General features: G+C 41.8%; 2 protein-coding genes across 10 annotated transcripts; one reads left to right on the forward strand and one right to left on the reverse strand.

The window, feature by feature from the left end:
- The first annotated feature begins 12,897 nt into the window (after positions 1-12,897).
- PRIMA1 (proline rich membrane anchor 1) lies at positions 12,898-67,780 on the forward strand. Of its 3 annotated transcripts, none has more exons than XM_074584133.1 (4): positions 12,898-13,219; positions 19,444-19,594; positions 44,250-44,379; positions 60,264-67,780. In XM_074584133.1, exons 1-4 carry the CDS (start codon positions 13,139-13,141, stop codon positions 60,277-60,279), a joined length of 378 nt encoding a protein of 125 aa, XP_074440234.1. In that variant the 5' UTR covers positions 12,898-13,138; the 3' UTR covers positions 60,280-67,780. The 3 variants fall into 3 exon arrangements, with proteins under 3 accessions (XP_074440234.1, XP_074440233.1, XP_074440235.1); XM_074584132.1 differs by having other exon boundaries at positions 63,342-67,780; XM_074584134.1 differs by lacking the exon at positions 60,264-67,780 and adding an exon at positions 49,066-49,627.
- A 24,846-nt stretch (positions 67,781-92,626) lies between these two features.
- On the reverse strand, positions 92,627-205,422 carry UNC79 (unc-79 homolog, NALCN channel complex subunit). 7 transcript variants are annotated; one of them, XM_074584139.1, is made up of 52 exons: positions 205,307-205,422; positions 200,103-200,223; positions 194,019-194,164; positions 190,321-190,491; positions 187,259-187,351; positions 185,897-185,952; positions 184,932-185,061; positions 183,348-183,412; positions 181,350-181,438; positions 180,162-180,202; positions 178,899-178,927; positions 177,614-177,843; positions 177,107-177,278; positions 175,065-175,295; positions 172,959-173,149; positions 171,680-171,803; positions 170,337-170,477; positions 168,737-168,958; positions 167,892-168,119; positions 166,944-167,085; positions 166,441-166,520; positions 166,208-166,356; positions 165,052-165,209; positions 164,507-164,688; positions 163,846-164,047; positions 162,086-162,265; positions 160,968-161,033; positions 155,694-155,980; positions 151,797-151,979; positions 150,787-150,949; positions 147,763-147,915; positions 145,096-146,319; positions 142,656-142,763; positions 138,987-139,103; positions 136,896-136,979; positions 134,755-134,857; positions 132,827-132,967; positions 128,832-128,870; positions 127,758-127,870; positions 127,586-127,671; positions 126,413-126,586; positions 124,543-124,611; positions 123,797-123,907; positions 118,444-118,548; positions 112,423-112,500; positions 109,831-109,920; positions 105,227-105,402; positions 103,557-103,743; positions 101,951-102,148; positions 99,667-99,744; positions 94,777-94,818; positions 92,627-94,076 (listed from the first exon to the last, which is right to left on the reverse strand). In XM_074584139.1, exons 1-52 carry the CDS (start codon positions 205,326-205,328, stop codon positions 93,876-93,878), a joined length of 7,971 nt encoding a protein of 2,656 aa, XP_074440240.1. In that variant the 5' UTR covers positions 205,329-205,422; the 3' UTR covers positions 92,627-93,875. The 7 variants fall into 7 exon arrangements, with proteins under 7 accessions (XP_074440240.1, XP_074440237.1, XP_074440239.1 ...); XM_074584136.1 differs by having other exon boundaries at positions 147,763-147,912; positions 194,019-194,323; positions 205,307-205,419; XM_074584138.1 differs by having other exon boundaries at positions 145,096-146,193; positions 194,019-194,323; positions 205,307-205,419.
- Between the last annotated feature and the right edge of the window lie 27,702 nt (positions 205,423-233,124).

Here is a 233,124-nt window from a genome sequence, read left to right on the forward strand (position 1 = left end):
GTGTTAGATATACACTTATAAAGCCTCCTGAACTGCTATCTAAACAAGCATCATTTGCTCTCAGATTTGCAGCACTCTGATATTCCGTGCTCCAAATCAGTCCTAGGCAAATTCCATCCCCGCAGCTCACCCATTTTTCTATTACAGCTAATCCAATTACCTCAGACTCTTATCTTCCTATCAGTGAGCACATATGTCATCTTCCGCATGCAAGTCATCCTGTAGAAAAGTTAATGGGCATATTTATGTGAGAGAAGTTATGGAACAAAGTGTTTACGGGTGCAGGAGTTTATTATCTTCATGGTCAGCAAGGCAACATATCGATGGACAAGACGGATGAGCGCAATTTAAATAAATGAAAAGGAAACCTGAATGAGTATCTGAAAAAGGATAAACCTCACCCCCAGTTCAGACTGGAAACAGCACAAAGAGCAATGTTCTTGAAAGCAGATGGTTGACATTGGAGAAAGCTTTTGGATACAAATTTTCACCCTTTCCAAAAGGAAATTACGCAGAGTGCCCGTTGCTGATGGTGTTCAGCCTGTAGGTGCCAGCAGGCTCTGACGGTGCTCCCCGGAACTCTCTGCTTGGATCAAGCCAAGGCTAAAATTTGCCTAAAACCTGGTTCTAGCTAAAACTGGTCATGAAGAAAGGAGAATCATTTTTTTCTTGCACTTGAGCTAGTTACAGAAATGAGTTTGAACTGCGAGAGACAGGATGTTAGCAGAGCTGAAGGTGCCTGAAAGCCTCCACGCACAGGTGGCTTACCGCAGGCAGGTTACCCCACTGAAGCCAGCACATGAAAATGCACCCAGAGAGTTTGTTGGCTTATCCCAAGTAATTCCAAGCAAAATCATTCTGGTTGCAATTATTTTCTTTCTGCAGCTGTGTGGTGGCTTATTTTCCAATTTGGCAGTGGCGAGTTCAGCTTCCAGATTCAAACAGTGAAATGGGATCCAATAACTGCTCATATGAGATGCTCGGGAGGAAACATGATGACTGAGTTATGTTTGAAAAGATGAGGAGGGTGAGATCTGTGCAAGCCGAGAGCAAATCATGTTGCCAGCACCACAAAATTGGAGAGAAACGGGCTAATGTACGTTCTGAACAGTGATGCCAAAGCCCACCAGAAACAGGGCAGGGGGCAGGGATGCATGTCCTCGAACGCTGGAATTGCACCCCAGTGAGTGCCTCTGCACCACCACCACCACCACCAGCAGAAGGGCTGGGGAGAGGGGGACGTCAGCACTGGGTTAGCTGTAGGAGGAAGGAGGAAGGAAAAAGGGGGAAGAGAACCAGCCTGTTTTCTCTGGGACACGAATCAGCTCTTAGCTGCCGTAAATAGCTCTGTGTGGGGTCATTAGCGTAGCTGATGCTGGATTATTCCAGCAAAAATGAGCGTTATGAGAATATATGCAAGTGCATGAGAGGGACGGAGCAAACCAGCATCTGGTAAAACCAGCAACTGGTGAAACAACTTTGTTGCGAGGCAATTCTTTTACTCAAGAGTAAACATTTGGTCCCCCAGGCAAGAAGTCATCCAAGCTAAAATCCCCCCTAATGAAAGGAGCCGTAGGATATACCATCTTCAGGAGCCTCTCCCACTGGGAGGACGCATTGCAAAGACCTTCAAAAGGATGGTGGGGGTCTGTTATGGAAAGCAACATGGCAGGCCCAGGGCTTCTCCTGGCCAGGAAGGTCCTAACTCTGGTCACGTCTTTCTGAAGGCAACAAAGACGATGGGCTCCTGCCTGAGATATCCAGTATATAATGGCAGAATTATGTTCCTATACATCTAGGACAAGTGTGTGGAGCTGGACTCTGGATTTCCAGTCCACTGGACAGATCTCTACAACCGTGGGCACACGGAGACTGCTGCAGCCATTCCAGCTCCTCTCCCACAGCTGGGACTCTGCTGCTGTCACCTGGCCCATTTATTTAAGGGAAACGAGAAAAATGGCAGCTAAGGAGCTGATTAGATAAATAGCACAGTGTTTCCAAGAAAAACTAAGCTGTCCTTTGCAAACAAAGATACTTCAAAGACAGAGAATTGCTTATCACTTCCCATTAACGCTGGCATTTTATACCGTCTCACTGGGTGCCTGTTCCGCTCCTTAAGCCCATAAGTGCGCTGGGGCACCACTGCCCGTTTCTCAACATTTGACCAGGGTCTTATTAAGTTGAGCCCCAATATTAGCTCATCCCTTGGCACTGCAGTAACAAGCACAAGGAAATAATATTCATATTAGACAGCCACTATAGCTTTGGATACAGTGAAAGCAAAATGGATGCGCTTGTTCATAAACAGATAAATGTTTCCTCTGACTATGGGATTCCTCCCTGCTCGCTACAAACAATTGCCAACTATTCCTGCCTATAGGTATATCAAGATTACTCATCACCAAGTTAACAGCAAGGTGATCCACCATTGCTTCTGTAATTCAGGTTTCGAGTTATTACGGCGGCACCAATCAGAAGGATTAAAGGGGAAGGAGGGTATGCTGCATGCAGGAAAATATTATATGCAAATTGTGATTATTCATGACTGAGTCACAAAAAATATGCATTCAAAATCTGTCATGATTTAAAGTTTTAACAATACAATGCTTTGCATTTATGTAATGACTTTCATTGGAGAATCTCGAAATGCTTCGGAGGCACGGGGATGAATGCAAAATAATGTCAGTATCACAGGGGGGCTTCGGGTGCGTTTCTTTTCAAACCAGCAGCTTGTGGGGGTGATGCACTTGGGATTTGAAGGAGGGAGAAGCTAAAGGACAGAGGAAGTCATCAGAGGCCCAGCAGTCAGCTAGACAAGATTGGACCTTCAAGCATGGTGGCAGACGAAAGAGTGCGAGGGGCAACCAGCGATGTGAGAAGTACCGCACGTCAGTGTGTCACCTCCCGGGGAGCGAGTGTCCCCAGATAATGCTTTTGAGACTCTGCATGTCTGCGTGCTTATGAGGATGCTGTGCCAGGGTAAACTGAAACACATTGTCATTAGCAATGATGGGCTACTGTTGCCTCAACTATCTCTTCATAACACCTTGCACACCAGTTATCTCCCACCGCTGCATCAGAGAAATGGATGGGAAGGTTCTTCAGAACAGTGGCTCCCAGGGGTTTCCAAGACATCAGAATGTGAAAAACCAAATTGCAGACTTAAAAAGAAAGGCACACAGACTCTTTTCCCACCAGCTGCACAGACAAGCGGGACTACCAAGCAAAAAAAGTGAAAAAAGCGAAAACATCAACATTCAAAACTGAGCCCATTTTGAAATTAAAGCCATTGTGAAAATATGGCACAGGGTGATATTTGGTGGACTGAGGAACCAAAAGGGCTGACAAAGATGGATCTGATCCATCCTCTAGTCCCCAAACAGGTTCAGCCTCTGTTGATCCTTATAGATGCATTTCTAATATCCTTTAAAATACCCAGTGATAGAGTACTTAAAATTATATCCAGCCTCTTTCTTCTCTCTGATTATATCAGAGTGCCTGCAGGTAAGCAGCAAACAAATAGGTTGCAAACACAGTAATACCCGGAAAATGTACTCACTAGCCAAGTAGTATTAGTGCCAGTGAAAACATGATGCGGCCCACCACTCATCACAACAAGAAAATCCTTCTCCAAAGAGAGCACAGGCATTCTACAGCACGTTGCTTCATCCCTTTTCACAGACGCTGAGCAGGGATGGTGGAAAAAAAGCAAGAGAGAGCTCACTTCGATCTGTGTGGATTGAGGTGTGGGCACTGATGTTAGGAGACATGGCGGTGGAAACCTTAACCACCATCTTCCTGGGACCTCCTGAGAGCTCTCTCACTGTTTGGTGAGACAACGCAGACTGCAAGATAAAGAGTACTCCAAGGTGTAAATTCTTCAGCTGGAGGCACTATGGACTGCCAGGCCCTATTTAGAGAGCTCTCTTCTTCTATCTAGTGCATGTATTTATTGAGATGAAGAAGGAAAAGGAACAGATCAAGGATTTGGATGCTTCCAATAATAATAAAAAATAGAACATTGTAATCTTAGAAAGCTAAAGATGGGAACTGAGATTTTATTGATAGGAGATACATTTTTTAGAATGTGATAAAATCGAAATCCACTGGCTGATCCAGAGTAAAACCAATGGTGTGTTGAAACTGTAGACTGATAAATGCCTGCTGATATTGGTGGCCTTAGTAAGAGGACATGCTAGTGTCCACACGTTTTGCGTAAGATTCTGCCAGGGAAGCAATGTGGAGTTACAGTGACAACTTGTGATACAAAAGAAGTTACAGGCGGTGTAATTTGGTTTTGGTCTCATGAAAACATCTATAGCAGAGGCTAAAGGTAAAGTCTTTCAGAAATTACACTTGTTTTCTTAGAATTGTAATTTTCTAAATTTATTTTTGTCTTTTCTTTATGTCTAGATGAGAAAATCCTTTGCAATGTGTGTGCCACAAGGCCTACCCCTATGGTGAGCCTTGCTCCCAGAAAAATGCCTTCTGACCCTAGAAAATACTCAGAGAGGACAATATAAACCCACAGGACACTGCCTGGTAGGACTGCTTTAGGAACACAACCATGGTCGTTGCTGAGAGAAGTAACTGCTTCTCAGTACCTTTATGTCTAAAATATTTTATAATGTAGACTTTTGGACTTCCATACATCATGAAGGCTTACAAGAAATTAAATTAGGCAAGTAATAAACTGAAAAATAAACTTTATTCTAACCAAAACTGTTTAAGACTCCAACAACATTAATAATCTACAGGTTCAAGATGTTAAATGGAATTAATACTACACAGCTGACTTAAGAATTCTTAAACTTTAGAAACAAGGATCCAAAATGTGCGATGGCTCACCTAGCAAGGCGAGGACTCTCAACCTAGAGGAGTTACTGTGGGCAGCGTCCCAGCCCACAAGGAGAGTCCCCGATTGCAGACCTGCTGCTCCGAAGAGGAATGACTCACTGTGTCCTCTGGCAGGACTCCGGTTATACCATAGTCAAACCTGATCTGTGGTCATATATGGTCATGTTAGTCCTTATCTTTCAACCGAAGTGTGTACGTGATGGTAGTCACCATGCGGACCAGGTGGCCCAACCCTCAAACCACAAGTTCTAGGTTTTTGAGAAGTTTTGGTCTCTATCAGAGCAGGTGCACCTGCCACACCATAGCAGCTTTCAACTGATGTTCTTTAAAGGCCAAGCAAGGATTAGTGCAGTAGCCAGTAGTCCTGACAGACCCACATGTTCGACCGTCTTCTACACAAGGGAGGTGACAAGGTCTGTCAGGCAGTCTGTGTGTGTCACCTTTTGATTGTCAGTCTAAGCCACGAGGAACCATGGTCCCAGCTAGTGGCCTAATCTAACAGCTACACAGCTGTAATCCAACAAGATCCTAGCAATATTTCACCAGACATGAAGATAACCTACCACCTATGGACAGCAGGCAGATCCCAGTATATCTTCTGCATACCAGAAAGCATAGGCACCAGTTCAGCTGTCTTTCTTTTCTTTCTTCAGATAGATACAGACCACGCAGGATGTAAGAAATGACAGCAGTCGCCAACCGGATTGGTGTGCGTGCCTCATGGTGACTTCAGATACAGATGATGCAAAAGACTTACAGAGATTTAACACCCTCTAAAAGCCTAGAAACCACTGACAAACTGATGGATCTTCCTTCCCAGCTGCAGACAGAACCACAGGGTATTTTCAGGAGAGTACAGACGTAATGGACAGTTTTGAATTAATATGTAAAACAATGGCCTGTATTATATACCAGAGACTGGTTGTGAGAACTGGGAGCTGGTACCAGTCATGACCCTGGGAGCTGCCAGTGTTTGGTCCCAGTGCAGTGTTTGGTTCTTGGCATCCAGATGTTGGAGAGAAACTCTCCCCATTCACCCCACTGCTATCTGACTGCAGCGGATCTCAATGGTGAGCTCTGCTGCCTGGGGGGTCTTTGTGATAGTCCTCCACTAGCTATGACTAATAACTGATCAACAGCTCTCTTTATGACACAGATGGGCCCATTACAACCCAAACTGCTTGGCATCTGGCTCTTAAATCTTAACCTCGGATGACATAATATGCTCACCAAAATTCTGTGTTAGACATTGGCACAACCTTGTATTTCTTTCCCTGCCGTTAGCAAATGTCACACATGCATCAGTGGCACAAATTACCGCATCCACCTCACCACAATCGATGCCGCATTTGTTGAATGTACTGTAAAAGAAACAGCAGAAGGGCTCTCTACCAAAATCCACTGTGGAGCTTATGGGTAAGTGAAATAAAACAAAAATAACTTCGGGTGTATTTCTACCAGTATTTTCTTACAACAATAAATAACACCTTTGTGATTTCCTCTTGAAACCAAGGTCAGGCACAACTCATCCCGATGAAATTTGGCAGAGTTTACTTGTGTTTTGCTAAATGGCAAGGGTCCCCCGTTGCCTGCCCGATGGAGTGTTGGGTTGCCTGTTTGCTGCAAAATCCAAACGGAGGCACCGCTGCCATCACGTTTCAAATGTATCCCACTGACCAAAATAATAAGGAAAAAGAATGGTGAGAAACTATTTACAGAGCTACTTTTCTGTGGAGTGTTTCTGATGACTTTTATCAATTACTGAATAATTTCATACATTATTCAAGCTTTTCCTGCAGTTCGTGTTATCACCAAACACCCTTACAGACTGGAATCAAATTGACCAGCACCTTGAGCTCCTGCCTCCTGTGTAAACGGTGTGCTTGCACGCAGGCGGAGAGGGAACCTCTCTGTGCCAGGGCTTTGCTCTGCTGCCGGTTCTCCTGCTGCCTTGTGCCTGAGAAGCTCTTCTTGGATTATTTCCAGTCACTCTCCTGACCCCACGATGCAGCAGCACGATGGTCTGTATTCTAGTCGAAGCTTGGAGATGCAAAGACAGGTTGGACAACCCACACCTGAGATCTGCAGACCAACAGCTTTCTAAAATCCGATTCCTAATTTTTCGGACTGGGAATCGCGTCGATTAGAAACAGAGGTAAGAGGTGAGAGAGGGAGGGCAGAAAGAGAGCACAATGTTCTGTGAAATGGACCGTCTCTCAAGCATTTTTTGATGAAACATTGTCAGATACACAGACCCAGAGACAATGGTTTTAGTCACCAATTCAATCATATTTTTGCTGAGCATAGAAATTCTTGGACTTGTAGTTTTGGGGAAGATTCTGATGCTTGGGGTTCACTGAAGTGACAATCAAAATTAGACCTCAGCTTTGTCAGACCAAACAATTAGAAGGTTTCTAGTTGCAGGGGGGGTTAAAAAGAAGATAGTTCTTCTCTTAGAAATAGTGATTCTCCTTTCATCTGGAGCTACTTACTCTCTTGTACATTTACTCAGCCTCATCCTTGTCATCTATCCATTTCCAAAATGGCCTGGGCAACCATGCTTCTGGTCTTATTTCATCCTTCATCTATAACTACCTCAAGGAGAGTAGAGAAACACATCCTTAATAGTAGTATGGAATAAACAGTGAAGTATCTTTTTAGGCCTCGCTAAGGTTTGATGAATGTTTATCACCTGATCAGCCTTTTTGCGGTGGAGCATCTACAGACCATAACATATTAGGCAATTGTACCAGATTTCCATGGTAAAGTGGATGAGGAATTCCTCCTGGAAATGTGTAACCAGCCCTGCCTTTTACATCGGATCCACAAGGGAGCCAAACAGAGTCCAAGAGTAAATGTGAAGGCACCGTTTTCATATTACCCTTTAGACATTCCAATAACGAGTATTTAATCTTCTGTAAAGGCAGACGAAACCTAAGCACCCATGAATATTGAGTGTAAAAGTGATATAGCACTTAAGTGATTCCTGCAACCTGCAGTCCACTCAGGATGTAGGGACTTCTTTATAACAGCCACAAGAGACTAAGAGTGTAGTATCTGTAAGGAGAAGCAATGTGTTGTATGAGCAATTGATAAAGCTGAAAAAAACAGACATATTTGGGGGCATACAAGCCCTTCCTCACCTCTGGGACTTTTCTGGCCACTTTGATTAACTAATCCCACACATTTTACCTTTATAAACAAAGAATAGTGATGCTGCTGAGCAAACCCATTTGCTGAAGAGAATAAATTGTGAGAAACTACCAAAAGTGAGTAAGCGGGAGGCCCGTGTATCACCGAATGCAGTATTTCAGAGATAGAAAATTGAAAAGGTCAGGCTTACATGATGTATAGCCATAGCTTTTCTGGCCATGAATACAAATCTGAGGTGTCCCCCAACTCCAGGTGCTGGAGCACAAGCTAAAGATTACGTGATGCAGCTTTTCACGTTGGTCCTGTTCACTCCTCACCTAAACTGATGTGCATCCATTGATTTCGGTGAAGGCATTCCTGATTTATACCAACTGAAAGGAGACACCCTGCCTTTGTTTTCCAGATGCAGTGCAACAGCCCATACTTATCTGGGAGAAAACTTGAAGAGCACTTCCTGAAATTCTGGCACTTTTAAAACTTAAACCCCACTTTCAATATTTGATTAACTATTAATTTAATATATAAGGAAAATTAAAGGATCAGTTGTCTCCACAATTTATTCTAGATGTGCTCAAAGTTGGGAATATTTTCTCACAAGCTGGAATTATCAAGCAATTGAACAATCAAATCTGAAAATCAAATCTGTTGTTTGTATGTGTAAATACTATTGAGAGTCCTAACGTTTTTTCGTAGTCTTTAAAATAATCAGGATCTTTAGGAAGAACCCCCTCCCCGTCCTGAGAATTAATGATGGTATTTGGAGAACTGCAAATTCCTCCACTGTTTCTGCTGCTGTGACCTTTATTAATTTGTGATCTCCTAAATACTTCCCAATAAGGTGCGGATTCTTGCGTAGAGAATTTAAATCCAAAACCAATAAATTTGCTTTCCACATGTTGAAAGCACTGCATTAGATACATGGAGCAATAAAAATATCTTTAAAAGAATAACAACAAAAATATTTTCAGTGCAAGCTTTCAAAGTGAAGCAATGCTGTACATTTACCAGCCTGTTGATGGTATTTTAGAATCAAACCCAAAAATTAGCGTGAGAGAGACAGTGCTTTCTGGCTGCACGAAGCTTTGAAATCTCAGTGCTGGAATCTTTTCTGTTTATGTTTTGGTGAGCATTTCAACAGATCGGACACTCTTCTTGAGTCCATTGACTTGCATCCAGAAATGTCATTAGCAAAAAAAGCTTAAGTGGACTCTCCCTAGGCCTGACTGACCACAAAGCCTGAGAAGTGGTTGCCTTCGCTTCCTCTGCTGCAGCCTCCGGCTAAAAGCCCATTCCCATGTATCAGAAGACATAGGGACAAAAAATCTACCTAAAGTCATATTGGTGAATATCTATTGATTTTAATGACATTTTGAGAAGTCAGCCTGGAAGAGAACCTTCTCCTGTGCCCTCTGAACACCTGAACACATGTTGTAAACTCTATACTGAAAAAACAAATAGCCTCTTAGAGTCCATTATAACCATTACGGCTACTTAGATTAAAGGAGTGTGATAACATTTGTTTGTACAGCTAATCAGTGTTGCAGTCCTTACTAATGTTTCCTGAGTAGCTGCTGTATTGGAGTGTTAATCATGGTTGTTCTGATTATCAGCAATTGTTTAAAAAAAAAAAACACAGCAAACATGATAAATACTCTCAAGCCAATGATGAAAGGGAAAAAGAGTAACGGTCATCATTCTATCAAGGGTTAATATTAATAGGACACGGGATATTAATTGATAGGACACGAGGTAACGGCTTCAAACTGAAGGAGGGTAGATTTAGATTGGATATCAGGAAGAAATTCTTTACTGTGAGGGTGGTGAGACACTGGCCTAGGTTGCCCAGAGAAGCTGTGGCTGCCCCATCCCTGGAGGTGTTCAAGGCCAGGCTGGACGGGGCTTGGAGCAACCTGGTCTAGCGGGAGGTGTCCCTGCCCAGGGCAGGGGGGTGGAGCTAGATGATCTTTAAGGTCGCTTCTAACCCAAACCATTCTATGATTCTATGATAATCTTAAATTTTTGAGAGACTGCTTGGATGATACAGTTTCTGTGGGTTTTTTTTCTGAAAACAAACAAAAAAATCTTTTCAAATAGTTTAAGTTTTTATTTTGAGCTGTGACACCTACTTAAAAGGCACTTTTAATCTCCGGAGCACTGAGCCAGAGCATGGACCTGTGTTGATCCCACCAGTGAAGGATCTGGCTTTGATCCTGATTTCTGTGATGTGCTGAAACCATTATGGAGAACGGGACCCCGTTACCACCTCTGCCACCAATAGCTGGGTTTGGCCATGCCATTTTGACAGGCAGGGGACCTGGCACAGGTGATTTTAAAACTGTGCCCAAGGTAGCAGAGGAAGCCATGGCTAGCAGTTGTGCTACAAGCCAGGAAATCCTGGTTCTGGTTCAGGGATGGTAGCCCCAGACAATATCCATCTCAACGCTGCCATAGTATGACTGCGGCAGATAAATCACCGTGCTCTTCCTTGCACCAGCCCTGGTGCTACAAAACACTTAATGTGTTATTAAGCAAAGCATATTTCCAGCCTGTCACTGGTTCAGGGTCTGCAGTCTTACGAGCACCGTACCATTTATCTTCCTTGTAAGTGGGAAAAATTCCTGGACTCTGTTTTCTCTCCATAGAAACTACAGAATAGAAGCCAACGTAATTAATGAAAAGTGCTGGTATCATGTGGACAAGAATAGGGCAAATATTTCAGCCCTTTCTTCAGCCATTCAGTCTAATGGGAAATACGCCTGTGTGTGGACCGCATGACCGGGGCGAAAGACTGGATTTAATATATCCGCAGCCAAATCAATTCCCCAAGGGAGCTGTCAATTACCAGTGTGAAACAGAAAAGATGCTGATTACCTGGGCCAAACCCTGCTCTTGTTTGTGTCAGAACAATATCCCTGATTGCGCTCGCTTCCCTGCGACGGCGGGTCAAGCTTGGCCCCGTGTCCTCAGTGCCCCGGGTTGTCTTTGAACCGCAGGAACAACGCTTCGAGACAGCTACTTGGGCAATTGCTAATGGCAGGAAAATCCACAGTTCTTCTGACATTAAGGCATTGTAAATACTGAAAGAAAAGAAATCTGTGTTGTATTTTTTTGGCGTACAACGCCTAAAGCCTTATCTCTCATTCTGTCAGGAACCAAGAACTATGTATACAGATGGTGCAATTTATTATGTTCTGTACTGTGACCAAGTGCTGAAATACCTTCAGGAAATCACCAGAAAGCCTGAAAAGCTTTGCTGTCTCTTGTGACTCCAGCTCACTAAAACTATAATTGAATGAGCACAATATTTTAAGCACTGCATGTTACACAGTAGACTTAAAGAAAAGAACGCCATCTTTTTCAGCATCATTACAGAAAAAATATTTGCTGTACAGCTACTACCTGTACCCAAGGTCATAATGCCTCTGTCTCTCTGTATTCTGCCCTTACAGATCCACGAGACGGGGACAAATAAATGTCTAGGCTCAATGGGTCTACTCCAACTCAGGTGTAACTCCATTAAATTCCACTATGCTGTTCTCATTTGTAAGATGTTGCTGGGCCTGATAGTCCTGACATTTAAGCCGGTGTCTGTCAGGGCTGAAATGAGTGGAGGTTGGTTTAATGGTGGTATGAAAAGGGAATTTTAGCCCTGTAACGGCTGCGAAGTTAATGTATTTCCATCCCTGCTTCAGTGAGCAGATTTTTATGAAACTGTTTGTTAAACTTGGCTCAGTGGGTGTCAGAAATACAAAGAAAAACTAAAAGCAGTGTCCTCAAACTCATTCATCTCTGGGTATGAAATATAAACCCTAGGCCTGATATTTTGTTCAAACCCATTTGCTTACTTCATTTGAAACACTGAAAACAGGAGCCCTGTGCCATGGACCCAACAACAGCTGCTTATGGGTGTCCTGATACACACCAAGCCCAACTTTCAGCAATGACCACCATTAACAGAGCAGCTGTTTTGCTCATTAATTGCTTCACTGGAAGGGAAACCATCTTCATCTTCAGTTTTCTACTCTTCATCTTTGATTTTCTCCTGCTTCCTCTTCGTGGGGCAGCCAGGCTGTGGTGCCTTGATATTAGGGGATTCTTTATCCGCTTCCCCACAAGCACCGTTAAACATTTCCGCGTGCTTTGTCATCACATAGAAACACAAATGCCACGAAGCATCTTCCTTACGACATCCCAGAGACACCGGTCTGGGGACACAGACCCGACAACTCCCGCCCGGCACAGGACAAGCCCTCGCATCACTGTGGGAGGGGGAAAAAAAAAAAAAAACAAACAACCAAAAAACACCAACCCCAAAACCACCTGGCTGCAATTTGAGATGAGGCTGCTCCAGGACACGGGGTTGCCTGTGGACGCCTCGCCTCCCCCTCGGCTTGGCTGCGGGGAGGGGGCGGCGCGGCACCTCCCGGTCCCACCGGAGCTCCCCGACCCCCACCGGGGGCCGCCCCCCGCCCCGAACCAGCCTCGCCGGGGCCGAGCGGAGGGAAGCCGCCGCCGGGAGGAGCCCGGGTGGGGAGGGAGAGCGAAGGGGAGCCGAGGAACTGCCTCCATGGGCTTGAAAAATCACTGCAGCAGCAGCGGCGGCGGGCAGGGGGGAGATGCAATCCTGGGGCTGCGCTGCCACGCCGCTCTCCCCGCCTCCCCCCGCAGAGCCCCCCGGCAGCGACCGGACCCTTCTAACCCCCGACCCCGGCTCCCAAACTTTTTCCGCCGCCCGCTCCATCCCCCGGGGTGTGAGGGCGCCTCGGGCTGGGCGGTGAGCCCCCGGGGCGGGCAGGCTGCCGGCGGCGGAGCATCCCGGGGAGGGGCGGGGAGGGAGGCGGGCAGGGCCGGGGGTGGAGGCATGTCTCCCCGCTGAGGGAGCCGGGACTTGCAGGGCGCTGGGTTTTCCCGACCACCCTTTCCCCTCCCCACCCGCCCATCTCCCTGCCTCCCTCCACCCTCCCCCTCTCCTTCCCTCCCTCCCTCCTTCCCTCCCTCCCCTCCAGAATTAAAGTTGGGACAGTCGCGCTCCGGGGATGGGTGCGAGCCAACGCCTCTGCTGCCGGCTCGCTCTGCTCCCTCCCCAGGTCGCCCGGAGCCCACTCCCCGGCCCGCCCGCCCAGGAGGGATGCTGCTGGGGCTGCTCCGCTGCTGCTGGCCCTCCCTGCTGCTGCACTGTGCCCTCCACCCGCTCTGGGGCTCCGTCCAGGTAGGGCCGCCCGAGCCTGCCCGGGGCTGCGCCGCTCCCGCACGCCGGCATCATGCGGGGGGCGGCGGGGCCGGGGTGGGAGAGCAGGTAGTGGGGGGACACCCCCCTCGTTCGGCACCCCCGGGACCGGTGCAAGCAGAGGGTGGCGGGGCGAGGGTCGAGCAGGGAGAGCTGTTGCTCCCCTCGGCGCGGTGTGTCGTCCCCCCCCGCTCCATCCTTATCAGACGGAGCGTGTGAGGGATGGGCGGCCGGTTCCCAACCCCCCCTCCCCGGCACCGCCGAACTCGGTGTGGTCTCTCTAAGCAAGGTGTAGTTGACTTTTTTGGGCGCGCCGGCAGATGGAGGGGTTTTTAAGCTCGTTTGGCTGTAGGTGGCAAGATGCGCCGAAGGAGCAATGCGCGGAGCGAAGCTCCGGCGGTCTAATTTTGGTCATGTTTTGCCGTGGGTTTTCGCTGTTGCTCGCCAATTGAGGATTCTCTGGGTAAAAGGGCTGAATCAGCTTTTGCCAACTCCGACGCCGTGGCGTTGTGTGACCTTGATTGTGACGGGGGGTGACCATCAAGATGGACCGGGAGAAAGGAGTGTACGGTGAGGGAGAGCACCCATCCAGTTCGGAGAATCAGAACGGCAGCAAAGCTCAACTCAAATGCGTCACTTTGATATTTTAAAGTTTATTTATAATATATGTCTTCAGAGGAGTGATTGATGAGCCAGCCAAATGCTATTCAAGAACAAAACAGTTACAGTTTCTTTCTTGGAGAAAACACAGTGGGGACTCCACGTCTTTTACTCCCTGTTCCAAACTTAGTGACTCCCAAGAGATTAAAGAGAGATGTTGTTTGTTTTAGCATCTTGTCTCTGCCCAGGAATGACAGAGGATTTGTGCTCCTTGCAGATTAAAATGAACAGAAATGCAACAAAACCAACCTCCTTCAAACCATTGCCCCTGTCATAAAAATCTCTGCCAGTGCTACCTCTGTGCTGTCCTGCTCAAGTATTCGGGGAGCTAAGCTTAAGTTAAAACTGTAACTGCATTTTTAAGGGAAGCACCATTGTGTAAAAAGAGATGCCTTCCGCAACTTCTCTCCTGTAATCAGTCAGTCAATCAAGCAGACACAAAAAAACTTGCATAAACATCTTTCTGGCAAACTACTTAGATGATTTAAGCTGATCTTTCAGAAATAATTACGTTTATAAGAACTGAAATAGGCTCTGAGAAATGCAAAAGCCAAGGGACCCAGCTTTTCCTTGCAATAATTCGGAAGTTTTTTTGTCCCATTCATCAACTGTACTTGTGCTATTGCCTGCTGTTCTGTGGAAGGGCAGTCAACAAATCTTCTTATACTCAAGCTTTTTTCCAGCTCTCCCAAAACTGGGATGTATCTAAGGCTCCCATCAGCGGGTACCAATGGAAAGGGCAGGTGTGGAGCGCTTCCCGTCACACTGGCCTTCCTGTGATCAAAACTCATATTTGAATCCCTCCCATGACTCCCTTCCCCATGTTAAGCCATGATCCTTGCTCTTATCTTCAAAGTCTCACAAGCCATACTCTCCTCGACTAATTCAGTAATGTCCCATCATGTCGCTCCCCTGCCCCATCCATAGCAGCCATCGTGTTCTCTCACGTCTCTCCTCTCAGCCCCTCTCCACCCATTTGTCTGTGCCGTGACTTACGTGTGGAATGGCCTTCCCTCCCACATCTTTGCATTCCCTCCTCAGGCCCTGCCTTCAGGCACTTAAGAGAATCAGTCAGATGCTAATCAGAGGAGAAGCATGTATCTTATTAAAAAAAAAAAACAAAACCAAAACAAAACTCACAATCTTTTCTCATTAGCATCATAGCCAGCACCGTGACAAGAAGGAAGGGATGATTCTGTCTGAGGCTTTTGACATAATTAAAAAAAAGAGCAGTAAGTATCATGATAAATAGCGGGGTCACGTTTTTTCTGGTTTCATAAACATGGATCTGGATTAACTCTGATGTGAATTATGCAGAGCCGTCCTGGGATTTACGCAGCGGTGTTGAGATCTCATCTCTGTAGACTGCTTCCAAGAGACAAAGCTCTTGCCACATCAGCAGGCTTTTAGAGGTCTCAGTGCCTTTTCAGTCAACTGCACTTTTCGAGCTTTCCTCCTTTTACCTGATTCAAAAAGTCACAAGAGGGCCACCCTCCGGGGACTGTATTAATCCTCTTTTCCCATCCCACTCTGTAGAAGCATGCTCGTGGACTGCTGCAACCCCATGGGACTCTACTGAAATACCAAACAGCCCTGACCACAGGCAGATTTATTCTTCCACTCTGTGCAAATCAGGACTAGGATCACTGTTTCTGAAGGAAATCTTGGATTAAAAAGAAATACACCAACAGAGACTGCAAAAGGAAACTACGAGTTACCGCTTTCTGTTTGCTTTTCCCTGGACATTTGTGGATCAGATTTTCATTTCCATGAATATTTTAAAACATTTGCCCTTTTTGCAAAGCATGTTTGTGTCAAATACACAAATCCATAAAGTTAACTCTATGTCTTTTCAGAGCAGGGCAAAAAAATGCATCAAGCTTGAAGTCCAGGCAACGTGTATGTCCAAACTGGCCAGCTGCTGAGTGTGCTGAGAAAGCCTCATGCCAAACAAGCAACCAAGTTTCAGACAGGCTGAGGAGACACGTGTCCATGGCACCTCCAGCACCTGGAGGAATGGCTGGAAGGTACAGAAGTGACAACTAAGGATCAAGCCCTGTGTGGTCCTTCTCTGGAGATGACCCCTTGCCAAGGCAACCTCCGTGCTACAAGCTGCCTGGCAGCCCGGCGAGGGTCTGGTTAGTTGTTATCTGCCAAGTGCTTCCCAAGCCACTCTGGGGCCATGGTAGTGTCCAGCAGAACAAAGAAGCAGTGAAGCTTGAGGCCAGGCTCTAATTAGCAGACCTGGCCAGAGAAAGATTAGGCTCTTTCAACATGCCTCTTTTTTCCTGACATCTCCTGTAAAGGCATCTTACCTTGAATTGCAGACAGTAAGAAAGAAACATGGAGTAATTTATTTCATCATCCTCTGCCAGAGCAAGATTGTTCCCTAAAGCATATTTTTTAGTGATTTGTTCTGCTTACCTTTAGAAGACACAAGTAATAGCCTTCATTCCTTTCATACGAAGACTAATAGACATCAACAGTGGGATTTTTTTTTCTTGAAAAGGAGCCAAATGTCTTTTCTTTTTTTTTCTTAATTCTATCTTGCTACTGTTAGTTAATGTTCTTGCAGCAGTCCTTGACTATTTCTCTCCTCCTCAAGGCCCTCAACCTCAATTCAGGTCTTTCCTTTTCCTGCCAGATTTCAGCCAGCTTACGATATCTTTATTATTTTAAACTCCCTGGCAAGGTAATATCTGTGTTCCTACAGGTATCTTCTAACAACCAGACATTTTACTGAGTGACAAGAGAAGGGAAACAAATAGCTGATAAAGCCCATGATTTTAACTACCAGTTCCTTCCCAACCATTTAAAAATGATTGTGGTAAATTTTGGTAAAGGTTCAGACTAAGTATTGAGAGACAAAGCAACATCGTTTTTGGTTTGGGTTTTTTTTTTTTTTCAGAAAGAATATTTTAAAAGTGTACCGGAGCAGGGAGTGGATGGGCATGTATAGGGTTAATCTTGTCTGCAAAGTAATTGAGAAAAATATCTACTGGTTTCTGAGGACACTCTATTACCAGCCTAAGGTAGGAGAGCCTCCAGGGATTTAAAAGCAGTCAATAGTTCTAAAAAAAGACAGAGCAAGCCTTTGGATCTGGTTGATATTAAGTTAGAGCAATAAGTCAATGTAGCTTTTCCATACCAGCACCATCTTCAGACTTATATACACAAAGCTGCTTCTGGGCTGCAAATGAAGCTGGCTCCAAGTCTGCTCAATGTTGTTCTTCCCTGTCTCTATTCTCTCCCATTGCTCTGGCTCCTCCGAGACTGTAGCGAGCTGTGGGATTCAGCAGCTGCGGAACCAGGTAGGGGACGGTAATTGTAGATAGGAGTTAGTGGTTGCTTCCTAATCAGCTGCCAGGGCCAGTGGAGAGGTGTTACCCTATTCCCTCTGTCAGCACAGTAGGTGTTGTCACACCAGTACAACTGGGAGGTACCCCAGGTGTGCCACTGCTCTTCCCACGGGGCTTTTCTGGGGACAGTCCCTAATGCCCCGACCTGGCGCCTGGGCAGCGGTGGAAGAGCTGGAGCTGTACGGAGGATATTCTGCTGCCTGTGATCACTTGCTTTAAAAATAAATAAGCCTGCTTCGCAGACAGATTTACTACCAGACGTGAGGGATTATGAAGCCGAGTCGCTTTGATTCATTAGTGCGTTCAGGGAGTTTGTGTAAGTTCCTGGAAGCTGTCTGGGATGGTCTTTAACCATCCTCTTGCTGTTACCTGATGGTGAAGGGGAAAGTTGGAAAGCGCTTGTGCTGAATTTGCTTTTCCCTATGTTTGGTAATAGAATTTGACAAGCTGTTTAAAGAACTGAGCCTTCTGAGTTGTGCGGTGCCAAGCCATCCTTCCAACTCAGCTACGCGTAGCCTCTTCTATTCTTTCCTCCCTCTCTATGATATTTAATCAACAAAGCCCTACCTCCAATTCCCTGAGGCCACAGTAATGCATCTTTCTGCATTTAGAAACCTTCCACGCATGTGAACATGTCCTTTGTGCAGTGATATTGTTTTAATTAGCCACGTCTCTCTTTTTGGACAGAAATACATGAAAGCACAGCCTTCCTGTAGCCAAGAGGTGGCACAGCACCCTTGGTGCCCAGCTGTGGGTGGTGGGAGAGGCTCATTGGCTGTGCTGGGGGCTGGGGGCGAGGGATGAAAGGGGAGAGGAGACAGACTGTGTGCCTGGAGGGGGGGCAAAGCTTGGGCAGGAGAGAGGAGGGGGAGAAGACAACCCTGGGTTGGGAACAGTCTGGGGAGGCAGAAGAGGCTTGCCTAAAACAGGTCAGAAAGCATGACGTGGGACATCTGCTTTGTAATGACCAACATGTTGTGGAAAAGAGCTAATTCAAGATGATGATGTTAGGCCAAAACTATTAGGAAAATAACCCGCGCAAGACCAAACTGTACAAGGCAACAGCTGAATGCTAGCATAATTGTCCTTAGCTTCAGCAAGACACAAGTCTGTCCCAGGTGGTCTCCTAATCCTGCATTCGAACTGCTTGTTAGATAACATGCTTAGTTGTCTTTTAGGCTTTGTCTCCTTAAAATTGTATCCAGTATTTTCCATCTAAGTCTCAGTCCATTCAAAAAGAGCTGCCTTAGAGACCTCTGAAGTTAACACCTCTCAGAAGCTCCTGTGATGTTCAGCCAATTTCCTTTTCATCAGGGACTCACTCCTCTTCATTTCTTAGCATTAGATTAGGAATTTTACTGAATATTCCTTAAATCCCCAGCCATGTAAATATTACCAATGGTAAGAAAAATATGCTGTTGATAAATGGTCCTTGTCCTGACCCGATCATGCAATTGAATATATTATACACCAATACCGGCTAAATCATTGTCCATGGCCAAGCAATGCCTACACTTGGGTTCTGTGATGCCTCAGCTTTGTTACTACCCGACACTGCATGTTACGGAGGCTACAAGTCACAGTTTGTGGCATTTCCATTTTGACCATGTCATTGCTGTGGTCCGCAGATGAGTAAAATGTGGGCTCCCTCTCCCCTTGGTGGGAAGCGAAACACTCCATGAAATGCTATCTGAACATCAAAGCAAGGCTGGCAAAGCAGAGGAGAGATCTCCTCTGGCTTTCAGTTCTGCCATAAGGAAAAATGAACATAATCCTGACCCTAACTGTCTTGTAATTTTTATTAGCTCTCTTTGGCTTGCAGCAATGACCCTGTGAATAATGCATGCTGCTAGATGGCTTTACTAAGGAAAGAAGGCTTACGCAATCACACTGTCTGCCGCTACCCAACTTCCCATCGCCCCACAATAACTCAGAAACCAGCTGGACGATTTCCACCAAATTTGGCAGAGGGAAAGAGGACATGAAGATATTTTGTTAAGTTAAAAAATAAAAAATGGAGACCATGTAGGGAAGAGACCTCCTTGTAGCGGCTTTAGTGAGGAACATGAGCTCAGTTCTTACTACAGGTCCAAGGTGCTGCTCAAATACTCAAGTCCAAGAAACACATTCATGGAAAATCAGTTTTCACTGTTTCTGCTGCTCATGCAATGACTTGTTTCTTCACAGATCACTCGGGGTGAGCCCCAGAAGTCATGCTCCAAGCCTGTAGCGGAGAAAGTCACAGAGAGCTGCCAGGAAATCTGCCAGTGCAGGCCACCTCCACTGTTACCACCACCTCCTCCACCTCCACCGCCCCCAAGGTTGCTAGTGGTGCCAAGTAAGTAGCTGCTGGTACGGTTGTGGTAGTACGCTGAGGGAGGGCGAAGCGATGGGGATGCCTGGACAGACGGAAGGAGAAAGGATGTGAGAGAGGGCACCGCTATCTCATTTGTCATTTTCCACTTAGCAAATGGAGGAAAAAATGTTTTCAGTAGAGATGGAGATCTGTTTTCTGATCAATGAATAATGCTTGGCTTTTGGAGGAAAGCCAGAGAAATTCCCTCCTTTCATTGCATTATGTATGATTCCTTAGCTTTAAATGGTTCCCTAATGCCCCGGCCCTGGGAAATGCTTCCCTACACAGACATAGTGCTGTGCTTCCCCTGGAATTATGCAACTTGTTTCAGCAGGTATGCAGCCTGGGCACTCCAAGACAAATTAACTTATGAGCAGGCAAAAACTAAAACACTTTGCCTAGACTGTCCTGCAGGTTTGGCTGTCTTCAAGACAGCTCTACTGGTTGACGAAAGCATTGAGTCAAGTTCGCTGGTTTTAAATTGCTTACGACTGTAACAAAAGTCAGAGGCATGTCAGGAGTCAATGGCAAGCAAGCAGTTTTCCCGCTAATGCACATACAGGCTAAGGCTCTTCTATTTCTCTTCATGCAAATCAGTGCTCCTAAGTCTTACCCAGCCCATCCGAGCTCCTCTTAATTTCCAGCCGTGCATCCCCGTGTCCAGCACACTTTGTGCCTGTGGTTCCTGCTGGCTGGCTCTGCCAGCTTCCCTCCCCAGCAGTATTCCTCTCATCCCCGACGCATGGATCCTTTCCGGAGAGCGATACCTGTGCTGGTGGTCCCTGGAGAGACAGTCCCCCCACTGCAGTGGGATGGACCTCACCGGCGCTACCTGTGCTGGCCGGGTGCGGGGATGTGGGCTGGACACTTTTAGGTCCCAGGGATTTGATATCCCAGCAAATCTCCTTAATGCTTCTATACGTTCGCAAATTTTTCTCTCCCTAAAAAGCTGCCTATTAATTCTTCTCCCTGCTTAGACAAACCCCCCTGGGAACAGTGTTGCAAAGTATATCTATTATCCTTCTCAGCGCTTCCCCCGAGGGAAAAGAAATCATTAGGTAGCATCATTTGCCTGTTTGTCTTTATCAGCGCCATCCCCAGATGTGCAGAAGACACGAAGAAGGCTTCTGCACAGCTTTTAGCCAGGCAGAGGACAGGCAGAATTTTGCAGTGTGTTTTCTGCTGGGAGCGCACTTTGTATTTGGGCCACGCTGCAGAAATTTAAGGCAAAGGCAGAGAAAAACCAGAGTGGAACACTTGGGAAAGGAAGTACAAAGACAGCTTGGAAAGCAGAGATGAAGCTTTTTAATAGCAGGAAAAATCTCTTTTGATGTTCAGGAAAACATCATGGACAGTGATATTGAAAATTCCCTCGATGTTTGTCTCACACTTGGAAAATAAAGTGCTTTGCCTCTCTGTTTTCCTGTACCCGGGGTCCCGCGTTGCCCACGGGAGACGTGGCAGAGGGACCAGCCCTGCGGCTCAGCCGCCAGGAGGAGGGCACCGTTGCCGGGCTGCTTCCCGACAGGCAGCTGGTCTGAGTGCCTGGATTTGTCTCCTGTGAAGTGGGAAGGAAATCAGATCAGAAAAAAAAAAGTCAGTCAGTCATGCGTTCCAGAAAGAGGAAAGGGAAATCAAATGGGCCAGCGACTGGGATAGCCTGATGCTTGCTCAGGCTGGATTGCCAGGTGCTAACCCAGTTCTAAAAATGAGCTATATAAATCCAGATGACTAACATTTAAACAAGTTATTTCATTGCAAACACAATGAAAAAAATAGATTACACATTCCTTTCACCAGTAAGCTTTAGAGTAGCAATCAAGTGCCTCATCTTGAAAGATGCTCTCATTATTATCAGCTGTCTAGGCACTGTGATTTAGCCCACGCGTACAGCAATCCCCATCCTGGTGAGAATGAGCAAGCCTCATGGTTAAATATTGATGTTACAGACACCGCTTTTAAACAGCGTTCAGAGGAGAGGGCAGTAAAGGGACAAGACCAGCTATTATTAAGTGGTTGATGCTAGACTTGCACTTTGCACTTTTTAAGTGATTAAAGTTAAGTACTGGGGAGACCTCTGCAAAAAAACCAGCAGTCCAGGAGCTGCAAGTTTTTTACCTTTATAAGGTACAGCGTCTGTGCCATGAGGCACTTCATAAAGGTGCTGGCATTGCTCTCGGAGCTTTGTGAGCCACAAAAGGCTGCAGCCTGCTAGGCACTTGTCCTTAAAAGCTCTTTTTGCGATCAAACTGAATGTTGTTGGACGTTTAGATCGTTTCCACGTCCTTCTGAAACAGCTACTGTGGTTTGCACCTGATGATTAAAGCCAAAGACACAAAATTCCTGTCCATCCAGCTGCTACGGACACTGACAGCTCAGTTATCTGCTAAAAGAAGCCATCTAGTGCTCTTTGACATGTTCTGTCTGGTCTCCAGCTGCTGCCGTGGAAAAGCAGGGGACCCTCTTTGTGTCCTCTCTATCAGTCCCACCTGAATATTTTGCAGACCCTGCTTGGATGTAGGGCTGGATGGGGCTCTGAGCAACCTGATCTAGTGGGAGATGTCCCTGCACATGGCAGGGGGGTTGGAACTAGATGATCTTTAAGGTCCCTTCCAACCCTGACAATTCTATGAATTCTATGATTCTATGTATGGGATGGCACCGAGTAACTGTTTGTGAGCAACTGAATCACTCCCTGAAAGGCTTTTATTGTGTTTGAGGACAACTGAGGACTTTCAGGAACAATTACAGTGCATTTAGTGTCTCTTTAGACATTTCGATATTGACAGGTTGATCCAGCAACAAATCTTTAGCTCTGCTTCCTGCAGATAGGTTTATACAAAATCTGTTAAATGTTGTGAGTTCCAGAATCTGTGCATAATAACTGGTAAATGTTGTGTTTACTCTGAGGGACAATAAGCTAATTCCCTCCACAGACAATGAGTAGAACCATACACAAATTAGCAGTCAGTCTAAATACACGAGCAGTGGTAGAAACACCAACTTTCCAGGTTCTTTAGGAGACACCTCACTAGGACAGTTGTGTATGTACGACAGGAATGTGTGGGGCATGTTTCAGTGCAGCCTGAGGAGGCATATCATTTGTTCAACAATATGAATATGGGAAATTAAATTGGATCATGTGGCCTATATATTTCCAAATATGGACCACAAAATTATGGACTGGTGAATTCAGAGGACGGCTCTGCCACCAGAACTCCAAGCCCCAGGGAAGAAAACACAGACTGCTTCTGTCTTCCTTCAGCCATTACTCTGGGCCTCCTTTTCCCACATTTCTAGCTCCTTCACACAGACCACTGGCATTTCCGATGTCCTTTCCAACCCCTGTTCTTGCCTCCATTGCATCCGCTCTCATGGGACATTCCCTCCTGGCAGCATATCCATGTGCTGCCTCCTCACTAAGCGGAGGACTCGTGGTCTGCCCCAGTGAATCCGTCTACTTTACGGTACCTAAATGAAGGCTAGGATCAGCCACGCTAGTCCCTGTGGATGCTGGTTCTTTCAATATTGCTAGTTCAGCCTCGTCTCTTTCTATAAAGTGGGACACATGGAGCATTTCAGTTTCGAGTTTCCTGGGCTTCATTCCAGATGCAGTTTATTGGCGTCCCACTGAGATACTGCTGTCTTGTTCGGTATAGATGTATACCTTATGGAGTGACGGCCTTCAAGGAGAGGGGCTCCAACCCGGGTTAGAAATAACTAGGATGGTGGTGACCGTGTGGAAAAAGTGGTGGGGACTGTCAGGAGACATGGTCGCTGAGCCAGTTGGGGTTCCTCCAGACAGTCTGGCATATTGATGTTTCCGCAGTAACTCTCCTTACGCAAGCAGCAGCCTGCTCTTTAACCCGTGCCTAGAAAACTGCTCATGATGAAGTGAAGGGAAAGCTCATGAGGCTCTGCGGGGCCTAAGGCCAACAAAGTTTAGATGCTGACAGCAAAGAAAAGAGGAACTTTCAATGAAATTGAGTGTGTTCCCTAGATGTGGCCATAATGACCTGAAGGAGATACAGATGCTCAGAACCTGGCCTTTAATTAGCCGTTTCTTTTTTTCCCCCCATCTGCTTTCCTCCTTGTCTCTGGATTTCAGCCAGGACTAAGGCAAGGTGGATGGGGTTCTTGTTTAGGCAGCATTTCTAACCCAGCTTCACAGACCCGTGAGATTAAGCTAGTTCAAATGATGTTGACCCTTCAAAACCTAAAATACTGCTGTTGTCAACCCTTAAATACTTTGTGAGCAGGCAGGTTTCTCCAGGGGCATTGCAAAGAAGAAAGGACTTTGTTTGGAAATAGAAGCTAGGCTTTCCAAAGGGGAAAGGGTTAAAGCTAGGCATACACTGCAGTCAGCATCAGTTTTAACCTGTGTAAGGTTTGAGGGGAAAAACACTTCAGAAGTGACTTCTTCAAAGTGGTACAAGGAAGAGAAAGGTTGTTCAGCATGAGCTCCTCACTTGCTGGTTCGCAACATTTGCTGTCTCTGCTCTACCCATCTCTCACTTCGGGTGAGGAGTCCATGGTACTGCCGTTCCCTCTCTGGATGATGGAAGTGTCCAGTCAAACATCGCATCAGTCAAAATTTAGAGGAGGAAACTTAAATAAAAGTTTTTACCTGAGATCACTGTAAGCTGTACTAATACAGCTGAGTTTGGATATGTGAACCAGCCTCAGACTCATCGGACGCTTGCAGATAGGTACACGGTGAGGTCTTCACAGCTCCTGACCTCAGCGAAAGTTTGCCCTGAGCTATCAGTTGAGATAAAGCACAATCAAGTCAGTGCAAAGCCAAAGTGAATGACATCACTGCAGAGGACTCTAATCTCCAGGCTGTAATTGTACGATTTTTGTTTTTCAAGGTGAAATCTTTTCCTTTATCTTTGGAGGTAGCGCATCTAATTAAGTAATTATTTGGGCTGATGAAAATGCCAAAATAAAAATGACCAGCTGCAGAAAGGGTGCAACTTTTTGGCAACTATATGAGCACAAATGTATAGTTTAATTTCAGAAAGTGTCCAGGGTCCCTTCAGTGCAAGTAGGAAAGCTAAGGACATTTGGATCTTTTAGGACAGATGGTCACCATATGTGTATATAGGCAGGAATCTGACGTACAGGAACAGTCTGGAACTTCTTAAACTTTGAGTAGGTTTTAAAGCAACTACAATTTGCAGATTTGGCTTGCGGACTGCTAACAACATATCCCTTCACAGCAGGAACTTGTTATAGAAATAAAAAACTTATGTCTCTGGGGGATAAGAGAATAAGAAATGGTTCTTCCCTAGGCCTTTCTATGACATAAATCCTGGTGGTAGAATGGACAGGGTGACCCAGAGTAGATCCAGAGAATGAGTTTGAGCCTCATGCTGAGCACTGTCTCCGCATGGCCATTCAAGCAGGAGAGCTGATCCTGATGCTCACCACATCACTCCTTGTACTATGTGGGTACAGCTGTTGGTGTGCTTGCCTACACAATGCCAAAAAGACTTTTGGCCTTGGCAGAGGTCTGTGATTGGCCCCCAGGAGTTGAGGGGAGGTTGTGATTGCAAACTGAATTGAAGTCCTCCTGGAGGCCACCACATGTCAGCCTGCAGGCAGTCGTGTTGCGTTAGACTGCCTAGGGAAGTGGTGGAATCATCATCATTGGAGGTATTTAAAAGACAGCTAGATGTGGTGCTTAGGGACATGGTTTAGTGATGGTTTTGGTCAGTGTTAGGTTAATGGTTGTACTTGATGATCTGAAATGTCCCTTCCAACTTAGGCAATTCTATGATTCTGTGTTTTAAAACATGATGTGCCAAAGAATTTGCTGTGGGCAATCTGGTGTAGCTGCAGCAGTTGAGCATCTCAGAGAGCTGTGACTTTAAGTTTTCCTTTGGGTAGGCCTTTTGTCTTGTGAGTGCTTTGTGCCTTTCCAAACATCTGTGCAAATACAGTTCTGACCCTCAGGACTCAGCTGGCAGGACCAGCCTTTACCAGAAGGACCAGTTCTGAGTAGTTTTGAGATATTTGGGCACACGTGAGGAGTCTTGGATTAACTTCTCCGAAGTGCTGATGCCCAAAGGAAGATGTTTTCCTCCATACTTCATACAACATAGCGACTACCGAAACTGAGCAGTAATGGAAGAGAACTACAGTAGCACCAAAATGGCAGGGGGCACATCATCTCCTACACCAAGACATTTATGGTAATGACAGCTACTGTGAGAGAACATTGTTTTACCACAAGTCTGGTCTAGACAGTGATTTTTTTAAAATGTAAGCAGAATGCTGAAACAGGGAAGCCCTTTCAGTTTTGGTAACACAGCTGTTATACTGTGAATTACAGTCTTCTGTGACAGCATTGTTTATAATTTACAAAGCAAAACCAAAATTCAGTTCTTGTCTTCTCCCACGTACACTTCCATTTTTCTGGAGGATTGTGACTCTAAGAACTGGCAGTAGGATTTTGAGGCTTTGAAATCTAAATTGAAATCCAGCCCCGCAGCTGGGAGTCATGAATGATGGCACATGCAGAGTCTAGTGCAGGTCCCCATCGTGTTGTTTTCACATCACAGACGCTACCTTCTGTGTTAGCACAGTGAACCAAAGCATTAAGCATCCAGAATGGGATTTAGGCAGAATTCACCCACCTAAATCAGAAAAACAATGATGAGATTTCTTGCCTCAAACTGCAGGCCCCTCTGATTTTATCACTAACGACATGAAGACTTCAAAATCCTGATTTTTTTTTGCATTTAGCACAGTTATTTCTGGCGTAGGGATAAAAGTTACAACTCCTCGCCTCCCAGTCAAAATGAGAAAATTATTTAGGGTGAGGAGATTTCTTAAGCAGCAATCAAATATGAAGTTTGAAATAGCTTGGACATCTGGGATGTTATATTAAGTCTGAAGAGCTGGATTAGTGACTGGAAAGCAGGTAAAGACAGGAAAGGTTCATACTAATACTTTCATCATGGGATTCGGCTGTCACTCGTGCACCCAACATCTCCTCACACCGGGCTGTTGTAAATTCCCTGTCTATCTTTGTAAAACACTGGTTCCATCAGACTGTCAGTCACAGCTTCCATTGCTTTCCCAGTTCAGAGTTTTTCACTACAATAAATTCTGAAACGTTTTGTCAAGTCTAATTTTTATTTAGGCAAGTGATGAATCTTCCCCCTGCTCTGGGACCTTGCAGATTTGTTTTGAATTTTTCATGCAGTAATAAATCCATATTATGGAAAAATCCACTCTCTTGAAAATGCACTCGTTCATACATTTTGAAGTATTTAAAAGTAAGAGCCTCAGGCCAGATTTTGCAGTGCAGGAATCAGTGGGAGTTCTGTTATCTATAGATTAAAAGCATTGTCTAATTTTGAAAAAAAGAAGCATCCAATATTAAACTGATTCTGCAGTAGAACAGTCCTTTCTACTCTGAGATGCGCACTCCCAACAGCTTGATTATTTATTTATTTTTAAGCAAAAGGAGTTGGCTAAGCCGGAGACATTAATTCCCCGTGTGGCTGGCAATCCATTTGTACATGCCTACCGTTTCACTGATTAAGAAGATAACAAATCTTCAGCGAAGTTACTGATGAGTCAGAGGCTGCCGATTTACAAGTAATTGTAGGTTCCCCTGCCGGTGACAGAAGGAGTTGTGCCTCATCTCCACAAGTCACAGAATAGAATCATAGAATGTGTTGGGTTGGAAGGGACCTTTAAAGGCCATCTAGTCCAGCCCCCCTGCAGTAAGCAGGGACATCTTCAACTAGATCAGGTTGCTCAGAGCCTCATCAAGCCTGGCCTTGAATGTCTCGAGGGATGGGGCCTCCACCACCTCTCTGGGCAACCTGGGCCAGTGTTTCACCACCCTCATTGCAAAGAACTTCCTAATGTCTAATCTAAACCTACCCTGCTCTACTTTAAAGCCATTGCCCCTCATTCTATTGCTACATGCCCTTGCAAACAGCCCCTCCCCAGCTTTCTTGCAGCCCCCCTTCAGGTACTGGAAGGCCACTATAAGGTCTCCCAGGAGCCTTCTCTTCTCCAGGCTGAACAATCCCAACTCTCTCAGCCTGTCTTCATAGGAGAGGTGTTCCAGCCCTCGGATCATCTTTGGGGCCCTCCGCTGGACCCGCTCCAACAGGTCCGTGTCCTTCTTGTGCTGAGGGTTCCAGAGCTGGACACAGTACTCCAGTGGGGTCTCATGAGAGCAGAGTAGAGGGGGAGAATCACCTCTCTTGATCTGCTGGCCATGGTTTGTTTGATGCAGCCCAGGGTGCGATTGGCCTTCTGGTCAGAAGTAAACTCTTAATTGGCACAAGCTGTTGTAGCAGGGAGGGCTAAGCAGCTGACCTGGGGAAAGCAGACCCATATTACAGGAAATGTATGTTCTTGTAATGGTTTTGGGCATTGTTTTTGTTGTAAACATGATATGAAGGTGTTGCACTGCCTGTGTAATTGCAACTTACGGGTAATTTTTAAGTCGATGTAGCAGATCAAGGAAGCAGCAGTGAGGACATTTGGGATGTTATCCCAATGTGAGTACGTAGTGTACATTAATATAGTACAAGCATAGGTTAACAACTGATGCCACTGTCAAAAACTGTCATTTATAATTATGCAAGTTAATTTAATGCTTCCACTAGTAAATCATGTCACAGTGTAACCACATATATATAGTAGCAAATTGTGAATTCCGAATTGTTATTAGAATGAATCGTTTTATAGTTTTGAAGTGCCTTTTAAATGGAGCTGATATTTCATCAGTTCTTGGTTAGAAATATTTTACAGAAAAAATCTGTTCCTTGACAAATGCTGCTATTAAACTGGACTTTTACCAATGGAGCAGATTCTATTGAATCATCCCTAGACATTTTCCTTTCCTTTTGGAAGTGCATAATCTTATTTCATAGCTACTATCAAAGGAAGGTTTTTTTGAGCAGCCTGGTCTAGTGGGAGGTGTCCCTGCCCATGGCAGGGGGGTTGGAACTGGGTGATCTTTAAGGTCCCCTCCAACTCTAACCATTCTATGATTCTATGAAAGGACTATCAGTGGAGCAAAGGGAGGGTTTGGGTTAACCCTCAGTGTGATTTGGCAAGCTGAGATGCCCTTCAGCTTTGCAGGGCATCATTCTGCAGCGCTGGCTGCCTACTGCAGGGAGTGATGGTGAGCAGCATCTCTGCAAAAGCTCATCTACCTGTGCAGGTCCTGTGTAAAGCCTCGGGAAAGTGCAGATAGCAACCAGTAACCAATTTGCTTGCTTTTGTGCCTGTAAGGTAGCCTGTGCCTTGTCTTTTAGCTTTCCAAGAGTTACAAATGTACTCGTGAGTGGTGATTGAGGACTTCGTGTTGGGCATTTGGCATGGTGAAATGACTTGATCTGTTAATGTGATGTAATTCCCATTTTAAGTATTCCATATTTTATGGACACTGCCTGAAAACTTATCAGTTGATAAATGTCATTTTATTTTTATTAGAATTAAATTTACCCCTGGTTTGGAAGGCATTTCACACTTCGGTTCCATTTTACTCTGGGTGGGTCATCAATTTTATTTCCCTTGAGTGGAACCTGACTACAATTTGGAAAAGCAAGTTGAGTGCACTAGGTATGGGCATTATTAATTGGTCTACTCAGGGACATTTTTAAGTGATAGCTGTAGCCCTTACTTCCAGCAATAACTGAGCTATACAAGGAGTAAACGGTGTACTATCAAACAGGAGGATTATGTTTATATAGATGCTGTACGCTAATAGAAGTATCTGCTACATAATCAGCCGTCTGTTCCCTAAAACTCAGACACATGACTTGCAATATGGCTTTCTTTGTAAAGTGAACTCTTTAAAGCCATCTGTACTTACCAATCTAAAGTATGTGCCTATTATAGTCACTCTCTCCTTATAGTGTCTGAATGCCCAACAGGCAAGCCATTAATTTTTCAGAGATGGACACAAACCAGTGCCTTAGAAACTGCTGCTACTAACACATTAGGAAAATATTCCAAGTATTTCCAAGTCTTCCACAATCTGTGTCAAGAAATTCAGTCTGCAGTCGTCTGAAGCTGGTTTTGTATCTGCCTTCCCTGAAGGCACTAATTTTGACAAAGTTTGAGCTCCAAGCTGTGAGGTTTGTCCAATCTTTGCTATTATCTGGAGGTTCCCGAGCTCTTTAAAAAGCTGCTAAGGATCTAAGAGATAATATCTTAAACATTTACCAGTACCGCTGAATTTTACTCACGTTTCATAGCCTGTGACTTTGATGGCACCACTCATGTGAATAGCGTTCAGCCTGAAGTTTAGCAGATCTGGACCTTAATTCTATACCTATATATAGAACATTATACCAAGAAAATCTGTCGTCTTTCTGTGGGATTGAATCTGCCAGCACCGAGGTATCTTATTAATCATTTGCTGGTGAAAGACTGGTCATCAATGTAGGAACTTAGACTTCCGAAATCGCATTTCAGCTGTTTGAATTTCAGCCTCCTTTGAAGGCCCGTTGCCTGTGAGAGGCGGAAGATGGATAAGCTTTCAGAAGGCTTGGTGGTGACGTACTGTGACTCCTGCAGAGGAGGCATCTTGCCCACCCTGCAGGGTGCAGCGAAAAGAGAGTTCAGGGTGCTGCTTCTCCCTCTTCTGGGAGTTCCCAAGACAGTCAACTACCCTATCAGCCACTCAGAGTTATCAATCACATCTGAAACAGAGATTTTTTTTTTCTCCTCTGTAAACTGGATTTGAGACCAGTGGATGTCAAGTGCTGAAGATCATTACTATTTTTAGGCTCAAAAGTGAACGGTAATTGCTGTAGAATTGATCAGCTGTGTCCTGTCCTACCACTCATGGGAGAGGAGGCTGCAGCACCCACCACACAGCAAGGAGAATAAGGTGTTCACCGTGCTGGCAGCAAGCGGCAGAGCCTATGGTCACGCCGTCACCGCACGGTAATGCGCCATCACCGCAACGCACTTCAACACTGCCCGTGTTGAAGTTGCTCACACCTGTAATGAGCTTTGTGGTTCTCAGCAGGCAGGGGGGCCGCCACAGCAAACACCCAAACAGAAGCTTCTGATTTTTTTTCAACCTTGTTATGAGACGCAGGGGGTAAAGCAGAGCCTCGCACAGCGGGGTGGCCAACTGGCTCCTTGCAGAAGCGGCCACAGGACAGGCACACCTGGGGCACGCTGGCAGGGGATGGGCTGCAGTACTCACTTGGTCTGCAGGGCTGATTACAGCCTACTACAGGTGTTAAGTTCATCCTTAAAACATGGTGGGATTTCACTCAACTCTGTGTCTCATAGTCATTTTTAGATCCTCTCTAGGAAATCTGTGCTGGCCAATGCAGAATGGAGGAGGGACATATATAGATATCTGTATGTATGTGTCTGTGTGCTTGTAGAATACTGATGGAAATATGCTTTCAGGTATTAGACCGCCAAAATGGCAAAGGCAGACTTAGCATGAAGGTTCAGTGTTTTCAGGCCTCTTTTCTCCAGGATGCTCTTTTCACTGCTGTAACATGATGAGGTCCCACAGTTTGCTGGGGCAAGCAGCTGATCCCCAGCACTGATTTTTTTTTCCTCCACTGAAAGATAGCCATTCTGAAAAATAGCCGGTGCTTTCTGCCCATGTTGCTCGCTGCCAGAGAGCCAGACTGTGTGTTTGTGCAATGAAGTGGATGGTACTGTGCTGGCGCATCTCTGTGCCTCTCGGTGCTGCCTCTGTTCAAAAGAACTGAGAATTACTGTCCCCAGGTCAGTGCCCTCGTTGCCATTCTGCTGTTGTTCTGCCATAGACTGAGGCCTCGCTGCTGTGTTTGCTTGAACAGGTAGTTGATGGGAAGGTCAGGGAAATACAGCTAGTTCTTGTGGAAATATAGATGAAGTGCTTATAAATTTACCTATTTGCCCTATTAGAGAATTGGGAAAGGAATAACAACAGCGCTGACATGCAGCCTTGTGTTGCACTTTTTATCCCAACATCTTGCAGCAGTTTGGAAAGCTGGGGCTTTCCATAAAAAAAGTAGAAGGAGAAAGAGAGGCTGGGGGGATGAAGATCTTTCCAAAATCACCCAACAAGCAAGGGGGAGAGCTGAGGCTGGAACCCATGTCCTAAGAGGAATTTCTGCCTTCTACTCACGGTGACACTCTGCCTAAGTAAAGAGAGCTTAAAGCCTGTGTCATAAAACTCAGAAGATTAAACTTAAGGTTGTATATATCTACATACCCAAGCTAAAGCATCCTGGCTTTCTGAGTGCTCCGAACCTCTGGAAATCAGGTCACCTTCTAAAATAAATTCCAGGGTACTAATTTAACAGCAAATTTGCAGGCACTTGTGACCTGTTTCTTGGAGGCACCAGATACCCCCCTAATCTGACGGACAACTCTGGCGTTTCGGAAGGCAGGCCACCAAGGACGGCGGGGTTCACCTGGGCGATGGGCTCTCACAGGGAGGCAGCGCTTGGGACTGTCTGGGGGTGTCACTAGGACTATCTCGGTGCTGCCCAGCCTTGCGGAGAGCGGGGGAACGCAAGGGTGCCCACCAGGCTCTCCAGATCGACTGCCTTGCTGTGAGGAGGCGGCTGCCTTGCCAGGCGCAGGCTTCAGTTCTCATTTGCCGGGGACACAGAAACCCATCGGGTGTGATTTAATCAGGGGAAAGACAATTCGCTCCTTTTTGCTGGGGGAGAATCAGATGGCGAGGGAGGAACGGGGTCTCATCGGGAGGCGGCTGGTTAGAAAAACATGTGACAAAGTCGGATCAGAGGGCAGCGGCTGACGTGAGCGTCCATTGTAAAGATAAATGCCAGAGCCGAGTGTTAACACAGAAACTGGCTATGATGTAATCTCCTTAAAAGCCTTTTTTCCACAAGGCCTTTAAATGCTACCGCTCCTCCAGATCCTGCCTTAGAGAACAGACTCTCCCTCTGTGCTCGCTAACCCCCTTCTCCTCCAAAAGACCTTGGCAGCTGGAACCATGTTTTGCTCCCAGTTGCGGGGTCGTACCTCAGTTCTGGCAGGTCCCATCAGCTTCACCAACAACCTAATCGGATTAAGGCTGGCAGATCTGGCCGGTCGACTGTTTGGAGCGCAGACTTTCCCTCCCTACTTTTTTTGATAGTCCTTTGACTGCCCTGCTGTAGGCACCATCGTCATCTTCTGTAAGCATGCAGGACACTGAACTGAAATACTGGTTTTCCTCTGCAGCCGTGCAAAACCATTACAAGTTATCACACCAGCTTGGCATCAGCCCTTCCTGGGCACCTTGTGGGATCCCTCCTGCTTTCTGTCCATCGATCTCGGCCACACAGAGCTCCCGGGCGCGGTGTCAGCATGCCGGCCTGGGCCAGAGGTCTGGCGCCTGCCCAGGAAGTCAACAAGGGATTTTGCTGCTTCCACCCCTGTAATGCAGTTATGGCCAAATCCAGTGTTTGCATCTATTCCCAACGAGGAGGCAACACGATCCAGAGGGTAGAACTGGCTGGGAGTCAAAAGACATTTTGTTTCCTGGCTTTTTCACTGAGCTGCAGTGACTTTGTGCAAGCCGCTTCCTCACAACGTGCTTCGCTTGTGCCTGGGCGAAGCGATTTTTACTTGGGTCCTAATGATATGTTCATTTTCTAAAGGACTCTCAAATCTGCCAGGGAAACACAATTGCGCGGGACCTACCAAGACAGCGCAGCAACATGGGGCTTTGGTGAAATCCACTGCAAAACCCAAACCTAAATGTGTGCGGGTTCAATAACCTCTAAAGCTTAGATCTTAACACTTCAAACTCCCCCTCCCAGCTCCTCTCTCTTTCACTGGCTGTATCCAGGCTCAGTTTTTTCACTGGTGGTTCCAGTCCTGTTTCTTGCAGTGAGCTGTGGGCTCCTCTATTGCCCGTGACCTTCAGAAAGCTCCCGCAGAGCTGCCCCTTTCCTCCACCTCCTCAAACTCCAGTCTCCAAAACCAAGCACAAAACTGAGCATGTTTCTCATTTCAGAAGGGAAGTATTTTTAGAAAGGGGGAGAAAACTAAGGAGATGAGGGAACCGAGAGTGTAGAATAACAGCGTCTACAGTGTAAAAGCTGCGGGGGAGGGAATTTCTCCAGCATCATCCCACACATGTTTTTATTATAGCAGAAGTTCCTGCTGCGTAGTGATTGCAGTACCCCCCTTAAAAGTGTAGTAGGAACATATGCACAGAGCAGCTGCATGATATAAACTTGTCTGCAACATAATGTGATAAACAGAAGTATCATCTGCTACAGGAATAGCTGATTTCCACCAGTATTATTTAACCTAGCTACTCCAGGGAGGCCGTAAATCAGGACAGGCTTTCTGCTGAGCACACCACTGTTGCCTGGTAGTAGTTGTTTACCCGACTAGCTCGTGGCGCTCTGGAAATAGCCCTAAGTTTTTACAAGTTTACAAGCGACGGGCTTGGCACAGATCTATAAGGAAGTAAAAAAACGAAAGAACACCAACATAGATATTTTTTTTTCTGGACCAAAATTTGCTCTAAAATCATGTGATTGTATTTTCTTTAAGCCAGTCTATTGCACATCATGTACAGTTACAGTCACGCGCCAGAGGTGAGAGTGGTGGGACAGGATATAGCTGGTTTAAAGCAGTTCTTTGGTCTTTCCTCGCTGGGTAGCATCTTCCTCCTGTGCCTGTTCTGTGTGGCAGAATCTCAGGGAACAGATCCAGCAGAGCAGCTTTCTGGGTCACTGCTCTTTGGGGACTGTGATAATCCAAATACGTTCCATCGTGTTTGGATTTACTGGAAATGAACTTGCCCCAAGTGGACTTCATCTGTTATTGAGGCTGTCGTCCATTCCTGCTTTACATTCTTGCTGTGTTGGCCCGATCCCTTGAGTTAATGATGTCTTTTAATAGATCTGACTTCCTATGCTGCCCATCCTGTGCCCTATTTTATCCTCAACTTTCCAAACAGGCAGCAGTGTGCCCATCACTTTGAGCAGAACAGCCATGGGAAGCCACAGTGGTGGGGGAATCTCGTATTATATTGTATTTGTTTGATTTAATCCTCTCGACACTGCTGTAGTGTTTGGAGCTCTCCTTTGGAGCTTGCTTTGTTTCTGCTTCTCAGGGAGAAGCAAGGGGGAAGCAGCAGCAGGGCTGAGGCCACTTCCCAACCGTTGTTCCCAGAAGCTGCAATGCCAAAGCACCTCCATGCCAGACATTTAAACGTCATAGAATCATAGAATAGTTTGGGTTGGAAGGGACATTTAAAGCTCATATAGTCCAACCCCCCTGCCCTGGGCAGGGACATCTCCCCAGATCAGGTTGCTCAAAGCCCCATCCAGCCTGGCCTTGAACACTTCCAAGGATGGGACATCCACAGCTTCTCTGGGCAAATCTGTGCAAGCATACGGCAGTGCATGTGACACCATATTGCTCCTCTAAGGTGGTCTGCTCCCAGTATGTCCTCTATGTCATTTCATATCTTCCAGGGAGACAAGACTGTAGCTGCCATTGGGGTGCCAGGAGAGGGGCAGTCTGTGCCCAAAGCCCTCCGGCCAGCAGCTAGATGGGTTTGCTTATGGCCGTGGCTTTCCATGGGGCAAAGAAGTTGCCCCATTGCAGTTGTGGACAAACCAGTTTATCTTTCTTCAAGGTTTAATGGTGCATACATGCTGCTGGCAACAGCGCCTGGTGCCGCCACCAGCTCACGTGGTTGAGGCTGGATCTGCTGGGACTCCTCCTGTCTTGGATCCACCACAGCTGAAATCTGGGAATGCCTCTACCTCCCCCTCCCAGAGTCTGCTCACGGAGCAGAGGAGGATTATGGCCTTTTGCAGGCTGTCTCCGAGGCCATGGTGGGCCAGTCAGGGATGGGGACTGACCCAGCCCCTGAGCCCCTGTAGATACCAGCACTGCTTTTGGCATTTGATGTGATGTGCTCCCGCATCTCCACTTCAGCAGGTCAAGCGTGGCCGGGTATGTTGTCTGCAGGCAACAACTGTGAAGGGAGGTTGATGAGGTGATTTTTGGACCTGCCAGGGAGACAGCGAAGTGCATCCATTCGTATCTTATAGCTCCTGTATCTTCAAAATGAATCATTTCAGACACATACAGAGGTGCCCCAAATGTGAATGTTTGCCTGAACGTGTTCAGCTGATGTAAGGAATCTCAAGTGCAGGGAGGAGCAAGAAGAAAAAAAGGAGTTGGCAGAGTTTCTCACACATTCTGTCACCAACGCTTACTAATTAATCCTGAGGCGCCACTCAGAATGCAAACACAGTGAACAAAACGATTGGCAGCCGTTTCATTTGTATGGATGCATAGGTATACCCCTTTATATATATATACAGACACACACACACACTATATTAAATAGATATATCCTTTCTATGTATATATGTGTGTTTATACACATACATATACACGTGTGATGCATATATGTATATACATATAAGTATGCACATAGAGTGTGTGTGCGTTTGTATATATATATATATATATGTGTGTGTGTGTGTGTATGTTTATACAAACACCAGGGCATTCCTCTCACAGCACGAAGAAACCAGACATGGTTTGACAAGCCTCTTCTTCATCTGTGAGTGGAAAACGGCAATCCTTCCGTCTGTGCGCCTGTCTTCCCGCCTGATCACCAGCCCGAGCGCTGCCTTCTGCGGGCAGCTGTGGTTGCAACGTGAACGTGGGCTCAGGTTCCCCTCTGGCCATGGGGCAAGCTTTGGGGTGTGGGGACAGGACAGGACAGGCGTGAGGCTGGGGTGAGTGGGGGAGCTGCTGCATGGCACATATGCATGGCTTTCTGCCCCAGGAGGAGGCACCAAGACACTCCCCCCCATCTCCTGGTCAGCCTCCTCTCCCCCATCCTACCCGAAAATTTTACACTCGAATCCAAGAGTGGCGATGGATACGGTTGGAAGGGAGCACATACTTTGCCTATTCCTGAAATGCCTTTTGGAATGACAGCTGAAGATCTATATTTGTATCAAAGTCTGGCAGTACCGCAAACTTCGTTAGAAGGCTCTTTTGAAGGATTTGTTTTTCCCATGCTGACTGCCTGTTGCTGTTAGCAGCCCTGGGTAGACACAGCGTGTTCCCACCACGTGGATTATCCAAACACATCTGTAGTGGTTCCTACGTGACAAAGTACAGCAAACAAAGAGGGGATGCTGGAGCTGCCACTGGCTCACAGATCTCTCCACGCCCTCCATGGGTTCAGTAACAAAACCTTCACCCAGAGAGCCCACAGCCTCCGGGGCTCTGGGGACAGAGCTCCTGACCTTAAGCAAAATTCAGAGCAGCACTTTTGAATATCATCGTGCAGATGCTGGGACAAGGTCCTCAGCTGGCACAGGTCTCACAGATGGGTGGACTTCTACTAGTTTCATAGAATTATAGAATAGTTGGGGTTGGAAGACACCTTTAAAAGCTATTTAGTCCAACTCCCCCTGCAAAGAGCAGGGACAGCTTCTACTTTACATCACTTGAGCTCTTGGCCCCTTTTATTAGCTGCCCAAGGCTTCATTCTGATGAACAATTAAGTTAATCAGCATTAAGTTAATCAGCACTCACTTTGGGGTGAATTTACACTGCTGGGGGGGGTGAAGGGCCTTATGTAAAAGTAGACAAGAGACCTCAGGCTCAGCACTGAAATTGGCTTTATCAAAAAAGATGTGGGCATGGGGATGGAGGCTCTCCTTGTTCCTCATCTTTTACACAACACAATACTTATACAGTGTCCGAGCCTTGGTGTCTGTGCCTGTGTAACTCTTCCTCTGTAGTTTTTCTTCTCCCAGAACCCGAGTTATTTCACATTAATCAGGGCATTCATTGAACTCCTCTGTTCCACAGATGAGACACCTTGATTTGAAGAGGCCCAAGCTGCAACAGATTCAAAATCCCTCTCCATATTTCACTGCATATGGAGTGTCCTGGGAGTCTTTTCATATACCTTGACATCTGAAATCACATCTAAACCTCTCGATGTTTTGTGGGCTTCTTCCTACATCCCACTGTGATAATGGCTGTAGGAACTAGTGGCTTCTCTGTGTCTTGCAAATGGAGATGCCAACATGCAAATTATGTGAATATATCAAAATAATAAGGCAAATAAGAGTGAAGATGAGACTAGAACCCCAAACCCTGCCTTAGCTAGCAGATCAACAGGTCTCTAAAATATGTGACATACATAGAGGTTGCTAGAAACACATTGCCCGCGTCTCCAATTCCTTTTAAGTTCCAACCAAGGCTGATAAAACACTTGAGGCCCTTGGAATAGGAGCCTGCCTTCAAAATAAAATCCAGTCTCGCTTCCTTGCATGCTAATTAAAAGTGCATGGCTGATTCAGGCAGCCCTACAATAGCAAGAGGAGTGCTGCAGGCACAGAGATGGCAGGGTTTAGCCTGTTGTGAGTATACAATATTAAAAACGGGCAGATGTCTCATAAAGATGATTACGCCAGCACTCTTGACCTTTCTGCGAGCACAGGAATAAAAGCGGGAGGAAAAACAATAATCAGTTTTGATTTATCTGGAAAGCGCTCTTCCTTTTTTAGGCATGAAGTTACTGTTCTTGTACAGAGGTGAGGGGGGGTCACTGTCACCCTTCCACGTCACATCGGCGCACACACACGGGCTGCTTGGGACCGAGCCTGTGAGCAGGTTGTCACACTCAGGCCTTGGCCAGAGACACCTCCCCTGGGATTGCACATGGGAGCATGGGTCACTGCCTCCCTGAGCTATTTTCCAGCTCAGCCCTGTGTTTGGTTTGGTTCGGTTTCTGCTGTTTTGGTTCGTTCTGTTTTGGTTCGCTTTGCTTTGTCAGGCTGGCTGGTGGGTGAGAGCCGGTGGAAAGGGATGCCCTGATGCGGGCTCCCTGCCTCAGCATCACTGCTGAGGGCTGCGCAGAGGCGCCAGCTCAGCCCCGCTGAACCCCCGGGATGGAGCGCTGGCATCAAGCAGGTGGGGGGAGGTCATCCTCCCCCTCTACTCTGCCCTGGTGAGGCCACACCCGGAGTACTGTGTCCAGTTCTGGGCTCCCCAGCTCAAGAAGGACAGGGAACTGCTGGAGAGGATACAGCACAGGGCTACCAAGATGATGAGGGGACTGGAACACCTCTCTTCTGAAGAAAGGCTGAGGGAATGGGGTCTTTTAGCCTGGAAAAAGATGACTGAGGGGGGACCTTATCAACACTTACAAATACTTAAAGGGTGGGTGTCAGGAGGGTGGGGCCAGGCTCTTTTCAGTGGTGCCCAGCGACAGGACAAGAGGTAATGGGCACAAACTTGAGCATTGGAAGTTCCACCTAAACATGAGGAGGAACTTGTTTACTTTGAGGATGGCAGAGCACTGGCACAGGCTGCCCAGAGAGGTGGTGGAGTCTCCATCTCTGGAGACATTCAAAACCCGCCTGGACGCGTTCCTGTGCAACCTGCTCTGGGTGACCCTGCTCTGGCAGGGGGGTTGGACTGGATGATCTCCAGAGGTCCCTTCCAACCCCTACCATTCTGTAATTCTGTGGCTGTCTCCTGGCAGGCTGGGTGGTGGTCTTTTCTAACGTTCCGGCATTCCCATGTGAAAAGCAATTAGCCTACAACCCATATTGTGACGGAAAATAATAAAAAATAAAATCATCAAAATAAACAATGGGAGTACTAGATTCCCAAAATCTGAGCTTTATAAAGTACAGCCATGACCACTAAAGATAACCTGCAGGTGTATCCAAGGATTCCGAGTCCTGTTTCCGTATTCACAGGCAGTACGTGTCGCTTTTACAACATACACAAAACCATTTAATGCTTAATCCAAAAGATTAAAGCAGCTTCATCGCTGTTTTTTGGGTTTGGTAGCTCAGGGCAATTTTGAGAATGACCTACTCTGAGGTTTGCTAAAAAGAAATCAGAAACTTCTTTGTGATTTTATGGAAACTTCCTTTCCAGTGACACAACCTCTATTTTTGTGCTTGGGCATTGAGGGAAACCCTCTGTAGCTGAGCTAATCTTTCCTGGTATGCACTTTTCTGGCTAGAGCCATGTGTGTACAGATACCTGCTAACATTAGAACGGGAGCTGTGTCTTTATGCTGAGCCTTCAAAACAAATTTAGTCAAAGAAAGCAAGTGTGTGAGATTTTTGTGGTGCCAAAATAGCTTGCAGGATGCCTTTGCTCTAAAAGTACTTTATCATGAATTTGTTTTCCATAAATTGGATCCAGTCACCCACTGTAGGTTTGAAATGAGTCTGTTTATTCGTTGTATTTATTTAGCTGATGCTGTTGGGAATGGGAGAAGGTGTTGGCCCTCTAAGAGTAAACCTGACCAACATTTGTACTTCATACATTTTGAAGCCAAGAGAAAGAAAGGCATCGTGCTCTTGTGGACTTCTCAGAGACAGCATTTTCTTTACTTACTTAATTCTTGTTCTGAGTCCAGTCTCTTTAGCTGAATTTAGACTTCTTTTAGGAAAAATGAAAAGTCTACCTTAAACTAAATTTTTCAGTTAAATACTCTACCAGAGCTGATAGACTATTGTAATGGATAATTACCCTTAATCATAGTAATTACCCTATTTCTAATGTAAATATGCTTAGTATCCACTTGTAGTGGAGTACATTCCTGAGTCATTTACAAACTCTACAAGCATCCATCACTCTATTTTAGGGGCAGGGGGGGAAGTCCCTGCTAAAAAACACATTCTCTCAGTAGTAACTTTCCATTTATAGTTAGATTTTGAGACATACCAGTTCTCTGGCTTCTAGCTCAATTCATGCATGTCACACTTTCTGTAGCTTTATAGTTTCATAACCCCAATATCATGTGGAATTAAGTCGAATGTCATACCAAAGTCTAAAGTTATCACCCCAGCACTAATACATCTATTTACCAAACCAGCAATCTCCTCAGAAAATATCTAGTTAGTCTGACAAGATGTGTTTTCCTAAACCTGTGCTGTTTAGCATCAATTATTTATTTTCATACTTTATTAATTGAACGAGCTTTTCAGTATTTTGGCAGGATTTCTGTCAGGATGACAGGCTGTGATTGCTTAGCTCACCCTGCGTATTTTCTTTAAAATGTCATCACTTTCCTACCACTTTCCACCCAGTGTGCAGAATGACACTTCAGGGCTTAAGAGAAAAAAGCACACTGTGAAAATCACTTTCTCTGTTCAGCTGATTTTGAGACTGGTGAAGAGCAGCCAGGAATGAGCCAAACCAGGAGACAATCATGCTCTGAGCAGCTGAAGCTGCTCACGTGAGACCGGTGATGGGTGCGGAGGGAGCAAACACCATGGCCGGGCTGGCCAGCCCTCAGCTCTCGGTAGCCCTGGGATGTCCTCCATTCCCCAGATACATCGCTGTGAATGACAGCAGTACATGGCTGGTTGTTTCTTTACATGACAAGGGAAAGGGCACCATTTGGTTCCGAAACTATACGTCTTCTGGGGGTTTATAATGGATTTGAGAGAGATGGCACAAAGAAAGGGGCGACCGTGAGAATTGAAGTGTGTTCCTGCATTTTGTCAAAGGTTTTGTAAGACAATGGAACCACTGGACATTGTCATTGTTATAGGTAGTGTGGGACATCATCTGCTCACTGTTTTTAATAATAATTTCAGTATCTTCTTAGAGGAGGCTTTGGGATCCGTGTCTTTGCTCCTCCAGAGAGTGCCCAAGAAATGCATCACAAAAAGTGGCACAGCTGGAAGAGGGCGCTGCAGGTGTCCTCACCCCAGGATAATTTCTGATCATTGAGGGCACAACACATGTGGGCTCAGCCCTCCCAGGTGCAACCATTTTTCTCTACACTGGGGACGATGAGCTGGGGACTGGGACCCAGGCAGAGGATGGAGAGCATTCCCAGCCCTGGGCTGCCCCAGGGAGCAGAGCCATGAGCTCCAGCCCAAAGGGATGGAGACATCAACACCTCCCTAACATCAAGAGGACTCACCAAAAGGCACCTCCCTGAGAACATGGCGCTTCCCAGGCAGCTTGCTGGCTCTTTGGGAAGTTCTCTCAACTGACTTTCCCAGCTGCACACAGAGGCATCCATGCGGACCAGGCTTGGGCTTCCCATCAGCAAAAGGGGATTAAAAGCAGTTCTGCTCTTCCTCAGAGGATGTGAGAAGAAATGCTTTAAGGATGTAGAAATGCCACAGTAATGAGGGCTACATGAATGCATACTGAGAAAGGCAGAAAAGAGCATGCAGCTAGGAGCTTATTGGAAAAAGGGTGGACATTTCTAAGGAAAACAAGATTACCTAGCACTGCAATAATAAGGGGTAGAAATAGAAAGGAATTTTTAAAGCCATGTAAACCCACCAGCCACTAAGAAACAGGGCTTGATAGCTTCCAGTGTGATTTCTCATGCTTCTTTCTAAGTGCCTGGTCTGGACCACTGAGGAATAGAACTGAGCCAGGTGGATTAGGGGTCTCCTCCACATCAGCAATTCTTATTTTCCTGTCATTAATAACTATATATAGGCTGTCAGGAGTCATATTCGCTATTCAATCCCACGCGTATATCTGTTTATTTCCATGTAAAAATGCCATGATAAATTATCAAGGAGCACGTGGTGCACAGGCATGTGTCAGCCTCAATTGTTGTGCTGAGGAGCAACCCAGTCTCACCATCTCGTTTTCCTTTATGACTAGTTTGGTTGATCCTGCCTTTGAGGAAGAACAAGGACTAGGTAAGGGTAGCCGTACTTGCTACTTTTTGTATGATCTCACCTAATTTTACATGGCATCTGCAGATGGATGTGTTTCCTTTGGTTTCACTCCAACCTTTCATGTCTGTCAGGACAATACCAGGAGGGTAGAGTAGGCCCTGAGACTGCCTGCTCACACTGCTTCATGCAAACATTTTGTCATCTCTTAAATGCCTTCTGTTCTGCGATCTCAGAAAAAAACAATATTGAAAATTTTCAGAGAATATTGAGAACATTAGCTTTATCGCAACACAATAAATAGCTCCATCACCCACTGAAAACTGACTTCTGCAGCTGACATAGTAATAAAGTAGAAATTGAGTTGCTGAGATAGTCTTGGAGTGGAGACATTGTCAAAAGATGAGCCAGGAACCACTAGTTCTTCAAATCACTGAATTTCTCAGCTTTATTTTTCTGTCCTGTAGCAAAACAAACAAACAAACACAACCTCCCCCATACCCTTACAGTCAATACATGTACAATAAATTGAAAGCAATATTTTTCTCGACAGATATGATCATTGTGGTGTGTTGAAGGCTGATGCGTATGAGAAAGATAGGACCTCTTGCGTTGGCTTTATTATTTTGATTGCTTCTTCTAGTTCTTTACCTGGTCTTTTTCTAAGGTGCTCCTGCAGATTTCTCTGAATGCATGTTGCCAATTCTTCTATAGATAATGCCACTGGAAAAAAAAATATTTTCTCAGTAATTGTGTACTGCAGGATTTTTTTGATTGTTGGACTCGATGATCTGAAAGGTCCCTTCCAACCTAGACAATTCTATGAGTCACTGATTTTACCTAATGAGTGTTAAACCTAAGAATATGTGTGTGTCCTTTCCTAATCAAACACAGGAGGCACAGGAGATGTCAGCTCACAATAAACGGTGCAGGTGTGATGACATATTTTAACTTGTGCAGCTACTTGTGACGTGTATAACAGGAAGTTCAGAATTTAGGATATATCAGATCAAATAATTAGACGGAAAAAAAAAAGCCTTTTGCTATATTTAATTCTCTCCCCTACTTAACTGAAAATGTAAATTTAGACAGTCCCATTGACCAATTCGTTATTAAACTTCATTTAGGGTGATCCAAATTCTCATGGAGTTTACGTGGTTGCACACATTGCGTTAAGGGTCTCTCTCACCTCTGCAACACACTGGTATCACTCATGGCGTTGTCTGTTGCTCACCATCCTTGGGAATAGGAATATGGCCCTGAAGGAAAAGATTTGAACTAAGCACCACCAGTATTAATCCTGATGCAAAATACTGCTTGTTTTGAGTGGTACATAGACAATTCTAGCCCTAAATCGACTAAGAATGTAATAATAATTGCTTATATTATCACGGGTTAACATTTCTTAATGTTGACATTTCTTAACTATTGGACATACAATTCAAAGATAATGTAATGGAAAAGAAGCTTGTCAACTATAGCCCACTAAAAGCAATTAATAAATGTAATAAAATGCCTGTCCTTTTAAAAGAAATCCCCCTTCCTAGCTCCAAGGTTACAATGACAGCAGCTGCAATACTGATTGGTAGGCCCTGCTGCGGCTCCCTAATAAACCTCCTCTAATGAGGTTTGAAAGCCTACTATTATCAGCGTAACATCTCTCTCTAAAACTAAATCTGATGCGGCAGGAGGTGGCAAATGCAGAGGGAGGGGAGGTTTCCCACAGGTAGCAGAGCTGAGCCTTTCTCCTTTGCATTGAGCACCAGGTTGCGGTCAACAGTGAGACAGAGAACTTGGTCATCTGGGGACCATGGCAAAGAATATCTAGTACCAAACCAGTTGATTGCTTGGAAAAAAAAAAAGGGTTCTAAATGTAAAATGTCCTCTTTGCATGTATCTGTGGCCTTGGCATAGTGCTATTGACGGGGTGACTGAAGCATATCTGATTATACACTGCTCATTTGTGAGAACTCATGTGTTTTTCCACACTCTTTTTACAGCTCCCAAGTCTACTTTTTGTCCCACTGAAGAGACCTGGTGGCCAGGCCTGGTTATTATCATTGCAGTATGCTGCGCCACACTAGTGTTCCTCTTCGTAGTTGTCATCATTTGCTACAAAGCCATAAAAAGGTAAGACTCCAGATGCTTTTACTGTGCTTGGGGCAATGCAACCCCACAAAGGTTGACCCAAGACTTGGCTGGCGCCTTGTTTTGTTGAAAGACATCCTAAAGGCAAAATGCATCCTGTAGTCAATGTGTGTTTTCATTGGAAAGTCACTGTATGTACTGTATCCTGCCTGCGTAAAGGGTGAAGTTTAATGCACAGTCATGGGCATGAGGCGGAGAAAAACTAGAAATGGGACAGGGCTACAATATTCAGATTAACATGAACTCCCCAAAATCAAATTGCTGCAGGTTGCTGGGGAATGTCGGTAGCGTTGATTTAGCCAAGTGTAGGGGTAGGAAACTCTCCTATCCAGTTCTGGTAGTACTCAAAATTTACACAGGGGATGTGAGATTTTTGGCCCAGGCCCATCACTACTTGTAGCGTTTCAGAGTGATCCAAGCTCTTTTAACCCAAACTCTATGGTAATATGTGTAGTTTTTCATCTGGGGCCTCTACTTCTAATTTATTCTTGCTTCAAAATTATCATCTACAGAATCCATTTCAAAACCTGTCTCTTTTAATTTAAAAGCTTATGTGAAGCCTATGTACGACACAGGGTGTAGTAACTATTTCAGCTCCTCTACCACTGTCTTTGCAATAGATGTGCTTGCATAGGACTCCTGTAGTTAGAAATTATTGACTTCAGTTACATAGAAAAATGAGAGTGGGAATAATTTCTTCACCTAAATAATATTTTATATTTCAAGCGTAAAAGGTTAAAATCCATAACTCGCATGAGATACTGCAGTGACACCTGAATCACAGTTTGGATTAAATGATGTTTATTCAGCTTCGGGATTTTTTTTTTGCGGGGGGGGTGGGGGGGGGGGGTGGGGGGGGAATGGGTGGGAAGAAAAGGAAATACTTTTCATGAAAAGAGTTATGTGCATGCAAAGCAACTGCAGGATTTTTGATGAGCCTCAGCAGGCATATCACAATGGTGGAGCATTGCACGTGGTTTGTGGGTGTCTGAAAAAATTATGGAGGATTTGAAGGACAGTGTATCCAAGAGCATCAAAAAGGGAGAATTCAAACGAGACAGAAGTCTGTATCTAATTTCTTATTAAATTTACATAAGTATCTCTGCTGTTCTAGTTGAGCTAAAATGAATGCTTATTAGTTTTGAGGATTTGGAAGGCTTTCACTCTAGGTACTGAACTTCTTAAGAATCATCTATGGAGGACTGGAGGACTGAAATTGGAGTCGAATTGGATTGGTAACACAGTGCAAAATTTCTTAGTTGTAGTTCCTAATTGCTAATACAGCTATCGTATTTGTCTGCCTAGTGCCAAATTGTGAATTATTTCTGCCAAGGCTGCAAAATACACCTACAGGAGCAGGAACTCTCCAGGGCAACTTGCGCCTAGCAAAGAATTGCTCTTCAAATCTGCTCTGATGCTGGTAAATGGGAGGTACAGAAAAGAAATTTAAGCAGATAAATTTAGAGCTGCCTTGAAGAGGCTGTGGGAATTCACATAACAAAGTCTTATGCTTCATGACGGTGAAGAATACAGATACGTGATGAAGACATCCATTATTTGTCAACAGTGTGAATATCAACATACAAGACAGCTGCTTGAACAGGCATTAGTCTCAGAGAAACGTGAAAATTCCTCTTAGATCTTCTTATTGTTGACATTCACACTGCTGACAAATGCTAAGCTGAAAACTGCTCAGATGTGGAATGGACATCTATAAAAAAAAATCTTATTAATTATATTTTTACAGAGTAACTAGAGCATTTCTTTTCATCAATGAGTTCTTCCTAAAACAGATCTGTTAGAAGGATGCCCTAAAGTGCCTGGCAGCATTCCTCAGTAGTTCAGGTTCCCTGATCCACCGTAAAAGATATCTATTGATAAATGCTGGGAAATAAGATAAGACGCTTCACAAGAGAAGCATCTCTGCCTTCAATACAGAGTGTTATCCCATATTGTTGAGCTGAATTTGCTTTAGCTAATGTGAGAAATCCTTCAGTCTAGTTTTTTGCTGGGAGGTGGAATTGGCTAGAGAAAGAGTGAGGGGATTAATCTGGGTGACACTGAAGCCGAGAGTTCCTTCAGTGTGTTCCCGGCGTCTGGCTCCATAACCATGCCCTGCCCAGTCCTTTCTCAGACCCCTGTCCCACCAGGTCTCCTCTGCAGTCCTCCTCCCAGGCCCTTGTTCCTGTGCATCTCCTGGAACTGGGACCTCTGTCATTGCAGCATCTCTGAGAATTCTGTCTCCCACCTCCAGGGCAGCGCATTGTCTCTTACATACAATGTACCCATCCCCTTTAGACGTGAACACCTCCAGCCACACCTAGATCGGGTTGTAACCTCGATCGGGCACCACCCTCTTCATCCAAGGAAAGGCACACGCTGGTTGCCTTGATGTAGAAATCAGAGCCCAGCCCAAAGAGCCCACCTTTCCCTGCCCCGACCCTTTCGTAGCTCTGGGTAGGGATAGCATTGTGGCCCACCACCGAACAGCATCCTTTCCTTCTTGCACCATGTCTGCAGGTTTCAGAGTTGTCCCAGTCTCGGTTCCCTGCTGTCATGTAGCTGGTCACTGCAGGGCAGGAGCAGGAGGGTGGCAAAGGACTGTTTTATAGTCTGGGGGACTGTTTATAGTGCCCATCACAAGCTGACCCTCAAAGCCCTCTCCTGCTCAGTGTCCTCTCTCTGAAAGCATTTGCCTACATCTCAGGAGCATCACTGAGATTCATCACCTGCTGTCTGATGAGTAGTATAAACGGGAAAGCGGCAAGAATTATTAACCAAACATACCCTCTGTAAAACCTTGCATGAGACTGTCACCCTCCAGCATTTCTAGACGGGACTTTTTTTTTACTGCTTTCTGGGGAAGCAGGGAAAGGAGATCCATGTCTTCACATTCGGAAACCCTCATTTTTGATGAGAGCCTGGGGTGTGACAAAAACTGGAAGTGCCAGTAAGCATGAAAACTGTCTTGGCAGCAGCAGATGGCTCATATCTTCTTTTTTTGGTACAACAGGAACACCGTGTAAAAATTCTCACCAGCCCATCAGCTAAAAAAGATAAATAAAAATAACCATTAAATAAATAAAAAGAAAAATATGAAGAGCATACTGAACATGATTTCAGATCAGATGACAGTACTAGTTTTACCCATGGATAGATCTATATCTACATCTAATCTATCTATATCCCATGTATCCTACCTATAGTAGATCCTATGTATCTCCCATAGTAGACATATATATCTCCCAGTGACAAATCCCTAAGTATTACAGGAGAGTATTGCAAAAGCCTAACTGGAATAACTTGATTTTCTGCTTGTTAGTCTTCCAAATGAAATGGGGTTTACAGCCTGACCGTCAACGCTATCTATATCCTATTTACCCTAAAGCGTACGGCTCAGCTTAATTAGCAGTATAAGCACTGAAGAGATGCCGAAGAGCGAAATAACAGCAGCCATCTGGTTGTTGGGTGTAGCAAGAGTTAAATGTTTTAGTAAGAAAGTGCAGGCGGAGATCTGCCCGCACAGAGCTTGGATCTGTTGTATTAATCCCTCACTCTCATAAGAATCAAATCTGATGTAGAAAGAAAAAGAAAAATCCTATTTGTGCTTAAGTTAAAATCTCATTTACTGGTTTCAAAGGGCCAGACCCAATCAAACTCCCTCATGTCTGCTTTTCTGTAGAAGGAAGAGGGGGAGTGACTATCCTCAATGTATCGTCACTCGGCTGTATTTTTATTCAATCAGTATAAAAACTGTTTCTCCTGGGGTGGTTTGTTTTCCTTTGTAAACGCTAAAACTTTAGCATATCACCAATTTTAGGCACTAAGTCTACAATCTAGTGGATTTGTGAATCTTTGTATAAAATGACTACCAGAACCAAGCCAGCATGTTGCTTATCTCCATCCCTGCATGTCCCCTGGAAATACGAAGGTTCTGCCAGTATGAGATGGTTCTATGAAATATTGAGATCCATTCCAGTGGGTGGATTTGACCTCTCTGGTCTACGAGGGAACTAATACCAGCACATGTCAATTGTCTTTAAAACTCAGAGCACAGCCAGATAGGTTAAACTCTTGGGAAGATACATGCGGTGCAATTCTTTGAAGGCTCTTAAAGCAGCCTCTAAATATCCTCTGTGCGCTGCTGGTGTCTGCGGTGTTGGGCACACCAGTACAGATGTGTGCTACTGCACAGATCCAGCACCAGAGGACACCGCACGTGATACCCTGTTGTGCTGCAGCGTGGTCACACACATGGCGATAGCACCTTCCGTTTGGCAGCGGGGGAAGAGCTATTTTGTCCGGTCTTGGTGACAGAGGGATATTTCCTCTTTTAAGAAAAAAAGTGAATTTTCTCTTAAGAAACTTTTCCATGGCACAATAGAAAAATTTTAAGGATTGGCACTTGGGGCAGGCAGCAGTCACAGCCTGTGACATTTGCAGATTTCTCGGACAGACGTAATCCCTCGCTGGCCAGGGCTCGGACCCATTGGAAGCAGCGTGAAATTTCTGCTCATTTCATGGGTAAGGAAAGTGATCTCACAACCGGTGATTCCTGTAACACATAGCAAGAGCAGACAAACACCTGCTTCAACACCCGCGATACCTCCATGTATTTCGCTAGCATTTCTTTGTAAAAACCTGCCGTTCTTTCTCTTTCCCTGGAAGACTGTCATAAAAGCAAGAAGTCCAAGGACAATTCATAAACTAGCAGAGGCTGGAGGAAGCTGGGTCATTTCAGTATTACATGGTTGGTGGACTGGACTTGGACACGTGCGCCATGAATGCCGTCGGCTCTAACAAATCTTCGTCTGGTGTAAACAGGTGCGGATTCAAAAGCAATCAGCGCAGCTCAATTCATTTTAATCAGCTCTGGAGGTGGCTGCTGCTTAAGTGTGTTTTTTTTAACATCTCCAAGCACCTGAATAATAGTAAGACAGTAAGACTGGAGGGAAGTGAGGAGTAAATGCAGCAAAGAGGATTAACGGGAGTTGTTTGGTAAATAAGCAACTGAAACGGGGGAGAGAGGGACCTGCAGGATGTAATCTGTTTCTGCAGCTCTCTGGTGTGGCAGTGTTTGTGAGAGGAGTAAGATATTTACATAAAAGGGGAAAAATAAATCCCTGGCACCCTGTATAAAATTAAGATACTGGAGCCATCTCTCAAACCTCGAAGAGGAAAGCAAAGCTGAGCATCCTGGTCTCCGTGCCAGCTGATGCGCCAGCTATGCAACCTGGCAGGAGGTGTTCCACATGGTTCCCCAACATGTGAAAACCCTGTACTTAGTATCTCCAGAACATCCATATAGTCTGAAATGAACAGCCTGTTGGGATGTGACTCCTGGGCTCTGCAGGATTTTAGGTAGGATGCATACCTCTGCTCTCAGACCTACCACAGGGTTTGCTGCCAAAAAGCCCTCTTGCTAAGTCAGCGGAGAAAGCAGGCTGGTGATAGCAAAGTTTTGCATGATATACCTTTTACTCACTACTCTAACTTTGTCGAGCCACAACAGTTTTGTGTGTGTTCTGTAGCTTGAGATAAATGTGCTATAAATGCCTACATATGCACTTCCTTAAATAGGCGCTGAGTTCACCTTCAAATAATAATTAAATGGAAGAAAACATTGTACTGAAATAAAATGACAGGTCATATTTAAACTGCCTTAAAATTCATTGCTCAGGTTATTTTCTAGGGTACTCAGCGTATGATTTATGGGCCCTGTATACTGCAAGGTGTCAGTAGTGGGAGCAAGGTTCGGGAAGTAGGTTTTGTTTAACAAAATGAGGCAGCTGCTTGAGAGGGGAAAACACCGAGGCTTGTTTAAAGAGGGTAAAAAGTGGGATTTGGGTCTGTAGAGAGCTGCTATGTATGGAAGAACGTGTCCCATAGTGCAGGGGTGTATGTCCTGCTCAGCAGGCCATGGCCCCGCACCTCTCCCCCAGCACCACTCGCTCCCCCAAAGGGCAAGGACTGTGTAGTCCTCCATGTGGCCATCTCCTATGAGAAGCACCGAGGCTGAGCACAATCTAGTCCAAAGTCATTATTAATTGCAACAAAACAATGCTTTTCAATGCGGGGAGAGAAGACAGAAGAACATCCTAAACTTACTAAATCACTTTGAAGTGGATATTCACGGCAGGGCTGATGACAGACAGGTCAAGGTGAATTGAGATTGTTAATCTCTTCTGTTCTCTCTGACACATTAGAAGGGTTCATACTGAAGTGGTGCCTTAATTCTCAGCAGGTGTCTGGGAAACGGTAATTGCTCAGAAGATAAAGATAGTCGGTGGAAAAGCTGAGTTAATATTACTGTTTGAGTGAGAGACACTTAAAGGGAAGAAGAAGAAGGTCTGTGAGGGCAGATCAGTGTCTTTGATGCAACTCGTTGACATCAAACCAATTCAGCTCTGCAAAAGAGGTCAGCGCCTAAGAAGTGCCACTCAAAAGGGAATACGGTCTTCATCAGGAAGACCTGGGAATGTCACTAAGGGCAGCTGAAAAAAATACAAACTTCAACATTTTGGAAAAGCAAGGAAAAAAGACAGTCACACTGTAGCCTGATTGTCTTTTGCACTGGATGAACGATCAGCATCTACCACTGAGAGCCGCTGTCCAGGTCTTCTGTCACCTCTAACCGAATCCCAACATCCCCGTGTGTAGCTTAGCCTCTATGCCTAATCATCTGCCAGTGGTGAGTTTACTCCCATCCTTGGAATGAGGTTGCAGATGATCTACTAATGACAATTTAAATACTCTGAATGACTAATCTTTCTGCAGGAAATCCCATTTTTTAACCATCAAAAAATGAGTTCATAGAATGACAGAATGGTTGAGGTTGGAAGGGACAGCTTGAGATCATCTAGTCTAACCTTCTGCTCTGACAAAGTCAGCTAGAGCAGGTTGTCTAGGTCCGTGTCCAACTGGGTTTTGAATGTCTCCATAGATGGAGAGTCCACAACCTCTCTGAGTTCTTGTTGGTTTTCTTGTATTCTTTCAAAGCTAGTGCTATTTATTAAACTAAATGTAGCCCAGCTTGATGAAAACTGAATGCTATACAAGGAAAAGCAGTTGTTCTTCCAAAGAGTATTGAAGTCTGGGTCTTGGTTGTGCAACACTTTCCAGGGTAGCATGTATGAGACGAGTTGCTGAACAGCTTTACAACTTGATCCGAGCTCAGTGAAGATGCCAGAGCTCTGCCGTATTAATTCTGCTGATTCAGTGGCATCACTGGGGATTTTGGATGGGGGACTAATAGTTGGCGCTGCCCAACGTTTGTTGGGTGCATCAAGATGAAGAAGGGTTGGCTTCATTTTTTGGAGTAGAATAGCAAAAGCATTGCTGCTACTTGTTAGCAGGTTCATTTGACAAGTCAAGCGCTGATGAGTAAAGGGGATAAAATAGCCTTTCATGCAGAGAGATGGCTGAGCCAAACCACATGGGCGGTGCTGTGCAGGAAAGTTTGTTTTGCTGTTGCCTGTGCAGTACGTGTTGGTCGGATAAGCAGGAGGATCTGCTCTTCAGGGCTGTCAGTCTGGGATTTTTATAAGCACTACATGTTTCCATAACTATTACAGGGCAGGATTTCTCTGTGTCTTTTAAGTTAGACCAAAGTCACATTCTGCTAGGGAGAAAGTTTGCTGTCATAAATGGATAAAATGCCCCACTGTTTCTCATAAGTGGGAACACTGGAAGCCTTCAGGAGGCTTGAGGCTTTAGTCTTTAGAGTAAAACAAGCGATCCAGTGTTTCACAGAATACTCTCCTATGGATCATTTTTCACTTGTTCAATCCTAATTTGTGATGTATTGAGAAAGATGCCAACAGAAATCTCTAGAGCATTGTGGCCTATCCTGTGATCAATTAGCTTTTCACTGTGACCAGAAACAAACTTGCTCTTTTTCTGTTTTCTACTGCAGACGAGGGTACCACATGGAATGGGCAGAAGTCGTGCAATAGATTCAAGTGTTGTACAGTTACTGCCCCGCTGCAACTCTGTAAATGGCCACGGGTGGAATTCACAGGCTGGTGCCAGAATATAACACTCATGCTGGTCTAACTGTATTGGTTGAACTATTCCTGATTTACCCCAGCACGCTTAGAAGGTACAAGTGGATACCAAAGTTTTGAAATGTATAGGAGAGTTGCCAGGTTTACCATGAGCTTTTTATTACATTCTTTCCTGAAGCCGTAACTTCTGAAGAAATCTGAATAAATATGAGATCAAGGTTCTCTTCACCTGATAGTCTAAAAATTGACTTTAAACTCAAGACTCTTACATATTCAAAAAGCTGTAAGGCAAAGCAATACATTTTTCTTAGAAATTCATATAATTTTTAAGCCAATCATAGTTTTTTACAAGCTGACATGAGGGCACTTGTGGCTGGCCCTGCCAGTGAAAAGCCACAACTGTGGCTGAGATATACCCAGCACAGTGTGCAGGGACATTTGAAGGAAGTTTTTGGCTTTGTTATCTGGGACATCTGAGCTTAGGCCTGTGTTTGTTACAGCCTGCAAGAACCCAGCACAGCACCCTGGGGTGCCTGGGACAATCTTTTTTTTTTTTTATTCAAAGGAAATTGTACCCATGGTAGTGGGGTGGGAGCGTAGATCCATTACTCCAGCTCTGTATCACCCAGAAATTCCCTCTGCGCAATGAGAATCCCATAGGAACTTGCTGGGTGCCTTTATTGCCCCCTTTTCCTTTCCACGAAGGATTTGCAGTGCAGCCTGAGTAAAAGCAGTAACGCCTGATTTCTCCAGTGGCTGAACAACTGCAGCTCCCGGTGGGTTCAGCGGACAGGGTGGATTTGCAGGAGCTCTAAAAATCCCAAAAGTTAGAATGAGAAAGCCAGAAAAGTATGGGAATGCCCCAGCCATTCCCACGTGTGCCCCACGCTGCCCCAGGCAGGCTCTGCCCGGACTCAGTCTGCTCTAGACCTGACCGTGGAGCAGCCAAGCACCAGTTGGTCCCCTACCCATCACGTGTATCCAACGACCATCAGGACACTCGGGACTATTCAGCCCTGCGTGTATACCCCATTTTTCCCCCAGTCTCTGCCTTCCCTTGTTTTCTGCAGAGCTTTGTTTCCTGCATCACCCCCATTTTGCCCCAGGTTTGACTGTGCAGAAGGTACCTCCTTCCTACCCGACCTTTCGGCACACTTCTGGCCGGCAGCCTTGGCTTGGTGCCACCCTTGGATCCTCTAATTTGTGGCTTCTGCTGGCTTTGGTTTTGATGCCTGGCTCTAAGCCGGACTTCCGTGCGCGGAGACCCTGGGGAAAGGTAGAGCTCTGGGAACGGCAGGAGCCGCGCTTGGACACACGTCTTCCTGTGCAGGGAATCTCAGCCAGAGGTAACGAGGCATCCAACCATGGCAGGTGGATTTCCCACTGTCATTTATGTGCATTAGTTTCACACCCTCGTCTAATTAGTCACAACCTGGTGTGCAAACGAGACCTCAGCGTTTCCGTGCCCTGGCTGGGAGCAGCTGTTGGTAAAGGAAGGCTCAGGGGTGCTTGTCCACACCAGCTAGTTTCGGGGCTCTGAAGGGAGGTCACATCACACCCCCCGCCTTGCTGGGCTGTTTGCTGCCATGCAGCCACGCTGCCGGGGGGGAAATGGTGCAGACAGGGTCCCCCTTTGCAGAGCTGCGACACTCCTCAGGCACACGTCAGTCTCTTGCAGCCACCCTCAAGCCCCTCACAGCCATGCTGCCACCACTCGTGTGGCTGCACGCTCTGATTTCTCCGTCCTTCCTTCTCTGCACCCTCCAGTACTTACTGCTAAATATTTATCGTGCTCCGGGGTTGCTAAGCAGCGCGCAGCTCCCCGCTCGGGAGAGCCGTGCCGGGAAGGCGAGACGCGCAGTAGGTCAGCGTGGGCAGAGCAGGGGGTGGGAGAAGATGGCATCTGCCGGGGTGGTCCTGCTCCGCCGCACGCTTACCTCGCTCCGACTCCGCTGTCCCCTCCGCCGGCTGGCACATGGCCACCCCCTCCAGTATGGCTGCGCTGGAGAACGATGCTCCTGGTTTGTCCAGCTTGCAGAGTTGTTGGCTAAATCACAGAATTATAAAATAGTTTGGGTTGGAAGGGACCTTTAAAGGTCTCCTAGTCCAACCCCCCCTGCCATGAACAGGGACATCTTCAACTAGATCAGGTTGCTCAGAGCCCCGTCCAACCTGACCTTGAATGTTTCCAGGGATGGGGCATCTCCCACCTCTCTGGGCAACCTGGGCCAGTGTCTCACCACCCTCAGTGTAAAAAAATTCTTCCTTATATCTAGTCTAAATCCTCCCTCTTTTAGTTTAAAGCCATTACCCCTTGTCCTATCACAAAAGGCCCAGCTGAAAAGTCTGTCCCCGTCTTTCCTGTAGGCCCCCTTTAGGTACTGGGGTTTGCATTTATCCTGCAACGAGAAGGGTCTGCCTCTGCAGGCTCTTTTTTGTGAGTGGAGAAATTCAGAAGCAGCTGCTTAGAAATCAGTGGTCTTACTCTAGCTGGTGTCAGCGACAGATTTCCTCAAATGCAAAGTGATCTAGATAGATAGTTGCAAAGGTCTGTTCATTTTACAAATTATAGGGTTTGGGGTTTTTTTCCTCAGCTCCTTGCATTTATTTGTGTTGCAGACACTCTTCTATTAAATAAGTTTTTATAATGGAAAATCTGCAGAGAATTTTGGTTCATCTGCACAGAAATTAACCATTACTATTTAAATAATTTTGTGAAATTCTATCTAAATGATTCTGTGAAATAGCAGTAGCTTTGTTCCTCTGCATGGATCAAGTCCATCATTCAGGTTTGTGCCTATGTTTGCAAGGGATCAAATAGCAAGGCAGTTATCTACATTCAGCAAAAAATCTGGGCACAAAGTAGCACAGAAGATCAACTTTGTTTTCGAGGTGGAAAAGTTCAGTGCCTAAAATGGCGATATCTACGGTCGCTTGGCTGCTGAGAGACATACTGTCCTTTAGAGATGGCGAGAGAGCAGTGAAGAGCAGCCCTCGCTCATCTCCTCTCTCTGCCCCTTGTTATTCCAGCCCCATGTTTTTCCTGTGCTGATGGTCACCCTGACCTGGAGCACAGGCCACCAACAGCCAGCCAGTGGCAGGGGATTCCTGCACCTTTCCCACTTCCATTTCCCCCTCCAATAAAGGTGTGTTTTTGTAAGGACATGTGTATGTAGTGACAATCCCAGGCTGTTTCTGCATTGCCTGGCAGACTGTGATGCACCACGAGCCGAGCTCCGTGCACGTTCCTTAGCTGTTTACACGGCTCTGGGGCAGGACAGGCCTTTGAGGAGCAGGAGTGTGCCCAGCTCGTCCCCAAAGGACTCTGCCAACACGTAGCACACTGCCAGGCATGTCCGTGGCCGTGGCCATCCTCCAGACATGGTTTTGTTTTGTTTGAAGCAGGTACCTTCATTCCATACATTTAATATCTTCTCCTTTTTTCATTTTGTGGCTTTTTGCCAGGCTGGAAGGCTGGCAACATGAGCTCATTTTTTTACATTAGGCCCATTCATTTTCTTTTCTTTTTGTCATCAAAACATACCGATGATGCATTCCGCACTGAGAACACCCGATGGATAACGTCAGCTGTAATATCCCTCCAGTCAATAAAACCTTTTAAAGATCATTATAGGGAATGCAAAGAATGGGTTGTAATGTGAGGGGTCACTGAAAGTACTTTTATCAATTATATTGGTTAATAGTCCTGTATCTTAATAGTGGAGCTGCTTCTCTTCCTTAAGATTGGTTTTGCGTAGAAGCATAATTCTGAAGTTAGCTTAATTGAAGACCTAATAGGAAAAGTGATTGCATCACCTGAGTCTCCTAGGGACAGATCTTCCGTGGTAACATCAGAACAAATCCTCCTCAAGTCCACCGAAGCCTGTGGAATTACTCTGACTTTGCACTGCTGAAAATAAATGAAGGCTAAACTTGCACTTCTTAAATTACATGTGGGGCTCAGCAATCTATTTCAATTACTTGCAATCTGAACAGGCCGAGTCCTCCCTTCAGGTATACCCAGAGCGACTTCAGCAGGCTGGGATAGATGCACTTCTGCAGAAAGAGATCAGCCCACCACATTTTGCACGCGAGCACACCAGCTCAGGGAACCTCAAAGTGCTGATGAACGGCTGCAGAGTGGCTCCGTATGGATTTATTATTTTTTTTCCCCCTGAGAGAAGCACTCGGCAAAGGGTAGATCTTCAATCTGTGCACAGCAAGTGGGATTTGATTGTCACAGGGGAGCGTGAAACACCCCAAAACAGAAATCGTCCACAAGCCTCCAGGGCCTTAAATATACTCCAGAAACTGGTCATTTAAAAATGGCTGTGAGGGAGAGCCAAATTAGCCATGAATTGCAGGCTTGAAAAGAGCTCATGCGAACAGCCAGAAGAGAAGAAACTCGCCTTAGGAGACGGTATCTCGGGGCCAGATCAAAGCCTATTGATGCAACATGACTTGCAGTGCTGTGAAAGAGACTTTCACGTTTTGCATAATGGTCCTAGCACATGCACTTGTACATATCTTCTCCCCTTCTCCACGTATGAGAGACAGGAAAGGTCTGAAGACGTTAAAAATTGCTTGCTTACTTTCTCCAGAAAAATCTTATTTATCAGCTGACCACTAGTTTGGCTAAGACTGAAGTACTCAAAGGTCTCTAGGGAAAGAATGGCCTTTTCTGATTCACAGAAGATAAAAGGAGCAAAGGGGCAATGCAGCTTGAAAAAGGAGACCTCCATCAGATGTCCAAAGTGGAAAGTAACCCAATATACATGGTCCTTCCAAACAGTGCAGGTAATATCATCCAGGTTACCTATAAAACTTTCTAGTTTGGAAGAGTAAGTAAAAAAGGTCACTTATTGGGATGGTAAGTAAGAAACACCGGGGCAAGACAGTTTGTGTCTTTTAGATGCTGGACTATCTAACTTACCAGACTGGAGATGGAAATACAGGGAACACACGTAAAAGCCTTGGGAGACTGGGAGTATTGAACACCAGTCCTTGACAAACCGTGAGCAGTAGTGAGTGCGTTGCTGAGAGTTTTCCAAACGGAGCTGGTTTTCATTATTGCTGTGAAACATTTGCTTTGTACGTGGGAGGTAGTTGAGCCAGTAACCTCTTCCTACAAGCATTGAATAGTATGCTCCTTGTTTTCTGGACAGAGAGATGGTCCACATATGGCTGTTAACTAATGTAATAGAGAAAAACTAAGGTCTTGGAGAATTTTCATCATTAGGGTTTCTTTTTTGATTTCTGGCTTCACATTGTCAACTCATAAATAGCCAGATATTGAATTTTTATGGTTGCTCTGAGACAGTCAAATGGAGAAGTCAGAATGTGACTCTCTTTCCATGACTCTGGAAACTATGTCCAGAGACGTGTCCCTCTCTAACATGAGCCCCATGTGTCTGGGCCACAGCGCCAGGCTGGGCAGCCCATGTTAGTCATTAGGCAAGGCTCATGGTGGGCAGCTGCACACAAGTTTGATGGCTATGTCCCAGAAAGCAACAGTTGTCAGTGCACTGAGGCCCTCCAGCAAGGGCCCTATTCACAGACCAGTCTTAGAAAGCGAGTTTGCTTCTCCCACCAGTTGCTATCACAGGAACTGATTCACCTCTGATGGCTGATGGACAGCATGAATCAAACAGCTGTTTGATGAACGCCCACAGCACTGAGTTGTAAACAGCCTCCATTCACGTTCTTTATGTTCTTACAAACATTTAGGTTACTGGGAGAGATGGTCCAATAATTGAACAACACTGCAAAATTTATTCTTCCTTTCCTCTCCTGTATCTGCTAAATAAGGATGTTTTTGAAGCATGACTGTAGCCCACCCATCATCTTGTCTGGGCTTCCAGCAGCGAAGTCTAGCCAAGAGCTCTAAACAGCTGCCATAGATACCGCAAGCATCCTAGCCCAGGGGACGAAGCTGAGTGAAAATATACCTACCAGGTATTTACCCTGTTTCTTGGGCAACTTTTGTAAGCCAGGAAGATGCTGCTGCAGTTGGGTCTCTACTGGTGTATCAGTAGATGGGATATTTCAGCTGTGCACTGGGGGCACCTCAGGATAGGCCAATCCTATGAAGCAAATGGGTGTGTCGTATGAGACCCAATTTTATTGAAAATCATTAATTTTTATGTGTTGATAGCTAATGAAATATTCATCAGTATGGAGAAGAGCTTTGAAGTCGCTGCACGTATAAGCAGTACATCTCCAGCTCTCTGATTTGCCTCTTCCCTTCTGCTGCTTTGCCTTGGGGACCGGCAGGCACACACGCGACCCGGCACATGCCACTGCCAACACAGGAGGGGCGGACAAGCCCTGGTGATGCTTGCCGGTAGAACATCTTTCCCCTTTGGTGGTGGTAGCCACCACTGCTCAGGAAGGAGCTGGAGTTGCACTGTGGTCTTCTGAGCGTTGGGCATCGGCTCCAACAACACACAGCAGGGAGGGCAAAGCGGCCTTTCCTCCTCTAACTGCATTTTAAAAGAAGAATGACACTCTGTTCCCATTTTGTAAGAAACAGGATAGGTGTTTCCCTTGGAGGATAATCCAGGGCAGCAAATCCCGAGCGGAGGCAGGTGTCTCCTGGCAGTGCTGAGTCATGTGTGGGGACCCCAGAAGGAGATGAATTTAAGATCCCTTCATTTCTCTGCTGCCAGCCCAAAGTCACCCTCTCCTAGCCTAGCTGGGTTTCCCTGGGGCCCAACCTTCCCGGATGCTGGCCATGGTGCACTGGCACTCAACAGAGACATTGCTATGGAGGTAGGCAGCAGGAAACAGGTTTGGAAAGCTCAGGCTTGTCTTATGAAATCAGGTTTTATTCTTAACTCTCATCTCTTCCAAGCACAAAGCACCTTGAAGAGTATGAACATGTGGATTGCATTGTGTCTTTTAAATTCTGTTGTAGTTTACTCTTCTGGACAAGACTTTTATTCCCATTTCTAGGTGATCTATTCTCCTCAAAGCTTCAATCAGCCTATAAGTAACAAGGCATAATAAAGTTCTGATTAAATTAACAGCCTGCTCAGCTTTTGCTTGATTTTGTCTGAAAAGTCATATATAGAGATTTTCTTGTGTACAAGTGAGACACAAGGTGAAACGCTCCCCTAGTACTCTGCCGCACAACTGCCTTGCAGACAGTAGGGCTGTGCCAAATTTATACCAGTAGCCAAAGCTGTCAGGGAGGGTTTTCACAGAATCACAGAATCGCAGACTGGCAGGGGTTGGAAGGGACCTTCAGAGATCATCTAGTCCAACTCCCTGCCAAAGCAGGGTCACCTAGAGCAGGTTGGACAGGAGCCCCAGGTGGGTTTGGAATATCTCCAGAGATGGAGACTCCACACCTTCTCTGGGCAGCCTGTCCCAGTGCTCTGGCACCCTGAAAGTGAAGAAGCTTTTCCTCATGTTCAGGTGGAATTTCCCATGTTGCAGTCTGTGCCTGTTGCCCCTTGTCCTGTCACCAGGCACCACTGAGAAGAGTCTGATCCCACCCTCTTGACACCCAGCCTTTAGATATCTGTAAGCATTGATGAGGTCCCCTTTCACTCTTCTCTTCTCAAGGCTATTTTGTCAAATATATCGAGTTTTGTGCTCAGACATGATCAAGGGCCAAAAACTACACCTCCTCTAAGAAATTTTCTAAAGACAATTTACAAATTATGTTTGAATGTGCATCCTTTTGTTGACCTTTACAGAGGACTCTGCAGAGAAGCGGTACAAGCCAATATGACAAGACAATGTGAATTTCTTTGATAAATAAGATTTATAAAGTGATTAGAACCTCATCTGAAATTGAAGCTTGATGCGTGAAATACACTGTTAAATGGCTGTTTGATGCTTTCTTGATTTTAGGACTCATACAAACTAATGCATGCATGGTGGAGAGGTCATTACGGATTCTGGAGCATCCTTTCAGGCGTGTACTAAGCTGTGCAGAGTTGCATGTACCTTTCACTCGCAGATGTTTGGCGCGAGGAGTGCACCAATTTTTTTGCTAAACATCAAAGCACGATGTGTAGCAAATCATACTGTAAAGCAATGCAAACCACTTGTTAGCAAACAGCCCGTTTCGCCTGCCACCAAGTGAGTATGTCAGGTACGAATAGTTCCCTACTCGTTCCCTCACTAATCTGAAACATGCCTTTTACCAATGAAGAGCAACCCTGGAATGGAAATGCATAAATACAGGGCCACAGCACTTCGATGAAAGGGGGCTTGGAGTATTACGTGTAGGAAGATCATACATAACCTGGTTTATCAGGCAGAAAATAGGATAAAAGGGTTTCCCTTGGTGTGTAAGAGGAAAACTTGCGTGCTTGGATCTCAACAGTCAATGAAATTTGAGGTTAAAAAAAAAAAAATAGCTAGTGACACACAGAGCTAGTGCCACAAAAAGAGCTGCTGCCCTAATGCAAAAGGGCAGTTTAAAAATCGCAACAGGCCAAAATGACTTTGTGTATCTAAATACATAGGTCAGCCTTAATCACTGTGACAAGCGCACGCAAGTCTGCCAAGCCAGCGATTCAAATGGTGTAACTGAGGCAAGTTTAACCCTAAATCCGTGTCTGACGGGCTTGTGGAAACAAATCGAGCAGTCTCCAAGCCCGAACTTTTGTGTCTGCCAATAAATAAATTAATAAATGCCTCAAATAGCCATTTCATTGAGAGCCAAGAAAGTAGTTGCCCCGCTTTGCTAGCGCTAACCATGAGCGGCTGATAAGGCAGAAGCAGAACCCTGATAAAATCTCCATTCTGCTATTTGCAGGCTCTGAAAAAAGGCACTTTCGATGTGTGCTAGTGCCAGCGGTGTAATATCACCAGCAGCCTCTCCCCCGGTGTCTCCAGAGAGGTCTCACCACCCGAGGAGAGTCTCCGACCCTCCCATGTCTGTGCTGGGAGAGCAGCCTGGGGAGGGGAAAGAGCAAACGGCTACTCTCAGGAAGAGAAATTGAAGGGGAAAAAGCAGGAGGAAAGGAAAAAGAAGAATGTAGATTAAAATGAGAGGAAGACATATTTTAAACATGAAGAAAGAAGAGGAAGGCTAGACAGGGAAAGAAAATGGAACTGGAGAGGTGCAGAAACACATAGGATACCGAAAAAAGGAAAAAGGGGTAAACAGGAAACAGATAGCAATCAGAAGTGGCCAAAATGTCTTAATTTTTTGGACCATTCATAGAGCTGATTGTCAGGGTTGGAACAGGGTTTGGGGGGACAGGAAAAAAAAAGAAAGGAATTTTTGAAAGCAGCAGAGAAGTTTGAAGACAGCCACATCGTTTTTTCCCGCACAGGAAAAAAATCAGGGAGGTATTGCCGTCCGATTCTCCGTCCCTCCTGACAGGGATGTGGCGGGGTGGATGGGTGCTTTACAATGTCATGAAAGACAGAGCCCCAGGAGCTTGTGTCAGATACAAACAGGCACAGCATGTTAATGGCTGAAAAAGGGTTCAACAAAGCTCTTAGTCTCCCCTTCCCTTCCGTTTCCATTCTCTAACAGCTGGAATCGCAGCCCATATTAACAAGACTTAACTCTTACCAGCTAAAGAGCGGTGTAACATATTACAATCATCAGTAGTATTTTCTTTGAGATTACAAACAAAATGCATTTATCTTCCTGTAATCATTCTCCACAAATCTTTCACTAATACTTTGCTGAAAATAAATGTCATTAACTATTTTTTTATTAATTGTTGTTTGTTTTGTTAAACACCGTCAAGAACAATAGCACAGACCGATTGTTGCATTACTTTCGTTTATCTGGTCCTCTTTTTGCCCTTAGAAGCACCTGAAACTCAAGGCACTAATGACTGAAATATCCACCTGGGAAGCACAAAGCTTTTTCCTCCTTTTGTGTGTACAGATTTAGCTTTAAATAAAGGAAAGGTTCCACCACTTTTGAGGAGAGAAGTTGTGGGGGAAACACTTCCATGATGTAATGTGGTCCATTACAGGACTTATGTTCAGGTCTCCCTTTTCAGAGTCATTTTAAAATCCCAAATAAGATGATTTTGCTCCGTGATGTGCAGATGTTTGTTAGATTTCTGCACTTGCTGGGCATTTCCTGAGTTGCCTTACAATTAGCATTGGTGGCCCTGGCCTGTGTTACCAAACGGTGACCAAACAAAACAAAAAGGAGGTGCCTCAGTGGTTGGTACTGGGGGACTGGTAGGTCACAGTGTTTCAGTCACCAACTCAGACACCTAGAACATAACATGAACATCTGCGTTAGTAAACTGGCCTTGCTTCACAGACAATGCAGAGAAACACGAATGCCTTGGACACAAAGCATCTGACTTATTTTGGGTATCCACTTTAAGCTGTTCTGAACTGTCTTTTAAAAGTGCTTTTGTCTCTCCATTGAGCATGAAGGTAGGCTGGGGTGATCACCACAGATGTACAAATCTACACTGGTCAGACGAGTCCTCTCCTAGTGACCAAACACGGTGTTTTTATGACGTCTGTGTGAGTGAGTTGGGTCCTCAAGTGGGCACGACTGGTCATCATCCCAGTTTGAATGATGTTGCACTTTGAGGAGAAAGGCCCAGGACTGCCCCAGGGCAGAGCCTGACCCAGCGCTCAAGCCTTTGTTCCAGGGGTGAAGGTGGTGGTGGAGGACTCTCCTTCCAGCAGCCTCTGGCTCAGGCAACACGCACACCTGTATCTATACACAGGCTAGCACGGGGAGACCAACAGCCCATCAACAGGGCTTAGGACCAGACCCCTCATCTTCCAGGTGGATCGTAAGGACTGACAAAATTTTAACTGCTGGTTTGACCCGTGTTCAAAAAGGGAAAATAGAGAGGAAAAGTTCAGTGTTATGATGCACCTTACATGTCTTTGCTTTCAATCTGTATTAACAAAGATGATGTTTACCTTTGTCCTTTCTTCTCCCCCCACCCTGCCTATACATCACCGAACCTGGGATCACCCAAGGAAACCAATGAGAAAAGAAGAGAACGGAACCAGTCGGGCTGAATATGCAATGACCTCCTCTCAAAACAACAAAACAGTTGATAACAATGCGGTCGTATAATCCCTGGAACCCCGCTGAGGCGCAGGAGGTGGTAAACTTTCAAAGCACACACGCGGATTATGCAAGGTGGGTGAAATAAGGCAACGAAAGGAGCTCTGTGGCCCAGGACTTCATTTCAGAAATAGCGCACGCATCAGTGATTCAGAAGAGGAAAGCAGGCTGCTCTTCAGGCTTGCTGCTTCTCCCAGGGAGGATAAACTCGCCCACCTGGGCTGCCCGGAGAAGAGGCCTCACAAAGGCATAAGCATTGCATGCTGCATCTCGTGAAAGCCATGTCGCAATGCCTCCCGCTTCTTCTTCCTCTCCCCGCCTCCCCCCCCCAAAAAACTTTTCAGTTTGAATTGAGCGTCCAAAAAAAGCTGCTTAAATAGGATCTTTCGAGGAGAAGGTGATCTGCCAGAGTGGCAGCAGCTGATTATAAGTGGGTCTGAGGGTCATGGGTAGGAGGTGTCACCTACATCCTTCTCCAGCCTGGGCAGTTTTGTATGCTTATATTTCATTCTTAACATTCTTATTATTTTGTTATTAAAAAGGGAAAAAGGTTTCTGTTAAGCCATCAAGCAACCAAAAATTGCATTGTGAACTTGTGACTTATCCCAGAAAATTCATCTGCGGTCTGGTGACTATGCAATTTCCATGGCTGAAGACTTTTCAGGCAAAAGAAATCAAAATGTAAGATTTTAGCAAATAGCATTGCTCTTGAGAGGGAGATATTATTAAGAGGTGCTTTGAACATTATTACTTCATAATCAGCCTCCTTTTTTGCATCACACTTTAATTTTTACCTTTAAAAAGTTCTTCCTTTGTGAAATTCAACATGTCTCTCTGTGTTTGCATCACACTGATTCCCCAAGGAAAACCCTACAGGAAAGATGTCCTTTGCATCTTGGCATGAGCATTTGGGCGGGATTGTGTTGAAATGACTAGCAGCCCTTTGAAGTCCTCTTCATTCACTGGTTAGTGTTGTTCCCTGAAAGTGTCGAGTCTCCTGAACTGACCCACCGAGGACATTGTAGGTCTGGCTTGGAGGACCACTTTTGAGGGTTTGGTAAGCTGGTTGTGCCCACGTTAACTCAGTCTCTGCCTCTCCTGGGCAGAGACTGCCAATCGTGCCAAATTCAGCCTCACAGCTTAGTGTTGTACTTCCCGTGACGTGGATCGCAGACTACTTAAAGCAAAGCCAAATCCACCCAAATTCATTTCACGTAGGATCTCAGGTTAGACTCAGTAAGTAACCCTTAGGATAAAGGCGATGCTGGTCTTTCCCCACCTCCTGAAAACGTTCCTTCATGTCACACCTCCACGTGTATGTCTCCATTTACCTCTGTGCTGAAAGTAGTGATGCAGTGAAAGACAAATTTCCACCCTGGCTTCTTGTCTGGACGTCAAGCTTCCATACCACTTGGTCTCTGTGTCCCAGGCGCCGACCCAGTCTGGCTCCAGGACGCGGCTGCGCCCCGACCATCCCGTCCCTCAGTACTGCAACACACCGATGCTTTCAGTTTTATATAAGGATGTGCCTGAACTGCAAAAACCGGACCTTGATTTTGAACGCATTCCTGTCTGCGGTTGGTCTATCGCTGGGATGTAGAGTTTGGGTTGACGATAGAGGAAGACGATGTTCTGCAGACCTTCCCCGAAAAAGCTCCGGGATGCTCAAATCAGCAGTTTCAGCTCAGGCCCATCTCTACTTTTATATTACCTGTTGAACAATACAGTGTATGTAAATATAAGTACCTTTTCAATGATAAAATGAAATGCTGCTATATACTGCTGTTGAGGAATTTATGAAGTTATTCAGTTAGCTTTTTAGCCTGTCATCGCTATGTAGAAGTTTAGCTACATAAAATTATTTTTCAAAGGCTAGACTTTCTTGAGAAGTGAATGCAATTATAAACGCGGAAGGGAATAAGTAACCCTTTGCCCAGGAGTGCGATCGTTCCCTGCCATATTCATGTTGTGTTCTTGCACAAGACACAGTGATATGTTCTTAGATCCAAAGTGGGATTAAAATGACAGAATTTACACTTTGAGTCTAGTATCCCAAATGTTGATTGCCTAAAGCACTTAGCCCCTAAATACTATAATAAAAATATCGCAAGTATATTTCTAGAATATTTTTTGAGCTATAACATTTATTTTGGTGTAGTTACCTATGTTTGCCTTTCTTTTTTTACTCCAGTTGTTTCTGCCTAAACGTGGCATAGTTTGAGACTGGTTGCATGTTTAGCTGAGAGTATAAAGTGTGAATGCAGATGAGTTTAGCATGATACGGGCTCAGGATTAGCACTTTCTCCTGAAGGTTGCTGATTTTATTTATTTCCTAATACAGCTTTAAAAGCATGTTCTGTAAGGCCAAAATCACACAAGGGATTTGTAGCTCATTATGTCCATCAATATGTGTCTGTTTTTGCAAGAAAAAGTCTGAAGAGATGGTCACCGAAGGCTGTCTGATTGTCAGTGATGCCAATGGTGAAATGTCCTCACTGGAGAAGCCCCTGGTGCATGACATCAACCACGGGCAAACCCAGCCCAGACCCCGAGGTCTCCTCCGGAGAACATAAAAACTTGACGGAGAGTGGGAAGACAGGGCATTTTGACGAGCAGCATATGAGGACTAGGATCTGTTTTCAACTCTGCCACTGATCTGCTGTTTACTAGCAAGCAATTTTGCCTCTCTGTGCCTCAGTTTACCCTTCTGTTTAATCAAGGTGAAAATCCTTCCCAGCTCTGTGGCAGAATTTTCAGAGATACAGATGTATCCTATTTGCGTAGGCAGATTTACACTATCAGTACATCCAACAGGCTGATATTAAATAAATGTATTTGAGCACATCGTTGCCATAATATTTCAGAAATAAATGTTCCCCAGTGTGTTTTTTTTAATCCGTTGGCCGCGGAAGAGCAGCAGCAGGAAACAGGCAGAGAGATACTCTTCTGCTTGGCCAGAGCCTTTGCCCTCGGCCCTCGCACAGCGGCACGGCGGGGAGAGATGGGAAATCCTCCACGGGGTAGTTTTGCCATTACATTCCTTCCTGTCTCAGTATAGTTGACTGCACTGTACCAAAATTTAAGGTGGTCTTCAGAAAAGCTCTTGGAAAAGTGTGCTGGAAGCAGAAGCCTTCAGAAAGGCGAGGCCAGAGAGGCAGCGTGGTTGGTTGGGGAACGATTTCTGAAGTTTTCTGGTCTGGTTTAAGGTTGTGGTCAACACTCCACAGACTACTTGACAAGCTTTTATGGAAGAGCTTCTGTGCTTCCTTGTTGTACTACAACTGAATACAAAGGGAAAAGAATAGGTTTGATGGACAAGGGCTCCACTAAGCAGTGACCCTGGATCAGGGGAACTGGCGATCCAAAATACAGCTTTACAAGCATTTCAAGGTTATTTTTAGCCACTAAAATAACAGGCATAGAAAAGTCCTGCACAGCTCCCTTCACAAAATAGCCGGATCCCAGGCAGATGCAAAGGTGGCCAACTTCTACGCAGGCATTAACCGCTCTGCTCTGACCACCACCAGACAGGCCCAGAAAACTGCCCTGGTCAGTCTGAGGGAGAAATCAGCTCCAAATTTCTTCTTAAGGATCACCACTAGCAGGGAACGCACTTTAAGGGCCCGAGCTGCAAAGTGTTGAGTTTCCTCGGTCCTCAGCAGCGCCGGGAAGGTGGAGCTGGAGCCCCAGCCCTGCGCCCTTCCTGGCTCAGACCCGACAGCGGTGTGACCGGGAAAGCATCTCTACCTTGGATAGGTGCTGCAAAAACAGACATGGAAGGAAAGAGGAGTGTTTTACTAAGTATAAGATATAAATATATTGATATATATCTATACAGAGACCTAATTGTCCAGTCTTGCATGCCATATGGTCACAGCATGTGAAGAGAGCATGGGCCTCCTGCTCCAGCCAGGTCATGACCATAGATGCTGCCAAGCGATGGAGAATCAGGCCTATGGTAGATATGTATTTACAATACTCCCTGCACCTGTACAAACAAAAGTATATTATTTTAAACTACAAAATAGTGTGTTTAAATCAATGCATGAATGTAAATATTCTAAGATCTGCCTTCTTGACTGTGTACCACATGTACAGATGAAAACAAATATTGTTTATAGGAAATCTGTATCAGTGGTTAAATGACTAAAGAGAAAAAAAATATCAGAATTAATGTTGTCATGTTTCTCAAACAAGCCATTAATATATATTTAGTATTTAAGGATATTGCTCAATAAGTATGTTCCGTACCAAAAACTGTGTTGCATATACAGATTGTGCAGTACCCTATTTTAAAAAGGCACCATAATTAATTTTTATTTTAAATAAAAATGTACTTGTAAAAAGTTTCCTGTGTCCTGTCGCTTATGTAGCTGAGAACTGAGTCTACCTGTTGAGGAGAAACGCTGAAGGAGGAATGGCTGCATTGCCTCTTCAGGCACTTCTCTTACTGCCCAAATAAGCCCTGCTTGATGGTTAACCCTGGTCTGGTTTTGGAGAAGCCCGTGGCTGCTGCTCGTGCCTGTGTCTGGCTGGGTTCTGGCTCTGTCTCATCTAACCCTGCAGTTTCAGTCCCAGATGTGTGCACTGCTGGTGCTTCGTAAAAGAAGGAATTACACTCATCCATTCCCGCAGGCCCCCAAAGCTCAAGAAACCCCTTCTCTTTATGCTGGAGGCGCTGCAAGTTTCCCTAACAACATACTCAAGTTCTAGAGTGATTTTTATTTTTTATCTTTTGCATAATACTCTGCTTATTTTGGTGCAAGAGATAACGTGCAGTTTTATACTCTGACTTCCCATGTGGACTTCACCCTCCCTTTCTTGCACAAGAACAAAAGCAAATTATGGACCAGTCCTTCAGCGGATCGACACTGATTTATAGCAGCTAAACCCGAATCCTTGGGCCAGGATTCGCCCCGCACAGGTTTATGAGGTCCTCTGGAGCCAGGGGCTGTCACAGCCTGAACCCTCCTTCCATCCTAAGCCTAAAGTCACTCCCTGGGGACCTTCAGGTGCCCAAGTGAGGTCAGCTGGAATTGAGACAGGGAGGGTGGGATTTTAAGTGTGGGGGCATCTTAGTTGCCTTTAATTCCCAGGACAGGATTCCCTCACGGTACAAAGATTTGCCAGTCCCTTGGGAATGATTTCATATCCCAATTTAAAGAGGCCCTTTTTTGGACAGACCAACACTGATGCAAAATGATCAGGTGGCAGTTTAATGAATTACAGCAATAACCATTATGGCATGATGTCCAGCAGACTTAAATATCAGCCATGTTTTGCAAAAGAAAACCACCATGTTAAAATCTCCCTGTGACCACTGAGAAAGAAAATGCCCACTGAGAAAGAAAAGGACATTACTTTGAAGAGGAGACTGCCACAACTGGGAAGCGACCACTGGGAAACCAGTCAGCAGAAAAAGGTAGGGCACAGCCCTGGTGAAATTCAGGTGAGGTCCATCAGTTCCTAGTAACAGGAAAAATCTCACTGCCATTTGGCTGAGCTTTATCCATACTTTAGTCATGGTGAGGTGGTCACAGGAACCAATGCATGAGCATGTGAAATAGTGACCCAAGTACTCCTCAGCAAGCAAGGAAGTATTTGGTACAAATCTGATGAGACCAGAGCACAGCAGAAGAGCTCCTAACCAAAAACCCAGGGTTATGTTTTGAGCTTAACTGAAAACATCGCTAAATAACAGGAGACACAGCAACTTGCCGTGCTGAAGAGCTTGGTGTTGCCTGGTGTGCTCTTCCTCCACTGCTCCATCACTGGGAACCAGCCTTACTGTACCAAGAGAGAAATTAGATTACCAGGGTTTAATATTATTTGGAGAGGGAGCAAGAGATTTGTAATTAGAGAGATGCAGTGTATTATGTGATTTTGGTAATATACAATCATTATCAAGTGCATTTCACTGGTTTCATCTGGACACGTGCATTGCCAAGGTCTACATCATTTTAAGAGATGTCCAGTACAATCAGCTTCAAATTACAGCTTTCTCCATTCCTGAAAGATGCTCTGATTTGGGCATGCTTGATTCATGCAGGTGTAATCTTTGCCTCCAAAACAATCAGATGTTTTAAAAAAAAAACACAGCTGATGTTCTAGTATGTATTAGCCTTCAGTTACTAAAGTGTTAATATTCTAAATATTAGCAGATGTTTCTTTTCTATTAAAAATATCCCTTCAGAGTTGATCTTCCGTTTAATAAATATTTTATCTAAGCCACTTCCTTAAGGTTCTTTTGTAACTATTATCTCTTCGACCATTTTAATAGCACAGAAACAATTGTCTAATTGCAAGCCAACAGAGAAGTTGCCCTTGAAAGTGGCCTGAATCCAATTAATTTTTTTTTAGTATTCGGGAAAAAAAAACTGGGAATATTAATACCAAGATTCCTGGCATGTTCTGAGCTTGTTTTATTTTTGTTTCTAGTTAAAAAAGCACTCACTCTGCTGCATTTAAACACTTCTCCTGCTGCTCCTGTCTTGCACCATGGCACGGTTTGGTATATCATTGGGAATTAGCAATTCTCCTGATTAGACTGAGCATCTGAGCAGTGCCTATGCCATGCCACCGTCTTACCTGCCCATCCCATCCCAGTGTGAGCATCCATACTGTCCCGCGCTGAACAACTCAAGGTATAGCAGCAAAATGACTGAGGATGATGTTGTGGGTGGTCAATCCCCACTTTACTGTATATTATAAATAAAAACACTATACTCACGTAAGAAGCGTTATTGCACTGACCAGAGTTTGTGATCAGCCTCCGGCGCTGCTGGGCAGGGGGCTGGACGTGGTGAACGTGATGCACAGAGACCCAGCTCTGCATCCCTTAACAACTTATAAAAGAAAATCCTACAGGCTTTAATTTCTACCTCACTATATAAATGGCAAGGCTTTAACAAGCCGATTTTCTTTCTGGCTTGTTGGTTTCCTTAATCTGTGTGCTCTCATAAAAAAAAGAAAAACAGTTCAATGGTATTTATGTATATCTGCCTGAAAGTATTTTATATTATATATTACTGTGGCTGAAAGAGAAAGGAAGTTTCTTTGTAAATAGCAGCTGGCTGTTTTGCTTTCCTATGCATTGATATAAATTTCATGAACTCGTTTTCGTGCAGCAGAAAAAGAACTCGGAGCCGGAACGTGAATAAATTTCCCTTTACGTTCAGCATCACTTCCCCCTGCACACGCAAACAGAAATGCTTTCAGTATTTAAGGTTCCATTTAACACAGTCGCAGTCGGAAGCAGAAAAGAATATATAAAGAAAAGCAGTGGTATGGCAGACACATCCCAGTGAACGAGCCTGTGAGCCAGAGACAGCCTTTCCTATTTTGATTTGTAATTTGAGGATAATTCAATTAGACATTTCAAGCAATTTAAACATTCATGCATTGTCCGGCACCAAAGCATGAACTGTTCAGCAGCAAACTAGACCTGACAGCCTTAGCAGGCTGAGGAAAAATCCCAATGTTTAAAATGAAAAGCCCTCGCCTAATTGATGCCTACTGGAAAATTAAAAAAAAAAAAAAAAAAAAAAGAGGGGTGCAAGGGAGGACAAGGCCGGTGAGAGAAGTACAAACAGCAGAAGGAGGTGTATATCCTGGCTGGGGGCTTCACACCTCATTTGCAGCCATTTGCTTAACAGAATATTTCAAGACATGTACGCTCCTTTTAGAGAGAGATTAAAATACAAACACACCTGGTCACCCATCTGCTCCACCTCGCTGGTGGTAGCTGAAAGGCAGGCAGGCGTTGAGGAGCAAAATAGAAGGGAACTGCTGATGGTAGAAAGAGACCTTAGTAGAATAGAGAAACCACTTAGTAGAGATAAGCAGAGTCTCACCAAAGGAGAATCATCCTACTCGCTCTGTTAGTGGGAATGAAGGATATTTTCAACATCTCCTGGTTGAAACAGGTGACTGGATCATACATGAATGTAGAAACAAACCGTCAGCATGAGAAATCCCTCAGATGAATGACCACATGAATCTACTCCACCTTCCTGGTACCTTGGGCGGTGCTTAGACGAAGGTACAATTCAACAGCTACTCAAACACGCCTCAAACACCGAGGTGTAGGCACACCGACCCACGCATACGGATATACAGATACACATGGGGCCTGTCAAGAAGTGGGCAGCAACTATTTGCAATTTTCCATGACAATGTGGCGTAAACTGTTTGGGGACATCTTTTGAAGCAAGCTTTTCTCCCTGTCCCAATCACTAAAGGGAAATTGTTATAATCTGATTTTCCTTTGAAAAATTGCAATGGGAAAATGGAGTGGGAGATATCTCTGGGTTTATTCTTTTCCTAACGTTTGAAAGTACTGATAGTGCACATCTGAATTACTGAGGCTTTACGGGGGTGGAGGAATGTACCTGAATGAAGAAATTACAGATTCAGCAGCTATGTTGGCTTATTCTTCTCATGCCTCATCACCTGCAATATGAATTCAGGTCTCCAAATAGGGTTTTCAGCTGTATTTGAGAAACTCATCGTTTTCAGGTTATGATCTTTCTGACCCGCAGCTGTATTCAGGGAGGTTGTCCAGGAAGAAAAAAAAAATATGCAATTTTAGCAAGCAGTTCCCCAGCTGAGGCATCAGACTGTATGGTACCCATAAGGTCACCCACCAGCTTCACTGGCCCTGCTAAAAGCAGTAGAACTACTCCTTAGCAATAGCCATGGGGAAAAGCACCAGAAGTTTATTTTAGTAATTATAATTTCATGTGAGAATTGTGTTGTTAAGATCCCACAGAAGATGGAGCCAAGCACTTTGCAGAATTAAAATTTAACATTTCTGAGCAAAAAAAAAAAAAAAGTCTTCTCTGAAAAGCTATTTACTGTAAAAACAGGAAACGGATCCATCATAATTTTGAGGGATGCTCTAAATTCAACATTCCCTTTATAAGAGTTTTAACTTATGAAAATGAGTCTTGTGATGAAATTTATACTGTGCTGGCTGCCATATAAACACAGTGAGACATTTTGTGCCCAGCACAGTGGGATCTGAACAGGCCCAACTTCTGCTGTCAGGACCTTGGGGGATATCAATAATATTGCAGTTTCATTTGTCATATGGGAGAAGGTGTTTATTCTCAACACCTATGACTTATGAAGCCCGACGTGCAAAGCCATTGAATGTCTGAGGCAAGATTCCTCTCACCTACTTTTAACCAAACTAAAATTTTGGTGCTTAATGTATCTAAATTATCTAGAGCCTTGTCATCAGCGGAGAAAGACAGCGCCTCCAGATGGCAACCCATCCTACCCTGAAATAAGCACCTATGCCTGGGGGGCTGAACGGCCCCAGCCTGTTTGATTGTGCACGAACAACGGCTGCAACACGGGACGTGGCTCCCAGGGTCTGAATTTATGGATAGTGAGAGGGCAGATGCTGCCGCACGCGGGCATTTCAGCAGGGGGTTATCATCCAGTCTGATGATGTAGACATGCCCATCCTAGTGGGAAATAATGCAAAATTAAGTAGTAGTAATAACAACAACAACAACAATAATAATAGTAATCATTAATCAGAGTCGGAACAGTCCATCCAAAATCGGACATATTCATACAAGCTTCTAAAGAAAATCCAACCTTATTCTGGAAAAGACAGTGGATTAATTAATACAGAACAGGACTTCAGAAAATTTGAAGAAAAACATTGTGTGTATGTGTGTGTCCATCTGTGTGCAATTTAGTTCACCCTGAGTAGAAAAATGTTTTTCTGGAAATAATAATTCTTGGACAGACAATACCTTTGAGGTCACTTGCACAATCTGGTCAGGCATCCACTGAACGGGACAAATGAAAAGACTGCGGCACATCCTCGTAGCTCCCAGTTAGCTCCAGCATGGCCAGCACAGGCTTCCACAGCAACTACAGGGTCGCGGCTGCTTGGAGGCCCAGCTTCCCCCTCTGGAGACAGAAACCCAACCTGGGACCTGATGGGGGTCCAGTGAGCGCACGGGAGAGGAGCTCAGGGTCCCAGCCCAACTTTCTGGCAAGGCCATCTCCCTCCAGTGTTGATGTGAATGTGGAAACGCAGGCTACAAACATATTAAAACATAAAGCCCCTCCCCCCCCCCCCAGCTCCTCACAACCCATTTTCTTTTTTTAGGTTAAGAAAAACTGCAGTGGCCACAGGACAACTCCTTCAAATCTGTTTTGCCTCCTGTTTTTGAGCAGTTTCTCATATCAGACACGTAAGTGAGGATGTGAACGCCCATTGAACCGACTCGCCTGTAGGGTGAGGGGCTGCAGTGTCCGTCCAAGCTGGCTGGTTGCATGCCATCTACAGGAACGACCAGAGGTGCCCGAAAAGCCAACTCATCCCTTCTGATGGCTGCAGTCTGTCACCGTCGCCTGAATTCAGCACGCATCGCACAGACGTGCCCGTTCTCCGAGGGAACCGAGCAGCTGAAGGCAACATGACACTCCATCAGCTTAGGCAAGCTCCAAAACAATCAGCACTGAGTTTGCACCAATGGGTTTTCAGGGATTTTCTGCCTTGACTTATATTTAATGAGCAGAAATAAGGAAAAAAAAAAGGTAGAAAATAAGAAAAGCTGAGAAAAAAAGGGAATCTAAAACATACCAGCTGCCAATTCACCTTTCCCAAACAGCTCTCAAGCCCCATTTGCTCCAGTAAAATACACCTTTATTCCAGGAATGTTCCTGCTGATGTTATTTGTAGTATGAACAGAAATTTTTAAAATAGGTTTTTTTGCAATTGTTTTTCAAGCCTGCTCACTGCTCTCCTGTTTACACAAACAACTTGTCTATCCAAGGGGAGATCTGCTTCGGACCAATTTCTTTTGGTCAGATTGTGCATCAGTACCTCTAGACTTTGCCTGGAAAAGAATAATAATTTAAAATCTTGCTTTGCCCTGTGTTTGTTTTCAACTGTAGCTGAATTAAGACAATGACCTGTAAATAACGCGTATGAACCATGAGCCAGATGATCAGCTGAGGCTGCAAAGCCTTGATGCTGGATTGGAGAGGGGATCCCAGCCATCAAAGGCATTGCAGAAAGTACGATGCCCAGCGGATGATCCTGGCTGCTAACAATTAAGGATCTGCGGATGCTGCCAGATCTGAAGAGCTGAGGAGGGAGAGCAGAGTTGTGTGGTTGGTGTTTTTTACAGGGTGGTGCACTATGTGTGCTGATTTCAGTGGCTGGGCTCCCATGGACTTGGCTGGTGGGTTCATGTTCAGGCTTTCAAGACCAAAGGGAGTGCTGTTGCATTTCATGCAGAGTTCTGGGGTTTGAAGTAGATAAGAAGAGGATGTTTATTGAAACCAAAGTATAAAATATTTGTCTGAAACTTCCTTTTGCATAGAGGAACACAATTTTAAATGACACTGGAGGCAAAACCAGCTATTCCATATTATGTTCTGCACATTTTATCCCATGCGTAATATGCCAGGAGACAGACTAAGGAGATGCACAAGTGATGAAATTCCTGTTTGCAGGAGAGGGCAAAAAATCCTGCAGTAACAAAGACAGAATTCAGCCATGTATCATATGATAGCGATAACAAAACTAATATAAATGAGACGTGACACTTGAATGCTAGAGAAAGACCTACATTCCGCATTTGTTGTGATGATTCACAGCAATGAACTTGACCCCAAAAAGAGCTACATAAGTGCTCAGTATTATTAATGATAATCATTATTCAGAGAATTCCCAGATGGATTAATTCAACTTCCTTTCCACAACAGCTCCGGTCTCCTTTTATTCAGCATGTCCATTTTATTCCCTTCTAATTAAATGCGATTTTCTCAGCAGATGCCTTCATTTTTTTATTCAAATATTTGACTCAGCAGAGCTGAGCAATGGGCATCCCATCCTGCCCGCCCAGCGAGCGCTCCAGCTCTGCCTCGCAGCCAACCTCGGGGAATGACACTGCTCTGGAAATGCACTGAAGGGAAAAGCTGTCATTTTTCGATGAGACCCACAGTGCGGATCGTGTCCTCCTCTCTGCATTGATGTCAAATGATAATCACAAGGCCAGCCTGTGTGTTCTTGGTGTAACTTCTAGAGAATCAGTCTTATCAGTATGGTAAGATTATTTACTGGTTGATTCTGTTTTCATGAGTGGGGTTTTTTTCCCCCATTACATTTTTTTTCCTAACCTCCTGAATACTACCATGATTTATAGCATTTTTATTCTTCACAAAAAACAAGGTACTGAAAGAAAGAACTGTCGTATGGGTAACATCAATTTCTCATAGAGTCCCCCAAGAACAGAAATAATGCAAAGGTCTTGCCCTACTAATTGACTGCATGCTGCAATTTGTCTCTCTCATAGAACTACACGTTCTCATGCAAAATAGAGCAGCTGCCATAAACCTGTCCATTCATAGAAATGAGCTGAAGTCTTCACCTGGTAAATAGTCATGTAAATCCCGCTGGAGTCAAGGAACTTCAGTTTTATCAAAAGCAGAGATCCAACCCCTTTGCTCCCTTCACCAAGATGCCAGAAAAAAACCCAGTCCTGTTGTGAGCCGATATCTGCCTTATTCCCTCTCCCCATCCGTGTTGGCTGTGGTTGCTCCCGCACAGCTCTATGCCCTCTGCCTGAAGCTCCAGGATGGCTTCCAGTCTCCCAGAGCTTTTAATTCCCTTATCTCCATTATTTAGACAAATGCGGAACACTTCTCCAGACATGTTGCAGGGCGCCAGTTTATCTGCATTAATATAATAATGAGCCTTTATCCACAGTATCCAGCCTCTCCTTAAAAATCAATCACTGCCTGATGAATGTTCTGTAAATAGGGGGATCTCCATGCTGCAGTACTAGATGTACTGCCCTCCTCGTTTGATCCTGCTCAGCTGAGTTTCACTGCTTTTCTTCTTGTTCTCCTCTTCCAACGTCACCTGGCCACTGGCCGTCCTAATGTTTATTGTTAAATAACCAGTGTGAAGAACATTCACGATCTGTTTAATGGGACCCGTGTCACACATTCAGAGGAGTTTAGCTTTAACGCACTTACCTCACTGGTCAGGGGCACAGGGAAGCCGAGGTGTCCTGAGGCTGTGACTTGTTAATGAAAACTGTTCTCTTTGTCTCTGTACCGCCCATGAAATCTTGCCATGGTCAGGGTGTCCCAGGGCTAAGCACGATACCATGCAATTACGTGCAAAGAGGAAGACCATAACATTTATTTTACCCTGGGAACTGTATGAAGCTATACTGTAGCAAACCAGCCAAGCAATACAGAGCTTTTTGTATGACATACTTATTTTACCTGGCTTTTTGGGGATGACCTTTTTCTTTTAAATGCCAGATTATAAAAACTATCACAGAAAGACAAAGCTGAGTATTTTCCTTATGCTCTGTCTTCCTATAATTTTACAAATTATAGGAAGGCCTCTCAGAAACATAATCCTATGCATGTAGCCATATGTGCACACAGCATTTTGAATGCCGCCTTCTGGGGGCTCTAGATGTGCTGCTTAGGACAAGATATGCTTTTTATGCTATGGAGAAACCTTGTCAAGAAGTAGAAAAGGACACTGTCTTTAAAAAATGTGGCAGGTCACCATGTTTTACTTGAAATGGATAGGGACTCTAAAATATACAAATCTAATATAGATAGGGAAATAAGATGGAAAATGGCTTCTTTTTGAGCAAAAGACAGGAAAAAGGACCTATAAGAGTCAGTCCCAATTTTATGACTCACCTATTGGAAAAGAAGTTTCCTTCATTGCAGGAGGATAGTTATCTTCTTCCAGCTCCTTGTATGAATTTCCATCTACGTACGGACTCTGCCTCATCGCAGATGGGCATACCATGAGAGAGGTCCAGTTACGCTGGGCACTGTGCAGACACATAACAAGAGATATTCAGTCTCCAAAGAACTGAAGAGAGAGCAAAAGCTAGGAGAAATTGATAAATTTTACTCCCATTCGAAAATGGGAAAATTGTGGGACACAGTGGCCTGCACAGAAAGGAAAACTCACAGGGAATAGCCCAAAAGCCCGCACTTCTCGGGATTCCCATAGCATCCAGTGAAGCGGGGAGATCTCAGCAAGAGTCGTCTGTGTTCAGAGTGTAACCGTGTCACCGTGGCCCTAAACCACCAATAACCACCTTTGGGGACAGCTACCCTCTGAGCCACAATGGCCCATCTTCTGTCACTGTCTGTGGTGGAAACTTCTGCCTTTCAATGCTGCTTTTTCCTTGGCATTTTTCCTTTTGGAAGAAATGTGGTTTTTCTTTCCATGGAGAAAGCAGTTCAAAGGCAGGGTCTCTTTCCCTAACTTTCCTAAAGAGAAAAAGGAGGTCATATATGCTGGCATTTTCTTGTAACCTCTTTCACCATCTGCAGACCCTCATGGTCTGCTTGTCCAAACCAGTTAGGACTGGAAGGTTTCTATTTTTCTTTCTAGCCAGGGGAGAAAGTTCATAAAACAAAAGGAAAATGCCTCAGAGTAGCATTTCAAACAGAAAATTATCTACCCTGAAGATGTGAAAACCCTTTTTGCTATATTTATCAGTTTCATAGCAGAAAAAGGTCAAAATGTGAATTTACCCAGCAAAATCAGAAAAGCCTCTTTAGGCTTCCAGTGTCCCAGCTGGCATAAAACTAAAACTGCATCTTATGGCTTAATGTTGGCAGGGCTTGGCTTTTTGTTGTATATGAAAATGTTGTATAGAAGGTCTGTGGTACTGAGACAACACAGGGTCGGAAAAATCAGATTAAAATTAACAGTCCACAACTGTGGAATTAAAAACCAAAACAACAACAAAAAGCACCAGGAAAAATGATGCAGAACCACTTCTACTCTAGAGAGAGCCAAACCCATTAAGCTAATGAGTTAAGCAGCTGATGTTTTGACCTGATATTTTTTCTTCATTTAGGATCTTTCGTTCTTCATGCAAGAAGATCTCTCATTATTTCTTATCTAAACAAACCCCAGTATACGGGCATTCTTCTGCAAACAGTTTGCTGAGAAAATTGTCCTCTAAACAGTCCCAATCTAAAATTTGAACAGTGTGACCAATGTGACCTATTACATAAATTCTGTTTCTCTTCCCTTGTGAGCCAATGACCTAGACTTTATAAACAACTTCCTTTTTATCCCTCCCTCAACAATTAGTTTCACTGCAAAATAAGTTTCCTTTTAAGATTTTTACTTTTAAAAAACAGCAGGGAGATGGATGACAGGACTCTTTAATGTAAATCCCTGCTCTGTCACGTACTGCTCGTAAGACACGGACACAACAAACAAAGCCAGATCCCCAGAAGACATGTGACAGAGCAACCCAAAATGCAGGGCTCAGGAACACCTCTTCAGCTGCCGCCTGGATTGAGAGGGGCTTAAATTCACTGACTGCTGGGATCCCCCCAGTAGAGCAGCTCAGTTCTGGGCACACACATGATTCCATCCATCCAAGCAGCCCCAAGAGCTAAAATTCATCAGAAATCACAAACTTGTCATTTCTTCTGCCCTGATCAGGCTGGGCTGTGGAGGGAGACTCTGGATTCGCAGCCTGGGCTTAGGGCACTGACAGGGAGGAGGGGGTCGTAATCAGTGCCCTGGTCTGGTCAATATTGTGCAAAGTGGGGACAGAGGAAAGAAAGGAAAGAGATCCCTACCCAACAACGCCGGGAAAGGCCACAGACTGGAGGTAAGAGCCAGATTCAATTCTCGGTATAAATCAAATCGGCAAAGCAGCTGCTTTATCTGCCAGAGACGTGGGAAACATTTCATCTCCCCATGCCCCACCATGGTGGCTGCGCTGTGTGCAAGTAGAACTGAAATGGGTTAGGTGTTTAACTGAAACCAGCCAGGTGTTTTAATATGTTTTTCAGAAATGCTAACTCTGCACCAAGGAAGGCAGATACCGCCAGGAATCATTTAGGCACTGAAGCCCATGACCGGTGATGGCCAGTCACGTCAGTTTTGCGGGCTCCTGTGGAAAACCTCCTCTAGAAACGTTGAACACAAAGATTACTGCAGGTATATACAAGCTTGCTTGTCTTCATCAGCTTTCACAGCTTCCCAAGGAGTAGTCCGCAGGCTCCCAGGGGCCTGGTGTGTTGAAAAGCATTAAGTTAGAGACTGAAGACGTGTCTGTGCTCTGAGTGCAGCAGTTTGCAGAGGTACCTCAGCTAACACTGATTGAATCATCATTGAAAGTAAACACCTCCATTTTCATGACAGTATGAGTAGGCACACAGAGGAGCTTACATGCCGTGACTCCGTTCCCTTGCAATAACTCATTCATGCTTCTGTATTTTGTATAAATATTCATATCTTGCAATAGCACATCCATTATCCTTCTTCTCTATCCCGTATAAAGAGCCACCACTGAAGCCAATGGATACTGACCCACTTCATACGACACCAAGGAAACAAATATCTCTCCTTTGGGAGGGCTCTTCCACACCACACTCACAGTGCAGCAAACAGGCAAGCGGGGCAGGCCCACCGTGAGCACTGGACTCCCACACCTTCATCCCATAATGAAGGAGAAGAAAGCTGAGGAACGGGGCAGGCCAGCACCACCTCCACACCTGGGACCATCACTGTGCCAGACCTTAAAAGGCTTTGCTCCCTCTTCAGTACGTTTCTGCTCCCTTCCTCCCCCAGGGAAGTTTCTGAGATTAAAAGCTTAAAAAGTCTTCCAGTCGTGTTAGGAAAAGCGGGTGCGTTTCATGGGGTCTCTTTAGCCTCTCTGTCAGGATCAGAAGAGAGGAGATGGCTTGCGTCCAGCCCCGAGCTTCCCCTAGGTGAAGTGCACAGCATCCCCGGCAAAGTTCCTGGGATGGGTAATTAAATTGTTCCAGCACAGGCTCGCACGCCTTCCGGGCTGGCACGGTGGGGATTTAGGAGGAAACCAGGAGCGTAGCCGGGAGCGGGTCTTCTGAGTCCAGAGAGCTTGTTTTCTCATGCTTTTCCTATTCCATCATGCTCTCCAGAAAAAATGAATGACCAAGCTTGACTTTTAACAATTTAATTTTCTGAGTGTGTTTTGGCATTGATCAAGAAGCTGCGTGTTCTGGACTTCAGGTGATTGTCTCTGAATTGTTACTCGCTATACGTGCCTGCAGTGACTATACATGCCTGTGACATTTTTGCTAAGCTAATCAGTTCCTGCTGCTGAAGCTTAATAACTGTTACTCCTCTGCCATGCAAGGCCTGAGGTTGTTCTACTAAGGAAAACAAGGGCAGAAATTGAATCCAAGGAGGAAAAGTTTCCTGCAGGATCAGAGTTTTATATAAGCCTTAATCCTTGAATACTTCTGAATAAAATACCTCATCAAAACTAAGAAAATGAAAACATCTTCTACTTTTGTAAGCAGCAATTTTCAATATTTTTTTTTTTCACAAAACAATCATTTACTTACAAATCTTGGAGAAAGTAATGCAGACTGGATTGCTACTCTTGGCCAGATTCTGCCATTCCTCCTACCTTGAACCGACTTCATTGCCAACCCAATGTTAGCTGTCATTACTGATAATTGTAAAAGGATAGCACTGGATTTTGGTCTGGTATTTGCAAACTTCCCTCTTTTCAGTTTTTTCACGTGTTTGATGACTACATTTCGAACCTTTGAAGAAGGCTTGAAGAAGAAGCATACGATTCCTTTAACAAAAAATCTGCATGCCCTCCTCCTCTGGGGGAAGATGGGCTCCAGCTCCTGTGTGCAGAAGCGACAATTCAACATTCTCCTCTTGCCTCACAGGTGGATATCCTACATATACCAAGGAGCTACCTTAGGGTATAAATTCCCCTAAAAAGACCAGACATGTACTGTGTTATGTATGCCTGCTGGTAGCTTGAGGTCCAGAGCTCTAGTGATTCAAAGCACTGAAGGGATCAGACATTCAGAAAATTAAAAGCCATCTCTCCTGTTGCTCATCTCTTCCTCCTTCTGCCTTTTTTTTTGCTAGGGCCTTTCTTTCCCCATTTTCCCCTTTGTTTAAATTTAAGAATGTCTCCTTGGTTCCTAACAGGAAGAAATACTTCATCCTAGAAATGTTTATGGGTCACTGACAATGATGCACAATTTGTGTTTTGCTCATTAAGGACTTCCCAGTCAAACTTCAGCTCTTTCCTGTCTATTGCTTCAATTAATCTTCCATTTGGCATTTGCCTGCCTATTAACACTAACAAAATATTGTTATGGAAACATATCAAGTTGCCCTTCTTAGACTATAATCACTCCTTCTGGCATGAAGTACAGACAGGTTCAATCTGGGCTTTAAGTTCACTTCTAAATTTCAAAACATGATACAATCTGCAAAAATTCAATAAATTAAACCCTCTTTCTGCTCCATCTTCGGTGTTAGCTAATCTACTTTTTAATTTTGGTATACCCTTAAAACCAGGTATCACATGCAGAAAAAGTTGCATCTGAAATGTTTCTTGAGTGGGTAGTTTCCCCTCTATGAGCCCTGGAATCTATTAAGAATCATCAAATAAATTTTTTGCTTGGCTTTATTTTTTTGCTTACATATCCATGTAGAATTTCTTCCACTGGCCCATTGAGAACCCATAACTACATCAGTTCTCCATCTCTTGGGCCCTTCAAGTTCCTTTTGAACCTGCTCATCATCTTTTGTGCACAGAAGATCTTTACACAGAGACACCGGGGGTAAGGCAAGTTCCTTTTACACTTCTCAGAGGGCTTCACATGTATAAACATGTTTCTCATAAAACTGCTCTGAGGAAGGTCAGTCTGACCTCCCCCGCAGTGTGATGAAGGAACTGAGACACAGGTGCTTTGTCTAAGATGGGTCCCACTCCAGGACCAAGAGGATGGAAGCCAGACCTCTCTTTTCCATGTCCAGTCCCAGGGCATTCCTGTGCAGGCTCATTTGGTGCCTGACAATTACTCGAGTCAATGGAATCACTGTATCTCACTTAATGAATGCCTCAGATTAAACAAAGGTTTTTTTCCTATATGTATATTACACAGTGGGTCTACACAAGTCCCAGATTTTGTTTGCCTCACAAAAGCATAAAACATTTGTTTCAATGTTTCAGGGACAGTTTAAACCTGTGTATGTCAGAACTGAATGTAGTATCAAAGTATATATATTTGAAAACATGACTCTCCGTGATGGCAAAAAAGATCAGATAATTTGAGGACAACCAAATTTAATTATGTAAATATTATTTCTTTTATTCCAAATTTTTTGTTCCTAAGCATTAATTTAGAGGGGATTTTAGCTTGGCTAATCCAATAAAGAGCAATGACTTGGAATAAAAACAGCGACAATTACTCCGAGTCCTCTGCTTTCCCTTGTAGGAAGCAGCCTATCCCACCATTAGCTTTTAAGCTTTCAGACACATCCTTTCCATCTCACCTACTGCTGACATTTCCCAAATGAACCGCCTCCATGGACAGCAGTGTTTCAGCAAACAGTCATTCTCTCCTGCCACAGGATATCCTACAGCTGTCTTATCCGGCAAACCTAATCAACCTGCTGGGGAGAGCTGAATTATTACAGATGTAAGGCTGATTGAAATCAGTGATTCCCTCCACTTAATCCCAGTGTGAGAAAACAAGCCTTTGCATATATAAATATCAAGTTATCTCAAGCAAGTATGGAGCAATAATGACCCAAAATACCTGTGTTGTTCTGTCAGTACTGCATGAATTGCTGAAATATTTGGGAAACCGATTGAATGCTGATTCCAAGCTTGTTTCAGATTGTCATCCTGGGTATAGCTTTCTATAGGAATGAGTCATAACAATTACAACTTATTAGATTTCTTAGGGAAGAAGTCTTAAATAAGCCTTTGCAGATCTGGCCAAGATCTTTTTGCATATCTTTTTCACAGCAGCTGATGCTGAAAGAGCCTCCAGGGACAAGGGCATCACAGATTCCCAGCCTTGGACATGGCACCTTGGATCAGGAATAGAATAGAATAGAATAGAATAGAATAGAATAGAATAGAATAGATTCAGTTGGAAGGGACCTACAATGATCATCTATTCCAACTGCCTGACCACTGATCACAAGTTAAAGCATAGGTTTGCCATGGCAAGAGGAATAGTACTGTGGAAGTCAGGGAAGACTGTGAGACTTCAGAACAAGTCAAGCACCACCATATTAGGGAAAGAAACTCCCAGCTTGTCCAAAGGAACACCACAGATCCTTGGGAGAGGTAAGAATCCACCAAAAGTACCACTTAGTCTAAAATTGTTCCGCTGGCGCAGTACTACTGCTGTTCACAGGTGCCTCGATATATAGGCACCTGCTATCACTAAAGCTTACTTCCCTTCCCACATGGGATGAACAACCCACTGTAAACAAGCCCACACCAGCACAGCTAGGACATGGCTCGCTGGTGCAGACTGGCAAGCCTGCACATTTCCCCAGGATGGGAGATCATGGTCCCAGCTGCAGGGACGCTGCTGTTAACGAGAGCCAAGTCCTCGGAAAGTAGTGTATCTATTGAGCTGGTGTGCTTTTATTTTAAATGATAAAGACCTTGCTGTATTCACCACAGGTTCATTCTCAGGGAATACTCCTCCTTGTGGTTTCTAGCGTAGGCCAGATGGTGAAACTCTTTTCCCGAGAGGGTTTCCTGAGCCATGAAACCAGTGGAGGACCATACTCCAATCACCCTATTTGCTCCAATCAGTGCCTTAGATCACAAGAGACTGTAACAAAGTCATTAGGCCTACTGGAGGAGAAAAGAGCTATTTAAAGTAGATCTAGCACCAGAACTGGACTGAAGTGGAATTTTCCATTTTATACATATGAAAGATTAAGCTGCAACTGCGCCACGCTGCTGCAGAATTAGCCGTGGATCCAATTATGACTCTTCTCCCTTCAGCCCTGTAAAGGTCCCTTTCTGAATTTGCAATCAGCAATAAATCAGTCAATGTTTATCTAAAACGCTTATAATGCCTCCTTCTCCCTTGTGCTCCTTGTCAGTTTGTCCTTAGATTGCAAGAAAACACATTGTTTATCCACCCTGGACGCATTTCCCAGATGTCTAGGGAAGACCTTCACACACACCAGGTGCTGCTTTTAATAAGTAAGGCTTTTAACTTTCATAACTTTCATAACTACCACGCTATTTGCTACATGCTGTGGTTTAAGGGTAAAAAATAAACCCCACAACAACAAAACACACTAAAACAAGAATGTCAGCCCAGGACACGGCCTCCCCCTTTCCTGGGCTATTGCAGAAGCATAAGCCCTCTGAAGGTTACTTCTCTGCCAGTTTCAAATATTGACCTTGATGTCCTGTCCCTTGCAATATTCTTTAAAATCCATCATCTGCAAACTAAGTTTAAGTCCGAAAACCTAATTAGTAACAGAGACAATGAATAACAAGCTTAAGGGGAGGGAGGAGGGAACCTCTTGCAGGTGGCCAGCTCTTAGCTGAATAATTCTCTCTGCAATGGTCATGCTTCAAAAATTTAATTCTCTGTAATTTCATTTAGGATGGGGAAAACAAAACCAAATGAGCAAAGTGATATAGGATTTCATTTATATTCTGGCAGGTACATTCATCTAAAGTTTACCTATAATAGCTGCAGTTACTGTACCTTTCTTCCAAAGCATTTAATGGTGTGAAACAAGTGGCAACAAAAAAAAATACAGGACCTACTTGGCATTGCTATTTGCTATTTTTATACCAAAAAAAGAAGTCTCCCTCCTGTCAGACTGATTGTGTTAATCTGAGATTCCTACGGTCCTTCAGACTTGATTGCTTTCTGATTCTTGCTTAGAAGTGGCAATAAAGAAGCTGAAATCATAATTCCTATTTAGAAGGCAAAGGGGAGGCCGCTTCACTTCTGCAGTGAGTGGCACATTTTGTTGCTTTGATTAAAAAGTTGTTCTGAGAAGCTTAACTGCTTCTGCAGTATTCAGAGCACAAAAGGGATGGTATTTACAGAGACACTTTAGGGATCACCCTTGCAATTTTTCGGAGCTATGCTGATGTTGTTGCTTAAGCATAACAAGGCAGAGAAACAGGCATCGAATTCAAAATATTCTTTCTGTCTTGAAAAAAATAAATCAGTCCTCTCAATGATGGACATATATTTTCCTTTCTGTAGTTCTTAAAGTGCTATCCACCTTTATTAAGGCTCCTAAAGGGAGATTTTCAGCGACAGAACAACCTCTGAAAACAAAAAAAGTCTTAAGTATCAAGTAGTAATGGAAGGCCTTTAGCCCAGAACTGCAATGACTTGCAAGTGCCTGCTCCCTTTGAGATGAATGTCCAGAAACCTCTAAGAGTCAAGGCTTTTATTCCCTGAGAGTGAGCCAAAAGCGAGCATCACTGTAGAACCACGAGCTACCATTCTTTTCTGGAGACAGCAATGGCTGACGGATTCGTCAGTGTATTAAGCAATCGTCCGCGCGGGCCAGACTCCCTTGAGACTCAATTTTCACTTTTAAAAAAATCAATACACTTCACTGCTACATTCAGCTTTTCATATGACGACAGCACTGAGAATTAATATTTTACTGAGATTAATAACAGTGGACTTACGGAGGGCATGTAGGACTTTGTGTCCACTTCGGAATCACGGGAGAGCTCAGGTAAGATGCTGTTGGCTTAGAGATATTAAGTTAAATCACATCTAGGTTTTTTATTTGCTGATGCCAGGATCCTTTGTGTTGTCTGAGACTATAAGATCAGCTGTTCCTTTTGCACTGGCGTCATGACAAAGGCCCCTGCTAGCTTCAGATCTAAGCTCAACCCAAACTACACAGATGTATTTGAGGTGCCTGTTATGTTTCCCTCTGCTCCAGCTACCAGCAGAAATAGCGCTCTCATGCCAAACAGTAAAATTAGCTGCAATGTCCCAAATCCAAGGTTCATTTCCTAATATCTGAAACTACTTTTTACTAGGAAACTCAGTTGCAAGTTAAGCTTGTTCTCACCAAATCTTTTGCTACAGCTCAGAGTTGTCCAAACCTACTGTTTTCACCTGCTGAGACACTGAACAGGGAAGGAAACAGCTCAGTCCCACTCAGATCTGCTCCGCTTTGTGACACTTGAGGCAACATTATTAAATTCCCTACTTCTAATACCTTCATTTGAAGAAAAGCATCTTCAGCAGCCCTAACGTTTAATCTCAGCCTCACAACTGGGGAAAAGCACCAGCTGTTTTGTGATTCAAAAGGAACAGAACAATAACCCACTGAGGCTACTTCTCCTCCACGTGGATGGATGAGTCAGATGAATAACTGGACAATGCAGATCAGTTAAGCCTAATTCAGTTAATAGAATTAATTTGCAAATTAGTACACATTAGGTGAATCAGCTGCAATTCATTTTGACAGAAACATTGAAAAATATTAAAGTAGTTACAACGAAACATAGATAAATATTGCTGCTGAAAAGGTTCCGAAGAAGGCAGTCGCTACATGGAAGCTTTTGTCTGTAAAGGCTGGGGATGCATAGGTTTGAGTTTCATAAAATCAGCAGGAAGCATGTTTTCTTCCTGATTTGTACAGCTTTTATCACCCTGACAACTCTCAATGGATCTTAAATAATAATTAGAGAAGGGCTCAGAAAGTTCTGTCTATGATCCAGGCATAGATGTTTTTGGGGCTGATGTAGGGGTCTGGTGCAAGGAAAGGAAAAGAAATGGTTTTAAATTTGAAAGCTGGCCTTGGGAAAATAGCCTGGCCCTCTCACACTCTTCCTAAGAAAGCCCAGAAATACGTCTGGGCTTTTGTTACCGTGACACTCAGAGCAGATGAGCATCTGATATTTGAGCCAGCTCAATGTCTTCAGGGTGGTGATCACTGGGAGGAAAATGCCAGGAGTATTATTTTCTGTGTTACTGAAAGGCTGGAAAATGCTTTGGTCAGGTACCGTTAATAGGATCTCCTGAGGAAAAGTAGACCTGCTGCTACTGGAGCACTAAGATGATTTAGGAAGAGGCTGAGCTGAGGTGTGCGTGATCAGAGCAAATTGAAGGCGCAAGCTAAACACAGGAGACCAGATGTGCCATCCCCCCATGACAGAGAAGAAAACCTCCACTGTTGGCTTGATTGTGCAACGATGGAGAAACCTGGTGTTGAATAAATGTATCCGAAAGAAGAAGATCAAACCATGACTGCATCGGTTTACCAGTTCCATCTGACACCTCAATGGACTGAGGTGACACCTCGATGACACCTGATCGATTAGCACCACAAACATATTGCTGAGGTGCTTGCTTGCTTCACGGTATCAATCCTTGCTCTTTCTGAGCTATAAATACAGGGTTTGATCCTTAACAGGTGTAAATCTGCCTCTCTGTAGACTTTGGTACACGTCTGGCAGATTGTACTTGCTTTGGATCTCACTAATCAACACCGTGTAGGCAGGATTTCCTCAGCAGTGCAAAATGGGTAACAGTTTTAAGGGATTATTTGTTTCTTTTGATGATGGTCCTTTATATTCTGTTTTACTGACATTTTCCTGCATGGCAAGGCTTCACAGGTTTAGAAAAGCTTTTGTAAAGAACATCACTGCAATCAATTTGACTTCACATGAAAGCCATGAGCTGCCAGAAAAACTATAACCTGCCTAAAGGAACTATGACCTATAAAATTTTTATTCTATGTGTAAAACTTCACAGGCTATTGTGCTATGGTACCTTTTGGAAGGGATTTAAAATAGTAAACGAGCCGTAACAGTTATGTTGCCCAGATGCTGAATTATACATCGAGAAAATCGACCCAGCATCACGTTGTGTCTATCAAACCCGGGGCCTCCTGGCTCACAGTCATGGCTTGTCGGGTTTGATGGGGAGGTGGTTAAAGGCAATGTCAGGGCAGGTTACCTGGGGCGGCACGCAGAAGGCTGCCGGCCAGTCAGCTGGCAGCCCCATGGTATCTATCAAACCCAGTGAAATACTGTAAAGTCGTTCATGATGCAGACTCCCAGTAACAATCACGGGTTCTGCTTTGCCACGTTAACGCTTCGTAACTATGAATGAGAACGCAGCCACCCTTCCCCAGTGCTGTCAGCTCTTCACAACCTCCTGCACCTTGCACACAAGTTATGATACACAAACCACACACAGCCATAGTTGGAAGCGCCCCGGTTCCCAGCGGCAGGATTTGGGGACCACAGCAGCTCACCAGGCTGGCCAGGCCTCATCGTCATGCGGCCTCCCGTTACCTGAGCCACAGCATCTCCAATGGTGGCCCCTGACTCCTCATCAGCAAGCCCTGGGGAGGCCGATTCAGGTTCTCTGCCCGGTCCCTCTGCAGTTGGAGGGGCATCAGGACACCTTCCCTTCCACTCGCTCTTCTCACTGCCGTCCCTCGATGCTCAGCCTCCAGCTGAAATTGTGCTCGGCAGAGTTTGGAGGGAGTAATTTGGAGTTATAAATCAACAGACAAATGCAGAGCCTTCCTTTCAAATTTGCATCAAGCCAAACAAACAAGCAAGGCACTCGACACAGTCTCCCACAGCATCCTCATAGGGAAGCTTAGGAAGAGTGGGCTAGATGAATGGACAGTAAGGTGGATAGAGAACTGGTTGAAAGACAGAGCTCAGAGGGTAGTGATTAGGGGCACAGGGTCTAGTTGGAGGCCAGTGACGAGTGGTGCTCCCCAGGGGTCAGTACTGGGTCCAGTCCTCTTCAATATAGTCATCAGTGACCTGGATGAGGGGATAGAGTGCACCCTCAGCAGGTTCGCTGATGATACAAAGCTGGGGGGGGGGTGGTGGCTGACACACTGGGAGGCTCTGCCACCATACAGAGAGACCTGGACAGGCTGGAGAGTTGGGCAGAGAGGAACCTTATGAAATTCAACAAGGGCAAGCGTAGGGTGCTGCACCTGGGGAGGAATAACCCCATGCACGAGTACAGGTTGGGGGCTGACCTGCTGGAGAGCAGCTCAGCTGAAGGAGACCTGGGAGTCCTGGTGGACAACAGGATGACCATGAGCCAGCCAAGAAGGCCAATGGCATCCTGGGGTGCATCAAGAAGAGTGTGGCCAGCAGGTCAAGGGAGGTCATCCTCCCCCTCTACTCTGCCCTGGTGAGGCCGCACCTGGAGTACTGTGTCCAGTTCTGGGCTCCCCGGCTCAAGAAGGACAGGGAACTGCTGGAGAGGATACAGCACAGGGCTACCAAGACGATTAGGGGACTGGAACACCTCTCTTCTGAAGAAAGGCTGAGGGATTTGGGTCTCTCTGGAAAAAAGATGGCTGAGGGGGGACCTTATCAACACTTATAAATACTTAAAGGGTGGGTGTCAGGAGGATGGGGCCAGGCTCTTTTCAGTGGTGCCCGGGGACAGGACAAGAGGTAATGGGCACAAGCTTGAGCATAGGAAGTTCCACCTAAACATGAGGAGGAACTTCTTTACTTTGAGGGTGGCAGAGCACTGGAACAGGCTGCCCAGAGAGGTGGTGGAGTCTCTGTCTCTGGAGACGTTCAAAACCCACCTGGACGCGTTCCTGTGCAGCCTGCTCTAGGTGACCCTGCTCTGGCAGGGGGGTTGGACTGGATGATCTCCAGAGGGCCCTTCCAACCCTATGGTTCTATGATTCGATGAAATAGCATATCAACTTCAGGACAACTCCAATGCTGTTGCCTCCACCTGGTTTTGGGCAGATTGCTGAGACGAAGACCCACGTTGTTGACTAAATGGCACCCGTGCAATCAAGATTCAGATGCTGCTGAAGGAATACAGGCTTCCACCCTGCTGGAGAATTACATTAAGATGCAACAAGGAAAACAGTGGATGAAACTCTCCCCCAGAGCTGTGTGCAGCCAGGGGAACAGCACAGGAACCTTTGTTGCAGAGCTCCTTTCCAGGACACGCTAGCGAAGACCAAGCAGCCCTGGGCTCTGGTAATCTCCATCCATCTTGAAAAGAGGCCGTGCAGGCCAGGGCTCAGAGCTTCAGCTTCAGGCCCAGAACGTTTGTCCATCCTAGAGCACATCAACTCTTGTCAGAGCATGAAAAGCAAAGCCAGAAAACCCGCTGCGTGGTTTTGGGGCCTTTGACCTGCCACGTCTCTAACGAGATGTCACAGAAATGTTACGTATAAGACGAGGCACGTATGTAGATCATAACAGATGTGCTGCAAAAGCCGTTTGTTTGCGATATCCTGTGTGTAGCCCAGTCAGTGGCTGCCCCGGCAGGCAGGAGGAAAGCACTTGGAGGGGCCCGGCAGTGATGTTAACCTCACTTTTAGGACACCGACTTACACAATCCAGCGTCAGGACACCCCACAGCCCAAGCGGGGTTTTACCCCTCCCTTCAGCCAAAGGACCCCATCTTGTTGAAAATTTCACAGTTCGATGCACAGTAAATTGATTCTTTTACTAGGTCGGGCCTGGCAATAGGCCTTGATTTAAGTAGCTGATTGCAAGGGCTGACAAAACACTGCTCCTTGTGATCAGAGAGAGGATGGATCCTGCTCCTGGGGACATATTCCCAGACACATAGCCGTGGTGGGAGCATGGCAGAGCGGGAAGACCGGCCTCTGCTATGTGGTAGCATTTTTAGGGAACAACAAATGTTGTTTACTTCCTAATCTTCCTACAGAATATAAAGAATTGCTGCTCTGGGCTATTTCAGACTGATAATGTGAGTGACTCACTTGAGTTGTGTATTGACCTCAGGCACTGTAAAGATATATTTTACAGTGCTTTTAAAAACAATTAATGCAGATTTCTGCACTTCCGAAGATGCCTAGAGTGCACTTAGAGATTTTCATGAGGCGTTAAGCCACGCACGTCTGGCCAAGCCCCATGTTATTGATTATTATTAGTCAACACATCCCGAATCATTGGTCACACCATCTTCCAGGCTGTATTCTCTATGCTAAAGCAGCGTCTCAATTCGTATTTGCAGCCTTAATTTGCCTATGTATAACAGCTCTGTAAGAACCATATTAATTATAATCAGTGACAGATCCATGCTAAACCAAACGTTCAGACATGGAGGTAGATCCTGTGACCAGCTCTTATCTCTAAACCCTGAGCTGAAACCAGATCTAAATTCCCCCAAAGTCTTGAAGTGTTCAGTTATGGAGCCGGATTGAGCAGGTCTGGTTTTGGCTTGCGTTTAATTTTAGTAACTACCCACCACCGCATTTGCATTCTTTTTGTGTTTTGCCAGTCTGAATAGCGGATGCTTTGAAGCAGAGATTTTGCTAGGCAGGGAATGCATTTGTGCCATGTTGCCTACATTCATTATCTACTCAGTGAGATGCCTGATCATAGCTTCTGCTTTCCACAAGTGACTTTTAAAGACACTTTCTCAGGCTCTGCTCTTCCCCACAAATCATCTGTCTTCATCCTTTTAGTTTCCAGAATCTCCATTACACCCATCTAAGTTCACCCACCTCACACCCAAGGGCTTCATATTCCCTCCCTCTTCTTGCCTTTCAGTTGGTCTTTCAGATTTACCAGATGAAAATACAAAAATCTCTCTCTCCTACATGACCCCACTTTCATTTCATTAGGGTGACCCCAGACCCCACAAAGTGAACCTGGGCCCACCCCTGGAAACATTCCAGGTCAGGTTGGACTGGGCTCTGAGCAACCTGATCTAGTTGAAGATGCCCCTGCTCATTGCAGGGGGTTGGACTAGATGGACTTTAAAGGTCCCTTCCAACCCAAACTATTCTGTGATTCTATTCATCAATGCATGCAGATCTGCACAATCTCAATTCACCATGCCAAAAATCAAAAATCAGTGCCTGAAACACTGAGAAATTATCATCTGGTGAATCTCTTAATAATCATCACATCAAAACAGAAATGTTTTCCAGAAACTCAAAAACTCTGCTTAGTCAGATGCAAGTCACTCACCTCAACAAATAGAAGCAAAACTAGTTACAATTACATAGCTTAATGCTGAATCGTAGATTTTCTTTGGTCCATTTTGAGCTTAGACTCTATTAATGTGTGAATCTGAGAAGGAAGGAAAGAAAAATCAGTTTCTCTCCACTGAAAACACAGAGAGGTGCACCTTTTAAGCAAGCTAACACATGCTTTACCGTCTTTTGGTTGGCTGGTTGATTGGTTTGTTCGGGTTTGGGGTGGTTTTTTTAAGCATAATGGTACTTTAATGTCAGATTTGCGAACATTTCCATTTTTCCTTTGGTAAATGCACTGAGGAAAGACTGACTCTCCACAACTGAAATGTACTCAGGCAGTTCTTTACAGGTATGCCTTTCCACTTCCATGCAATCAGGGAAGAAAAATGTCGATTCTAAGAGTGGTAACAAAGAGTAGGAATTTAATAGCACTCTAATACACAACTTAAATGTGTGTTTGTTATTCTTCTAATCAGTGCATTACAGGAATAAATACAGAAAATACAACTGTGATTGCACAGATTTAAGTATTAATCACAAGAGGCTGTAAATCATGGTGCTCTCAAGATTTTATGTAAAATCCACTGAATTAATTGAGTCTCCTTAGATTCCAATGGGCTTTGGCTGAGTCCCTTAATGATATTAAAATCCATCCGTTATTAAACATCATGTTTAATACAACAGTATGCAAATGCCGTGATTTGTAAATATCATTATGCAAAAGTTCAGGTCCAATCGTGCTCCTCTTGAAGTCTGCAAGTTAATTTCTGTAGACATCAATAAGAATACATCTGGGATATGCATTTTTAATTGCACTGTATACAAGTATTGACAAAAGAATACAATACAGTAGTCACAAAATTAAAGAGGCTTCTATGAAACCTACAAAGAAGAGCAGCACAGAATCAATGAAGTAAAAGCAATATTTCAAAAAAATAATAAATCAGATTTGGCAGTTTTGGAAAACAGTACTGAAGAAAAAGACAAATGAATTGGCACAGTTTAACAACCTAATTTCTAAGTGCACTTTATAATAACTCTCCTTACAAGCTGCTGTTTTCCCAGAAGATGATGACAAAAAGCCTTGTTAGAACATCACTGTTTTATAGTGACAGGTTTTATTGCATTGCCAGCTGTGAATCTAAAAAAAAAAAAACACAACAGAAATCCCCCAAAAAACAACTTCTATAAAGGTTCCTAAAAACCCTATTTTCTTTTGTTATCATCAAAAATAGCAACATAGCACTTCCATATGTTTGTGAATACCCACAGTTCTATTTTTAAAAAAAATAGAAGTTAAAGAAAAGTGATTTTTGTCTTAGCTTCAAAAATAATGTAAAGAAACATTTAAGAACAAGATATTTCAATGATCAGAGAGATATGTACAATGTGATAGATTTGAGTCCAATCCTGCAAATACGTGTTCATGAATGCAGACTTGAGAACCTGTTGATTCCGATTAAGTGTAATTAAAGACTGGCAGGATCAGGCTCTTAGCTTCACCCAATATAAGCTTTTCCACAATCTGTCCTAGGCTAAAAAGTATAGATAGTGTATATACTCTGTATACTGATTTATACAAAAGGTCTCTTACAGCTCTAACCCTGTTATTGCTAGGCTAAAAATGAACATTTGGAACAAATTACGTGAATCATAAAGGATAAAATTGAGATGCAGCTTCTGACGACTGAATTTCCACTTGAGCCATTTTAAATTGGGTACACTGTAGCCATTTGCGGAGCACAGATGAGGTATTGTTGATTTGTCCTGACCCCTGCAACATCCTCAGGCTGTGATGGTTGACATTGCTCTGGATGGCTTGGAGGCGTAGCTGGAGTCCAGCAGATAAATGCTGTTGAAATAATGCAAAACATTCAGTTTCTTTCCTTTAATACAGCACTGGGAAAGGTATTAGTTGTTGGCCAGGGAAAGTTCTGCAACTGCCCCAGTGTCACATTTCTTTCTTCTGCATCCTGCACTGTAGTGTTGCTATGAAAGGCAAACGTGCTTCCAGAAACAACTCCATCCCAAGACCAACTCCAACACTTTTATTCTCATCACCAAATTATCTTCACTGGCAAGCCACACTGATCCACTTTGCTCTCTCTTACAAACAGGGCCAGCTAGCATGGTTTTACCCAAGTGAGCAGGCCCACAACATCTGCCACAGAACCCAAATCCATCTCCTGAGCCAAGAGTCCCCATCCTGATTTGTCAGGGACTCTCAAACCAAAGATAGCACAAAAACCACTGCTGGGGGAACAACCAATGTCAGTAAACAGGGAGGAAAGGCCCTGCCCCAGGACCTGGTTAGAAGAAAGTGTTTCAGAAGGGAAAGGGAGAGCAGTACTGATTGCAGGACAAGTATCTTAGCTGGTGATGCTCTCTGTATGCTCACACACGAAACCTTCAGTGCTGAGCCATCCAGCACATCTGGGTATGCTACAGTGATCTGTATTCAGAGAGACTGGAGACCACATTTAGTGATCTTATTTCCAGAATTTACAGAAACGTGTAACACTAAGAATAAAAAGGTACTAAAAACAACTTACCTTTAGATTTGATTGTATCATTGGCAACCACATTGGTATGAGCTGTAAGAAAAGAGGTGTATTTTGTTATCATACAAGTGACTTGTAAATGTGCTCCGGTTACTGTGAGACAGACACAGGTATATCTAACGCATTTAGCTGTCCGAATGGACATAGCCTGAACCCCAAAGCTGAAAACGTAGTTATTTTTAAACAGTGCGTATGTTTCGGGGCAAGTAACTCTCAGAGGTAAAGAAGCCAGCTTCCCTTGTTTGTAGCTTGATGAATCACCAGTAGCAATTACTGATATCCTCTTTAAGGCAACGATGAGAGTATACAATAAAAACTTGTTACAGGAAATCACTTCTTATTGTCCTTGTGAGGGTGTTCCTGTATGTGGAGGTGAGCAATACCGGAATAAATACAGTAAACATCCTGCATGGCAAGGTATGCATCAAGAACTGAAAAAACAAGCAGCAGAAGTTCCTAATAATGGGCCAGATATTTAAATGATAAACAGCATTTTATAAGCCACTAGTCACATCAGCGCATCACTGCAGAATGTGACCTGTAGGCATGGGGGCCCAGGTAAGAACTCTTAACTATCCAGAACAACAACTCAAGGAAGTCTGAGAATCTATCACCCATGATTGGATTGATATGTATTTCAGTCTCCTGCTCGTCGGAGAACTTTTGTTTCTGAGTAAGTATAACGTGACAAGCTTATGAAAGACAGAGAGGCATTTCTAGCAAAAGTATTCATGTTCTCCAATATTAATTTAACCACTGAGGTTATTGTTCTAAAATGTTCCTCCAAATGGCATTAAAATTTGCAATTTGCCAATTATGCTACCGGGAGCTGCAAGTTAAACCTAATCACTATTGACAACATTAGATAAAGTGCTTTCCCTTGTGCAAGGAACAATAATTGTTCCAATTTCAGTGCTGTTTTACTGGAGAATCATATGCAGCTCTGTCAGGACTGATTACTCAGTCTACTACATGAAGAACCATATTCAAACCTCAGCATTTACAGATAGATGCATGCCAAAACAGCTGGAATGCAGCCAGACATGCAAGCTCTGTACATCCTTCCGTTGTCTCTCACACTAACGAAGTGCTTAATAAGATCCAGTGACCGCAAGGCCCGATTGTGGTTTTTTGGAGAGGAGGGACCAGGTAAGCATACTGAGAAGCCATGCTCCATGTCCCACTGGCATCAACAAAATGTCACTGAAAATTTCAACCAGCATTAATGAAGTTCCTGTAGGAGTTAGCCAGAGGTGACAGGACTGGTGTCACAAGTGTGTCAAGCAAGGAGGGAAGCTAGGCAGAAAACTTAGGGTACCCCTCTGCATCTGAACCAATTCACTGCATATCTTTTACAGTCAGCCGAGAGAGTCAAGAACTTCTCACATCCAGTTCATCTTGTCCCAGAGCAGGTATCTAAAATAGATCAAGATGAATCATGTCCAAAAATACCTGTTTATCTCCACTGACTTTAAAGGGCACTCACGGAAACTAGCTCATGTTGGTATCTACTCTATAGAGGTCTAAGGTCAGATATAGATCATTGTCCTCCAGCGCCACTTCTGTCTTCCAGGGTCTGGACACATTTAGGGAAATGAAACATTCTGCTGCAGGCACAAGCAAGCAAACCCTCCACTCCTACAGCTGCCAGTTAGATAAATGAGAAAAGAAGACATTTTTATTGAGGCACTTGAGTTTTATTACCTAATCCTCAGCCAGCCTTTTCTTCACAAAGGAAGAATACGGAGAGCTAGTTAGAAAGAACAGCTGGAAGAACAGACTGCTGTCAGACACCGGCAATTTTTTTGAGTTTATATTTTCGACAGAATTATGTTGATTCCAGTGCAAGTTTTGATGGAAACCAGGCTGGAGAACAGGTTTGTCACTGTTTTTCTGGCTCCCCAACTCCTCTGTCTGCCCAGTTCTTTAGAATTCTACCCAGCAGCTCCTGGAGCTGCTCAAAACCCCTAGGTGTCTGCAAAAGATGCTGTAGTTTGCTGAGCTGCTCCTTTCTCTACTGTAGGCTCCCAAATTCCTCAGACATACATCTGATGGTCAGACAGAGAGCTGTGATCAGCAAGCAGCTGGTCTCCATCATCAATGACTGTCCTGGGATGGCTAGTTTCCCAGTTCCTTTGACAAAGAAAAATGACAGGAAAGCTGAACACTATCATTACAGCCCTCCTAAAACAGAATGCTTCTCCTCAGAGGAAAATATAATGAATTAAACAGATACGTGGGTATGCGTGCATCTGTGTAAATGTGTGTGTATATATATATTTATAGAATCACTCCAACTTAGAAAGAAAATAAATACATAATGGTTGAAATCTTTTCACAGGAAAGAACCTTTGTTTTCCTTACCAGATTGGTAAAGATAGTCTAACATCAGATCCAAAAAATATCCTCTGAGAATACAGGGAATGGTTCAAAGAATATCAGAAGCAATCAAGACATGTCTCAATGCTATTAGTGAGAGTTTAGTTTAATTTAATAGCAAAGGCCAACACAGTAAGAGGAGGAGGAAACCTCCCAGCACCAACACAAGGAGGAGATGAAGGAGTGCTTATCTCAGGCACCTCTGCTTTCAATGATGGAGAGCTGTATTGTTTATGTCTTCACTTTCTCTCTTGTTTTAGGACATATTTTCCCCTGACTTGTCACACAGAAAGTGGCCACCTAATATAAATATCCCATAAACTGCCTGGGACTCATGGGACCTGCACCACCTTCTCATTGTGGTGCATTAAAAATACGTGTGTGCTGAATCATGCAATGACTTCATTGACAAATGAAGTTTTTCCAGCACCAGATTCCTCAGGTGGAATAAAAGACACTGCAGCAAATATAGTTATATGAATGATAAATGCTTGGGATTTATCAGTGCTACTGTGCTCAGTTCCAAGAGGAAGTCATTGGGAATTATTAATTTTGCTGAATGAATCTCTGATAGAGTGCTAAGAATGTTCTGTTTAGAAAAAAAAAATCTCTCACTACACTACGTCCTTTCCTTCAGTGAAAACTAAACCTTGTTTGAAAGGCTTACATCTAAAATAAAGGAGGTAAAAAAAAACCTTTAAAGCACAAGATAAAATTATTTCATTATCAAAGGCAGGGCAATAAAAGATTGTCTAGAATAAAACAAGGTACCAAAAAACTGCCCAGTCAACTAATATGCAAAGACATCCTTGCAGACTTCTGAACTAGAAGTAACAAAGTTCAGATCTTCTTCACAGCCACTGAAGAAGGGACAGTCTCAAAGTTGGGTCTTTTTTCGAATTATTCACTTACTGGTTCCTGTGTGAATAAACTTTACACTTCTGCCTCTTTGAAGGACTTCAAACATACACTAAGTCCTTCCCCAAATCATGACACCTACTTTCAGATCTGCTATATATATTTTTACAATTAGTTAGTTTTGAAAAAAATTAGTAATCTGGGGCTATGAAACCTATAACGCTATTATCTATGTATATTATTCCTGCAGGATTTCACTTTAGGAACAAGTAAAGGGGATCTGGACACCCAGATTCTTTTCTTCCATCTCTCATCCACTGAACATGAAAGCAAGCTTAGCACCTTAACCCTGAATTTCACAAGTTTGAGAGCTTGATTTTGCAGTAACAACAATGTGCTTTTAACCTGATTGAGCATATTATTGATAAATACTCTCAAATATAACCCCCTGAAAGCATTCATTTGAATTGTGACAGGAATTTGGCCCTAAAGGCCTCTCTTTTCACAGCTTTAAAGCCATTCTTTACCCTTGTCAAATCCTGGACAACCAAATCCTGGACAAATCTCCTAGACTCGCTGAAAGAAAAGCCCATATGTCTTCCAGGGACAGCCACGATCACTTTAACATCCCACAGTGTCAGAGTTTCTGTAGTGAATCAAGTCATTACTGACTATAAATCTGTAATTTCACAATGAGTGTGAATATTTTCATGCCAGTTGACATCAAGACCTTCAATTTTAGCTGCTTTATTTTCAATTCCTCCTTGATCGTAAAAGACTGGAGTAAAACAACAGTCAGAAGTTTCCTTTATAGCAACAGAAGAGCTATATAAACCAACATATTTCAGTTAGATTCAGGGTGCGTTAAACTATTAATTTGTTGATATTTTATGTGAAAAATGCCTTCAGAATAATGCAATGTGAAAACTTGTAAAAAAAGCTAGTAAAAATCGATTCATGCTTGTGAGACTACCCCAGTCTTTTGGGACTCTGTTCTGAAAACGCTGTGGTGACCCACAGGAGAGTGACCACTGATTTCCAAAAAAAAGAGTTTTACACAAATGGAGCATGCAGGATTTGATTCTCTAACCAAAGAATACCCTGTTACACATCCCAGGGGAAGAAGATTCACTATCAAATAACAGTTGACTAAGTCAGAAACTTAGGCGTCTAATAATAAGAAAACCACTGTGGCACAAAGTTGTTGTTATCCATCTAAAAGAACGTGAGGATCAGAACAGTGAGGCGATATGCAAAGGTCCTATGATGATTAAAAGTTACAGAATTGCTGAAAATTCAGACAGTACCTGGAGGTTTTCAAAGTCAGTGACACCAGTTGAGTCTATTAGATGAATAATACCATTGAAACAATGGAAGAAGGAAAGAGGTGAGAAGTTCTTATAAAAAAAAAAAAAAAAACAAATCAGGAGAACGTGGATTTGAGATTATAGTCTGGTCTTACTTCTTACCAGAGATTTTATTTTTTGTTATACTCTATGAGGTTTTATTTCTGCGTTAGCATTCAATCTCAGCTTCTTCCACTTTCTTTTTTTGAGTGGGAGGGAAAGCAGAGGACAGTATGCCTACAAATCACAATAGACAGGCAACATCATTAACTAAGTATTCATAGAATGGCATGCCTACCTTTACAAAGATAGTAGAGTTGCATTCTTGTAAAGCCTCCATTAAACTAATCACATGCAGGCACACCATTTCCACCATCTTGAAAAAAAAAAAAAATCAAGCATAAAACCAAATTAATGTCCAGCTTAACAGTGTTGTAAGCTAAGCCAACAGTCTCTAAAAAGACTCTTCCTGTACTTGCTTGGCAGTTACACTGAATCACTAGATGTGCATTTCTTAACCACTGACATATAAGATTAAATATTACATGAGCACTCAAGGGACATTTGTCTTTATTTAGTTTTCCCCTGATGCGGCAACACCTATCTGTTAAATATTTCAAAGTGCTTGACGTATTTTAATTCGTATCGCACATCAAAACAAGTTGCGTTCAGCTTTGTTCTTTTCAGACATCATAAATCCTTTTACATGCCTTTGCTGTGTAGTTCTCATCAATCAGTGTGTCAGAAATTGATATGTTTATTTACTGAATCTTCCAAAATTAACATACCCACAAAACCACCTTTTTTTTCTCTCATCAAAAGACAATTTATTGCTCTGAACTGGCAGCTAGTCCATAATTCATCCATTTTGTACCATGAATTATGACAGATGCAAATACCAGTTATTTGGTAGTAGACAGCATTTTATGTTTTATATTGTGTAAATTCATAGGTACAAGACAAATACCCTGAGCCAGCAGTATTTACAGTGCCTGTCTGAACTATGTGTAAATTCCCCTCGATAATAATAAACTTAGCTTTTATGTAGTGCTTTTCATCTTCAAAGCGCTTTACAAACACTAACTAATTAACCTCACAACACCCCTGTGAAACGGGCAAGTATTATCTACATTTCACAGAGCAATAGCTGAGGCAGAGAGTTTAATAACTTGCACTAAAGCCACATAATGAGATACTTCCAGAATAAGGCTTGGAACTTGGGACTTCCAGGTCATATTCTTGTCCTAAGGCTTGACAAGAAGACTTTGTGTCTGACCAAACAACTGGCTAGTTAGAAGCATTATGCACACTGCCCGTTCATTCAAATGGAGCTTCATGAACTGCTGTTCCCAACAGTGGCTCCTCCACCAGAGACCTCACTAGATGTCAGAGGCTAAAATATCATTTAAAGACAGCTTTTGGTGGTCCTTGCCCGGTATGGACAAGGTAGAAGGGAATAGTAACTGGTTCAAAGACATTCAAGTGCAGCCCATGCAAGTACAATTGAAAGGACAAAGGTCCGTACCTGCCTGGGGTGGAAGATGTTTCGCATAAGGAAAGGGGAATCACATAAAATAATTTCCAAATAGATAGCAGGTCCCAATTTAAAAAAAAGAAAAAAAACCCCAAGCAACGAACGAATTAAAATCCCAAACCTTAAGAACACCTGACTTAGAGGACTGGGCCACGTATAAAGAATCCTTCTCACTCAAAGCTAGTATCAGGTTCTCCAGAGCCAGAGCTACTATTTACCTTCTCAGGTAAAGTTAAGAAGTTTTGACAAGTCATGACAGACTTGTCATGACTTTCTCGGAAGTAGGAAACAAAATACACTTGCCCATCAGAAAGCAGCACTCAACCCTAAGCCTGCAGGCACAAAGAATCATTAGCCAATGGGACGCAAAGGTAGCGCCTATGAGAAGGCTGCTGGAACCCCTCCAGGTTGCTATTGTACAAAGCTGCTCTAACAGCAATGAGTAGTTGAGATAAATAAATGCTTAAATGTTATTTCCAAAACATGGTCTGGACGATTTCTGAACACAGTGAACATTTCCCTTTCAAACCTGATCTCTAGAGATGCCTCCTTCAAGTCATTCATTACTTAAAAACGTTTCCAGAGTATTTAGGTAGCTTATTTTTATGAGTAACTAATGGGTTATGAGTAGCCAAGTGTCAGCATTTTGTGTATTTTTTTCACCATCATGTGGTAAAAAAAAATATTCAAATGGATATTGACAGAATTATCATAAAACATTTGGTTGATCCTGTAAGGAAGAGTCAGATGAAACAATAGGACCACTGTGAAGAACAGGAAGATATATAAAGTGAGACCTGATGCAGGGAGCCCTTAATCCAACAAGCAGCAATTCTAGCTCTTGATTCTGTTTCAGGCAGATCCTGGCTACATCCTGTTTCAGGCCTACTGCAAGTTTAAACCACTACTAATTAGCTTTCCCTTTAATTTCTCAAAAGCATCGAAGTTGCTTTATGACATCATTCATGGTCCAATGTATTCCACTGAAACAAAGCCAAGCCCTCCAAAGTTTAATCTGTACTAAATCTGTACACAGCACTTGACTCACCACTTTGTTATGTGCCATGAGCTGTAGGATGCTCGGTGTCACTCGGCTCCAGAATTCCAGGGCTGTAAGGATTGCCGTAAAGCTAAATTCGTTCTGATTCTGGACTGTCGGAGCTACTGCTGTTTGCTCACAATACACTGTCCAGAGCTGCGCAAATATAAAAGCATGGAAGAGGGAACACATGTGCAGAACAGATGTCTGTAGAAACAGATAACAGAGGAAAATGTTTATTTAAATAAGTATATTGGGATACAGCGCAGAGGATTTCATCAAGTACTCCTTTGTCGTGCATCCCAGCTTGCCCCTCACTTTCCCACGTTTCCCTCCCATTAGGAACTAGTAAGTCAAGTACACTTGATAACACCTTCTCCATGTTTAAAAACTGGTTTTATATATACAGACTAAAACCCACATTTGCAAACACACACTCCCGTGCAATCTTAGTGTATGGCATTAAGGTCAGTCCCTTTAAAGAGAAGGTTAGTTCTCCAGAACAGCTACTCAGGATTAGTTCTGAGACTTGCTTGATGGAAAACTCCACCACAACTTGTGGAAGGGCTGGAGGCTCTGGCACATATGACAACATTTCAAAAATGCTGCTGGGATAAGTCATTCAGATTCTGATCACCTGAAAGGAAGCCTATCCTACAAAATACATCACCTTACACCTGCTCTGTTCATCTGTCATCCGTTTCTACCTTGCTGGGACAGAACTGCTCACAGTCAAGAAAAACAAGTTTAGAAAAGCTAACAGAGAATTCATTTTGCATACTCAAGCACAGCTCTTTGCTAATACGTGTTATATATCACAGTGCCTGAGCCTCCAGGAGCACTGGACATGAACTACTTCATTACGAGAAAGATGCTTTTGGTCAGAGACATGTTCTTGGTTTGCAAGTGCAACAGTGATTCATGCGCAGTGGTAGTATGATTGCACCAAACATCGCAATGGTTGCTTAGAAACTGGGAAGACTTATTTGAAAGAGAAAAAAAAAAAAAGTCAAAGAAATTAATGGGAAGCACCAGTGTCTTGACTGGGTAAGAGGAAAGAAAGGGGGATTTTATGTACAAGATACATGTGTGATCACTCTGCTTCTGCTACTAATAAAAACCTGGTTGGTGTCAAAGAGTGCTGCTATATCTGTGTTAAACTACTGTCACAAATGGCTTATGACTTGCAATAACTCTTCTTGTCCAGAGCACCTTGAGAAAAAAAAGTTGTGCTTGAACCATCACTGTAATTAGCTTTTGATCATAACATTATTTATAGGTTATCTAATTCTACTATACAACTAGAATAAATAACTTTCTGAGAAATTTGCTACAGAGATTGTCATTGCTAAAGGTTCAATTTGGAATTCAGTTTTTCCTTCCTCACTCCTGTGCTGGGATATTTTGAAATAGCTGCATCTCAGACTTAATTGTAGTGATTTCATCACCAGTTTTCTATGCATGAAGAGGCGGCTAAGCAAGAAAAACTACAGAGATTTCTTCCCCTAGATCACAGGTTTTACCCCTCCTTTTTTCTGACAAAGAAATAAATAAGTGTTTGCAATAATACGGCCAATATATAACACAACTCCACTTAAAACACAGAATCCCTTACCTTTGATTGCTCTGGAAACCCTATCAGAATAACAATAAGGTGGTCAGCAATTTGTGAACCCGCATCCAGTGGAATAGGCATGCAAGATGATGGAGAATTTGGACAGACAACATTGTGCGTCAGAGACCCCAGAAGTAGCCAGGACAGCAAACGAATGTGTGAGACACATTCTATGAACTCTTTGGGCCTGTCAAGAAAGAGTAGATTTTACAATGATGCCAAGTTTTCTGTTTTTCCCCAAAATATGGAGTCTCCTTATGCACACTAGGCAGATGCAGTCTCAGTGTGCTGGAGGCACAGATCATTGGTACATCTTATGGGAAGACCAGAACCACACAGACTTTAGTGGACTTGACGTACCATTAACAAGTCCAACAGAACATATTTGGTGGGTCTAAGAAAGTGTCTCCATAAAAGGCTAAAACACTCACAGATTCACTGGTTCCATACACAGTGATATTTTTTACATAGAAATCATCAGATGGGAAGAGTTGCCTAAGTGGAAATGCTCTTCTCCACTCCCCTGGACACCACACAGCTGACAGGGTGATGGCAGGAAATTCTTCATTCCACAGCGAGCTCTGAGGCAGGCGCCATGCCTTACTTCCACTCTCTTCCACTTCCCCGTCGGTAAAGTGGAGTTAATTTGCCTTTCCTCTTTTCCTTAGCCTCTACTAGGACATTTAGACTGCATGCTTTGGAGGGCAGAGACTATACTTTTTTGTGACACTTAAATCATCCAGTGCAATGTCTAATTGTAAAGCAATGTGCTTACAGAATCTAAAAAGGACTCGCACTTTTCTGGTGTCTGTCCCCTTGCTGCTACCAAGTTCAGATTACATACTCATTTGAGTTCATAGGCACAGGAAAAAAATAATTGTTTTTCAATCAATAAATCACTATTTACTAGGCGCCTCTCACTACTGTTTTTACTTTCTAATTCGATGTCATTGTCAAGGACTCATAGCACCAGAGAGACATTCCATTAATTTATTTTTTTTTAATAGACTCTGATACAATGCTGTTCCTCAAGTACCTATAGGGTCTTATAGGAATTCACTGTCTTAACTCAGAACACAGTCCTTTTTTTTACATGTAAGAAACTAATACACAAGGAGATAACAACTCTGTATTTCCAAAACTAGGTACGCTCTACATGGAAGTACATGCAGATGTATCTACAGGACTGGAGCCCAAGCACCTTAGTCCCCATAATCCTGGGGCAGGTAGTCTGGAACAAAGCTGGGACCAGAATACAGGTTTGTTGAAATAATACAGTTCAATAGTCTACACTCAAAACATCTCATTTGTTGTCACTGTAAGACAAGGGACAGTATCCCCCCTCAATATATTTTCTCTAATTCTAGGACTGATCAAGTACCTGTGGGCTTTTCACTGGCTGCATCTAGATCGAAAATCAAGTTAATTTCCAGAGTAACTCCAGTCAAGCCAATGGAGTTACCTCCACTGTTCCTTTGGCATGGACTTTAAATATTGCATTGATGAAATCCTCAGCTAAGGATGAGGGAGCGGCTGACCAGCTATTTCAATGTCCCACAGTCACTATTCCTTACTGCGGGTCTTATCTATGGAATCTGGCAATAAACACAGAATTCTGTGAAGATTTCTAACTCATTTTAGTATTCCTTTTTGTGGAAAAGCATTCTCACCCTTGTTGCATTGCAGAAGGAGGATGGTAAAGCCAAGGCAAATATCGGATCACAGCTTTGTTATCTCTGTGGTTTCCCCGTGTGATTTCCATAGCAGCAATCTGAGCTAAACCAACTTTCAGGTGTCCACCAAACGTGTCTTCATGCAGTGGCTGAGAACAAGTCTTCATGTGACTCTGCAAGGCAAAGATCTGATTTTCTACCCGAAAAGAGTATTTCGCTTGAACCAAGTTCTTACAAGTAACGCATATTCTATTTCATTTCCCTTCAGTTCCCTTCTCAGGGTCTCTAACTGTGTATCCAAAACTGCAGAACAAAACTCAGAAATAGATTTTCAAAACTTCTCCAGTCCCTATATTAGTAACAGCTTATAATGCCGGGGCCACATTTTCAAGAGCCCCCGCAAAATATGAATTGTGCAAAACATATAGGCAGCTTTTGTACCAGCAAACTCAACAGCTGATGAATACAAACTAACGGTTGCCCATGCAGACAGCTTAAGTGAAGATGAAAAAAATCAAACCATTTAGCAAGACAGCATCTGGGCGGGAAATGTTCTCCCTGTGCAATATGCCATTTACATGTACAGAAATAAGCTGTCACTCATTCACTGGCAATATGACGATGTTGCATTATTCAGCTGCTACAAATGCCTTCAAGCTCTGGAAATAAAAGTGATAAATCTTTTACTGAGAAACATGCAAATATTTATGCCTGGAAAGATAATTTATTATCCTGCTTTGTCACCTCTAAGGAATGTTTCATTGGTACTTCTTGAGACACTTGTGTATTTCTAATTAAGCTAACTTTGCACTACTTACTGTGACTAGACTAAGAAAACACATACTGAGTGCATTTGCTTGCTTAAAGGAGAGCCATTTGCTTTGCACAAGAAAATCCATGTCATCAGTTATTAAATTATTACAATAGGATAAAAATCAGAGCACCAACAATAGTTTGTAACAGATAAGTATCTGACCCCAGCAACCTACACTCAAAAATCATTTACCTGAAGTCTCTTTCAAGAGGGAAAAAACAAAACAAAACCATGTACCACCATGAATATCTAACAATTCTGTTCTACAGCCAGGTACAAAGGATAGAGAGGTATGCAGGCAGATACATTATGCTTCTTCAAAAATGGTGGAATTTTCTAAATAAAACCTTACTGAGCTTTACCAATTAAAATGTCAATCCAAAAGGAAAAACAAGGTAATAAACCGAACAGAAACAATAAACTGGAATGCGATTATCTTGAGAATTAACATTTATACCTTTCTTATAATGCAATAGCTGCTAATAAGCAGGACTGAAAATAATTAACCTCTTTCAAAGAAACTGTTCTCAGACATGCAAAATAAGACATTGGAAATGAATAAACAATTTTAACTATTTGTGTTCACTGAATTTCTGCGGAGAGTAGGCATTTCAAAATTTGAAAACCAACATAAAACTTTTGCTGTTGGGATTGCTACTGGTCATATAAATCATATAGTATTCTTTGTGCTAGTTTGATAGTCCAGATGCTGTTGATAATACGCACTTATAGTAAGAAATTGTACAACTGGATAATCTTAGGAACTTCCTAGGAACTTCACTTCCTAGGAGCACTTCTGTTAACAAAATGCTAGCAGCATAAGTAAACATATTAAATGAGTTTACAAGAATTTGAATCTAGATGTTGTGAATTTGTTTAAAGTTCTGACCATTGGTAAACTTAGAAACTTTTTCCTGCCTATGTTGGAACCACAGAATAAGTTTATCTGATCTAGTTAAATAAGAACTGCCTTTTCATTTTCCAAGTCAAAGCTTATTCTTCACAATACATAAAATGATGGTCATGTTTGACTCTCCTATTATGTTCATTTTGTTCTCAGATTCTTGCAGTACATGGCTAAGTCAAAACAACATGAAATTTTAGACCATTTACTTTCAAATGGCCAGACTACACTTTTGGGAAGCTTCTTGTCTAATTTCAAAATATAAAAATGAAAAACTGGGTTAAGTTCATGTCCTACTTATATCTATGCATAAAAATTTTATAAATAGTCTTACTGAGCATAAGAAATTATAATCTTATCAGACTTAAGCATTATAAGAGCATTTCTAAAAATCAGACTACAGTTCAAGGGAGAAGGAATGGAAGGAAAAAGTGCAAATAGCAGAGAGCTTTCTGCAGGAACACTTTACACAGGAGAGAGAATACCTGCAAGTATTTAGAAACAAATTTTCCCCATTTCTGGTTTCAAAAAAGTTCATGTTTTTCTGTGGAACTGGCAAACCAGATATATCTCTCCCTCATTTATGATTCATTTGCCTACCTATTCTGAAAGCAGTTCTGAACTGTAAGAGAAATGGGTGAATAACTTTAAAGGATACAGTGGGAAGGCAATCCAGTTCAGCTGAAAATGATTAATTAGTTTGTGCTTTGAAGAAAATTTCTACTCCAGCACAAAAAGCTGCTTCCCTTATTAAAAGTATTTTTTTTAAAACTCAACGTGATTCAAGGCATATAGCCAACAGGGTAAGAACTTAACAAAAGGGATATTTTGTCCAATAAAACAAGGTTACTGTGAGTTTCAAGAGACATGAGATTCAGTTTAGCTAGGATTCTTCTTCGTTTGTGATAAGTATTATTAACTTGCAATAAGGTGTCCCCCAGGGGGCACGGGGTGGGGTGGAGGGGACAGGGGGACAGTGAACAAGTAAGTGTGCGAGAAACCAGTAGGGTAAAAGATCTCATCTCATTGCTTCATAATAAACCCCAGTATCGAAATCCACAACAGGTTATCATTTATTCGGTGTTGCCTGACACACAAAGCTTGCATGAACTTGTGGCATGAAATGCTCCCGTGCATTTCCAGTAACTTTCAGCAGAGGACTGGTGCAGTAGTACAGAGGCCCTTTCAGGGCAACACTGTACTGAAAGAGACCTTTATTAGCAGATGAACTCTGTGTTATAGAAACACAGTGGCTCTCTTGAGGTTAGAAACAAACGCAAGACCACGGTCAAAGGACTTCCCTAGAAGACCACACATGCCCAAGCCCAGGCACGTAAGCAATGGCAATGATTCAGGATAGCCAGAACAGGACAGAAAAGCAGTGCTGTATCTGTCAACTGAGCTTTACATCACATAAAAGCAGCTTGGCTGGGACTATGCCCAGTGATGAAATGAGCTCTTTCAGTTGATGAACCTCCTCTTGGATCACCGAGTTGCTGGTGTACAAGGACTAAAACTCTACTGCCAGATTTCAGGATTGGCCGCATCTTTGACGGCGCAGACTCTCCTCTGTATCTGCAGCAGTCCCTCTGCTGCACTCCCACACCGTTCATTTGTCTTGCCAGCTTTGCAGAAGTCAGGAGCATCAAGGTCTAGTCACACCTCTGCCTCCACTCCATGTGCTGAAGGAAATCCACCCAGTGCAGGGCACGGTATGTAGCTCAAAAGACTACGCTCAACTTTGGCTGGCATTGAGAAGTGACAGATGGTTTCACTATAGAACAGGTGTTTTCCCTCTACAAAAAGCAGGATTTTAACCACCAAAGTTTCTCCTCCAGCTCAGTGCTCACTTAGTACTCAGCTTCAGATGGTACAATAAAACTACCTAATGGGATAGCTTTATGCTAAATAGAATATATATTGCCCCCTCCACAGCATTATGACTGTTAGTGATATTTTAGCTGAAATATAGCATCTATTGTTAATAGATTAAATCAAGAATTAATGTTACTTTGCTAGCAACTGAAACAGCTACACTTCTATTATTTCCTATTATATAGCAGGAATATTACTTAGCCTATTTCTTTTCTAAACCATCTTAAAAGAATTTCCATTTTGTAGGAAATTTAATAGGTACTGGCTTCCCCCATGAAACAGAAATTCCAGGTTTTGACCAGCTAATTGTTACTAGGATGTTTTAATGAAATACATTCCTAAATAAAATACTTTATGTTGACAGTGGTATTTTCCTATCACTCCTCTTGCAATTTGGCATCAAACTAATTTACAGAAACCAAAAAGCAGTCTGGACTACAGAGGTAAGAACTACTCAAAGTTTTCCCCACCTCAACAGAATATAACCCGACAATGAAAACAACAGCACTCGTAAGAAAAAGGACACTCCCTCCACCCACCCCCCTTTTTTTTAGGTCAATTACGGCATTTTAATAACCTCTGAACTTCCAATTAACTTACGTGTCTGTTTGTGTGTATGAGAGACACAGGATTCATCCAGAAGAGTGTAATTAGTTGTACAGACAAGGAGCTTTATGTTTCCATGGTTATATTAAACACGGCTGCTTCTTGCAGTGGTTTTGGCATGACATGAGCTTATCATCAACTTTACAGAAAAATCAAGCCTGCATTTTTATTGTGTGCTCACTATATTTGAATCGGCCTCCATTTCAACACTGCATAAGTGTCTAATCTATAAAAGTACTAACATTTTTTTTAAAAAAAAGAAAAAAACCTGTCAGTCATCCTCAAAGACTTCCAACCATTTTTCCCAGGTAGGTTCATTACAGAAAATGAACCTGTATGATTTTTAACATATTTTTGTTAAAAAGCACAGACACTTTAGATCAATGTATGCCCAGAACCAACCTTTAATTTGGTTAAGGTATGCATATCTGCAATGAAATCCAGCACTTCCCCAACATACTGCCTCATGCATTCCATTGCTGCTGTTCCACACTAGAACATAAAAGAAATAAGTTTAAGTACCAGGTTTTGAATATGGTCATGTTCTTGTGTTTGTTTCCTGTTCACCAGCACACAATTTGTCTGTCTCAAATTCTTTATTTTGCTTTTTAGTTAGATTACTTTAATTAGGAATAGGTATTTTTTATGTTTTTCTTCTCACTGTAATATGCCCTCTTATCTGAGGATAGTATATAAGTCCAGTCACTGTAGCTTTTCCATGAATGATAAAATACTCTTATCTGTGGCAGCAATAAAAGATTAACTGTTGAAACTTTCAAGAACATCCTTGTCATGTCATCCTGAAATTTACAGTGGTCCAGAATCAAAGTCTTAAAAAGTCGATGAGAGTTTAACAACCCAGTTCTTCAAGCAGCTGAGCATTTCTGCAAGTGGAACCAATCAGCTACAAACCCAGAAAACAAAATTCAGTCACAGGCACAGATGCCCTTACATTCACATTAATCATGATGGAAAAAAAACAGTTTAAATGACTGGCTTCGGGTATTTTATGTGTAAACATCACTAAAATGAATACCGCTGAAATTTAAGTGTTGGGGTTTTTTTTCCTTCTTTTTTTTTTATAAACTAACAAATGTTTCTGGGATATTCTTGAAGCAAGTAACACAAAATACAGCATTCTAATGGCACTTAGACGAGTTGCAATTTTCAAAAGCAGAGGCAAGGACTACAAGTGATAAATGAAATCCTTCAGTTTGACCATAAAGGTGTAAGCACTGAGAAGTGACCTGTGCCAGAGGAAGAACGACCTCAAAGGGAAAACAAACCAACTTAATGTTGCGCTTGTTGTATTCCCACAGTAAAAATTTTCATAATCCTTCTCCTAGAACACAGAGAGAAATGTGAATCTGGCCTTTGGCTAGTATAAAATGTGCCCAAAGTGCGCACAGCAGTCAACAGGACAAAGCTGTAGGATTAAATAAAGGCTTCAAACAGCCAAGAGAACCTGGAGAAAAGCTTTCAGAAAGCGACACAACTGACCCACTAGGTATCATATAAACTTCTGTTTACATGTTAATAGTCTGAGGTGAAGGTATCTGAATTCAAGGGGAACTACAAATGCCTCATTCTCTGGGGCCAACTAAAAGCAATGAGTAACCTTTTGAAGTTGCCAAAAGCTACTGTATCCAAACTCATAGGCCCAGGGCAAAACACTGCAGTAAAGTTTACAGAAGAAAACTACTCTTCTTTGACCTCTATTTGATTACCTACGCTTTGAAGCACTGAAGCTGATTACCCTATCTGAGTATACATATGAACCAGATTTAGTTTTGATCACAGAATTATCAAGCCATAATTGACTTTCAGTGGCTGAAACCTGAAAAACTGCTAGCATTCTATTTTTAAGCAACTGACCTGGGCACTTCTCATTTTTGTATGTTAATATCAATCTACACAGTGTTGAACTATGCCACCTTCTGGCTTTTCAAACGCTACGCCTGTCACTTCCCTTGACAGAATAACAAACAGTAAAACAAGGTAACTGGCAGCCCTGTCAACATATCCACCATCCGGTCTATGCGGACTAAGGATTCCACAGGGGTTCTAAAATACTGAATAATAGAATTATAAGAGATACCACACTCAGACCTCTGAAAATAATGCTCAGTTGTGACAGACTTCTCTCCAACCATCTATTCTGTCTCATTCAAGCAGCGTGCAGCACGATTCTCTACGATCTCTTCTGAAATGATCGCTTTCCTATCATACCTTGGAACACCAATGTTAGTTTATCTATTTAAAGCAAGTATAAATTAAAATATTCTGTTGGGAGGAAAAATATTATTAAAGATTTGCATTTAAAAAAAAAAGATAAAAATCGTACACTTCAGAAGGTACATGGAGATCCTATTAGGTCACCCCTAAAGCTGACAGACACACACATACAGGGGATGAGTTCTCCTCAGCTCCTGGGCTAATGCTCAACATCTGTCTGTGTACTCAGTCACATGTGCCGTGGAACAAGTCAGGACCTCCAATTGCGCTACTTCCTTGCGTATTCACCAGGTGTGTATTCAGCGCCCAGGCAAGTATGAGCACTGGTAATTTAGCTACTCTCATCAGCAAGATATAGATGAACGCCTTATACATTACCAGAAAAATACCATTAACTCCTTTCTTTAACCAGATAATCTTTTGTGAGAACAGAGGCAGTGGCTTGGAGCTTTCCTCCCTGCTACCATTTTTTGAGGCATTCAGCCGCTCTGTTCTTGTTGTCTTCTAGAGCACAAGCTCCAGCTGAAGTCAGTGACATGACTGAAGATTATCAGTGAAAGAAAGGGAAGCAACATCCAGTTCAGAACTTTTCCAACACGGAAAAAAATGGAAGCATCTCCACCTCTGCCCGCAATACACCTTGCCAACCAGAAGAGACATGAAAAGGGAAGAACATTAAAATGAAGAAAAATGAGCTGAATAAGATATATTTTTTTTAAAAACCAAAACTAAGAGATGGGAGTTTGATTCAGTACTTACTCCAGGCATAGAGGCAATCATCTGTTTATGCAAGATTGTTGACTCAGCTAGTTTTGTTCCAGCATCCGCACAAACAAACTGAGAAGAAATTAAAGACAAGTTATTATTTTTGGAGGAACCTGAAGACACTTGTAAGTTATTCATGACTTTATTAAAATCAGTTCAGATCTCTTCTCGCTTTTATTCATGGTAATTTGCCTTTAGAGCTCTTTCTTTATAAACAACCTAGTTAACTCACCATTATAAATGGGCTAATGTCAATGAAAAAAAATCTGAGTTTAATGTGCTTAATTAACACATATGCTGTGCAGAAGCAATTTGAAGAGTATTATATAATAAATCAGACTTCCTTTATGAACAAAAATATTTATCTTTGCTATTCCTTACATATATCAAATGTTCCTCTTTCATTATAGAGTAAATCATGATAGAGGATGACAAGGCAGCATGCCGCGTTCTTCACTGTGATATTACTCCACTTTCATTGAACTTCTACAAAGATGAATTATATGAACAATTCTGAAGCTGAGAACATACTGGTATGGTGTGGTATAGCTTCTGCATAATACAGGCCACAATACTACAAAAATACAAGCTGTTTCTGAGAGAAGGCCAGTATCGTTTTATTACAGTAGAATATCTCTAATTGCTTATATCCCTTATGCTTTTATTTTCCTTGCCTTTTTTTTTTTTTTGCTTCTTTTTTATTTCCAAATTCCTTGACCCAAAACATCTGATGTCCACCTCATTCATACATTACACCTGCTAATACTGTTATAAGCTTCAATAATACATTGGACACCCTGCAGATCATTTGCTTGTTCCTAAAACTTGTTGTCCTAATACTGTATTTGCACTTGAGCAATTTCTGTCCCTAGTGATGCATTGCAATTTTCTAAGAAAGAGCAGAGAGAAAAGAACTGTAAAACCAAGGTCTAAGCCTTAATTTTCTTTCTTGAAAATTAACGCCATGGTAACCTCACAAACTGAGATAGATATTGACTACACAATATATTTTACAGTTGTCTGATGCATGTGTGTTAGCAGCACTCTCAATGACTGACCGCTCTTCTTTCCAAATACCCTCTACAGACCTAGAATTTAGTCTTACACTTCCATGATCTTTACCTTTCAATGCCAGGTTTAATCTGAACTCAGACTGCATACCAAGACTTGGAAACCACTCAACCTATGTCTTGACAAAGAGTCTCTTCTTTGGGATAAATACACAAAGGACGTACCTGAGTTTAGATTAATAATCTAATTAGGTATCCTCAGACACAGGCCTGGCTCCAGTTAAGTCATCTTCTGGTTAGAAATCAGAAAAAGCCAAAAGGAAACAAAACAGCAATCTAACTCATATTTCAGCTGAGAGGGCCTAGTGCTCTTCTGTACCACAGCTCTAATAATTACATGGGAAGCAAAAGAAATTCTTAGGTTTATGGGCTGGATCAATCCAGTAAAGACAGTTGAGTCTAAGTTCAAACAGCAACCATGACTCTCCACTTCTCTTTTAAAAGAAGGACCATTAGTAGACTTAGGTAAATAGATGACAGATTTTCTCCTACTGCACCCTATCTCAGAAAGAGCAACGCTGACGCTGGCTCTGCTGGACAACAGATACGTTATTTTCCTGAGTGAAGCATTTCTCAGTCAACCATCTGTGTGTAGAGTCAGCTTCCCTTGTACTACATCAGCTGTAAAAAAGGACCATAATTCCCTGAGGAATATGGGTGAGTATATTTAGGACCTAGCAATGAGTGCAGTGCAGTGCAATGCTACAGGCATTGTGGAGCATTCACCATACAAGTCAACAAAAAAACCCTTGCCAAAGACAAATGTCATTTATTTCAGGCATTTTCTTTTAACAGTAATAAGAAACATCAGCAAAAGCAACCTCTGCTGGCCTCATAAGGTTTCTATATCTTTTGCACAGAGATGTTTGGGATAAATATCAGATACTTATATGTGAAAAACAGCTGACAAACTCCATTTCATTTCTAATGAATAATTAGGCCTTGTTTAGGTTATCTTTCTCATCATCAGACTTCCAGTTCCAAGGACCCTTCCTAAAGTTGCAATGCAGTCAAGAGAGAATGGAGAAACAAAACTCAAAATGAAAACTTTCTGACATTTCCAGTCCAATTCACTGTCATTTATGTCGTTTCCCTCTACAAATACTATCATACATTAAGGTGTCACTGGCAAGCAATTTAACGCCAGCCATGTGTAAAGAAAAAAAGGAAACAAAAATACCCCCACACTGCAAAAAGGTGAGAAACGGGCAAATCACTGCCATGCTGCTTATTAGCGTCGTCTGCTGAGATACAGATGCAGAATAACATCTAAACAGGAATGTCTGCTGACTGTAGTGAATTATCTATATACCATAATCTATCTATATTATACCTCCATTCACAATCAGAGTTTTTAAAATATATATTCTTACAAAAGTATTATATGTAACTTTAAATCCTTCCATTCAGTATTTAGCAGTTTAGATCTTCACGGAAGCGTAAACTGGAACTACTAGATACACACTGATCTACATTAGCAGAAGGTCCAGCTGAAAACAGAAGTCACCTAAACAAAACAGCTCAGCTACACTGAAGCTTAGAGCCTGACTGAACAAGAAAATCCTAATGAGATACTCATATAATTTGAAATCAATGGAAATCCTGAAGATCTGTGCTGCTGAGATGTGAGCAGGAGAAAAGTACTTGGAAACAAAATGCTGGGTGAAGAAGCAGTTCCTATGGAAACCCATGGAAGAGCAGCACGTATATGATGGCTTTCATTTGCCAGGACAAATCAAGGAGACACTTTCTGTACACTTTATCATCCAGGACACACCTGTGCTAGGATTGGGGTGATCTCGTTAAAATTCTCGTTCTTCGTAAAGCGTTAACTCTCTTCTTAGCACTGATGTCACCAGTGACACTGATGGCACCATGGAATCTGGATGAATGTGGGTGTCAAATGTACACTCCTAGGAATTCCTTTGTTAGTCAGCCCACGACTGATCTATCATTAAAGTGCTCCTACCTCCTTTGTTATCTCGAACATTTTGACTGAATCTCTGTACTCTGTGTGCACTGTCTGTATAGAATCTTGTATACAGGCTAACATGTCCATGGGGACATGACTGTCTTGGAAACGAAAACCATTTCCATTTGGTGCTGTGTTAACCCTGCTATAGCTTTATGGATTCAAAACCACACAATTTGAATTAATATTCCAGTGGCTTTGTGTGGTAAAGAGGTGAAGCAATCCTTTCATTCTATTAATGACACCAAAGAAAATTAAAATGATCAGATACATATGTGATTTACTAGTAGGTTTCTTAAATTACAACAGTGCTTGAGACGGGCTTAGTGGTTACTATGGTATTTAAATTCAAGAGGGTGTTGAATGATTCAGACCACATACTACCGAGGGCTGCCAACCTGCAGAGTCAATGGGACAAGTAGTCATCATGTCTCCAGTAGGCATCTATAGCAGATGGTCTGAATACAACCCCTATTCTTTACCATTGACTGCATAACACCAGAAGCTGGCTGCTTTGGATAGCAGGAAATATGAATCACTTCATCAGCCGCTGAAAGGGAGATGTCATAGAAGACATTAAGTGCTGTTGTGCAAGGTATGAATACATCCCAAAGTGAATACAACACACGGGAACAGTGCTAGGAGGAAAACCCAGGCAATTAGCATTTTATCTTTATGAGATAAAGATAACCCAAGAGAGTTTTGCTTACTGTGTCTATCAGGTGATTGACTCAATGTGAAGGACAAGTGTTTACCAGTTATATCCCACTGCCAAAACTGACAAGTGTTTACCAGTTATATCCCACTGCCAAAACTGACATGACACGTTTGCATTCTCAAATGAGGAATTCAGAATTGACTAGACTGTGGGATTGTCACTGTCCTGGTTTGAGCGACACAGGATTAATTTCTCTTTCAGTAATTTCACTTTGCAGTAAGGTCTCTTCTAATGCATGGGAAAACTGCATTTTTAGAAGACTCTAGTGGTTGAATTTGTGAAAATATTTACTTTATAACCAGGTATTTTATGTGGGTTTCCAGGTCTCAGTGTTTTTGAGCTCGCCAGGTGCAGGGACGGGGAGGGGCAAGACCCAGGCACTTGACCCAAGCTGCCACTAGGATCATTTCATACCATGAATGTCTCATTCAATATAAATTAGAAAGTTGGCTGTGTAGTCTCTCTCTCTCCCTTGATGGCTGCCATCCTGAGAACTCCTTGCCCCAGTGCCAGAACCCTGAGCCCTTTCCTTCCTCCTGAAGCCGCAGTGCTCACAGTGTCCCACATTTGCTGTCCCCTGCTGGGAGTGCACGGCTTCTGCTGAGAGAATGGGGTGTGTATAATCCCTGTATATTTTATATTGGTATTGGGATCAATATTGGTTCTTTGGTATTATTACTGTTAATTATTTAGTATTGTTCTATTAAATCTGTTTATATTTCAATCCTCAGGTTTCCTTGGTTTTTGCCATTTCCCCTTCCCAGGTGGGGAGGGGTCATCGGATGATAGAATAATTATCTAAATGACAATAAATTGTTGTGGGTTCTTCAAACCGTAAGAGTCACTCTTTGAGATAGCCATAGGACTGAGCTATACAATGGAGCAATGCAGAAAAATTGCTTTATTCTGTAATACAGGAAATGTCAGCTCAAGTCAACAAACACTGATGCACATGGTATCAAGCTGCATCACTGCACACATAAGACAGAAAGACCTTGGTGGTTGTTAAGTTATTTGATGGTCTTGGCTAGGACCAAAAAAAGAAGCTTAGGCTTAAATTAAAAAAAAAAAAAAAGCAGCAAATTTATTTCTGCTTTTTAAATTAAAATGGATTTTAAAAAAATAACCCTTTACCATCGAAAGAAAAAACCCCATTATTCTTCCCCGCCACAAATTCTTCCCCTAACACTGATGGCATAATAGTTGTTGTCAGAGCTATCCTAACTGCTATATAATTTCACTTGTCAGTATTATTTCTCTGTCAACTGGCAACCACTTATTTACTACGAGTAATGAAAAGAAAAAGATCCCATAGTAAGCTATAAGAAGCTATATGAAGCTTCCCCCCTCCCATAACGGGAGAGGAAAGAGTGAATGGAGCTGTGATTCTGGAAGCATTATGAATGATCTACACAACAAACATCTCGCTTGAACCATACGGAGCGCTCTTATGCTGGTTCCCCATCATTTAAAGTTACTAAACACATGTAAGGGTTAGCTCGTTGTAAACAATGAGAACTCACTACCTGTGATTAAAATTGATGGGACTTCAGTAAAATGTTTTTGTGGGACAGGCTTGTGGTGCCAAACAGTGCCACACTTGGCATTTTGAAGGCAGAAAGATTTTTCATAAGTTTGTATCTTACTTCCTCAGATTCTCCTATGAAAAAGCTAGCTTAACTCCTACCTCAGCAATCCAGAGAGTGAAATGAACAGACATTCTCTATATATTCTTTGCTGAAAAATTCCATGTTAAAAGAGAACAGCCTTCAGGGACTGGAGACAGCTTACTGCCTGTCTGAGTAAACAGAAACTAAGTTCTGGCCCACGATCGACCAGCAGCCCTTCCCACACAGACTGCTCACTGGTTTTGGGGCTGTGATATGAAGACAAGGCCACAGCTGGGGCAGCTGTCCCATTGCGACATGGTATGAAGCTCAATGGACTCGATCCTTTTGGGTTTCCTTCCACTCGAGATATACTCTAGGATCCTCAATAAATCAGCAATGATGGACAGGTCATTGTCATCCTGGGAAATGTGGATCCCCAATTTAGTTTCTTAAATTTTAGCATGGGAGCCTAAACATATGCACCCATGGTTACAAATGTAACTGGATTTTGATTCAAAAGATTCTTGCTTCCCCTGACACCGCTGGTACTTTCTGCAACCACGTGGGACTTCCTTTGCCCCTTCGCCCCCCCAAATTTGGACTGAGACAGGATCAGTATGAGAATTACATGGGAATCTCCTGTACCTGCACCAACAGCAGCAGATTCATGTCTGGTAAGGGTGACTTTAACTTGAGTGCCTGCAGTAACTCCAATATCACACTGCGTGTCAAGTAGAATTTGTCCCTTTCCTACAAAGAAAAACACAGAATTATGAATGTCCTGAAATTCACTGACACCCACTAGTAAACCATAAAAATATTCTTTATCTGACTTTGAAAATAAAAAAGTTACACAAGTGTACTGGTTTCTCCTGTCTTACAAACAGCAGAGATCATTCATCGTTTATGTAATTCTACAGACTTGATTGAACAGGCATGAATGAGGGTCATTCTCCTTTGACGTTGTTTCAGGCACTATATCCAAGATTTTAATATTTCACACGTGTAATATAGATAGATTTTATAAAACAGTTACCAGGGCCAGGCATGCAGCATGGCTTTCACAAAGTCATTCCATATAAAGGGAAAAGGGGAAGGCAATAAGGATTGACACAGGAGAACAAAAATGGCAATAGTATTTAGCATTATTCGTTCATTAAACCTGCCAGAGATGGTCTACATTTTGCCATACCTTTTTTCTGTCATCATTCTCCTTAAAATAAGGGTGCCTGCACTAAGGCAGCTTAGACATCTATTTCATTCATTAGACTAGCAGTACTTTTACACTTACACAATAAAAACCATCTTGGCTACAGCTGCCACAACAGAAACATTTTAAAACATAGGGGAAAATCAGCCAATGGAGATTAGAACACAGAAGCCTAAGAATAGAGTTGCAGAGCTGGGACAGCAAGGAGGTACAAGAGATAAGATGAGCCTGTTACACATCTTACTTTGACATTCTCTGACTTTAGACGATAAGATAAAAATGTAGAACAGATCTATAACCTGTTACTGACCACAGCAGCTCAAGAATTTTGATCAGCAGGAAGACTTACACTGAGCTCTCTTTCAAATGACCATTAGAAATGAAATAATGTTGTTTAATAAAGAGAGCATATCCAAAGTGTGCTTAAGATTTAAAGCCTAGTATCTTCCATCTTGTCTTTCATGGATGTTATGATGCCAGTCCATGAATCAAGAGACCTTACTGCAAGGCCCTAGTTTGATCTTCAATTGCATGGAGTGTGCAGACAGATTAACACATTTAGCTGATGGAATAGGCCCCCAAAATGCAGCGGTCCTTGTCTGACTACATTGCTGCAGTCTAGGCAGCTAAACTCACAGGAAGCCAACACTCCTAAATAAATAAATAAATAAATAGAATCATTCCCTTATGGGAGCAGCAAACACTGAATCAGTTCTGCTGTGTTATGAAACCACTACTTCAGGGGACAAGTACTCAAAAGTCACACATCCCACATGCATGAGTGGCGCTCTGATATGAATAATACAATGTAAGAATATCCAGGAGAGGTCAGACCAGAACAAATGTCCTCAGTAACTTATCTCCAACAAGGCCATAAGCAGATGCAAAAGGAAGAATAAAAACAAGGCAAGCATGTAGAATTCCCACTAGTATGCTCCTAGCCACCAACTACTTTCAGCTCAGGGAACTTCTGAGCTTAGAGTGGTTCCCGTATAATTCATAACTCTCAGTGGATTTCTCTTCCACATGTGTGTCCATTGACCTCTTGGACCCATGTCAACTTTTAGCACCCAGAGTACTCAGCAAGGAGTCACACACTGATGAAGAACCACTTCCCTTTAGTTGCTTTGATGCTGGTTCCTACAACTTAATATGTTCTTGTTCTTGTACTGGAAAGGCATGAAATTACCGATCCCTGTCTGGGTCGCTTTTGATCTTACAGACCTCTCTCACATTCCCATCAGTTGTTGCTTTTTCAGATTGAAGAGCCCCAACTTAGTTGCTCTGCATGAGGAACTCATCCCACTGTTTGGTCATTCTTGTTACTGTTATCTGAACTTTCTCCAATTCTACTATATTCTGACTGGGAATGGAGAACCAAAAGGGTGCACAATACTCAAGGCACAAATAGATCCTGATGACTTGCTAGAATTCACCAGCAAGAGCGACCCTTCCCACTGTCATATACCTTCACATCCATAATGTAACGCCATACTCAGTTGACAATTACATCCCCCAAAATACTGGACAGAAGTTCCTATCAGTAACCCAGTGCAGTAGCCTGCACATACTGGAAAAGAAGAAAGGTAACATTCTTTCAAAAGCATTCAGCTATTTTACAGACTAACACCTATGCCACACAGGATATAATTGGGCCATAATAAGTTGCTTTGTCAGAACACTAGGAAGGAAGCATAGGCTTCATGAATCCCAGTTTTCCTTGTCTCTAAGGATAATACAACAGTGAGCTACCTCTTTCTCTAAGAAGTCTCCCATCTCCCAGTTCAAACTCTTAATGTTTATTAGGCACACGCTGTGCGGAGAGATGAAGCAAAAAATCAAGCAAAATGTTTTTTGACATCTGACCTCTTGCTTCCTGCACTGTAAATCAGAAGTGGTGACACTGAAGCCAATAGCCCAGAGTACCCTTCCTATCAAAGTCTACTTATTCCTATCATTCCGCTGGTGATAAATATGTATAAACATAGTTTGTACATACTTTAACAACTTTCTGTTCTGCCGCAGAGCTGTAAACGTGTATTAGTTCTGCCAGAATAATGCCCAGGGGAGACATATGTGTAAACCTGGTATCAAAGAGTCAAGCATAAAACCCCGTTTAGCCTCTGTTCAGCCAAATTAACCCCCTCAAATGTCTATGCATTCCTATAAAAACTGCCTTGCAACCTTCAAACTGTGTCTATGTGTAGAACGTGAAACTACTGAAGTTTGTTTCTAGCAGTATCTCAGGGCCCAAACTTAGTAATGAGAACAATAAATTTGGTTCTTTAACGGAGTGGTATGCTATCTACCAAGTAAGCCAGTATAAAGCAAAATTGTTTATTTTATCTTTGTTGCTACTACAGTAATTACAAATACTGAAGATCGTCCATCTCAATATTCTTTAAAAAAATTCAATAGCAAAATCATGTCATGCCAAATTCGAGTGGTGTTCTGCATTTACTTAATAAGTGTCAACAGAATGCTAGCAAAAGACTAAGTTTAGGTTCAAGCTTCTGCAGCTGTAAGAGATAAAGCCAAAACGTGTCCATTTCGGACCTTAAGATACTTAAAAGGAAAACGAAAGATAAGAAGAGTACAATCCGCAGAAGAGATGCTACTCTCAACTGAGAGTTCCAAAGGCACTGAAAAAAATCAAATTGCTGACCTGGAACAGAAACTCAGACAAGGAAATATCAGATTGACGTGAGTCTTCAGGCTCCCAGACAAGAGATATTCCTGCCACAGGGTATTAGGAAAATGTTGGAGATAAAAAAAGATCTGGAGGGTTGTACAGCATTGACCTCTACAAAGTACATGTCAGAGTGGCTCGGTCTTTGAAAAGACAAGAATCCTCCATAGCTTAGCTGAAAGTTGGTGTTTTGTTCCAGCCAGAACGTTCAAAGTTGCAAAACAAGTAACTAAATCTGAACAGTTTCAATGTTCCCAAATACTATTCCTTCTGGAATTCACTTCCACGTGCTATTCCATCACAAACAACGCTCCTACTTGGCTACAGTCATTTCCACTGCAGAGAAACACAGACATCACAACTGATTTTTTTCTAACAGCAGTCATTAATTTGATATTTCTAATGCAAAACCATGGTAAGCTTTCAGAAATAACAAAGGTAATGTAGTGTGGAGTTCCACTAAATTAAGCATTTTGTGGCTATAAATTGCAGGAGACCATTCACTAATGATTCCATTTCTGGGTCACCAGGTTGCATTAAACTAGATCACAGAGGAGATTTTACCAAGTGCTATAATCCAAGCTTCCTGTGTGCAATTAAGCACTCGATATATTAATAGAACACTGAACCAGGAAGCATGCAAGAAAAACATGGGGGATTTTAATACTGTGTTTTTAATAAAATTTTATTGAAATAACTGAAACCGCCAAGCATGAGAAGAGAGAAACATTTCCTGTATTTCACAATTTGCTTTAGCAGGCATACATGAAATAGTCTTATCAGACCACAAACGTAAAAAGGAATGTCTTTGCTTCAGTTTTAAACAGGCCTTTTTTTTGTTTCAATGAAAAAAAAAAAAACAACCCACTGTTGGACTTTAAGTTATCTTTCTCACTTTGCCTTGCCCAAAGCCTTAACTATAGGTCTAATTCAAATTACTTCCAAAAGCTGGACAGTCTCTTCTGTAGTCAGGATTTTTTTCTTTCAAACGAGCAAAAAAAAAAAAAAAGGTATTATTTGCTTGCTGTAATTAAACATACTATTAGTTTCTATTTAATGCTTCAAACCATTACATCTAGTAAAAGTTTTTCCTATTGTCTTGTGGTGCAGTTTTTCTGTGTGTCATTGCTTTTATCATTTCTTCTTCACTGTTTGTCCAGTGATACTTTAAGTCTTATCAAGACTGAAGCAACGCATCTTCCAGTTGTACATTATCAATATAGAAAATCACGTAGCTCCTAATGAGAGAACATTTCCTGAGGATTAATTACAGTTTTGACAAACATATCGAGGATGGAAAACCATGCAGTTAGTGGCTGAAGCAATATTTTTGCTCAATACCTTAACAATATACATAATGGAGCATATACAGCCCTAGTAAGAGGTTTGATTGGTTTTTGTGGATTTTGTTGCTGTTCAACTTCTCACCAATAGTTACAAAAATGAAACTGAGTAATAACTGAGTGTTATTTCTACACCATAGCTTTCATCCAGGAATCTTAAAAACTTTTAAAGGTGCACACATACTGCTCTCTTTTCCACACAGCTTACAGCCGCGCACGCCAAAGTTAGACATCTAATACGGAATGAAACAGGATCTAAGCTGGGAAGCTCCTACCTTGGAGTCTTCCACTTTACTTAGCTATCTGTTGCCTCCTCTCATGGCTGTGCTCTCAAAGGGCCCTACCAGGAATATTTAAGTTTTACTGCACAAGGCATGTGGCTAAACTTGTGCTCTAGGAAAGATATGACTGTACAGACATTTTAAGGAAGTCATGCATGAATACCAGGTATCATCTCTACAAGAGAAAAAAAATTCAAGTCATGAAATCACACCAAAATACTTTTCTGAGCAATGTTTTTGGCAGGTTCCCTTTATCTGCGTCTATACCATGAATGTGAAACTCAATAGTATTAAAAAATTCAGTATTATTAAAAGGCACTGAATCACGATCACTACTTGATTAGCCAAGCTACATTAAAAATGTTGAAATGTCTGAAACTTGATGCTGATTTACAAACATACTACTTGAGGGAAGTAGGACTTTGTCTGTCCTGTTTTCGGTTGTCCCTAAAGGAAAATATAGTCTCATTGTTACCTTAGTGAAGGCTCGGTAGCACAAACCACACAGTTCCACCAGGTAGGCCAGAGTGAAGACAGCATTCTGAATTACAAAGCTGAGTAATTTTGAAAAAGGCTCCAGAAGACTCTGCAATGACATGATTTAGAGAAATCAATAACTGGTTGCTCAGCAAGACAAAAAGCATTCCAACTCTGAAACGCCTGAATGAACAGCATTATTTTTAGCTCAGAGGCTATCTTGCTAAGATTTACACTCTTTCGATCAAATGGCCATTCTATCTAGCATTTGCTTTCATGCTTGTATGAGAAATTAGAAGCAAAAAGTCAGAAAATAGCTTCACCTCTGATACAGTGCTTATAAGATAGAAGAGATGCTTATATCTTATGTTGTGTTTATGCAGGAAAACCTCACTGACCTCAGCGGAATTGTACTGCAGAACTTCTAAGGAACTTCATTACTATCTTTTTTTAAAAAAAAAAAAAAAAAAAATTTAAAGGGAATAAAGAGGAGGGAAAAAAAAAAAAAAACCGAGAACATCAAATCTTTAAGAAGATATACATTCACACCCGCACAGGAATGTAATCCCACCCACACTTTACTGTAACCTAGATTCCAAAGCTCTTATTCTCCAAAGAGTATCGGACTGCACAATTTTAAGCTTATATATAATACTTTCCTAGCTAGGGGATAAGAACACGTTCATAGAATGCCACAGGCTGGCTAAATCTCAGGCAACAGAGTTTTGTCTTCTTGGAACTTACCCTGCTGGCACTAGTGGTAGGTATCTTCAACAAGCAGATCATGATTCTTAAACTAGAATCTAAAGAACACTGTGAACATATTTGAAGGCAGGAAAGAAAAAAAAAAACAAAGCGGAGTTAGTACCTTTCTGTGCACGTGTCTTGCTTTTAGTGGTGGCAGCTATGACTAATTCTGGGTGAAGTCTGAAAAATTAGCCCTGATAATTTTACTTTGCCTAAACTGGCTTATTCCTGAACACACTATCATACCCCTTCAGTGGTAACATACCACAGTGCAGGCCTTGAGATGAGAAAGTTTCACTAAAAGGCTAGTTTAGAAAAGTTAACTTCACCTCTTTTATGACAAAATTTTTCTAGCAATATACTGCTACTGTAATAAAAATGGATGCTGTGGGGCAGGGGGGAGGGGGTGGAAAGAGGGTTAGCAGGAGGTACACACCATCTGCCTCATGTTATATTTCTGTGGTTGCCCTGGGCTGTGACATTTCCCCCCTCACTCCAAGCCAGGGCTGTAACTCACAGCCCATAACATCAGAACGTGCCCTGGCAAGAGCTGCTCCAGAGGCCCCTCTAACATTTTCCTAATGGGGTAATTGATTTTTCTTCTGCATAAATCCCACAGGTTGCAGCAGTGAGTGGGACTTGTCAGGGCCTATCCATTGTCTTGCATCATCCCTGCTGCAAACATCGAGAACAGCAAAGAGTCATTTATGACCCCAGAGGAAGGAACAGGAGATGTCAAGTTCAGCAGTAAGCAATTGTTTTACTTGTATCACTAATGATACCTCCCATGAAAAAAAAAAGGGAAATCAGAGTAAACGCTCCATCTAAATGTTCCGTGAATGGCAGATATGCAGTTGGAACTATTAAGATCCAATTCATTTCTTTTTATTTATTTCAATTAGACAAGATGCAAGAGATTGGAGTGGCTAGTATGCAAAGGAAATGGTTATTGCCTGTTTGGCTTAGTAAGTGCTACAGGATAGTGCCTCAATTTACCAAAACCTAAAGATGTTTCAAGATCTGACTACTGCATAATAGTGCCAAGGAATTTGATATCATTCATGTAATTTGATAGCGACACCCAGTTTAAAAGACAATGTTCTAAGTCACAAAGTTAGATTTTGGATCCCCCAATTCATCCTGAGCAACACTGCTTTGCACAGAAGAAATTACCACTGGCCTCATTCATGCCATCGGAAATAAAGTCAGAATAAGGGCATCAGAATCCTCTGTTTACTGTAAAGACTTGGAAAATTTTTTACTGTGTTTACGGAAAAGACATCTGGAAAGATACACACTAGGAGATAACTCCCTCTATATGTCCTCTGAGCACTCCAAAATCAGAGCCCAAAGCTTCTAGATTCAGTTTCTGCAACTATATTCTGATTACAGCCAGAATACAGTATGAACTACAACCTGATCAGCCAAGCAGGCTAGGCTCAATTCCCAGTAGTCTCAGTTCTCTCTGCCTGTCTGACTATTGTGTACTTTTAGCAAATGAATTAGGTGGTGCTGCTCTTCTTGAGAGTTTTATTTTGTTTTAACAGATAAAACCAGATGGGTTTTTATTGCCAGAATGCTCATTCTCTCAAATGCAGTATTCTAGTCTGACAAACAAAGGGCATGGAAAGCGTAGAGGAAAAAAGCCAACATAGAGGTAAAGAGTACTGAGGTCAGGGTTGTTACTGTTACCCACGGAAAATATAATTAAAGGGATGGATCAGATATACAACAAATCCAGTCTTCTGGAAACACTAGTTGAATCACTAGAAAATATTCACAGTAATCCACTCTGATTTCTCATCTACACCTTTCCCACTGTTTCGGTACATCCCGAGCAATGGCAGTATAGCTCATTTTCACTTACCTTAAGTGGCAAAACACAGGGGAGTTTAGTAAGAAAGGTCTGAAACTGATTACTAATTGTGGTCCAGAGGTTGCTGGGCGAATCCATCGGCAAGGCTTCCATAAAGGTAGCAATATTTTCCAAACAGCGTAGCATTGCACCCCCTGCTGGTAAATTCTTTTTGTTGTTTAAACCCTGGGAAACAAAATGAGAACTGTAAACAAACATACACATGTAGAAATGGTCCCTTTAATAGTATTTGGAAATGCTAAGGTGATTTTTTAGGGACTAAATAATACTTACCTCTTCTATAATGCTAATGATAAAATTTTGTGCAGGGAATTTGAACTGTGTATGTGGCAGTTAGGTCTAGTTCAGTTCCTAAAGCACTAACCAAAGGTTTTCGAGCCAAAATGTTCAAAGTGGGGTCCTAACTCATAACCTGCTTAGACTGGCATGGCAGTAAAAAACTCATAAGAACTCGTAAAGTATTCACCAGTGGATTGCCCACGTCTTCCTTTGGACAGTATTAAACAAGATGTTCATTAATGTTCAGTAAATCATGTATGTGTTTTTGGCTTGTATACTAAGGTCAGGACTGGAAAGACATAAGCAGTTTTAAAGTGATGTCAAAATCTTTGCATGAACCGTCCGCCATGTTCTTGGAAGAGCAGGATAATGCAAGTGACTAGTGCCAGTGGGAAGATAAAAGTTATGGTAGGAACAAGCTGAGTGCACAGAAGGCAGTCAGTGAAAGGCAGGCAATACAACTTTGGACTACTTAAAGAAACTGCCATCAGACACAGAGGAGAGTGAGACCTGAGATTTATGAGCAGAAATGTTCCCAGAAACCAGAAATAGTGCTGGACAAAGGGACAGCCCACACTACCACTGTGTGGGACAATTCCAGGAGTTGGCTGGGGTTGGGGGTGGGGGAGGAACAAACAACAAACAAAAAAATGCAACCGCTCCCCACCAAAAAAAAAAAACCAAAACCAAAAAAACAGTGACAGCAAAACCCAGAGGGAAAGCGGTGAGGACAGCCTAATCCTCCTTCCAGGGAGGACTAAGCAAAAATTCACATTGCTTTTGGTGATGCAAGTTTGCAATCTTCATGAATAAGAAGAAACGATCCAATCTGCCTGATAATGCTAATAAAACTAGCACCATTAACAGAGCCGATTGCCCACATACCTCTAACAGCTGGCTCAGAGCAGCAATGGAACTCAGCTCACTGAAGTCCATAAGAGACGTTGCCAAGGTCCGTAAAAAACTTCCATCTGAAATTCAAATGACATTTTTGCACTGGCTGTCCATAGAGAGGTAACTGCAAGGGTCAGAAATGCACTCAGGTACTGCACGTTACCTTTAATATTGCTCTGGAAGAGCTGGGGGAAAATGCCGTTGGGAGCCAGCTGGTGGAACACACAACGGAGGAACTGCTTGGCCACACCTGCAGCATTTCCAGGGATCATCATGCTGAAACGAAGAGAATGAAAAAGAAGAAACAAATTGCATCGCAGATCAAACACTTCCCAAAGCTGACTACATGGAGAAAATAAAGATGATCCTATTCTTTTTAATTATGAAAGTGTTCCGTTATGAGTGAGACAGTCAAAAGCAGAACTGTCCTGATCTCAAAAAAACAGCTCAGCATGTTGATTTTATGACTTCAGCGCGACTACGCAGAGCTGAAAAAGTTATGTACGCATACCTAAAGTATTTAAGTCTCAATAAACAGTTGCATTTTTCCCAATTCTCCACATAATTTTATTTGGGTCATCTGAGTTTGAAATATAATCCTGCTCTCACCTTGTGTATTTCAGTGATACAGGTTGAAGTTCTTGGCTTTACCATAAAACACATGAACAAGAGGTAAATACACACATTATAATATTCATTTGCCTCTTAAAAGGGATGAAGTACTTCCTAATCACTTATAAAATTAATGGTTTCATTTAAAAAGCTACAGTATTATCTATTTACTCATAAACTGCACATCGTAACATTTTTTACAGCTTCTCAAAATTCATTTATCCTATTCAGCATCTGATTTACATAATGAGACATCACTACCAGGGGTTCTCCACGTCCAAGGATGATTCACTTGATTGAATGTATGGAGATGGTTTATCAAGACAAATACTGAACACAGAACCAGCTAGGAAAAGCTGCATTGAAATTGTGGAAACCAGAAGGCATCTTTAAATTATACCTGAATCTCAGTTTTTTCAAGTTCAATACATGTGGATATGGGTTCCTGTTCATTTTCAGAACACATGAGATATTTGAAACAAGTGGGAAAGGACAGGTTTTTCCTCTTGCTCACAAACCTTAAATAAATTTTTTAAAAGTTAAATTGAGTTGATTTCAGGGCCGTGGAGGATGATGCTTTAGATTAATTGTTTACTTTTGGCCAAGGTATCCTTTGCTACCATACCTTTCTGCTTGATTAGAAAAACTGGTACTTGATGCCAACCTGGAACAAAAATTAAAAAAAAAAAAAAAAAATAAGTGAAGCTCATATGCTTTTTTTGTGTTTCATTGTTAAGTAAGCCAATAAAGTACCATTTTTTAGAAATAATAAGTAAGAATTTTAGAGAACATTTAAAATGTCACCAGAAAGGTTGTCTTAAGAGCACATAAATTCAGTCAAATCATGTTTGCACGACATATAAATTCTCTTCAGTCTTGCAGTCTCACAAATACTTAACCACTCTAAAGAAAATTCTGCTTGCCTCCCTGCACTAGCGTGAAGATAATGAAGTAAAGCTATTGCCTTGCATGCACATCATGGATAATTACTAACCTAGAGGGTTTTGGAGAAAAAAGAGTTTGCCAGAAGCTGCCTACAGACTAAATTGTTTCTGATTAACACAGCAACATGGACTAAGCCAAAATTCTCTACTTGGCAGCCTGAAGTGAGGCTTCTAGTTACAGATTTTGGCACCTAAATAACTGGCCTAATTTCAGAAACATTAAGTATCTACAAGTTTTTACAAAGTCAAATGAGAAATACCGTGTTCTCAAAAATCAGGTCATGTCTTCTAGTACCTAAATATAGACTTTAAAGCCAAATATAGGCATTCAACAATGAAAACACTGAACACAACCTTAAAGCAAAATCATACCCCTCAATATCCTGGACATGTAAACGAATAGAATCAGGGTTTATAATATCAAAGCAACACACTTTTAATACTAAAAGCCACTAAAAAAGCAATTATAAAGATGTACACTTGAAGCATCTCTTACATACAAAATACCATGCAATTTTTATTTTAATCTGCTGCATATTGGTACTTCAGCTGGTATAAGTCGTTATGTCTAAATGGAAAATTCATGGAGCTACGCTAATTTACATCTGCTGATGATCTGGCCCTTCAATGCTTATCTTTGATTCACAATCCTTTTAGGCTGGATTTAGCTGTTGCTCAATCCTCTGTCAGCCTCTGCTCTGAAGACGGTTTGTGTCTCTAGTCACGACTGCAAAATCCAAAAGAGACCCTGAGGCAGCTCAGTTGAATGCATCAGTGTAAACCAAAATGGACAGGGATTTTCATTAACGATGCATGACAAGCTGAGGACACAGCATACTTTCAACAGTGCAATAACATCAGGCTGGATGGTTTGAAGATTATATTCTCTTCAGTTGTCCCAGCATATCAGAAAAACTCTACTGAGTCCCTGACTCCACTGCTGTTAAGAGGAGTCCACACTAAAATACAGCATATTAATTCTGGTGTGCAAAGCTAATTCTGGGTGAAAACAGGTCTGAAGCTACCTTCAAACAATACAGACCTTGATTCTGGAATAACTGTAGCATCTGCTTACATTAAAGCTCATGAGGATTTCTGCAGAAAGCAATGAGACTAATCACGTGCCCAATGGACACGACACTTATTTTCAAAAATCTACTAAAGCATACAAATACAACAGCAAGATATTTTTCCTAAAAGAAATTAAAGTCCTATGCAAAGTTTTTCTCTTCTTTTGAATGCAATAGTGCAAGTGGGTTTTTATGATAAACATTTGGTTTCTACCTTCGGAAAAACTTCACGAGACATGAACTACACTAAACACTTGAGAACATCTGAAACTTTTTGAAATCTACAGCTTGTATGAATTTATCATTACTACTCTAAATATTTTGTTGCACAAAGGCCATGAACTCTCATCATTACCTCCACTTTGCAGAGCAGAAAGCAGAACAGTAAAGGGACAGTAGACAGTCAAAGGATGTGTTCAAATTTGTACATGTTAAGAACAGAAGTTAAGCTTTTCAAAGATCCTCACTAACTCAAGAGCCTAAATGCCATTTTCAAACAGGGCTTTGATACTTGGAAAGCTAAATCTAACTTGAAATCAATGAAATAAGAATTAACAAGTCAAAAATCATGATTCAGAAGGTAGAGCATAAAGCTAAGCACATGCCAGAGTCTTATAAACGTGTCAGTCTCTAATTGTCAGTAATTTGAACCCAGAACTTCTCTTCTGAAAGTCCCAACAGATGCTTATCTGTACCTGTGGGTACTCAAATAACTTTTGCAAATCTTTCTGTATATTGTTTAGGTATTCTGAAAGACCCTAGATTTCCTACTCCTTGTTTCCTCTTCTAAGCATGAATGTAGTAGTTCTTTTTCTAAAAATAAAAATGTAAGAAATCTAATTCAGTCTCACCTCTGCTGTCAAATGGGTATTTGGAGGTAATGATACGGCACTGCTTGATGAAAGACAGACTTAGGTTACATGCATGAGGCACCTGAATGCCTCTCTGCTTGTACATGCTACTTATTTTGCATGTATTCAAAGTAACTCCTTTGTGGGGAGCCTCTTACTGGACTTAGAATTTGCCAGAAATGGCAGCCAGTAGGAACAACACAGGACATTTACCAGGAATACCCCATGTTGCATGCCATCTGCTGCTCTAAAATAATCAGCTGTCTCACTCCGAAGATGCGGCATTTCTTCCTCAAAGCACAGAAAAAGGTAGCCCACTCGGCCCTCGTCCCCTGATAATTCACTTTCCAAATGATTTACTCTGTGGATGTAGTTCTGCTGTACTTACAAGAATCACACAGAATGGATAGCATCTGTCTAGACTAGAAACTTTGCCTCCATCAGAGTTCATTAGCAGTGACAGCAGGGAACTGCAGCCTTGCAATTAGTGGAAATGGAGGACTCGAATAGCTGCTGTGTTTAAATGGAATCTGGAGATAGTGATGAGACAGGGCTGTGAAGAGCCATGCCCCTGCAGAAGTCACAGTCCAGCAATTTTAACTTCAGTCACTGAAAAAAAACTGGAAAAGGACAGCTGGGCACCATGTCTGTCTCCCCAACACACCCCTCCCATCTCTTAGGCAGGAAGTCGTGGAAGAGGCCGAGGCAGCACCGGCAAGTAATACAACAGTAATGGTGCACTTCAATTATCCCATGCACACTGGGTAAAAGTCACACGAGAAAAAATAATGGACACCAAATATTTAAGACCTTATCAGAGACAATCTCAGGGATGATTAGGAAGCCCTTATAAGGAGATGCAACTCTTTACTTATTCTTAATTAGCATACAAAATATGGTTGAAAAGCTTGAGGAGCTTCGGGTGTGCTAATGAATGATCATACCCAGGAGTCAACAGTCTTCCAGGAGCAACAAAATTCAGAAAAGCTGCCCACATTTGTGCGTAACTTCTGAAGCAGGAACTACATAAAAATGAAAAAATTATGTCAAAGCAGCAAAAAGGGGTATCCAAGAGAATTTAGTCTTTATAAGAAGCAGAGAAACTGTTTAAAAACATTGGAAGCACAGGGCCAAGGTACTCCACTTGTTAAGACTTCAAGAGAGCACAAGAAAGGAAAGGTGAGGGAGGTTATTAGAAAAAAAGAACGCTTCTTTCAAAAAGCTGAAGTCATGTTTCAAATGAAAGCAGAAAAGAGCACAAATTCCGACAAATCCAATGTAAAAACCACAAGAAGGCAGGTCAAAAAACATTTCAAGGAGCAACTAGCAGAAGAAATAAAAGCTAACAGTAAATATTTCTTCCAATAAAACAGGATCAAGAAGCACACCAGACAGTATGCTGCATCAATTGCTGTTCAGGGAATGAACAGGGCACTCAGGGAAGACAAGGGTCCTGCAGAAAAACTGAATATCCTTTACATCACTGCTTACAGTGGGACAAGCTGGGGAGATTCCTGACCTGGAACCTCCCTTTGGAGGGTAAGAGGGGAGGACATCAAAGGAGCTGCCCAAAATTGAAGTGACAGTGGAAGAAGTTACATAAGAAATTGATGAAATGATGAGTAACAAAGAAGCAGACAGAACCACATGTTATTCACTTAAGAGTTATAAAATATATAACTTTGTTGATGTAAACCCAATTCCAGGCACAAAATTATTTCGATCCCACAGGAGAGAAGAAAGTCCTGCATTTACCTGCCTACAGACTGCATGATGTCCAACAGCAGAGGAGCAGCCAAGTCTGGACTAAGGTGAATGAAGGTTGAGAGCACAACTATGGCCAGGCCTAGTGTTTCTTCATCATATTCTTCAAGAATAGCCCCGCAGTCATGGCACCTGCAAAGAACAGTTTTAAAAACCTGCATTAACAAATTTAAAACAAAGTATTACTATATATAGATATGTGTATAATTATCTTTTTAAAGTACTATTATTTAGTATATTCTATTCAAAATGTATTTCGAAAGATAATGTAAAGGTTATCTTTTATAATTAGTAACAGTCTGTGGCTTTCAAACGTTATTAAAGCTCCTCACTAGCTGCACTGGCTGCTTCTTCACTGACAAATGAAAGAGGGCCACAGGGCAGGCCTTGTTTTGGGTCCTCCATTAGTAATTGTTAGCCAGTTCCCTCGCCGTATTGGACTGTGTCAGTTTGCACCATCCAAGAGAAATCTGCAGCAGTGAAGACTAGTCCTCAGCAACGTGAACATCTGCCAGTTCATGCGACTTGGGCTCAGGCAAGGGCTGAAGTCCCTGGCACTCTTCTGTTTAGCGGCACAGACACAAACAGTGACGCTCACAGATGATCTTAAAGAGATGGAACAATTTCACATTGTCCTTCCTGTCAGTCATGAATTATGAATAACAAATTATACAACTAGGAAACAATGGCCTGATTGGTTCCCATAGCAGTTATAACTATTAAGAAGGAAATGAAAGGACCTCTCAGGGGCACAGAACCTTAGATTTCAGAGAAGTCTCCTTTCCCAGGGCAGATTTGCTGCTGAGTCACTTATCCTTCCTGAAATGCTCAAAGACAACTGATGAAGTTCTGAAAGGGCTACATAATGTCTAATTATAAAGGGGATGTCAGATTTAGGAGAGATGAGACAGGCTTTCACAACCTATGAAAAAGGCAAACCAATGTGGGAAACTGGCTTATCTCAGCCCGGTAGGAAGGCTTTCTTAATTTTATCAATCGGTTGCTAATGACTCCAACAGATTGTGATATTTTAACTTAATGGAATTGTACAGGCAATTTTCTTGCCTTTGTTACTTAACAGAAAGAAAATATGCCAACAAAGTCAGGAAAAGTCAAGCTCAGCCAGTCTGTATGTTAATAGGTGGTGCTGGAGCTTTGGGGAAAGGGCCAAAGGAAGTGCCAAAGATAAGCCTAACCTTTGGGATGCTCCACTTTGTCACGCAATAAGGTCCACTTCCAGCCACAGCCTGCACAACGGCCCTGTATTTCTCCAGTGATCATCCTGGCATGACTGTCTACTGGACTGAGCACAGGAGCACAAGTAAGAACTTACAGTTTTCCTTCCCAATTTTTGACCAAATCAATGCACGGCTCCCTGCTGACTGCTTTACTTCTCCATTGAATGGGTACACTTATGTTTAACACTTCCTTTAGAGGCATTTTAACCAACCAGTTAAGGTTTGCAAAAGCTTTCAGGATCGGTGAGTATCAGCTTTAAAAACGCTATGTTGATTACACATGATTACACATCAACAGTTAACCTATTTCAACAGAAACCCAAAGGAATTTTTAAAAAGAGCTTTTTATTTTTCCTAAGGTGAAAGTGGTTTCTGATGGATGACAAGGAACCCTTGACTTAAAATAGGATGGGAGGTGCTTCCCCTGCCCTCCATGCACACGCAATAGCCTGAGTCATCATTTCGAATGTGCAAACTCATACAGGTCCTACTGAATTAAAAGCACATCTTGCTGGCAGTGTTTAGAAAATGTTTACCTCGGGGTAAAAAAATTAATTGAAAAAACTTAGCATAGAGATAACTGATAGACTGGACTTTATATTTCCATAAAGTATATCTGTACTTTACTTGACATAGTTGAACTTCAACTACTTCTTTGAAAGGAACAGAAAAAGAACTTACTTGTCAGTCATCACAGTGGGCTGGTCATCAGCAAATTCTTCTGGTGCAGGTACAAACATACTGACTATACTGGGTGCTGACAGCAAGCTAGATTTTGTGGCACCTTAAGGCAATTAGGGGAAAAAAATAAAAAAAAAAAAAGGAAAGAAAATCACTAAACCGAAATCCAAACTGCTTGAAGAGCAGACTTCTAAAGAAGAGCCATAATGGTTTTACTGTGCACAGAAATAAGAAATAAAGTGTGTCTACAAAAGGATATAGAGCACATTCCTTGCTTCTGTCAGATTATTCCAATTACCTAGAACTATCAATTAAAAAAAAAAACAAAACAACTTATTAAAAAAAACACCTTGGAAAAAAAGGATCACGAAAAGCAAAAATTCCAGGAAGGCGGATGGAATTGTAATCTACTTATTTTATTTTTTTTTAGGGAGAGAGGATGATGCTACTGTTGCTATGAGACTGGAGAGCAGATGATTTGCAGCGTTCCCCTGTATTTCTGGGGAATTACCTTCCCATAGTTCTCGGTGACACGAAGAAGGAAATAAGTTACTATGTTTCAAGACCAAGTCATCAATCTATTCATTCCACCTCTAACAGAGGCATAGGAGAGAAATCAGGAAAGGACAGCAAGAAGAAATAATTCATAAGGAGTTGAGAAACACTGAGAACATTGTCGGGCTGATGATTAGAAATGCTTTCCATTGGAAGTCTTCAGAAGCATCTTTATTCTCCGAAGCTGAGTTGTTCAGCTGGGGACACTGCCACTGTGATCATGCCAACATATGGGGTTCCCTATGCCCTTGGCAGTTTTTGTGCACCTAATTTCTGATAGATGCTTGTTTTAACAAAAGAAAAGCAAATTAAAGAAAAATATCTCCTTTGGTTGCCACACATAGCTGACACGACACAGAGAGCATTACTCCTGTTCCTATACAGTTCAGCTCCAGTAATGAATCCAGGGACCTCAGCTGGTAGATACCATCATTATGTATATAAGCCATCCTCAAGGGCATCTCATTCTAAAGACCAATCTATGAAAAGCTCTTTTGTGAACCAATTTCTAGAAGAGTACCAATGCTCTTTTGATGCCAATGGAACCACAAATTAAGTAATCCATTGTTGACTTTCTTGCTGGTTGTTTCAATCTGCAGATTCAGATTTAATGTTAACATTAGCATGTTCTGATAATACTTAGCTATGGAAAGAGGAGGAAGCTCCTCCACCTAAGCTCAGTTCAGATGGAATTTCTGATGAGATAATACCAGTTACTGCAGGAGAATCAAACTTAACATCAACTCTCAGCCAAAATAATTTAAGAAGCTTCCACAATTTCTGAACTCAAAATATGTGGAGTGATGAGGGTTTGTTACACAAGAATAATGAGGTTTTAAACAATCATTTTACTAAGTATAGAAGGAAATATTTCTTTTACATAGAGTTCAGTATTCCTAATTGCCCCCTGAGATTTTGTTGGATATGAGCAGATACTCCAGGAAGTCCAAAATACTCTTCAGGTAATATAGGACACCATCCAGAATGCATGGAATAGGAGTAGATTTTCACATACTTATAGCCCATTCCGCCCCCCGCCAAATGATCCCTCTACCATGACTTCAGAAGTTTCACTGTCATGTTCTCTAGATCTAAGTCCCATTGCAGCACACAAATGCTAAATGCTGTCATAATGCAGGTTACAACGTTGGAATAAGACTTAACTACTCAAAATAAAAATGTCCCCTCTCGTGCACTGAACAGTAGGGAAAAAAACTCGATTTAGGCTATGAAGGTAGGTCACTACCCCATTGCAAGGCTGTAAGAAAATCTGGATGTATTTTGGCTGTGATGGAGGAGAGTTCATAAAGAAATTGGGTTCAGCCACACTCTGCATACAGAGTCTTTTATTTCCAGGTTGACAGCCAAAACAAGTACGAGCAGAAAACCAGTATTTCTTATCAACTGTCCCTGTCTTGAATGAAATGGCTTGTCTAATAATTTTTCAATAACCTACATTCTGCAGGACAGTGGAGGGTTTTAATAGAGCTGAATGGAACATAAAATTCAGCACCATTTGGTACTAACCAAAAAACCTTCCTGGCAGTTTTAGGAGAGAGATCAGGTCAAATGGATACTGGACTAACCTCTGATTCTTAGTGGTGGTCCCTCCAGGTCAGGGTTTAGGCAAACAGGGACGTTGCACATCCGCTTCCCATGCTGTATCTGCTCTGTGAATAAATACAGAACTTCAGTCTCCAGAGCTATGAATCCAGCATCTGCCACCAGCACCGCACGTCTTCAACAGTTAAAACAAGAGAAAGACAAATACAACAGCTACTGAAAAAACAAAGAGTTAATTTTTTAAGCACAGAAAAGGGGGGGAGAAGGAGGGGTAGAGAAAGATGAAAGAATTCCGCAACAGAAAAAGCACACAGATAACCTAATATCAAAGAAGGCATTTTAGAAAAGTGTCATTAAACAAGAAAGGAAGTGCTAGCTGTAAAGATTCAACAAGTTACAGAACATATGAGTCACAAAAAGAGAAAGACAATGTTTAGAAATACCAAGAGAATAGAAGTCAGGTATAGTTTGTGCTGACAGAAGCTAGACACAAAATGATTTTATTTGACAGATAGCAAGCTTGGGAAAAGTGCAGTTTGAGAAAAAGAAATGAGACACACACGTTACCTATCAATGTGAAAAAAAAAAATCATGCATGAACCAAGCATGTATCTTATACTTATGTGGCATAACACTATTTCCTAGTTGTTACATCTAAGTATAATAAGTCTTAAGATTCTGGTGTGACATTAAAATGACAAATAGTCACACTGAGAATTTGTCCTGAAAAAAAAAAATAAAAAAAAAAATCAAACCACCTGTTTTCTGTCCAAATAACAATTTTACTTTGAAGCTAGTGGTTGAAAAAGAGTCTGAGAGATGCAAAGCTTTCTGGAAAAGAACATTTTAGTTTGTATCTCCATGCTAGTAGACCTCTAGCTGGAATGAACGTTGGTGGAAAAAGTCACAGATGTTGTGAAGAAAGCTAGTGGACTTGGAGCAAGATGAACAAGACAGAGTTCCCAAGTGGCTTTGAGTACTGACTTATTACTCTTGAATACAGGCTAACTACTTCTTGCAGAATGAAAGCAATAATTTTTTCATCTCTAAACCCCTGAAAAACTAGGTGATACAGCTAAGTCTCTTCAATAAACTTACCTGCTGATAGGAAAAAAAAACCCCATTGTTATCATGGGCAAATTCTGACCTTTATGATTGAAGGATCTCATGCTGAGCATGCTACTCAGCAGACTGGAGTTGAAAGGATAATCCTGAACTATATACCGTACCTTTAGCCATTCTTCAGCTACGAGATTCAGTTTAATGGAACTTGACACTGAAGACTGAATTAAGCAAAAATCTTAACTCAGCTGTCCAGAACTGGTGGTGAGACATTCATTCAGCATGCTCAGTTCATGTAACGTTTTAAGCATCTAGAGAAGTGAATCCTTTCTCTGGATGCATCTGGATCTACTGATAAATTCCTAAGAAGCATGATTCTGTAATGTCACTAACATCAAGATGGGCAATAAAATATCTAGCATTTATGATAAACTAGGATGAATGAACTGTTTAGCGACATCTGCTATGAATTTGGTCATAACAGAAAATCTTTTATAGAAGAAAAAAAAACAAAATACTTGGTACTGAGAAAATTATGTGCTTAATTCAGTTTTCATTGCTTTGCATTTATCTTAAAGGAAAAAAAAACAAGTCAGTGAGTGAACAGAAACTTCAGGTGTTCAGCATGAGCTGGCAGAAACTTCTCAAAAGAGAAATAAAACTGGCCGGTATAAGGCACAACTCCTTGGTGTACCAATGCCCCTGTAAACATACATGCAAATAAATGATTCCATGCACCAGGGATGAAATCCTACACCTAATGAAATCAACAGCCATACTTCCATTTCATTCAATGAGGCCAGGAAATAATCCCAGTAATATGCAAAACTGTAGGGATACCACTGTACCAGAGGGACTAACCTCCCAAATATGTAACTATTCCAATTCATACCAGGTTAGAATCTGGTACTCAGTATAAAGTTTCACTTTAGACTTGAGATTGATTACTCATCTGCAATGGTGGAATAGAAATACTCACTTCTTTAATGGATTGATTCGGCAAGTAGTTGGTTTAGGAAATAGGAAAAAAAAGAACAATAAATGCAGCTCACCAGTATCCCAAGTGCTGATATTGTGGGGAGCACTAGACTGGTGTTCCAGCTGCCTCTTCATTAGCTGGTTCATTGTCAGAGCTCCCAAAGAGCCTCTTTTCATTTGTCTGAACTGAGCTGCAAGTCAGAAATGCAAAAGGATTTCAGGGGCTCAGACAACATGTAAAACTACTCTTATTTCCTGATCTTACAAGTCAGCATGAGATAAATACTGAAAGGGCAATGACTGCTTGCTCTAAGGATCTTGCTCAAGTCAATATGCACTTTTCACACAACTACACAGGGTACAATTCTGGCCCCAGTGACATCAGTCATAAGTGACTTGGATTCGGGATCTCATCCATTGTGTCAACTGTCAGTGCCTTTTTGTCTCCGAATATCATGAAAGCTGTTCAAAACACTTGGTATCTGTGAAGTGCAAGATACGACCCCAAAATTCCCACGCTGACAGGTGATAAATGTATATTTGAATCTCACTCATATATAAAGTACCGAGGAAGGAAACTTGGTCTCCTCCCAGCAAAGTATGGAGGACTGCTCTGTCCATGCTCACCGCAGGAAAGCAAATTCACTGACTGTGTACTACCAGCACTCTTCGTGGGTGACACAATACCCACCACTCGGGCAGAACACCTGCACATTCTTCTGAAGCGTGAAGCCAGCATGCCTTTGAAGATAAGCCCCTTTTGTAACTTCACTGCCATTCCTCTGACATGGAGCTGTCAAGCAACAAGCATTCTAATCCTCGTCCGACTATTTACAACAGTTCTTTAAATGGGTATTACTGTTTGCTTTAAGAGATGTGTCTCACTGGATAATGTTCACACACACACACAAAAAAAAAAACCTGTGGATTTAAATTTTAAGATTTTTTTTTTTTATCATGTATTTTCTCAGTGCTTAAATGGAGGAAGAAACAGATGATATACAACTTCTTACTTTCTTACTTTTTTCTCCATTCATAAGAAAATTCAAATTGAACAAGCACAACACATTCACTTTGACAGTGGAGTCTGAGCAATGCATTTCCACCACTGAAATCAAAATCATTCTTTAAAGTATGAAGATGGAGTTTTAAGGCCCGGCTTGAACAAGGCATGTGAGGCTGCTGACACCCACCTCCATGCAGGAAAGCTTTTAAAATGTTGCCTTAAGCATATGCTTAAGTGTTTTCCTCAACAGGGCCTAAAAGCAAGGGCAACAAAGCAAAATCTTCTCACAATGATTATTTTCATCTGCAAATATATTCAACACCGTTAAAAAGAGTATTAACATCATATCAGGTAGCTAAGCTCTGAAAATAAACCCACCATTTCATAGGTAAAGGATAAACTCTAACTTTCAGAAAGCTCTGAGGGGTTAAGTGCCTTCCAAACTTGCTCTACTCAGTTTCTATCTGAGTTTTAAATTCAGGGAAAGCAGAGTACTCCCTAACAAAACAAATACAGGCCCTAAGTAATAATAAGCACAAGGATAACTTCAGTGGGAATCTGCATACTGAAATTATTTTATCAGATGAAGTATTTTAAGTTTTCCCTCAATATATCCCTTCAATGTATCAGAGTGAATTTAAACTCTATTTTTGGTCCAAGTACAAACTTCTCCAGCATTGCTGCAAAGCAGTCCTTGTATAACTGAACTTCTGGAACTGAACCAGACCAAGAGACCATTCCATATTTCACTTTTAAGAATTATATTGCAGCTGCCTTTCACAGCAAATTAGGAGAAAAATAGAATTTCCATTGTTTCCAGGGCAAAGATTTTAAATAGATGCTTTATCACTTTATCAAGCATAGAATTTCCTGATAAAAGAACAGCAATTAACATTAGAAATGACAAGACTGCTTGGAGTGCAGATGACTGGCAAAATATAGAAAATTATCTCTTTGAATTTTCTTAACAGTAATTAAAAAAAATTTCATGCATATTTCACATAATCAGGCTATTGTTGAGCAGGTTTGGATTTCTAGGGCTATTTACCTGATTTCTCAAGGACAGCCATGATTTCAAATATTTATAAGTTAAGAAAAAAAAAAATCTAAAAAACAAAAAAAAACCCTAAAGAGCTGCCAGCCTTTGAACAGTGTTGGAGCCAGGCTGATTGCTGTGGACCAGCACGTGACTCTTCATGCCCACGACTGACTAGTGGCATAGGGAGGGAAGTTCTCCTTGATCAGATTTCCTACAGGAAACCTAACAATCGTAAGATCAGTAACCTTCATATAGTAGCTGGTGAGCCTTTGATATGTTACCTAGAGGTGTGGTCAATCATCCCTCCGTTGCCGTGGAATTCTCTACTCAAGAAGAGAAGTCCAAAGGCAAAATCTTCCTATCACATGTGTGACAGGATTAATGATGTACGCGTTCTGCAGCGAGGCACCGGCTGTACAAGTAATATTATCTAGTGCCTTGTGCTCACAGTCCTGATCAGGGCTTATTATGCAAAGCACTGTAACTGTAAAGTAGAACATCACAAATATTTCAGTTATATCACAGTAAAACATCAAAAATATTTCAGTTTAAATGGACAAGCGACACAATGAAAGCACTCATCTCCCTTTTTGCAGTTGAAAACTGGGGCACACAGAAAGAGGAAAGGAATGTAGGCTCAGTATCATACAGATACTATTTCCTATTTCATATACTGGAATTTCCAAGAACACCTAGCACTCAGTAAAACCAGAGAGAGATAGGTCTTAACTGGCACCTCTTTAGCTGCTTTAGTAAGTTACACCTGTATCATTAGGTGTCCAACAAACGTCCTCTGACTACAAGAGGGCACATGACATGAGACGCCTGTGGTGAAACTGGAGAGAAAACCTCTCATTTGGAGTACTCATCTAGCACATCTAAAATAACATCTTCCTTTAATAGGTCGCACCCCCTTCCAATCAAATCAGCAGACGCTGAATTTCAGAAATTAAAATTTAACTTTTCTACAGCAATCTGAAATTGCAGTTCAGCAAGACACTTGAGCTGATCTAGGAACTCGCTGGCATCAAAGCAGGTCATCATTCCCCCTTCCTTTTCTACTAGTCAGAGTCCTGCTCCATCAACCTTCGGATGTGTTACTTAACATTACCTAGATGGAAATGCCATTTTGGATTTTGTTATTGTTCGCTTTCCATTGAAATGGGTATGGGAGTCTCAGGTAAATAGTTACTGCATTTCAACGAGCAGCTGAGGAAGTGGCATTTCAAGGCATTTTACAAAAATTGCAAGAGATTTTTTTTTCCTAAGGTACAGCAAGAAATGTACCGAAGAGCACAGTGACAGCCCCGTCAAGCTCTCATCCTCTGCTTCTGTGCACTGACAGTTGACAAAGCTTTCTCTCACTTCGCATTCAGCTTTAGTGAAATATTGCTTTTAGCTGCTCCACTTCAAGAAACTACTCTTGAAGTAGAGTAGCTCTACTCTACTCTAGAGCTCTACTCTAATTCAAGAAAACCACATTTGTCAAATTTGCCACGTCACAACAGATAATCTTGCAGCCACTAACTGCTAAAATCCTGCTGACCATCAGAGATTTAACAGATCTAATGATATCCAACACAGCTGTACTTCCAAGAATCAATGAAACTCAGGGGAAGGCATTTACCATACATGATATGCATCTGACGCACAAATACAGCAACTTGTATTTAATCCTCAAACCACAGGTAAACTTACTTGATACAAAAGAATGACTACTTGTCTCCGGGACTCCTGCTTCAAGGGTCGGTGCGGATGATGACTCTCTTGGCATTTCCAGTGTTGAAAGTCCTTTGGCAGCAGGATCTGCATGTGACAATTGTGCTTAAACTCTCAGTATTTAGAATCGATAAATATTTTCCATCCTCTTTCTCCCGGGATGCCTTTTCCACATCTTTTCAGTCATCCATTCACCATCTGGCATACCCAGCAGTTTTCAAAGAACTCAGTGTGTGTGTTGTAAGAATTTTTATAGAGGCACGGGGACCTACTGCTTAAAATCACTTTTTAAAGGAGATTTCTACCTATGCTCTTTACGGCTCAGAACTAATAAATGCACATAGAGTTTGATTTTGATCCCACTCATAGGGGGATTATCAGAACCACCAACATGGAAATAAGAGGGGTACCACTGATGTAAAGCTAGTGTAAGTGACAGCTTAGCATCTTTAAAAAGCCTTATCTCCAACAGGTTCTCAATTTTCATTCAAAATTTCAAAATATCCATTTTCATTCATCTCATTCATTCTAGCAGTTGATCCTAAAGATTCAAAAAGTTTACAATTCTATCAAGAATTGTAAGAAAAATTAGCCATTAAAACTAATGTTTTTATTTTATGATAACTGATATTGCCAATATGGGAAGAATAAAGCCAAAAAATTTTCAGGTGTCGATGGCTGGTTTCAGCATATCCTATAAAAATGAAGATGTATCTGTAAAAAGTCTCAGGTGGGAAAGTCTGTAGCCCAGCATCGTACACTCAAAGAAACAGTCCGTTTGAATATTTAATTCAGAGATCAGTTATATCAGAAGCCCTTCTAAAACATGTGGAAGTATAGTAGGCTGACAAAAGACTTTGATATTATAATCAGCCCATTATGATGGCGATATTAAGCCTACTTAAATGAATTACAACACATATGTTCTCAAATAAACTAATCAATAACACTAATGAAAGGAAAACAGAACATAAGAGATAAATTAAACGACCCAAGTCACTAAATTACCTAGTTATCTGAACTGCCTGCATCAACCTGTAATGGAAGTGAGCACTTAATGAGTCATTGTGAATGTTTTATGCTCCCCTTGGATGACATACTTAGATGCATGCAACCAAATGACCATCATATATGCCATAATCCTAGGCTCCCCACAGTATTTCTGAACTGGGACAGCCCTTCCAAGCAGTTTCAAGGATGATAGTGTTGGTTACTGACTAATGGTCAAAAAAGCATTTGAGTCTAATTGCACAATTCTTTCATTCTTCTCTAAGAATCTACGTGAAAGGTTCAAAAGCAATCAGCTCTCTTTTGTTTTTACAAAGCTCCAATGGTTCTTCAGCCTACTGGAACCATAAATGGGACGACAGGCCTGGAACATAAAGGGAACAGAATAACTACGATCACACTGAATGATTTCTCCTTGTCAAAGTGGAATATCGTTATAGGAGATTATACTATGGTTCCTTCTGAAGCAATTAAGAAAGAAGTGAGGTCAGGAATGCATAAACGTTGCCAGTGAAGTGATGGGGAATAAAGAACTGAGGCCTGACAGATTCTTTCCTTTTTTTAATTAATATGTTAAAAAAAAGGCTGGTAAAATTCTAATAACTGAGAAATGCTGAAAAAAAAAAAAACAGCCACAGAAGTAAAGAGGCAGCAGCATACAGTTTTTAAAACTGGAAACCGAGGAAGCAGCTAAAACACACTTTCTCTCCACCTGAAAAACTTAGTAACAAAACCCTGTATTAAAATGATCTGAAAAAACTTGGGATACACAGAAATACTGTATGGCTTTTCCCATGCTTGAACTTTAAGTCTTTAACAAACACAAGCCGTGTAAACTTTGTAGATACCCAATATAAAAAAGGCTAAAAAAAGTTTTTAGTGTATAAAACCAAAATATGTGTGGTTGTCTGATCCTAAATGCAAACTGTGATTAGTTCTTAGTTCTGAAGTCTACAGCCTGCTCAGCTTTACACTTCGTGATCCAGCCTGTTTTCCATTGCCTTATGCTTGCAGAAGAAATAAAGGTCAAAAATCACACACTCAAAAGAGAATCAGTGTAGCATGGACTAGATTAGCAGGACAAAATGCACAGAAGTATGACAATTTTTCTGACTCCCCGCATAAAAAGGCCATGGAGTTGCACCCTTAACTTGGCTATCAGAACCAGTATTTCTGTCACTGAGCTCCGCTTCCTTTTCAAATGGGTCCTCACACATGCACAACGCCCGCATGGTTAGTACCTTCCTTCTGAGAAACAAACACCTGAAAGCATTCAGCTAGCTCAGACCACACCACATGCTCCATATACACATCTCTCCCTGGACGTACGCACATCTGTCCTTACACTGGGCTGTTACTAAAACCTTCACGCAGTAATTAGACTTTTGATCGGGTCAGCGATTGAGCTCACCTGCCTCCTTCTGCTCTCCCAGCTTGTCAAGGATGTTAAAGGAAATATCCAGGTATTCTCTCTGAATGGCACTCACAGCAATCTTCCTCTGCTTCCTCTGGCGAGGAACAATCTGAATCTTAAATTCTGACTCCTCAGTCTCCTCCTCTTGCTTCTGTTCTGTGTTTTGTTCAGTGTCAGACTCTGTGTTGGTATCAAGTTTATCACTTTCTGTTTGGTTTTCGTAATCTTCGGGTACTTTAATAAGGACTGTCTTTACATTTGGGCTTGGAATTGCTCCACTAGGTTTGATGTCCTCCACGCTGAGCTCGGAGTTATCATCAAGGGACATTTCTGGAAGGGCAAATGACTTCTGCAGCAGGTCCCTTTTCTGTTTCAGCGTTAGTGGGTTCCCACAGGACGTGTCCTGAAGTTCTTCTGGCTTAACTAACTCTGAAGAGTCCTTTTGGACTTTAGGAGAAGTGGAAAGGATCTCATCTGTTCCTGCTGAAGCATTGTTGCTCGAATCCTTAGAACTAAAGTCTTTAGAGCAATCTTCAATGCTGAACTGGACCAGTGGAGTTGTGCTGAGGCTAAGTGCGGAGATGTTGATAGGAGTCGAGGGAGATGAAGCAGCAGTTTTGCCAGAGACCTCATCATTCAGCTGGTTTGTTGTTTCTTCTTCTTCATCACTCTCCACTATTCTAAGGGGAGGAAGTGGTTCAAAGACTAAAGAGTCACTGTCTGAAGTGGAGAGTACTGAATGCTTTTCAGGACCCGATGTTGAGTCAGAGGACAAATCTATCAGATCTACATCTTCCTTGGGACCATCAGGTTTAACCGGTGAGTCCACTTTCACTTCATAGGTTTCCATGCAGTTTAGCCTAACTTCTGGTATGACGGGTCTTCTTGTTTCCTGGAAACTCTCTGTATGAGGAAGATTTTCTTGTGTTTCTATATGTTCCGCTTTAGTAGAAGAATTCTGCCGAGATCGTCCATAATCACTCTGCCTGTGTATGGCGTAAGCAGCAGGGACAGGTGGTTTTTCTAAGTCACACCGGTCTATGCAGGACTTCCTGCGATGCTCATCTAATGAAAACAACAGGGAGTCTGCATTCCCTATATCAAGAGATTTTTGTTTTAGAGAGCGCAGTTTTTTTTTCTGAATGCTTTCTTCTCTCACACAGCGTAGAATACTGTCTTGTAAGGCCCCCGTCTCTCTATATTCAGCCAGCTCTATTTCACCTGATTAAAACAGAAAGAGCTAATACTACCTCAGTTGGAGACTTCTGGCAGATATGTTCATCTTTATCTCACAATTCAACATGACTGGCATTTCAAATGCAAAACCAATATTAGTCAAAATTGTCTAGATTTTGTTTTAACCTCAGAGACACATTACATAGATTTTTTTACAACGAACAACGACAAAAAAGCCCTACTATTTGGATAATAGGGTTTATCTAAATTCTATCCAAATTTTACTCATCCTGGACAGATGTACCCTGAAGATAGACTGTTTAACGTTATGCATTGAAAAGAAGATTGCACAGGCAAGTAATTTCTACAGACACTTGGAATGGCTGCATTAGGCATGAGAGATGAAAGAAGAAATGAGCTATGCAGACCACTTTGAAGAGGTTTCCAAATGATGGACATCATTTGGACATCAACATATATTCAAGTACACCTACATGTTATTTACTGCAGCAAAGTGGGCTTAAAATGGATGCTTCTCATTCAAGAAGCGAGGGTAGCAATAACAAGCCTGAGATCAGACAGGTGTTCAGAGAATTTTTGCCCCCAGTGCTCCTAGACCCCAACAGAGTCTTAAACAACCATCACACCAAATAGTCATACCTCCCTGTCCCAGGGAGGAGCAAAGTGAGCACAGTTATAATACCTTCTGGGACTACCACTGCATTGTTATTTTGCTATGTGAACACATTCATTGAGAACGTTTCAAAAGCTTATCACTGTTGTTATTAGGAACGGCATATTTTCACACAAACCAGAATATTCCTGGTCATTACTAGCCCCGTATTTCAAAATGTTCCACATATCAATGACCATGCAAAAAAAAGCAGTGAGAGAGTTTGCTCTAGTCAGAATCATTCCCCACCCCATGCAAAAATCTGAAAGAAAAAAGGCAGGTGGGTGGTGGTGGAAGTTTCTTCAATTTTTTTTTTTTTTTTTAGGGTATTCACTTCAGATACCTAAATTTGAAAATAAAATCCTTCCTATTTTTTGAAGCCACCAAATGACCCTTTATACCAATGGAAAACCATAACATTTGCAGCAGCAACAACAAATTTGCTTACCCTGGAGTCCCACCTCATCAAAAAAATCAATTTCTGTGAAAAAATAAATTTGAGTAAAAATCTTCAGCCCAATGGTGGAAGAAAACTGCAACGAATCCTCTTAAACATTTTTACATTCAAAAGACCTTAAACTTTCAGAAAACAACTGCTGATTTTAGGTATTTTTTTATTTTGGAGTGCCTACTTTGAGATTCCTGTAAGAGAATTCATTCAGGGAAATGAGGAGTACCTGCTCTCAGAAGTCAGACAGAGTAATTGTATTCAAATTAGGCAGTGCAACAAACTCTACAAAGAAAGGTGGTAGCTTGAAACTAAGACTAGGAAATCGTATTTCTGCATGATTTTATACCAACAAAACAATTCATACTTCTCTGAGCATTCATCTCAACTGGTTGATATTTCACCATTTTGCTGCCACCAATTCTTTTCAGTCTTGCAAAGAAAGTTTGAGATTCTTTATTGCAAGGTCCAGTTGGTGTATCATGAATATCAGATTCATCAAAAACACTGTCTTCCTCTGCTGGAGAAAGAAAAAACTTTATTACTCTTAAGAGAGTGCAATTCCTTGAATGAAAGCTGTCTCTGTAACAAAACCTCAGCTAGTTTCAATTAAACTTGAATAGGAAAATGAAGAATCTCTGAAGTTTGTAAGAAAATTTATATCTCTGGTATAACTGCCATTCTTGTTACATCTTGAATTAAGGTCAGAAAGGAGAGAGATAAATGAAAAATGGGTTACAATGCAACAAAAGTATACCAAAGCTTTTATCATTCTAAGCTGATCTTTTCTACTGATAATAATACAGATTCTTTAGATAGAAGAAATACAATACATCTGAACACTGACTTGAGTAAATAACTTCTATAGTGCTCAGTGAGAAATGGTAAATTGAAGATCGAAATTAATACAAGAACTTCAAGGTCAGCAATAAACCAGCAAAATAGGAAAGTGGAAAAGAAAGATATGGATAATCTTGGGAAGCTGGTAATAGTAATAGCATAAGACCTAAGAGTATGAATTATGAGATTATTGATCTAAGTAGTAATAGTAAAATGTTATGCTTTAATTTGAGACCTGCTGGTTGAAAACAGCTGAGAGAAAGAAAGATACAAATCTATTTATTCTTCAAAAAATAATCACATCATCTCTATGAAATGGCTATAAAAAAAGAAATTTAAAAAAAAGGAAAAATATGTATCTCTTGTGTCTAGTGATTCATCTCCAAGGAAATAAGAAACACTAGTGGGACGATAAAGAAAACAGAGCACTCAAGAGAAGAAACAAAAAAAGCTTGCCTTGTTTATTCTAGTAAGCAAACGCATTGGTGCCTAGAAGTGAAGAGCAAGTTAAGCCATAGAGATCGAATGGCCCACAACTGGAGACTTAAACTGGACATTATTATCTTTAGCTTTGAAATTGCAGGAGTTTCTACTATGTGTGAAGCTATGGAACTGCCACCTAAAAGCATCAGGGATAAGATACCTAACTGATATGTTGAATCCAGAAAAATCAAAGTCATTAAACCCAGGGACTGCGTTTAATAAGTTAGGAGATCACTTTTAACATCACGTCCTATGTGTCTAACTTCTTCTTCCCCTTGGCAACAAATGCTTCTTCTCACGAGATTTATTATCAGCTCTACAATAGTCTGTACGCTTGCCATGATCTCCACAACAAAGTTTGGCAGAAAAATTAGGAAAAACGTTCAATAGTGGGAAAATCCATCTTTAGCATGGGGATTCTTGCTGCCTGACAATGAAATCCTCATCTGTTGATTATCTAAACACCACCTTTGACGATGACAGCAGCATACACACCATCGGACCAGAGACTAAACAAGCTTCCTTAGAAAAGATGGGAAAGGCTTCAACTTCCAGGTCCTTATGGAATTATATTGGCTGCTTCTTGCTGGTGGAAGAAAACTCTTCTACATCCTCTTTTTTCTGCAGCACTTCAGCAAAGGACGAGGATGAGCCCTATGATTAAGTCAGCATTTATAGAGTAAAATTTGCCCATTTATAGTCGTTTACCTCTGAGCCCCTTCACAAGAGCTTTGGAAAGCAAGTAAATACTATTCTCCTTACTTTGAACACAGGGAAACAATGATGAAGTGAGACACAAGGCCACCCAGGGAATCAGTGTTGGACATGGGTTTGGAACACCACGTTTTCTAAACCTAACTTGGCACTTACTGTGAACTGCAAGCTGGGCACTTGGGCACCTCGCTTTGTCTTAGTAATGACTCAGAATTAATCCAGAAACTGAATGCATTTCATAAATGTATATTACTACCATAATTAAGTCGTTATGAATTAAGTCATTAACTCAGCTCTGGACAAAGACAAATTCATAGTAAGCCGTCAGTTATCTGAACGCTCTTAGCCCTCCTCTAGCAATAAAAAATGTCCAAGTGAGTGAGAATATGCAATATATCATTTACATCCATTTTAAGGTTGATTTAATTTGCTAAAGCTGAGTAATATGGTGTTCAGGTAAACTAAATTTTGTGTCCTTGTTCTACTGGATACTTTTTCATGAGCAACAAGCAGCAAAAGAGGAAAAGGTACTGACACGCATAAAAAGTGTGCTTCTTGTATTCTTTTTCGGAAGAAGAGTTTGCTGCACACTTGGAAGACTGTTTGAGAAGGAGGATGTAAATAGCAAATAAGTAGCTAAAGGCAGCTACAGATTAACACCAAAAGAACCTGTTAAACTTTGATCATAACTACTTATCACATAATAAACTTCACAATTGTAAGGAACTACACTCAGTGACACCATGTTATTTCAAGCCCCAGCCTTACACCAGTTCTTACCACCGCAGTACCTCTGCTACGGCTAGCAAACATACAGATAACAATTGGATGCAGACGCTAAGCGTTGAACCATTCTCTTCTGCCTTTAGACATTCACATCATATACCTCTGCATGTACACTAGTCAACTTCAGCTCCTTTTACAGAGAAAAACAAGCTATAGACTGAATTAATATTTTTTTCTCTTCAAGATCAAATATTTGCTACTATGCCATGTTATTAAAAAGTATAATCAGAATGTGGTGTCAGGCTGGTTGCACACCTTGTGTGTGGGCATAATCTGTTATTACTGTCATAGAAAATGCCAAGGACTATCCAGGCATAGTGACTGAACTACTAAGATTCCTCTGAGAGATGTTAGACCACTGTGCTATGCTTAGCCTACAGGGAAATTGTGAATTTCTTTTACTATAGATGTCTATAGCTGGTCAGATAAGTCACACCTTGGACTTAATCCTGAACCTGAATAGAATTATGTTCTAAAATTCAGACCAGATTTACCCGCTTCTACAGCATCTACAAGACTTCATTAATTAAATCAATGACTATCACATAAATGAGAGGGTTAAAAGTACCTTTTTCCTTTTCACTGTATCGGCTTATGTTACTGTTGTCACTATACAAAGGACCAGCAGTTGCATGGGGCTTGCAGCTGTGATATTGAGCGTTGAGAGTATTGACTGTGATGTGGATTAGGTGAAGTACAATCTTGCTGATTTCACAGTCTCTGTAGGGGTACTGTGCAGTGAAAGAGAAAAACTTCAGCTTAAAATCTAACTTTTCTCCTTGGATAAATGTTAAGGTGGTAAAATAGAAAAATGACAAGAATATTGTCAGCTGGATGGCCTTTGCCTTCCTTTGATCACACATTTCTAAATACATCATGAGAAGCAGGACTGTTTTCAGCTTTGTACACAGAGTTATTTTTAAAAAAAATTTTTAAAATCCCTATTAGTATAGTTGCATATATTGTTTTCTTGACTTTTATATGACAAAACCAACTATTAATAATAATGCAAAAGGTCTCTCATCAGAACCATTCTCCAAATACTATATTTCAATCAGCACATTATCATTCATTTCCAGTGTCTCCACTTCCTCGTAAGTACTACAGACCTGCTAGAAATTTGTTATGCATACCAAAAGTATTCACAGCTCCGTTTTAGTGCATAAACACATTTCATTTTAACAGCACTTCCCAAAAAGCATCACTCGACTAAAGAATACAAGCTGTTAAGCTGACCCACTCACTTAAAGTTACTAATTTTTTTTAAAACTAATTCTAAGCTACTCAAAATACTCTTCATTGGAACTTTATATAGTATTTTCCTATTTTCAAATCCATGTTTTTCTTGCTCAGGTAACCATGTGAAAGACAATATAGACAGCAGAAGTAATATGTCAGCAGAACAGATAAAAGCCTAGCTACTTCAGACATTGAAATGAAATGCAGCAAGTCAGCAAATCAAAGAAAAATGTTCTTTACAGGTCCTTTCATTTGCAGCACAGTTAGGTGTTCCCTGTAAAAAATTTCAAATTGAAGTGTAAATTTTAATGTGGACAGCATCTTTTTAAGACCACTCACCTTATAGAGAATGACAAGCAAAGCCTTTAACCACATCTGCCGAATGTGAGGTTTGAGGGACCAGAGGGAGCAGCGAGGAGGCTGCTGAAAGTAATGCCTTAGCTGAGGACAAGAGCAGTATTTCAGCACTTGCACCACCAAGGGAAGAAGATGTTTTCCCAGGTTGATGTTATAGTCCATCACCTGAAAAGAATATTAGCACAGGAGTTAACTCACCAAAATCAAATCCTCTGATGTTGAAAAGCAAAATAACTGATATAGCTGAGGTATGCTAAGTGAAAAGAAACAGATTTTTTTAAGGAAGTCTCACTATCAGTTAGAAACTTTCTGCCAGCTTGCTGCATTCTCATTTTAGTTAAATAGGTAAAATGAAACAAAAAAAGATGTGTTCTGAAAGCCTTTTATCCTGCACAGACTAAATTTTAACATACATTGGCAAGATCATAGATTATATTGTGCTGGGATAGACTTGTATTATGGCACAAGTTGATCATGCTTCAATAGATATAACCATATTAGGTATATGCAATGTTTAACAAATAGGATGTATTTGTCGGTTTTAGGAGGGAGGGCTGTATATTTTGTCTTTTGGGGGTTTTTGTATTAACACTGCATTGCCAGTTTCATTGTTTTCTCAGCAGGCTTGCAACATTAGCTGTTAGGTTGGTTTTTTTTTTAAGCCCCATGTTCTGGAATCAGGTAATGAGACAAAAAGCCCACTCTTCGCTATAGGAAAGGTAAGAGTTTGTCTGCAATGTTATGCAGAAAGTCTAAGCATGCAAATCCTACAGGATCCAAGAATAAAGCTAATGGAAAATAATAACTTGCTCTAAATAAAATGTTCATCAATTTTAAATGGGGCTGTTGCTGTAGACAGGTTGCTGTTATCACTGCTAGTCATAAGCCTTGCCTCCATCATGACCTTTGAAGAGCATCATGCTATTTGGTACCTATCCCAGAGGTTCGAATCCTGATGGTTACATGCAGTGTGGCCATATGTTCCCACTACCCTGACACAACTGTGTTTTCAATTGAAACTGCATTGCTAATTTTCGTTATCTCCTCATCAGTCCTGCAACATTAGCTATTATTATTTAAAGCCGTATGTCCTGAAATCAGCAGCTGAACTAGATCATAACAAGGATCCACAAAGCCCTTGTCTCTGATGCCAACCTATACTGGTTGACATCCAGAATGGTTTAACAGCAGGCCAAGCAAACTCCAACACAACCCCCAAGATCTAACACATCCCTGCAGTTTCAGTGAACTTAGTGTGCTTTATCAGGAGCCCAGTACATCTAAACAGACACAAACATCAGTTTCATCCACATCATCCATTTCCTTCAGGTCTGTAGTTCTTTTTTTGGTTTTGTTTTTATTAGAATAAGGGGATGAGCCTAATTTACAAACACAGAACTCATCTCTCAAGCTCCTTCCTGCACAAGCCGAATGGAAGGTTTTTCCTGTAAAATTCTCTAGTTCAATGTGCAGCTGTCTCAAATTTTTATGCTGCGTGCATAGAGCTACATAGATGAATCCCATGTCTATCCATGTAGGGTTAGCCTGCCAAACAGATGATAGATAATCACCAAATATGGTCCTACCCTGCAATGCTGTGTCTTCTCAGTGTGATAATAGTTATATAGCGTGGTTAGGAAAAACTCATCCGTACAAGGAAGACAGAGCCCTGCCTTAACACGGCACATAGAATCATAGAAGGATTTAGGTTGGAAGGAAGCTTAAAGATCATCTAGTTCCAACCCCCCTAAATTACATACTGTAATACAGACATGTCTTAAGCTGAGCAGACCCATTTTTTAAGTTGTCACATGAAGATCTGTAATAAATGATGTTGCAAATGCTGAGCAGAGCTCAGCTTGGGGTGCTGAGCAGAGCTGGGCACTGATGGCTTCCCCACTCTGACGGGCTTGTACAACATTGCCACCATGCGGGGCAATTCCACACTGACCGCAAACACGAAAACTTGGCCACTTCTGCTGCTAGAGAGAGAAAAAGGCATTTTACGCTTTCAAGGATTCCACATAGACAGATTTTATGATGCAAAAAAAATAAAATCAAAAGTCTTTTAGTATTTTTCCTTGAACTGACCATTCCTGATCAAAATCAATGCAACAGCAAGTAAGCCCAATCCCAAACTCTGTGGAGTTGATTGGGGCAAGCAAATATTTATGACAAATATTTAAAAACATTTATGGAGGGGAGCGTAACTGAAATACATCTCTTAAAAGCGCTATACTGAGTTTTCACTCTGTAAACACATCTTCAGGTTGCAAATAGCATTTCTCCTGCAGCAAAGGCGATTCCCAACACAAAGCAGCCCTACAGCTAAGAGGAAGAAAATATATCCCCCCAAAATATAAATTAAAGTTTTGATATCTGCTACCTGGAGAAAAATCCTGGCCTACTGAAGTTGTCAAATTTCATTTGACATCAAGGAAGCCAGTATTCAACACAAAGCTTTTCAAACAGAAATGGTGGATTCAGCTTTCATGAGACACAAAAGGCAGAAAAGGAAAGGCAGGGGCTGATATTTAGAGCTGCAGAAGTACTTCCGAAAATCAGGTCAGTTAGGGCCACTGAAGTTTGGCAATCCAAACTTGGAAAACATGTAGAAAAATGTGGTAGATACTGCCCTGTGATCTAAACTGCCACTTCCAGACTCTCAATAGAGCAGTAACAGGCCAGAATCTCCTTTTACACACTTCAGCTTAAAACTGTACAAATGAAAGATGATTAACACCACATAGCAATGGTGCTCCGAGACAATGGATCAGGATACATTTGCAGCTACCCAGTTTGCATTAACACCTTCTATTTTGCCTGCTGAAATGTGGATACCTGACTTCTCCATGACTGTGAACGTTTATCCAAGAATCTACATTACAGTTGACTTTGAAAAATCACCGATTCCAATGTGTGAAACAAAAAATCCTGGTAAGAATTGCAGATCAGAAGAGGTGAGGGTAACTTTGAGCAAAGTTTGAAGGTTACAGTGAGCATTTTAAGAGCTAGGGCAGGGGGAAATCCGAAATCACAGCCCGCTCTCTCCCCTGAAGTAATCCTTTATGAGAGACCGTGATAAGGAAAAGGTGTGGAAGTGATGATGATGCTTCATTGCACATCATAAGAACACGCTGCAAGTGTGAAATGTTTTTCAGCCTAGCATCGCCAACTGCTCTATTAGTAAGAATTAGTTGAGCCTTAGAAGAGCCTTGTGAGATAGGAAATTACCATACTTCTTACACAATAGAGAAAGAAGGCACAAGGAAAGGATATTTATCATAGCAATATATGCAGAAGTTTATCATGGTGGCACCACTCCCTAGGAAGGGGAGAACAGAAAGTCTTGGTGCACTCTAAGGAAGAAGAATGAGCCTCCTACAAAGTGAAGAATGTCAAAGAGTTTACAGACCATTCGCGCAGGGAAACAAGCAAGAGTACATGGGTCCCAGGTCTTCCTGAATGGGAAAGGAGGGAATGACATGGGAGGAAAGTAAGGCATTCAAAGGCTAGGGAAAGAGGGCAAAGAGGTTTGGAGTAGTCTCTAATTTTTCATACAGCGGTAGTATTGGCGTGCCTCCATGCACACAAAACCATTACCTCTATGCCAATGATGCAGCAAGTTCAGCATACTTCTATTTAACTATTTTTTAACTGCAAAGCAAAAACCTACAGAAAGCACTTAGGCTACATGGAGGCCTTCTGAGAATAAAGAACAAGCAGCAAATTCTTCCACCAACTGAAGAGGTGTTATGAATTTTTAAGTAGAATTACCACACTCAACCATTATTTTGGTACAAAGAAGGCTGTGCTACCACCATTTCAACAACAGGCAATGATAAACAGGGGCAAAAAGTAGTAAACGCCTTCACCTACTTGTGCTATTCCAGCAATAAAGGCATTAAAGCAGGTCGAAACACGCATTTTTTGTGGTGCAATCATGAAGCATCCTTCCTGCTGATCATAACCAAGCAGGACGTACAGATGGCGCTTGACTGTGTTGAAAGCTTTAGCACTGCTGATGTCCGACTCAGCGCTGCTCTCATCCTTTGCCATGAACTTCATTAGCACAGTAATCAGCTGGTGGACAGTCTGGTGATCAATCCCAGCATCCTCTGGCAGTAGGTCTTTTATTGTATTATCATTCTCTGGGGAGGGTTGTCCTATTGGCACAAGAGAGATATTGGTATCAGACACCAGATAAGACTATAAACAGGGTACAAAATACACCAGAATATCTTTCCATTGCTCCATTTCTGCCCAAACACACATGGTGAAGTCACAGGAGATAGGTATGCATTTCTGAAGGCATTGTTCCTCTGTTGCCTCAGACTCAGCAGCACTTTAACACCTACTGTGTACACCGAACTCCATTTCTCAGTTTTCCCATATTTAAGCAAGCTGGTAATCCGCCCATCCCAGTGCGTTTCTGCCAAATTGAGTGGTATTATTCCTTCATATCCAAGCATTAAGGGAGAATCAAATCCCACTGCCACCAAATTCTCATTTGGCATAGTTTTCAGTCTTTCTTCAGCAAAAGTTAGTGGATATTAGTCTTTGCCAGTGGAGGATGTACAAAACGGCAAAGGTAGGAGATGGAGAAAATTCTACCAAATAATGATGAAACAAAGAATGAAGACTTCCCCATTTTGCATTGAGTCCATATTTCTCCTCAAACAACTTGGGCCAAAATGTAGGCACTATATGAGGTTTTGGGACACAAAGTCAAAGTTTTGATGACTTCTTCACAGAGAAGGCGGCCAAGACTTGGTATTACAAACACTGAATGGAAATAACACTTTGCATGGGAATACGATCGTGTGAAAGGCGAGAGGCTACTCACAAAACACAAGAAAGGCTGGGTGCTGGCTATCACTATCCAAGCAAAACAGACACATTACAAATAACATTGCCAAGTGGGCAAGTACTTTCATTTTCATACTTCATTTTTTTTTTTAAATATAGCATTTCTAGTTACTTTTAAGACTAGAATTCTCTAGTAATTGCCTTTGGAGTTACCCTCTTCCCTTTCACCCTGTTTGTGAGGCCTTTTTTTAGTGCTTAACAGTTCCTAAAAGATTTATGTTATACTAACACTAGGAATTGAATTCATGAAAAGCAGCAGCTATTTCACCCATCAGTGTATCAGGTTCTTTTTATTAAATAATTCTGAATAAATGCATGGCTAAAGCACAGTAAAGTAGATTATTCTAAAGTGTTCTATTTTAAAACAGGAATATAATTTAAATGCTTCTCTATAGATAAAATGCATTATATGTGGATTGGATTATATGCAAAATAAATAAAAACTATTTCCACTAGGATAATCAAAGGGATCAGAAAAATATTTTGACAGCATCAAAATGGGGCCATACTTGAAAATTAAGTTTTAATGACACCATTAATTTTAGTTTGTTCATTAAACACTATAGCTCTTACCAATTACAATTAACTGTTACTAAAACATATTCTGATGCATTTTCTGATCTATGGTTAAAAATCTAACAGCAAATAACTGAGATAAAGCAAGTTGGCATGAAGCAGAATTATAAAATGATCTGCTCGTTTTCATTTCAATGATAAATCCTTTCAACTACTGGAGAAAGTCCTTACTTTTGCAAGAACAGTTTAAGTTGAAGTTTGCAGGACAGACCCTACCAGCAAGATTAGCTCAAAGTATAATCTTAAAATTGTTCTCGCATGTCTGTGTTAGAGTTACTAGCCAGCAACTACTATCCACTTAGTCCATTAGAGTTACTTACATGTCTTAGGGTTTATGTAAATTCATAGCTATATATTTATGGCAAATACTAAAAGTTATTTTAATATTCTAATTTACCCATACTCTAAATGTAATACGCTGTTCTGACAAGGGACTCCTTTGCTGGTACAACTGCATCTGTCTTAGTTCTTCACCAGCAAAACTGCAGTGTCTGTCATTTTTAAAATAATTTTTAATATGTTAATGTTTTACTGGCGGGAGAGCAAAGGGTTTTGTTTGATTGGCTGTTTTGCTGAATATGGGAGAAGGCTGCTATTTTCATGATAGCTGAAAATGAAAACTAGGGGGGGAAATTTTCAGAATCACTTCTATTAAGAATAACTTTCCTCTACTGGTCTCATTTTGGTAAAAAGAAGTCATGAACTTCATATTACAGAATATTTTTTATTCCAAACAGTTTTCACTGGCATTTTTTATTTATGGAAACCTTTGTTCAAAATGAAAATTCTCTATCCAAACTTTTTCTGGACCAAGATTTGCAGATGCAAAAAAGAAAACAATAAGTTCTGACAAAATTAGAATGAGAAACACAGCAAGTTCCATTTTCAGAAGCACATTAAAAATGTATATAGGAAATAAATTTAGATCTGTGGACAACAAATGACAAATGACCTTTCCACATATTATAGGCACCTTAAATTTTTCCACGAAATTGTATCAAAAAGACACTATTTTCATAAAGATTATACTAGACTGTTTTCTTCAGCCCTACTCATTTTTAGCTCTGTTACGTGTTGTGAGATTTTCCATAAAACAAAGGAGGAGATAAAACAGAATGAGTCAAAGGATCGTGAGGCTCTAAATAAATCCTGATTCTCCAAATAGAACTCAATGAGTAATTAACCTGAAAAGATTAACCTATCTTACTTTCACTTGCTGAAAAACATAATTTAGAAGCTCAGTGATGAAATGCTCAATTTTGCCACAAGTTTGTAACGCTAACACCAGTTAACCAACACTTCCAGGACTTTTCCTGACATTTTACTCTCCAGAAATATTGTTACACTTTCTGAAGCATTAAAATCTCATTTCTTATACTTCACCCTCTCTGAAAACTATACAGCAGGACGTAGTGAACAGAGCTTCACCCTGAGTAGTTCATCACCGCTCTACTAAGGATCAAGCCTGGAGAATGTCAATCACCTCCTGCTTTCACTTCTAATGCAGAAACCTGCAATGAACCAGCAATGGAGAACTGCTTGTTTAAAAATACAAAAACCTTACAATCCCATTCAGGCAATAGACTTTCAGGGTCCAGAAAACCTTCCTCTACTCTCTGAAATGGGTCTTACCTTGTATCAAGCTTGAACTAAACTTTCACTTCTTTAACACTGGATACAGGGTGTCCTGTACCTAATCAAGCTGTTTACAGTCAAGGTAAGAATGCAAAACCAAGGCAGGCCTGTCTTTACAGTGGCTATGGTGGCTTTTAGCCCTCAAAATGTATGCACATACATATACAGTTTGTGTATGTGTGTGTGCACCTATATACAAGGTATACACATACAGACACCCCCCAGGAAAACCTTCTCACATTACCACACACGCAGCCTTCTAGTTAATATACAGCCACCATTCCTGAATTCAATCTAGCGTCGTGCCCACAGCTATATCTCTTTATTCACGTGTCCCTTATATCAGACCCCTTTACCTTCAAATTTTAGAGGTCTTTCTTTAAGGTCTATCACAATACAACAAAAAAACATCAGATCACAATTCTATCGTGCTTCATCCCTGTTGTGATCCCTGTGCCTATCGATAAAACTATCCCAGGTACTGTAAAGGGTAGATGAACAAATACATGATCCTGGTGCCTAATCCCTACAAAATGCGCATTGAATTCAGCTTGTATTTGAACTGGACAAGGTCTACAGTTTTAGATCTAGAAAGAACGGATGAGCATGGGGACTGGTTCATTCCAGTCGTATGCATAATAATAAAATAAATGTTTTTCTACAGCAGATGTACGGCCTACATTTAGGAGTCAGTTCCTTAGACGAATCAGATATGCTCAGTACTGCCAACGCAAAGTGTTAAAAACTATGAGTCAAACCTTAAAAAAAAAAACCCATTTTACAAAAAAAATAAGATTTTAGAAAGAAATAAATACTGGGCAGGCGGAGAGGGGCAGTCACTTGTCTCCTAGTTTCCAAACCATCTGTGATAATTTTGAATCATATTATCAGACTTCTCTTCACATCAGTGGCTCCTAGCTACATGCAACCTTTTATACATACATTTTTAGTGGAACCTGAATTTGCAGCTTAGGTGATCAATTACCTGAGCCTGGAAATTGAAGCTTTGAAATACCAACATATATCTAATAAAATCACAATAGCTAACAATGCCTACTGTGAGGCTGACACCTCTTACGTGACAAGTTTCCCCAAGCCCAGTATATAGCAGGTGAACCGTGACATTAAATGAAGAACAATCATTCACTGACACATCTGTTCATCACACCATTATTTCGCTTGCTCCTTCTATAAGCCTGTGACAACCTGCACAGGGTTGTCTGTAATGTATGTACAGTGTGTTCTGTAAGGATCTGCTTGATTTCCAGCTCTCACTGGGCTGGTATGATAGGGCTATATACTGCTAGTTCAGAAGCTCTCTTAATCCATTTCACAGCTTAGTCAGCACCCACACTGGCAAGGTATTTTCCTTTCAGCTGATCACGCAGCAAACTGGCCTGCTTTAATTCTGAATTTGCGCCTGTTTAAAATATTGCAAGTCTTGAAGAAGGAATATGAGAAGATCTGGATCTGAGATTTTTCACCAAAATTTCCATTTCCAAATGGTCAGTCTACATAGGACTCAGAGCAAGAACTGTTAGTAGTCACAATTATTTAGAGATCGCTTGGTCCCTGCTGAGCTAGCTATCCTAAAAATGCCTGACATCTTCACAAAATGTCAGTAAATATATAAGGGACTTAAGATGTCTGTAAGCATACAGAGGAGACAAGTGCAATTTACCAACAATCAAAAACACTCTGTCTGCTCTCTCTAAAACCTGAAGGTCAAAGATCAGGCTGAAGACAGGTGACCCATGGGGCCAGCCTACTGAAGATTTATTTGTTCCTGTGGGCAATGGAAGACAGGAGGGTGAGGTGCTGCTGGCATAGCTGACTGCCTCTGAATAACCTCCTCCCAGCCTGGAGCACTGTTTAACAACTGGGGGCAGTTTTCAGTACAGATCAAGAGCAAAAGTTCAATTTACACCTTTTGGAACCACGCTGAGGCGTGATTCACTGTGCCATTTAGACAACTTCCATCTTGCATAAGTTTGTCTCATGAGTCAGCAAGAAAGCCAGCACTAGTGCCTTCCTTCTCCGGTTCCATCCAAACACTCGCCTTGTCAAACCCACCTGGTGTTTGCTCTGGTGTTCCTCCAAGTGCTGGAGCAGACTGCTCGTGTCTGGTCAAACTCACAGCTTAAAAAACAAACAAACAAACACACACACAAAAAACAAGAGCAACTCTGTTTAAAAAGGCAGTACTGACATCTACTTCAGCATATATTCAGTGCTAGCATATTTATGCTCATTTCCTCATGCACAGTTGTCAGGCAGTGAGTGTAACTGTTTGAAACATGTCACTTCTGTGCCCTACAGATTTGTGGACCATGTTCTATAATGCTAGTTTTCTCCATCATTCAGTTTTGCTGTCACAGGAGTCACTGCACAGGACCCCCTGTGCAGGATCAGAAATTGCTCAAGAAGGATTACCTAGGAGCCCCAAAATATGGTTGTGGGTTTTTTTGGAGAATAATTACCTTTTATCTTAACAGTTCAACAACGCCCAGGTTTGAATATTTTATTGGTTCCTATTATATGGGTAGGAACAATGCGAGAGGTCCAATTTTAATATAAAAACTAATCTGTGTTTGTAAAATTCTTTAAATGAGAATGGGGAAGCTTTATTTCTGCTTGGAAAAGTATCTGTACAGCGCTCCATACAGGCCTATGGATTTCCAGCACCTAGCTCCTCCTAAACAAGCTGGCAGGAAGGATCTGTTCCATGGGTGTTGTTTTCCTAACAAAGAAATTCTGAAGATATCCAAAAGCTTATTTGAGACATTAACAGTTGTTTTTAAGATGTCTAGCATATGCTGCATACACTGATTAATAATTACAATCAATAAATAAATTAGTAACAGAGGACTTTTTCTGTAAACACTGTATCTATTTTAGACAAGTCTACTGTGTATTAGCCACAAATAAAAATTAAGATCTATCCACAAACTAGTCTTGAAGCATTTTGTTCTGGCATTTTAAACAAACACAGCATAAACATAGTGTTTGCCTATGTTATTTGTCAAACTCACTAACTTGTCATTATCTGAATAACGCCCAATCAGTCAGAAACCTGAGTTTTCTATCCCAATTGGATAAACATTGACAATTCCAATGTGTACCCAGCAATAGGATACAATCCTAAGGGAGAAGATACAGACGTGTCACAAAAATATAAATAGATACTCAACGAATTTTGGTGGTTAAGGTTTCTGGAAGGGAGAGCGCTCTCTTTGACTCCACTGGTCCCTTCACACTGTCCCTCAGGGAACGCACACTCTTCTGACGATTACGTGCGAAACGAGCCCTCTTGATCTTCCACATTGCTGCATCACTGAGGTTGGCGACATTTGTCCGGACAGCAGTGATAGCTTTGCAAATGCAATTGACCAAGTTAGGATTCATTCCACAGCATGGTGAGGCCCTAACGCTGCCAAGTGCCAAATGCAACTGGGCCCCAGGTCCCACTCAAGTCAAGAAAGCTTTGTATGGGCTCAAGGGGTCCATCTGCAAGGTACTCATTTGCATGCTGTCATTATGAAATCCATAAAACCCCAGACTGCGTAACTGTGTTTAAAAAACTACACTGTTACTTCTTTCTTCAGAGACTGGATAAAAACAGGTTCTCGAAACCAAAACTGGAATTTCAGGCTAAGGGAATATGAGGTGCCCTCTGTTTAAAATGGCAGAAATCTCGCAAATATGGATCACGTTTAGTGCACTCATACCCAAATGTGGCCACTAATTTTGATCTCCTATCCTGCCTACATCTATCACCCTGGATTTGAACAGCGCCTCCAAAAATCTGTGAATGTGATTTTGCGTCTACAATGGTGTTACCAGCAGTGTCCCTGCATGCCTTAATGGGGTCACCAGTACTTTTCTATACTCATGTCTACAGTGCATACAAACCCTTTAATTATCTGAGCAACTAAAGCCGGTGAGTTGATCCTTTGTACCACTCATGTCTTTGAAAAGGCAAAGAGAAAGGTTAAAAAGAAACTTGAAAAATATCTTTTGCATATTTTAAATCACTTCCAAATATTCATATTTAAAGATGTGACCCTACATTTGCTGCCCGAGGTGCTCAATACTAGTGCCAAGATTCCCTTCTCAGGCCACATCAGGAGTTCCCAGCTTTGGGTCAAGCTACTCACATATTGAGAAGAAAATACGTTTGCAGTTCCACCCATCACCTGTATGGTTGCAGCAGCAGCACCTGGGCTTTTTTAGGCACTGGGCTCCATGCAAGTGTAGGAGGAGGCATTAGGCTGCTGAGGGAGCACACACTGTCCAAACAGCTGTCCCCACCTCCTCCAAGCAACTCAGATGGAAACAGATCTGCCTCAGGTGCCACCACTTAGGTAAGGAAGTTTGCAATTACTCAGTGTGTTAAACAATCATGCACAAATTATTTTTTAGCCCCCCCTAGTGAATGGAAGGACACATGGGATCTCATCAAGAACCCACATATGAACAGGACAGACACAAACATTTGTCACTGCGGGAACAGTGAACTAAGCACCATACCTAAGAGTCTGCGTGCTGTGCCTCATGCATTTGTTTGTTTTTCAAGGGTCATACAGCTCCTAGGGCTGTCTTTGTACTGACCACTACAGAACAGGGTGAGGCATGACCTAAGCCTTTGTGAATAGCAACGTTTATAGCATAAGAACATGTACAAAAAACAAGTGAGTTAATGCAGGTTGCAGCTGATCACAGAACCAGACTGTGTTTCAACCAAGGCTGGCAATCGCATCCTAGTGAGAGTAAAACATAACACCCAAAGGTGCGACAGCATATAGCCTAATCTGTATTCAGGCAGTCAAAAAATGCTCGCTTCAAATTATTCTCTATACAGGTGAGATCTACATCTCTCTCAGACCCTTGCAGGCAGCTGAAATTCCAGAAGCTGATAAGAGGGGATCAGGTTGATTTGGACTCTGCTTACTTGTTGGGAAAGGGAATTCTTTGTTGCAGTCCAGATGAAGCTGTGCTTCCAGAGACAAGGTCTCAAAGCGATTCACAAAGAACTCCCAGCTCAAAGCTGGAATATCCGCTTTTAGAAAATGAAGTAGCAAAAGCTTACTAAGAATGGTGGGCCTGTCCTTGACAACTGTGTCAAACTGGAAATCAAGGCAGAGACAGAGACCCTATAAAGAAAAAAAAAAAAAAAAAAACAACAGAGAACTGAGATGTGAAAACTTTAAGCATCTTTTAAAGCAAAAGGAGGTCAAAGCTCCCAAATTCTCCTGGTTTAGTATAGGAGGACAGGATAATACAGTAGTATGGTATTTAGTACAGAATAAAGATTTAGCTCCTTTTTCCCCACCAGGTCCCTTACATCAGGACTAATGCTACTCATATCAATGGAAAAGTAAGGTAAGGAAGGAGATAAATGAACATCATATTTAGAACATAGTATTTGCTAAGATTTTGAGCAATACAAAGGTATAGGTAAAGTTCTGTCCTACCCATAGGATAAGACCGTAAGGCTTGCCTAAAGAAGTATCAGCAGCAACTGTGATGCTGTATGCCTGAACCACTTTGAACTTCAAATGAAAACCCAGATTCTTGTTTGAACATGCCTTTTCCCCATATAATGAACCTACCTGTAAAGCTGGCCTCTTTATGGTGTCAAGCAATAGCCCAGCTCTTGTAGCTACTGCTGGGTTGACATCTTCTACAGCAGTTAGGAAACAGCAGAATGCGTGAGCCAAAGAGTACTTCAGCAAGTGGTTCTTTGTCACAGAGTGAATATCCAAAAATCTGCACAACACAGCCACCTTCTCCACTGTAGCAGACGTGCCCCCCAGACAAAGAAAATACGCATGTTAATTTAGGGAATGGCTTCTTTATGTCCTGATTAATATACCTCTCCTAGAAATGTGCCCATCTGAGAAAGTAATAACAAAAAATACCCAGCAAATGTTCTAATTTTGATTTTACTTAGATTATCCAAAAAGTCTCATGTCCTCCTCTCTTTTACTGCATTGCTGTGCCGTAGTTTTGCACCAGACTATCTCCAAAACTCCCCAAGCAGCAAAGAGATAATCACCTATTATATCTATCATAGGTCTCCTCAGTTACAGCAGAGAAAGCTCTACCTCTTCAGTGAAGCAACAAAGAGCAAATAGTGTACAATTCACTGGCCCACCTGCTTCAAATCTCATCTTCCAGTCTTTGCTGTTGAAATTGCTGTTTATGATTGTCCAGAAAATGTCAGCTCCATGGGGAAGTGAAAGTGCATGAAGAAGAAGTGGGACTGCCAGGGAAGAAAGCTGAGAGAACTCAGACTTCACAACTCCCCATAAGCTGGAAAGACCAAAAAGAGCAAGCCTGCTTATAAAAACACTCCCTTGACATCCTTCCTTCTAAATGTCTGCACTGTATTGTTGGCGGGAACACACTTTTCATGAAAATTTCTATAAGCCATCCTGGGCATTTATGTGAATACTACAGAGTTGCTGGTAGGAGGACAAAGATACTTGCAAATCTTCTTTGACAGGATTTTGCCTAATTCAAGGCAGAACTGCCATGGAACATAATCTATGCTATGAATTAGCAGTTTCAGCATGACTAGCTTCAGCGCATAAGCCACATGAACTGCCTTGGTATCATGAATCATGTGCATCCACAAATGACTAAGATGTCGAGTGCTCACAATTTGCTGGTATTTAGATTCAGGACAGATTCTCTAGTCTGCTAAAACCCTACGGTCTCAGGAGATGCTCAGTGAAATTGATACTGAGCAGCTGTAAGCACTGATGAACACACTATTTCAGAACATCATATCCTGATGTTTATTTAGTGAGCGTTCTGCAAAAGTCACTTGCTCCAAAGAGAATCTTAAAAGCACCGATTTCAATCCACTTCACTCTGATACTAAACGAAAAACCTCCCTTTACCTCTTAAAACCAAGGTGCAGTACTGTTGTTCTCACAGCTTTAATGCTAACGCCCTACAAACTGTATGCCTGCCTCTACATCCTCCTTTATTTTACTTTGTACAGTCAGAAAAGATACCTCAGGTCTCAGACAACGCTATTATTCAATATGAGAAATTCTCTGATTCCCTGCAAAACAAGTGGTACATAACACAGTAGCCATAATGGACAGAGTACCTTGTTTCATTTGCAACTTCTTAATTAGCCTGTGCCACGTGCCCTTAAAGAGTTACTTAACCTTTCCATGCTTCCCTACCACCCTTTCTTGATTTTCCATATTATACCTGCAAATTCTTTGATGCCAACAACAAATACATAGTTGGAGAACCAATGAAGTATAAAGACAAAATGTGCAATAAAAACATACCTTGCAATCAACATGTGATCTTGAATATAGGCAAGAAATTGGGGATGATCCTTTCTTGCTATATACAGGCATTCCCCATGAAGACACAGGATCTTCAGGCAGTTCAGCATGTTAAAAAGAATGTCTGGTTCTTCAAACTTCGACATTTCCTGTGTAAGCAGAGGTACTACTCTCAACACAATGATACCATGTAACGAAAAATTCCAACTAAACGAACAAGTAATCAATGTTACCTGCAATATAGTGTACAAGAGCTTCAAGGTAACTGGAAGCTGCTGATAACAAAACTTTCTTTCTGTGTCATTCTTTATCGCTGTTAAAAATGTAAGTTACACAAAATCTTGTTAAAGTTCTCTCATCTGTGGATTCACAATGAAACTAAAGAATGCCAAAGTGATGAGAGAGAAATTAATTCTAGCCACAGTAACCCCACAGTCAGTAAAGTTGCAACAGTACAGAATTTGACATGCAGTGTTTTTGCTACTTAACATGTTCAAAAAGCCAAGATTTCTTCTAACGCTTTTTGAGAGACAGGCATAGTTTCTATCAACGTAAATACAGCCTTCCCATGTAATTCCCATTTAACGAATATGTTGAAAGAATCAAATGCATAAGAAAAGAGTGACCATGCATTGCTGGACTTGAGACACTGCTTCAGAACCTTGTATTCTATATGAGCAGAAGCATTTCATTTAAAGCTTTACTGGAATGCTCAACCTTCTCGCCCTCCACCTACCTGCATTCTCCGTGGTCTCTGTGTGATTTCCTGGGTTTTCTCCATGTTTTGGTGCCAATTTGTCTTCTTCTTCTCCTTCAGTTCCTATAATAAACTCGGGTCTAGTATACAGAAGACTATCCTCCAGGTTATCTGTTGGCTCCTTTAAGAATATAATAAGTTAAATTAATTTATTGTTATCTAAATACATGAGGCCATATCCTGCTGTTTAAGTTAAATTTGGTGTGATAAGCTGAGCTCAAATGAGGCAGACACCGTCTAGTTCCATGTACACTTCTGCATTCAAATCACCTGCACATCTAAAATTCTGCATCAGCAAATGCATGCTGACAAGAAGACTATGTTTCAAACATGGATTTAAGTGATGACAGAAACTGCATATCCATATTGGAGCTGAGGTGGATACAATCACAAGGTGGTGGTTTCACCAAAGTTGTCATCCTTGACTCAGAGGAGTAACGGAGAGGAGCAGGGCATACTTCCTACGCTACTGTGGAGTTAGAGGAGCTACCTCAATCACTTTTACACTGAGAAAAGGACCAGCCTGGAGTTACTTCTGCCTGTGGCCAATGAATTCACTCAAAATCATTAATCATTTCAAAATATTCACTCTTAGCCTTTAAAAGAAGACGGAAAGCACTAAGTATTAACATTTCACATTTTATTTAAGACACAGTATCATGGAAGCATCCTTCCAAAGTGAAACAGCACTTCAGTGTTGATGGGGGAAGAGTTCATACTCGATGAATATTGTCATCTTCCCTGGGTTCTTTGAATCAATTCAAACCTAGGAAATTTTACAATTCAATGACATTTTGCTTTAACCTCCAAAATCCTCCATGACAAAGGTCTGCACAGCTTTGCTCCCTTGTGCACAATGTAATGAGAACAAAGAAGAGGAGGAGTTTCGGCACACCAATAACGTAGGCCCTTTCTTACTCTACTTACCACAAGTCTGATTTCTTCTTTTGGAGCAAGCTGTTCCAGCAGCTCAAAACCCAGCTGGTAACACAGAATGCTGGACTGACACAGACCACATTCAACTGCTTTTTCATCTTTCTGACAGGTGTGAGAACCCCCCCAGGGTGCCTGGAACACATTGTTTATGATGGATATTATATCTTTTGAAATGCTGTTCTCTAAGCCCAAAGTGACACCATCATCCTGGAGTTCCATCTGAAAGAAAGTGAGAAGAGTAAGGATTTATTATTTATTTAAAAGCTAGAGCACTAACTATTCTGCCTATTTCGACATTTCTGCCAGTGTTACATTACAGTACTAGGAAGAGTTAAACTGGAACTCACAATTTTGAATTGCCACTGGTGTTGAGGCCTAAGCTCAAGCAGGTAGAGAAAGATTTTGAAGTTAAATAGACAATTTCAAGCACGGGATCCATGAATTTTACCTGGAGACAGTTATCAAAAAAACCCTTGGTCTTGGATTCACAATGTACAAATTTAGCTATACAGAAGTTACGCATCTAATCTAAGCCTATCAGCAAGCCTCTGCTTCTAGTCTGTAGAAATAAACATCTCTCCAAGGAGAAGTTCCTTTCACTCAGATGAGCTATCTAACATGAATACGGAGGTGTCTAAACTTCTCTTCATTGACCACGAACCTATAACTCCTATATGGGTAAAGGCAGATGACAGCTATAGAGAGAGATTTAAATCTCTTCTACTTATGCCAATCCCTCAGCAGAAAGGGACTCAATACAGGATTAAAGGAGAGCCAAAAGTGACTACAGAACTTCAGTGTCTCCTCAATGTGGTTGTTTCTTCTTCTGCAAGTACCTGTTTCAAGATGAGATCAAACATCAGAATGAAGCAATTAAGATTCATTTCATCGTCTTCACAGTCAAAATCAATGGCTTTTCCACTGGGGTGTCCAAAGTTCTTGAAAGGGCTGTGAAAAGGACTACGTATTGGACTCCGAAATGGGCTCTGGAAGGGGCTTGGGAAAGGACTCAGCATGTTATGCTGAACTCTGCGCCCAGGGTCAGAAGCAACGCTTACCTGAAGACATAAAGAATCAACGTAACCAAATGACTGTTAAGCATTTAAGCAATCTCATTCTATATGAGACTGCAGAAAATGGCAAGAACTTTTGACAGCCTTTCTACTCCATTCTGTAGCTTTTTTGCAAAATCTACACATGTCCCTTAACGCCATTAAATGATAAAATATGATAGAAGTACAGGAATCATTCTGCACAGATGTATACATTCTCTTAAGCTAAGTGGCTGGCATTCGTTATCTTATTTCTACTAAGGAATAATTTTAGCATCATAAACCAAACAGAAAATCGGTGCTGGCAGTAAAGTGGCCATCAGGTTACAATGATCTGCTCCATGATCCAGGGACGTGAACTTCAATAGCAGGAGGGTAATAAAGCAGACTATCTCAAGACAACAGCGTAACTAAGGGTACACCAAGGATAGAGGTAACGAACTAGACACAACAGCAACAAGATGCACGTGTCTGTATTGATTTATGTTCGCACCACAGTAGGCCACCTAAAACACCCTGAGAACTTTGAAGTGTTACAGGGAGATACAGAATTAGATGACACATTAAGTCTATTTTTAGGCAGCTGTGGTCTGAAAGACTAGACAGTAAGTTAGTCTGGTTTTTTCAGCTTAGTTTAGAAGTGGTCATGGGCTAACTGTGGGAGTGCTCTCTGTTGAGCTACATCAGAAGACAGGCACACCACATGTGAGGAATCATCAACTGCCTAAATACTGTAGTTCCTTAAACCTAAATATATGACCTTTCAAGCACTCTTGTTCCTGCTGTCCTTGAAGCATTTCATCCAAGACTACTGTGTACTTGGTCACATTAGTCCAAGTACATGTAGTGCCTACAGATTTGTACATGTTTTCTTCCGGAACGTAAATCTCTGACAGACAACTTTTAATCAATTTTTGCATCTCTTGGATGGGGAAAAAATACAGGGAAACAGAAATAAATTCTGTTCTGTCACCTTCCCAAAACATACCTAGGCCCACCAAATTTGTACTAGAATACAAAAGCTGACTCTGGATGACAAGTTGTCCATAATAACTTGTTGTTGATGGTTATTAATAGAAGGTATGGAGAATGAAAATTGCTGGAAAAGATACCAAATACACTTCAAACATACCCCAAACCAACCAGTTCACTAAGGAAAAACTGCACAGTTTTTCTGCAGTTTCTATCTGCATTCTCTTCACACTGACCATGCGATACAGTGGTATTAATTGAAGAAGTCATGCCATTTTCCTTCCATTCTCAAAATTTATGATGTTTCCAATCAAATGCTGCCATATTGAAAGATGACTTTTCAATTCTTCACATGCATTATATTAGGAAAACTGTTCTAAGAAAAAAAATAAGCAGGATATATAACAGTTACCCTCCGAGCTGCAAGATTTCCCGCCAGTTCACCGACTCTCGATTTTCTTTGATTTGCTAACTCTTTTACAGAATTAACCCCATCAGAAAACATGCTGATTAGTAACTGAAGAGGAACAACAATGTCTAGTTCAGATAACACCTGAGGAAAGATAATAAATAAAAAAGCATGAGTTCCAAGTTTGATTAAAAATGCCAGCCACTCTACAAGCACCTTTATCATATGATCCTCAGTCCAGCAAGTCCCATGCAATTAATTTTGGGATTCAATGAGGTGAACTGCGAGCTTAGATTTCTGTTAGAATCAGGGCAAGAGAGAACCGGAGAACCAACCAGACAAAAAAAAAATATTTGTTAGCATCCGTTTGGTGTGCCTTGAGATCAGTTTTATGCACAAACACACAGGGATGTAAGGTTGTTCCACAAAAGTATTTTTGTAAACCAAAAGTATCACCAATACTTGGATGAATAACTATTTACTGTATTTATTATTATTTAAAACTGAATTCCTGTGTTTATTCTAGGAATCCAGCCAGCACAGTGACAGAACGGTTATCTGCAAATCACTGAGGGAATATTCATCATCCATTTTGTCACCAACACTCAGACAAATATGAGCTTATTTGTACTTCTTATTAAGTGTTATGAGGTCAAAAAAAAAATTTAAAAAAAAATCCAAATCATACTTTACTTGAAAACTCTGCATACATAAAAATTTCCACAGTCATCAGGTAAATGGGTCTTTCCAGAGGCTTAACCAAAATAACCCTCAGCAGGAAACAAGCAATAATGAAGAATATAGGTATTATTCTGAGGTGCTGTGGAAAATTTTATACTCTTTTGAATTCACTGCCCCCATCTGACATGACTGTCCCCGCAGGTTTTGAATATGAACACTGGGCGAATGCCAGCCTTATGGGTAAACATAGCACAAAAGGGCCAGAGCAGAAGAAAGCTTGATGAGTAAAGAGTCCAGATCTTCATATGTGGGAACAACTACAGCTGCTTCTGGAGTCTGGAATTAATTTTGGAATCTACAAACCAAATTCTGTGGAGACTAAAACCACTGCTGGCAAAAAGTCAGACAGCTGAACGGCCCTTATGACACAACTGACATTCAAAGGTAAAAGGAATTCCCAGGCTTCAATTATACTGCCCATGATAAATAACGCTTCCCAGGATCTGTCTACCAACCATCCTTACACTGAGACTAAGCAAAGGGCAGAAAGGTTCCATTATCCTTGAAAAAATGGTTTCTTTCCCCTGCCCCCACCTCTGTTTTTTTTTCTTCTTTTCCAAAATCTTAAGCTGCTTCAGCATGACACATCAAGAGAGGACACTTACATGCAGCCAAAGTAATGCTTGCTCTTGCACAGAGGATGGATACCCTGTGAATCGACAGCTAATGAAGCCAAACATCTCCTCCATGGAGAAAGGGAGAGGGCAAAGTTCAATGTCAAACATTTTGCTGAAAAGTAGAACAGAAATATAGCATCACTGAGTTACCATGGCATACGGTGTGTGAGATATAACAGAAAACTGGTAGAAAGGCAATCTCATGACCAGCACTGATGAAGCTTCGGTAATCTTACTTGCATCCTCACCCTCAACGGGAGTTGAGCTGGTTGCTGATACCACCTGTCCTGACTGCACAAGATCATATCGGAATTTGGTGATGCACCTTAAGAACTCACATCACATAGAATCATAGAATTGCCTAGGTTGGAAGGAACCTTTCAGATCAACATAACTCTGACAAAAACCATCACTAAACCGTATCTCTAAGCACTATGTCTACCCGTCTTTTAAATACCTCCAGGGATGGTGCCTCAACTACTTCCCTGGGCAGCCTGTTCCAACACTTAATAACCCTTTCAGTGTAAAAATTTTTCCTAATATCCAGTCTACACCTCCCCTGGCGCAACTTGCAGCCGTTTCCTCTTATCCTATCACTTGTTACCTGGGAGAAGAGACCGACCCCACCACTATCTTTTTCAACATCCAATGTAAAAACTGGAAAATTTCTCATCTCACCACTCCTCCACTATTCCACGTTTACACTAAAAAAGTCTACACTGATACCTACAAATATAAGCTTACAGTCAGTTTCAAAGCATCTTCAGTTAAAAGGCAATGTGAAGTTTTATTGTCAAAGGCATACACCAGACATGCAATTACCACTCAGACAGCCACCATTCTTATTCAGGTGTTTTCTTTGCTCAACAGGGGAAGATATTAGCTAAATCAATACAAACCATCGCTCTTTCAGTGACAGCTCTACTAATGCCCACCATTTCTCATCAAAAGCAGGCCAAAAGGAGAAAGATGCTTCTTCCATCATGCTGCAGGAAGCCACTGAAAGCGTGCCTTGCTCACAGAAAAGAAGCATCCACACAGATAGCTCTTGATACAGATTTGAGGATATCAGGAGCAATAAAAGGAAACCTTCCCAAAGCTTAAGTGCTTTAGTTTAAATGTAAGTCATAAAAAAATTCAGAAGCATTTACTCACAACTGTCTATTGGGCACAAGCATTTTCATTTGTCATCACCATCTTATTGTGCTAAAATCCTCAACAATCAACATATGCAACGACAGAATGGTTCCTACATGTGTCTACATACCTCAACACTTCCCGGAACTCTTTCAGTTGATTATCAGGCACTTCCGTCCTTATAGCTTCCAACCACTCTGGCATGATACATTCCCACACCGGCTGGTTTATCACATTGTACGGAATCAAGCAAAGGATTCGATTCAGCCCTTCTTTTAATTGGGTTACAGCACTACAGGATTTGTCCCAGTATCCACCAACCTGTGGGTAGTTCCAGGAATCATACTGATGAACAATACTTCTAGTCTCTGTAACTTGCCCCAGCACCATAAATTTGCTCAGTGTGTTACAGCCAAGAAACTGTGGGGTGTGATCATCAGCACCTTCCAGCCTGAATTTAGAATTCAGCCGTGGGGATTGCATTGTTTTTTCTCTCTCTCATTTGACCCACAGTACACAAAAGCACTGTCCAAGATTTAGATGAAGTTTGCTCACTTCCAGGCCATGACGCAGAGTAACCTCTCATTGTTTACAGTTCTCAACAAGGGACAGATTTATTGCTTGTACCTTCAATTATTTACTCTGGGCAACTTGTTACACTGCTGGGTCTTTATTTTGAAAAACTTGGCCTGTACCAGGTGTTCTTTTGTAGTTGTTTATTTGGGGTTTTTTTGAGGGTAGGTTCTAAGTGATGGCAGCCAAAAAAAATACTTCTAAGTAAATAAGTAACTGGGCTACAAAGATTAATTACTCTAACTGACCTCAGCTCACATCTGCTCTTCCTGACTAATGGCTCCAGAGATGCCTGCTGTTTTGGCAGCAATTACTGCTAATCTCAGCCAACAAACTATTTTTTCCCCATTCATCACAGCTAATTTCATGGCTGTTTGTCTTCATGTTCTAGTGAACCCTTGCAAATCTGGCAAATTGTCAATCTGGTCTTAAGTATTGCAGTGGGGGTAATAAAAGTCAAAAAAGAGGGCTGGATCCAAAACAAGAAAAAAATCCATAAGAGATTATAGCATGAGGTTCAGTCCTTCCTTTCTCCTTTAGCCTCAAAGGTCTGATCTTTTTTCTTCAGTTCTAACATTGAATGCATCCATCCACCTCTCAAATTCCCTCAGCTGCCCTCTGGCCTTCCCACAGCCAGGTGCGTCTCCAGAGCAAGACACACACACATGCTGGTCTATGCATATACAGCAAATCCCATATATTAGGTCATGAAAGATCCAGCGATGCACATTTCATCCCTGATGAGGTAATATATCACGTCAGGTCTTTATGGCCCTTCCTTGTCCAGCCACTTAATTTTAGAAAACAAAGCAAACATGTCCCCTGGACACTTTAAATAAGAAGGTCACAAAATCAAAGTCTTCTTACAAAAGCACATGTGGTATAGTCGGCAGTGATAAATGAGGAAAAAGTCTTAAACCCCTCACAAATATAAAGTTCCTATTTTCATGCTGATGTTTCCTCTTCTATAGAGGAACATTCACATGCCCGACTCTGTTGCCTGTCTTCACTATCCAGGTTAAGTGGCAAGTTCTGCTTCACAATTAATGGCCAGAAAGACTTTTTCTAGAAGCCATTCCAGCAATGGTCTCAGGCATCCTGAATGGCCTTCCAGGTAATATCTTTCTCTCCAGCAGCAATAAGGCAAACCACAGCAGACTAGTCTCTTAACTGAGTCACTTAAATTATGTACCTGAAGCAACAGGGCATCATTATGCCCAGAGTTCCTTTCAGCTACAACTGTGTGATCTCATGAACCTTAACTCACAGCTGCAGAGATGAAGTATGCAAAGAACAGAGAAACATTAGTAAAGCAGACTAGTAAAGGACAGGCTTATATCTAGGAGGAGACAATTGATACCTTTTACTAAAGATAAGCTTGGATGCTTCAGTGGCATAACAGAAGTGTGCAGCTATCAAAAATGTACAGTAGCTTCAAGAACTAATATTCTTCCAACCTGTCTTTATATTCCTCTAAATAATCCCCACTCTCTAACACAGTAAAACTAAAAATGCTATGAAGAGGAAAAATTCCGGAACTCCACTGCTCCCTCAACCAGTGAGGTTTCTTTTGCCTTGAGGGAGCTGAAGGAGAAGTGGTCTTTATACCTAAGACTTTAATCTCTGTGGCAAATAAAGGTACTTTCAGATAAATTATTCTTACCCTGGCAAACTCCATTGGTTTAGGAAGGAGGCACATAACCATGACATCAAACCGAACATCACAGACTGTCTTCAGCCACTTGGTAACAAACTGGGGTTTGAGCTTTTCAACTAGGCTACCAACTTCATCATCCATCATGTAAGCTGTAGAGTGAAACCACTGGAATACCATGCTAACCAGCCTTGCTAAACTCTCTGTGGGTGTATTCTCACTGGGAGTGCAAAGGCTCACCTGGAAGACAGAAAAACAAATCAAGTTTCATTTCTGGAATTAAATGTGGCAAAGTGTTTGTCTTCTATATTTCCCATATTCTCTGAGATACCAGGATGCAGATTACATAGAAGACAAACGAGCTAATCAGTTTTAAGTAGAGTTTGGCACAGGACAATTGTCAAAACATTTCCAAACCAGAGAATAAAATAAGTGGGGGAAAAAAAAACAAGCACTGAGTTTTTTGTTTCTTAGTTTCAACACTGAAAATATTAATACAGAATGCTTTGACAAACTGAAACATTTTGGTTTGAATTTTAAAATGACTTTTCATTTCAAAAGGTAATGTAATGCCCAGTAAAATATGTGATATACGTACACACATATATAAGATGTACAAGATAAAAAGACAAACCAAATGAAGTGTTTCAAAAAGTCTGAAAGAAGATGTCTACTTAGTATAATAAGTGATCTTCGCTTTGCAAAGATTCTAACTTTGATATTTTTGTCCTCAATTGGGATGGGAATATGAGTTTTAAGTCCTCAAAAATTCTCACATAATAATTAATACTCTTTTCCCCTTCTCCAAACTCTCTCTTTCTAAAATGATGTCTGCACTGTAAAACTGTCACAAATCTGAGACCAAGTCAGTACCCCAGTTCACAGACCAGGCACACTGCTAAGCCCTTAATCACCCGCTATGTGAGCTCTTGCGATCTTCTGGGGACAAGAGACAGAGTCTCAAGTCAGGTTGCTGCACTGAATCCAAAAAACGGAAAGCAGCAGATGACAGGAGACACGGGAAGCTCCTTTAACCATCTATCAGCTGTTTGTTGCTACTTCCTCGTAAAAGCTGCACTCTCAGCGCTTGGCAACCTGAAACCAGTGACTGCTACCTTGTAGCAAGTGAACAAAGGAGACATCTTCATGTCATTTCTGGGGAAACAGCTGACAGCACTGCTTCCCAGAGAAGACCAGAACCCATCTAACAAGTGCTTTTCCTCCATGTTTTTTCTTGGGATAAGGCACCTTACAACACCCTTGCCAATTCAAAGTACAGTCTTCATTATTCTACTTCCCTGCAGGTTGAAGTTAAGGTGTTTGCTTTCTGGTGCCAAGGAGGAGAGAGCCTTGGAGCTTAAGGTGAACTGGAAAGAACCTGAGAAGGGGAATTCTCCTTAAGAATTGCAGAAGCAAATTTCTGAGGATCTATCAGGGTCCCGCCTGGCCTGCTCATGAATTAGCCAGCAGCAGCCCTGCTATTCTGGAATAATCTCTGCTAGCTACTGTGAGGAGTAGAACCAGCAGGGCTTCACTCTATCACCCCACATGGGGTGAATTAGTTGGAGTACAGTGACTAGGACTGATTCAGCTAGAATAATCTGAAGGCAGGAAGGAAAAGCAGCTCACTAAGAGTCCTTCAGCCTCTTCAGAGGTAAGAGAGTGAGCTGTGCTTCCAGAGAGTAATGGTGAAAGATGAAAGGTGAAAGACAGATCTTTTGGGGATTGCCTTCTAACATTAAAATAATGGCACTCAGCAGAGGGCACTTGTGAGCAGATGACGGCACATAGAAAGTCAATAAAAAAACTGAAAGGGTGAATAATTATGTTATACACTCTATACAGGACTTAGAAGGCAGTGAGCAGCTCCACCCAAACTAGTTCTGAAATCTCCAAGTCTGACAGCTTCACAGAACTTCTTTTCACCCACAAATCAGAAAAGTATCCAACTAAATCCAAGAAGTGGGAAAAAAAAGAGATTAAACTGAGCCTTCGCAAAGGAAGGGAGAGGGAAGAGAGAGAAGCAAGAAAGGAGAGCAAGAATTTCTTACCAAGAACCAGATTCCAAACTGGCTCAGGAGGCGTTGGTCGTGCTTGTCATCATCTTTATTATCAAAGTCTGTGTTGTCCAGAGAGTGATGGGAAGAGGAGAGGCCCATCTGCCTCCTGCGGTTGAGTTCATACTCCCTCTGCTCAGCATGAAACTCTGCTTCCTTCAGCAAGCTATAAAACAAGCTTGTGGTCAGTGAATGCAGCTTTCCTGAACTGGAGACAGGTATCTGATCAAGAATGACTAGAGGTTAAGGCATGTGATGTCACCATTTTCCTGAGAATAGTGATAAAATAACATTAAATTCTAGGATTCAAGGCTGACTTCTTCCATGAGGACAACACTCACAGCTGGTAAGTACTCTGCTAACACAGCAGTTGTTCAGTGCCCCTGCTCTCAACCTATCCTGGTGAAACTAAAAATCAACTTGCACAAGATTTGCAGGCAATATTTACATGAAAGCCTGATCCTGCATTACATATTGATGCCTCGTAAGCTGCCGTATTACCTGATCACAGCTTCCACAGTACACACAAGTTCCTCTGCCCCACACTCCCGGGTATTGATGGGGGGTGGCGAGGTCTGATAAAGATGGGTTTCTGCGGCTGCCCCAACTTCACTGCTGTGATGATTCGAGTGGCATCTTTTGCAATAGCGCACTGGCCTGTTGCCATGGCGGCCACAGCAGCCCGCTGAGAAGCAGGTGACAACAGCTCTTCTGACATGAGAACTACAGTTCTGGAAAAAAGAAAGATTTTATCAGGCCACAACCATCGGGAAGTGGAACTGAAAACAGGGATGAGAGTTAGCACTGGGGAATTGGCTCAAGCATTGGGCATTTCCAAAATCACTATATATAAGCACAACTGTGCAAACTCCTGACGACAAGCGTCACTGAACTTCCAGAAAGATGAGCTCAGGCCTAAACGCTAGACCTGGACTTACACGTCATGGTTGCTCTTCTTTTGGAGCAGGCCAAACCAACATTTTGGTCATCAACCTCAACTTTATGGCTTGGAGCAGTACCTAAAAATTCACACTAGTCCTCTTAACCCCTGTTTATACTTTAGAATGTCTTTTTATGTTACGTGTAGCGACAGGCAGATCCTTCGGAGTGTAATCAAAGGTGCCACATCAGTTTATGTTATGTAAAGATCTGCCTTATCATAGGTAATCATCCAAGCCTCCAAAATATGCGCTACCTTTATTTTTGCCACCTGGTAATATGGCCCAACATAAAAGCTTCCTTTACCCCATAAGATCAAGAATATGACATACACTGTATTCCTCATTATTAGAATGTTATTAAAACACACTAGCTGGTATGTATTGCAAGCAGATTCTTTTTGTCAGACATCTTTTAGAGCCAAGCACTGAAGACTTTCAGTCCATATATTTTTAAAAATATACAGTTTACGGTAGAATTTTTGTCCAATTTAGGATTAATCCAAGACTTTAAGGAAACGAGAATATAAAAACACTTAGATTTAAAATTAATCTCTTGCTCTATCCTCTTCATAAGCAGCGTTATAGAACAAAAACTGAGCTCAACTGCATAACTGCATTGCTTCACTAATTGTCACTTCAATAAAAACCTACAACTCAAATCAAACATCAGCAGTTTTAACAAAAAGAAACCTTGCTGATGAATCATTCCCATCCACCAACAAATGCATTTATGGATAAATTGTGAAATTCTGGAATGGTACAAAAAAGAACACACGACATAGTAATGGAATGACACTACACACAACATTAAATCATGCCCCATCACACAAATGGCTGAATCTTACCTTCTTCTGACATATAGCAGAAATTTCAGCTGTAAGGGGAAGGCATACAGAACATCAACACAGAATGATGATCCTTCTGTTTTACTACGGCAGCCATGGGAAAATGGACTTGCTGCAATGAAATCCCCAAGGCTAAACTTGTGTTTCCAGGTATTATTGAAAGTTCTAAGCCTGTTGGACTGTATACTTAGGCCAAGTGGCTATTTCTACACTGAAATGAAAGAATAACCTTGGTGCATTAAGCATGGTGTCGCTCTGCATCCCATCCGCCTTCTATCTATGCTTCTGCCTCAGGGACAGCCTTGTAACAACAGTACCCTTGTAGGCACACTCGTGTGGCACGCTGTGGGAGACATGGCTCAGATGTGCATACGCTGCCTGTGAAAGCTCGCAGGATGAAAAATTAGTGAATATGGATGAAAAATGTAGAAGCAGCCACTATGTCTGTGGTCCGTAACTCCATAGCGAAACATTTGCAGATTCAACCTGTAAGCAGTAGCTATTCAGTCTGTTGCCCTGGCAACATCTGATTCAGTAAATATAGGTGGGCAAGTAAAAAGAAGTACTTCCCTGAAGTAAATAAAACATTCTTAATCTGGATTAGAATTCAACCATAGAATTCAACCAAAAGGAGACTGCAAAAAAATCTCCACTGCCTAAGAATTTTCATTTTGCGGAACAAAGACAGAGGGATTGTATTTGTTCTGTCATTGAAAGGGTTATTTTAGAGAATATGTGACTATCCTTGTAAATCCAGGAAATTCTCATTAGCCTCTCAACAAACTTTGTCTTCATTCTGTTAGGTAATAGAATATCAGACTGTTTCACTGGCCAATGGACGATGACTGGATCAATGACTGGATCATTGAAAAATATTTTATGGCCTTTTCTGATACCCTTTACAGCCTTCTATTCATAGAATGGATTCTCAGAAGCTTTAAGAGCTTTCAATTCAGACACAGGTTACAAGAACTAGTCCCTTTTTTCCACCCCAACTGTGGATGCTTCAAGATTTGAAAATCCATTCAATTGTCTATGTTTCTTCACACATAAAGGGTTGCATACTACTTGACGTAGAGGATTAGTCAACTTTTCATAGCACTTTAAAGACATTAAGCAGTATTAAGTAAAAGCTACTTTAAAATTCTAAAAAAATCCTTTCAAATAGAACGCAGCATTTCAAGTAACACAGTATGCAGAAATATCAGTAAGCAGTAGCAGTAATTATGATTAGTTTGTACCTACCCTTAAAATACCTCTTACCTTGTGGTAGAAGAACATCAATCAACCATTCACTGTGATCCCTATAAAAATTGCATATCTAATTAGCCTTCTATTTTTTATTTATATATGCATTTATTTTTTCACAGAGGAAATTTATCAAATTAATGTGGTAGGCCTGACATTATTCTGAAGCTGCCTTTTTACAGATGTAGTTTTATAAATTGCCAGCTGCTTTACATTACCTCTCTTTATTGTACTTGCCTTATTGCAAATTGCCACTTTGCCAATGTTGGTCCATGTTCAGAGCTTTCAAAAAATTACTTTTAAGGCATAAATTTATGAATTTAAAATTGTGTGTGCTCCGAAAGTCTGAGGGCTAAGGAATGATAGTGAAGAATAACAGACAAACGTAGGAAAAAATATTTTCCATGAGTCTCCTTAGAAGCTATGCTTCTACCAGATCCATTACTTCCTCCTGCAGCTTTAAATCAATAATGACTTAAAAACCTAAGGTGAGATGTAATTGCTTTTCCTACAGCTGGTGTGATATAAAGGTGTCTTAAACTGGGGACAAAAAAAAAACCCTCATGTAGCTTCTGAACTACCTGTAACCTTGTCCATTTGAACTAATGATTGGAACTCCCTATAAGTATTAGATGATCTTGGAAAGTAATGCAAATCCAATTAGCATTTAAAAAAAAAAAAAGAATAAGTGAGGTTAATTCATCTCAGGCTATATTCTTTCCAGGTACTGGACAAGCCTGGACCAATTTCAATTCTTTACTCTGCTGCTTCACAGTACACCCTAGAAAATAATCTGAAATATGTGTTACAGAAAAGTAATGAAGCTGCTGTGAAACAGCTTTCATTGTAATGTCCTGCTTTTAACAACAACTAAAGGATGAGGAGAAAAAAAAAAGTTTCATAAGCAAAAGCTTGTACATTAATGAGGTTCCCCTGCCACAGACAGTGTATCCCACAGTATCTGTTCATTCAGAGATCTAAACTTCAAAACTCACTACTGTTCAAGCCAGATGCAAATGCTGATCATATGGGGTAAATTTCTGTAATCCTTATTCATACTGAGTGGCAGTGTGCTCCAGATATTTCAACAGGGTTATCTATCTAAATTATATGCTAATCATACTGAAACAAAGCATAACTCCAGAATTCTGAACTCTGGAGTCTGACTACACCTGATCATTTTCCAGTTCTCAGTTTACCTACCCTGCAATTCTCTGGCTGCATTCTTCACAAAGATATAGGGGAGGTGGCTTGTCACCCAAAGCCACAGACAAAGATGGGTCAATGCACATCTGAAACGTAGAGAAGAAGAATTAACTCATTTGTTCATTGAAGTTCACCAAGAAACTTCAACCCATTAATCATAGAATAGTTTGGGTTGAAAAGGACCTTAAAAGGTCATCTAGTCCAACCTCCCCTGCAATGAGCAGGGACATCTTCAACAGCTAGGACATGTAATAGAACCCAGCTTCAGTATGCGTTGAGAGCATTTAGTATTCTGAAAGATGGCACTCAGCACCCGGCAGTACAGGATCTCAAATTGTTTCTAACAGAGAGAGGGATGTAACTGAAAAAGAGAGCCTATGGGAAGAGAACAGGACATATTTCAGTATCGGTATTATCACTCTCTGAAAGAAAGTGTATTTTGTGTTACACCTCTACATTGCATAGTCATGACAGATGTACTTTTCTATTTTTTTTTTTCCAAAAAGGTAGTCACCTTCAAGGATCCATTGCTTAGGACGAGGTAATGTAAAAGTCTAGATTTTTCTCTATCAGTAACACCTCTTCCAGCAAAATCTAATTTTTAGTCATCATAGTTGTTAACTATACAACACATTTCCAGTGAAGGAATGAAGTTCCCTTGGCAGCAGAGGTCCAAACTTTGTCTTGCATTAGTTTTTATCCTTCCATATTAGCCAGTTACAGAAAACTGTTAGAGTTATCAGTCAGTTACATACACATTTGTTTAAGTGTTTTGTACTATATAAGGAAAAGATGAACAGCAATAGCATACACAATATCTTAACCACTTAAATCAAAATGTTTCTTACTATATTCAAGTGCAAGATCTTATCTATAAAGACAAATACCTCTTTGAATGTTTCTCATCTTTGTTAACCAAATTCACATTCATCTTTCCAAGAGATAACAGACTGCCTTTTTCTGAGTGATGACTGACCAAGACTGGTTCTGTCAAAGTTAAGCTAAGAGGTCATTCAAAAATATTCAAGTATTTCATCTGCAAAGCTTGGAACTGTAGGTTTCATTAGTATTTTGCTCTACTCAGTGATTAGATTGAATCTAGTGACCACAACATTAAGCTACACCTGCCAGCTTTTTTTCCTATGAAAAGGGAACATGGAGAATTATTGGAGTAAGCAGGAAAGTGGTCCCTTGCAGGACTTGTGAGACAGGTGTCACCATTATGCCCTATCAGAATCATAGCCTGTGGAAACGGCTGACTGAAGAACTTTTTGACTGAGGTAATGATGTTACTATAAGAACTGATGCCAGGAAAATTGTTTGTAGCTACAAATTTAACTAGATACAAATGGAAGTAATCTGTACACCTGACTGTAGTATGCTCTGGACTTGGGATGCTATTCTGGCCTCTGCCATCAAATTGTTCCATGATCCTCGTCAAGCAATTTTACTTTTTGTTACCCTATCTGTAAACAGGAAAGATACCATTTACTTCCCTCAAAGAAGGCTGCAGAAGAGGTAAACAAAGCTTTGTTGCTATTTGCTTTAGGACACATTCCAAGCAAAGAATCACAATCAGAGTAGGCGCGTTGTATGACAATCAAGATACCAAGGTAAACATGTACGTATGTAACTGACATGTTTCCTGTATATAGTAATATTTGTGCACATATTAACACACATATGTGTGTTCATGAAAATAATTACATGGATTAGCCAGTAGCCAGCTTAGAATTTTATTAAGTGCTTTGCAACCATCCTCACATTTAACATCAAGACTTGGCCCACTGTAGTTGGAGGAAATATCCCATCTTTCTTTAGGCAGCCAAAGAACATATTCACAAAGTTCTGGCCCCCTTGGCCCCGACAGGCCTTACTGTTACCTTAGATCCTGCCCTTGGTCACTTGCACATGACCAGAGCACATGGCTGGTGTCAAAGTGCAACCTCCCACCCCCCAGATAGTTGGGTTTGACCCCCGAAGAAATAGCAGTACCTTCACAGCTGGTTTGTTAATCGCATTATGGCATTCAATGTGCTGGCAATGAATAGGATTCCAGGCTGCAAAACCAAAACACAGCTGATTAATAAATGGAGAAAATACACTTACATTCTTTGTAATCACAAGATCCTCTTGTGCTAAGTACTATACAAATATGAGAGAAGACCTAGCCATTCCTCAGGAAACCTAATAATTACAATAAACAACCTAGAATATACATGCCTACTGATTTGTTTTGGATGCAATCATGAAATGAATCATGAACTCAGTGAAAAAGGGGAAAAAGTAACACACGCACATCCCTGCTGTAGACCCTTTCTGATCTCACCAATGCCTTGAATTCATTAATTATCCTTCCACTTCAGAAGCAGAATGGTAGGAGTAGCAGAGTAAATTCAGCAACATTCCCAAGCAAAAAGAAAAAACAGCCCATCCACAGAAGGAGCCTTAGCTTTGTAATGACAAGAAGTAAACAACAAAGGTATGTTCAAGTGGCATCACCTGGATGCTATAGAGAATGCCCTCAGGTCAAAGTGCCATGCAACTGCTGATAATACTCATCCCATTCTGCGATACACTAACAGAAAATCTTTATATAGGAAAATGATTCCAGTCTACCCAGTGCTGCTAACGGTTCAGATGGAATATCATACAGGTTTACAGACCTGCTTGCATGAAAGAAGTGATACGGAGCAGTACAAGAATGATTTATTAAAAAGTCAAGGAAATCTATCAATCCTGCAAGGGAAGGCTTTAGAGCAGATCAGACAAACATGTATCAGGAACATTCAGTATGTACTTGAGTTGGTCTAGGGGGTCTTCTATGGTCTCTTCCAATCCTTCTTTTTTTTTTTTTTTTAATTAAAGAGTTGCATTCTGGTCCAGAAATTTTAGAAGTGAAGAAAACATAACCCATATGACAGAGATTATTTGAAACAGGTTGAGACGGGCAAGCAGGAAAAGCAAGTAATGAACTGCTGCTGGACAGCCCCCACTGTAGAAGCACAATCCCATCAGTATCACTGGGGAGTCTCGTGGACAGAGGACTTTGTACCATCCGCCTACTCGGCTCCAGCTGCGTTGTTGGCTTTCTCATTTTCACCCTATAGTCAGCCTTGAGCACTTATCCATTATACTGACTGCACCTGACACCACCTGACTTTTTTTTTTTGACAGTAACAGCCAGATAAGGAGCCTTAGCAACAGCAGCAGCGATAGCAGCTGGCACAACAAAAGCAACCAAAGGAGTAATTGAAAGGAACATAAGCCAGAACCCTTGTGAGGCCAAGAAGGCAGTTTCACAGACCATTTGGAACGCTGTATTTATTTCTTCTCCTGTTCTGGTTTAGTTAGTACTGGGAGTAACAATATATTTAGTGACCACAATCACAGTTTTTATTTTTCATAACATCTTTTGAAAATACAGAGAAATGGATATTGTATATACTTAAGAAAGTACCAACTTATGGAACAAAATATTTCAAAACACATCGTAGAACTGTAAATATGTGATATTAACACACTCCTGATCATTTCCTTTATATTTATTTTGGCTTATACAAAACCAGCAGCACTGACCTGTGTACTGCAGTCCTCTGTACTCACTGATTGCCCCAGGGGGTTTCAAATTGGGCCAATAGTGAAATAACATTTGTACCGCTGGAGGTTTAACTTGAGATGGTCCATAGGCTATCACATATAGCAAATCCTAAGGAAAGACATGTACAAAATGTTTATTTTGCAAGATAACAAAACACAATTCAATACACATTACTTGCGTTCACAAAGATACATACGCACAAAAAATATATACATTTTGTGCCCTACCAAACATCCTTTGCATACTCTTACAAGTAGATTAGATGAATAACTTCAATATATTCACAACTGGCTTCTGAGTTTGATCAGAGCATCCAACAGCTACCACCCACCCCACATAGTACACTAACATATAGCAAATGAAGCCTCTGTCTAGCCAGCCCCTCATGAACTGAGATTGGTGGTTATTGAAATTTCTATTAATTGCAGCCACAACCATAGAATCATAGAATTGCCTATGTTGGAAGGGACCTTTCAGATCGAGTCCAACCATCAACATAACTCTGACAAAAAACATCACTAAATCATATCTCTAAGCACTACATCTACCTATCTTTTAAATACCTCCAGGGATGGTGCCTCAACCGCTTCCCTGGGCAGCCTGTTCCAATGCTTAATAACCCTTTCAGTGTAAAAATTTTTCCTAATATCCAGTCTACACCTCCCCTGGCACAACTTGAGGCTGCTTTCTCTTGTCCTATTGCCTGTTACTTGGGAGAAGAAACCAGTATTTACAAAATGGAGCTCTGCTCTATAAAACACAAAGCTGCTTCTGTAAACTAAAAGTTAGAGGGAACTCCCTCCCCATAATCCAGAAGGAGAATTGGGTATAAAGATCATTTATAACTTCTTGGCATACAGTCAGTTCAATTTTCAAGCCATCTGGTTTTCATTACTATCCAAATACAGTCATTTCCACAAAGCATGTATGATCATAAACTTACTTTCCATACTTCTTGCTTATATTTCATGAGGCATTCCAATAATTGGCAGTGATACACTGAGAAAGAAAAGACAGTATGGACATAATACTGAAATGGAAACTCAAGTTACAGAAGTGACGTAATTAGGTGATTGGCCTTGCTTAGTCCATCCTAAACTCTAAACCTCATTTAATTACTTCTTATTTTAAAGGGTTTGCTAAAGAATCATTCCCCTGAGAGTCATCACAAAAGATTAGAAACTAAATATTAGTAACTTGTTTCTGTCAAGGAATGCAGTAAGATGAGTATTATGAGTGTACAGCTTTTTACACAGCAACGGAGATCTTTTTCAAACACATCTAGTTTAAGAATACCTGCTAATTCACTTAAATTTTGTCCCTCTGGCACAATGTAAAGCTGTAAATGAGTATCTTGTCATTCACCTTGAGGCAGCAATGGAAGTCGCATGGAACAACACATTATTCCTAGGTATACCAAAGGCTATAGGAGCCACTCTGCATCAAACACACACAAGAGCCAAATGAACTACTTTACATGTCTGACTTCCCAAAAACCACAGGGCAAAATTTCCTCAGATGGCTGGAACATGGAATTCACAACAATAGAATGTTTCCTAAAAAAAAAAAAAACTAACTTGTGCTAGTAGCTTTCAAAAACGGTATGCTGCTTTTATTTACTACTGTGAACTACGTGAGCAAGATGCGACACTTCTCACACACATACTGCAGTGTGGGGTTCCTTCCCCCACACAATATCTACCCACCTGCATAAAGCAGGAGATACTTTATTATCATGTAATGTAACAGCTCCCTCAGGTTTAATTTTCTTTCAATTTGGTTATGATATCCCACTGATTTAACTGGGATTGTGCCACAGTGAGAGAGAATGGCCTTGTGTTTAGATACTTATAATTACATTTAAATTCATTATAATTGAGTCTGCAGCCAGCATTATCTGTCATCTTTAAAAAAAACAGTATCAGCTGTGAACTCGGTGGGATATGAATCATAGTATAAGACAAAGTGTTACTATGAATTTCTATAGTCGAAGTTAGTAGCGATTTCTCTCCAACACCGATGTTTTGTATCAACACTATTTTCTGATGTCAAACGAGTAGATCAGAGTCTCCAATCCTGGGCCCAATTCTGTTTCTTCATCACAATGAGATCTCTTACCTACATAATGATTACTTCAAGCATGATGCTCAGAAATTCCAGTTTTGACTAAAATCATTTATTTTTCATCCTGTGTTGGATGATGAGACAAATTTTTCCCATCATCTGAACTTTTCTGATTGGATTTGACACAGTACTTCATGACACAGTTTTAGAGAATGACAACATGTTGCATGTTTACACGTACCTGGGTTTGATGTGTACTGCATTGCAATCATTAGCATTGATGATGCAGACAGATTGACATGTGCTGGAACACCTTCTCTTTTTGAGGATCCCACTTAAAAGAAAAGGGGGAAAACAAAGAAAGAAAACATTTTCTATTGTATAACAAGGAAAATAAGGCGAGAACAGCATATAACTCATTTCAACTGATGCAAATAAGATTTCCAAAGTACCACATTGTTTAAAAAAAAAAAAAAAACACACCAAACAAAAAACCCTAAAAAATCCTACAAACATTCTGTATCAGAAGGGGTGAAATCCCTTTTCTGCTGGAAGATAAACATGACTAGGAATATTGATTCACAGAGCGCACACCTGGTTCTCCAGATCAGTAAGATTACATTCTCAGAGCCGCATTAGCCAGACAGTGATCTTCTCAGACACTCTCCTGCAGAACCCACAGACTGGTAAAAAGAATGTCACTTACATAGTCAAGTGCAGCCGAGGCTTGGATTGTAGGAAAGGCAAGGAGGAAGTGGAAGGCAAAGAAACAAGAAAAAATGGAAAGCCTGCTGTTGAGGTATACTGATGAAGGGTTGGGGCTGGTGGTAGGTGCTGGCTGCTGGTGTATGGCACAGATTACATTCCAGGGAGCACATGGTATGAGTTCAAGTTACAGCTACATACCAGAAAAATTAGTCCTCCTTGTTATGTGAACTATGCTAAGATAATGATAAATAGTAGCACTGAAATGCAGCTAAGCTGTTGTAACTTTGACCTCACACATGAAGTGACTAGAGTTCCTTCTGGTCTCCTACAAAGTGGTTACTATTAAATGGTACACTTGGAAAAACCCTGCAGAGTGTAGGTGTTAATTTGCTGAACTATAACATGGCAATACGGCTTTGAAGGCAACCTCCTACGCAGAGATATGGTGTGGATCTTCCCCATCCTCACTCACAGCACCTTCCCAAGCCTGGCTGCCAGGACCCAAATACCGATAGATGCACAGAACTGTAGCTACCCGTTCACTGAGATGCTTTCGTCCCTCCAATCTGGCTCTCCAGCTGCTTACACAATCTCTTGAATCCTCCCTTTCGATCTGAGTCAGAGCTGAACACTAGGGGAAGAAAAGGTTCTGCATTCGCCTTGCAAAGGGGCACTTCATTCCCAGTGGGGAAAGACTAGGACACCCATTAAAAGAGCACTCGTCTGGGAAGGAAGAAGGGAAGGGAAAACGGAATTTCTCTATCCAGTACTTCTCCACATGACCCAACATTATTATGGCTCTCTTCACTGCACTTCATTCATTCTTTTTTGAATCTCATCCACACACATAAGAGCCCCCAGATTATTACAGCAAGGTCTATTTGTATGGATTTAAATTGCAAAATACTCAGCAGCTCTAATCAAATGTGGCCATCAGCACAAAAGTAGGACACAGTACTAGAATCCAAATTTAATGAGCAGCAGACTGATTTCATACAGAGATCAAACCAAAACTGTTTGAGGAAAAAGGCAGCATGACAAAGGTTGGTCCCATGCTCTACATGAATGCAGTCTCTGCCAAGGGCAGTTGGGCAATAGTACATATTTAAGTAAAAACTAAGGATTTGGCTCAATCAGTTGTTTTGGAGAACAATTTTACAGATCTGAAGATGGACAGGAAAGGATAAGCCACCTACATCAGCTGTTCTTTAACAGGTAACAGTAATGGAAGAAAAAGGAGTTTTATGCAACATTCTGTTCTTAACCCAAAAAGGACCTACTGCACATATGCATTAAATATATCTTAGTAATTTTCATTTGCATACTGTTATTAGACCTGTCAAAGATAACAAAGAAAACATAATTGTAATGTCTTACAAGGGTAAACTGAGGTACAGAAAAGCTAAGGGATTTCTCCAAGATCACTGACTGGTAGAGCCAGAAAACGTACATCATAAACTTCTGTAAAATCTTAATTTCAAAACACTGGACCATGCTTCTTCCCATGTTCTAACAGCACCTTCTACATGCTGAAATGACATAGTGTTGATCTCTGTACAATGTTGTTATATTTTTCCATAAAGGACTGGAATACAGATAAGGACGAGACATTCTCTTAGAATCACGGGGTGACTGATGTCAGAAGAGACCTCTGAAGATCATCTTTGTACAACCCTCCTGCTCAAAGACAGGCCAACTAGACCAGGTACTCAGGTCTTTGTCCAGCTGTGTTTTGAGCATCTGCTAGGATAAAGAAGCTGCAACCCCTCTGGCAAACTGTTCCACTGTTTGATCACCCACAAAGTAAAAGGCTCGTTGGTTAAAACTGACTTTTAATATTGAGTCTAGCGCTTACATCTGCAGAACATGGTTATATTTCTCACTACTACTGAAATCCCACGAAGCTTTTTATCAGGTACACAGACAACCATTCCGAACACACCTCAGGATTCACATTCTGCAGGGAATATGACATTATGTAATTACGTGACACGTTTGCGGGGGTGGGGGGGGAAGAAAGCAAGAGATAAAAAGGCAGGCACTGTCAGATTCAGTCTTAACACTTATGGATAGGAGACATTACAGGAGCAGCTATTTAGTACAGAAGTTAAAGAGAAAATGCCAAGAAGAGAGGGAGGGAGAAAAACTGGAAATTCATCACAACATCTCTACATTAAGAAGAGTCATTCTTGTACATGCAGATTTAGTCCAGATGCAAAAATGATGCATGTTGCTATTGTATCTATGGTCCCAGGATCAGTTTGTCCATTGACTCTGTATTCAAAACTCCCACTGCTGGCACCAAAAGTTCTACAACTCTGACAACAGCATCTTTCTTAAAGAAGCTAAACTTCACCCTTTAAATTCAGGAAGAATTCACATAGTAACAGAGCATAATAAATAAATAAAAGTTATAGAATTATTTCCCTTCAAAAAATAGTCACATTGAATTATTTTACATATATACATACAATAGATTGATGTCCCACTACAATTCTATGACCAATCAAACTTTTGACTCCTACAGTCTGGTACTATTATAGCAGTGCACCACGTTTTCTGAGACATAACAATACTAGAATCAGTTTTACTTACATATAGCCATAGGCAGAAAAGATGTGCTGAGATACTCTATAATATCCTTGTGCAGAAATGGAGGAAAGGTAGCTAGTGTTGAAATCATTGTATAGGGTAAAGTACTCAAAATATCATCATTGAGAAAAGGAAGTAAGCATGTAGTAGTGTAAAAAATTGACTGCCCAAGATCTGTTGAATAAAATGAAATAAATACAGAATCATTATAATGGAAAAATAATTATGACTATGTACTTTTTACTTTACAAAACTATAAAAAATACTAATTTAAATTCAAGTTTTCTCTTCAAAGTAATCTGTGAAGTTAATCACTATAGATAAGAGACTTCACCCATTACTTTCAAGACCCTCCTAAAAGAGAGGTAAATGGCTGTTCAACAGTACTCAGAAGAGTTTGGAGGGAATACAAATACTACAGTAAAATCATTGATTAAAATCAATGTTGATTTTAATCACACAGTGATTAATATACAGCAGCCTGCATTTAAGCAGAGATGTAATTAGAATTTGATATGCACTTTGGTATTAAAAAGCCTGCTTCTGCAAAAAGCATTCTAGTCTTTATCAGCCATAGAAAAATAAGATTTTGATCTTAATTACCCTCAAGAGAGTTACAAAGTTCCCCCCCACAACAAGACTACAGGAAGCATCACTGTATTTTTCAAACATGTGATGGATCTCGTTTGCCACTGAGGCAAAAAATGGCCAAGGATTAAAAGGAAAAATATATTTATCAAGAATTTCCATACTTACTCTAATTAATTATATAATAACTCTTTGGAAGGGGTAATAAGAAATGTGCAACATTTCAAGATCCAAAGGGAAGGGATAGGTTATTGCGTATCTGGGCACTGTGGCATCTTTATACCCTCTTCCAAATGAGGAATTGAACTGAGGCCAAGAACCTTCTGAGAAAGGTTAGGGCACTCAATGAACCCCAAGTTTGAACTTGTTTGATGATCCCAACACATCAGGAGGCCTTTCCCCTGCACGAGAGGGGTTCTTTTTGTTACTCACTCTGTAACCTTTAGTATGTTACACAGGCCTTCAGTCTCATCTGTACAACTAGGATGATTTAAAACTGCCTCTGTAAAGTGCTCAGGGATCTGTTGCTGTAAACATCATGAGTCATAGTAAGAATTAAAATTAGCACTCCATTTCAGTGGTTCTGGCAAGTCTTCTATGCAAGGGTCTCCCATTAATGCTAGAGAGCATTTCACTCTTGCAATACGCAGTTACCAGCTAAGCCTTGAGAGTTTTGTATAATCCAATTGGACCAAAGCTCAGAACCGCCTAGCACACCAGTTGTACTTACCCAAACAACATTGATCGTTCTGATTAAAAAAAAAATATATATATATATTGCTTTTAATCAGATGCTAAACTGAGGGAAAAACAAATAACAAGTTGTATTGCAAAATTTAATTCTCTGTACACAGAACCACAGCAAATAGCAAGTGACCTCCCCTTGCCCCAAGTATGAGTCAACCAAATTATTCCTGGCAGATATTTATCTAAACTATTCTTAAAAGTTCACAAGACAGGTCACTACTTCTCCTGGCAATTCATCCTAATGTTTGACTATCTTTATAGGAAAAAGGTCTTTTTAAAAAAAAAAAAAAAAAAAAAATCCATTGCTGCAGTTCTTATCCTGATCAACTGTAACCACAAATAGTTTGATTTATTTTATTTCTCCTTGCAGCAGCCTTTACATATTTGTTTATGATAATCATGTCTCCCTTCCATTTTTCTGTAACCTAGACAAACCAAGTTCTTTCCGTTTTTCCTCACTGTTCACATTTCCTAGACCTCAAATCATCCTTGCTTTTTTTTCCTGGACTCCTCCCAAACGGTCCATGTCTTCCTTGAAGCCAGATGGACAAATCTGAAAATATTACTCCAGCTGAGGCCTTGTTAGGGATGTTAGAATGGTAATCAAAATGCTTAGGATGTCTCATACACAAAGCACCTGTTTACATATTGCTAGAATAATACTAATATATTAGTAAATTATGGTCTGTATCTCATCTAATGTAACATCTAGATCTCTGCGGTATGGTTTTCAAGCTAGTATTTCCCCCATTTCTTTTCTGCCTTTGATTTCTCCTGCTTAAACATAGTATTTTACATTTCTCCTTTGAAGATGTTTCGATTTGCCAAGGTTGTTTTAATTCTGATACCTTTCACACAAAGGACATCTTGACAACACCTGCAATTCAAAGTGTTCTCTCATTGTATCAGCCAAGTAAAAAAATTTAAATATTTAATAACACTAGACCCAGCACAGGCTCCTGTAAGATTCACACTTGGTATACCCTTCCAGCTGACAAGAGCCACTGGTAATTACTCCTGGAGTGTCTTCCTCACTTAAGTGGGGACCATATGTCCCAGATTGCCTATCAGGATGTCAAGTGACACAGCAACAGAAGTTTCACTGAGGACAAGAAAACCCCACCAGGAGAGCCATTGTGCTGCCATAAAAGAAATTATGTTTGCTCGATGTTATTTGTTCTTTACAGGTCTCCATTGCTTGTTAATTATCACCATGTTATCTGGAGGCTTTCAAGGCCAGGCTGGATGGGGCTTTGAGCAACCTGGTCTAGTGGGAGGTGTCCCTGCCCACGGCAGGGGAGTTAGAATTAGATGATCTTTAAGGTCCCTTCTAACCCAAACCATTCTATGATTCTATTTAGAAAAAGATTGTTTTGATAATTAACTCCACCATTTCCAGAAACTGAAGTTAAGTCGACGAGTCTATAATTTGCTAGCAGCCCTGCTCTTACATGATCATACCATTTCCTAGCGCAGTAGTGTTTGATTCAAAACATGCTGCTGCCAACACAAATGAAATTCAGCATTTAACAGAAACAATTTCATCCTAAAGAATTTCCGCAGTTTATCAGATTGACAACAATCTTTCTATACCGAACTATGTGAGTAATACACCCCGATACCATGGTGAAAATTAGTATTTGGCTTCTGTAACACAGGGAGAACACTGGGCTCCTGAATCCCAGTATGGAAAGCTACAGACTAACAAGCCAGACGTGTGCAGAACTTGAGGGAAAACAATATAAATACAATAGAGTCACAAAAAACCTTTGTGATTAACTGATTCAAAACACAAGAATATACGGCTTTTCTGTAAGTCAGACACAGATATTGCTATCTTTTTACCCAGGAACATTTTAAAACCATCTCAAATCACCATTACCACGTTTTTTCTTCAATTAAATGTATACTACATTCTGTTTAGAGATGGACCTTCACCAAAACACTCAATCTGCATATTCATTATAGGCCAGATATACATTTGCAAGCAATTTTTGCCCTTTTAAGAGAGCCACCCCAAAGAGACCGGTCTGAAGATATCCCAGCAGATTCAAATTCAAAATCCAGATTTTTTTAGACCCATCTGTATTATTTTTGTTACATACCATTGTATTTTAGTTACATACCACCAGCATATCACTAGAAATCAGACAACCTCAGAATTGAAACCCAAATCCAGAGTTAGCAAAAAAACATCTTTTATTTAAGAAAGTCAAACCAAACACTTGGATATAAACGCATCCCAGGAGATTTGAATTCCAGATACAGGTCAGTTTAGGCCCACCTCTTCAACTGCATTTATGCATCACTCATGGATTCACAGCACTGAAGTTAAGCGTACTGCAAGGGTTCAAGGGCCTGCTTACCATGTTGACCATGTTGTAGCAAGGGAACTAGATCCAGCAGTGTCACCAGTGTCACGTAAAGTCCTTGATAGTCCAAAGATGGGTAGTCTGATAACTGAGCATCACGACTTTGCTGGCCACGTTCAGATGGAGCATCTCGCAGGACGCTGTAAAGGAGGGAGCGAGTAACAGTAGGGTTGATGGAACTGACCTGTGGTCTTAGAGATGGGGTGAGTGGGAATGGCACAGGAAAAAGACACATGGTCATGGGCACTGTCAAATTGGAGGCATCTTGATTCTCCTTCTTCCCTGTGCGGGACAAAATGCTGTTGGGGGGACAAAGAAAAAAAAGAGACAACAAAGACACAAAGAACAGCACATTACATTGAAATGACACTATAAAACAAATAATAAAACACCAGATACATCCCACATAAGATGCAATCGCTACCGAAACCAGTGTGTCTACAAATCTAGCAACCATTTACTTTCATGCTTCAAGGTAAGAGAATTAAAAATTGTCATCTAGGAAAGTTTCATTGCATCTCATGTGTTATCTGGTTCATAAGGAGCAAAAATATAAAAATGCATGTTTCAGTGCCCTACCCATGTTTCACAGTTAAGAAAAATTCTGAGAATTAAAAGTGTTCGCTATGGAAAAACAGCTGTGTCAAAAGAGGCTGGTATTTTGCTCTGAGATTTTGAGAGATTTATTTTTTCCCCCCTATAATCTTTTGAACCAACTGACTGAAAACATGCAAAATATAGGTGTGGCACTTGCAGAAACATGTTTTAGCAAAGAATAAACATGTGTGTTTGTTAAGATAGTCTTAAAAATCACATGTTTATTGCATTAAAATAATGTCTGTATGTATTTTATGATACTGTTTCATGACCACTCAGTATCATTTGAGATAATGAAGTTTAAACAGGCACATGGATTTAGAAATAATATAATATTTCTAAAATGTTAACTAAACTACATTTGGAAAAGTTATAAAATAATATATAGTAGATGGTCTTTAGCATATGTTTGTGAGCTAATGGTAATGGTTGTTTATGTGTGTTTATAATTTTGCCCATGTTTAGGGAGGAAACACTTTACTTTATGAATACAAACACTCCTTGGGTAAATAGTTACCTTCAAAAATCTAAGGGCTAAGCAAGCAAGACCAATTACGTAACTGCAGATCAGACAGTATGTTACCATACATTCCTGCTGTTACTTACGTTATTATTCAACAAAACTCACTATAAACTAAAGGAGAGATAATTTCAAAAAATAAAAAGGATTTAGTGGGAATCAAAATAGAGGCTATACGTCAACCAGCTTGTTATGTCGTTTTAAGAATGTTGTACATGATTGTAAACATGTTAATCTAATTTATTAAAAAAAATAAACCCCACTATTTTAAATAGAAATAAATTTTTACTTAAGCAGTGTTATATTTTAGTTATCAGGCAATTATAGGGTTAGTTCATAACCTCCATATGTGCCTATAAAATATAATACATCTTTTAAATATATTAAACCACACACAATGCTTTTTTTTTTTTTAAAGCACATTTTGCACCTCTCAGTGGTTGGGATTTCCAAAAGCAGCTGCTGTTGATTTAACTGTGTTCCCAAAGTCAGTGTTAAAACTTATAAAATACAAGTCAGTGGCATTAAAGTTTCCACTGACTAATGAAAACAGAGTTATGTCAAGAGGGAGCACTCCTGGAAACCTCTGTCCTCTTTAACAATACAGAAATCCCTATTGTATTATCACCTTAGCACAGATATATCTTATCTCACAAGTCAATTCAACAATTTACACAAGCTAAACTCTTGCTAAGGTGCTTATAAGAGAAGTGTAATTTATTTGCCATATATATAAAACACTTTTACAAGTACAGTTCTATGCCAAGTGGCTACTATCATATCACATTTGCAGTCAGAGATGGCAGACATAGTCTGTTTTAAGAAATTACTTTTTTTTTTTTTCCTTTTTTATTGTGCCTTACATATTTGGCAGATTATTTTGGTTTCTGTTACCCAATGTCCAGTAAAACATGGTGACTGTCATGACAGTGTTTATGAAATTGTATCAGAAAATCACCTAAGATCTAGTATAACTTTAAAAAAAAATGATCAGAGAGTGCTGATTCCTTTTCATTTGCTTGATGTTCATTTGCCATACTTCGCAGCTCATGTTTAGAGACATAAAGGTACTAAATTATATTTCTTCTCTGTCTACCAACAGATGATACCAATTACCCATCCCTTTACTTGCCAACGCATCACTTCAAGCGCACTTATTTCCAGAAAGGATATTACTGTATTAATTAATCCTTGCTTTGGAAAGCGTAAGGCAGTGATGGAGAGCTTACACTACAGGCTTCCCTTCCTTTTAACACGTAGCTATGGCTCATCTATGGATAAGAGGCCAAAGCACACCATCTTGTACCTTGATCAGGGCATCCTTCTGTTCACTTCAGAAACAGCAATGAGGCTGTATCTAAATTCCAGCTGCAACCACACTAAATTTAGGAAAAAAAACCCAAACTTCCAGACCCAGGCTTTGCCTGACCCATATGTTTTAAAAGCAATAAACAAAAGTGTCAAAATTGAAAATCTAGGCAGTCCCCTAGGACCAAGATACAAGAATTGTGGTTTGCTCCTGTTTCTGCTCAAACCAAGTACTGAGAACCTGGAGCATCTGCAGATCATAACCCCACAACAAACTTGCTCTGTGACAAGTGACAAAACTACCAGGGCTTGTTTCAAGATTTGTACATCTTCACTGCAAATCTATCCCAAAATTACTGCCTTCCAGGAAAGGTTTCCTAAAATGCCTACAAGAGAACTGCATCTCGCCAAGGCAGCAAAACAAGCTTGACCATTAATTAGCCACCAGGCATTTATAACTAGTCTTTATGTGAAACATTTTACTTAGAAATACATATGGAGAATTTTCTCCAAGAAAATGTGAAAGAATGAGCTGTTCAGCAAGATGTTTATTAAATCTTAGATCATTCCTCAAATGAGGGAGAAAACACTGAAAATGAGCAGGGCATGAAACAAATTCATGCTGTAACGTAAAGAAATGCTTTTGCCCAAAGAGAAAATTAAGGAAGAACTAAATGAATCAATGTGCTATGCGTTGTGTATGGTGATTTTATGTGATGTTTGTTCATAGAAAAAAGGAATTTAATTTTTTTCAGCCATTCCACATCATTTCCCCCCCACCCTTGAGCTTGTGATTTATTGAGGCTATGTACAGAGCAAAGGAGGAAATTAATCCCTTGTGCAATCCAACTATCGCTAGCAGAATGACACCAGATATGAATGTGATCCAAAACCGTGGGTATGCCCCACGGAAAAGAACACAGTCAATGTGTTCATAACAAGGAAAGGTAAAAAGTATAATAAACAGTAAAAGCTACACCTTAGAACCTAGTCATCATATGGAATTTCTCTGACTAATCACTATTCCTCCATTATTCCTATGACTACCTAAGTTCACCAAGAAATGTTTGTCCTAAAATAATTCAGCTGCAAGGAGAGTACACATCAAACTCAGAACTATTTTTTTAAGGTTTTTAAAACAGTAGATGATCACAAGCAACCTATTCTGAAGACCAGACCCAAGATGTCCAGAAATCAATGGGCATTTTTGTTACTGTTTGATCAGTATTCTCTCAGCAGCTCAAATTCATTGCATATGCTCTGTCTCAAGCTAGATTATTCTCCACCATGTACTTCTATTATTCATGTTAAACCTTGCACAATGGAGTCTCAGTGTAGGAGGCAGAAAGAAGAATCAGCATGCAGAATATTTAAAGAAATTTCTGAACATGCTCTTCGGAAAGGTTCTTAACCAGTCTGTTTAGTTTTAGGGTAAATCTTGCAGAGATCTGCACACAGTAGGTGGGAGTTTCCTTCTTTCCGTCTGCCACACTAAATACAGGGTGTGTTTTGTTTTGCTTTTTTATCCAGCTTCTTTCTTAGTATTAGGAAACGTATAAACTTATACTGGTTCAATCATAGCACTCAGGCTTTGACCGACAGTTCAAATTCCCCAGTCATGGGAATTTAGAATGTGGATTTGACCCTGCTGAGCACCAGAACTCAGCACGCTTAAATTCAGATCCAAGTCCTGGCTTAAGTTTCTGGTGCCTTTTAGCTCCGAGGCTGAGCAGATCCCAGATCATGAAGGATAAAGCCATTTGTGCAAACCTGACTATCAGATACAAGTATCAGCTCTGCCCCATGAGGTTCAGCATTACCAACAACAGGATTTTGATTCAGTCCCATTCTGAACATGAAATAAAGAAACGGAGTTGCTCAATTGTGCAATTGCTGCCCCAATTTCTGATCTGATCTCATAGTTGCTAAGTATATAGCTTTTTCAGTAAGTCCCGAAACATCACTGCTCAAGGAATGCAAAGAATTTGTCACACAGGACATATCAGCTGTATTGCTTAGAAAGATGAAAACAACAGGGTGGTATAAAGACACTTTCTTTAAGCAGCAGATTCTAAATCCATCCTGTCCTAAATAACTTCTGCCCAAAAAGAAATGGATTTCATTATAGCACTTGTTAGTTACAGCTAAGATATACACAGCTATACATGTCCAGAATCAGGTCCAACTTTCTTGTTTTAACAGCTTAAAGGCCCACGGCATTTAAGCAGAGGCCATTTTGTCATACTTTATTTAAGTATGTGTGTTGTGCGAATAATCCATCAAAACAGCCTGATGGGGGAACAGAGACACATTTCAGAGGTATCTTTAGTGACTGAACATTTTTTTCCCCACTGCTGCAATAAGATATAATTTATTAACCTTAAAAAAAAAAAAAGTCCTACTGGTTGCCATAAGTTTCATGAACACTCTAAATGATGAAGGAAACAAATTTCACAGTGGTTAAACAACTCTGCTCTTGAAATTTTCAAAAGTAAACAGGAGGTTTTTAAGTTTGCAGTGAACAGGTGTTCCACTAATAACAAGTACTTCTGTCTGTGTATCTATCTTTCTTATAAACAGGACCAGGAATTTTGATATATCCCATGTGCTTTAAATGAATGTTAGAATGAACTACTGTCATTCTTTCAAGTTTAAAATCTTGCTTCTCAACTTGTATACATCATAGGGGTATGCGTACAAATATATGGATTAATTGTACTCTGTTAATGTTTCATCATCAAATAAGGCAAATAGCTGTATTTCCAAACAGCTTCTGACAGCAGGGACAATCTTTCCAGGTATAAACCAGGAAGCTACACACAGAAATGCAGGCTTTAACTGTGTTTTTCTGTGTGTGAAAACTAGTGAGAGCCAAAACCTGGGCAGACAAAAATAAAAAAAAAAAAAAAAAAAAAAAAATCACCTCTTTACTGTCAAAAGCCACTTTAAAAACAGTTTGAAAATATGAATCCACTAGGTAGCACTCTGAAATGTATGTCATTCCTAATTAAGTCTCACAATTTTTCCTATCTTTTTAGCAAGACAAGAGGTAATATTTCCTATTCAAAATGGTATTTTGTACTATGTATTTTTACTAAATATTGTACTCAGTCAAAACCCCAAGGCAGAACAATTATGACCTGTTGTTGCCATCCAAATCCAGATTTGTATACAAACTTTGTGTCTGTTCACATTACTATAAGGGACTGAACCAGAACCCAAACCTGACAGCCAGCTGAACTATGGCACAGAAAGAACCTAGTTCTGCTCATCTGGCTCATTGCTCCAGGATCCTGAGGCACCAGGACTGCCAAGGAGGCCAAAAGTATACACATCTAAAACTCTGTAGGTCACAAACTCCACTCTTCACACGTTCAGCACGTTTGTGCATTCAGCTAAGTCTTAGGAGGGCCAAGCAAATGTGTAATCAACCAAGTTTATTTTAGAATCAGCCACTCAAAAAGCAGCTCAACTGGGCAAATTGGGCAACAGCCACTGAAGAGATTAATTCATAACATTCTTTTCTTAAAATATGCTCCGACTCCTTTTGGCTGAGCATTGACCCATTAAATCTTGCAACCAATTCAAAGTCAATCAATACCCCCTACAATTCTTTAGCTCTTTTTTCTTCAAGAGCATTAGTGAAAACTTACCTCAATAATGTCTGAGAAAAGTATTTCAGAGTATTTGCAATGTCAGTTCCAGAGGGCACAGGGTAAATGTTGTGGAGAACACGGTTATGGTATTCCTGAAGGTAACGGATTTTGGAAGCAACTACATCAAAGACAAAAAACAAACACAGAAACTTTCATTTAGGTTTCTTGCAGACTTTGCCAGAATCACATCTGTTCCTACCATTTCTCTTTTTTTTTTTAATTTAATAATTAAACTGTAAAAAAAAAAAAAAACCCAAACAGAAAAGTTTCTCCATTCCTTCTATTTTGACTGAATAAACTGAACACTCCAGTGCAAAAGTGCCAAGGGAAAGGCACAGAAGTGAATGCCAAGTTAGACCAAATTAGTGCTAGGAAATTTAAAAAAAAAAAAAAAAAAAGGCCAATAAAACAAAACAACAAAAAAAACCCCTGCACTTCTCTGTCTCCAAGGATCTGGAGATTCATTTATAATGAATGAGTCACTGGATCACAGGAGGTTCATATGAGACGGATAAGTATTTCCACAGCCAAAGCAGAGATATAAGCTAAGACAGAGAGAGCTTACGTGATTTGCTTTAGACCATACATTTGCTTCATGCAATGAATTAAAGATATGAAAAGATCTGTGCTGTTTATTTAAGTGCCTTAGGAAGTCTGATCAAGCAGGTGAGGGCATTTCAAATAGCAGTAGCAGCTCTACACCTTTACTGAAACCATTAGAAATAACAGCAGGTTTATTTTTTAATAGAGATCTTTGTTCAGTATTGGAAAAAAGTGATTATGCACCATAGCTGCAACACGTTACATTGCCCGCATGGCACAAGACAGCCTCATGCAGAGGCACCTGAGCACACTCTCAACTCTATTTTGCTCTGCTCAGGCTCATCAGCTCTGCTGAGAAACAGAGTGCACTGGCAGTGGCAGAGGGCTGCACCAGCTCAACTGTGCTTCCAGCCAGACTGCTCAGCAGTTGTTCATCGCATCGCTCTGTGCAGACACAGCCTCAATGAAAGCAGAGCCAGCCGGGAACTCCTAATCATGTTAAAAGTACGCCAAGACTATGTAATAGGCAGTTAAAAGGGGAGATGTATCTGAACGACCTCAGCCTTTGGCATATGGATTATGATAGTCTTTTGCCACACCAAGATATACCTTGTTCCCCTCAGGGCTCCTTCAGTGTGGAAGATAAATCATGCTTCCTAAATGAGAAATTAGTCAATACTTTGTTTTATTCGCATTGTCAAATAGCATTTATTAAAGAACAAATACCATGAAGTCCCCGAGAGACATCCCTAGGCCTCTCACTGCTGCTGTATCTGAACATTTCATGAGCATTCTGATTTTTTTTTCTTTATCGTTGACAAGTTGAATGAGAAGGGGTGATACTGTATCCATATTACAGGAAAATGGGCAGAAATGAAGGACAGACACCAAGAGAAAAGTGTCTGCAACTGTTGTTGGAGGTCCAGCTTGAGATACCGAGAGCCATTTTTGCCAGAATAGACTGGAGTATGTACTGGACCTTATGTCCAGTAAACAAAAGCACCTTTGAGTGGTCAGTCAAACAACAAATGAGGTTTGACAATTTCAAGTCAGTTATCCATAAAATGAGGAACACTCAAGTAATCATCAGGCAAAGAACACAGTTTGCTCGAATTGCAGGACAAGAAACCCAGTTTTCAGGTCTCAACTGCCCTCACCAGGATCATCCTTTCTCCCATTTCCTACTGTACTGACCAAACCCTCCCAATTTCTGCAGAAAGTGAAGCTTCTACAGACAAAAGTCTCCCTCGCAATATCATCCTGCTTCATCACAGGGAGAACGCCATTGTATGACTGAACAGGGCTGGGGTCTATGGGAAAACAGCAAGTTAAAATGCTACTAGGGACACTGTCATCATGCATATGCAGAAGTAATACCCGAAGGATGCATAAGCAACTTTAATTATATTTCCTTACTTTTATTTTCCCCACTTTTATAGGGGTCATGAAGACCCCTATAAAAACTAATCTAGATTATATTAGATTGAGAAAGGAATTACTTCATAAATGTATTTTGTGACACTACTTTCTATTGTTGGAGAAAAAAAAAAAAAAGACGACTATGAGGCCAGGCATATTTGCAAAGAAAACAGACCTCATTTCACAGTACCCAACAAAGAACAATTCACAGCAAGATGCACAGTTTACTGTGGCTGCCATGTTTTGCTGTCAGATATCCGTAACTGAACTGGATTAACAAAATGCTAAAGATGATGTCAGGATTCAGGTCTAGGTGTATTTCAGAGAACTGTCTGCCTCTGTGTAACCATTTACTTTCAATAAAGGGTATCGAATATATAGAATCACTTTTTTAAATAAAGAAGAAAATATTTTTATTTCTATTCATCAGCATTGTCATGCAATTGTATCAGGCAAAATACCAAAACAGAAAACTTATTTATAAAGCCTAAATATTGACATTAACTTTAGGCTAAAGGTTTTAACCTCACCTCAGTTCTGTTTCCAAGAACACTCAGAATTTCAGCACAGCCTCCCAGAACGCAAAGAACCTTCCGAAGAAAAGCCCCAGAGCAAAACTTTGCCACCTTTCAAGCTATAGGAGTGTATGAATGACCCAATTTTCTGAGTTTCTGAGCACCCAGAGATACACTTCAAAAAAGCGATGCCACTCTGGAAGTACTGAGCCACTGTCATAGGGTTATCACATAAATTAAAAAAAAAAAAAAAGTTATTCCACAGTGCTTTGCTGGGTATCTCTCTCAGCTTTCCACAGACCTAACTAAACTCCCTAGCCCCCTTGTAAGCATTGATTGAATCAAGAGCGAAACCATCAGAAGTCTTTAAAGATGGTCTTGGTTGCTCCACTGTCCTGGAGAATAACAGGGTGGGTATCAGGCATTCCCAGGACATTATTTACCACAACTAAACACCAGTTACTGCTATTTAAGGTGAAATAGAACTCATTTTATTTGAATATAACAGAAACCTCAGGCATGCCGTGATAAATCGAATGATGAAAGTCACTGTCAATACCTATGGTATGAGATACAAGATGCATGTGACAAAAGAGAGAGGCTTCTCAAGATGATTTCCCGGATTGCCACCATTTTACCTGTTGTTCATACAACCTGCCAGAGAGCTGTGGGGTGGCCACAGATTCATGTTTAGACCAACGCCTTTTTGCTCTTCTGCTCTGATCAGTCTGTTTCCTCATTCATAGTGTTTTGCTGCTGTTCTTGGTAAACTGAGATTCGTTATGACTTGTGATTCCTTCCCAAGACATTCTGGTTCTTGCCTGTCAGTCAACGAGGGCAGAAGCAATAGCAGCAACAGCTGGGGTTTGAAGGTTTGCCTGACAGTGACGTGTGCGCATCAATATAATCCTTGTCCAAGTCCACCACCATTTGTCAAAAATTGCAGGTGAGGGAATCTTGAAGTTATGTAGAGACAAAGACACTTGGTAATGTCATAAGAACTAGTCAGGGAAGCAGCCTTGGTAAACAAAATACATTCAGTAGGTTAGAATGCACAGGATATGTCCACTAACTGAATACTCTACCTGGAGTATCACGGACAAGAACACTAGGAGGCAGAAAGATCTGAAACCTGGACTCCAAGTAAATCTTAAAATAGCAACAGGGACATGGCGGGCCAAGATGCAGTGTCTTGAACAGTACAAGGGGATGAAAAAAAAAAAAAAAAACAGCTAGGGAGGAAATGTGAAAGAGAAGCTCAAAGAGAGTAGACCAAAAGCATTAGGAACGGGAGGAACAGAGAAGGCAAAACAGAAAAGGAAGAAAACGCCAAAGGCAGGGTTGGGACAAAAGGCAGCAGAAATTCTTCCACATGTCAGTGTGAAAAAAGCATAATTAATGTATAAGTACCACAAGAAAGAAGAAACAACTACAGAACTCAGGTGGGGAAGGCAGAAAGAACAGAGCGATACAGATCCGAACACTGCACACTACAGGGCTGTTGCACGGTCAGAACACTGCGTCTCTATTTATGAGGCCAGAATTGCATCCCCACAGCAATAAATTAGCAACCACGTAATATTTTAACAGCAACATCGTCCATCACTGTAAATAAGCAGTAAACCCTAAAGGAAAAAAAAATAATTACAAGTATTCTTTTCCTTAGATCAGTTCAGCACAGGCATGTATAAATACAGGGATCCTTCACAGTGACCTGGAGGAAGGAGACAGCAAGTCTCAGCACCTGAAGTGTCAGATCCCACCATGTCATGGTGACAAACATCAGTCCAACCACCCAGTCACAGAGTGCCTGCCTCACGGCCACGACAGGAGAGAAAGCAGCTTTGATAAGGGAGACAAGCTCAGCTACCCTGGTCTTTTCCTTTAAGCCTCCCACCAGGGCTCTTGCAGACGCAGCGGCTGTTACCAGCAGTAACAACAGTGGGGAACACTGGACTGGCCCAGCTGCTGATGTCCCAACCACCATGATGCCATCTGATTTTGCCCCAATGGGATCTAGCCAACAAGGTGGTTAAAAGGTCCATGGCTGCCAGAAGGCAGGCTGGGCCCTGGCCGGGGGAATGGATGCCCCCCCCGGGAGTCCTGCTGGGGCACTCTGGGGGCTGTGCCTGGCAGGCATGTGGGCGCACAAGGCAAGGTGGTAACAGCAGGGTTACATTCACCCAAAAGGTGAACGCCACAAGCAAGAACGACAGCACACCTCTCTTCTCCCTCCCTCTCACAGCAAGAGCACCTTCAAGATGGCAACGTGTGGGTCACCTCTGGTTTCTCTCAGGTGGGCACATCCTTTGGGACAGGGCACAGAGGGGGCAGGATGGATGGACCCTTCCCGCCGCCGGGCCGAGGGCCAAGCCGGCGCTCTCCATCTCCACTCTGCTCCCTCCTTTCTTCCCCTCAGGCACAAACCCGCCGCGTCCCCGCTCCTGCCACCGCGGCAGCCGGGCTCCCCGCGGCGCCCCGAGGGCCGCCACCACCAGCCGCTCGGCGGCGGCCGAGACAGAAAGAGCCAGAATGAAGGCAGCCTCCCCCGCCTCCCCTTCCCCTTCCACCAGCTGCGACGCGGCCGCCACATAACGCGGGAGGAGCCCGGGCGGCGCTACCCCGCCGGGGCGGCCGGCACCAAGGCAACACCATCGATGGGAAGGTACCCCCCGGTCGTGTCCGTTCCCCCGCTCCCCTCAGCCGCCCGGCCCCGTCACTCACACTGCTCAGCCTTGGTGGACATGCTGCCGCCCCGCGCTCTGCCCCTCAGCAGCGCCGGCCGCGGTGAAAGCGGCAGCGGCTTCGCCTCAGCAGCGGTGCCGCTGCCGCAGGGCTGCGGGGCCGAGGAGCGGCGGGCGGGGAAGGGCGGGAACCGGCTCTTAAAGGGAAAGCGCGTCTGGCGGCCGCGGACGGGGGCGGCCCTGAAGGGAGGTTATCGCCGGGCCCGGAAGATCTTGACGAGGCTCCCTCGGGCCCGGCGGTGCCCCCCGGGGGTGTTGGGGGCTGGTGAGGGGGGTGCCGACCCCCCCGGTTCGCCGCCATGGCACCGCGGGAGCGGCAGCGCTGAGGTAGGCCCGGGCTGGCGGCGGTGCCGTCAGGGGCTGTACCTGTGTGCTCCGCTTTATCCTTCGCTTATGTCCCGGTTTGAGCAACACAGGATTAATTTCTCTCTCAGTAATTTTACTTTGCAGCAAGGTCTCTTCTAATGCGTGGGAAAACTGCATTTTTAGAGGACTCTAGTAGCTGAATTTGTAAAAATATTTACTTTATAGCCAGTTACGATATGTGGGTTTCAAGGTCTTGGTGTTTTCAAGTTCAACAGGTGCGGGTCGAGGAGGAGCGAGACCCGGGCACTTGACCCAAGCTGCCAACAGCGTTATTTCATACCACGAACGTCACATTCAATATAAATTAGAAAGTTTGCTGAGGAGTTCTCTGTCTTCCATGATGGACACCATCCTGAGAACTGGCCCCAATGATGGACCCCTGATCCCCTCCCTTCCTCCCGAAGCCACAGCACTCGCAGTGTCCCACATTTGCTGTCCCCTCTGGGAGTGCACAGCTTCTGCTGAGAGAAAGGTCTGAGTATAATTTTGTATATCTTATATTGGTATCAGGATTAATACCGGTTCTTTAGTATTATTGTTAATTATTTGGTCTTATCCTATTAAATCTATTGATATTTCAACCATCATGTTTCCTTGTTTTCCCTGATTCCCTTTCCTGGGTGGGGAGGGGTCATTGGGTGATAGAATAATTGTCTAAATGACAATAAATTGTTGTGGGTTCTGCCCCTGGCCATGGCAGGGGGGTTGGAACTAGATCATCTTTAAGGTCCCTTTCAACCTAAGCCGTTCTATGATTCTTTGATTCTTTCACTACTTCTCCTCCGCTCAACCCCCTGGGCTCCCGCTCTGTACCTCAGTCGGGTGCCTCTGGCCAAGTGTCCCCCTTGTTTCTATCATGTGCCAAGCATCCTGCCATTATCTGCCCTTCCCTAAAGACTGAGCTCAGCCCTAAAGTCCCCTCTCTGTCACCAGGTCCTAGCTATGGTGACTGCCCCAGGTGCTGTCAGTGCAGGATGAAGGGGGGATGGAAGGACCAGTTGTGGTGCAAGTACAGTAATTGCAATATAATCTAAACCACTATTCATTTGCTCTGAGAGAAATTATTTCAACAGTGTGTGTGTCCTGCCAGCTTCCCCAGCGTCCTGACTTGGCCTTGCCAGGTCTCAGAAACAAACGGCTAGCTCTGAGTCTCTTCTCTGAAACTTCCCATAAAGAGTTTTTCAGATCCTCACACTTCTGAGAAGGGGTTGTAGAAGCCGTTGTATTTCATCAGCCAGGGCTCAGGAGCCTTGATGTTTATAGATAAAAAGCCAGTTGCAACATACTGTCCTCAAAAGGCTGGGCTGCATTAGATGAGTAGGCCTGCGGCAGCCAGAGAGAACCGTGCTGTGGAGGAAAACAGGTACATTTTATTATTCATCATGCAAGGCAGTGCATCCGAATTACTGCTGCCCTGATTTGGGGGTGACGCACATTCTGTCTTGGGAACTGTGGTGAAGGGGGCAGATGCTGTTCACTGGGTGGCTGTTTTTCTCAAAGCAATCTTCTAAAAATACTGAATGTGCAATGTTTTCCAACACCACTTAATTAGGTCCAAAATAGAGCTCTTAATGCATTTCCGTGAGGCCATAGTTCTTTCCACACTCCCTGCTGTTTGCGAGCCCCAAAGAGAGCACGGAGTCAACTTAAACCATTATCACAGGCTCATATGAACAAGCTGCAATGACTATAGTGGGATTGATCAGCAACCAAAAGGCATGAGTTAACTGGGAGAGGTGTCACCTCCATTCCCTTGAGCAGTACTGCATGAAAGCAAAGAGTACTGGCGCATTCCCGTATGTGGTTTGCTCCTTCTTCGTCTTGAGCTTGCTGCAAGATCCCATAGGTTGCTACCTGAACATTTGAGTTTACTCTTTTACATTTAAACATTTAAGAGTAAACATTTAAGTTTGCTCTTTTATTAGAAACTGACATGTGATATCCGATCCTCTGGAAGTCAGTGAGAGTTTTTCTATTTATTGAATTTAATGAGGTGCCCAGGGAGGTCACGTCATGCTACAAGTGCCACTTCCTCCAACCCCAGGTCTCACAACATCGAACATAAGTGATGAAAATATAGAAAAATGGCTTTCAGACCTCACAGAAATAAGCTGTTGAAGGCAGATCTCATCTTTATCTTGAATTTCTGTCTGTTGAGGCAACAAATCAATCTGAACTGCTTTATTGCTCATTACAGAACAATGGGGAACTGTGCACCGAGAGGAACTGAGGTCCCATAGGTATCCTTTAAAATATACTAAGTGCTCACATACTGCAGAGGTGAGCCTATTACGAACACTCAGGTTGATAAAGCAAGAATACACTGAGAAAATACGAATTCCATTTCTCCTGTAAAAGTTCTCCTTTGGTTTAAGTGCTTGAAAATTGCAGCTATGCCTGCATTTACTGAACAAGGTCCTATACAGTTCAGCATGTAATTCAGGTATATGGAAAGCAATTTATTGCTTATGAGTCCTTCTGTATGCCTAAACAATGCCTAAGCCCCGAATAAATCGTGATAGAAGTCATCTGTTATTTGGTCAAACAATTTGATAAATTTGCCTAGTTTGTTATAAGTATAGAGATGCATGCTTCAAATTGCGAACAAATATCATAAAGGAGCAAATACAGGAACATGGCACTCTAGGAATTAATTTCTCAAGGCCGAATAGAAGTCACCATTTTTCAGCAAGATCCTGATGAATTTGCCTAATAAAATGGGTACAGAGCTCCACTGGAAACATTTTTAAGCAGCTGAGGTTTATGTCCATATGCTTTTTACCTCTGCAGGCACTCAGTTAAGAGAACACATAAAAGCTGCAGGCATCTGAAAGTCCGCAAGTCATTAGTGCAGGAACATATTTTTAGCGATAAATGAATGGGGGATGGAAAACTTACATACCAACTGCTGAAAACCAAAAAGAACAAATGCTACTTTTCTGAGTTCATGAGTGGAAGTTCCACAGAATCATAGAATCACTGAGGTTGGAAGGAACTTCTGCAGCTTGTGTGCTCCATCTTCCCTGCTCAAAGCAAGGTCAACTAGAGCAGATTGCTTGGGGCCATGTCCAGTCAGGTTTCGAATACCTGCAAGGATGGAGACCCCACAACCTTTCTGAGCAACCTGTTCCAAGGTTTGACAATCCTCACAGTAGAAAAGTTTTTTCTTATGTTTAAGTGGAATTTGCTGTGTTTCAGTTTGTGTCCATTGCCTCTGGTCCTGTCACTGAGCGCCACTGACAAGAAGAGACTTAATTCTCATATTTCCTTCCACTGTGGGTTTTGCAGGATAAGGTAGATAAGGTTTGGAAGGGATGGGGAGCATACTGTGTGCTTCGTGCTGATTTTTAACTAAAACTTTGTCTGCCGTAACAGTGTGAATTGCAATTACAACAAAATTCAAGAATAAACTAATGAAATATCCTGTACAAAGAAAAGAAGTTGTCCAGAGATGAACTCACTATTTATGTGACTGTTGTCACTTTGAATTACATTTTCAAGTATTCAACTCTGAACAGACACACAAAATGTAGTATTGTTCATTTTTAATCTCCAAGCATTAACAAATCTACTTTTAGAAAGGTAATCCTTTCTGAATACAAAATCCTAAGCTCTCCTACCTTGAATCATGTACAGAAAATTTCTTAAATTGTTCACAAATTAAAGTGCATGTATGCATATATATAAAATAAATCCATGGGGAAGTTTAGGTTAGATATTAGGAAGAATGACTTTACTGAAAGAGTGGTCAGGCACTGGAACAGCCTGCCCAGGGAGGTGGCTGAGTCACCAGCCCTAGAGGTGTTTAAGAAACGTCTGGATTTGGCACTTCAGGGCATGCTCTAGTGGCAGAGGTTGCAGGGTTGATTTTGGTTTGGTTTGGTGTTTTGGGGGGTTTTTTGTGTGTATGGTTGGACTCGATGAACTCAAAAGTCCTTTCCAACCAGAAGATTCTATGATTCTATGATCTGTTTACAGGTACGCGTTTGTATACAGAGACGCTCACTGTCACGTTCTCCTTAACGGCTCAGCTTCCAGAGTCAGGTAATTACATCGATCTGTATTTGAATTTTAAATAAAAAAATTCTTGCCTGACACATTCAAATGCAATATAAAAATGTTTGAAACAAATGAGGATTTCAAGGCCTAAATGAGAGGCAAGGACCTAAATGCTTCGTAAGTTTAAAAAAAAACAACACAAAACAAATAAAGACAGCCAACTTTCAATTTATTTTAAGCCAATATCTCAATTTTTTGAAACTTGCTCATAATTTCTGTCAGGAGTTTATCATTAACTGCCTTGTGATAGGGATATTAAATCCTTAGAAAGTCTCAAACTCTTGCTTTAATCACTACAGACCTATCTGAATTGAAGGCTCTGCCATGAAATAAAGGAGGCAAGGGAGAGTAGAGTCTGACTGATGAGCCAGCGGTAATCCCAGTAAGAAAAGCCAAACACAACGAGTCAACTGGAGCAGCGGGAGGAGAGGATGAGCTTCTCTGGCCCTCAGGAATTTTCATGTGGTGCTCTCTGGGTATCTGCCACCACCCCAGGCTAACCTAACCCAGATGCAAGGTGCTTGGCAAGGGACTGGAGCCCCTGAACAGGACCTGTGTAGGGACTGACCTCCTCAGTGTCAAACAGCAGATGGAGTCCCTCAGGCTCAGACCTGGGCATTTGACAGCAATAGTTAGACCCCGTTAAATTTAATTTGTCCCTAAGTCTTTGCTCTCTATAAGCATTAATCCTCATGAATGATGGTCAAATAGATAATCCCTTCAGGAAAAAAATTTATCTGGGATGAAACTGAACCATTAGGCTCAACTCAGATATGCCACAGCATGTATCCTGGTTGACACAGGATGATTTCCGGAGCTGCTCCTGAGGGCTCAGACACCTGGGTCAATCAGCATCAGCCAAGAGACAGTGAACAGGAGGCATCTCTTCTTGCTCACAGAAGATCATGCCTATGCACAAAAGTAACACAATATTACAGGCAGCTTGTACAGTCTTGTGCAGGAAAATAATTTCTTCTGAGGAGAAGATACCCATTCTTAGCCTCTGGGCTAAGACATAAAATGCAGGGAGAACTTCCTGTCTTGCCTTTGGTGTTACTATCACACAGCGGTATTTACAGAAAAAAAAAACAACAACCAGACCTCCTGCTGTAGGAACGTAGCTATTCTGAGGAGAAGGGTGTAGAGTATAGTAGGATAGAAATAGGATAGGATAGAAATTAGGATAAGGTAGAGGATAAGATAGGATAGAATAGAATTAGGATAGGATAGGATAGGATAGGATAGGATAGAATAGAATAGAATAGAATAGAATAGAATAGAATAGAATAGAATAGAATAGAATAGAATAATAGATGTTGGCAGTCATGGCAGAAGTGATCGTGATGTGATCAGAAGCGTGGCTGGAGCCACCAACCAGTTATGCCATCTGGCATGTGACAAATGCATTTCAGTCATCACTGGTTTGGGTTGATTTAAAGTGAGAGGCTGAGCAGTAAAGAGCTCTGGGTCTCATTGCTGGTGCTGTGATCCCAACACAGTAGCCAGCTTGTGATGTTAAGATTTGTTCTTTACCTCCCCAATTTAGAATAATTAAGAATTCAGGGGGGAAAAAATCATTAGGAAATACAGTGGTTATTTGGTTGTATTTACAAATCTATAATTTTCCTCTTATTCTGACAATTACTTCAATTAACTCTGTGGATGTTAGCTTTATTATTACATTTGTCAGTATCTGTCACTGTAAAAAAAAAACCTCTCATAAATGCCCTTAATTTCTCTTCTAGAGTAATCTCATTAGCCTCTAAGTGAACAAAATACTTAATTTGTTGCCATAGCAGTGGAGTTTTGAGAAATAAATGGTGACCTGCATAGAGAACTAGCACAAACCTGATGAGCATGTACCAAGACTATTATAAAATCAGAGATTGGTTTTACTAGATCTAAGCAGCACAGTATTTCTGAGAGTTACCATGCCGTGTTTGTGAAAATTAGCATTACCCTGAATGCTGAATTAGATCTCCCAAAAAAAACTTGAATTTTTTTCTTTCCTTTAATCTCAGACTTGTGCAGAATTGGCTATACTAACTACCTACATGGCTAAAGTAAAAGCACATTGTTGTGTTAGGAATGCTTTTGGAATTAGAATGACAAGTGTCAAAAAAACTGCCTTCTTAAACCTATCACAGCATCATGGCCCAAAGGCTGACATGGACATGGAAAACAAGAAACCCAAGACAAGAAACTAGTGGGTCTCTTAAATTAAATGTGAGCTCACCCAGAGCATCCATTCTTGAGTAGAGACAATATAGTGGCTGAAAGGCACCATGGCAACTTCTCCTTCTACTTACTCAGAGCTATAATGAGTATTTTAGCATAAATATGTACTGCAGGACATCAGGTTGCCAGCACGAGTCCACTTGACTGCCGTCACCGTGCAGCACATCTCCAAAGAAGTCTTTCCATCTGGAACCATCAGCAGTGCCCTCAGAGACAGCACTGTCTTTGTAAGTATCTGCTGGGCACTTCTGGCAGGGATCTGGCCCAGGGGGAAAGCCACGACAGGGTCTTGCTTGCTTTTGTGCTTCCACTGGGGTTTGTGTCCTGCTCTCTCCTGAGCACTACAGTGCCCCAGTGGGGATACTTCAAGGGCTCTAGGGGTTTCATCCCTCTTAAGACTTGTTCTGGCCAAGCACCTCAGGGTTCTTGACTGAAACTCAAGGCTCCACCATAACCAGTGCTAGACTACTGCTAGAGTCCCAGGAGAGGGTGGGTAGGTAACAGGGCTGATCCAGCACCTGCCTTCCCTCTTTGTTGGGGCTAGTCTGAGCTGCTTTTCTTGTGCTTTGCCCCTGAGGGAGTGGATGCAGATGGAGAAGAGGAAACTCTCCTTGGGACATTGATGTACAACGTGGCAAAAGAGGCTACTCAGACCTTCCCTCTCAAGGTATAATCACAAACCGTGTAAATATGCCAGAGTTTAATTCCATACAAGACCTTTTGTCTTAGCTGGAATGGCTGTTACTTACGTTCCTATGGAAGGACAGGCTTCAGCCACTTACCCTTAGGCATATATGTGTTACCTGTCCTACTGCCTATAGCCAGCTTAAAGCCAGCTTTGTCACATCTGCAAGAAACGCAAATCATTGATGTAGCTATATGGTGAGAAACACAGCAGGGAACCTTCCTCCAACAGTGTTTCCTCCTAACCTGCCACCTGATCTTGGGCAGACGTTTCATGTTTGGTCCTCCCCATCTGTAGAATGGAAGACCCACAGGAGGGTGGCTCTTGCCCTTTCTCTGCACAGGGCTCTGCTGATGTCCGCATGGAAAGCTCAGCATCGCTCGGGGAGCCCTGAGCTAGCAGGGAGCCCTGACACTCTGGTACCCATCGGGTCGTTGCTGCTGAAATGCAAAACTCATCAACCGTTTTGACCAAACGGCTCCAGGAGCTGCAGGAAGCCTGAGGAAAAACCAGCTGGTGGAGCTGGAGCCCCGGGCACCACTGGCTGCATTTATTAGCCCAGCCCTGGCTGAACTCTGGCTTGTTTAGGGCAGAAAACAAAAAGCTTGTACTTGGTAAAGCTTATTAGCTCACTCATATCACACTAATAGCAGTAAAGGTGCCTGCGATGACCTGGCTTCCCTCCTTTTCATCTTGGTTTTCTGTGCACTACATTCCCCAGAACTTCCAGTCTCAGGGTTAAAGATCCATTTGCCAATCCATCTGTAAAGAGTGCAACATGAAACCGCAGTATTTTAAAATACCTGTAAAATGTAATCCGTATTACTTTTAGGAAGAAATACCTGAAGTGAACTGGAAATATGAAAAAAAAATTATGAAAAATACATTTTAAATAGTCCTTTAGGTAAGCAGATTCTAAATATTATCCCTAATATTTTATATATATATATAAAAATCAATATAAACATCCCTATATATCTCTATTGCCAGAACTAAACACCAGATGAGTTTTTTACCATGTTTCATCTAATGCAATTCTCAGTGCTTCACTCACATGCTCCCAGTATGCGTTATAACCAGGCAATCTTATTATTCATTGCAACAATTTAAGAGAATAAGTACCACAACTGATATGTCATATTTTGCTGATTTATTTAGTTATTACTAGATGCGAGAAGGATGACAAAATCAGATGCAGGACAAGCACGCACACTGAAATGTTCAAAACCATTTTTTACAAAAGATTCTGCAAAATAGCCTTACTGATTTCTGTGGATGCGCTCATGGCGTGCAGGAGCGGAGTTCCACAGAGTACTTGCCCTGCTATATTCCATCCTGCTCTATTACTGGCATGGGTTTTTCTCTGGATGCCAGGAATGTAGGCGCCTACCCAAAACTCATCAAAATCTGTGGGAAACTTTCCAGATACATAACTGGGCTTTCAGATCAGGCTGTTCAATTCAGTGACAAAGCTGAATTTTTGGAAAAAAAAGAAACCAGTGCCACTTTCTTTTAACAGTCGGAATGCCTCCATTCTCACTCACAAAACTTCAGTTGTGGTTAAAAGACTGAAGGGAATTCAGACAATTTATTTGAAAATCATACTTTAGAAGTACAGCAAGAATGTACACTTTTACATATTCATAGTCCTACTTTCAGGATCTGTTTTGATATTAGACATTACAAATGAATTAATGGAACTATAAATCATACTCTACTAATACTTAAGCATCACAAAAGGTTAATATTCTGTATTTTTTCCAAGACAGACACAAAATCATTATAAGACATTCCTTTATAACACATATAACATGGCATAACAAGTCTTATTTATTGTACTTATTTCAAATATAGTCTAGACTTCAAAGTATTTATCATAGCATTCATTATAAACAGCAATTATGGGAAAATCTCTCAAATGTCACAAATTTTAATCTAAAAATTGAAAATTAATTGAAGTATCTGACAATCATGACCTGCAGAAAAACATTTATTCTGATGGAAGAGTAGATTGGGTGGGGGAACACACCAAAAGAACACATGTAAAGATTAAAGATAAACTTTCAAGAAACTCATCTTAAACTCTCAGAGTTTTTGTCTGAGATAAGTATAACTGAAAGTACTATATTTTTTTTTTCTGTCCTTTCTCCCATTTATTTAAAGTTTGGATGGTACCTGGTGACAGATTCAGGCTAGTCAATGCAGACTGGTCCAGCTGCAGCAGATGATGGAAGAGTAGACATACCACTGTTTTGCATGGCTACACCATTTTATATCTGGGTCCAGATCTGCAATATCTGCAAAAGCTTTCTGATGGTAGTGTGTGAACTGGGACTTTCGTTAGCCATATTCTCAATCTGGATTCTGGGTTTTTTTTTCTTACAGAAGGAATGTGACATACATAAAACCTGAACGCACTTTTCAATCATTTTGTTTTAAACTGGTCCTCAAGCCACTGTGTTCCCCCTCTCTAGAGAGTCCAAGTTAGGGATATTACAATTTATTGCAGCCTTCAGATCTTAATTTTGAAGGGATGTTTTCTATTTCTTTTTATAACTTGGAAGGTGGCACAGGAACCATCCAGCCGGTCCAAGAACTGCCAGTGAAAATGCTGAGAATCCAATGATTGTCTCCTAAATTAAAGGAAATAAGGTTAAATAAAGCTAAAGAAACTGGAATGTTCCCAGGGTAAGCAATCTATTGCCAACCAAATTGTGTGATATTATTGAACTTCTGCAGCTATAATCCCAGAGACGTGACAGATTCTAATGGAAAAAATAATCCACAGAGGATTATTCTACATATTTGGTCTAGGAACCCTAGTAACCCATGGCAGCTGGAAAAAAATTATCTTAGTCCATGTCATGCACAAACATGCTTATACAAGACATTTAAAAGCATAAAAGACACATTAAAAGAGATGGCAAATTTCTTATTTTCCTACAAATTCAGTACATTTTTTTGACTATTTCTTGAGCTTTTTATTAATAAAATCTTTATAGAAACAGTATTATTTGCTTAATAGTTACAGTAGTGCAGCTCACCACTAATCATATACAAGAGCTTTGGGTTGGGACTTGGGACATGATATAATAGGGAGGGCTGCTGGTAGAATTTAGTTATAAGTCTTCTATAATCACATATTGGAGTACTTGTGCTGGGGACTATAATCAAAGCTCATAACAGGGCAGAAATGGGATTTTGTGACGCATGTCTCTGGAGGATGCTGTGGCAGCGTTCCCTTCCTCTCAGGAACAAACTTGCCGTCTAAGTGGTGGGAGGAGAGGAACTTCTGCCAGCAGTGGAGGGGAGTTCCTGGGGAGAGCTGGCTTCTATCTGGGATGAAGAAAACCCATATTGTCTATATGGAAGAGAACAGCGAGAGGAAGCTCTTCTGAGAAGAGTGGGACTCCCACCTAAGCTCCGGGTGAGGAAAGGAAAAGTGAGGGCACAAAGACAGAACTCACCACCAGTCCCACTTTTTCCTCAGGTGGGGAGCTGTGGATGCAGCGGCTGCTCCAACTGGCAGACCCGAAGCGGAAGAGTCGGGATCCATGGTGCGTTATAGGACCCATTGTTTTATCCCAGTGAGGGGAGAGCACAGCTGGGGTATCCTGACCAGCCCTTGCTATTTCCTATTGCTCAAAGCCCGTAGGATGCTGAATTCTATCAAAGGAAGGCAAGGAGTCCTTCTGCTTAGCAGTCAGGTCCCTTCATTTTTAAGTTGGGTGCAAGAAGCACCAACACAAACCGAAATATCCTGGGTAGCTGCTGTCCCTGGGTCAGCCCCAGTGGGAGCAGGAGCATGTGGCTGCTCTCTGGGACAGGAGCACCTTGGGGTGATGCAGCCACCTCCCACAAGCTCGCTGAGTGATGCTGCTGAGCCCAGCAGATGGGAGGAGTCTGTCTCTGCTGATGATGCTGTGAGGCGAAATGGAGACAACTGTCTGTCCTCCCCATCTGCTAGAGCCTTAACAGTCTTTTTTTCCCTATATTCATATGCATGTGCCTCTCCACACAAACTATTTGCACCCCCAATTACATACTCTCTGAAATTCCCATTTGCCACGCTTGCAGTTCACTTACCACCTTCGTCCAAAAAATGTTCTGACCCATAAATGACCAATACCTCAAATAAAACACTTCCCTGCCCCTCACTGCAGAGCATGTCTCCTTCCTCCACATCCTACCCAAAACATCGCTAAACCAAGTGTACAAAGAAGCCATGAAGCAGCCTGCTGCGAGAGCAGCCGTCCACAGCAGGGAAACATCAAACCACCTGCCTGGGTCCAGCATCAAAGCAGAATGTGTGACAGGGTAACAGGCAAAGGCAGAAATTATCAGCATGACTGGTAGGAGATTATTTAAGAACAGAAGGAGCTGGGCAGGCGCAGAGGGATGTGTCTGCTCCTCTGGGTGGATGCTGGAGAGCTACGGTGCTGTGGAGCTAAGCTCAAGTTTAAGGGCTATTAGCCCAGGACCAGCACCACGCTAATTAAGCAATTCAGCTTGCAAACTATATAGCTAGTCAGCTTTCACCAATAGTAATCAGATGTCCGACAATCTACGTACATCTGTATAAAATGTGTTACTTCTGCACTCGGAGGTTAAGAGGCAGGGAAGTAAATAATCCTCCCCTCAGCTACAGACTGCGCCATTTCCAGTACCAACATTTTTGATGGATGAAATGTGTTTGTTACATGCAGACATGGAGATTTTCACTTAGCTGCAGTAAACATGGAACTTATTAGATTTCCCACTTGTTTCTAAATCCATTTTGTCCTGTGCTTTCTCCTGCCTTTAATTACCAAAGCCTGAAGCAGACAACTCTGACATCCTTCTCGAGGCTTCTCATCAGAGCACATCCTTGAAGCTCACTTCCAAGACAGCCTGCGACGTGGTGGAGGTGGTGAGAGCCTCAGCTTGAGGGGTTTTGACAATGTGTGGAATATGTTAGCAAGGTGTGAAGAGCAAAGACTTAGCAGTCTACACAAACAATAGCGGATGAGTGATTAAACAGACAGGTCTGGCATGTATTTTACCAGTGCTGTGGTTTTGTTATCGTGGTAAATTTACTTGCTCAGTTTTATGGAGGAAGAGACAAGGTTTTTTTCCTGTAAATCCTCTCCAAACACTAAATATCCTACCTGTCTGTAACAAATACAGAATTTGTCCAGAAATAAATATGTCTGACAGGTGTGTCTAAAGTAACTATAGAGCAAAAGACTGATTTGCATTCATTAGCTATGGCAACAGCAGTTAAGCACACTCTAGGCAACCAAACTTACTGAGACAAACCCTCTAACACCAAGAGATTGCCCTAGATATACGATATATATTTTAAAATAACAGTTTTCCAGTTCTGCAACTCATTTTCAGGTATTTAGCTTTTGGGTTTCATGCTTTCTACATGAACTTTATTTTTCTCTACAGCTGCGAGGGTTAGAAACTTCATAAAGTTACACTGAGATTCTCCTTTCATCTCCCAGCTATCTCCTGCACAGACCTCACTAGCATTAATTCTTGTATTAAAATGAAATCAAACGCTGCCCTACAATAGCAACAGTGGCTTTCATTAATCTTACCAGGCTTGGCAATTGTTTTCCATCTTTCTATACATTCACTAGAAAATGAGACATAATCTTATTTTTCTAGCAAACCTGCCAACTACTCAGCTGTGAAGTCCAAACCGCTCGTCCCCATGACCACAGCTCTGCTCACAGTGGTGCTGCACCCCGGCATTTACAGCCAGTCTGTATTTTCATGTAGCAGTGAACAGTATTTGTCAGTCCCCCCCGCAAAAGACTCAGTTTTCTTGGCTCAGCACTGGTCCTTTTGCTCCTCAGTCAGTCTGTGTCTCAGCGCCTGGGGACGTTCAGCCTGCTCCAGCCTCACCTATACTCACATCGCCAGCCCTCCAGACACTGCTTATCCACCACTTGTGAACACTAGGAGTTTTCTTGCATTAAATTTAGATTGGAAAAGCCTTTTGCTGTTCCTGCATTTGTTATCGGTCCCTTCAGGATGGCAGGAGGACTCCAAAGCTCTCCTGGCACAGTTTATGCAGCAGTTTTCTTCTACTCTGCTACCTTAATAATACACCCTGTATTTTTCCCAACATACCTGATCCCACAGGATGGCTCCTTGCTCTTTCTCTTTTTCAGAGCCCTGCTTTTAAGAGTATAAGACTATTTGCTCTTTAGACTGCTACCTCCAGAATAGCTTAATTTTGAGTTACTGAGGCCCCTTCTTATATGTTCATTAACCAGTACCATTTCCTCACATCTTAGCTGAGATTCTCTCCCCACTGCTACAGTGGTACAGGTTATAACATCCCCGTCAGCGCCTCAGCAAAGCACTTCCAATTAACATACACAGCAACAGCACCCACCCCCTGATGTTGTAGTTCATTTTCTTCCTCATCTGCTTCTGGGGGGAAACTGTAGATAACAGCATAAGACTCTCTCAGGCAGTTTTATTTCAGCAAGAGATTGCTTGTTTATTTTATTTAAAAAGTTGAAGCAGGTGTGCAGGAAGTTAATGCTGGTCCATATTTCCCGTGGTATTTGGTTTCAGAATATCACCTGAGGAAACTGAGCCTACTGCACAGAGAATCTTTACTTTCCTTGGATGTTGAAATCGAAATCCTTATTTTAAAGAGAATGGAACATACAGAACTATGACACATGTTGAAACTGCTCTGAAAATTACCACTCATTATCACTAATCTACAGATCTGCAGTTTCTTCAGTCCTGGTAAAATGACTCCAATGATATCATTGGGGAGAGAATTTTTTTTTCCCTGGTCTATCTATCTTTAGTAATACTCCCATGAATAAATCTCTTGATATTATCTTTGAAAGGCTATTTCTGATTGCCTTTGCTTCTTCACTGATGAAAACATTTCAGTTGGAGTCAACTAGTTTCTGAACCATCACTGTCATAAAAGATTAAAGATGCATCATCAAGATACAGAGGAATTCAAAACAGAAGTATTACAGCAATGTAAATTTAGGACAGTTGTACTGTTGGTGGTATTTAACCAGTAGAACTATGGTGAAATTTAAGTACCTAATTTGAAAAAGAAGTAAATACCATTTCCTTGGGGTTTTGAAAGTTTTTTTCTTTCTTTCTTTTTTTTTTTTTTAATGAGAAAAATTAGAGCAAGGCCAATTTCTAATGTTGTAGCTCTCTTGCCATAGGTTTTATATTTGGAAGAAAAACAATTCTATTTCTCCTGCTTGGACACAACAAAAAAGTCTGCCTTCAATAAAATTAAATATACTTCATCTTCATAAATGTGCCTGATATGAAGAATATTGTGCTTTTATCCATGAATTGCAGATCAATAACTAGTAGAATATAAAAGATTTGGTGATCATTCTCCTCTTCATCACTTCTTCAGAACAACACCCTTTCCAATTTTGCAAATAGAAACTGTTCTAATGTCTGTTTCTAGGATAGACCCAATCTAGATGTGTTTTAACAGAAATTCATGATCTTTTTGTTCTGAACCTTATTGGAGTGCTTGCTTAAGCTGCACAGACTCTTAGAAGCATTTTTGGGAAAAAGGGCAGCGATGGGACTTAGCCAAACTGCCTCCCAGCCTAAATCCAACCCCAGTATCCTAGACACTGGGTGCTCTGGTTCTCTTCCAGCCACGACCTGGGCTTTTTGTGTCTTTGCAGTGCAAATGCTGCCACCTGGGGACTGCAGAGCTGAGCCCATTCTAAACTGGAAAAGCTCATTAACTTAATTCAGTGCAGTTGCTCCTGAATTACAAGAGGATCTCGGAGAAAGGCACCAAACGCTGGAATCAGATGCTGCATGTTTATAATCCAGAATGCTTTTTTCTCAAAAGCATTGCCACAGCAGGCTTAATAACACTCAAGTCATCATTGCATTTTGAATAAACAAACCATTTACAAGCTAATTATAGATACCATTTTGCCTTGAGCATTTACTCAGTATTTGATATTCTACAGGTTGTTTCTCTGCAGAAGAAAAATGAAGGCAAGTACTTTTTTCATATAATCCTTCTTTTAAGAAAAGCAGCTGAATCATTCTTGTGTCCTAGAATATAGATATAACGAATTTCTTGTTCATAATTCTACAACTGTTTGTTTTTATTCTGAAAAAAATGAGAGTCCTTCTTCTCAGCTCCAGTTTCCAGTGAATTCATCCCCTGGACATAACTGAGGTATCTAAGTTAGGAACATGGACGCCATAGATTCCTTCTGTCGTTGTTTTTTATTTCTTTATTGTACAGATCTTCTCTTCATACCAAGATGCACCAAAGATCTGAATCTGCCACGCAGATGCCTTTCTTCCTCTACCGACTTTAAGAGTGACTGTGCTCCTAACAAACATACCTTGAAGTACTGACACCTGATGGGATGAATCTATGCCTGACTGCTGCCAGGCTCAGAAAATCAACAAGGCTGTCACAATTGGTGTGGGCTCTCTGCATGGACCTAGCAATGTCCCTACTAATAGATGAAAAATGGTATTTCTAATTATTTATGAATTAACCAGAAAGAAAGGGTGGTGCATGGTATTACTGCAAGCATTGCTTCAACATTTAATAAGCCTGTTCCACATAGTGTGTATAGACATGGAGAAAATTTGTTCTTGATTTCGTCAGTGTATTACCCTAAGAACAATAAATGTAATATCACCGACATAAGAAAACAATGGCTCTAATTGCAGAGACTTACAAATATTGAAGAGGAATATAAGCAAAGAAGAGGAAAGGTGAGAGAGGAGAGCAGCAAGGAAGGTTGTGAGGCATCTTGAGATCAGAGCCTGCTGTTTCAGTTCCTATTCTCAAATCCATTTCATTTTAGAAATATCATTCATGGCAAATGGAGAAGTCATTCCCGGTCAGTGTTTCTGAGAGATCACAGCTAGAGGCTGCAGTTGGGCACTTAGGTACTGCAGAAATTGGTAAGTTGCCCCTTGCAATGATTCAGAGCCCGACTGCCAATTTGTGTAAGAGTTCAGGATGAGTCCACATGCATTTGTCAGAAACTCATTCTCCATCCCAAATTGTATTTATGATGTATAAAGGCTGAAGAGCAACTAGGCTCAGCCCTCTTGCTGCAAGACTGTACAATGGGAGAAAGAAGTGAATAATTCAGTTTATCATCATGTGGGGGGAAAAAAAACCCTTTTGATTTACTGCCTGAACAGAGTACGTAAAAGAGAGAATGGAGAGAACTTCCTAGGTGTTAGGACAAGCTAACAAGTGATGAGTTAAGGCCACTAAAATCTTCATGTGCTTTGGTCAAGAGCACAGCGCTTAAAAAAAGGCAACAAGCTCCTAGGTTTTGAATGACTGCACTAACAAGGAAAACTCCACAAAATGGAATTTACTTAACAGAAGCCTGATTGTCTGCTCCTGAAGCCTGGGTAAGTCCTACCAATGACACCAAAGGACCCAGAGGTTTGGTACGCTGTTGCATAAGCCTTCTTAAGAAGGGCATCAGGTGACATTTTCATTTGTCATTTACTTCAAGCTCAGTTTAATTGACAATAGCAAAAATAAAAGAGCTGAGAAAAAAACCCACCATAATATATCAATACATCGAGCAATATTGTAATCAAGCATATTCAAAAGCACAAATCTTATTAAACAACACTAAATCTTCTTTTATTTTAATACAGAATATTTTAATTTAATTTCTTCTGGTTTTTCATCATGTTTTTATTTGTTTTAAAATCATGAGGTAATTTTTTGTGCATGCTGTTTTGCTTTGCCTGTAATTGAAACCTCTGACAGCTTTTAGTCTTGGAGACCCATTTCACACTGTAGATGGCACTAAATCATTGCGCAACACAAAGCAAACTCATGGTCTGGTTGGGTATACAGTGACTTTGCTCTGGTTTTGTTCTCCTGAAGGATGAGATTTTTATCCACCTAAGTAAGTAGCATGAAAAACAACTTAAAACTTGCCTGCAACCTAGGACAAAAGATATTTTCTGCTATGCTTTTGACTGATGTATAGCCTACAACATCTTTGTTCTGTAAGCTCAAATGATAGAGTCGAGTGGTGGAAGAGCTGGAATACAGAGATTAGTTGATGTGATTCCAGGTTAGGATTCCTCCAGCTGTCCTGGCACAGCTAAATGCCAGCAAAGTTCCCATTCAAAGTCTGAGCCTCCGAACGGTAGAGCACTGTAAGGCTGCTCTTGGATGTGCTGGGGACCCGTCAGGCAGTCGAACTGACTGGAGACTGAACGTGGCTTCCTGGGCAGTGCAGGGGCAATAGTAGAGGATGCTGCTTTCTGCTTCTGGCCACAGCTGTTCCAGTACAAAGCAATTGCTTTTCAGAAAGGCTGAGCATTTTGCAAGTTCTTTCAACAGGTATTTCTGTATATGGTAAGGGCCCAAACTGGCTGCTGCCTTTATTTGCAATCTCAAAAATAATTAATATGTTGCTAACACTGTAATGAAGTAATGAAATGCTGAATTCCTCTGAAAACTATTCTACTTTCATAAAGGGCTGTGTGAGCTGATGCAGGCAGGATGCAGAAACAACCACAAAACCATGGATGAAAGGCAAAGAACAAGTTTAATCTCGATACCTCACAGACTGGGGAATCTCTGAAGCAACACCCGGGTAGAGGCACGCAAGCAGGGGACGCAGGCACCACGGAGTGAGAGAGAGTCCTAGTTAGCAAGAGTCCTTAGCAGCGAGAGAGTCCTTGTTAGCAAGAGCACCTGCGGACTCCCTGTTCTCTCTGGTATTTAAAGGGTTCAAACAGGCATCGTTTTCCCACTGTCCTTTGATTTTCTTCAACAGGCCAGGATTCTCAAGCGGCTAGATAAGGTGTCCCTGAGTCCATTGCAGACTTATGTTATCTAAATGCAAGTGTTTTACTTGAGTCCTTTGAGGTTTGAGGTAAAACAGAAACAATTTTTTGATTTGTAATTTTACTTTTTAGCTGGGCCTCTTCTAACTGACTACAGTCGAAATTAACAGCATATTGTCCAGAAACTGTTCACTCTCAGAGTGATAAGACCTGATTATACCAAGGAATGGTATGCACAGAGGCTCTTGCTTATACTTATTGCTATAACAACCAAGGTCAGCTCACTTTGCTGTTTGCCCCATTAGAGGGTCAGAAGCAGAGGAGTGTAGAGGGGTCCCACCTGCAGGGAGAAGCGGACGGGACAGGTGACCCAAAACTGACCAACAGGGTATTCCATCCCATCCGCATCATGCTCAATATAAAAGCTAAGGGATCAAAGGGGCAAGGCTGCTCTGGCTCGCTCTTTTCTTCAATGGCCGACATCTGGGGAGGACCCTGTCTGTTCATCTGCCTTTGATCCAAATCTGAGCATTCCTGACTCTAGTTCCGGAATTCAGCTCCTGTCCATCCTGACTCCAGTCTGGGACTTTCCCTGTGTCTGCTGGTGACGCGACCATCATCCTGGGAGCTGGATATGGTTTTGTATATATTTTATATTTTTTTTTCTTTAGTTTTTTTATTCTATTATTATTTACTATTTTCTTATTTATTATTATTTTCATTAAAGTAGTTTAGTTCTTTTTCTAAACTCATAAATCTCCTTATCTCTTCCTCTCCTCTCTGAGGAGAGAGGCGGGGGAGGGCCATCTGTCGTTCTGATTGGCCAATCCAGCCAAAACCACGACAACTTGCAAGCACCCGGGACTGAACAACAATTAGCGTGATATATGTGTTTCCCAGCACCCCAGGTGCAAGTCACTTGAGCGTATTTACAGTCCTCCTCGATGATCTTCCGTTGCTTTCCCACAAGGGCCTTCATTTCAAATTGGGGATTCATCCTACATCCACCAATCTGTGATAACGTTCCTGTCAATTTTAGTGGGACATCATCAGCTTTTTGCCCTTTTACTTGAGACACTAAAATTTCAAGACTTTAACAGTGTTTTACTTTTCCCTTCTGTTTAAATGAAGATGAGACTCCTTAGTTTTTCTGTAGGGAGCAGTAAAGAGAGCTAAATACTATTTATATTTTTCCCTTGGAATATGATGAATAAGCAAATGATAGTCTTGATTCACAGCTGGTATGAGCTAGCACTGTACCACTGAAGACAGTGGCACTGGGCCAACCTAGACAGAGGGAGGGGACGGCCCATGAACGGCAATGTTCAACACATTGTATTTTGGACAACACACAAAACTGATCCCAGTGGCTGGCAGTCGTTAGCTGGAGGCATTCTTGCAAAAGCAAGCAAGTCTTAGTACCGATTCCTACAATTTGGAGAAATGAACTGTGCCTACTTTGAAAATCAGCGCACTTATTACTGACTTTTAAAATCACCATGTTTCTTTTTTTCGTCAGATCCCAAGAACACATAACCTTTTGGCTTTTTCTTCTGTTGTGGGTAGGTATCACAAAGTAATTGCCATGTTCAGCTCTGGATGATGATGTAATCCTGGGGCACAGACCGGAGCCAGGTAATTCGTTTCAGTGGGTGATCTGTGACATTTTTGTCTTCTGCCTGCAATGTTTGTTTTTATGTCCAAAGTTTGCTCACAGAGAATTAAAGACTGAAAGTGAATTCTGCCCATAGAAATCTAAGGACACATTTCTGGTGCACAGCAAAGAAATGCAGATATTCCTGTGCTGGTAGAGATGATGTTAGCTCTGGAAATGCCCAACATCTTGCTAAACATCTGTACTATTCTTGGAGTCATGTTAATATCCCCAAGCAGTGATGTGTGGACGTAAGAGTTCGGCTGCACTAGCTCCACTGCTGTGAGAAAAGACTTGGTGAAAAGATTGGTGTCTCCACAGCACAGGTTTAATTCAGCAGGGTATGGACTGCCAATAGATGTTATGCCACAAGACTATCCATGTATCTACATACAAACTACTGCAGGAGCTACACTACAGCCTGAACGGGCCAAATAAAACAACTCTTAGAAAGCAAAGTACAGAGAGAAACAGACAGCAGAGGGGGAAATTATCAGGATCTGACATCAATCCATTTTTGTTCTCCAATATCATAAAAAGAATTGGTGGAGTCACTGTCCCAACAAAACCTCAGAAGTCTATCTTTACCCTGAAACACCACTTCCACAAGCACATCTGCTTTCACATCCCCAGGCAGCAGCAGAGGTCTACAGAAGAAAAGCTGGTCTTACCAAGGTAACACCTTCTGGCACATCAAGCTCTTTTATTTTCAAAGAGCACAGAGCTTGAGCCAAAAACAAATGTACATGTGGTGGGAAAAGCGAGGAGTAACAAGGCAAATGCCATATGCAGCACAGCAAGCAGTAGCAGCATACTATTGCTCCTAAGATTCATAGCAGAAGTTAATTTTAAGGAGGGATTTTAAAAAAGCCTTTTGCACAGATCTCCTCCCATGTGCATGGGATGGCCTGGGGCAGAGGATGAAAGTGCTTGGGAGAAAACAAAGATCAGTGTACAATGAATGTTAACTTCAAAGGCAAAAGGGGAGGCGGAGTCAAAAGCTTGAAACATAAGCAAAACCAGACTTTCAACAAATTATAATTTAAACCACTGTGATGTTCTATCCATTTCAGTTTACTGCACTTGGGGCTGACTTTATCTGTGAAGATCTGCACCTATACTCTGCATCAAAAGACCTGTGAATCATCAGTCAACATAGAACATACATCTGACGCAGCTTAAACCTGCTTCTATTTACAAGGGGCTTCCAGGGCAACCATCTCATTCAGGTAACTGCTGTAACCCCTTCTGTTAGCTTGAATGCTTTGCACTGGATATATTCATACTACTCATTCTATATATATATGGCAGGCTGGTGCAACAAATTCTAATCCTCGATTGTGATGACTTGGGGATACAGTCCCTCATCTCCAGTAGTTTTCCCGTGAAAATAACAGGATGTATAAAAGTTCATACACAACCTCCTCAGATCTTATCTTCATGTTTAAAAGGCTCATCAGAGTCTGAGTGTCAATATTTGTGTGATTTTCTATCCACTTTTCCTCCTTTTTCTCTTAGAGGAAACTTTGCTAACACTCTTCACATCATCTTGGATCTCCTAAAAGGAGTTATAGGTTTTCATTAACTGTTCATTATTAACCAAAACCTGTTAATAACATTTAATTTATCCCTGAAATGCCTTGTGACTCGGTGTGGAATTGTAGATCTCCCTGGCATGATCAGCACTGCTACTGTCAGGAAGCAAAACATGGGTCGGTCCCAGCTGCGGTACAGCCAACTCTGGTGTTTCATGCACCTCACAGTCAGAGGCCTTCTAAGGCAAAAAACCCTCAGATTATGCTTCGTAGCTTCCTTCTTTCCAGGATTTGGGTCTTCATGCATAGTCTGAGAGCACCTCAGGACAGGAGTTTCTAATTAACTTTGCTTCTCAAACTCTTTATTAAGATCAACATGCAGAGAAGGAAAGCCGGCCAGCTGGAGTAGTCTGCAGAAGCAACAGTAGCTGGGGGTGAACAAGCTGCTCTTCCAAAACATCAGCTGCTTTTGAAGTCAAAGAGCCAGGGTCCAGGCAGCAAGCAAGGATTTAGCACTCAGGGTGAAGGAAAAAAAGCCACATTCCCCAAAAATCCTAAGACACGCAACCTCCATGGAGGAAACAAAAAGTGGCATCAACCTCTCCTGAACAGGGCAGACCCGTACACTACTCTGTCCTGCTGCTGCAAGAGAAGTGCATTCAAACTCCTGGAAAGAGATGAGGAAGCCCCGCCAGTTCACTGATTATTTCCTCGTGCTCTTCATCCATGTGAGTGCCAAGGATACTGCTAGGAGAGAGCCTGAAGGGATCAGAAGCAACAGCAAGGTGCGAAGAGCGAGGGTGAGGCAGCAGGGAATTCAGCTTGTACTCTTTTTATTTATTCCAGTTATGAATTAAGGGCAAGGAAGTGAGAGATACATCTTGGAAATGAGCATTTTTTCTGCATAAATGGTAGCGGCAGCAGGACTGGGTTTTTTGAGCACTGAAACACTGTTCTACAAATTACTGGGTAGGTGTTTGGTCCACCTTCTGAAGAAGCGGGGACGGTATCTTTGCTTTGTGTTCCTAAGGGTCATAAGCAGGTTGTGAAGGACAGCGAGTAAATTCCCTGCACATCTCAGATATCTGTATATTAATGCAAGAAACACAGGAAGAAGAAATTTTGGGAACCTTAAATGCAATAACCCACTTACAACTGAATTTGCACAACTGAGAGTGGTATAATCCATGTTACTGTAATATTAACATATGGATAATGATACAGAAGGATATGCAAAAGGGTGGTGTCATGGGGACATAAACAGGGCAGATCATGCAAGACAAGGCTTTTTGAGAGCAGCTAGCAGAATCAGCCAAAGCTCCAGATTTGGAAATAATGGAGACTTTGCCATCTGCGCTTATATTAGGCCAAAAAAAAAGATACAGAACAGATTGTCCAGCAAACTCTTGGAAGACACTGGTGATGTGTTTATTTAGAATACAGCTAGAAGAGAGCTCACTTTTCATTTTCATTGCAAGCAGTAGGGAGGAACTGGTTGAGAATGTGGAGAGGAGAGGTAGCTGAGATGATAACAGGTGTTCCTCGTTTCCGTGAAGGGAGTCAGGAAGAACAGTAAAATAAAGATTGTGAGCTCTTTCTGTGAAATTCAATAAACTCACAGATCCTAACAAAAATATGCCCAAGGGGAAAAGGGGTCTCAGAAAATCGGTACTTCCTTAGAAAAATATGAATGGCACAGTTGCAGGGTAACCCAAAGCGAAGAAAGAACAGGAGATGCATGTAACAAGAAGCCAACTTGTCTCAGTCACAGGCAATCTGGCATAAATGAGGCAAAATTTAGACAAATAACAAAGGGCAGAATATTCTGCACCCAGGATAACCAATAGCATAAAACACAAGAAGATAAAAAGTTGGCTTAATAATTTTGCTGAAGACAATGTCAGAGATGTACTAAATGACACATTAAACCTGGCTCAGCATTACACTGCTGTTCATGAATTGGGAGATAGGTACAAAAGCTGCTGTTCGTGAATTGGGAGATAGGTACAAAAGCATCGTCTGTGAAGTATTTGAAGGAGTCCCCTACAGCACATCCTACTGGTAAAACTTGTGCTGCAATTTGGCTTCCAGTTTGGGACCTGTACTTCAAGAAAGATGTCAACTAATCACAAAGACAACAAAGAAGTGTGAGGAGAATGATCAAGAACTACAAAACACATCCACAGGGAAACACTGAATAAACTGGAATTGTTTAGTTTAAAAAGAGCAGTGGTGGAGAAGGTGACTGTCTTCCAGACTTGCTGATTTTGCTGATTGAGAGCAATCCTTTACTGTGCTCAGCTCTCTTTAGGGAGGTTAGATCTCCATCATGTTGACTGCTTCTTTCCAGGTCACCTCTCCCTCTGACCGCTGGTTACTCTGCCTGTTGCTCTCACTTGGTACTCCAAAAACTTTCAGCATCTGAAGGTGTTGTTAGTATTGCCCTTTCACTGACAATGATTGATTGCTTCAATTTATTTCTAACCCTACCTCTTTCAGAAACCAGACTCACTCAGTCTTGTCCAGACACCACTCAGCTTGACAACAGCTTCATCATCCAGGTTTCTTTATTAAGGCAGTAGTGCAAGTAGCAGTAATAACTTCGCAAGATTCGTCCACTGTTGATCAAGCAACATCTCAGGAGGATTACCGGTTCAGCAACTTGAATACAAAGCACAGGCTTTAGATGCATATCATTAGTTCTTGTATCATGTATTTTCCCACTAATCATCTACTATCATCTTTACAGCATGAACTTATCAGTTAGTTAGTTTATCCATACATTAAGCACATAGAAAAATTCAAGCCAGTGCTATGAATTTAGCTGATGCTATGTAACTTCAGAAGCTGTAACTACGTTTCAATGGATTTTTAACATCAAAATTTCAGTTTTCATTTTAAACATCAGTAACTGCACTTTATGACATCCAGATCCAAATGGGCCATAGCAGGGTCTAACCAGATAGATGATTTATAGGATGGACCTGTTCTGGGTATACATCAGGGATGTACATTGTAAAAATATGTCGTCCATATGTTGACCTTTGCACAGCATGTTGCAGAACTTGGAAGGTGCAGATGGCATTAGGCAAGCAATTCCAGGAAGAAAAAGGACAGTCTCATAGCTAAGTGCTCTCCTGGGGATCCAACCTTGCCTCTGCCAAAGAACTGCAATGTAATAATCAGCTGATCACTTAAACTTTTCATAAGTTGTGTTTAGCTCTTCATGTTCTGATTGCTTGGCTTGAATCTTGGTGCCAAATTTGCAAAAGGGCAGACTCACAGCTGCAACTGAACAATGGGAAACACACACTGAACACAGCAAGTGCTACAGTACTGGTAAACACCTGTAAGCACCCATGTACCTTAACTGAGCCCCCACAACAAGCAGATTCTCCACTTGAATAATCCTGTGCCTCACATTGTAATCTACAGGGTGGATATAACAACTGCTTTTTTGAAAATTCATTAGTGTTTGTGAAGCATTCCGATGCCACAGAAAGGGCATTTAAAGCAGAGGTTGAAGTGTGCAGCAAAGCAGGCATAGTGCCATACTGAACTGAGGAGAGATCGATATATTGAATAACTGCTTATTCAGCGACCATCTTACATTGTGCACATTGCTCACCAAAATGGGTCCTTTGGAAAAAAAAAAGGGATCATTTGATAAAATACTAAGTGGTAGAAGACCAGCACTGCAGGTATCCGCAGCCAAGCCAAACAATTGCCATCATCAGCAGTGGTCTGGTTTTGGCATTTTTCTCTACACTGACAAATTACAAAGCGCATTTACCAAGGAATGCAGCCACAGGGCGGGTGATTATACCCTCACCAAAAGCATCAGTGATACAGGACCATCAGTAACAACATACAAACTGCACACATAAAAAAACCCTTTTAAGGACACAACTAAAGGTTAATCCAAATGACATTTGATTTACAAGGAGGTAATATTCCTTTCAGGATATGCCTTGGTGATCAGAGTGAAGAGATCTTCCGTGTGCACAGGCAGAAGTTAGCTACATAAAGGTCACACAGGCGAAACAGTTATTTTTGTGTGCTTAAATGTGAGATCCTAATTGTGTCTCCCAATGCAAGTTTGTCTCAATGTAATGACCATGGGATGCTCAACATTGTCAGCCCACAGACTTCACAGGCCATTAGTTTTGTAAGGTTTAACCTCCTGGCATAGATCACCACCATTGTCTTCATTTCTTGAGGTGCCGGGTTGTCCCACAAACAGACATCTGTCCCCAGGCCTCCCCACCTTAACTTGGGACTCTAATGTCACTTCTTTTCCTCCTGCTTCTTCAAAGGCTCACGATGCATGCGTATTTTTTGCGACCTGTCCTGGGCAGGGCCTATTTAACACCTCCTTCAAGGTAACAACTTGTACTTTGTTCCTGCTGGATGCAGCTATTTCACCTCATCAAATTTGCCAGGCTTCCCAGAAGCGCAGGGTGGCCATGTGCCCCATAGCTTTCCTCAAATGCTGGCGGGGAATTTGCTTCCTCACAGATCAGGCAGAGATCCCAGGGTGGTTCCATGGCAGTCCCCATCACAGCTGCCCCAGGGCTGCCCCCTTCTCTCCTGCTAACAGCAAACAAAATCCTCTACACTCTCCTCCCTTCCTCTGCTCTCTTGCCAGATCACAGGTCTTTCCTCGTCTCTGTGTGAAGATCTGGTGACTTGAGGAATGAGCAAAATCAAGGCAGAAGGAGCATGTTGCTGTCACAGCTGTGCTTCCACGCCTCCCATTTCACGCAAGGAAGTGCATCTCTTGCTCTGCCATCACTGATTATAGAAATCCAATTATTGTGGCTTGCATGCCAACTTCAGTCTATTCTTTGAGGAGCTGTCGGATGGTGTATAATGAGCAATGTGTATATGAGTGTAGTGAACACATTTCTTCTATGAAATTTTAAAGTCGTTTTGGTAGCAAGAAAAGCTCAGCTAGTCAGAAAGACAACAGACAAAGAATAAAATTAAAGAGCTAGTAACAATCCAGATCTATACATTTGCAGAATCTCATCATTATCACTGATAAAAGTGAAGCCTAACATAATAAGCATCAGCCCTTTAGGTTTCAGTTATTGTGGATTAGTTACCAATAAGCAGATAATACTTTAAAGTATTCTATGCTTTTCTTTAGCCATGATTTACTGCCCTGAGTGCCATAAAATTGAACTGAAATACACACACTAAAAAAACAAGTCAGGATAAAACCAGAATCACGTTCTCTAAGTAAGGCAGCTGACACTATTTCTGTAGTAGGCACTCAGAGGTACCTCCTGCAACATGTGGTGTGACCCCAACTCTCACCGAAAATTACGCACATCCAGTTTTCTCACTGGTTTGCAGGAGGTTTTCTGTGCCTTGCATGATAAGGCCTTCCAGTTAATTAGTAAACTCTCTAGAGCATGTTCTGTAATCTGAGTTTGGCATACCATCCAGCACAGCGGGACCCCAGTTTTGATTAGGGCCTCCACACAACACAGCAAAACAAATACACAATTAATAATAATAAATGGTACACATGTGGAATGAAAAGCAAATGAAACATCCAAAAGTCTAAGAAATGAATCATGGTCAAAAAAAAGAATCAATGCAAGTGAACTGTTGTTGTTGGTTTTTTCTCCCAAGTGTATTTTCTCTTTAGTAAGCTCTGATAAATATCCAGACAGCGTTTCAAAGCTTGAGCTTCCTAGTGCAAATGAAGGGTAAATGAACTACAATAGACAGCTGGGTTGGTTTTATTTTTAATAAGTGGTGGCACATAATCAATTTTTCCTACTAACACTCTTGAATTTGGAGATAAAATGCAATGTGTACATACCGTGATTACCATCAGTATTTCACAGAAGTCCCAGCAAAAACATGAATAAAGCGTTACAGCACTCTGCATGAGTGGAGGTACTGAGAACCATTGTGTGGCTCAAGCAGTATCTCATTCTGTACTTTGTTCTAAAAAAATGGCATTTTACAATACTTAAGGCATATGTAAGCTTTTGCTCATTAGGACTTCAAGCGGTTATTTTAAATCAGTCAAACCAAACATATCTCAATCCTGCTAAAAATGGAAGATGAATTTATTTCTGAGAGCACAGTGTGAGGATTATAACCAGGGAAGTGATGTGTGTGCACATGCTCTAGGGGTGTTTTTCAGATGGTGTGAATCTCCTATCCTCTCATCTCAGAAAACATATTCACCTGCACATAAATGCAATGAGCTTCCATTTCCCCCTCCTCCACAGCAAGGTTTGTAACTCATTTTTTTATAACCTGTCTCCTGCACCAAGGCCCCATGTGGCAGAAGGAGCTGGTCAGCTTACTTTTGGCACGCTTCACAGCTGTCTAGCCCATGAGACCACGCAGTCCTCAGAGGTAATGACACTGCAGTCAAGGGGTTACCTCTATGCTTTGAAAAGTCTGAAGCGAAAGCAAAT

The sequence above is a fragment of the Larus michahellis genome, chromosome 4 (assembly GCF_964199755.1).
Source record: "Larus michahellis chromosome 4, bLarMic1.1, whole genome shotgun sequence".
Lineage (NCBI taxonomy): Eukaryota > Metazoa > Chordata > Aves > Charadriiformes > Laridae > Larus > Larus michahellis.

Coding starts and splice junctions, on each gene's coding strand:
- PRIMA1 (XM_074584132.1), top strand. CDS start 13,139: ATGCTGCTGGGGCTGCTCCGCTGCTGCTGGCCCTCCCTGCTGCTGCAC. Junction 13,220..19,443: donor CGCTCTGGGGCTCCGTCCAG/GTAGGGCCGCCC, acceptor GTTTCTTCACAG/ATCACTCGGGGTGAGCCCCA. Junction 19,595..44,249: donor AAGGTTGCTAGTGGTGCCAA/GTAAGTAGCTGC, acceptor CTCTTTTTACAG/CTCCCAAGTCTACTTTTTGT.
- UNC79 (XM_074584135.1), bottom strand. CDS start 205,328: ATGTCCACCAAGGCTGAGCAGT. Junction 187,352..190,320: donor TTTTCTGCCTATGGCTATAT/GTAAGTAAAACT, acceptor TTTTCTTTTAAG/TGGGATCCTCAAAAAGAGAA. Junction 132,968..134,754: donor CCCACTGTGATGACTGACAA/GTAAGTTCTTTT, acceptor TGTTCTTTGCAG/GTGCCATGACTGCGGGGCTA.